The sequence below is a fragment of the Rhinolophus sinicus genome, linkage group LG07 (genome assembly GCF_036562045.2).
Source record: "Rhinolophus sinicus isolate RSC01 linkage group LG07, ASM3656204v1, whole genome shotgun sequence".
NCBI lineage: Eukaryota > Metazoa > Chordata > Mammalia > Chiroptera > Rhinolophidae > Rhinolophus > Rhinolophus sinicus.
Window position 1 is genome coordinate 25,217,814 of NC_133757.1, and position 288,358 is coordinate 25,506,171.

General features: G+C 45.7%; 4 protein-coding genes across 19 annotated transcripts in view; 3 read left to right on the forward strand and 1 right to left on the reverse strand.

Moving 5' to 3' along the window:
* The window catches only part of HPS1 (HPS1 biogenesis of lysosomal organelles complex 3 subunit 1), a 24,839-nt gene extending 20,169 nt beyond the window's left edge, over positions 1–4,670 (forward strand). For 2 of the 3 annotated variants that reach the window (XM_074339244.1, XM_074339243.1), the window contains 3 exons: positions 1,633–1,746; positions 3,364–3,446; positions 3,889–4,670. In XM_074339244.1, coding sequence (XP_074195345.1) covers positions 1,633–1,746; positions 3,364–3,446; positions 3,889–4,051 — 360 coding nt within the window. In that variant the 3' untranslated portion in view covers positions 4,052–4,670. The remainder of the gene's footprint in view (positions 1–1,632; positions 1,747–3,363; positions 3,447–3,888) is intronic. The other variant, XM_074339245.1, reaches the window with a different exon arrangement.
* A 1,856-nt stretch (positions 4,671–6,526) lies between these two features.
* Positions 6,527–30,033, forward strand: PYROXD2 (pyridine nucleotide-disulphide oxidoreductase domain 2). 3 transcript variants are annotated; one of them, XM_074339246.1, is made up of 16 exons: positions 6,533–6,716; positions 10,938–10,957; positions 13,413–13,506; positions 13,591–13,664; positions 15,436–15,591; positions 17,532–17,685; positions 19,461–19,522; positions 19,616–19,713; positions 21,719–21,860; positions 22,287–22,421; positions 23,708–23,779; positions 24,051–24,217; positions 26,374–26,528; positions 27,250–27,356; positions 28,834–28,954; positions 29,746–30,033. In XM_074339246.1, exons 1-16 carry the CDS (start codon positions 6,590–6,592, stop codon positions 29,814–29,816), a joined length of 1,755 nt encoding a protein of 584 aa, XP_074195347.1. In that variant the 5' UTR covers positions 6,533–6,589; the 3' UTR covers positions 29,817–30,033. The 3 variants fall into 3 exon arrangements, with proteins under 3 accessions (XP_074195348.1, XP_074195347.1, XP_019580415.2); XM_019724856.2 differs by having other exon boundaries at positions 6,539–6,716; positions 23,708–23,780; positions 24,061–24,217; XM_074339247.1 differs by lacking the exons at positions 28,834–28,954; positions 29,746–30,033 and adding an exon at positions 28,581–28,819 and having other exon boundaries at positions 6,527–6,716.
* Positions 30,034–42,959: 12,926 nt separating this feature from the next.
* R3HCC1L (R3H domain and coiled-coil containing 1 like) lies at positions 42,960–228,789 on the reverse strand. Of its 10 annotated transcripts, none has more exons than XM_074339235.1 (10): positions 228,166–228,476; positions 227,344–227,599; positions 222,111–222,159; positions 177,673–179,468; positions 167,864–168,039; positions 162,663–162,733; positions 161,709–161,804; positions 161,074–161,214; positions 90,314–90,423; positions 42,960–43,694 (listed from the first exon to the last, which is right to left on the reverse strand). In XM_074339235.1, exons 4-10 carry the CDS (start codon positions 179,452–179,454, stop codon positions 43,620–43,622), a joined length of 2,451 nt encoding a protein of 816 aa, XP_074195336.1. In that variant the 5' UTR covers positions 179,455–179,468; positions 222,111–222,159; positions 227,344–227,599; positions 228,166–228,476; the 3' UTR covers positions 42,960–43,619. The 10 variants fall into 10 exon arrangements, with proteins under 10 accessions (XP_074195336.1, XP_074195337.1, XP_074195335.1 ...); XM_074339236.1 differs by lacking the exon at positions 228,166–228,476 and adding an exon at positions 227,848–228,159; XM_074339234.1 differs by lacking the exon at positions 228,166–228,476 and having other exon boundaries at positions 227,344–228,159.
* LOXL4 (lysyl oxidase like 4) lies at positions 129,124–149,753 on the forward strand. Of its 3 annotated transcripts, XM_019724846.2 has the most exons (16): positions 129,133–129,278; positions 133,454–133,518; positions 133,681–133,995; positions 134,614–134,792; positions 135,600–135,805; positions 137,176–137,214; positions 137,612–137,831; positions 138,657–138,840; positions 139,008–139,162; positions 139,839–140,006; positions 141,064–141,226; positions 143,536–143,779; positions 144,902–145,017; positions 145,730–145,866; positions 146,237–146,348; positions 148,488–149,753. In XM_019724846.2, the coding sequence occupies exons 3-16, from the start codon at positions 133,713–133,715 to the stop codon at positions 148,556–148,558; spliced, it is 2,277 nt and encodes a 758-aa protein (XP_019580405.2). In that variant the 5' UTR covers positions 129,133–129,278; positions 133,454–133,518; positions 133,681–133,712; the 3' UTR covers positions 148,559–149,753. The 3 variants fall into 3 exon arrangements, with proteins under 3 accessions (XP_019580404.2, XP_019580405.2, XP_019580408.2); XM_019724845.2 differs by lacking the exon at positions 133,454–133,518 and having other exon boundaries at positions 129,124–129,278; XM_019724849.2 differs by lacking the exon at positions 133,454–133,518 and having other exon boundaries at positions 129,157–129,306.
* Positions 228,790–288,358: the final 59,569 nt, after the last annotated feature.

Sequence of the window (288,358 nt, forward strand, 5' to 3'; positions counted from 1 at the left end):
TCGTGACAAACTAGTATCCTTGGTGGAGAGAAGGGAGGACCTCTGCCACTTTCTGAAAAACTAGGTATATACACAGACACACACTTTTTTGTGTGTGTCCAAAGAAAGCACATCAATAATGGTAAAATAAGATGGGTGACCAAAGGCCGGCGTTGGAGCTCCAGCTCTGGGCTCTCACTAGCTCTGTGGCTGGGGTATCCCTTAGCCGAAGTTCTGTTTCCTTATCTGTGAAAGAGAATGTTACACTGTTGATGTCATGGAATTATTACAGATACCTGAGATGGTGCCTGTGAAATATTGAGCACAGTATGTGGCACAACATTGCGATAGGGTTCATTTCCTGGTACTGTCATCAGACCCACCATCTTCTTCATCCCTCTTTCCAGAGACAGTTGGGTTCTCTCAGTACATTTCTTTCATTGCTTTTCTGTGCATTTTGTTGTAGTTGAGCTCTTTGTGGCTATGCAATTGTGTTTACCACATTTGCACTTCATTTCATATCAGATGCATTTCCTCATGTCATTAATTCTTTATAAACATGATTTTTAACGGCCCCACAATAGTCCATCATGCGAATGTAACATAATTTACTTAGCCATTTCCCCAGTGTTGAACACTTACGTTGTTTCCAGGCTTTCGCTATTATAAATAATTCCGCAGCACACACCTTCGTGCATCCATCTTTGTCCTCATCTCTGATTATTTTCTCAATATGGATTCCCAGAAATGGAATTACTAAGTCAAATGGGAGGAATGTTTTTAAGGTTATTGATACACATTGTCAAATTGCTTTCCTGAAGATACAGCAAATCCATGTATCTGTTTGCAGATCTCATTAGACGTTATGTCGTGGTCAGGTTTTGGAGCAAAGCGTGTGTGCCCTCCCCTCAGCTTTTTGGTGAGAGCCTCATCAGGCCTTTTCCTGGCTCCAGGAAGTGGGGGAGCCAGCTGTCCCTGCTGCCACCCTCAGGTTACAGGCACTGTCAGGAAGCTTTGAATTAGGCAAGAGCATGGCAGAGGGACTGGCTGTAAGGCACGCTGTCCCTCGGGCACTGTTTCCATCGCACTCCTTGGTGAGCCCTGGTTTGGACTTCACCCCTGAAGCAGAGGACGTACCTAGATCAGGGTGCTCTACGTGTTTACATACTTTACCAGCACCTTCCCGGCACAGAACCTATACCCAAGGTGCCCCACCTGGAAGGGGACCAGGTGAGTGGCTGGCCCTAGACAGCAAGGAGGGGTTTCCAGGTGGCCACCCCTCCATCTCCTCCTATATTAATTGGCAGTGTCTTTGGTTCTATTCTGGCTTGAATGATGAGTTTACTAATTTATGGCGGGTGTGTCTATATAGTACAGTTATATAAAGTGTTTTTACGTATATTTTATCGTCACTGGAGGGGTAGTCCACCCATCCATCCAACATGGATTTATTCTTCAGCTGCTGCTCTGAGCCAGGGCCATGCCTGGGCACGAAGGGAGAAGAGCAGGACAGGCCCTGGACCTTCAAGGAGCTGCTCTTCTGAGGACTTTTCTTCCCCCAGAGACAAGAGCCTGAGCTCTGCCCCTGCGTGGGGAGAGGGTGACCCCGCAGGCCGTGGCCGTCAGGGCAGCCATGATCTCTCCTTTCCCCAGGTCTGGGCTCTGATCCGACTGGCCCGTAGGTATCTGCAGAAGGGCTACACCACGCTGCTGTTCCAGGAGGGGGACTTCTACTGCTCCTACTTCCTGTGGTTCCAGAACGAGATGGTGGGTGCGGCCAGGCCCCCGGGCAGCGCGGTCCTGAAATGCTTTCCCTTCCTGTAATGCTTGGATTCTTTTCTTCTGGACTGTGTTCTGTCTGTCTCTTCATCTCTTCTCGTCCCTGGTGGAGCTGACAGATAGGCACAGCTGGTATGGGACCCGTTTCCACACAGACTCTGAGCCCTCCACCCAGCTGTGTGAAAGACTCATGCTGTCATTCAAGGCAGAGTCCAGGTAATGTGTGAACAGAGACGCACGCCTGTGTGAGAAAGGCTGCTCAGGTCACGTGCTTCCTCAGTGGTCCCTGGTCATCGTCCACTGCACTTACGAAGCACTGTCATTCCCATTGTAGCAGGGGACACACCCAGGAGGCTCAGAGCAATGAACCAGCCTGCCAAGGTGACGCTGACCGTGGCTCGGGTCTCTTGCCTTCTGGCCTGTTTTCTAGACTTCACTGTTATGACAGTGTATGCCCAGGGCGTGGTAACTTCCTGTGTGTGTCTTCCGCCTGCCCCTCTTTCTCTCTTGCTCTGACTCTCGCTCTATCTCTGGGTCTTTCCTCTTTCGTTTGCTTTCTTTTCCTGTTTCTCTTTGTTTTCTCACTTGTCACCGTTAGTCATTATTCTAGCTCTCTAAGGGTCATTCCTTCTACCCCTCACATGTCTTTGGTCCTCATGCACCTTTCCCTCCCTCCTCATTCCCTACCCTCTCTCTGCTCCTGGAGAGAGGAGACCCTTTCCACAGGGAAGTGGTTATTGGGGTCTCTCACTGCTGTTCTCACAATCTGGCATCCACAAAGCCCCATACAATGGTTTGGGGCAGGTATCATTGACCCACTTCGCAGGTGGAGACCCTGATGCCCTAGAGATGAAACACCATGGCCAGAGCCACCAAGGTCATTGGTGATGGAGCCAGAATCCAGACTCAGCTCTTTTGACCTGCAAGTTCCCATCTTTGCTCTGTGCCCTCAGAAGTCCCCAGTGTATATATGACCTTGACCTTAGCTTCTAGGGCAAGACATGGTTTCGTGTGTATGGCTGTCCCCCTGGGGTCACAGGCTGAGGCAGAGCTCTGTGGGGGGAGACCCAGTGAGCAGTCTGGCTGCACCTGTACCTTTGTGTGGCCACTTACCACTGCCAAGTTCACCTCCTCACCTGCAGGCGGGTCCCAAAGTGCCCATGTGAGCATGTCTGGTGCACATTGGGTGCTCGGTGGATCTTGACTCTCTTCTCCTTGTCTCACCCTGGGAATTCCCATCGTTTTCAAAGGGAGACTTGGGCCTTTTCATAATGCTTTGCTCTCTGTGACACCTCCCTGGGTCACCCTCCTGAGCACGTTCTGGTCGCTAACCCAGGTCCACTCATTGATGGGCATGAGAGTTACCACGTGCCAGGCACGATGCTCGGAACGTTATATACATTATTTCTAATGTTTGTTGGGGATTATTGTTAGTCCCAAGTTACAGAGGAGAAAACCAGGTAAAGAGATGCACGCGTTTTTCCCATCAGCAAGTACCCACCAGGCAGGAATGAGCCAGCCCTGAGCCCGGGGCCCAACCCAAACCCATGCTCTCCCACCACCCCCACCGCCTCCCCAACCAAGACCCTCTTCCTCCTTCCTCAGGGGTACAAACTGCAGATAATCGAGGTGCCTGTCCTTTCCGATGACTCAGCTCCCGTGGGCATCCTGGGAGGAGACTACTACAGGTGACGCCAATCAGAAGGCTGTTGGGGACAGTGGGCACACGGGTGATGGTGACAAGTGCCAGCTCCCCATAGCCTGGCCTGGTCCAGAGAGAGGAAGTGAGTGAGGAGCACTTTTGGTTGGCTCTTGGCACCCTCTTGGCAACATTTGCAATTTGCCATGCACGGGGGCCTCACCACTTCCCTGCTGGCTCTGTGGCATTCTTACTTAGGACGCTGCTGTCAGCAGACCCCACACAGGCTTAACCCCAAGGGATGGACCACAGTGGCCTGGGGCTGAGCCTTGTACAGTTAGGTCAGTGAGGGGTGGGGAAGGCCTTGCCAGCCTTGTGGCTGGCCCAGTGAGGTGACAGTGTCTGCATGGCGCTGGGAGAGGCCACTGGCTTTGCAGGGAGTGCCGTGGCCTTGCTCCTGAATCAGCCTGTCCTCCCTTTTCCTTCCCCAGGAAGCTCCTGCGTTACTACAGCAAGGGCCACCCAGCGGAGGCTGTCAGGTGCCACGAGCTGCTGGCCCTCCACCTGTCCGTCATCCCCATAGACGTGCTGGTGCAGCAGGCCGGCGAGCTGGCCCGGCGCCTGTGGGAGGCGTCCCGCGTCCCCCTGCTATAGGCCAGGGCGGACTGCCCTGGTGCAGTCTGCCTGTGCACCCCACTTCTCCAGCCCCCACCCACCTGCAGACATCCTCGCAGCAAGAGCCACCTCCCCTCCATAGTGGCCACCGGAGGATGGGACAGTCCCCAGGGCAGCCCCATGATTTCTTAAACTTCACCTAGAGCAGCCCGCACTCCAGGCAATGACGAAACCCCCAAATTCTTCCCTGTAAAGGAGGAGGGAGGCCAGGGTGTGCTTTTGGTCTCATTAAAAGAACAGTGGTTGTGAGGTTAGAGCTGGGGCAGCCCCTCTTTCCGAGCTGCTCTCCGTTTATCCCCAGGAGACAGGAAGTCCCCAGTGCCTGCAGGTGTCTTCAGACCCCCTCTCGCTACTGCTGTCCGAGTGGAGGAAGAGCTTCAGGAAGGTGTCTCCTCCCAGTGAAAGGCGCTCTCTGGCTGGGTGTGAAGTCCAGCTCTGCCGCTTCCTGTCTGCGATGCTAGGCCAGTTTCCTAAACTTGAAACCTGTCTCCCCACTTGTAGAGTGACGGCACCTCCCTCTCAGGTGTTTGTCAGGGCTGCCAGACGTGCAGCAGGTGCTCAATAAACACTGGTTATGGTTATTCATATTCAAGCCAAACATGCCTGGCTGGACCCTTGGTGCTGAGAAACCCTGGCGAGTCCGGCCTCTTGCTGCCGCACGCGCTTCTCATCTCCTGCCCCAGCCCCACCCCCGAGATTCGTGTACTCGGTTCTGTGGATCCCAGGCTTTGAGGTTTTATAAACCCTGCCAGGTGGTCCTGGTGCCCTGGACTGAGAACCTCTGCCCGAGAAGTGCAGCCCCTCTCCTCCAACCTAGAAGCCCCCGCCCCAGAGTGGACACAAGGACGAGAGGCCATCGGAGTACTGGGTCTGGAGCAGCGACGTGGCAGAAGTCAGCAGGCAGCGCAGCACAGTGGGGGTTCATTCATGACATGCCGACAGCAGCTGGGCCTTCTGTCTTCAGTCAGGAGCTGAAATTCATGCCAGGAAGACTGTTCTTCCCCGTTATGGGGACAGCTGGGGGGACAGAGGTACTGAGGGAACTAGAACCAAAGCGCGAGTTGAAGTCCTCAGAAGGAGGCCGTGAGGGACAGTCTCCACGGAGCTGAGCAGGACTACGTTCCTCTTAATAGCGGACAGAAGTTTCAAGTACCAACTGCGGAATGTACGAAAGAGTACAAAGGGGAAATAGTCTGGAAGCCCCCAGCCGTTTAGGGTCCCCACCTTGGTCACCTAGTAGTTTCCCTTAATTTTTAGCAGCTGCATGATCTGACGTGTCCAGTTTAATCCCCCGTTTTCCAATATTAAATTTAACACCAGGGTGAGCATCCTGAGTGGGATTTAGCAGAGATACACAGGTGGGGTGAACTTTCTGTGGTGTCGTGCTGTGGAGGGGGGTCTGAGTTGAGAGTAGAAAGATCCTCAGAAAACCCTCTTACTCGGAAACACCTTTTCCACATAGTCTCTCTCTTTGGGGATGCGTTTCTAACAGCAGGTTCCTAGAACACTGACAGATGTCGGAGCAGTACAGACACTTCCAACTCCTGGGGTGCATTTTTTCTACCAGGGGAATGGCCTGGCCTGCTAACTAATGGGCAGAGAACATAGGGGCTCCTAATTCAAGACAGACCCGAGGCCGGAAAGGAAGTGCTTCAGCTGAAGGGATTTACAGATGTGATCCTAACCCCGAGGATTCTTGGGAAGCGGGAAAGGTGCCAAAGGGCAGCAGAGAAATGTCCAGGCCTTCACCAGAAAAAGGTGAACCCGAAGAGTTACCAGTGAACTGGCCCCCAAGCCCATCACCTACTGCAGCAGCCTATGCACCTCATGGCATTGAAGCATTAGGGAGAGAACGCATGGCTTTCTAGGGCCCACTGACCGGTGTGACCCTCGCTGCTGTTTTGTTGAGGCCCTGGTCACAGCGATGCTAAGGGGTGTTGGCCAGCAGGCTCCCTAAGTCTGCTGTGGGTGTAGAGCAGTTCACCTCTGTATAGGCTGGTAGGACAGAGTGGAAGCAGAGTCGGACCCGGGTCTGTCTCTCCTTAGGAGTCCCACTCCAGCACACCCTGGGCATCTAATTCCTTAATGAGAAGCAGGATGGCACAGGGAGAAGAGAAACCTGGGACCCTGTACCACCAGAACGTCCACTGCCCACACCCTTGTCTGAGCCTCAGGGCTCGCTGCCCCATCTGTAAAATGGGAACTCGGGGGCTTACATGAGAGGCTGCTCAGCTGACACAGGGCTAGAGAATTATCAGCATGGCAATGGTTATCCAAAAGCCCGGAGGCAACACAGCTTAGTCCAGTTAACAGCCAACCTCCCTCAACTCTGCCCTGTGTGGACTCCATGGGGGGCGTGTGCAGCTCAGTGGCCTCTGTTTAGCCCTGGTCCTGGGCCAAATATGGCAGCTGGATGGCAGCTCCTCCTCTCTTCCTGTTTTCTCCCTGCTCCTCCCCCTGCTGGAGCGGACAAAAAAGCTGATTGCAAGCAAATTCCCGGCCGAGTACTGGGCAGAAATGGCTGCAAGTGGCCGAGGTCTCAGAAGGGCCATGCGTGCCTCTCCCTGCCCTGCTTGGAGACCAGCTCACTGGGAAGCCAAGGGTCGCCTGAAGCCTGAGTACGATGCGGTGGTGATTGGAGCAGGTAAATCGGGCTGAGCCAGAGCCGAGGGCTGGGGAGGGCGGCCCTGCTCAGAGGCCTGGAGGGACCCCTTCCCCTCCCTCTTGGCACAAGATGGCCAGGAGTTGGGGCAAGAGCAGGGGGTGGTGGAAAGCCCACCAGTCTGCAAACAGGCACCAAGGTTTTGGGGCTGGCTCTGCTGTCGACTTGCTGTGTAGTCTGGGGCAGATGGTTGCCCTCTCTGGGCTTGGGTCTTCCTATCTAGAATGACCAGGGAAGACTAGGTGAGCTCAGGGGTTTTCCTGTGCCTCCTATGAAATTAGCTGGTTGCCACCACATTCTTGAATTATAAGGGTTGGAAAGAAAGCGCCCTGGGACAACAGACCTGCGAAATCCACCACTTCAAGTGCCCTGAGTTTTGGGTCATCACCACTTCACCACTAAGCTCACCCATTCCCAAAGGAAACTGGAAGCATTTCATAAAGAGAAGTTAGGAAAAACTAGAAACGAGTCCCAGAGATCCTAGTGCACGTCGCAGAGGGTGACAGCCCCCCTCACTGCCTTGCACATCTGGGGCATGTGGGGGTCTGCTGCAGTGGTCCTGCTGCACTTTGCTGCCCCCCAGGCTGCAGAGCACCCGATTCTACCAGGTGACTGTGTGAGGCTGCAGCCAGGGCCAGGGACCCGGTCCCTTTCCTCGGGGCCTCCCATTCACTCACAAAGGACCCCAATTTCAGCTTTTGACATTCTTTCCAACTGGGTTGATCCAGAGGGACAGTGACAGGACTGAAGGAAGAACACACCCCTCACACAGCTCCAGAGCTGCGCCGCGTGTGGGCGTTTCTTCATGTTGTGTGCACTGAGAGCAGGCGTGCGTGGGGAAAGCCTAGCAGTCACCCCTCCAGGGGAGAGTGTATGCGTTTATACACATGCATCAGCTTACTAGAAATGCTAAGAAAAGAAGCGTGGCACACTTTTACATTTCAAATAACAAAACTCTAAATTCCAGCTAGCCGATTGATTCTCACCCAATTTCTGTGATTTTTGCCAAACTCAGTAGCCAACCTATGGTTCCACTTGGCACATGAGGATAGTTCCGAAAGGAATGTTGTTACTTTAAAGAGTAGAATGAACGTGAAATGAGGATTTATGTCCAAATTTAACTCTGTCTTTAATGATGGGGCTGACTTTCCTTCATCAGATAATCTTCTTTGACTACTGGAAGAACATGTCCTCTATTTTTTGTGCAATTCACAATGTAACAGCTACAAACACAAACAGTGTTGAGTTTAATCTGCATTATTAGCATTTTTTCCATCACTTTCTTAAGTCTAATAACAATAATAAATCAAGCCCTGATGGGTAACGCTTGCTGATTTCCATGGTGTAAGTACTCTGGGCGTGGCCTTTTTCAAGTTACCAACATGACATCACCGAATGGGAATTGGGGAGCGATACACAGCTGGTCAGTCACCGTTATATAGTCTGGCTGCTGTACCGATACATGCAAGTAAATAACCACAATAGAACGGATAATAGGAAAATGTAAAATAATTAGGAAGCGGCAAGTTTTGAGTACTTATTACCTTTGTGTTTAATATATTTTGTTGTAAGTGAATATAACTTAAGTTTTACCAGTGTGAGCGTGTTTGACAACCGCTCACGTGCTCCAGCCCCCACTGACAGCTCAGTGAATGGAAGCACCCAGGCCTCAGCCTCAGAGAGGAACCCCCACGGCTGCCCTTAATGACAGCTCCCCCCTGCTGTTTCCTGGGAAGGAGGCTGACTCTAGGCCTCATCTCTGCCTCCCTAAAGTCGTACCAGTACCTGGGAGCCACCTTGAAGATGACCCCGATTTAGTCATCTGGCTCATCATGCCTCAGAATGACCCAGGAGCTGCTTCAAATGCAATTAGTTCCTGGGGCCCGGACCCGATGATCAGGAGTCTGAGGATTGAAGGTGACTCTGGAGGTCAGCACGTGTAACCAGCACTTTGAGTGGATCCGATGCAGGTGGCTGCAGCCCACAGTCAAGAAACCACGTTCAGAGCAGCGTCCCTCCAGAGCTGCCTGGGCCTGCTGCCTAAGGATGCTGTGGGTCAGGCCTGAAGATGAGCTGAGCCTGCAGCTTAAGGCCCTTGAGCAGCAAGAGCAGGTCACCAGAAGCCACAGGAGGGCTCAGCCAGGCCTAGGGTGGGGGAGGGGTGAGAGGAGGAGGGTCCGAGGGTATCCGATCCTCGACCTTGGTCATCTGAGGTCTGTGTGTGTGCATGTGTGGGCTTATGTGTGATGATTGAACCAGGACCCAGTTGCCTGGAAGCCTTTATTAGTTTTCCAAGTTTTATAATCGGTACTAATTAAAGGACAAATAGCTACCATTTATTGAGGGTCTGCTCAGGGTCAGGGCTTCACATACATTATTCGTTATTCTCTCTGCAACACTGCACACTTCCCAGCATCCTCTCTGTTTTACATAGAAAGCAGCTGAGGCTCCCGGCAGTTAAACTAACTCTCCTGAGGCCATGCCTGGTAAACAGCAGAAGCCAGCTTGAGCCCCGGACAGTCAGTCCTTAAGTTGTACGTATTTGAGAGCCAGGCGTTTCAAACTGCAGGTTGCAATGAGTCCCACCCAGCAATATTTTTAAACCTTAAAGAGAATTTTCACATGTATATAAAAATAGTATATCCACCAGCATTATTTAAAAATATATATATATATTATATATAAAATAGATCATCACCTGATTATCACATGATAAGAGTTATTAGCTCAGGAAACATAAAATACATTTCTTCCTGTGGATCGTGGTCACAGAGGTTTGAAAAACTCCATTGTAGCGATTCCGTTAATGGATGACAGGTGGGCTCAATGACCTCTAAAACTCTGGAGTTTCTATGTGCAAAATTTAAAACAAAATCACCTCAGCCGTGAAGAAATCCATCATGTGGGTCATTGCTGCTCCCTTATTTATGGGTGTTTGTGAAATTATCAGCTAAGCGTTTTATTTGAGTAAACACTGAGTGCAGATTGCTGCTCAGAGAACAGTCATCTTCTGACATCTTTGAAGATGCAGAGCGACCTGCTGTCATCAAGGAGAGACACGTGCCAAGTGGGGCAGATAAGGCCGGACCGCCGCCCTGAAAATGAGCTGGGCCTGTTCTCTGCCCAGTGCAGAGTCTCCATCAGCAGCTGCGCCTGCTCTGGGAGGAAAGGAAGAGGAGGCCGCTCGCCCCAGTGCCCGCGCGCTCCGTGTGGGCCTGAGGCTGCGGCATCAGAATGACCTGGGAGCCTGTGAGAAGTCGGTCCAGGCCCCCACCCCCCAGCCTGCTGAGTAGGCCCTGGGGAGGGGTCTGGGAATCAGCATGTACAGGAATCCTCAGGTGATCCTAAAGCTTCTCACACCTGCGGAGGCACTCGCTACTGCTACCGGGGGACACGGGATCCCAAGCCCAGGTCAGCGTTCTTAGCCCAGAGGCAGCCCTCCTAAGATTTTTGGAAAGAATCTTTATATGTAAGATAGGTAAGTTTGCCCAACCAGCTAGGACCCCTGACGTATACTAGCTACTCTAGCACACATGGGAACTGTATATGTTTAATTACTTCATTTTGAACTGTCTCTGCTTTATTTGGGGAACACTGGGGGTTGATAAAGACAAACCCATGTGCCTAAAGCCTTCTGGGGCATGACTGTGAACCTCACTTGGCAAATCAAGCCAGGCTGGACAGCAGCTGTCCACAGGACCAGCACTCCCCTGGCGGCCAGTGGTGCCATGGCCCACAGGGACATCCAGCACCAGCACACCGGCTCTCCTGGTACATCAGTGGACCAGCCATGCTTCCCTTCTCTGCTCTGCCAAGTAAACTGGGACGCTTCCTCCGATGGCCACCCGTTCATCCCTACATGACAGAAGTCCCGTAATACGAGGCTTTGTGGGACAGCTTTTGTCGGGTGACCGTGGATTTCTCCTTGCCCCCTCACTCCAGTATGGAGCTGCTGGCCAAGACAAATAACAGGGCGTTTTTCAAGCCGGGGCAAGAACTAAGGTTTTCTGGTTTCCTACAGACCAGGTGTTTTGTGGAATTGAGCTAGATGCTGTTCCAACACCCAGGTACAGGTTTGGCGGGGTCCTCCAAGGATCTTCACAGGTTTGGGGACAGGGATGGGTAGCTACACTCCTCAAGGAATGTGTCTGTCTGCCTGCTGACTGGTGTTGCTTTCCTCCCTTCTCCCCTGTCTCATTGCAGGTCACAACGGGCTGGTGGCTGTGAGTACCTCCCCTCTCTGCCCTGCTCCACTGGCTCCTGGGCATGTAGCGCTCAGCAACCACAGGGGAGAAGGAAAGGCAGGCTAGCGTCCTCTCTCTGGTGCTGACCAGTGGCTGGGCCAAATGGACATCGGCAGTAGTTAAGGAGCATGTCAGGGGCTCCCTCCCCTCCCCTCCCCTCCCCTCCCCTCCCCTCTTCTCCTCTCCATGCAGATGGATTCCCCCACCACCACCACCACCGGCCTTGAGAGAGTCAGGGAACTTTCAGAGGCGAGATGATGAAAAGCTGGGAAGTGTATAACTGGACAGCCTGGGAGTTGTGAGGCTGGGTTCCCATGACTCCAGATTATGGGACGTTCTTGTGTGTAGAGCCCTGTGCTCCCAGCTGGGTCTAGGCCATGTACCAACCTGGAGTACACAGCTGCTACACGGTCCCACACGTACCCCAGAGACAACGAGGAAGACAGTCCAGCAGAGGGGATCCCAAGCTGAGTTGGTCAGGGTTACCCTCAGGTCTATGTTTCTCAAACCTGAGGCCATGTTTCTCAAACCCCTAGGAGGCCACAGTGTGTGTTAGCAGGTGTTCAGGCCGCAAGGCAAACACAGAACATCTTCCCGAAGCAGTGGTTGCTCCAGAATATCAATACAGGGGACTTAGAACACCAGTACAGGAGCTATGAGACGTCTGTTGAATCTGAGTAGTTTCCCTGGCTTACCAGTTTTACTTGAACATTTTACAGGGGACATTCTGGAACTCAGCTAATCAATAATTTAAAAGATCAATTTTATATTGATATAAACCTGGGTTTGTCTCCCAGCTCTGCACTTTTGTCTGTGGTGGGTAAGGCAAATCACTTAGGCTCTCTGAGCCACGGTAAAACCAGAGTAAAGATGCCCAGCCTCAGCAGGGTAGTGAACGGAATAGGTAACGTGCATCAAGGGCCTGGCACAAACACTTACACGAATGGTGACTCATGGCGGGAGGTTTCCAGCCCCAGGCCCACCTGGGTACCTTCTGCCATTAATCGAGCTGGGTGGTGACTCCCTGCAGCCAGGAGATCGCACACTATGGGGAACCGTGTGGCTCTCCGTGAGAGGGTGCTGGGAGGAACCGATTCTTCATGGGATGATTTGAGAGTGAATCTAAGGAAGTGGGGGTTTGCTCTAGATTGGACCCTGTCACAACATGTGACAACACTGTGACCAGGCGTCTCAATAAGTCCTGTCTGTAGGGAGGGGCACTGGTGTGAAGAGAGTGGTACTAGTGAAGAGGCAGCCATCACTTGGCCCAGAGAGGGGGTGTTTGGTATTTTGTGGGTGGCCCTGAGACCCGGTTTTGTGCTCAGCGAAAACAGTGAAGAGGGCTTGCTCTGTCTCGGTCTATATGTTGTCAGACTATTTGGTCTGAGGTGCTCGTTCTAACAGGAGAACAACACGACTCGCCTCTGAGGACCAGCCCAGCTTCCCAATGTCGGGGCTGCTCTTTTTCCTTTCGCATCACGATGTGTCAGGAGTGTAGATTCTGGGTCCAGATCATCTGGGTTCAGTTCCCAACACCTCTATTCATCAGCTCCGTGAGCCTGAGGAGAGCCATTGACCCCATTGAGCCTCAGTCTCCTTATCTGTGAGATGGGGAGAACCATGGTGCCTGCCTCTGTGATGCTGGGCTGGATTCAATGGGATGACCCACTGCAGTGGCTGGCACATACTAGTTGCCAAGTGAAGTTTTTTTAAAAGTCTGAGTTCTGAACTACATCGTCCCTATTGTCACCTTGCGGGGTGAGGGCGGGGGCGGGTAGGAGGACCAGCATTTAGGTCTATAGACTCAGGACTAGTTCAAGTCAAGAAATATTTATTGATTTCCCACTAAGTGCCAGAGAAAAATTAATAAAACTCCTGCATCATTTGTTCTCCCAAATAACACCATGCTATAATCATAGCTACTTTTATTGAGCACATTTTATGTGCCAGGGACCAGCTCAGTGACGCCTCACAGCAGACCTGCAACGCAGGCAAAGTGGGTATTATTATCATCAGCCCCATTTTCACTCATGAGGAAACGGAGGCCAGGTGGAGTAGGTGCTGAGGCTGGCGCCGCAGAAGGAGAGAAAGGAGTAGAAGCTGGCAGTGTGGCTCAGTGCTCACAGGCAAGCTCGCTGTGTGAGGAGGGAGGAGCCTCACCCCCGCCTGGAGGAGATGGGCCTGAGTTCACAGAGTCACCTGGGCCTGCCAGGAGGGAAGGTCACCTTCAGCTGGGAACTGGAGGGGCAGGAACAGTCATGTTGAAACTCAAGACAACTGGGAAAGTGACAATTTACAGGGGAAGTAAGGAGAATGGCATTCCCAGAGGGGGGACAGCATGAGTCGAGGGGTGACATGCTGGCCCTGTAGTGATGACCCTCAGACCACAGGTCAGTCCCCCGGCATAAAGGGAGGGCCCTGTGTGCCCCTCCAGGCTGCCTACCTGCAGAAACTGGGGGTGAACACAGCCGTCTTTGAGAGACGCCACGTCATCGGGGGTGCTGCTGTCACTGAGGAGATCATCCCAGGTGAGCCCCAAGAGGTGGTGTGGGGGGCAGCAGGGAGTCACCCCTGGTGACACTGGTGACTCTCTTCGTCTGATTCGGTTTCAGGATTTAAGTTCTCCCGCGCGTCCTACCTTCTCAGCCTGCTGAGACCACAGATTTACACTGAGCTGGAGCTGAAGGTAGAGCCCCCACCCTGTAGCGTGATGGTGTTGGGGGGCAGTTCTGCGTTCCCTACTATGTACCTGTGGTGATTCCTCACATCTGAGTCATCTCTTCCATCTGGGGGTTTGTCTGTCTCCCACGGTCTCCTTGGTACATTCCCACAGATGGGTTTTGAGTAGCCCACCTTTGCGTCTTAAAAGTCGAGACATTTCACATAAAAATCAGACTCCTTTTGATGGATAAACGTTGTCCGCATCAGGCCCGTGTTCCTATGTGCAGCACTGGCTGATACCCCACAGGGGACAGAGTCCCAGCCCTCCCCCTTCACTGGTGTCCCGTCCGCCCCCCCAGGGAACCGGCCTGAACCCTTGGGCCTCTGACTTTGCAAAACTGCCTTAGGACATGAGCCCAGTTAAACTTTAGCTCCTGTTACCATTCTTGGCGGCCTGAGCAGGAAGTCGGAGGGACTTTCACTTTTTCTGGCTCCTGGGCTGTTTCAAGTGGATCCTGAGAACTCCCAGTCTCTTAGTCAACTTAACCTTGGTCCACAGGCCTGCCGACTCTGCCCCCACACTTTCCCATTCCTTTCACCTTTTACTGCCTCGTTTAGAAATTCAGTCACCACATTCCTGGAGCCCCCTTAGCTTCTGCCGGCTTGTTGCCTCTGTCACCACCACTCAGAGACAAAGGTGCTCTATGCCATCCATACAAGCAGGTGCCATGAACTTAGCACCGACATTAAGTTGAATGTTTGAAATTACTAAGACGTTGAGCCTCTGTTCACAGCTCTTTGGCTGCTGGAACCGGTTCATGGAAATGAGTTCTCTGAACTAGATAACTATAGAAACCCACTCCAGACATTATTCTCTGAGCCCCTAAGAGAAAGGGAGACAGAGAGACAGAGTGAAGAGAGGAAGAGCCTCCCACCTACCAGGCCTCGGAACGGGTCTCTGGTTTTCAGTCCCCCCTCCCACCCCAGACTATAGCTGAAGGCAGTTTGCAAACCCACCAGTTATGCATAGTGGCAGCCATGGTGCTGGGTGTGTGGGTAGACCCTCCTTTTGAAAAATCTAGCTTCTGAAAGCTAAGAATCACAGAATAGAAAATTTCCATATTATTATTTTCTTTATATTTTAAATGCATGAAGGGGACCTTCCATTTAAGGTGACCCTGGAGTACAAGAGTCTGAGTCTGCAAAGTAAATAACATTTTTGGATGTGAATAATTCATCTACCTTGTAAGAATGGATTTTCACATAACGGTTGCTTTCATGTGTTTTTCCAAATCTTAATTATTTATTTCTGGAGTGGAGGCCGTGATAGACTAGTGCTGGGAACCGGGGCTTAGAGTCACAGAGATGTGGTGTTGAAACCCAGATCCACCTCCCAGTGTGACCTTGGACAAGTTACTTATCTTCACTGAGTGTCAGTTGTTGTATTTGTACAATGAGAATGATGTATTTCTAGAGTTGTTGTGAGATAATCTTTGTAAACCCTAGTACAGCTCCTGAAACAGGATAGTGTGGTGTGGCAGGTGTGGCGTGGCGTGATGTCGTATGGGGCAGCATGGTGTGGTGTCGGATGTTGTGGCATCGTGTGGTATGGTGTGGTGTGGTCTGCCACAGAGTGCCTGGGCAATAGGGCTTTTTATATACTTACATGAAAAAATTGGAACCAGGACCTTGGGAACCTGTATGCAGGTACCTAAATGGGAAAAAGCACAATGAGAGAAGGGTCAAGGGCAGAGGACTCAGATCCCTTCATATGCTGCTTGTGCTGTGTTCTGCAGAAACACGGGCTGAGGCTTCATCTTCGAAACCCCTACTCCTTCACCCCCATGCTGGAAGAAGGCACAGGGAGTAAGGTGCCCAGGTCCCTTCTTTTGGGCACAGACATGGTAGAAAACCAGAAGCAGATCGCCCAGTTCTCGCGGAAGGATGCCCAGGTAGGGAAGCTGCCCAGCAACTGACTTCCTTCTCCCTCGCCTTCCACTGGAGGCAGCTCTTGAAAGGCAAGGGGCCTGGTTGGCATTGTCCGAGAGCACCTGGCCAAAGGCCCCGGGCGCTTAGAGGGGCTCCTCCACCTGCCCTGGGGGGCTCCAGCCTTTGATCTTGGGCTCTGTGCAGAGAAGGGGATGGAGGTCAGTGATGAAGGCCAGTGGGCATCAGAAACCCTCAAACCCATGTGTGTTCAACATGAAGCCACTGCTGGGTGGCCTCTGCCGGCTGATTACAGGTGTGCACTTACACTGTTTGTGCTTTCTATTCTATCCCACCTGCTTTCATAGAGAACTCTCAGTGGTCATCCATACTAACGCACCTGAAAGCCAAAAGGAAGGGGATAAAGGGCAGATCAGAGACAATTAAGGACAGAATGAACTGGATCAGGAATTTAGGACTAGAGAGTTGTAATAAACATTCATTCGATTTGGCATCAATCCCCTGACAGCCCAGGGACAGACACTATCCACGATGGCGTACAGGTCTGGTGAAGGGAAGTGCCCACATCTGAGGGAGGATGCTCCTTTTTTCCTCCGAATTGCACTGTAAGGAATTTGTTTGGGTAGTTATTGAGTGTAAGGGGCCTGGCGTGACTGGTTTTGCAGACATAAAAAGATTCTTTGAATGGCTATTTTTTGTATTATGCCAAAATATAAGCTGAAGGCATAGCATTAACTCATATCTTGGTGGAGACATTTTTATTATAAGAAGAATTTAGGTTAATACAACCACTGTGTTGCTTTTTTGTTGTGTTGCTCTCGTGTTGGACAAGGCCAAGAGAAGCACAGACACACAGTGTATCTCTTCAACCAGCAATTTCCAAACCTGGCTGACAATCAGAATCACATGGGGAGCTTTGCTTTTTTTAGAAGTGATTCTTTTGTGCAGTGGGTTGGGGACCCCTGCCTACACCCCATTCTCCAAATCCTGCCCATCTCAGATGCACTAGAAAGGATTCAGGACAAGGCCAGGTCCTTAGACCTATAAGACAGTGGCTGCGGCCTTGAGTACTTGTGACCACTAGCCGGAGGCAGGGGCCACACCCCATTGTGGAAAGTCAAAAATCTGAATTCTGGTTTTGTCTTTGCACATTGTCGTATTGCAGGCCTGCTGCAGAGAAAGCTGTTTAACTTCATTTTTATTAAGACTTCTCAAATGTCCTTCAGCACAGGACTTTGCTTTGTGTAAGAGTTATTAAAATTCCATGGGTACATCCATGAGTGAGTCTAGATGAACCAAAAATTAAAAGCTCTGGGCTGAAAATTAAGATAAGGCCTCCAGCAGCACGGGCATCCACCCCTGCTCCTGTCGCCCTTCCTTGATGGAGGGGTGGGTGTCCTAACCAGGCTGTCAAAATGGATTCTGTCGCAGAAACTGGTGGGGTGAAGGGATGCAGGCTGCTGCCCTTGTTTATGATGACAGGACATGGGAGATTTGCAGACCAGGCACGAACCGTCAGCTGGAATACAGGGAATGAGATCTTACTTGGATCGGTAATATATGGACAGACAGGCGATAAGGAAGAAACTTTTAAGTGGTTTTTGGTTTATCACAGAGACCACATTCTAGGGATACTTGCCAGTTTTCTGGGGCTGACTACTGGTCTTGGCCAGTATTAACCCCTTGTCCCTGCTGCCACCCGGTGGCTCTCCTACTGCGCAGGCATTCTCTGACCTCTCCTGGTGTTGACATCAACACACAGACCTAGAACTGGGAGTAACTCAGCACAGCCACGCTGAGCCATGCTGGGCAGGAGCCCTGAGGAACCATGGAGACTCAGCTGAGGAGCAGCAGGCCACCTGGGGCGGCACGGAGGGCAGAGCCTGGGGACAATGTCCCTCTAGGGTTCTAGGCACTGGGGCCTTGATGTGGGGCTCTGTTCTAGGCCTTTCCCAAATATGAGGCCTTCATGAATCGCTTGGCATTGGCCGTCGACCCTCTGCTGGACGCAGCCCCCGTGGACATGGAGGCCTTCCAGCGGGGCTCCCTGCTACAAAGGCTCAAGTCGCTCTCCACCCTCACACCCCTGCTGCAGGCAGGTAAGTCCACAATGCAGGCATCAGAGCATGATGAGTGACCTTCATGGAGTTGAGCCCATTTTCTCAATGACTGGACATAAACCTGACCATCCAAGGCAGCCAGCCAACTGCCATCCATTAACAGGGGCTGCCTGGAGCACATTAGTGAGAAGGTCCTAGCGTGGCCCTAAACTAGAGCCTGACACAAAGGCTTATGTGCAAGTTCATTCCGAAGGGTGACCTAGGGAGAGGAGGAGTGAAACTGGAAAGAGCGAGAGTCGGTACCAGGCTGTGCTGCTGTGCTGACCACCATGCAGGTGACAAGGTACCAGGCTTGTGAGGACCCTTGAGAAGCCTTATGAAATGCACGTGAGGACCATTTCCAAGAGAAGAACGGGGAAACATTTATCCATTAGGTTCTGTCCCCCATTGGTCACAGGTTGTCCTGTGATGTATTAACGCTCACATAGGGCTGTGTATCCATGGGTGCCAGATGGTTTTTGTGAGGGACCTGTTGTAGTACCAGAGAAGCCCAAGGGCAGAAATGAAGAGGTGCATCTTTCAGGTGTGAGGTGAGATGCTGTCGGTTGCACTGTGTGAAGGTGGTTGAAGCCTACATGGAGCTCATCACCACAGCCATGGGTAGAATCAGAGATAGAAGCCAAGAGAGTTTGAAGAGGTGCCCTCATACAAGAAGGATGCTAGGTTTGAGCTCAGCAAGAAAAAAATTCTGTGATCAATTAGTGATGTCTGCCACGGATATGAGAAGGGAAGTTTTGCGAAGCACACTATTCTTTTCTACCATTCCTTGAGGGTATAAAGGCCAGTTTAGCGTCTATATTCTAAAAAAATGCTGAACCAGTTAGCTATGGTCACAAAATTGCTGCATAACAAACAACTATAAAACTCCAGTGGCATATAAAAATTCATTTCTCATGAATCTACATGGTTCAACTGATCCCAGCTGGGCTCAGCTGATTTGGTCTGGTCTCACACATATGTCTTTGCCTGGGGCAGATGCACTAGGTGCCTCTCATCCTCCTCTTGGAAGCTGCAGGCCAGTCCAGGCATGGGCTTCTTACATCAATGGCAGAAGCACAGAGGGTAAGCCCCAGTGTACAGGCCAGTTTCAAGCCCCTGTTTGCAGCACATCTGCAAACATTCCATTTGCCAAGCAAATCATATGCATGAGTTCAGAATCAAGGAGCAGGAAAGGTCAATGCAGCTATGGTGGGGGGCACTGTAGAGTTACCTGGCAAAGTGTGTGGATACGGGAAGGGGTGCAGGATCAGAGCCAGTAGAATCATCACATACTCCAAAAGTAGACATTGCTTCTCAGAGTACCAGCCCAAAGAGCTTCGTGCAATAAACATGCACCAGACATTCATGCAATGAGCATTTATGGAGCAACTGCTGTGTGCCAGACGCTAAGCTAGGCCCTGGGGCTACCATGTCTCAAGGCCTTACTGCCCTTCCTCTCTGAGGGCATCTGAATCCGTATCAGAGGAGTGGACTAGCCACACTGGCTACCTCCCACGGCACAGCCCTCAGAGTTCAAAGTAAGGGAATACGGGACAAATCAAAATGTTTCCAAAAATAATGCTAAGAACTAAAATGTGTTAAGTGCCTATGAACTTGCAAACACTTTACATACCTCATTTAATCCTCACAGTAGCTCTTGGGGGTATGAAATATTACTCCTATACAGATAAAGAAAACAGGTACAGAGATATTACAGATTAGAGCGTTTCCTTCTTGCCTGTCTCAGTTTATGTTTTACGGATCTTCTCTTTCAGGCCGCATCCTAGGAGTCCAGCTGCCCCAGTATTACCAGGTCCTCACAGCTCCAATTACCAAGGTGAGGGACTCCCCAGCCTCAGACGGGCCTGCCAGTGAGAGCTTCTCTCATCCCAAGGTCCGGAAGCCCTTCTCTGCTATTTTGCTGTCCCAGGTGCTGAATCAGTGGTTTGAATCCGAGCCTCTAAAAGCCACTCTAGCAACAGATGCTGTGATTGGAGCCATGATAAGCCCCCACACTCCGGGGAGTGGGTGAGTGGGGGAGGCGAGGCGGGCAGCAGGCGTGGAGTGAACGCCTCAACAAAGGCAATAACAAGTGTCATTTCAGAGCTGGCCAGAGAGCCAAGCACTTCGCATACTATTCATTTAACCCTCAAGGCAACAGCTGAGAGGTGTGGTTCAGAGACGGGAAGCTAGTAAGTGACAGAGCAGATCTGCAGCCCAAGTTGTCTGACCACCCCCCACCCACCCAATCTTCCTTCTTAGCCTCTACTCTCTAGTGCTTCAGTAAAGAAAGCCTCTCTCCCACCTCCCACTGTGTTATCTCAACATAAATGTCTTTATCCCATTCTCTTTCTCCTGACTCTTTCTCACTTCTCCTCCCCTCCCAGGAAGCCCCGTTGCCCCTGCCTCTCCCACTGATCCTTTTCCTGGGTTCCAGAACACGCTCTCACACAGACACCTTTGTAAGGGAGGGAAGCTGCCTTTCCCTTTGTGACTGGGTGGGTGTAGTGACAGCCTGATCCAAGAGGGGGCAGTCAAACACAGTGAAGTCTGTAGTGTGGAAGCCGGAATGGAGGTGGAGGGTGTGTGTGTGTGTGTGTGTGTGTGTGTGTGTGTTGGGAAAGAGGATCCTGCCAAGTGTTGGGCCATGTCCAATGCACCAGAAGATGCAGCTAGAAGCTGTCAATGTGGCTTTTCTCTCAAGGGATGACAGCACCCTTTGGAAGTGGTTTTCAACACACATTAAGCCAGCCCCAAATTCCCCACGGCCATGGAAAGGGGTGGCAGCATTTGCCACACCTTGGCCAAGCTTTATGATAAAATGGCCAGTTTCGTTCTACCAGCTGGGCCTCCTATCCTTTTCTCTGTGGGTCTCCAGGAGGCTTAGCTGCTGCCCATGGTTATAAAATGTGCCTTTAAGTAATTTCTTTCTTCATTAATCCTTTCAATAAATATTGATGGAGCCCTGGCCGTGCGGGGTGCTGGGGCCATAGTAGTGAATGGAACTGAAATCCTATGGAGAGAGAGGTAGACACAGAGCAAGTAATACTAGTGGAGTGCCGTGAGTGTTAGATCAGGGAAATAAAGCAGGGGAACAACGTGGTCTGGGGTCAGAGACGCCCTCCATGTTTAATCTGAGACTCTAAGGATGGGAGGAATCAGCCAAGAAAAGGTGCGGGAGGAAGAGGATTCTGGGCTCCAGACCAACATGTGCAAATGCAGGGAGTCCATGCAAAGAACTGAAAGAGGTTCAGTTTGGTAGGAATGTGGGGTGCTTGGGGGAGCATGGTGAGGGATGAGGCTGACGAGCAGGCAGGAGCCCTGGAGGTCAATTTTGGGGACTGGCCATTGCCCTAGGAGCAACAGTGGGCCAGTGAAGGCTTGAAAGGATGGAAATAACAGGTGCAGAGCTGGGTTTTGGGATCGGGCTCCAGGTTCTGCATAGAGAAAGGTCTGCAGGGAAGAAAGAGTGGGAGAAGGTGTTCCAATTTGGAAGATAGCACCGCAGCAGTTTAAGGAAGAAAAAAAGAGTGGCCCAGACCAGGGAAGAGGTGGCAGGGACCAAGGGTGTTGGAAAGCTCTCTACGAGGCACAGTTGACAACGCTTGATTAGATGTAGGTGATGAGTGACTAGTAGGAGGCAAGATTGACACCCAGGTTTCTGTTGGAAACGGAAGGTGCCATTCACTGGGATGGGAAAAAGAATGAGTTTAAGATGCCTGCCAAAAAACCATTCAAATGGAGAGATCTGTGGCTAGCTGGACACACAGGCTGGAGCTCAGGAGAGAGCTGGCATCGCAGCTACATTGTTGGCACCCAACCTCTGCACACAGATACATTTGCATGGGGAGAGAATGTCGGATGGGGAGGCAAAGGACTCTTACAAAAGCCTAGGGCTCATTTAAAGCCTAGTGGGACGGGGCTGGAGGCGGGAGGGAGAGGCTGAAAGTACAAATGGAATGGATGATTTGTACCTGGAACTCTGGGAGATTAATTCCTCCTCCAGCTACTGATTCTAATGGTCTGTCCTCAGGTATGTGCTGCTACATCACGTGATGGGGGGCCTGGAGGGGATACAGGGGGCCTGGGGCTACGTCGAGGGTGGCATGGGTGCCCTGTCTGATGCCATCGCAAGCTCGGCCACCGCGCACGGTGCAAGTATCTTCACTGAAAAGGTGAACCCTCTTCTACCCTGTACCCCAATTATTGGTTAGAATCCCAGGATAGAACACAGTCTCAGATTAGGAAGGTCCCTCATTTTATTGACGGACAAGGCAGGGCTCAGAGTCAAGGGGCTCGGGCTATGCAGCCTCTTGGTGGCTGAACAGCTGTCGATCAGGTTCCAGTTCTTCTGTGAACTCAGGTCCCCTGTGAATGCACCACCACTAACCCACATTTAGGCTAAGGCTTCCCATGCGGGGGGTGGGGGGGAGGGCGCGGGGGGCTAAGGCTTCTCCGAGGGGCTGTAGAGCTCGGCAGGGTGGATTCGGGATGAGGAGGCTGTGAGTGCCGAAGAGCAGCACAGACAGTGGGAATCCCTCAGGATCCAACCTGCCTTCCCTTCCTGGGGGTTTCTGGGGCCTTGTTCCCACGGGCTCTAGACGGTGGCTGAGGTGCAGGTGAGCAGTGGAGGGCGTGTTCAAGGAGTCGTGCTGCAAGATGGCTCGGAGGTGAGGAGCAAGGTAGTGCTGTCCAATGCATCGCCACAGGTCACCTTCCTGAAGCTCACCCCACAGGTGAGGCCTGCGGGGTGGAGGTGAAGATGTGCGCTGAGACAGGGACTAGGAAATGGGGGTGATCGAGGGAGGCAGGACTGCATCGGGGTAGGATACGCAAGTGCCAAGCCTCTTTGCATCGCAGGAAGCCAGCCCTTCTCTTTCTTACCTAATAGGCAGGTAGCAAACAGGGAAGAAGCCTCACAGGTGAGGAGAAAGATCCAGAGAGAGGAGGTGCCATAGGCCATGCAGCTGGCAGTTAGCAGAGCCAGACCTGGAATCCATGTCTGACTTTCAATCCAGAGTTATTTATACAACTTTTCTGCTATCTTAATTTCTCCCTTGTAATCAACTCTAATTCCACTGTGTGTTGTCAATTATTTCTGTATGAATGCCACATAACAAACAACTACATGACTTATGGGCCTTTAACAAGAAATACTGATTTAGCACACAGAGCTGGAGAGTGCAGCTGACCTGGGCTCACTCAGACATCAGCCATCAGCTGTGAGTCAACTACTGGGCCCTGCTGAACTTGGCTGGGCTCACTCCCATGCCAGGGGTCAGCGGGCTGTGGCTAGTCCAGGACAATTTCGGCCGGAATGACCGGGGTGACTCAGCTCTGCTCCACGTGTCTTTTCATCCTATAGCATAGTCTCAGCATCTGGCAGAAAACAAAGCAAGCAAATTCAATCATGCAAATGCTTTGCAAGTTTCTATTTGTATCCTATTTACCAACATCGGCCTTGTCTCATGGCCAAGCCCAGAGTTAGAATGGGAAGGTGTTACAAAGGGGCATGCATACAGGGAGGGGCAAGGATTGGGGCAACTTTTGCAATTGACCATACCTTCCCTGTCCCCAAAAGATACATGTATATGAGCATGGCGCTCCCAACCATTCTTGGAACTATTCTTGGAGACAAGCACCACTTTTTCTGAGTGGTTCTGCTAGTAAAATAACAAAGATAAGTTCTCGTAAGGCTATTCTGAGCTCATAGTAAGACTTCCGAGAGCTTCCAGACCAGAGGACAAAAGAGGACTGCAGACCACCGGCCATCTCCAAAGCAGGAGCTGGTGTGGGCCACTTGCAGGCAGAACTGCTGGCTGGGTACAGGGGAAGAAGTGCTCAGCGCTGAGCGGGAGGGGGTCCAGGAGGGCTTCACAGAGGAGGTGGTTTGGCTGAGCTCTGAAGGATGGAGCGGATTTCCGGAAGTAGAGGTCAAGGGACCAGTCTGAGCAAAGGAGGAAGGCAGCCCCTTGGGGGCCTCGGCCATCCCCAGGCCTTTCATGGAAACTTCTCGTTCCAGGAGTGGCTTCCCGAGGAGTTCGTGGAGAGAATCTCTCAGCTGGACACGCAGTCACCCGTGACTAAGATCAATGGTAAGAGGCATACCTACCACACTGCAGAGCTGTCTCTTCTGACATCATCTGAGTGGGCAGTCTCCAGGTCTGGGGAAAACTGAATTACATCATCATCTCTATCCCCTGACCTCCAGCCTGCCCCTCAATTTGAAGGCGAAACACTCTTCTACTTTTCTCTTCCCAGTCCACCACTTGGTTGAGCAGGGTGATGGGTAGAGAAGGAGGACCCTGGTGGGGGCGGGGAGGGGCGTTGAGGACACAGGCCTTTGGGTCCTGACTCTCCCCATCGGTCCCTCAGTGGCTGTCGACAGGCTGCCCGACTTCCTGGCGGCCCCCAATGCTGCCAGGGGCCAGCCGCTGCCCCATCACCAGTGCTCCATCCATCTGAACTGTGAACACACCGCCCTCCTCCATCAGGCTTTTGAAGATGCTATGGATGGCTGGCCTTCCCACAGGTGGGTGGGCCCTGGGCTTGGTGTCCGCTGGGGTATTGTTATGCATGAATGTGGTCCTGGGGAGGCGGGAGGAACTGTCCAGACACAGCAGGGATGGCCTCTTACTCCTGGTTAAACATTGACCATGAGGTAAAATCTGCCTAAATCCACACTTAGGTTCTAAGGCCAGGAAGTGCATCCCAGGCAAGAAATCTGTGGGCGGGGCAGGCAAGGGGTGAAGAACTGGACTTGTTCCACCAAATGTCACGGGTTAGCCGAAGGGGCAAAGAGCTGCAGAGATAACAGTGCTGGCTCCTGGGAAGAACTGGAGAAAATGCTTTCTGGGAGAGAAAAGGAGATTCTCTGATTCAGCAGCCTGTTGGAAGGCACACACTCACCCGATTCCACATTCTCTCCTATCTCTGATAAGCTGCCTTCATGCAAAACTTCTAAAAGTATTTTCTACCTCCCTCCGCAGCTGTATCCCCATCCTTCTGGGAACAGGCAGGGACATTGCAGGAACAAGCATCTTTCCATACTGTCAATTGTCCACCAAAACCAGGCTCATATAGATACACGTTGGGGGCACTGGGGATCAGGCAGGGGCTTGAAACAAAATGCTTATCATAAGATGGGCACACACATATTTATAGCATGAGGTAAAGAGGATGTGTGTCCTGAGAGAAGGGTAGAGGGCAAAGACCACCTATCCATACATAAATATTTGGTGGCCCCTACTCTGTGCCAGGCTTCGTTCTGGGACCTGGGCACAAAGCAGCAAGCAGGGTCAACATGGCCTCTGTCCTCAGGTCTCTGACCTACAATGGGAGACGAGAGTCAGCAAACATGCACTGATGATATGGAGGAAGCTAGGTCAGGAGAGGGGAGGGTTTGCTAGTCTTTATAAGGAGGTCAGGAAAGGCTTTTCTGATAACATGATGCTTGAGCAGAGACCTGAAGGAAATAAGAATACAGGTCTTGTGGATATCTGAGGAAGAATATTCCCACAGAGGGAAAGTCAGATGCAAAGGCCCTGGGGCATGCATGTGCTACTCTGTTGGAGGCACAGGGATGAGGCAAGTGGCTGGAGAAACAGAACCTGGGAGTGAAGGATAGGATGTGGGGTCTGAGCTGCAGCTGCTACCACCTGCGGGCATTGTCGACCACTCCTGGCCAGGGAAGTGTGTGCAGAGCCTGACATGTATTTTAGAAGAACCACTCTGGCCACTGTGTGGAGAAAAAGGGCCATCTGTTGCAATTTGTTACCACTGCAGAATCCAAGGGAGACGGGACGGTGGCTTGGACCAGGGTTGGGGCAGCGGATATGATGAGAAGTGGCCAGATACTGGGTGTTTGAAGGTAAAGCTGAAAGGATTTGTTGCTGGATAGGAAGTAGGGTGTGAGTGAGACAGAGGAGCCACCAGATGATGGTGTGTCCCTCTAGTGACAAGGGGAAGATGGTGTATGCAGGGAAGAGCAGGTTTTAGGGGAGAGCAGCCATTCAGGTTTGGACAAGTAACCGTCAAGGTGCCTAGTGGATAGACATCCGAGTTCAGGAGAAACATTGCAAGTGAGGGATGCAGGGAGACGGGGCATTTTGTGTGGCTTTGAAGGGTGGTCATATTTGGAGAGCAGAGGAAGAATGCATCCAAGTAGAACAGGTGTTGTAAACAAGGGAGCGGCAGGAAGCAGGTCCTAGTTCAGGGGGTGTCAGGCAGCCCCAGCAGCTATTTGACTTGGCCAGCTCATGACAGGTAACCAGGCAGGGGTGAGCTTGGTTGAAATCTGGCCGCCTGAGCACCTGCTGTCTTAGCCTGGCCCTGTCACTTATTCATATTTTCTGTCTGGAGCTTGGAGACAGTTGAGACCCTGGTTAGAGTACAGGCTGTGAGACGAAGGCAGGGACAGGCCACACACCAAGAGGCAGCTGTGCAGGACCAGAGACCTGGGGCCAGGGGCTGGGGGAGCCCCTCGGGAGTAGTCTGGACCGTCCTATGGTCACTGAGCCCATGCAGGGGAACAACCCCTGTGTCCTAACAGAGATAATCGGCCCTGCCTTGACATCATGTCATCCCAGGCCTTCCTTTTGTCCCCAGTCATCTCAGAGCACCCCCAGCTCCTTCCCGTGGGGCAGCTGCTGTTCTTCCGCTCTGACCCTCTCCTGCCCCTTCTCACAGGCCTATGATTGAGCTCTGCATCCCTTCCTCGCTGGACCCCACCCTGGCTCCCGCCGGCTGCCATGTCATCTCCCTCTTCACTCAGTATACTCCCTACACACTGGCTGGTGGCAAGGTCTGGGACGAGCAGGCGAGAAACACCTACGCAGACAAAGGTAGGAGGGCTGGACGGGCCTGTTTGCAGAGTGACAGCTGGCCACGCGGGCTCACTGGACCTCTCTCTTCCTGGCTGCCCCATTCAGGATTAACACCTCAGGCTCTGTCCCAAGCGAAGAGAACTGCCGAGGGAACTTAAGTCAACATAGTGCGTACCTCCTGGGTTCAGGCACTGAGCCAAGAAAGGGAAAAAGACACAGTTCCTGCCCTCAAGTTGCTCACAGTCTAGTGGGTTGAGTAACAAAGAAACCAGCCTTATAGTACAAGGTACTATGTGCACCAAAGGAGGGAGCTGTGAGCCAGAGAGACAAGCAGAGCTTTCCAAGGAAGGGGCATGTGAGCTAGGTTTTAAAGGATGAATACGAGTTGGCCAGGCAGCAAAGGGCATTCTGAGCACAAGAAACAGCTTGAGCACAGCAATGAGGTGAAGGAAGCTTCGCATAGTGAAGGGGGGACAAATAATTGTGTGTTTAGGGTTGGGGAAGGAGGTGGGAAAGGGTGGGGGGCTGAACCAGCCTGAAATCCATAGGTCTTTGCACTGAATTATTTATTTGCCTGTGGACTGTTTTTGTTTGCTTATTGGGATGTAATTTGCATAAGCTAAAAGAAACCCATTTTAAGTGTATGTTTTAATGAATTTTAGTAAATTTGCCAAGTGTGCAATGATAACCCCTCCCTTCTTCCTCTTAACACCACCCCGTGTGCTTGCCCGGTGCCCAGTGTTTGACTGCATTGAGGGCTACGCCCCGGGCTTCAAGAGCTCCGTGCTGGGCAGGGACATCCTCGTCCCACCTGATTTAGAGAGAATCTTTGGGCTTCCTGGAGGGGTGAGTATAAGCCTGGGGGGTCCCTGATACATTCTTCTCTCTACACCCCCTTCTTCCTAGTGAGCCCTCCACACTCAGCCTTTATCGGAAACGGGGACAATGGCAGAGACCATGGTGGAGGGGGGACAGAGGAGTGGTCAGACCTAGGGAGTGGGGAAGAGTCAGGAGACACAGACAGGACAGACAGTGCCTACTGAGGAGGTCACCAGGATGGTGGCCCTTCTGCCTGCCTGTCCATGTCAGCCTGAGCCCTCGGACTTTCCAGAGGGAATTCTCCTCTTCAGGCAGCATGTCCTCAGGCTTCTATCCGATGTATCAAAAACTCATGGAGACTGGAGGCAAGGAGACCCGTTAGGAGGCCAACGGGAATCCAGCAGCCACAGCCATATGGCTACGGGTCGCGTGAATGAGTCTCGGCCAAATCGAGATGTGCTGCAAGTGTAAAAGGCTCACCGGATTGCACAGACTTAGCACGCACGCACACACACGTGAAATGTCTCATTAGTAATTTTTATATTAATATGGTGAAACGATAATGTTTGGGATCTACTCGGTTAAATGAAATATAATTGACATTAATTTCACCAGTCTCTCTTTAAATTTTAATGTGGCTACTAGAAAACAAAAATTATGTATGATTCACGTTATATGTTTATTGGCCCACGCTGGCCCAGATAGAAACTAAAGGAGGGTAAAGGGTGATGGATGTGGAAGGAAGGCATGGGGCAGGCAGAAGTGAGAAGTCTTGGTAGGTCAGGGCGGAAGTCAAGTGCAGGATGCAGCCTGGAGGCCGAGGAGGGTGGTGTCGTCCACCGGGGCTGGGGAGAAGGGACAGAGCAGACTTCAGGGATGAGGATGAGCTCAGTTTGGGACATGTTGAGGGTTAATGGAAGTACATCCCCAGGGCGGGTCCAGCAGACGTTGTCTTCTTGCCCAAACGTGCCCCACAAGTATGGCCTTCCCATGTCCACGCTGCCTCCCTTCCTGGCTAGTCTGACCCAGGCCAGGGGAGCAGAACTGAGTTCAGGTCCCAATGCCCTTTGTCGGCCATTTACTGTGATTCTGCTGGAGCTTGGACCCCCGGGGTCCAGGCTCAGATGGGTGTCTTGGCCAAAGAAACATGTGCCAGAAGCCAAAATAAGTCAAATTCCTCTATTATTCAATAGAGTGGGTTTCCTAGTCCACAGCAAAACCTTTCAAATCTTCCTTTTCTTTCCCATTCAGTTTCCACGCGCTCTGAAGATGCTCCCCACCCTTCTTTCTTCCTGAAAAAAGTGCCTCTGGAAAACTTCACCCTCCTGCCCTAGGACCTGTGGCTATTCTCTCTCTTCCTCTTCTCTTTCTGCATCATAAGAACCAAGGAAACATCCCGGAAGGAGAACAACCTTCCTCAGAGAACAGGCGAGGGGAAGACACCCACAAAGGTGGTAAAGACCATAACGCCTCACGCTAACAGCTGTGGCCCTGCCTCCCACAGAACATATTCCACTGCGCCATGGGCCTGGACCAGCTCTACTTCTCGCGCCCCCTGCCCCTGCACTCCAGCTACCGCTGCCCTCTCCGGGGCCTGTATCTCTGCGGAAGTGGGGCCCATCCCGGTGAGTGGCCCTCCCTCCCACCACTCCCCTGTGTGTCCAGTGAGGGCTGGCTGGACATCAGAGGCTCACAGACGGGGAATAGGATAAACAATGAGGGCGGTGGGAGAGCAGGAGGGAGCATGGAAGTCCCCTGAGAACAAGCCGTACCCCATATTCAGAAGCCTCAGCGCTTGGGTAAACTAACAGTGGTGGCCTCGGCCAGACCGGCCACAGCCCACGAGTTAACTCCCAGCATCTCCTCCTGAGGTTTAAGGGTATGTCCCCGAGACATCTCTCCAAATTCCAATTTGGGGTTCTGAGAGAACCACGTCCCTAAGATCCCCCTCCATATTTTAGACCAGCAAGAATCAGTCAAGTTAAGTTTCTCAATTTTAAAATCCGCCCCTGCACCTATCCCGAGCCTAAGCGACCTCACCAAGGTGGCCACTTCATTCTGACCCTTTCTCGGAGCCGTGTGGGCCTCGGCCTCCGAGAAAGGCTCTGTACTTCCACATGGTCCCCCTCAAGCCCTCGCTCCCATGTCTTAGTTTCGCCTGCTGAGAGTCTCAACATCTAGCACGTCAGCTCTCAGACTGAGAGGGGCCCCTGCCCCAGAACTCCGAGGCAAGAAGGCTGGAGGGGAGCCCAGAGTCTGTCTCCATAGCTGTCCCAGGTGGTTCTGATGCCCACGGCCCGAGCACCTCCCTCAAGCATCCTGCTCGGCCTGACCACCGCTCTCTGTAAGGCCTGGGCCTGCCTGCTCCCTGCGGGGTTCTCAGCACGGCTTTGGTTCACGGGAGCTTCCCTTCCAGGAGGAGGTGTCATGGGAGCCGCTGGACGCAATGCAGCCCACGTGGTCTTCGGGGACCTCAAGAGCATGTGACCCTGAGCTAACTCTGACACAAGACAAAGAATCCACCCTTGAGCTTTTACGTCCCCATTGGGTCAACTGCCCAGGTTATGGCTTGAGGCAGACCAGCCCTCAAGGCTCAAGCGACTATTTTAGAAAAAACGTACAAGTTACATTTGGTACTGGTTAACCTTGTACCCATGAGTTCATGAATGAGCGGGTTTTATTTTATTAAAAATAATGTTTCATAGCTAGTTTCTATTCTTTCTATATATTAGTAGAATAGGTAACATGCAGTCATTTGTAATGACACGCTATGTGATGATAGGTGGGATATACTTGTCTGGGACACTCAGGATTCTCACAACATCGGCTCCAAACAGTCCTTTGGACCAACAAGCATCCCCGACGCGCTGCTGGGCCCCCACCACCAGCAGATTGGAGGATGGCCCTGGTGAGGGCCAATCTGCTGCTGTCACATTCCAGGCAAACTATAGGAAAGGACCCCATTCCCCAGGGACCCACCAAGTCATCCCCAGGGGCCACGGGCCTGAACAATGCTTGGAATCTCAAACTCTCAAAACCACCAGTCAGGCAAACAGCAGTCAAGGGCGAATGCAAGGTGGGTGCAGCTGAGGGCCACCTGGAGCCCACATTCCTGATTCTAGAACATTCACCTTCTTTATTTCCATGAGCGAGACATACCTGTCACATCACTAAAATCTCTCCACATAAACCCACGTTATTCTAAAGTGAGTAGGTTGTCGCTCTTGGTCAGAAAGATTCATACACGTGGTCATGCAACCCTCCCAGGCAGCTTCTCCAATCCCAACAGCTCAGGCCACACCGTCCAGGGTCCCATCGGCAGAGGAGGTGGAAGGTTCCCTGAGGCATCTCCTCCCTCCTTTCGTCAGGGAAATTTATACAGATTAAGCTTTAGATTAAGATTATATAGATCTGCTAAGTGAAATAAGTCAGATAGAAAAAGCAGAGAACCATATGATTTCACTGATAATCTGGTATATAAACCAAAAACAACAAAAGAACAAGACAAACAAATGAGAAACAAAAACTCATAGACACAGACAATAGTTTAGTGGTTACCAGAGGGTAAGGGGGGTGGGGGGTGGGAGATGAGGGTAAATGGGATCAAATATATGGTGATGGAAGGAGAACTGATTCTGGGTGGTGAACATACAATGGGATTTATAGATGATGTAATATAGAATTGTATACCTGAAATCTATGTAACTTTACTAACAATTGTTACCCCAATAAACTTTAATTTTAAGAAAAAATTATATAGATCTAGATTTATATAGACACCCACCTCATTGCTTAACTTCGCTAAACTCAGATTTCTCATCTGTAAAGGAGTTGTTTTAAAGATCAAATAAGACAGTAGGTCATGTTTCAGTCCAGGGTCTGGCACATGATAAGCATTCAGTACACTCAGTGCCTGGGGGAGGGGTGGGCTTGCTGCTAATACTGTCGGTGGTGATGTCACTGTCATTTCTGTATTCTGTCGAAAAGAGGAAGGAGGGAGAGGGAAAAGGGGAAGGAAGGATGGAGGGAGAGAGGAACGGAAAAAGCACATGGGTGAGGGCAAGGGCTGGCTAATACCTGTGGCAAGATGTGTCCCTTCTCTGTGAAGGCAGCTGCTTGTTGGCATCAGCCTCACAGCTCACCCCTTCCTAATTCTCATGTAAAGGGCAGAACTGAATAACCAAGAACTTGTGAACTCTCCAGAGGCCTGGGGCAGATCACATCAGACTCGGTTTGCGAAAATATTAATGATTGGGTTTTCGATTTTTTTTTTTTTTTTTTTTTTTTTTTTGTAAATAAAAGTCACAGATGCTTAATTTAGGAAATTTTTAAAATACAATAATAAAGAAAACATAAAACTCAAACATAATCTTAACTGCAGAGATAATCATGGTTACTTACCATTTTACAACGTTTTTAGCTAGTCTTGTACATAATTTGGATCACATTCCAAATTCTACATGAGTTTTATGTCTTTCTTTCATTTTACTTCAAGTCGTGAGCTTTTTTCAGTGTTACAAAAATTCTTTGAAAACATGATTTTTAACAGCTGCCTAGTATTCTTTGGTAAGGATCTACCATAATTTATTACGGGACATTGAATTCAGCCTTGGCCTTGATTGCTAATTAGCATCAGCCAAAGCCCCGAAAGCTACTCTTTTTATCCCGTGTACTTGAATGACTCACCATCCTGTCTACCAAAGAAGGAACTCAGAGGAGGCCAGGGAAAGGCGAAAGAGCAGTTTTAGCACCGAGAGGAAGAATTCCCCACTGTTTGGTGACTTCCTGTCTCTGTCTCACGTCTCTGGAAGATACATTTGGTTCAGACCAAGATACATGATCGGGCCTCAGCCCTGTGGGGTGCCTTGGCTCTTCCAGGTCCCGGCACATGCCATCCAGCTGAGCAAGGGAGATTCATCACTTCCCTAAAGTGATGACTCTAATTGACCATGAATCGAGCAAGGGGTCCCTTGCTGACTTCGGAATGTAAATCTCTTATGAGGATAAATAAGTCAGCACCTTATTGTTACCTGATTTACAGTTACCCGTTTCCCCAGAGCAGTGGGGGACGCTTCCTCTGAGGCACAATCATGTGAAAACCCAAAATGCACATGAACTTCACCTGGTTAAGTCGTTAGGTGACACAGCCAGCCCTGTCTGCCCCAAGGACCCGTGGGCAACGGTGTCCAGAGTCTGGGTGAGATGTGAGGTTTACAGCTCTGGGAGGAATTCGAGCATCCTGGTTGGGGGAACAACAAATGTGGCCAGCCGAGCCACCTGCGGACTATGCGTGTTCCTGACACATGTTCTGTTCGCAACGCATTTGACAATGCTGAGTTGTTCTGGGGGAACTGATATTACTGCCATGGTAGAAGCGCCGAAGCAGCAGGGACAGAGACTTGCCCGAGCACAGGGTGGCATTCTGTGGGGAAGGGGAGAACGTATAAAATGAGAAGTGACACACCATGCAAAATAAGGAGAAACACAAATGGACAGCAAACCTGAAAAAATAGTTAACCTCACCAGGAATCAATTACATGCAGTTAAAACCAAACTATCGTGTTTTACCTATATAACTGAGAAAAATTATTGATAACAGAAAATTACCAGGATGGACAGAAAAAGACACTCTCATATGCTGTTGAGAGTGGCATAAATTTGTATTTGATAAGGAGATTCAGAAGACAATATTCAAAAGCCAACTCACTTGGTGGGTTACTCAACATCTTGTCATATAGCCTAAGATATCAGAGCTTTCCCGCAGGATTTAGGTACAAGCATATTCGTTCAGTGTTATTTGCAATGGCAAAATATTGGAAACAGCTTAAATGTCCCAAAATAGAGAATTAGTTAAATTAATCATGTGATGGCATATCAAAAGGCAATTTTTAACAAACTACTTTTGAAATTACTTTTCTAAACCACATGGAAAAATGCTAATAAAAAGTAAGATATAAGTGGGACTCCAATTTTGTTTACAGAGATAAAAAAAATAGAAACTTCTCTCTCTAATATAGATGTACATATATATTTATATATATTAGAGATATTATACACACACACACACACACACACACACACACACACACATATGATTAGAGAGAAAGAGAGAGAAAGGGACTGAGATGGAGAACAGAAACAGAGACAAATGCTAACAGTAGCCTGAAGTCTCTCTCACCACTTGGTGGCAGTTTGGAAAATGTTCCTTATTACCCTTAAATAGCCTATCTTAGTTTAAGAACAAGCCCAAAGTAAACGGATAGGGCTTTGAAGCTGTGTTTAAAATGATGGTCTAATTCTGGTCCAAATAACTTGTGAATTACTTATGCATTAATGTATTGATCATAATTCAGAGGATTTCAGACATGGTCTGGGTCTTAGATTTCTTTGGTGGAGGGATGGGGCTCTCCATCACCTAAAGTTCCCTTGACATCACAAAAGGGAAGGGCAGCATATTATCCATGTGTCCACAGCCCAACAGAAACCCTTTGTTCTAGTAAGGAGGCTACAGAGATGAACCCAAACCTGGGCTTGCTTCGGTTTTATCTGAAATTACATCAGTTCTATTATGCAGGTTGTCTGACCAACAGCACTATAACTGGTTAGATAGGACTTTGACAAATAAAGGAATTAGAAAATGAATTAAATGATACTGAGCAAATGATATTTGCTTGGTGACTTGGTATGCAGTAATCTTCCAAAACAATGGGTCTCTTAAGAAGAAAAAGTAATAAAGAGGGTTGTCAATAGTGAAAAAGCACTGGAGCCAGACCTATACTTTCCCCACTGTGCCAGTGGGCTTTTCCTCCCATGTGCTCTTTCGGGACCTGTGGAGGGAGCATAGGTCTGGCTCCAAAGCTGCGGTGCACATAGGAGCTGATGACACCTTCCTCACATAGGGGATGTGAGGATTGCATGTATAAACACAGCTCAGCAAAACATGCGTGCCCTACAGCACAGCAGTTCCATTCCAGGTAGATAGCCAACAGACGTGCATATATGTGTTCAACAAAAGGCATGCTAGCCTGCTCATAGCAGCACTACCCAAATGCCCGTCAGCAGTAGAATAGAGAAGTAAATTGTGGTGTCATCACGCAATGCAATCCTATTCAGCAGCGAGAATGAACAACCTAGAATCACAGGCCACACTGGTATGTTGAGTCAAGAAAGCCGGGCACAAAATAATACAGGCTGTAGGATTCCATTTATAAAATGTACAAAAATAAGCGAAAGTAATCTATGCTGTCAGAGATTCACCTTGAGGGGGTTCAGGGCTGGAAGGGAGCTTGAGAAAGGATGTCGGGTGCCAGTAATACCCTGAGGTTTGATCTGTGTGATGGGTACACAGGTACGGTCAGTCTCTGAGAAATTCACCCAGCCCTATACTTGGGATGTTGCTGTGCCTGCACGTCTATGACACTTCAGTAGAAAGGTGAGAAGAAAACTAGTTTGGTGCCTGGCACAAAGCGGTATTAGTTGTTAACATCATTCCTGTAAGGCTCTTATTTCCTGGTGAAGCCCTGATCCTGAGTCTAGACTAGGGTGGGGAAGTGAAGGAGGAACGTAAGGAGAAGAAAGAGGGAGGGCCAGGAGGGGTGTGGGGGGTAGAACTTCAAGGTGCCCTGTGTCCACGACCCCTGCTTCCTGGTGTTCACGCCATTGTTGACCCCCTGCCCCTTCCTGTGACTTGCTTCTAACCAACAGAATACGACAAAGGTGATGGGAGGTGTGTGGTTATATCCCAGAAGACGATGGGCCCCATCTTGCAGGAATCTCTCCCCCCCTGGCTGGCTGTGAGCAAGCAGCTGGCCACATTGGGAATCCCCACACGGCAAGTAACCTTCACAGCCTCTAGGATCTGAGAGCAGCTTCCAGCCAACCACCCGCAAACACCTGAAGCTCTCAGGCCTACAGACTCAAGGAACTGAATGCTGCCAGGAGCCATGTGAGCAGGGAGACCGTCCTTCCCCGGTCGGGCCTCCAGGTGAGAGGGCAGCCCTGGCCAACCCCTCAACAGCAATCTTCTGAGACCCTAAGCAGAGGATTCAGCTACACCTGCCTGGTCTCCTGACATATGGAAACGAGGAGATAACAAATATGTGTTATTTGAAGCTGATACATTTGTGTAATTTCCTGTTACATAGGAATAGACAATAACAGAGAAGGCCAAACATGCACATGGTGGGTACAAAATATATCTGATGATATGAACTGAAATTGTGCCCCTATATTTCAAAGTATTTACATTTACAATGACCCTGTGATCTGGACACCTCTCCCATGATGGCTGGCCACCTGTCCCCCAACAGGGCTAAGCCTGGAGTCAGTCATCATTGAGGTCATCAGTCAGACACACTTGGGTTTGTATCTTGGCTCTACTGCCATTTCACCTTGGGAAAGTTCCTTACCTCTTCTGAGTCTCACTTGCTTTTGGCGAACGCGGATAGTGATGTTTTGCCTGGCATGAGGCATGCAACAAAGACAAGTTTTCTTCCTTCCTTACAAAGTGACATGTTACCACACTCAGAAACAGAGGGTTCAGACAGAGTGAGATGCACTGTGGGACATTCTGGGCCCACATGAAGCAGAGGAATTAAATTCAAGTCACCACATAAAGATCGCTCAGAGAGAAGGCCCCCAAGCTAGGAGCTTCCATCCGAGGACAACAGCACCCACATATTCCTCTGCAATCAACTACACCCCCTCACCCCCACACAGATCAATATATCAGGGCAAGAGAGAAGGAAGCAGGTGGGGCGGTGTGCCAAAGGCAGAATCTGTGTGTGGGCTGGTGAGCTGTATTTCTGGCCCAATAAATCAATCCGCCTCGAAAGAGCTCCTCCAACTCCATGACTGTAATTGGAGCTCCCGTCCTCAGGGGCTGTTTGTTACGTTCAAGGACAGGTAACAAGCACAGGTTTTCAGAGTTGTGCACAGTCACTCTTCACCTGCCTCTGAGAAAAGCTCTGTGATATCTGGAGAATCCGCTAAAACAAGTCTGTCTGCAGGCTGTTGAAAAGTTGGGAGAAATAGGATTGGGTTAAGCCCCAATTGCCCTCCTTGTTGGATTTCCATAACTCACTTCAACAGTCTCTCGAGGATGCCTCCCCTAGAAGGAGCATCTGCATTAATTTGCTATTCGTTGAGTCTTGCTACAGCAGAGATACCTAGGCACTGGCCCAAACACAGAATCAGATGATAAGAATAACAGCTGCTGTTTACTGCGTCCTGACTCTGTGCAAAGCACGGCACTAACCAAGCATTTCACTGCATTACTTCACTTAAATCCACAACCAGCCCAGGAGCCATGTACACTGAGTGTCTGTTTTCACAGATGAGGAAACAAACCCAACGAGGTTAAACAGCTTGCCTAAGGTCACAGAGCTGGGAGCTGACACAGTCAGGATTTGAACTGAGGTTTTTCTGACACCAAAAGTCATGTTCTAAGCAAGAAGCTATACCCTGGATCCAACTAGTAGACAACTAGTTGTATTACCGTGTAATGTGGAGTCTCTGGTCCCGCTCCCCACACAAGAACACAGGATATGGGGAGGCCAAAAAGGAACACCCACAGAGCCATGGATAGGGGAGTCATACCACTATAGTCTCGCTGGCGGCTGGGTTGGAGACACAGGAAGCAGGAGCCACACGATCCGCAGCCTGCCGTCCACTTCTCTGCCAACAAACCCACCCCTTGCTAACTGCAACCCGTGCTTGCTAGCTCAGCCATGGCAGTTTTATTAGTGACCAATAGCTAACTGGTTACAGCTGATGGCCAACTAGTCACAGCTGATGGCCATCTACTACCCAAGCCAGCACCTTTCCACGGAGGCCGAGAGCCTGGAAACTGCTCTCTGGGACTCTGTCCCCACACACCACAAGACCCACTAATTGTTGACCTATTTTTGTGTAGGGCTGTCCACAAAAGTGAAGTAAGGTCCCTAGTCTCAAAGCATCTACAGTCTAGTGAGGGGAAAATAAAAACCATGCATATAAGGCTTATTGACAACTCCAGTGCCATATGAATCTGTACAGTGCACACTAGTGGAAGTTGATGGAGAGACGAGCTGTGTGTGAATGGGTAGAATCAGGGAGTGGTTCCTCCAGCAGAAGGGACGTGAGCTAGAGTGAGATCACACTAGATTCATCAGGTGAAAAGACTTGACGAATGAAAAGGATGAGGAGGGCATCCTATAATAGTTCCTCCAGGGTGCCATGTGGCAAAGGCAGGGAGGTGGGTATGGGCAGAGAGCTCGGAAGCACACGTTTGGATGGGAAGAGGATTTGTGGAATGCAGCAGCGGGACACAAGCAGGACAAAAGGCTCACGCTACTGAGAGCCCAATGCCTGGCTAAAGGCGGGCTTCCTTGGACAGCCAATGTGGAGGTCGAGAAGGTGTTGGGGGTTTTACACAAGTTGGAGTGTGTCCAGTCCCTTGTCTTGTTTAAGTGGTCAATGCACGGTGTTGGAAGAAGAGAGCTTTGGGGCTGCCCTCCACCCACCTTGGCTCTCTCCCAAGGCACCCAAATGAGCTCTTCAGAGATGGAAGTGAGTTAGGGATGGGACATTGTCTCCAGGAGGCTAGAACCAGATCTTGAAACCATCACACCCCACGGTCTGCCCTGGCCAAGAGCTCAATGTGGAAGTGTGAGCAGGAGGCCAGCATGACTCCTTCTGGTCTCTGGAGGAGAGCCCTTGCTGTCAATAGCTTCTTGTTCACCCCTGTCACATGGAAGGAGAGAGACCCTGGCCATGGGACCTGGACCAGGGAAGCTTTACCCACAGCCCCTGCTTTTTGTTAGCGATGTTTGTAAAACCTTGTAAGTAATGGCCCCAAGAGCCATTTATTCCAAGAGCAGCCCAGATGCTTCTTCTGTGAGCACCAGCTTTGGGACTGTGCAGAGCATTTCACCAAGGATGGAGGTAAGAATCCAGGGGCTGGGTTTCCCCTGCAGAAGTCAGAGACTCATCTGCATGCTGTATAAACTGGAGCAGCCCACATTTAGAGTTGGGAAGAAGTTTAATAATAGTAAACAAACTTCCTTGGAAAGGATCGGCCTAAAGGGGAACTGGTTATTAGGAGAAAAAACACCACCACCACTGCTTTTATCGTAACCCTGCTCAGTCTGTAATGAGAAAACCTCTCTTCTGGAGAAATGACCTCCTAATGTGAGTCACCCAAGCCCCAGCTCCCTACCCTTGGCCCAGGAAGCAGGAGCATAGTGGAGCAGTCAGGTGTAAATTATAGGCGCCCATCAGGGCAGGAAGCAAGGAGAGTTATAATAGCAGAGTAATTAATTTCACGTAAGTGGGATTAGCAGTAAAATAAATAGGAGCCCCACCGCTAACCCTGTCTGGAATGCTGAATGTCTGTCCCCTGCCAAGGGGACAGAAAAACCAATGGCTGAGCAGGAATCAGGTCACAACACGGTCGCCTACCTCCTCTTAAGGACAACTCCTCTGGAAATCTAAGGCAGAAAAATGTTTGTTTTTACCCAATCAGGACTCAAAAGGAGATGCTATGCCTCCCACTGCTGGTTCAGCCACCTTTACGGTGCCCATGAGCCAGTGGAGTCCTAAATGCAACCTGAACACTAGGGAGAGGTGGCCCAGGATTTGGGCTAACTTGGGGGCGATGAGTTCTAAAGATGGGCCCATGAGGAGCTTCTGTTCCAGGCTGAGTATGTGTTGGTTTTATTTTTAAATTGTCAACCTCTTGTTTGTTTGCTTGAGGTTTTTTTTGTTTTTTGTTGTTTTTGTTTTTTAAGGTTTTTGCCCCTTTCACAATTTGAAAGCAACCTTTGTTCAGGTGAGTGGAGAGCTGGGTTCTTTGGCACCTCAGAGGCGAGGGTGTGGTGGGGAGACCAGGGTTTGAGCGAAATCAGGCCAAAAAGCTGGCCAGGTTTCAATTTCAACTCAGTCTCCTGATGTACAAAGTGGGGTCAGTCACACTTTATAGAGTTGTTGTGAAGACTAAATTAAATTAGGTCAAAAGCAAAAAGCCCCTAGTCTGAGTTCTGACATGCTGAAGATAAAAATGGGAGTAAATGGCAGCTCTCTCGCCTCCCTTTCCCCCCTCCCCCAGTAAAACAGAGAGAGCCAAATAAGAGAATCCATATTGGATGCTACCCAAAGGAGGCTATAGCAATATGAAAATCTTCCTAAAGTAGGAGAATTACCTACCCTTCAGCTAATTCCCAGTGAGGACCTCCAGGATGCTTCATGAGGCTGTGATTCTCAGTCCGTTTGTTGGGAATCTTGAACTAAGTCAAGGTTTCGGGGGGGGGGTTGGAAGGGGCAGCAACATTTTAATATGTCCTTTAACCAGGGATTCCAAAACTTTTTTGTCTATACCAAACAACACCAACATCTTGTCTATTCCACGTCTCTCCTAAGTTTCGTAATTCGGGGGGTGGGGTTTAGGGGAAGGAGGTGAGACTTGCCGAGGAACCAAATGAGTATGTCGCATTGAACTTGTTGAACATGCAACATACATGACCCACTTTCTACTTATGTTAAAAGAGAAGAATCTTACACTATACACTTGATTTGACATTATGAATGAATGCCCTTTGGTCTCAAAAATCACCCTAATTGTTTTATACTAACTTTAATTGTAAGACAAAAGTTATTAGAATAGCACACATCCACAGACATGCAAGCCACCGATGAAGCACCCCTAAATAGTAGGTTGCCCAGTCAGACCAGGTTGCACAGGATTTTCCCAGTTTTAACACAGAAAATGCCACATTCTGGCAAAACCCTCAGTCCTGGGCAAACTGGGATGGCTGACTGCTCTGCCATACAAACAAACTATAAGGAATATGTCTATATCTCCTTTAGCAATAGGGGTACATGAGTGATTACTTCCTGAACAACAATTCATTTATATGTAACGTGTAGACAGTGGACCATTTTATAGGCCAAAAATACCTCTCATCAGACTAAAATGGATAATGAAGGCATGAAACCTCTCTTTATAAATAAAAAGTATGAGTAACAACGATTGAAAACCACAATAGTTCATTACAACTGCTGAAGAACTAACTAAAAAGCATCCTTCCAAAAATTGGAGAAATTCGACCTATGTAAATTAGGTGTGGAATAAGAGTTGAGTCCTCAGTAAACCGTGCAAACACTAAGTTTAGCTTATGAATACCAAATGTGCGTGGGTTACTGGCAAGTAGCCTTCAGTTGTCTGTGAGGAGGAAAGTCATGGCATGTGACTCACCTGTAGGAACCAAGGAAGAGGTTGCTCTCCTCGGTCAGTCATCAGGAGGACACTTAGTTCCCACCAGGACGTCAAGGCCAGCACCAGGAAAGTCGCTGCTGTAGCTCATTTAATAAATGAGAACACCAGCGCCCAGTGGAGTTACACAACATTAACAAAGCTCTCATTGTCATGAAGACCCCAAAAAGGATTTTCTGAGTGTGACAGAGGTGTGTTAGGAGGCAGAGGTGCAGGCTTTTTAGATATTTAGTCTGTTCCATTTAGTCACTCCCCAGGTACATCTGAAATAGTGAAAAAGGGTTGATTTGGTGCCCCCCCCCCAAAGATATGTTCATGTTCCTACCCCCAGTATCCTTGAATGTGACCTTATTGGGACATGTGGTCTTGGCAGACATCATCAAATTAAAATGAGGTCATTGTCATTAGGGTGGGTCCTAACCCAATGCCTGGTGTCCTTATAAGAGGAAAAGTCACACACACACACACACACACACACACACGAGAGCACCACGTGAAGATGGGGGCAGACATCTGAGTTACGCTGCCACAAGCCAAGAAACACCTGGGCTCCCAGACGCGGGGAGAGGCATGGAAGGCTCCGCCCCTCGGGTCCTTCGAGGGAGCACAGTCCTACCCACACCTCAATGTCAGCCTTCCCGCCTCCAGAACCGAGAGAATCGATTTCCGTTGTTTTAAGCCACGCAGTTTGCGGTACTTAGTTACGGAAGCCCCGGGGAGCGCTGGGGCCTGGCCTCCCTCCCATGCGTGGGCGCACAACTCAGGCATGGAGAGAGTGGCAAATGTCAGTGCCGATGTCTGGGCACCGGGAGGCGGCGGAGCCCTGGCGGGCACCCCTCCCCTTCTCCCCGGGCCTGCTGTTCTTCACCAAGTGCTTCCAGCAGAACCACTTGACATTTTCCTGTCCACACCCCATTTGGCAGAGGGCAAGAGGTTCGATGAGCCGTCCTGCCCTTCGCTGTTGTTTCTAGGACAAAAGCAAAGAGCTCATCAGATTACAGGGAAGGGCTGCCTCTGCGAAAACTGAGACGGTTGCACCTTAGTTTGCTTTTACATTTGACGTCTTCTTATAGATGCAACATACAGACTTGGTTGAGTTACAGACTACTATGATTTAACTGCCCGTGAACTCCCCCCGGAGGAGAGAGTAAGCTTACCCAGGGCCAAGATGGCACCAGCCCCTGCAACGTCCGTGGTGATAAGTATTCACCAGACACACAGTATGGTCCTAACTTTATCAAACGAATGTACTTACACATCTATCTACATATTAAAATGTCTGGAAAGAAAACACCAAAATGTTACCTATCCAGGATGGAATTATAAGTGTTTTCATTTTATTTTACTTTTGTTTATTTCTTTTCTGATATTGTTACATTAAACAGGAAAAACTGATGCAATAAAACTAACAAAAGAAAAAAATCACCCATGATTACAGCTCTTGAGCACAAATACTGTTAATATTTTGATGCCTGATAGAGAAAAACACCAAGAGAGTTATAATGACATAACCACACGTAATACATAACTTTAACCCTTTCCTACTCCAGAAAGAAACAAAGAAGCCTTTTTCCAATGAAGCACTTTTTTTTCCTAGTTGTGATCACCCTGAGTTTATAAAACTGTGGTTTCACTTGAAGTCATAACAAGTATTTTCTCATTTTGCTCTAAACCCTCAGTTCATAATAATCATAATATTGAATAGGTACATAATAGTCCATTCGGTTTATAAACCTGCATTTACTTAGTCCCTATAATTAGACATCTCAGTTTTAGATTTGGAATTTTAAAATTAGGAATTTTGTGTTTTATTCTAGCATCAAAATTCAGAGGGCCAGGTAACTTACAAGTAGTATGATCTCATTTACTCCCACAGGTTAATTTTTATTAGTGAGCAATAATTTACTTTGTGACCCTCTGTTATATATGTATGTCTTTATTTATGTGTTATCACAGTGTTATCTCCTTTTCTTTAAATTACAATTTTTTAATTAAATTTTTAAATTTTGCCACATACCAGCCATGTCATGACCAGGCATTCACGATGCAATTTTTCACTTGATTACTATCTTTGTTAGATCAAAAGTGATTTTGAATATCAATTGATATTAAGTAAAAGAACACTATTCCTGCAACTAAGTCTCCAGTTTTAAAATACCATGCTGTTTTCAACTTAAATCCTGCCTTCCCTTCATCCATATGACATTCCTGCCTTTCTGCAAGGAGGCAAATATGTATGTGGCATATGCCACACCACCCCTCATCCCTTGCCTGTGGCCAAATTACCAAATGGTCACTACATTTTTTCCCGTGAAACCTGGACACAGCGTTGATCGGCCTGGTACCGGAGATAGAAAACTGGGTCATCTCTGGGCTCAGCAATGTTGGATGTCTCTTCTAACACTGATATTCTGTGAACCTTTATCTAAATCTTTCCCCTTTTTAATTTAAAATCTGAATTGTGTAGAACTGGCAACAGGACATAAGAAGTCTCTGCAATGCACACATCCTGACATGAGGAATCTGGTACAAGGAGCAGAGCCTCCCAGGACCGACCAGTCTGTGGCAGGAAGGAATCGCCTGGAAGCTGGAATAAGAGGACCCGTGGCACACAGACGATAAATCCACACCAGGGGGAAATGGAGACACTTCCTGAACCACACACTTGGCTGAGGATTTTCACCAATCCGTGGTGAGGAGTGATTGGAAATTAATACCAGAATCCCACTGTGTATCTGCGGTTCACAATATATAATTATTGAGTTAACGTTACAGTCAACTGACTGTAATTCTCATTCCGTCGTGTAGGTTCAGACAGTCTCAAACAAGTTTCTCTGTTGTTTTTAGAAGTCCTGCAGTAAAAACCTTACTGGATATCATTATAAATCTGTCCTGGAGGATCCCCCAAGTGACTGTAGCAAAGAAGATTTCTATTCCCAAAGTGAGGAGACCAGGTGAACAGAAGCCTTATCAGAAATGCTGCTATTTAATAAAGCTCAGTCTTGACGGGGGTGCTACCTGTTCCAGGAGCATTGGAGGGTTCATCCGTGCAGGCATTCATTCATTTCACAAGCATTTATCCAGCACCTACGATGGTGCAGGCTCTGTGCTAGGTCCTAGGGATGCAACAGAAAATAAAACACAGTGAATAACCTCAAGAAGCCTCTAGGAAGTAAATAAGCAATGAAGGTGTGAGTGGGAATCAGGCTCTCAGAAGAGAAGATCTGGCAGAATCCCGAAGAGCAAGGAAGATACTGAGAAGTTAGGCAAAGGACAGTATGAGGCTACGCCCGTATCGTGACAGCCCAGGTCCATGGAACCTGCATGAAACATTGAGAATAAAGAGATGAAGCGGGCTGGTCTTTGTTTCATGCTCCGGGGGCATCAATAGCAGAAACAGTGCGATTCAGAGGTTTTGAATTGCTTTGAACATCAAGATGTCAGGTGGCAAGTGCCCTGTAGTGCATGCAGATGGCTTGAAGTGGGGCATGTGAGCGAGGACAGGAATTCACATCTTCCTGGAGCAGCGGGAGATGGAGCTATCAGTGAGCGACGATTGAAATGCTCATCTCGGAGCACAGCTGCAGGAAGGACAGCCAACGAGATAAAGGCGGGCAATGGAAGGGAATGTGTTTCATCAGGTTCTATCCTTGTGTGATGCCAACCCATGAAAGGCCAAGAAGGGAAGCTTGGAGGCAACCCAGCTTTCTTAGTGCTCAGCCTCAAGGGGCTTACTTGCTAGGAAGGGTTTAGCAGTCGGGTTCTCAGTAAAGGAGATGATGCTTAAACCAGGGCTTTTAAAATTACTGGTGGAATTTATAAGTCTACTCGTGAGCCATTTGGCCTGGGGATGTGTGACAGAATCTAGAGGAGACTCATCTATTCACAATGCTTGAAGTTGAGGAGAATCTGAAAGCCCAAGTGATTGTATCCTCCAGGCCCCAGGCCCCCATCCTCCATTCCTCAAACCTCCACTCTGTTACTGTCGTTTGCAGCTGCTTTTCCTGCCTCCATCTGCTTATCTCGAGCAGCCTGGCCTCATTTGATAGTAAGGAAAATTATAACCATGCCTCCCTGTATCTGTATGTAGCTCACAGCTTGCAAACTTCAGACAATTTTTATTTCATTTGATAGAACAACATGGAGACAGAGAAAGAGTACACATTATTATCCACCCCCATTTTCCAGCAGAACAAACTGACGCTCAGAGAATAGCTAAGTATTTTCTTGGAGTCTCGTAGCTGGTAAGGGGTGCTAGACTTCCAGCTCAAGTTGTCTGACTCTAAAGACCACTGCATCACAAGTGGTCTTTGTAAGATAGCGTCTTTACACAGCTAATTGTAAACTGTTAGTTGCTCTTCAGCCTTACAGTTGAATCTTATAAGTTTCTGGATGAGGACTCATTCCTGAGAGAGGGAGAAATGCTCCTTCTCATCAGCCATGTTTGGAGGATGTGGGCCCCATTTCTGCTAGAAGATGGCGGTAATGATGGTGGCCATTTCCATGGCACGAGTAAGACTCAACCTGCGGGGCCCTGGCCCAGCTCTACCCCAGTTTGCATGGCCAGAATCTTAGTCCCCAACACCTAGCAAGTTATGGCATAGTAGTAACTTGCTCTGTGGGCACTCACCATCCATTTCTTCTTCATTTTCCAACAGCATTTGGAGAATTGGATGTCTTTCCCCCTTTGTGTGCCATCTCTTCTCTCCCCGGGCTTAGGGGTACACATGTGGTCCCAATATAACCAGTCAGGCTCTCTCCTGGGACTCCGACAATTGCAGAGTGACAGGAAAATCATTGGAGCAAATTTATTCCAGGGGCAGAGCCCCAGGAAGCTATGAATTAGTTTTTCCTGCCCAGACCCTAGAGCACTCTGGGGTCCTTTCCCAAGCCCTGTTCTCCCTCCATCCCACTGGATTCCGAAGGCCAGCTAGTGCCCTGCCAATCAAACTCTCTGCCATCCAAGCTAGCGAGATTCAGCTTCTGTTGCTCACAACGAGAGACCATTGATCAACTCCATTTCCCTTCCATTCCCCATACCCTCTCCGTCCTCTATCTCTTTCTTAGGGGACACAGGATTGCATAAAGGAAAAAGACTGGGAATCAAAGCCAAAAATCTGAGTTTGAATCCTGTCTCTGCCAAGGCCTCATCAGAACAGCAAGTTCACAGTGAGTTACATGCACGCAGGACACGTCTAATAGTGCTTTTATCAATAGATCCTGAGATGTCAGGTCAATTAAAAATAGCTTCTTAGATAAATAAGAATAAGGAAGGAATTCATCAAGCTGAAAGCAAAGCTGTTTATCCTGGGGGAAGAAAATGGAACTAGAGCAGGATCCACAGCCATTCCTTGACCTGTAAGGGGAGCTTTGTCCTAGATACTTTGTGAGGAAAGAGGACAGGCCCAGAAGTACTCCCCACAAAGAAGAGTAAACACGCTGGCATCCTGGGCACCCAGCAGGACAACCGTCCCCTTTCACTTGGGGATAAAGAGGGCACTGAGTTTGTGAACATGCTGAGGGTGGGTTAAGGTAAAGTCGGAAATTCCGGCTACGTCAGGCTGGCTCTGAGTCAGGTGGTGTGTTTGGGGCTGAACAACCCTTTCCTGTTGTGCATCCGTCTCAGGTTTCACGCCGTGTGTGGAAAGAGGGGTCATCAGGGCTGTGTGCAGGCCTCTGTGTATTACCCAGAGGGACGTGTTGGTCCCTGGGCTGTCATTAGGCTTCAGGAAGTCAACAGGCAGCTGAAAGATCAGGGTCTGACTCAGGCTTTTGAAATGTGGAGGCACAGCCCAAGTCTGCACTGGAGTGGTTCCTGCCCGGTTCGGGGGTTGTGAGCAGTGGGTGCTCTGTGCTCTTCACGCTCTCTCCTTTCATCTGAGTCCTTTTCCACTGAACTGAAAAACATTTTTATTTTTAATTTTTGGTCTTTGACTTGACTCCATGCAGCTTCCAACAGCCTTCAAAGCAGGAGCCTCTTATGCCAGAATGGAAGAAGTTCTGTTGGGGTGACCTGACCTGCTCCTCCTTTGTTCTGAACCAGAATTCACTTCGGGTCACTATTCCAGAGAATGATGTGTGTGACTGTTCAGATGGATGTGCCCACCTGGGCACCGTGCTTTGCGCCACGTCAATAGGCTTTCTGGGATTTTATGTCAGATGGGAGCTGTCTGGATTAAGCCCACTTGTGGCCCACCTAGAGTCGTGTCTTTCACCCAGCACTTCCAGAATTGTTAAAAAATTCAAGTCTGAAAGTGTGGCAAAGAGTTTTGGTAACCAGTGAATCCTCAGACAGCAAAGCCTGGCATTGGACAGGGGCAAGAAAGAAGTGGTCTTCAGATGCCCCCATCGCTGAGGCCATCAGTTCTGGGACGCTGGTTGCAAAAGGCATATTCTTCCCTTCTTGCTTCATTTTGCTCTGTTAACAAATTGTCACCTGTCTCCCCTCCCTTTGGAAGTGGCCTCCTACACTGGTACTGGGTTTGGCCGTGTGACTTTCCTTGGCTGATTGGACAGTAGCAAATATGGACACAGAGAGTTAAAAAGTACTTGCGTGTTGGCGCTTGCCCTGTTATTGCTCCTAGGACCCTGCCACTATGTAAATAAGTCTGTACTAGTTTGATGGATGGTGAGAGACCACAGGAGGGTGACAGAGGTGGTCCAGTCGATAGCTGGCCATCCGCAGCTGACACAAACTTAAAAATAGTCATTAGACAACTTACTTTGAACTGTCACTGATCCCTGAAATGTGCAATATTTTAGGGTCCATCTCTTGTTGGTCCCACAGCTTCACCCGATGTTAGAATCCTTCAAAACAACAAGTTGACTGATTTAATAGTTGGAATTTTATTCAGTTGTCTTGCATCCTGTAGCTGTGTTTCTTAGACGTCTAAAAGTCATGACAAAAAGTGAAGTTTTGAAGGAAAACTTTCTGGAAATTAGGCTAACTTCTTTCTCTAGAACAAGTAAATGGATCATGGAGAGGAAAGTTCCCTGACGTCCAGTTTGCCAGGCAAACTCCGTGGAGCCCAGCCCAGGAGAGTCAGACTGGGCCAAACGAGATGGTTGCCCAGAGCAGAAAGGGAAGCCCTGGCCAAAGGGAGCTTCAGGGCACGCGTCCCAGTCACAGCAATCACGCTAGGGCTGTAGGGAAAAGCACAGGCCAGAAGCAGGGAGATGGGCCATAAGATCACCGTCTGGAAAATGAGGCACAGTTGGGAAGTAAGAAATTCACGTAGACTGTAGCAAATGGTTTGGGGACAAGAAAAACGGATGTTGTGAGTGAATTAGTGGCTTCTCCCACTGCATGGCCCTGGAGTAGTTGACCTCTGGTTTTCAAATCACCAGAAACCCCCTCAAGGTTTGGCTGACCATGACCTCAGCAGATCAGTCAATTAGTGGTTATTAATGAAGCACCATCCATATACCCTAGGTTGGGCTAGTCACTCTGAGGGCTACAAGATCAGGCTAAGACCCCTGCCCTCCAGGGGCTTACAAGTCACTTCCTGGAAGCCATGCCAACCAGATCCAGAAAAATAAGTTCAGAACAGGAAGTGGAGAAATAAGTGGGCGTTAAATGGTTCTGTATGGATTTCTGGAGGAGAAAAGGTTGAGTTAGATCATGAGAAATGGCTAGAATTTAACAACAAAGAAACTGGCCAGGGATCAAGACAGGTCAATATGAAAGAATGCCACGACCGATTAGTGATGTCTGCACCAGCACGGGAATGGCGGCATCCTGCTGTCTGTTTACCATCTCTGGCCTAGATGATATTTAAAGCTCCTTTGATCTTTAACGGTCTGTGACTAATAGCATTTGGTCTAAGGTGACATGACACCCAGAGTCCATGTTACTTAAGGTGATCATGGAAGGAGGCAGATGGTATCATACTGTCCTCGTCTGGATTTCTCACTCAGAAACCTCAGAGACTGTTTGGTCTGGCCTAGAACACTCCCCACCACAAACATGCTGGCCACGATGGGCAAACAAACAAACAAACAACAGAAACTACAGAAAACACTACATGGGAAGAAAAGTAAGGGAGTGATTAACATAAAATTCAGAATTTCCTTTAAAAGGAGGGAGGGGAATTCCACTGGGGAATGCATATAAGAGTAAAATTCCTTTTGTTAAACTGGCTGGTATTTGGGAATAGGGTATGTGAATATTTTTAGTGTTAATTAATAGACATTTGGATTGTTTCCACTTTTGGGTTATGATGAATAATGAACATTCATGCACAAATATTTGTGTTGACATATGTTTTTATTTCTCTTGGGTATATACCTACGAGTGGACTTGCTCAATCACGTGGTAATGTTATGTTTAATATTTTGAGAAACTGCCAGGTTATTTCTCAAGGTAGCTGTACCATCTGACATTCCCAGCAGCAATAGGTAAGGTTTCAGTTTCTCCAAACCCACTCCAGCACTTATCATCTATCTTCTTTCTTATAGCCATCCTAGTGGGTATGAAGTGGTATCTTGTGCCTTTGACTTGCATTCTCCTCACTAGTGATGTTGAGTATCTTTTCGTGTGTTTATTGACCTATGGGTATATTTTCTCTGGAAAAATGTCAATTCAGATGATTTATTTTTCAGCTGGGTTATTTGTTTTCTTTATTGAGTTGTAACCCTTATCAAATATAATTGGCAAAAATTTTCTCTCATTCGGTGGGGTTTTCTTTCACCTTCTTGATCAAGACTTTGGTCTTCAAGCACAAAAGTTATTAATTTTGATGGTGTCCCATTTACCTATTTTTTCTTTTGTTCTTTGTGTTTTTGGTGTCGTATCTAAGAAACCATTGCCTAATCCGAAGTCATAAAGATTTTCCACATGTTTTCTTCTAAGAGTTTTATAGTTCTAGCTCTTACATGCCGGTGTTTGATCCATTTTGAGTAAATTCTTGCCTATGGTATGAGATAAGGATTGCACTTCATTCATTTGCCTGTGAACACAATGTATATTGTGGCCTAATCTCAGAAGTGACATACCGTTTGTTATTTCTCCATATTCTATTGGCCACATAGGCCGATCCTGCTACAATGTGGAAAGGGACGACACATCCCCTTCTGGTCATGAAGATCAGAAGTATCATTGGGCCTCATCTTGGAAACTGGTTACTGTATCATACTTACAATTCTCATATATCAGGAAAATTCTTTGATATTGCCTTTACTGAACAACAAAAGCAGATTATAAAATATTCTGTCAGCTGTAAGTGATAGCTAATTTAATTCCTCTAGTATTGATTTACTTTTGTGTCCTGGTTATAACAAGATCTATCACTTTCTGAGCAACTGTTTGGTTCGTGGCACACAGCCAATTTTCCTACTCATTATTGCTAATCCCCACTTATTGGGTATTAGGAACAAGGGATTTTTATACCCATGTATTGATAAAGGAACGAAAAGAGAGGTTAGATGACACATCCAAGGTCACCCAGCCAGGAAGTAGTAATCAAGTTCTAAAACCTTGGCTCATCAGCCTTCAGAGTCTTTCCTTTCCCCCTCCCAACTGCCACCCAAAAGGCCCCTGGGCTTGCAAATCAGGGCTGGGCCACACCTGCTTCTCTGCTCTATCCATGCCACATCAGCCGGGTCATCTTTTAAATCAGCCTCCTGAAAACCCTCAGAAATAAACATGGGGGAGCCATCAGCATTAGTTTGTACTAGATCGAGCTGCAGGATTTGGGGAACAGTGTCATGGTGGTTGGTAGGCCCTGTGGTCTGTTCAGCTCAGCTGCCATTCTTGTTGCTACAGCAGATCTCTAGGGTATCGTGCTGAAATTCAAGATATAATCCAAATACATTTTTATTTGCGTTTCATAGTCTGTTTTGAATAGCTGAACTCCTTAATAGTTATCCAAAGTGTATTGTTTTCCTTTAAAAGCACACTTTAATATGTTTCACAGCATCCAATATGATTTTATTACATCTTGGAATCAAAATGTTTTCTCAAATGAATGTCTGATTTTATGAATGTGAAGACTATCAGAAAGTAAGTCTAGTAATACATTAAAAAATTACAGTCCTGGCTACCTTTATACGTATCCATTCCAAAAGGAGGTGGGATATGCCTCTCTCTCCCTCTGTTTCTCCCTCCAGCCACTCCCCCACCCCCGCATTTCCAGGAGGCTCAAAGACTAACTGATGGGCATAGAGACAACAGGAATGTTTTTGGCCCCCAAAGAAATTTAAAACCATTTTCAAACACTAAGTTCCTTGTACTTTTGGAGGAGGATAAGATATTGTAATCTGGGGCTTTTCCACTATTTAAGAATTTGCCATTAAAAAACAGCTGTTGTTTTTCTCCTTTAAAACACACCTAGCAAACCACAGGCAGCGGTTTCCTTGTGCTCCTGTCATTTCTCTCCCCCCTCCTAGCCTCTGGAGATTTTATGTTTCTATTGGGGGTGGGGGGGGACAACAGCTCGGAAATCAATTCACCTCGCAAAGCTTCAGGCTGCCACAGAAAAAGTAAACATATCCATAAAAGTGGCCATTTATTTTGCTGTATTTGGTTGCTTCACGGCCCTCAGGTGGCTCTCAAGTTCCTCTAGGTCACAAAAACAAGCCTGTAGTTTCAGAGGGAAGCCTGTGCCTCCAGTGGGCTTTCTGCAAATGCACACACAAAGGTAGCCCTTGTCTACACGGGACAATTGGGGAGGCTCACGTAGACCATTGCAGGCGGCTTCCTAACGGGCCTTCCTGCCTCCAGCTCTCCCTGCCTCTGCCCAGACTCCACTCCATAGAGAGACCTTTCTGAAATGCCCAGCAATTCTCTTCCGAGCTTAAAATCGCACTGATAGCAGGAAGGAAGACAACCAGGCATTAGGAACCTCTGGACGGAGTCTTAAAAAATAAATAAATAAAAAGATCAAACCTGAATCTGATGATATCTGCAGCTCTCCCAGTGTATAGAACACACACAGGGAGAGGCACATGTTAAATACCAGCAGGGGCATGCAGCCCGCAAAATGCAGACTGTGGGAAACTACACAAGGCAGGTTTCTTCAACAAAAAAATTGCAACGGAAATAAAAAGAGATGAAATGGGAGCCTGTGAATTAAAAGAGACTTTAAAAAGCAATACACGGGCTTTCTGTGGCTCCTGAATCAAATAAACAAACTGTTAAAAAAATATAGGGAAATATGAACACCTGACTGGGTACTTGATGATATTAAGGAAATATTGTTAAACATTTCAGATGGGTTAATGGTACTGTGCGTGTGTTAAAAAAAAAAGTTTTTTTTTTTAAAGAGTCCTTATCTAAAGAGACACATACTAAATATTTACAATTGAAGCAATATGATGCCTGAGATGAGTGTCACATGAATCCAGGAGCGTGAGAAGTGAAGGCACAGCTGGAACACGACTGGCCATGAGTTGGTCACTGTTGATGGTGGGATGACACTGAGCCCATTTGCTATTACTCCCTCTACTTTTGGTATGTTTGGAAAATCTCTATAATAATTGATTTTTAAGTAAAAAAACAAACAAACAAAATGTTCTGATGGGTACCCCGTGGTCTCTATCAGCAGTGAAGGCCCCATCTCACTGAGATCCTGATGAAACGCACAGACAATCCTCTTTAAAAATGCATGTGTACTCAGATATTTCCATGCAATTTGGGAGACCAAAGACCCCTGAGCCTCCTTACAATTCTGGCCCTCAGGTTCAAGTGTTAGGCAGTGACCTTTGTGCTCTGGGCCCAGCTCCGTCTGCAGCTTTCCTTCACCACCTGCCACAGGCTCTGCCACACCTGCTCCTTCGTGCCTCCACTCATTTGGTCTCCCCCGTCAGAAGACCCTTTCCCAAGAAGGCCCACATCAAATTTCCCCTGCTCTCTGTAGTTCTCCCTAACCGGCAGCACCCCCCCTGCCCTGGCTCCCACCCTGCGGAATGAATACTCCAGGCCCCCTGGCCTCCGGCGTGCTGCTCATTGACTAGCTCCCATCTTGCCCTGTACTAGAATCCCTGCGTGTCATGCAGGGTCTCTGCTCCCGCTCCCCACACAGGAACGTAGGATATGGTGAGGCCAAAAAGGAACACCCACAGAGCCATAGATAGGGGAGTCATACCACTATATTCTCGCTGGCGTCTTGGTTGGAGACACAGGAAGCAGAAGCCACACGATCCGCAGCCTGCCGTCCACTTCTCTGCCAACAAACCCACCCCTTGCTAACTGCAATCCGCGCTTGCTAGCTCAGCCACGGCAGTTATATCAGTGGCCAATGGCTAACTGGTTACAGCTGATGGCCAACTAGTCACAGCGGTTGGCCATCCACTACCCGAGCCAGCACCTTTCCACGTGAGGCCGAGAGCCTGGAAACTGCTCTCTGGGACTCTGTCCCCACACTGGGCTTCCTGTTACACCCGGAATTCCCTGAGCAACCCTGGAGCCAACTCACCCTTGTCTTGCTGAGCTCAGAGCTTTGCACACAGTCAATAAACATTGGTTAAAATGAATTCAATGGAAAATGTAAAGCCCTGGGGTCAAGGGAGAGCTAATGGGATCTCGCAGCTCATCTACTAAGTGTCAGAATGGAGAACACAGCATTAAGATCACTGCTACCAGGTCTTGGTCACATCTGTCAGGTGAGAAGTCTCTGCTTTGGTGTAGAAGTGGGGAGCTTGGCCAGGTCCAGTGGCCGACACAGCCTTGCCCACAGGGACTCTGCCCTTGATCTCAGCTAAAAGGTGAAGGCCACTGAAGACTTGGGGCCCATCTGAGTCCCACATCAGGTGCTCCATTCTCTTCCCTGACAGCCTGGGGAGAATGTACCCGTGGGGTGAGGAGGGGTCCTCTTCAGGGGCAATCACGTTGCTCCTGAAAGTGATGCCAGGCTTCAAACCTGCACCAGCCTGTGACCCTCCAGCCCTCACACCTTCTGTTCTCTTCCTGAGTTAAGCCTCCTTCACCCCTCAGTGTAAACTAGTGCTACTGGCCAGGGTAAGATGGAGGACTTCGGACATCCAGGAGACAGCCTGAGACCCAAGGCGCCTGGGACTGCAAAAGCAGGACCCTTGAGAAGGGTTCAGAAGGGGAAGGGTCCAACCAGAAGAGATGGGTGAGTATTAAACAGGGAAAACAGAGCAGCTCAAACTAGGAAAGAAGCCACCAGGCCCCAGAGGAGTCAACACGGGTCTCAGTGAAGAACAGACAGGGCCACGGACAGGCCCCAGGGTGGACCCCAGGCTCTGCTAAGACACCCACCCACCCACCGCAGCATTTGCCTGGTACTTGGTATTTCTTTGAAAGGATTTTGGCTTTCCTGTTTTTTAAATGGCACACCCAAACTTGAAAAGGTCGGAGAGGGACAAAAGGGAATAACGTGATTTTTTTTCTGAGCTTGCATCCAAGTCTACGCGACAGTGTTGGGTGCCGTCTGAGCAGCTGCAAACTGATTTCATTTGCCCAAGCAGGCACGGAGGTTTCCCTTAATGCAAAGGAAACACTTTCTGAGCACAGTACTGGGCTGTCACCTTGAGAACCAACCAGGAACCTGTTCTCTTAGGGGCTCTTCACTGTCATCCCCTGAGGGAGGTAACGTCACTGCCATTTTATAGTTGAGAAAACTGAGACTTGGCAAGTAAACTGAGTAGTTAAGCTCCTTTCCAAGGAGACATGGTTAGCAGGTCACTGCATTGGGATCAGAAGCCAGGTGTGACTTGCTTAGAAGCCCAAGGCCTGTCACAACCATCATTTTCTACATGTCACGTTTCCTTCTAGGTGAGGAGGCTCCAGTTTTTTCAGAGAAAATGCTTGGGCCTCGAGTCACCCTATCAGCTCTCACCACCAATAGTAATACCGCTCAAACACCAGCCCTGGTAGCAATCAAGTTCTTGCAAATAGAACATGGTATGGAAGGAAACTGGACTTCCAGGCTGTAAGCGGAGCAGGTAGGTGAGCGTGGGGTCATACCTACCCTGCAGGCTTTGCCAGTGTGTGCTGTGTTTCTTTGCCTCTCTGGACAATGAGGACCATTGCTAGGCGAAAATCTTTTAATAAATCTATCTGTTCTGGAATTGGCCTTCCCTTCCAGGGCTTCTGATTCTGAAATCCCCCATTTCCCCTTCTGTCAGTAGTATCTTAGAAGGGACCCCCAAATCGTGTTCCAACCTTAGTCACACCCACGTTCTCTGACAGATCTGGAAATTGCTCTTATTAACCTCTCATTATCTCATTAGCGATTTGGTTTTGACTTGCCAGTTTGGTCCTTCAAAGCTCTGCAACCCTCTCTCCCCTCCTTCCCACGGCGTGATGACGGATGTACTTGCAGGGAGAGCTCGACCTGTTTCCTCTTTCTCCCTTTCTTGTCTGCAGGACTTTAATTCTCGTTATTCATTCTTTCCTTTCTTCTTTAATCATAGATCTCCGTAGACTGACATGCACACTTGGCGTTTTTCTTTGCTCTTTGAAGACTTCCGTGGGCATTTCCTGAGGCTCCGGACCCTCTTCTGTCCAGAGCTCATCTTGTGTGCATTTTCACGGTTATTTCCTTCTCTGCAATTTTAACTCCTATACAGCAATTCCAGGCACCTCGGGCACGATCCACATTCCTAGCCTCCTTCCCTCTCCTAGGAATATGCCCCCAGACTCCCAAACCTCACTTCTTCACAGACCATGATGGCAATATTAACTGACATTTAAGAGGTGTGCTACAATTTTCAAAACCTGTTACTCTGCCAGCTAATCTTCTCAGCAACACCGTGCCTATTTCCCAGGGGCAGGGGAAACTGAGGCTTAGAGACTCCCAAGGCAGTACTGCGGGTGAGGGGCATTGTGGGAGCGCAAAGCAGGTACCTGCAGTTCAGAAGTGTTTTCTCTTTCGCTTCATTAGTCATCACCAGCAAAAACCCTGGAATGTGAGTTACACTCTTCCTCCAAGAGGACCGAGTTATGGACGTGTGGATTTGCCAAACTGAATTCCAAAACAATCGTCCTCTGCTCACCCCACTGCCAGCAGTGAAAGTGTCTGTTTCAGCAAGCTTGAAAGGGTAGGGTTTTGGCCATCTGTTTGTTACTCCTGTAAAGGCAGGGTGGTATCTGCCCTTCTTTGGCCTAAGTTCCTGGGCCCCAGGCCTTCCATGCTTTGTGGGAGACACACGAGAGGAACAAATAGAGGCTAGAGCCGTCCATATGCTCTTCTGTTACCACAGTTCTCTTCTCCAGTCGAGTCTCCTCCGGGAGCTCTCCCAGATCCCTTCACCCTGATCGAAACCCAGAGGTGTCTTCCATGCAGACGGCATTAGCCCCTGCACTTACGGGCTGCCACAGAGAGAGTTCACCTTTTCCTCTCTGAACACGTCAAATCCCTTACACAGGCTCAGGCAGAGGTTCTGTGCACGTCTGCCTCGCACATGAGCGTCCTCAGTACTCTTGCCATTGCCTGTCCACTTACTGCCCTTCCCTCTTGAGCTTTTCCGTGGCTCCTGAGTGCCTCACTCTCTAAACTCTAGCCCTTACTCGTGTCACTGAACCCGTGGACCTCGTCAACGTTTGAAATTCTTCATAATCAATGATTTCCGTCTGATTGGAACGGATACAGGACATTACCTCCTCCTCCCTGTCACAGAACTCCATGGCTCCAGGCACCACAGCTTTCAGAGACAGGACTTTTTCCTGGACTTGGGCTCACAAGGTTGGCCCATCTCATAATCCATAGCCTTTGGCCACCAACTAGTACCTGTCTTAGTCCAGTTTGGCTGCTATCACAAAATTACCACACACTGGGTGGCTCAAACAGCAAACATTTACTTCTCACAGTTCTGGAGGCTGGGAGTCCAAGATCAAGATTAGATGTGAGGTGAGGACCCAATTTTTGGTTCACAAAAGGCCACTTTTTACTGTATCATCACATGGTGGAAGGGACAAAGGAGCTCTCTGGGGTTCATTTTACAAGGGCACGAATCCCATTCACGAGGGCTTCACCCTCAAGACCTCATCACCTCCCAAAGACCCCACCTCCTAATACCATCACACTGAGAATTAGGTTTCAATATATGAATTTGGGGGGTATGCAAACATTTAATCCGTAACAACACCTAATATCTACCCTGGTTACCTTCTGTGGCCAGGCCTGTGGGATCTGGGGAAAGCCCTGCTCACAGAGTGAGACATTCCTTCTTGGCATGGGATTCTCCCAGTAAGTCTTTCCTCTTGTCTTGGAGCTTGCCTGAGAAGTCAGAACACATGAAGTGTGTGTCCTGTGCAGGGGAGGGCAGGGGACAGGGAGCTGCCTGGGGAAGTGACACATGGGATGGGGGTGGGGATGGGGTAGCCCACAGGAGTGTTGCTCCAAGACAGTCTCCCTCAAAGCCAGGATGGAGGAAAAACTGTCTGGAGACAGTAACGTGCTTTAAACCAAGGACCATGGTGATAATGGGGAAAGGGGAACAGGGTCAGCAAAGAGAATCATAGAATCATAGAGTAGAGCAGTTAAGGAAATTAAATCTCAAAATTTAATTCTTACAGAAAAGAAAAAAGAAAAGAAAACTGAAGGTAAACATGTGAGGGGATAGGTGTGTCAACAAACTCAATGGGAGGAATCTTTTTACAATGCATACATATATCAAATCATCACATTGTACCCTTTAAATATTTTACAATTTGTCCATTATACTTCAATAAGCCTAGGGGGACAAAACAAAGAAAATTAAACCTCCAAATAATAACTCTATTCATAGTTATTCCCACCTCAGCTCTATTTTTATCTTTCTGGTTTGGTGTTTTTTTTTACCTTGAAATAATTATAGATTCACAGATTGCAAAGATAGTACAAAGATGTACTAACTTTACTTGGGAGCGCTTTATTTCAAAAGCTAGCACCAAACTTTCCCCAGTTTCCCCAAATGCTTGTGTAACTATAGTACAATATCCAAAACAGGAAATTGGCCCTGGGACGATGTGAGTCTATAGTTCTACGCCATTTTCTCACGTGTAGATTCGTGTAACCACCACCATAATCAAGGTATAGAACTGTCCAATCACTATGAAGCATATAGCTTCCCTTTTCATTGGCTCCTAAAGGTATCTCAGGTACTATGCTTATCAGGGTCTCCTTTAATTCCTGTAATACCTGTCCTACCGCGTAGGGTCTATAATTATCTCCATTCCACACATCAAAAGACTAAAGCTCAGGATGGTCACGTTTCTCACCCCGGGTCTCACAGCTCGTAAGTAACAGAGAGAAAGGACACAAGTTGGGGTCTCTGTGTCTCCAGCATACAGCCACTACGCTGCAGCACCTCGGGGCCGGTCAGGAGGCCCTCTTTAGTCTGAGTCGTAGGGTATCCGGCTGGGCTGGATACTTGGGACACAGGGACTGAGGAGAACATCATTATTGCATCTGCCTTGTCTGATCTCATCACCAGAACTTGATACTCTTCTGGTTCACGTTAACATTTCATGTAGACAGTGGTTTGTAGCAGATAATAGAACAACATCATTTAAGGAGAAACGTGGAATGTCAACCCTAAACAAGAGAATGAATTTGTGAAAGAATAAAAGTGAGCAAGAAGAACGTTTCCCCCAGGGTAGCAAGGAAGGGCAAGCCTAAGAAGACCTGTGCTGCAGAGGCTTACACAGAAGGGTGAGCCACATAGCACTGGGGTTGGAAGAGCATTGGCAAAAATCTCCGGGGAAGGGATGGAAGAGCTGAGGCACCTGGAATGTGCGCTCAAGCAGGGGCTATCCATGCACACAGTCCTGCAAACCTCACTCTCTTTCCCACCACTGCAGCAGTGATGATGTTCGGAGCAGACCCTTGGGGTACTTGCCTCAATTCCTGCCTCACCCACTCCATTCTGTCAATGAAGAACTCTCTACATACTTGCAGCATCTTTTGCCTTGGAGATATCAAAACTGGAGGCTGTGTTTCACCCCTACTGGTTCGAACCAGACAAAACCAATAAAGGGCCATGAATTACGAGCAATCCTGGTACGCTGGGCCTAAAGGAAGACTCTGCTGAGCAGTGAAAAAGTTAAGATTTGTTTGAACTTATCACGTACCAACTTACAGATTCATCATATATTTCATAGTCCGGACTCATGGATTCATAACGTGGGTGTGAATTCACACATATGGACTCATGGATTGATTCCACTCCTCCCCAGGCTGTAAGCATCAATCTTTAATTGGCATAACCATAGTAAACTTCCTTTGCTAGAACATAACATCCCCAGACCACCTGCCCTCCTAGAGCCCTTGGTGAATTTCTTCCCTGGAGTGCGCTCTTCACAAGACAAGCAGATTGTCTCAGCTCTCATTGAGTTCATCACTGTTGTGTTCTTTGTTTTTCCTTTAACAATGTATTTCTCTCTCTCTCAGGAAATCACTTCAAAATACAAGGAAGATGATAACGATTATGACGAAGAAAACCTCACCTGTATTTCCTTTCTTTTCTCTTCACAGCATGACTGCTCTACCTTTGCAAGAAATTAGCTGTAACGTATCACACATGGTCATGATGGTGCGATTGAGAACCAACGACTCCCCATCATTTATCCTGCAGGAGGCATCGTAATTTTTAAAGTCAAATGCAAGGATGTCTGAGACGCGACCAAGCTGTGGTCAGAATCTCTGCGCAGTCAGTTAGTGTGGCTGCTGGCAGAATGTCACTAATTTTGAAATGCCTTAAGGTGGTTTCCCTTGGCAAGCAAGACCACTGCTCTTTAGTGAGATGGTGCTTTTGGAAGTGTCTTGATGTGGCCATTTACACAGCCATTACTTACATGCAACTTCTTTCCCTTCTCTCTCTCTCTCTCTCTCTCTTTTTTTTTTTTTTTTTTTTATGGCTGCAACGTTTTATAGTTACATGTTAATCGCATTTTCTACTTCCTTCTCCACTAAGCTCAGCCCAGGCAGTGATTATGTTTAAGAGCCTCCTCTCAGCACGAAGCAAGGGTGCCTGAATTCTTAGCTGACAGCAGCTTGCAGACTTGGAAAGTTTTTCTCTATTATCCTGGAGAATGTGGGCTCGGTTGAGGTCAGGATGAGGGAAATGTCTATGTTGTCCAGACCTGCTGGGTCCCCGGGGTGCCGTACTTCAACAGCAAGAAAAATGTATAGTTCTCGCTCTTAGCTGCGAGTCCAGATGTGCACACTCTGAAGAGACAGCCCGCTGAGAGGTATGCAAGACGGACATTCAGGGCAGCTGCTCTTCAGAAGTGAGGCCTGTAATTTAGCACCAAGTACCTTCTTCTGCCGTTTGTCTGGAATTGACATTGCACTGCCGTTCAGGGTGTTTTGAGAGAAGCTATAAATCTCTCCCTGAGTCTGATTTGATCTAACAAGCTGCCAAGGCACATAGGATGATCAGGTAGGTTGGCCCCTTGGTGAGGTATCTCCAGCCGTCCTTTAGGGGGGTGGCCTCAAGGAATGAGTTATGGCCCCAGGGCTGTGATCATTACTTGAAATTTTTGCACATGGAATTGTTACCTATGTCTGCAGGTCTCAGGAGGGCAGAAGAACTTAAATGCTCCAGCAGATTGGTGATTCACTTAGCTGTGATCCAGAAATTCTACACAGAAGAGCCACAAAGGAGTTCTTGCATGTGAATATTAGAGACCCGAGAGCGGCTGGTGTAGGCAGATGAGGAACTCTCTTCTACTAATCCAAAAGGTAACTGACAAACAAGTGGGAATTCCAAGTTCAGTGTCCAAAGGAGGCGACCTCGATGGGGGTGGTTTATGCTATGGCTGTTATTTTTTTTTCTTCCAAGTGATCACACCAAGAGGTGTTCTTGTCTCAAGACGAGGGCATCTTTAAATCTAACGTTTTCTAAGTTAAAATTTTACTGTGTCCCCGATACCTGATGTAAGACTTCTCACCTAATCCTTATAACAGCCCTCTGCGATAGCTGTCACGATCCTCTCTAATGATCACCCCGAAGCTTAGAGAGAAAAAGCCACGTGGCCAGGCCCCTCAGCTAGTCGGTGGCAGAATGGAGGTTCAAATCATGCTTCCTTCTTGAAGTTGCTTTATCTCTAAGAGGGTGTATTCATCTGCATGGTCTGCTCCAACAAAATATAAATAACAGAAATGTATTTTCTCTTAGTTCTGGAAGGTGGGAAGTGCAAGATCAAGGTGTTGGCAGATTCAGTTTCTGGTGGGGACCCTCTTCCTGGCTTATGAGACCCACTTCAGGGCCCCACCCTACGACCTCATTTAACCTAATCACTTCCTAAGAGGACCCATCTCCAAACATAGTCCACTGGGGGATAGGGCTTTAACCTATGAATTTGGAGGGGGCGAGGGGACACAAACATACAATCCATAACAGAAGGCTACCAATTCCCACTTGACATGAGTATGTTGAAGGCACACATGAAAAACCCCTATTATCCAGCTCAGCATGAAATAAATATTTGTCTGCTTTACTAAAGGAGAGCAGGTGGAGAGCTGCATCTAGGAAGGTCTGATAAAAGGGGTGACTGAGGATTGGGGTGACTGGAGTTGAGGGCTAGACCCAGTTCATGTGTCCCTGTAAGAGGCATAGGTGTGCACTGGAGAAGGAGCATGTGAGCCACCAGTTGCTCTGAGCCAGGGGTGCGTGGTGTCTGAAGTTCCCCAAGGGGGACCTGGGATTGGGGGTGGAAAGGATTCTCAAAGAAGCAAAACAGCAGAGGTTTCTGTTTCTTCCCTTCCTTTCCCTTACCCCCTTTTCTTGTTTACTCTTTTCCTTATTATTTTATATTAATTATTTATTTTGGACTTAGCCTCTAGAGCCCTTTAAGCAGGATTAAATAGAGGCCATCTTATATCTCATCTAGTATCATAGTAACTCATCCGCCTATAACATTAGTGCCACAAATTCATCCAGCCTCTTCTTGAATACCTCCCCTGACAAGAAATTCACCACCTCTTGGGCCAGCCCATTTTCAAACCCCATCTCTCTGCAGGTGCTGGTTCTACCTTCTGGGGCAACACAAATGGTATCAGCTCTTTAGAAGACATTTAAAACAAATCCCTCTCTACTCAGAATTCACAGTTCCCTTACTGGGTGTTCATGCTCAGTGCTTCCATCGGTATTTCCATTTCTAAGATTAACTAGTCACTTTTGAAGATAGATTTTATGTCGACACCAACACCAATTCTAGTTAAAATAAGCATGCGTTCCCCAGAATTAAGCCCATTTGAACGACATGGCTTCCTTCTGAGCCAGGAAGCTGCCATTTATCCACTCCCACACGACTTAATGAGCATTCTGTGCCAAGACCACCCAGGGCACGAAGATTCCTACACCCATGGGGCATTGAGTCTACCAGGGGAGACAGGTAATAAGCAGGCGAATAAGAATGCCAGGTAGGAAATGTCACAAAATAATAACATTTTCTTTCACAATCAAACTACAGTGCTGAAGTCTAGTGAGCACCTATTTTGAGCAAGGCATTCTGCTAATTATGGAACTCATAATCTTGTATGCAAGTACGGGGCTTTTTGTTTTTAAATAGGTTTCATAGAGTTGATGCTTTGATCCTCACAAGAACCTTGTAAAGTAAATAGGATAGGCATTATTTTGATTATTTAGCCCATTTTGCAAATGAGGGAAGTGAGACTTATTTTCGCAGCAACACAGCCAGTGGGTGTGTGAGAACTTGCAGCCCTCTGACACCAGCCCTCTGTTCCTAGCGTCTGGCTGCCACACAGTCAAATTAGTGGGTTTGCTGATAGCTTATCCTTGCTTCCCCAGCCAGCTCTCTTCAGCCATTAGGAGTATTGTTTGCCAGTTTTTGACAAATGCATGCATTCATATATTTATTTGATGCCTTTGGTGGTTTGGAAAATGTATCTTGTATCTCGCTGTCCTCATCAGTCTTTCTAGGGAGGACATGTGGGGAGCCAGGAAGAGACTTGCCAGGACCAAGAGACATCACTGCAGAGCAGGGAGGCTGGTTTCCGAGTCAGGAAGTGCAGGGTGAGACATCTGTGGAGGGCAAGAAGTCATTCCTTCAATAGCCAGGACTTAGGGGCAGGCAGGAAGCCCCACGCAGGGGTCACACCCAGGGGGTCACAGTGCACAGCTGCAGGGGAGAAACCCAGCTGGGCCAGTGAGTTGTGAGGGCTGCCTGGGGGGGGGGGGGGGACAGCAGAGTGAAAGGTCTCCCAACAATGGAGGAGGCGGCTGCATTCGGAAGTCTGCTAAATGAGGTGGCAAAAAGTGCTGCTGGCTCTCTTGCTGAGCAGTCCGTCCGCCTTAGCTAGACTCTCAGCCCTTCCTTCCTCCTGCTCGCTCAAGAAGGGACAACCTGAAACAGAACACACTCGTCCTTCTTCGGGTTTCTCATTAGTAGTCTTAAAAATAAAAAAGAGAGAGAGAGAAAGAAAGAAAGAAAAGAAAGAAACCTACACAAGGCATGTTTTATTCGTTCTCTGATTGGTTCTTAGTCATTCTGCTATGTGACCTCTTTACGACATACGTGCCTATGGCTATATATCAAATCCCTCGTGTTTGTACCGTTCAGTTAACTGGACCAGAGACCACATGGGGAAGCTCACATGAATTTGACATTGAGATGGGGCAGGGCTCTGTCAAAGACATGAGATAAACGAGGGGTGGCAGGAAGCAGGCTCTACACAGGACACGGAAGAGAGCGGAAGAGAATTTAACTTGGAGAGAGTTCGAGGATGCCGCAGGACATAAGGAAGGAGACGTTTTTCATCTTTTTCCCTCTTGCTTTGACCAGTCAGATCCTGCCCCGGCAGAAGGTCACCCTTTCCAAAATAGCCTGGCCACCGCAGCAGAGATTCCAGGGCTCTGAGCTGTGGTAATTATGACTTCGCCATGCACTCCATAGTTAGACCTCATTGTTCTATAGGAGCGTTATGAGTTGTCCTTATAATGATATGTGAGATGAAAGTAAAATGTAAACTAAGGGCGTCAGGAACAAAAGTAAAAGTTTAAATTAGAAGAGTCCAATTCAGACAACCTTGGATGGGTTTGATGGCATTTGGTTTACTTTTTAATCAGCCACATGTGACTGAATCTCTCTGAGCGCAATTCCTAGTCTAGAACTTGACAGGAATGGGTCACGTTAACTCTAAGATCCCTCCAAGCTCGGAGGTACTAGGTACCCATGAATAAAACTGCAGGAGGAATGAGAAGGCAGAAGAACACTTGTGAAGAATTCTTCAAGGACACTAGATGTTTGCAAATCTGCTAATTCGCATTCTCTTTGCAGCGCATTTCACAGTTGTTATAACAGTGTTTTCACATATATGGGTTTCCTCATTAAATCGTCACAGTGACTGAGAGCTGCCTCGTTTCACAAGGACAATGTGCCTCAGTGGGTGGAATTGAAGGAGTTGTCCAAAGTGGTGTGTGCACAGAACCAAGCGGCAAACCCAGGACGTCTGGCTTGGCCACCCTCATTGTTCACTGTCTGGCTCTCGAACTAATCACGTCATCCTACTTTGTTCTCCATTCCTTCCTCTCATGTGCTCTCAACATGTTCCTCCTCCCATGTGCTCTCAACATGGTTTGCCTCACGTCCTACCTTGACTCCCACCAATGGCTCATATTCACCCCCATCAGCCCAGGACTGGAATGATTCTCCTTCTACCACCTCCAGGCTCCCCTCCCCACCATAATTCCTGCTCAGTCTTGGGTTGCATTTGTTTTGCTGATCCAGGCAATACTCAGCTCAGACCCTAAGACTCACCCTGGTGTGAGAAAGGAATTCGACAACAGCCACACCAAAGAATTATGCGCATAAAGCAAGGGGCCTTTCTGTCACATCTCCGAACAGTCAAATCAATTCAACAAATATTTATTGAGCACTTACTCTGTGCAAGGCATGGTCTGTATGTTAAAAAGAAAAATGGTATGGCCTTGCGGTAGTGGGAAAAAATAAAAACATGGTTAAACCAATTTGTAACCATCTGAGAGACTACAGGGAACTAGGAAGGCTCCATAAAGCGCTTGTCCAATCAGACTAATATGTCTATTTATTCCAGAATAAGAATAATGACATCTTGAAGGATATGTCATCCCTTTGGGCAGCAGTCTGACTTCTGTTCCAGAAGCCAAACAATGAGTTACATCAAGAAGTGGCGCCATGCCTGCGGGAAGCAGACCAGGCAACCAGAAAACCAGCCACTGGGAGGCAGCGCCGTGCAACCCTGGAGTGGAGTTACACTGAAGTGGCTTCCAGGGTTGGAGAAGCCTGAGGGGGATGTTGTGCTGTTTGCTTCTCTTTGAGCACCTTTCCAGGCGTCCCTCTTCCTTTCCACTTTTAGTACCCAATTGGGCCCCATGTGCATCTTGTGTGTTCTTTTTATCTTGCAGAAGGACCACTGTCTGTACTTTCTTGGCACATGAAACTAAGAAATTAATTCAAGGCTCCTGGGAATATATTTGTCCGATAGAAATTGGAGGAAAAGTGAAGAAAGCAGACAGTGACTAGGCCCCCTAGAGAATAGTCCCTTAGCAGTCAGGCTAAAAAAAATAAAATAAAAAATGTGCCTTCTGGGGCATCACATGAAGCCACATAGAGAACTGCAGGGACCCTGAGGATGGGTGACCCTTAACTCCTCACACCACTTCCAGCAGAGTGCCCCTAGAAGCCCAAACATCTGCACTGGCCATCACTGCTATGCTGTCTGACTGGCCGGTCTTCCAGCAGCTCTGCTTCTTAGCACACTCTTATGTTCAGTTCTGCACTCACTCCCACTTCACGGTCGCCTCCACCCCTCGAGGGCAAAATGAACAAGCATAATTCCTAGAATTGTTCAGTGTCTTGAAATCTAATGCAAGATTAAGAGCTCCTATTGTGTAGGGACCAAGTTAAACATTTGAGAGTCTCTTAAAATTATGAAAGAAATACAGCCCACTGTATAAAATTCAAACCACATAGTAAAAATATTGAGGTCTCCTTTACCTCCTTCCCCAGGTACCCGCTATGAACAGTTGGCCAGCTATTCTTCCAGACGTTTGATTATGCATGTCTATCACTGAAGGGTGTGATTCCACTGTTTAAAAGCTTCTGGGGGAGAATGGGCTACTGGAGCAAAAACAGGAAGTCCATTTAGTGGAGGAGGAAAATAATGGCTGCCTGGACAAACATGGCAGCACAGGAAATGGAGCCAAGTAGGCAGATCCAATATATTTTGGGGCAGTAGAACCAGTAAATAATTGTTGAGTGACTCACTGAACCAATGTTTGAGGTGACCGGCCTTTTGCTGTGCTCCTCTTTTGTCCACGTTCTCCCTGGCAACTGTCAGAAAACCAGAGAGCTTTAAAAATAGACCCAAGCTTCCCCTCACCTGCCATCTAAACACAGTCCCTGGATAGCGGAGCAAACGACAGCATAGGGAACCGCCACCACTAGACATGGAGGAGACCTTCCCATTTAAGTCCCTATTTTTAAACACTGAGTGCTTACTAGAAAGTGACCCTCCAATGTGCATGTGTATTTATTTCTTGACAGTTTCCAGCCCCAGGGTGAAATTTGAAGAGGCCGGATATTTGGGAAAATAACCAACTCACACCACCTTTTGAATTGCCCCAGATTTATCCTTGGGGTGTGAGCCTATTTGCAGATTTCTTTTCTCTTCCCACTTGTTTTCAAAATGCTGAATTGTCCCTATACATAGCCAGGGAAGAGGCTGGCTTTGCCATGAAAATAACTGCTTAGAGAAACAGAGCAATTTGGAATAAGCAAAAATAGCTCTTTGTGGTAACTTGAGTGTCTCATTTTCGATATTGATTTCCGTGCCCTCTTGAGTGTGGTTTTCTGGCATTGAATGTGCAGGCAGGTGATGGCACCACCCTTGTTTATTTCCTGGCTCACACAACACACAGTGGCTCTCCAGTCACATATGTTTAGAAGGCGGAAATAAACCCAGGGAGCAGACTTATTTTCATGTGTGGCCATAAAACCTGTAGGTACCACGTTCATGATAGGCCATGGATGTGTTACAACGTATTTCAGACACCACAGAGCATCTCACTTGTTCTGTGAGATGTGATTATTACCTCCGGGTGCTGTCTGAATTCGCTTCCTTTTGTTTTAGTGCTCACTGCCCAGGTGACTTAGAGAGTAGTGGCATTTCTTCATAGCAGTGGTTTTCCACCACGCCATAGCTCAGACCTATGAATGCCTGGGGAAGGATGGGGGCATGCGCAATGTAAAAGGCTGCCTGGTGTGAACCCTTCAAGTCCTGCTGCTTTTAAACCACCTGCACGTGCACACTCCTGGGACACAGGGACTGACAGTGCCCACAATGCGAGTGTTGGAAATCTAGGCAGCTGCAACTCTATGCCTAGAAACGGCAGCCGAGACCTTGCGGAAACACTCCACTGGCCTGTGTCGCTCGCTGGGGAATACGCTGTCTGCCGTGGGCGAGGGAAAAGGACGTCCCCCCAAAAAGCAAGTCAATAATAGATAGGATGGATGAATCTCAAGATAATTACGCTGAGTAAAACAGAAGCCAGACAAAAAAAACAAGTGCTTATGGTAGAATTCCATTTATAAAAATTCTCGAAAATGCAAACTAATCTATAGTGCAAGAAAGCAGATCAGTATTTGCTGGGGGTCGGGGAGGGCCAGGGAGGGATGGAGTATAAAAGGGCCCAAGGAAACTTTTTGGGGTGATGGATATCTTCATTATCTTGGTTGTGATGACGGTGTCATGGGTCTATGTGAAAGTTGATTAGATTGTACACTTTCAGTGTGTGCAGTTTATTGTGTATCTGTTATACTTCCAAAGAGCTGGGGGTGGGGGGAGACTACTGCTGAAGGATTACATAGGGGGTAGTATTCTTGAGCCATAAGAACATTAGACAACAACAGTTCACCTTCAGCAGCACGCCTAGCCCCTGCTAAGCCTTTCCAGGCATTATCTCAGTTTATCCTCATAAGAGCCCGAGGAGGAGAGGGAGGCGTAACGGCGAGTTTGCTTGAATTCCCTCAGTGAGTAAGAGGTAGAGCTGGAATTGGACCCACGTCAAAATGACTCCACAGCCCAAGCCTTAAATCCAAAGAAGTATTTAGTCTGCCACTACATAGCCATGTGACCTAGTTGGGCGAGTCCCTAAGCAAATATCCTTTTGTAGGCCTGAATACCCCTCAAGCAATGTCTCTTTATAATAAGGCTTTCTTTTTGGAAGGTCACCAAATTGTCTCCAAAATGAGTCAAAGCCTGTAGGTCTTAAATAAATAGCTGGCTGATGCCATTTAATTATAATGTGGCAATATGAATGTAGAAGTCACTAAAAATGCATTTGGCTGTCAGCTCTATACTTTTAAAGGACGGGGGGTTACTGTGGCCCCTCGATGAGAGTCCCTAAGGGCCACCTTGCTGGGGCCACCAAGGTAACACGCTATCCATGTGGCTGGCCCTGCTGATGCCAACCTCTGAGCCAACAGAAAGAGGGCTGCTCCTCTCCTCACCAGAGGGGGAAGTACCAGAATCTTAGTGCCCTTTGCCCCTTCTCCACATCCAGATGCTCTGCCCTGCCTGCAGGCAGGCTGGCAAGCTTTCTCTCTCACTGGGCCTAGGGCTTGTTTCACCCACACCTCAGGTCTCCACGTGTTCTCCAAATCTCAGCTGTTCCACTAAGTAGGAGAAGAAGCTGCTACTAATTTTCCCCTAAAACTAAAAAAGGATCCTTTCATCAGAGTAATGCCATGACCTTGAGCAGGTCACTTCAGTCTTCCTTGAACGAGTTTCTTCAAATGCAATCAAAATAACTAGTTAAACAACATTGGGGAAATCATCTAACTTCTTTGTGCCTCATTTTCCTCATCTGAAAAATGGGAATAAAAAGAGTTGTTTTATGTCACGTGCTAGTCATATGACTGATGTAAGGATAGAATGAAACAATAGAAGGAAAGCACCCAGAACAGAGCCTGATACATAGTGCATAACTGTTAGCTGTGGTTGAGTTGTTGTTATTTACTTTGCCATCTACAAAGAGCTTGAGGTGTTAATTTTGCACCCATGTTACAGAAGAGTGACCCAATGTTCAAGACAGTTAAGTAACTTGCTTCTTACTTGGTGCAAGCTAGAGTTTGAGCCAGGCATTGACCTGATGATCCAAAAGCCCTCCCCACTCTAGCACTAGGTGAGTTTTCTTCTGTTCGCCATCGGCAATGTTAAATCTGCAATACTCTTCCTACAAGGATGGAGGAAGAGGGGAGTGGGCAGGTGGGACCTCACCGCCACCCACCCCACCCCCACACACACACATACTCTGCCAACAGTACACTGCCCACTGTTGGCAAGTCGCTAAGTCTGAGTAGCTTCCCTCATAATTAGCAGTTTACTTCTGCTCACCTGGTGTCCACTGCCTCCTGCAAAGGGGGTTAACTTTCTACTTCCGAAAGTATATTCCGCTAGTGAGTCTGAAAACTCTTTTCTGATATCAGAACTCTGAAGTTATTTGGAACTGGGTATAAAGCCTCCTCAGTAACTCTGAATCACCAGCAATCCTGAAGGACACTCAGACACTTGATTTAGAAGCATTTTTGTGAACCAGATGAAAACGCTGGGATAGCAATGCCAAAACTATAACTTCTGATTCTTCCTGATTTGCTGCTGCAAAATCCCAAACCTTATCTGGCAATTCAGTGGTCTAGTTAAGAGGAACATTTTTCAGGGACAAAAACATTGAATTGAGTTTGCCTTCAGAATTGAAAGAAGAAAAATAGCTAGTGTTTGCTTGTTGTCAGCGCCTTCATACTCAGAGTTCTGGCTTCTTGGTACAAGAAGCAGAAAGCCACTTGGGCTAATTTAAATAAAACAGTTATGGAGAGAGTGAGGGGCATCTAAAGGCCACAGGTTTATATCCTCACATCCATAGTCTTTTTGTTAGAGTGTTGCTTAAAGAATGTAGTCTTAAAGTTGTATACGCTTCAAGACCCACCAAAGCTGTGCTCCACACGTCACTTCTCTCTACTGACTGGTCTCTGCTGGCCGACCCACCTGTGCGCAGTGACTGAGGTGGCTGCCTCCGGCCAGACTACATTCAGCACAAAGCCCAGTCTCATCACCTAGAGTTTCTGCCACCTTCGGTCAAGTGCAGGCATCCTAGGGAGCTTGGGTATAGGAGAGGGTGTGAATGGAGAAGGAAATATACTGAGGATAACTGGAGCCAAGTGTTTCACTGTTGGAGAACAGATGTACAAATATGGACCAGGGAAAGACAGAAACAATTCTGAAGTGACAAATGTAGTTGGAAGTGTTGATATAAACTCGTAGATAGATAGATAAATAGACAGACAAGTAAATCAGAAGACATAGCTCTTCTTTCCCATAAAATGTCAACAAACAAATGTAGAAGGAATGATGGAAATCATCTATCACTGTTTGGCAACCATCAGAGGGGTTGTTGATACAGGTATCAACAGATTTGAAGGCTGGGGACAGGTTTGATGAGGAATAAACCTCTAGCCTTGGAATATCTCCCCACAAAATCCCTATCAGCCACAAAGGGGAAAAGGGCGAGTTTACAGTAGAAAAGTCTGGTAGACACAACCTTGACCAGATAAACGATGGAGGATCCATCACAGTGGTACTAGGGTGGACATATCATGAGCCCCCGATGAGATGCACTGAGAACAGCCCAGCCTTGTTTCTGTGGGCTTCCTGTCAAAATGTATGGCCTGAGTGTAGGAATAATGAAACACTGGAAAAACCCAGTGAGAAATCTCAGCCCTTTAGACACTGTCAAGGTCAAGAAAGATAGGGAAAGACTGAGGACCTGTTCCACGTTGAAAGGAAATAAAGAAATATGACAACCAAAGGCAGCATGTGATCTCAGATTGGTCCAGAACCAGAAAAGAAAAAGAAACGTTGTTGAGACGGTTGGCAAATTCTGAGTGAGATCTGTTGCAGCAATGCCATTTCAGATTTGGAGGATTTGTGGTTGTTAAGTAAGAGAGTGACCTTGTTTGGAAAAGCACACACGGACGTATTTAGGGGTATGAGGGATCCTATCTACAACTTGTCCTCAAATAGTTCGGAAAAAGAATTATGAGAATGGAAAGCTGTGTACACCGAGAGGGAAGGTATGGAACAGATGGGGTAGCATGTTACCAAATGGGGAATGAGAATTCTTTGTACTCTTCTTGCAATGTCCCTGCAAGTTTGAAAGTACTACAAAAACTTGTTTATAAAACAAGCAAGCACTGACATGGCTCCCCTGCCCCCCAGACCCTTGGCAAAGGGAAGGGAGTGCTCCTTCACTGTGATGAGTGGAGCATTTTAGAAAGCTCTAGCCTCAGTGAATCAAGTACATCCCCCTCTCCTGCTGACCGGTGCAAAACACCAAAGCAGAATAAAATAATTTTTAAAATCTCTCACGAGAGTAAACAAGACACTGGTCCTGCTCCTGCTTTGGTACAACTCTGAAGAAACCCTTTGTTTACAATCTCAACAGCAAACAACTGATTTGTGCCAGAAATGGAAAGCATTTACAACCTTAAAAATAGGTGCCTTTGGCAAACAGTGGGGGCTGATCTGTGCCAAGGCAAATGCATTGTCCTAAATATTTCCATCTACCTCTGTCATATTATAAAGGCAGGAATGACAGTGAAGGAGACCGCATGGTGGAGCATAAAGAGCTCAAGCTTGAGAGTCAGACATGGCTGCGTTCCAGTTCACACGCCTCCATTTTCTAGCTGTGTGTCTTCAGGCAAATGAGTTCAGGCTTCTGACCCTTGGCCTCTTCACCTATAAGGTGTGGATGACAACAGCTACTTCCTATGGTTGTGGTGAGGCTTGATGAGGCATCAGACGCAAAGCATCCTGCAAAAATACCTGTTTCCTTGCTTTCTGTGAAACACATGGAAAACCTCTGAGGCCCTCGGGGCTCCGGGGCCGTACATTAAGAACCATCTTAACAGAAAATGAGGCACTTTCCCAGCTTCCTTTGTGTCTCTCCAAGCTCAGGACTCCTGGAGCTTGTGGTTTCTTGCCTTCACCCTAACGACATTTTTTTTCCTGTCTGTCTTTATTTCAGCCAGACATCCCTTCATCTCACGGCACCAAGTCCAGGCCACACTTTGACGTGGCCAAATTTATTCTTTTTCCTTGAAGACACTTACCTTCACTCCACATGGCTTATAAGCTAGGAAAACCAAGGGGAAAGGTTCCATCTGTCTTATCCTGTCTGCAAAGAGAAGCAACACAGAAAGAAATTGGACGGAGATGGATTTTCAGAGGGCTGAACTTAATAGCAAAAAGCCAAATAAATCTCAAGAAGTGTGTCCACACGACTCAGAGGCACTGCTTTAGGTCCTTGTCTCTTAGAAGCTGGTTTATCCTAAGAACATGTCATCTTTTAAAAGCCACCTGATGTCAGGGTCGGCAGTTGTCCCTGTGCTGCGCTCCCATTGTTCTTCCACCTCCGATAGGGTGTCACCCATCAGCTGCTGTTTGAGGACAGGCCTCATAATCATCTCCTACCTAATCCTTTACCGTCACATCCATTGGGATGGCAGAGGGAAGAGAGAAGGATGGACCCGCGGGGGCTTCAGGCTGTCACACAAACTGCTTCAAACCCAGGAGGGACAAAAAGGAAAGGACAGAGGAGACAAATGGCCTAGAGACGCCCTGATTCTATTCAGCGCCAACATACTATCCTGCAGCGAGGGCGAGCCTGTTCCAAACATACTCCTTAAAAAGCATCTCATGCTAGGGATGTCCCTCTAGTTTTCCTCCAGAAAACAGAATAATGAAGTCGTACTGCTTTGGAAAAAATATGCTTTTCCCCCTTTTTTCTAATTACCAAAGAAATACGTAGTCATAAGAGAAATTTTAGTAACTAGAGAAAAGACAAAAATAAAGGTAAGGAAAATCATCTATAATCCTACTGATATATATATATATATATATTTTTCCTTTTTCCAAAAAACAATGGTCCTATACATGATCTTTTGCAACTTGCATTTTTCATTGAACAGAGAGAATCATAAAGCATCATCCCTCGTCACTAAGGATCCTTCCAAGGTATTCTTTGAGAGGGCTGTATTGTGTTCCTTAAGATCACAGTTTATTTAACTAAATCTCTAATAGTGAACAGTTAGGTTGTTCCCCAATTTTTATTATCTCGACAATGCCAAGAGGAATATTTTTTACAGCTCAGACTTCACACGTAGCCATAATGATTTCCTTAGAATAAATTCCCATCAGTAAAATTAGTGTAGCAACAGAATGCACGTTTTTAAGACTTTTACTGTATATTGCCAGTTTTCTTGTCAGAGAAATTGTACCAATGAAATCATACATTCTTACTTTCAGGGGATCCCAGCGGCCAAGTCCTTCCATTATCTTTTTTACCCCATTGTGAAACTAACTTGCGTGATTTATTTACACAGTTTGGAAAGGTGAGGTCAGGTCAGCAGCTTGTGAGAGAAGTGGAAACAGGAATCAAGAGCGGGCTTTAGTTCTGAGAGTGCTTGTCCCACCTGCTCAGAAAAGTATCTGTTTGTTCCAGAAAAGTGGAGCTGTGGCTGGTGATTCCTCCCCACGGCGTAAAGACCTCAAAAACCAGGATTTACAAAAGAAACCTTTTTCTTTCTTTTTTTCATGTGTAAAAGTAACACAAGCTCAATCTAGATGATTTGAAAAAGAAAATTATAAAGAAAAGAACCCCCCATATTTCCACAACCCAAAGGTTAGTGCTATGAACATTTCGGCAGAGTCCTTTCCCTCTGTTTTCTTTACATACGTGTTTTGCTTGTGAACATAACCAATGCATCCCATTTTGTAGTCTGATTTGTCATGTTTTGTTCTCTACCAAGGGACTTTCTTGAACCTTCTCCCACACCAATTGCAGGATGGTGCTTTGCTTATCTCTCACGTTTTCAGGGGACAAAGGGGTGTTGGTGGGGGGGTGCTTTCTCAGCCTGGCTCCTGGGGAGAAAGCCTCACATCTTTCCCAAGCCTTTGACCTCTGGCTTGGAGGACCTTCTAAGTTCTCCTAACTGGGCTTGCCTCTGCGGTAATCTATAAGCCATTAGCTGGGGCGATATTAAATCTAGAAGGGTTCATCCCTAAGACCTCAGCTTTTATCCAGGGTCGATATAATAAACGGGCATCTGAAGAGTGTTTCTGCATCTTCCACAGAAGTCTTTGAAGAGAGCGTCTATTATATGCCTCGCTGTCCTTATTTAAGATTCTCATGATAAATTTGTGCTCACAATGAGTGTCAGGGAAAAGTTTGCCTCTCCTGACAAATGGCTGTACTTCCTTTTATCCAATAACTCATCACATTTCCCCTTTCACTTTAGCTCAATTTAATGCGCAATTGCAGTAACTATCTTCTGCTAGGTTTCTGGTTTAATCATTTCCTCCCTTCATCCATATGACTTTGGATATTTCATCTTTAATCTCACAGTCCTGGGGCCTCTATTTTTAATTGTCAGTTATCTCAAATTTGTTTGGAAGTTAGGAGGAACACAAATCATAAATAAATAGACGGTAATCTGGACCCCTAGACCATCTATTTAAAGTCCTATCTGCCTTCATAATTAATAATTCCCTTCATTAATTCCATATTCCTTCTTGGTATTTCCAGGCAACTGCGCCCATACAGCTATTATCAGAAGCAGTTTGGGTGCATTATGCCTGACTGAGAAGAATGGGATTTTTTAGGAATGAATAGCTATATATTGGTGTCACTTAGTCATTTTCCTATATAACTAAATCCTGGTAAGAGCCTCTCTGATCAAATACAGCCTCTTACTGATATAACAGTAGGTTATTTCCATGCAAAGATGACAGCCACTCCACTTTCATGCCACCTCACTTGGTGACTGATAAAGCAAAATGGAAAGGGGGCTTCTTAGCGGTGCCCAGGGACCCAGGGGAGGGGACGCTATTGTTTCTGCCTGAGCCAGTTCTGTCCCTTAACTTTTATTTACCCCTTACACCCCATCATGGACCTCCTTTGATGTGTGTCTACTCACTTTGGTGTATGTCACCTTGGTGGTCTCTCTGTTTCCTAAGTCCCCTCCCACCACCATCAGGGCCACTCTTTAAGTGGTAAATGAAATTAGAGACCACAGCTCTTCACTTCTCTCTGCATCTACATCCTTGCCATGGTCTCAGCATGGGTAGCGTGCAGTTCCCCACTTCTTGACCTTAGGCTTGGCTCTGTGACTTGCTTTGGTCAATAGAATGGGGCAGAGTGACAGTGTATCAGTTGCAAGCCTAGGCCTTAAGCGGCGTGGTGAGCTTCCACTTGCTCCCTGTGCTGTAGCCATGAGAAGAGTTTCCTTCAGCCTGGGGCCCATATGAAGCAGAGCTTCCCCAGATGAGCAAATGCTGTATGCCACTGAGAGGTCATGGCTGTTTGTTACACAGCAAAAGCTGACTGATACACTTCATGACAGATCCTTCCAGGAAGATCTGGTTCTTGTTCTTGATTGTATCCCACTGGCCTCGATTCTTCTGACCATTCAGTTGGTTTCCAAGTCTCCTGGAAATCAGCCTTCACTACTATGTGTATTCTCAGCCTGTCTCAATGATCCCAACTCAAGTCAGAGTCCTGGGCCTCTTGCTTATCCCTCAGGGCTAGAATCTCTAGGACGTCCTGATGATGAGTAGGTATAGAATGTGGACATCTTAGTCCCTGAACCTTGGGTATGTTATTTCAGATACTCCTCAGACTTATGTGGCAGGTGTTATCTTTGCTGTACACACAAGGAGGCTGATGCACTCAAAGGACGGTTACTTGCCCCAGTCTCATAGCCATGTGGAGGGAGAACTCAAACTCACCTGCATCTAACTCCAGAGCCCACATCATGTTGTCATCCTTTCGTTTGCCTAAATTGTGTGAATCACTCTGTGTCCCACCAACTAGGTGGGCAGACAAGCAATCTCAGTCATGCTCAGGGCCAGAAAGCTGGGTGAAGGGCTGGGTCCTGGATTTGGGTAGCTGCCATCCTCGCCTTCTCACCCTCCGCTCCCCACTGCAATCCCTCTCACCAATTGCAGGTGGTCTCCTAGGCAGGAATTGTGGCAGGAGCCTGTGTAGGTCCTGTATAAGACCCCTGTGCTGTGTCCTGATGCGCAGTAAAGAGGCCCTGGGGAGCCATCCTGTGTCCGGTGGAGCCTGGAGAACCAGGGGTAGGAGAATAATGGGCAGGCTTTCCAGAAGCTTCGGGGAGGAGCTCCACGTGGCTTGTGGGAAATTTGGATAATATTTGGTCTCCCAAAGCAAGGCCTGAGCCCCTACTGCTGCTGAGAATCACCACAGCAAAGCAGAGCTAGATACGGCCCTAGAAAACGTTGGTTACAGATGGGGAAACTGAGGCCCATTTCTCTACAGTGCAGTATCTCACTCATCACTTCCCAGCAGTGTCAGCAAGAATTATACCACTGGGGGAGCACGTTGGTCTCCTTATTAAGGCTTATTAAAAGTCTTTGTGTTTAACTTGAGAATATATCCCTTAACGCTAATTCTGCGTCTTGTGCATTTAGTACTATTAGTATCTAATTCATTGAACTGAGATACGAACATGCCAGACTACCATGAACGAGACACCCTGCGCCATTGACGGTGGCACATTTTCCGTAGGCGTTCTTGCAGAACTTTTGTTTAACTAGAGTGAGTACATTGATGTCATGAAAACCTGTCCCCTCCCCACTCCACAAACCCAGGGACAGGTGCATTTGCTCCTCCCAGCAGTCTCAGGATGGAAATGTGTTTCTAAGCAGACATGTGCCAATGTCATCCTGAAAAGAAGGGGCTCGTCCCTCCTTTGCTTATTTTCCACGTCCTCTCGAGTCTGCTTCTGACCCCATAATGAGGTGCGTCACCCAAGAGATGGAGCTCACTTCCTCAGAGACTTACTCCTTGGAATAAGGACCAAAGTTGGGCTCTGTTTCTGGTTGAGAACACTTTGTCCACCTTTAATCGATTTCCTCCTCAGAGTGAGGAAAAGAGAGGGTCACTCCATTCACACTTTTAACCCTCACACCTGACATCCATCCCTCAACAGTGGGCCCTTAACATACTCAGATCCTTCTCAGAAGGGAAGCCCAAGATCTGCTCAGCAATGTCCCCAGAGGCCACCACTCAGCTGCCCCCAGCAAGGTGTCCTCACTGCCCTTCCACAGGTCTGCCAGAGGTGAGAGCCTTTTTCACCCCTTCTCTGATGGGTGTAAATTGGTTCACAAATCCTGCAATTCGTTTAGCTCATGCTCTGCTGAGTTTCCTCCGTGATTTTCTGGTTTATTGCCTATTGCTTGGTTGCTAAGATTCCTTGTAAATTACGCTGCCCTCTGCTCTGCTCTGCCATTTGTCCAGGCTCAGCGTGGAAGCTATTGTCCCGGCTTTTGCCATGTGCTGGTCATGAATTGCTCTGAATCAACAGCTCTGCTACAGGCAGGCCCGCCACCTGAATGGCAAGGGGGTGGCAAGGTGAGACAAAACCCCAAGGACACAGAGCGAATTTATGCCACCAGGCAGAACTCATCTTTCTAGCCTGTCTCATTCTGGATGAGGAATCAATATACTGAGGTGGTGAGATCACTCAGCACTATTGAAATGTATTTTGATGCCATCCCCTCACCCTAGGGACTGTGGATGGCTGAAAGACCGACAGACGGCCCTCCATGAGCACTACCAAGACAGACAAATAAGATGTGACTGCAAGAGGCTGAAAGTGCAGGCTCTAGAGAGATGATCTAGGTTCAAATGCACCTCTGCCACTTCCTGGCTGTGTGACCTTGGATAAATTACTTAAGCTCTCTGTGCTGTAATTACTCTCCTGTAAACTAAAGATAACAAGATCTGGATTGTTATCTTACAAGCACTGGATTGTTGTAAGGTTTAAATTAGATGATGTTTATAAAGCACAGTCCCTGGCCTGTAGCAAGTGCTCAATAAATGTTAACTATTATTACTATTATCGTCAACATCATGCCAAAGCAACACACCCTGAGCCAGTGAACAATGTACCTTTGCGTCCCTTCCCCCAGCTGCCTGGGCTCCATGCTGCAGCACTGTTATTCTTTTCTAAAACAGTTTTCTACTTTTTGATTATAATTGACATACAATATTATATTAGCTTCAGGTGTACAACATAGTGATTAGACATTTATATACCTTACGAAATGAACACCCCAAGAAAATGAAAGTCAAGTGGGGGAATGTAATCAATAATGTTGTAAAGATTTTGTAGGGTATCCGATGGATACTTGTCCCATTAGGGAGACCACCTCAGGGATGATGTAGATGCCTGATCTCTGCACTGTACACCTGGAGCTGAAGCCGAACAATAATGAATGTCAACTACAAGTTTATATATATATACATATAGTTACAAGAAGCAGAGTACAGCATTAGGAATAGAGACAGTGGAAATGTAATGGCTGTGTGCGATGTCAGAGGGGTAGTGGATGGGGGAGGGGGATTATCACTGAGTGAGGGATATAAATGATAAATGTCTAAAAAAATATGATTAAAACATATAGTATGGTAAATATAAAATAAAATAAAAATAAAAAAAGAAATCTATTATCCATATGACATCATACAGTCACTATAATATTATTGAGCATATTCCCTATGTTGCACTTTACATCCCCAAGACTATTATTATAACTGGCAGTTTGTACCTTAATCCTTTTCTCCTTTTTCACACTTCTCCCAGCCCCCCTTCCATCTGGCAACCATCAATTTGTTCTCTGTATCTATGAGTTTGTTCTCTTTTATCTTATTATTCTTGTTTTTTAGATTCCACTTATAAATGAAATCATATGGTATTTATCTTTCTTTGTTTTACTTATTTCACTTAGCATAACAACATCTAGGGCCATCCATGTTATCGCTTAATGGCAAGATTTAATTCTTTTTTATGGTTGAGTAATATTTCACTGTGTGTGTGTATGTGTGTGTACATATATGTGTATGTGTGTATATATACATATACACACGCGCGCACGCGAGGTCTGACAATTAAGTTCAGGAACTTGTTGCAACTTTGCAATGATGTTGCTAACCTTTTTTGATACCAGAGGGACTATTCATTATGAATTTGTGCCAACTGGACAAACAGTTAATCAAGTTTACTATTTGGAACTGCTGAAAATGTTGTGTGAAAAAGTTAGATAACCTGAACCGTTCACCAGCAATTCACGGCTCTTACATCACAGCAATGCACCAGCTCACACGGCACTGTCTGTGAGGGAGTTTTTAGCCAGTAAACAAATAACTGTATTGGAACACCCTCTCTACTCACCTGATCTTTACCCAAAGATAAAGGAAATATTGAAAGAAGACATTTTGATGACATTCAGGACATCAAGGGTAATACGATGACAGCTCTGATGGCCATTCCAGAAAAAGAGTTCCAAAATTGCTTTGAAGGGTGGACTAGGCGCTGGTGTTGGTGCACAGCTTCCCAAGGGGAGTGCTTTGAAGGTGACCATAATGACATTCAGCAATGAGCTTTGTAGCACTTTCTAGGATGAGTTCGCAAACTTAATTGTCTGACCTCATATATCATAAATATATACCACACTTTCTTTATCCATTTGTGTTTCTATAAGACACTTAGGTTGCCTCCACATCTTGGCTATTGTAAACACTGCTGTAATTAATAGATTACAGACTTAAATGTAAGCCCTGAAACTATAAAACTCTTAGAAGAAAACATAGGCAGTAAATTCTTTGACATCGCTCTTAGCAATATATTTTTGGATATGTCTCCTCGGGCAAGGGAAACAAAAGAAAAAATAAACCTATGGGACTATATCAAATTATTTTTTTTTTCACAGTGAAGGAAACCATTAACAAAATGAAAAGACAACCTACTGAATGGGAAAAGATATTTGTCAATGATAACCGGATAAAGGGTTAATATCCAAAATAGATAACAAATCCTTACAACTTAACACCACAAAACAAACAATCCGAATGCAAAAATAGGCAGAAGACCTAAACAGACATTTCCCCAAAGAAGACATACAGATGGCCAAACAGACATGTGAAAAGATGCTCAATGTCACTAATCATCAGAGAAATGCAAATTGAAACCACAATGAGATATCACCTCACACCTGTCAAAATGGCTATCATCAATAAATCAACCAACAACAAGTATTGGCAAGGATGTGGAGAAAAGGGAACCCTCACGCACTGTTGGTGGGATTGCAGACTGGTGTAGCCACTTTGGAAAACAGCATGAAGGTTCCTTCAAAAATTAAAAAACAGAACTACCATATGACTCAGCAATTCTACTTCTGGGTATTTATCCAAAGAAATCCAAAACACTACGTGGGAAAGATACAGGCACTCCTACGTTCACTGCAGCGTTGCTGTTCCACCACTCCTTTGACGGTGTTTCTTGTTAGTACCCTCCCTTATCTGCCTTCCTCTCCAGCTCCCTCTGGGTAACACAGTAGCTTCATACTTTCTTGCACCCTTTAATTGGGAGTCATCATAATGAAAAGAGGGGCTCAGGCTTTTGCTCCCACCTCTTCAGAGAAGCATTGTCAATTACACATCACATGTCTATACATGTCATATAGTTATATAAATTACAGGCAATATTTACATAACTTGTACATATGAACTGTTATGTATAGATAAAATATTTATATAGGTCACTATAGAAAGGATAATGAACGTGATCCTGGCACAGACTGTTTTTCAAATGTTCTCCGACAAGCTGATGGATGCATTGTTCCATATTGACCTTCCTTTTATCTGTCTTGATAAAAGAGCATTGTAGAATCCTGGGGGCTTAGAAGCCACTCTACAGAGCCCTTCACAGGAACTCAGAGGTGGAAGGAACCCTAGAAGTCAGTGAACCCAAACTCATACCATGCCCAGAAATCCCTTTTCTAGCAACCATTAGTCAAGGAATCTGCAGATCCCCACAGAGGAAGAGCCTGGCCTACTGATAGGCAGGCGCTCAAGACGTTAGGCAGTTATTTCTGCATTTGAACTGAAATTTGTCCCTTTACATTTCCTCACCTTGCATCCTCTTGGACAACAATGGAAACAACCGGCTCTTTTGAACACAACAAGCTTTTCAAACATTCGAATCTGCCCTCCCATCTTTCCTTAGCCCTCTCTTCTCCAGCCTAAATAGTGCAAACTCCCTCAGTCATTCATTCCACTCCCCCTTTCCTGCTGTCTCCACCCCAGTCATTTCCCTCTGACCACAGCCTGGTCTATTAACATGCTCCTCAGAATGTAGAGCCCGCCTGGACTGCCTTCTCCTGGATGTGATCTGACGAGCCATGACCACATAATGAATTTAGATTCGTCCTGTAATCTACAACTTGCATTGGCTTTTCAGTTGTAGCTTTGGCAACTAAAACCTCTTCATATCCTCTTCACGGGGACTGATGCTGTGCCATGGCTCCCCTCACCTGCTCTTACAAAATCGATTCTTTGAACCTAAAAGTGGAACTCTACTTTTATTCCTTGAAGGCTTTGGCATAGCATCTCCATTCCTCTACCAGCAGGGCTGCATGTGAAGGGTGAGGGAGACTCAATCACTCCAGCGCTTGGAGAAGTTTGAGTTTGTACTCTGAACCTGTGTCATGTATTTCTCTTTCACCAGCATCTATCACAGTGCTGCATAGGCAGCAGGCACTAACCAATAGCTGAACTGCAGCCAACCTGCTGCTGTGTCACCCCCCAATTGTAAGCTTGAACGCGATGCATGTGAAAGTTCTTTGCACATTGTCAGGTACTATGCAAATACCAGTTATTGTTATTGCTATTATTATGGCTACTAAAAGCTTAGGGAAGGCAAGCACCATAGGTTGTTTTTCTCTGTCTCCATAGTTACTGGAATGATTGTCTTGTATGCTGCAGGAGCTCCATAAAAGTTGTTGACTGAACTGAACTGAAGGAGCTTGCCCAGCATCTTAGACACAGACTTAGAAGAACGTCCAAACATGGTAGGCCCTGACAAGGGTGTGACAGGAGATGAGAGCATAGCATAAAAAGGAAAAGGAAGGTGAGAAGTTGGGACTATGCTGAAACTAAAGGCATCATTTCCCACGGTTTCGACACCAGATCAGCTATCACTGCATAACCAGCCACTCCATGGCTAAATGGCTTAAAAGCAACAGGCATTCATTTATCACAAGACTATTGGTCAGCTGGGCTGATCTAAACCAGGCTTGGCTGACCTTGACTGGGCGTGATCTTGTGTCTGCGATAAGCTGGTGGGTCAGCTGGAGGCCCGTCACACATGTCTGGAGGCTGGTCGGAGGCTGGGGTGATGGGGTGACTGGGCCATGTCTTTCATCATCCAGCAAGCCAGTTTATGCTTATTCACTTGGTAGCTCCACAGAGTTCCAAGAGAAAACACAGAAGTTCCCAAGATGTCTTGAGGCCTTGGCTTGGGACTGGCATGATGTCACTTCCACTGCATTCCATTGGCCAAGCCAAGTCACAAGGCCAGCCCAGATTTAGGGGACTGGGAAGGAAAAACCTCCACCTCTTCAAATGAGGACCTGAAAAGTCACATTGCAAAAGGTGCAGATATAGGGACATATGAAGAACTGGGGACATTTTTATAATTGGCTTACCCCTTCCTTCCTTCTTTGCATGCATCCTCCCATTCACCCAGCCATCCTTCCACCCAATACACACTGATTGGATATGTACCAGAGGACAGGACCACACTAGGTGTCGGAGACATTGCTGGAGAATATACATGTTGGTGACATGAGCCCTCGACTTTGGAAGGGGGTTCCAACCCCAAGCAAAGCACCACTGGGGCAGATTAGGAGTAGGGCTGCTGGTGGCCACAGAGCTGCTTCCATGGCACCAGCAGCTTCTGGTTTGATGTGGCCATAGCATGATGGTCCTTGTGCGGGTCACCCGTCCATGCTCGTTTGCTTTTGTGACCAGGCTGAATCCTGATGCCCAGCCAGCGCTGCTGCTGCTGCTGCTGCTGCTGCTGCTGCTGCCGCCGCCAGAATCCTGAAGAACTGACGCATTCCGCCAGTCACTGCACAGCCACCCCGCATGTCTGTCTGGCCCTCGCAAGGACACAAACAGCCTGAGGGGCTTCTGCAGGGCTTGAGAGGCCTGGCAGCTTTCATAGCTGCAGACCTCTCCCAGGGTGACTTGGGACAAGAATGTCCCCCCAGGCCTGGTGCAGCCCAGGGCAGAGAGCCCCCTGCAGAGCTCTTGGCAGGACACTGTGATAGCTCAGTTTTATGAGCTCTTAAATCTTAACATCTGCTAAAATGAGGGAGCCCGGCAGCAAGATTAAGCATTGCTGGGCCCTTTAAATCATCAGCAGCAGCCACCCTGGGGGCTGGATTTGTTTTAGGCCCTGGCATGATTTCTGTGCCAAAGATCCAGGGAAACAAGAGTGGTTAAGAGCTGGGGTTCTTTGCCAAGTTCTGCCACTTACCAGCTGTGTGACCTTGAGCCAGTGACAGAATTTCTCTGTGCCTCAGTTTCCGCTTCTGTAAATGGGGTTGTAAACACTTGAAAAAGAAAGCCTCAGGAAGCTCAAGGAAGTTCAAGGGGTTCAGGTTCCAGGGTCCAATGACTGGGAGCCCTTGGTGGCTCCCAGCTCCAAGAAGAGCCCCTCCACTCACACCGCACCCCACGGTGCCTTGGAACCGCAGGAGGCCCTGGACTGCGGTTCTGCAGGAGGCCTCAACTCTTAATCAGCCAGAGCGAGAAAGAGGTGCCCTGACCAGCCCTCAGGTGATCCAGAGCCCAGGATACTCAATAATCACTCCGAGTTACCCCACGGCCCACCGTAGAGGCGCCACGGCTGCACTCATGCCCCTAACTTGCTGGCTATGACTCCGGTCAAGCCACTTGAGCTCTCTGAGCCTCTTAGAAGCATCATAATGTGCCCAAGCCATTTGAAGGGACACAGAGCACATCGGATATGAAAAGCCGTCAGCAGTTGACAATATCTGTGCCATTCACCCCGTCGTTCAACATCTGCTAAACACCGTGAACCAAACACTCGCCCTGGAGAGAGAAAGATGAGCGCGCCTCCATCCTGCAGGGGCTCACAGCTGAGAGGAGAGCAGGCCGTCCTCCAGCTCCTCACAGGGATGGGGTCTGGCGGCCTGAGGAAGGAGCAGGTGAGCCTGAGCGTCCAGGAGGCTTCACGGAGGAGGCAGGAGCAGTGAACGCATGATGACTGGAAGGGATGAGCCGGCCACGAGGCCGCGAGAGCAGCGCTCCAGGGGAGGGAGCCGCTGGGGAAGGAAAGCAGGATAAGGCGATGATGTGGCAGCGATGGCAACTGCAGCTGACTGGCCGGCCGGGCCCGGGGCTGTGACCGGCTGTGAGGAGGTCTGGATGAGGAGACGATAAGGTGAGCTCACGGAGGCGCTTGGGGCCACGCTGAGGGGCTGGCTTCTAACCTGAAGGTCATGGGGTGTCGGGGAGCAGCAGCAACATGGGCTCACAGGGAAAGGAGCAGGGCTGACAGCTCCTGAGGGCCCCAGTGAAGCAGAAGCAGAGCTGGCCCCAGAACCATGCTCCCCACCCCACTGCTGTACCCGCTCTCTGAGAGCCTGCATGAACTGCCACCTCCCCCACTTTCCTGGGACCCCACAATGGCCCCCAGCACACCTTCTCCATCTACACCTGCAGCGCCTCCACTCCTGCCCTGCCGGGGCTCCCTCACCGAATTTACCACCCCACCCCCGCCCCTGCCCCCCACCCCCGGCCTGGCCTGGAACCTGCCAGTAAACCCTCCCCAGGAGAGACACTTTGAAATCCTCTTCATTAGACTCCTGATGTGGGAAATTAAAACTACGAGCATGAAACTTTTCAGGGCAGCAAATAATATTTACGGTAATACCGTTTTAGAAGATCAAATATTTATAATAGGGTAGACTCCACCATGCTCCTGCTGGCTGAGCTTCTGGGGCTGCAGCAGCTGCGTGATGAATGGGCCCACTCATTAAAATGCTTTCAAAACCATTTGTGCTCCTGGTAGCTCCCCTCCAAGGGGCAAGGTATGGCCCAGGGTGAGAAATGCTCCTTGGGGCTCGGTCAGCCAGGGTTACATCTCTACCTGTGACTGCAGTGATGTCCACTCCTGCCCCTACTCCCCCGGTCTGGGGGTGAGGCCCCCCTGTTCGAGTGCTGGGTTTCCATCAGCCCTTCCCGTCATCACACCTGATGCTGTGATTACCACTTTTCTTCCTGGATTTATTTACCCACCAAAGAGTTCATTTCTCAAAAGGCAGACAGTGTCTGTCCTGGGCATGGCTGTTTCCCCGGGGCCTAGTACAGGACCTGACACATGGTAGAGGCTGAATATATTATTACTGAATGAACAACATGCCCCTAAACTCATAGTTTTCTTTAAAAGCCAGTTGTGAATCCATCAAAGACAAATTTTACTAAATCTTTTTCTTTTCTCTAGCTGTTTTGTGTACATGCTTTAAAATAATATGATCCACTTCACAAAAGAATTTTGCTGGTTTGTTTGATTGATTGATTGATTTGAAGTCCCCTTTTACAGGTCTAAAATGTGTCCCTTGTTTGTTTGTGATATTATTATTAATATAATTTTATTATTGTTTGTATAATTATTCTTTTTTTTTTTTTTTAAAGATTTTATTGGGGAAGGGGAACAGGACTTTATTGGGGAACGGTGTGTACTTCCTGGACTTTTTTCTAAGTCAAGTTGTTGTCCTTTCAATCTTAGTTGTGGAGGGCGCAGCTCAGCTCCAGGTCCAGTTGCCGTTGCTAGTTGCAGGGAGCACTGCTCACCATCCCTTACAGGAATCAAGGAATCAAACTGGAAACCTTGTGGTTGAGAGCCCACTGGCCCATGTGGGAATTGAACGGGCAGCCTTCGGAGTTAGGAGCACGGAGCTTTAACAGCCTGAGCCACTGGGCCGGCCCCTATAATCATTCTTTTGATGTCTTTGGCTTCTCATCCCAAATCATACCCCCTTGGCCTTCTGGAAACTTCTCTGAACTGTCTCTGATTTGGGGGTGTCCAGTGACCAAGATGCATGCCATACTCCACTGTGGCTGGTCCATTGCTGAGTGCAGAGGCAGAACAATGTTTTCTGGCAGGAGGCCAATCAATGACGAGGCTTCTTGGCCTCTGCAGAATGTCTTCCTGTAAATAATGTAGAGTTTTCAGGGCCTCTAGGTCCCTTTTCTGGGTTTGGTTTGATCGCTCAGCAGGATGTAATTCAGGTCAGGGGGACAATGGCACTGACCTCAGGATATTCCCTTCTCCCAAGGATGCTTCCTGAGTCAACTGATTGAGAGGTGGGGTGCATGGCCTCTGGAGCCGGAGCCAACATCTGTGATGCGGCTTTTGCACATGCAGCGCGCAGACAAAACAAAGTGTGGCGTAGACGTCACGAGGCTAAGTTTGGCTCGGGCAGTAATGAGGCTGCCTTTCTGCTTTCACTCTGAGGCCAAAAGAGCTTGTCAAGAGTGTTTCCTATCAATCCTATTAGATTTGAAATCTAATCAAACACTTTTTGAAAAATTTAGAGAAGTTAACATTTATCAGTTTGCCTGTGTCCGGATACAGTTTCTACCTCCCAGATTGCTGATGGATTAGTGACAAATGGTTTCTTTCAAACATCCTGCTTACCTATTGTGCAATGATTTTACCCTGTATTATAGATCAGTGGTTCTCAAACTTGTCCATGTGGCTGAGCACCTGGAAGTTATGGGGCTTTTTGCGGAATACCATGAAATACTGATATATTTAATATCATTATATGAGCCAGCAACAATTTTACTAGCAGAAAATATGACTATATTAATGTGTGCAATATAATATTACAACCACTAACACACATGTCCTAGGAGAAGAAAATAAAATAGCTTCCAAGTTGAGACTGGCTGTGTGCACGATTTCGCTTTCGTATTTGTGTGCTGCTTGTTCGTTCATTCTGTTCTCTCTGGAGGCACCCAGCAATCAGGAGCAGCAGATACCAAAGCGTTGAGAAGAAAACAAGGACTGGGGTGAGAAGATGGAGCAGGTTTGAGCAGAAATCCAGCCCAGCCCATGACAGAGAGAAAGCCCCTTCCAGCTGCCCAGACATGGACTCTGCTACTAGAGATGCCCCAGGACTCAGGGGGCCCCAGCACTGTCCTGAAGCCCTGGAGTGGCTGAGACCTCGGGTTGAAGCACTAAATTCCAGTGTGAGTTGGCTACTGCAGGGCTAATGTCCCTGCCACCTCATATTCTCATGCATCCTTCAGTCACCTGGGCAAATCTCTTCCTTGTGACCATGATAAGCCAGGTGGACATAACTGGAAGGATGGAGAAGCAGGAATCAAAGGAAAATCACCACCTGACCATCCATGTCGCCCAGGAGAGGTCCCCATCCAGGATCTCTGAGCTTGCGCGGCCTGAGGAAGCGGAGAGAGGCTTTTGATCTCTATTCCCTTCTTTCCCACAGCAGCCACCACCCTCCTGGGCCCACTGCCTCTGAAGGTCCTCTCTGCTTGAGAGTCACAGTCTTCGTGGATTCTTGTCTTCAATCAATGTCCTCACCATTTCGTTCTATACCCACCACGTCCATTTCCTGGAGCTGCCATGACTCATTACCACACACCTGGGGTCTTCAAACAACAGCAATTTTTTCTCTCACAGTTCTGGAGGCCAGAAGTCCAAAATTAATTATCTCTGGATCAAAATCAAGGTGTGAGCAGAGCTGCATTCCCTCCAAAGGCTCCAGGGCAGAAGCCTCTTCCAGTTTCTCCTGGTTGCAAGCATTCCTTGGCCTGTGGTTGCATGACTCCAATCTCTACTTCTGTCTTCACATGGCCCTCTTGTCGTCTATCTCTTATAAGGATTTAGGACCCGCCCAGGTAACCCAGGAATGATTTCACCTCAAGAGCCTTAACTTGATCACATTGACAAAGACCAGTTTCCTAATAAGATCCCATTCGTAGGTTCTGGGGATGAAGATGGGGACATATCTTTCAGGGGAGGGGGCACCATTCAACCCGCAACAACCAAGACAAGATCACTGTGGTGGGAAGTCTCATGGGCAGGCGTGATGCTATTCACCCATATGTATCCCTCCTCAGTCTGCTCCTTTGTCCCACTGTTGCCCACAATCTCTTATTGTAGCTTCCAAATCCTGCCTGGACCCTATCGCAGCCACCCCAGAATAAACAGCCCTCCCAGCAGCAGCCCTCATTGCTGCATTTTGCTTCAGTCCTATCTCATCTGAACACCAGCATACCTGACCTCCTAGAAGGAAGTAGATTTTCCATATCTGAGTAGACTACGATCTGTTCCAAAATAATAAAAAAATTATTTTTTTTTAAATAAATGTTGGAGATGTTGTGGAGAAAACAGAACCCTCATGTACTGCTGGTGGGAATGTAAGTTGGTACAGCCACTATGGAAAACAGTATGGAGGTTCCTCAAAAAATTTAGAATTACCGTATGAATTTGCAACCCCTCTTCTGGGTATTCACCCAAAAATTCTGAAAACATTTATCTGTAAAGATATATGTACTCTTGTGTTCACTGCAGAATTATTTTCGGTGGCCACGACATGGAAACAACCTAAGTGTCCTCCAATAGATGATTGGATAAAGAAGAGGTGGTACATATATACAATGGAATATTACTCGACTGTAAGAAAAAATGAAATACTGCCATTTGTGACATGGATGGATCTTGAGATTATCATGCTAAGCAAAATAAGTCAGACGGAAAAAGCCAAGAACCATATAACTTCATTTATATGTGGGACATAAAACTGAAAGTGACAAATGAACAAGATAAACAAACAAAAACTCATAGACACAGACAAACGCATAGACATATAGTGGTTACTAGAGGGAAAGGGGGTGGGGGGAGGTAGAAAAGGGTAAAGGGAGCCAAATATATGGTGACAGAAGGAGACTTGACTTTGTGTGGTGAATACACAATGCAATACATGGATGATGTATTATAGAAATATACACTTGAAACCTATATAATTGTATTAACCAATGTCACCCCAATAAATTTAATTAAAATAATAATAATAATAATAATAATTACATTTTTAAAAGCTAGCTCCTGGAGATGCTCTTTTGGGTACAAACTTAACAATAAAGAAAAGACTTAGAATTATTTATTTTCTACAATCAGGATTGGAGACTAACATTATCACAGGTCTGATTAAAGCTGAGAATTTCTAGGGGACAAGTTTTGTCTCCTCTGCCCCTGAGGAAATATTGTCCTTAAGATCGTGAATATAATAAAGCAGATAACTTGAGAGCAGAGTTCCACCTCTGGGTGAACCTTCCAGGTGCAGCAAAACAGAAAGATGAAGCCCCTGCCAGTCTAGACGGCTGCCCAGACCCCAACCCCAGAGAAATCCCATCAGGCTGGGGAGTGAAGGTCCCCAACGTCACCCCACTAATCCCTTTCTGCCTTATCACTTCTGAAACACTTCTCATCTGCCAGGGGATTATGATTTCATGTGCTGTCTGTCATCAGGCAGTTAAACTTCTTGCTCTTGTATATTCATTTTGGCCATTTGGATTTTCCATCTCATTGTCTCTTGTCTGCAGGGTAGAATTGTAAAGAAGCCTCCACAACTCTTTCCGATCCCTATCCTTTCAGAAGATGAAACTGAGCAGGGATAAAATGGTGAGATGCCCGGTCCTGGAGTCGCCACGCCGCACGGGCTCAGCATGGAGGGAAGGTTGCAGCCAGATCCACCTCCAGAGCAAAGCCCCGAAGATGGCCTCAGGGGTTCTGACATCACTACTTGGTGTAACACTGCGTCACTTCCTGGCGCAAGTCATTAGGAAATTACCTGTTTCTTTTAATGTCTGTGTCTCACCAGACTGAACTCCCAAGGACAGAGATGATAATAATAGCACTACTAGCCACCATTTATTCAGCTCTGCCTATGTGTCACGCACTGTCTAAGTATGTAATGTACATAACCTCATCTAATCCTCATTCCAGCTCAGTGAGCTGGGTGCTCCAAAGTCTTCGCTTTGCAGATAAGGATGCTCATGCACAGAGAAGTTAAATGATGGGCCCAGGGATGGAGCTGGAATTTGAATTCAGCCCGACAGGCTCCAAAGCCTCTGTTCTAAACCCCAGCACCAACTACAGTGCCTGTCACGTGGTAGGTGTTTAATAACACAGTGAAAGGAACCAGGGGGCAAATGAACGCCTTCTCCCTGCTTCTCCCCCTTTGCCCAGGCGCAGCCTGTGCGAGCCTCTCCCTCACTCCCTCAGCTCTTCCCAGCACAGCAACTCTGCAGCCTGGCTCTTCCAGCCACGCCTCAGATCTGTGCCCTGATTGCTGCTGTGAGGACCTGGGCCTGCTGCCTTCAGTGTCGCTACAAGGTACTAGTGAGGGCATGTGATTCTGGGGCAGAAAATGTTCAGCGGACAAGAGGAAAGAGAAACCTAAATTCTCTGCTGAGACTTGTGGGGTGGCCATCATGGGAGGAAGGCAGATGATTTGGTTTACCCCATCAACACATTTCTCCCTAAAAATAGGTTACCCACTATTGTTACCACCTGCCCTTAGGTCTTGGCTGCTGAGGAAAAAGGCATAAAGTAGATGTGAGAGGGGCCTGGCCCCCGCCCCCCGGGACCCCCACTGAGAAGGACAGCATGCTGGGTCTTTAACGGAATCAGAGCCTCCGAGAGCTGAGGGCCCTAAGGGTGACAGGCTGTGGAGGGAGAAGGTGGGCTTTGGAGCCAGGCAGGCCTGGCTCCCCCTCCTATCTGAGCAGCCTTGGATAGGTCCCTAAATGCTCGCAGACTGTATGTGCTCACCTGTAAACACAGGACAGTAAGACCTACCTTCATCGTGATGATGAATAAAACGTAAACATGTGAAGACCCGGTTGGTTCTCTCCAGGCCTGGCCGAGGAACTGGCCTATGTCTTTCTCCTTTGGCCCTTCGACTGGGTCTGAAAAGCCAGATTATATAGAAGCTGGTTAAACGCACAGGCCCGAGAGGCAGGTGGGGATCTCAGCTCTGCAGCTTACTAGCTGCCTGCCTCCAGGCAGTTTCTCCAGCTATGAAATGAGGTGCTCAGCTGTCCCTCCCTCGTAGTAGCTGTAAGGATGAAGTGAGGCAGACGGCTTGATAAATGTTCCTGCTCCTAGTAGTCTCTCAGCAGCAGTGCCTTTATTCTGACTCCCACCTCATCACCAGGAGACAGGGAAGTACTATCACCTACAGTGGCCACAGTGAGAAGGCTCCTCCCTCCTCCTTCACCACTCCTAGCTCTGGAGGCACCAGACCCCAGGAAAGAATGTGGAACCCTCAGAACCCTGTGCACTCCCACAGAATGTTCAGGTCCCCCGTCTCCCCCGTAGGAGAGCACGTCTGCCCTAGCAAAGATTCAGGAAGTGAAGTCTGGGACTCTGCAGAGGCAGGCCTGGGTGGGAATCCCAGTTCCATTGCATGTAACGTTAAGCTAGTTTCTAACCTCTCAGGGTCTCAGTATCCTCATCTGTGAAATGGGGAGAGTCATAGTATCCTATCTCATAGGGTTGTTGTGAGGCTTACATGATGCATGTGACTCATTTAGAACAGACCCTGGTAAATAGTGAGCACTCCATAAAGTTGAGCTATAACCCTTTCCATTTGTATAGTGCTTTACAGTTTACAAATCATGTTCATTCATATTCTCTCCTGTTGACAATCCAATCATAATGGCAGACCCCAGGGGGGCCTTCAAATTCATCAAGCACTAGACATTCCAGGGTAGGAATTATCCCTGTTTGACAGAAGAATCCAAGGCTCAGAAAGATCGCATGACAGGCCCCAGCCAGGGCCGGGCCTGTACGACATTGGAGAACATTCTCTTAATCACGGTGCCAGCCTATTTCCCAACCAAGGAAAAATGTCACCACACCCATGGAGGCATTTAATTTTGTTACAGCTCTGGGGATCTAAGTCACTTCTCTGCACAGACTCTGCTGGATAAACAGCTCTGCTACGTGTCACCTCGTGAAGAGGCCAGTGGCATAAGGCCAAGGCTTGGATGTCAACGTGTTGGAAACAGTTGCCCACTCATTTTCATCCTGCAAACAAATGCCTGGCGTCTGGCCAGCAGCAGGATGACCTCAGTACAGATGAAAGCAGAGCCCCGTCCACCAAAGCCCCCAAGCTACAGGGAAATGACCCCTCCTCTGTTGTTTTCCAGAATGTTCTCCCTATTAAATTGCAGGCTGCATCAGTCCCCAGTTGGCAACTGTGCTCTTGCTTACGTTGTGAAAACTGTGATTATACTCATGTTCCCCAAACACTTATGTGCTGACCCAAGGGGCTCCTTTAGTGAAAAGGCTCATGGGCCTGAGTAATCCCCCAATTTCAAAAGACACCCTTTTAAGAATGCAGCCAAAGCTAAACCCAAGTATTTGTAGGTACACCTTCTATCCAAGAGAGCAAGGAGTGAGAAATACTGATAGCCCTAAACAGAGAAACTTCTAGTTTATTCTAAAAGAAGAGAATGTGTTCATTAGTCTCCCAGTCCCACCAAGGAGCTGCTCCGGGCCACCGTGCCCCAAAACGTGATCCGTGGTATATTCTCAGGATGTTAATAGCCCACCAGGGGCAAGAGGGGAGGAGGGCATTGGGGAGAGGAAGGAGCTCCGTGGTCAAATAAGTTTGGGAAACTCTGGACTAAAGAATGTTAAACCAGCATCCTTCCTCCTCCAGCCTTTGGGAATATTGACATGGATGAGATAGAAGAGAAGGGTCCAGAACACAATGCTTCCCAAACATGTCTCAGGACTGTCACCAAAGGGCTCTCCACTCTCCAGCCCTGAAGCATGAAGCCATGCAGTGTGGTGAGGCCAGAAGTGTTCCCATCCCCATCCAGACAACTCCATAAAGGCAGGGACCTGCCTCCTTCATCTCTGCTGCCCCCGAAGCACCGGGCACAACACCTGGCCTGTAGAAGGCAGTAATAAAAGTTTGTTGAGTTTAACAGAATTCTAAGTCCCTTTAATTCTCAAGCTGTTTGTCAGCAACTTTCCACGGTCTCTGTCCTTGGAATTCTCCAAACAGATTTTGATGCTCCCAAGTGTCCCTGATTACTTGGAACAGTCTCTATTTCTGTCTCAATTAAATGCAGTTTAAATCTCTGCCCAGGATGCTACTGGCTTCTGAGAACTGCCCCCTGGGACTTCAGGCCCTTAGGGGCAAGAGAAAAGCAACCAGCCACAGGAGTTCAAGACCCAGCTCCTCCCTTCCCTGGTGGTAGCTTTGGGCCACCACCTTTCTTTAAAACATGACTCCTTTCTTTGAAACATGAGCTTCATTACGTCCTAGGCTCCTAGGCTCACGTTGGAGATTTAATGAATGAATGGAAGTGATATATCCGGCACACAGTAGGCCCTTCCTCCACATTAATTCCTTTCCTTGTCACACTTCCCAAAGCCTGCCTAAGTTATCAAGACAAGCTCAGCCTAAAAGGCTGGAAAGGACCCTTGCAGGGGAGAGAAAGGCAAACCTTTAGCTGATGGTTATCACAGACGCCAAGGAAGAGCTCACAAACAGTGAAGTTACACATCTCTCCAGTCCCGGAGTGAATTCCCGGCTGGGCTAGCCCCGCTTCCAGAAGCCCTCAACTTGAGGGAAGGCATTTACACTTAGTCAAAACCACAGGATGCCTAGTACTTAGCCTGAGGTTTTAGCAAATAATTTATAGCCCCCATCACTAAACTCGGCTTCCCGTTCAGAGCATTCACGCGTATGCTGGGCCGTCTGCAGAGAGGGGTGCACACACCCGGCCCAGGCCCCCCACTCGGCCACTTAGCAGCTGTGTGGTTTGGGACACCCTAATGTCTGTGAGACTTGGTTTCCTCACCTATAAAATGGGAATCATGATGCAGACTCCTGAGAATGTTATTATAAAGATTTAATGAGCTGGAGCAAAACGAAAAGGACTTTGTAAATTGCACAGCGTGAGCGTCCTGCCGTTCAAAGGGAAGCTGTTCTCATGCCATTTGTTAGCAGCAGCTCAGGGACGTGCCCAGGGCACATGATGTGTCACACGGCCTGCCCGGTGGGAGAGACTCATCCCTCTGCATCCTGCCACAAAGGCAGCCCTGGAAGTGGGAGGCGGGAGGGGCAGGCGCTTGGTCTCTGCTGTTACTGACTCTGCCACTATCCCTGTGAGCCAGCAGGGTACTGACTGCAGGGCGCCAGGGAGGTTGGCTTTGGTGGTGCTGTGGCTACACCTACACCCCATCTCTATGGTTTTCGCCTACAGCTTAGGACTCAGGTCACCTCGTGTATGGCCCAGTTTGCCTGGTTTATACCTATTGTCCCCGTGTATTTATAAATAAAGCTACCTTTTACTCTCAAAGGTTCAGAGGATAGTTCACATGGTCCCCCGACTTAGGACATTTAAGAAAATAGAACGTCCTCCCAAGCTCACTCGCCATAGGTAAAGGAGCGAATGTCAGCAAGAGAGACACTCATTAAACAAGGAACTATCTAAGTACTGGCACTCGGATGTGATGAAGGGCTATGGACCTTCAGCCTTGCCTGTCACCTGTCTGTGCCCATTAAGTCACCTGCAAATGAGGGTGGTGGCCAGATCGCCAATGCCCCGTGATGTTCTGATTCACTATGTCCCCGCCTGTGGCCATGACCACAGAGAGGGGGCCAGGGCTGTCCCTCCCTCTGAGCAGAGCTGAGGGGCGCATCTCACTGCCAGGTGCGCCTCCGTGAAGTGAAGGGCAGGATGTTCAGGTGAGGTGAAGGGCACAGACCCTCTGAGTGTGTGGCGGATTCAAACGTCCTTGGGGGACTTGGTGGGCCTTTGCCAGGACTCAGCAGGTGGAGGCTGGGGAGCAGGCAGGTATGCGGAATAAAGGTCCTTTCTCTAGTCCCTACACCCCACCTTGGCCGCCCTTCAAGAGGAAGCTCACCTGCGCCCTCCTCCCTGGAGATTTTGCTGAATTGCAGCCCAGCAGCCCTATAACCCGGGTATGTTCCCTTCCTTCCTTCCTTGAATAAAGTGACCTTTATTGAGCACATACTACACGCCGAACATGTCACCAAGACTACACATCATCCTGTCCCCACACAGCCCAGTGAGTTACCAAATAGTATCTCCACTTTACAATGAGAGCGACTAAGACTCTGAGACCACACTGGGGAGAGGGAAAGAGGCCAAGGAAGAAAAGTGATCAGTTTCCACAAGGGGTGGGGCTGGGTGTCAATTACTACTTGTAAATGAAAAGAAATAAAAGTGAGATGGGAAGTTACCGTGATAGGGAAAGAGGAAAGACGAGAGATGGAACCATTTAAGCTTTCCAACAGCTGACTGTATGTGTTCTGACTGCAGTGGCCCTCATCCTGCGTGGCTGAGTTGTGTATCCTCACGTATCGTGGAGAAAACAGCAGATCAGAAAAGTGAAGTGATTTGCCCAAAGTCACACAGCTCAGGTGGTAAAGCGGGAATTCACATCAGAGTTCCCTGATTTCACGCCCAGAGCACTTTCATCTACAGCAGCTGCCTTGTTTATGGAGCAGGCACCAGCCCCAGGAGCCTTTGCAGCTATCTCCAGTCAAAATGCGGCTTGAAGACTTTTATGGAGGTAGTCTCTGGAGTGGGACATTCTGAGATGGTGGCAGTGGGGACCACGGGAAAAGTTTGGGAGGAGGAAGACATCCACCCTACTCCACCGGCCTATGGGGGTGGTCAGTATGGCCTATTTCATCATGGGGCTCAATAGGAAACCCCTCCCAGGACACCACTCTCTGAGCCACGCCCCTCCCTAGCCTGGAGGGAAGAGGAGGGGGTCTGGGCCCTGCCCCACCAACAAAGGCTTACTTGGAAAGCCTCTGGTATTCCCAGTTGTGCTGAGAAATTCTGAACGTGAACTTCTCTCCCATCCACCCTCGGCCAGTCCCACTGCCCCCAGGGAGCACCCTTCCCTTTCACATTCATCCACAAGTGCTAAGTGAGTACCACAGTGTGGGAGGCACCTGGCGGGGCTTCGGGATGACCAGGACCCAGCCCTGATGCTCAGGAGCCCCGTTCTAATGGAAGGGACGAGGCAAATGCACCCTCCAGAGGAGGGCGATGCCAGACAGCAGAAGCAAAATGCCCGGGAAATCATTTTAAAAGAAGAAAAGTGTACATGCACAAAAATCATTCTTTGAAATGACATATTTGGTTGCGTACATATTTGTTGCTCTACCTCTGTGGTTTTTAAGTGTTTAAAAGCAAAAGCTTTTTTTCCAAATAAAATCTTTCCCAGAGCCCCAACGTGAAATTACAGTGAGAACAAGAACAATAAGTAGCGGTGAAAAAGACAAAGGCAGATTTCCTGTGGTTGAATGAGGAGTCAGATGTCACCCCTCCGACAGCCCTAAACCCAGACTGAGAACTCCCAGTCTGCATGATGACGAATCCTGCTGCCAGTAAATTATTATTATAAGGAGGAGGCAGCAACAGAAGAAAATGATTACTTAATGATGAAAACCCAAAACCAAATGTCAGGTGCACTGCAGGTCCTGCTCAGGAATTATACATCTGGTGGGAGTAGTGAGGCTTCAGGTTGATTTTAGTGACTGTGTCTCATAAGGGAGGCAGGGAGGGGAGGGGATCACACGTCCACTGTTTGGGGAGTGCACTGAAAGTAGGATTTCCCAGGCAGGACTGGAGGTGCTGGTGGCGGGAGCCAGCATTTGCAGGTAAAGGGACTAACTAAGCAGAGATCTGGGGACAGTCAAGTCCAGGGGGTTAAATGGAGCACAGAGGATGAGGAGGGAAGTTGGGAGGAAGGAGACAGAGGAAATCAGAGCTTAGAAGTGCTTCCCCCAGCACTGGGTGTTTTTCTTTGATTTCCAGGCAGCAGACAGCTGTGTTTCTGAGCAGGGTGTGACCCACAGAGCTGTCTTTGTTGGGGGTGGGGGGTCAAGAGGGTCCAAGGCTGCCCCACGGTGGTTCCCTGGGGAAGGTGCTCCCCAGCTTCTCTATCTGCGGGTGGATTTGAACCCTCTGCCTCTCTCTAGGAGCCAGGGCTCTGGGCATCCTTGCCTCTGTCATTGGAGAGCCCGGTGCTCAATGGCCCTCCAGGCCTCGGGGAGCCCTACAGCAGAAGCTGGTTCAGGGACGGCCATAAGAGGGCAGGAGAGGGCTGGTTATGGGCCTGCAGCCACAGCCTCTGCTGTGTGCTATCCTGGTCTGCAGCTGGAGGCCATGGGAGCCCTCCTGGGCCTGGAGTCTGGGAAAGGTGGGGGTGGGAAGGAGAGGGAGGAGGGTGGAGGGAGGAGCAAGGCCAACACTGCCCTTTGGGGACAAACACCATGATGAGAACTAGCCGATGTCAGTCAGGCCTGGGTTGGATTACCAGCTGAACCACTTCCTGGCTGTGTGAGATTGGAGGAGTTAACTGACCTCTCTGAGCCTCATTTCCTCTTTGGCAAATTGGGAGATGTTAATAGCAAAGTTATAGAGGTGTTCACATGAAAAAAAGTGGAGGCACGGTCTGCAGTAATCCTACTGCATGGGCCAATGCCTGCCCTAGGTATATGTGCATGGACGAATGGTGTGTGGTCTGGGGTGGGTGAGTTCTCTCACCTTCACGGGAAGAAAGTCCACAGGGGTCACTGCTGGCACCGGCAGCCTTCCCAGGGCCTCTCTCTGCTGCCAGACCACACTGCTCTTGCTCTATTTCTCTCACTCCACCCAGTGGCCCGGTGTCGAGCTGCATCCCACACCCCTGTCTTTCTGGGCCTGCGTCTCCAGCTCCTGCTGGGAGGCTGTCACTCCCTAGCATGGGATGTCAGCAAGAGGGGCTTCAAAGCACCCAAACTACAGGTTTTCCAACAAAGCCCTGGGGGCCTGGGGAGGTGCCTGTGAGGGTACCTGTGCAGGGTTGGGGCAGAGAGGGGCCTTGCACCCCCTCTTCCACTGTAACTACAGAGGCTCAGCTGTCCATCTGTTTCATGTAACAGAATTCCATGTGTGCTTCTGTTTGAACAAAGGGTTCTTTCTGAGTGGAAGAAAGCCGTCTAGTCCCTAAAGTGGGACGAAACCAAGCAGGTTCTGCACTCCGTCCAAACCTCCAATCAACATTGTCCCCAGTCAGACAGATTCCATCCTCTCCCTGTTGTCACCTTGCTGATATTTATAGCACGACCGTGTCCACCAGAGAGCGTAATGGGCTTTTTAGGCTAAACCAATTAAACTTTCCTCCCGTAAGTCATGTCTCCTGGATGGCTTCTTCTGCCCTTCTCTGAACTTGTTTTATCTTCATTACCTCAGCTCTTCATGGCAGGGAAGGGCACAGCCCGGGAGTTCACACATCCGTTACTGGGGGATGTTTGCCTCTCTTCCCAGCCCCACCTGCGTCCTGCCTGCGACCTTCTGCCCCAACCGCACTTCTTCCCTGACTGTAAGAGTCATGCTGCAGACCTGGGTATTGCTGTCGACCCCTTGGAAAGTCTGCAGAATACACTCAAGGAGGGGGCACTGGTCTTTCCCTCCTTTTTTTCTTTGCTCCCTCTGATCTTCAAATCTCAAGCCTTTGAGCCTATGGGGAGTACACTGGACTGGCACCACCGCAACATGCAAAGATGACTGAGTCCCAGGATGTGCCTCCAGGCCCTAGGCTGGTGGGAACTGGCGGGAAGCATTTCCCAAAGGTTGGTTATGAACTCAAGGCCTTGTGAAGATAGTGCAAAGAATCCATGAGCTTAAAGGCAGTAATACTATGCTCCCGGTTCTTTTCTAAATCAATAATAAGTATTTATTTTCTTAAATAGGATGGTGTGACTGCTCTGAGGGTTTGCCCTGAGAGCACGCCCTCCCCGAGTAAGTTGAGATCAGATAAGCTTGGCGTGACTGACTTTCCAGCCTGTTGGTTCATCACTCAGCCGATCACCAACCACCATCCTATGGAGTTTTACCATCGGGAGGTATTAAATTCCTTTTCTGTTTAGTCATACTCAGTTTAATTTACACCCAGTATGGACCATTGGTTTAAGACAAGAAGTGCAAGGAACTCTGAGATGGAAATACAATATCAAGTTAAGGAGGAGCACAAAAAAAAAAAGCCAGAATAATTCTCAAAATTTTCCTAATACTCTATAAACCAAGGCTAACAAGGGAAAACACACATTGGTAACTATAGACAATTTGGTTTTCTTTACTAAGAATAAAGAGGATCCACTCCTGCAATGTGTTTTTGAGAAGTGCTTGCAAATAGCTGCTTTAAACTTTCTCTTTAATCTGAATATCCAAAGAAAGGAAACTCTTTCCATTAAAAAGACTAGTTGATTTTTCAAAACACTGTAATTTTAGTAACTCCAAATAAAAGGTACTACCGTGTTTCCCAGAAAATAAGACCTAGCCGGACAATCAGCTCTAACAGGTCTTTTGGAGCAAAAATTATTATGTTATATAAGACCGGGTCTTATGTTAATCTAATTTTTCTTATATTAATTTTTGCTCCAAAAGACCCGTTAGAGTTGATTGGCTAGGTCTTACTTTCGGGGAAACGGTAAAAATAGTTTTTTATGCTACAACTTATAATTACAACCTGCATTTTAAAATATATTTGGTCCCCAAAAGAAACATATCACATTAAAATCTGTCATCAAATTGCCTTTTGGCATAATTAAAGTAAATGAAGCAGTATATATCACTTATTCAATGGGGAAAATACCCAAATCCATTTTTAAACATTACGGAGATAAAGGGTGGTTAAAATAAACTTTATAATATAATCTTTAATACACTGATCTAAAATTACATTACCTTTAAAAATCACCCTCTTACATACCAGAGAAAAACTGTAAAGTAATTTTTAAAAATTCACTGGTGCTATTCTCTAGATTTTTTTGCTTTTTCTCTTTCTGGATCCATTGGTAGATTTGCATTTTTCAGGGCCTCTGTGGTTGGATGAGGTTGTATGCCTACCCCTGGCCAATGATTTCAGAGGGGAATGTTCTAGACCAGGGGAGTCAAAACTTTTTTCAACGGTTTTTACCAAGGGCCATATGCAGTAAAATACCTCAGATGTTTTAGTAAACTTCCTTTAAGCTTATCTGCACAGCACCCCTTTTCCATGCCCTCCTTTTTTTGGCAAACTACTCCTCCCCCTTTCTAATCATGTGATTCTAGTGAGGTTGCCAATCACAGTGGCCTGTGCCCTGGCAGAAAGGATGGACATGTAACCAAGGCCTCATCAATCCCTGTCCCATTCACAGTGATTGGTCAAAAGGCTGGGCATGTGACCCAAGCAAGGCCAATAAGGGTGCTTCCATGGGATTTGATACAGGACAACAGGAGAGAGGTTTTATCCTCCATGGATAGTGACCAACGATGTCATAAGCCTGGAGCTGACAGTGGTCATATTCCCTACCACTCAGAAAACCTCTTCAACAGAAGAGAATGAGGGCCCTGTATAGAAAGAAGAGCCAAGAGATGGCAGTGATGGGGAGGGAGGAGGGAAGCAAAGAGAAAGGTAGGAAAGGAAGGAGAGAGGGAGAAGCTCTCATCATAGTTTCCCTGGATCTATCCAGCCTTGTCCGATGCTAGCAACACCTGTTTACTCCTAATTACATGAGTCAATACATTCCTCACGGGTTAAGCTGGTTTGTATTGAGTTTCTGTTGTTTGCAACCAAAAGTAGCTTGATGAATTCAGACATGCACATATAACACATAAGACATGGGCACACAAGAGGACATGAAAGGCATTTCTCCAAAGAGCACATATGGATGACCAACAGACATGTGAGAAGATGCTCAACATCACTAACCATCAGGGAAATGCAAATTAAAACCACAATGAGATACCACCTCACACCAGTCAGAATGACTATTATGAAAAAGTCAACAAGTAAAATGTGTTGGCGAGGATGGGGAGAAAAGGGAACCCATGTGCATTGTTGGTGGGACTGCAAATTGGTGCAGCCACTGTAAAAACAGTATGGAGATTCCTCAAAAAATTAAAAATAGAACTACTATATGACCCAGCAATTCCACTTCTGGGTATTTATCCAACCAAAACGCTAATTTGAAAAGATATATGCACCCTTATGTTCACTGCAGTATTATTTACAATAACTAAAATATGGAAGCAACCTAGGCATCCATTGATAGATGAATGGATAAAGAAGATGAGGTATATAGACAACGGAATATTACACACAGTAAAAAGGAATGAAATCTTGCCATTTGTGACAACATGGGTGGACCTAGAGGGTATTATGCTAAGTGAAATAAATCAGACAGAGAAGGACAAATACCATATGGTTTCACTTATATGTGGAATTTAAAAATAATAATAACAAACAAACCAAAACCACTCAGAAACAGAGACCAAAGTGATGGTTGCCAGAGGAGAAAACAGACGGGGATGGGCAATAAAGATGAATGGTATTATAGTCAATAATATTGTGATAAGTTTGCATGATGACAGGTGATTACTAGATCGAATCGTAGGGGCGATCGCATTGTAAGGTATAAAAATGTCACTATATTGTACACCTGAAACTAATATAACTAATATAATGTTGTATACCAACTGCACTTAAATTTAAAGTTTTTTAATAAAAAAAAAAAAGAAAAAAAAAAGCATGGGCATACAATAGTAACACAATCCAGGCAGAATGTGATAAGCACCACAGAAGGTAGGCCAAAGGTGAGCAAAAACACAAGGGAGGAAGCAGTCACGCCTGAGGAGGCTGGTGGTGATCGGGGAGGACTTCCTGAAGGAGGTGGCATTTCAAACAAAGCCTTGAAGAAGCATAACCTGCCAATGCGTGTTGTATGTATTTATTTTACCTTTTGAACCACCAACGAGAACATACATCCTTTTCCTCACCTCATCTCTTCCCGACTCCAGCAATAAAACCAGGAAGTGATGTGAATCCTACTTTCCCAGGACTGAAGATTAAATTAGTGCTAAAGAAAACATTTCAGAAAGTTTCCCGAGAGATTGTTCTTAAGCCCTGAATTTATCCACATCCCTCACCTCCCCAAATACTAATCAGGTGCCAACAAAATGGGAGGATAGACAGGTAAACAGGACCAACATGCCCTGCTAACTTCATGGAGCTGGTAGTCCATCGGGAGCCGGTGAGGGGAACGACATCAGAATGATGAGAGAACAAGGAGCGAGACGGAAAATAACTGTGGGGACAGAGGGTGCAGGCATCGATCTCAGAGAGCGTGTCCAGAGCCTTTCTTATTCGGGACTGCAGAGAAAAGGATACTGTCGCAAATGAGAGAAAGTTCACCAGGGCAGAAGGACCAGTGCATTCAAAGGCTCAGAGGTGGGAAGGAGTGTATATATCAGTGAGACCGAAAGAAGAACAACGTGGACAGAGCATGAGGACATGGAGGCTGGAGGGGATGAGGCCCAAGAGGCAGCCACAGGCTCAATCACGCAGCCCTGATGGCCACGGAGGAGCTGAGTTTACTTTATAGGTGTAGGAAGCCCCCATAAAGTGTACAGCAAGGGAATGACAGGTCCCTCCCATCCCCACTGCTGCCAGCCCGAGCCTGCCTTTTGCCCCATCAGCCCCACATGGAGGATCTGAGTACCTCACTCACCAGACTGAAGGCTCCTCCTGGACACCCAGCGTCTCCGTCCTGGTGTCTGGCCCCATCTCACGTCCTGGTGCTCAAGCTCCAGCCTTGGCCACTTGCCCTGTAGCCCACTTTCTCTGAGATGAGAGCCAGCCCTACTCTTATTACTTGTCCTGGGCAGAGTTTCTCAAAACATTGCCCCTGGAGCATCTGAATTAGAGTCACACAAGGTGTTTGTGCAAATCCAACTCCTGAGAGTGGCTGCCTGGGCAGGCCTGAGGTTCTAAGTTTGCAGACGCTTCTGACGGCTTCAGAGGTACCCCTAAGCGTAAGGCTGGGGTACTCCTGGCCTCCATCCCAGGGCTGAGCCCTGCCTGCTGGTTCACCTATTTTGCCCTCCTGCCAGATGCCCAAACGTGGACCTCCTCCCCACGGTTCCCCAACTCCCAAGCTCCAGGTCACTGAGGCACATCTGCAGGTCTATACCCTTAATAATTTCTTGCAGGACATGCTCCTGGGTGCTGGACATCTGTCTGAGCCACCAACCCCTGTCTATCACTGTGTCCTCCTCCCCCAGAGCCCCTGCTTGGTCAGCTTCTCACGCCTGCAGCTTGGGCCCCATGGGCCCCATACGCAGGTCTACGCCCCAGGCCCCGTGGCTCAGCACGTGGGCTTTATGGTGGGACGGGCCGCGTTTGTACCCTGGCGTTGCTGCAGACCAGCTGGGTGGCCTGGGGCAAGTTACTCATTCTTTTTGAGTTTCCACTTCTTGTCTGGGAAATAGAATGAATAATAACTGTCTTGCACACTTGCTCTGAAGAGTAAATGAAATAATACACTCAGCAATGCCCAACATATAGCCAGCACTCCATAAATGTTAGCTACTACTGCTGTTTTGACCCTGATTACTATTATTATTCCTGGACAGGTGTGAGCTGCTTGACAACCAAGCTCCCATTCATTTAAAGGATGTTAGAAACCTTCCTCCTGACAAGAGCTTCGTCTCCCTTGCTGTCCCTCCCTGAGTGAGGACACTGGTCCAGACAGTGTCATAGGGTCAGTCAAGAGAGGGGAGATGACAGGAAGCAATGGCCCCAAGAACCACTGTCCCCTCCCCCAGGGCAGGAGCACATGGCCTGTACTGAATTCTCAGGAAGGAGGGGGTCTGCGCCCCAGTCCCCTCCTTCCGTACCTGCTGCTCTGGCTAAAATCTATTTTTATCAGCTTTGTGCTCCCCTGAGCTGAGACGTTCGGCTGCAGCAAACAGCTTCCCTGGGGGGGAGGGGGAGGACCTATAACTTCCATGCCTCTCTCAGACATCATTGCGTGAGTGGTTCTGCTGCTCTGGGACCTCTGTTTGCTCCAGCTGGGGAACCAGCTGTCTGGGAGCTGGGGCCGCAGAGCTGGGCTGAGGCCTGCACAGCCCCCAGATGGGAGACGAAGGCATTTTCTTCCAACCCAACTGCCTGGGGGTGGCCTGAGAGCTCCAGGGATAGGGCCAACATAGACACAAACCCACATGGGAACCGTCCCCTTACCTAGCGCCTACGGGACATGTCAGGAAGTGAGCTGCACAGAACCACACCTATTGGAGTTGGCAAGGACCTCAGAGACCATCTCTCCGACCCCTCCATTGAACAGCTGGGGAGCTGAGGCGCGGCGGAGAGGGGGACACTGTGAGTCCACAGCGAGGCAGAGCCACAGCACCTGCCCTGGAAGTGCCCTCCCTGGGGGACTTGCTCGTAGGGCTGCTCAGCCAGATCGTCTGTTGCCCAGAGCAACAGCTCCACACCTGGCTGGGCCAGCGCCCCTCTCTTGCCAGCTGGTTGGCCTCTGGTCTCACTCTGTTTACTGCCAGCATCGCCTTTCTGTTTGTTTTCTTCCGAGAAGAGCCAGAGGGACCAGGCAGGGCCACAGCTATTGAATGGCCCTTCTGAAGAGCAGACTGTTATTCCAGCAGCTCTGGAATGTGTAGAAGAATGAAACGGAACTGCTATTTGCAGGGTGGGGAATGATCTGGCCCCAGCTTCAGCCCTGTGTTTATTATGGGGTCAGAGTTTTTAAACAACACCAAATCCCAGATTTCAAAGCATGGGTGTGTCACTTTCATGCCTGCACCTCCTAACGTCCCTGGGAGATTAAGGTCATTGGGTTTTACAGCCACCAGCATCTATAGATAAGAGCTGAGGTCCCACCAGTTGAGCGAGCAGCCCACTGTATGGGTCCCACTCTTCCTACTCTAAATTGAAGGCTGGGAACCAAGTTAGTCCCACAGTTCTGAGGACAGGTAGAGAGTTACTATATGCGATACAGAAAGTCCCTCAAAATGTATGGGTTTTCCAAATAGAGGGCCACTCCAGCCTACACAGCATTTTTGTGTAAAAAAAAAGTAGAAAACGTTTCCCGTTCTACAACCCATTTTGTTTCCAATTGTTGAAAAAATGCTGTACTATTTGATTATGGTAGTACAAGATAGCTGATGGCCAGAAACTGTCATTATTCATGTACAGATCTGCAGTGTATACAATAGGAACAGGACCTCCTGTTGTGTGACACGTCACCTGCAAGGTGGTGCGTGGCAGCCTGCCGAGACCTTTGATTCTCCCCTTCCATTCCCTGAACACTTGGTTCAGCCTGGGATGCACAGCCCATGGTGACCCAGGAACTCGGGGAGCAGACTGACGAGGTCCTGTGCTAGAATCTAAGGGCCTCCTCCCCCCTCCTCAGCACAAGAAATGGCCAGAGGTCCCAGGGCAGAGATAGGAGCCAACAACTGCGTGGAAGGTGAGAGGGGCAGAAGGCTGGGCGCTACTCCTGGCAGTGTGGATGGGGCGCTGACGGGGCGGTAGGGTACAGGGACGCAGGCCAACATGGGCGTCTACAGGACAGCAAGAAATAGGGGCACAAGGCCAAATGCATCCAGAAAGCACTGGAACCCTCCCTCCAAGGTCTCCCTCTGAGCTGGGAAAGGAAAACCCTAGCTAACTTCTCCAAAGGGAGAGCATGAGAGGGAAGGGCTGGGAGAACAGGCTCCTGGGTCTCATTCCTCTACACAGGCTGACAGAACTATTCAACTCCTGGATAGTCCCCACCAAAATCTCTCAAAATGGGGGGAGAAAAGGTAGACCCTGGGGGTTTTTAATTCATTGTCACCTTCCTTTAGGAGCCAGAAAGACAGCTTAGCTTCCCGCTTACCCTCACCCCGCCCGTCCCTGCCTCTGGGCCCTCACCTTCAGTCACTGCCTCTGGTCTCATTATCTGCCCACTGATATTCAGAATGATTTCATTAACGTCATCGAAAATGCAGTCATGAAGAACTTATTAAGGAAGTCTGAACTCGCCAATGCTTCCCACAAAGAGCCAACTTAAATACCAAGCAAAAGATCCATTTCCAGCGTCAAAGAAAACCCCAAATGCATACGGTCAAAGAAATATTGTTGCTCTTGGTCGATGCAGAAGGTGCTGCCAGAAAAGCTGCAGGAAAATTATTAATATCTATTTTGGGGAAATGTGGATTAAAAATAAACAGCCATAGTCGAGGGCAGACATATGACGATGGAACGAATGTGAAAGGGGAGTGCGAAGCCGGTCAGCCACAAACTTTGAGCCTGAATAATCAAGCTCGATTTGTTCCCTGCAGGGTTCATAACTTAAACCTTTTATTATGCAAAGCAGCCAATTTGGTTTTACAAGGCCCAAGGAGGCATGGCATGATGAACAGATCAAATTTGCCAGTCACTTCATTTATGAAAAGGTGGACTGGCTTGAAAGAGATTGTTTCAAGTTATTTTCAACCCTTTGGACATGGCAACCTGGGCCTTCTAAGTCAGCATTCTCTCCTAAAAGCTGATGCAGAGAAAAACTGATGGTGGAGTGGGGAAGTGCAGGGGATGACCCAGGATAATCCCCAGGGTCCCAGGGAAGAAACCCTCCCTGTGTGCCAGTGGACAGCCTTCTGCATCCAGAGGTTCAAGAAGGGCTGAGCTACCATGCAGGCGGGTTTACAGTCTTTGTGGCTCCTTGGGAGCTCTCCAGGGTCCTGACACCTCTGCTTGAAACTCATGACCTAGGGGACTCTCAGGCCTTGAGTTGGGTCTGCCACCTCTGCCTTCCTGGATTTTGCCCTCCAGAAACCAACTACACCTAATCTGAACAGCCTGCCAGTGTCTGCATCCTCTTCGGTCTTACACTACATGAAAAAGCAGCATCGTATAGTTGAAAATCACACAGATGTGAGTTCAAATCGCAGCCCTACCACTCATTATGTGAGTTGGGAAAGTGATCTCTTCCCTTGATCCTCACCGCCCCCCTTCCCTGTAAGATGAGAGAATAACACTTGTCTTTTAAGGTTGCTGTAAAGATTTTAAAAGTTGGCCAAATATAAAACACTTACCTTGTGTCTGGCATATAGTAGCGGCTCAATAATAAACGCCGACATTATCACTCATTTGCCTCAGTGTTGTGCTTAGGCTGCTCTATCAACCTGTCAATCCCTGGACTGGTGACCCCTTTCTGTCCATGAGTTAGGACTCAGTGGTCACAAGTAACAGAAAAGGGGCATGAGCTTACGACAAAAGTGGGTCTGCATTACAAGGTCATGGTGGTGTCTAACGGAAGCCAAGAACCTGTGTACACTGCATGTCAGTAAGGCTGCAAACTGGGAGCAGTGAGGTCACCAGCACCCCTCATCATCTCCCATCTCCTTCCTTCTAGGATGTCTTCTTAGTCCATCCGGAGGTCAGTTACCTCTGTTCTTTCCCTTGGCAGAATACGCCCTCTGTAGTTCATGGGTATTAAGATCGTAGGTATAGAACAGAGACTGGACCAGACTGACTCCATTTACTCAGTCCCAATTCCAGCTGATCAGAAGAAAAAATCTGATAGGGCCTGTTTGGAATGACCCCTGATACAAGCCAGACTGGGGGCAGGTCACCCAACAGGAACACGGCTACTGGTCTGGGAGAGACATTTCTGGGGGAGATGGGACAACATATATCCAATAGAGTCACTTGCATTTCCAGTGCAAGTCACTTTCAGTTGCTGGTTGATGCATATAAGTTGTTAAATTATACCACAGATGATAGATGGATGGATGGATAGATAGATAGATAGATAGATAGATAGATAGATAGATAGATAGATAAGACTTTAGAAGTGATATGGGGTAAATGTACTTCAGTTTATAGTTTTAAAATGTGTTGTTCTTGTCCTCCGATTCATGCAGAATAAAAAGCTAATGGTCCTTGTCAACGTGGGACCTACCAATGCCATTCGATAACTTTCACTGTGGGGATCCCAGTGGGAAGCATTGCAGAGTCTTTACATAGAAACCCCCAAAGTGTTCCCAGTCCCGGAAGCATCCTGTGTCCCTGGCAAGGAAGGATGTCAGAGTGACTGGGCCTCCTGGTTTCCTAGTCTGTGTACCAGAAGCAGCGTGACCCTGAAGAAGACACCCCTGGCCAAGGGCTGACCGCACGTAGAAAGCTGAGCTTAGAATCTGTCCTCACACAGCCCGCTCCAGGATAAATGTTCAGCCTCAAAGTGCTTGGCTGCATAAGCTCATTCTCCAAGGTCTTCGGACCCTTCTCTGCATCCATTCTTCCTACCCGTAAGTCCTACCACCCTTGCAGCAGCCTCTGGTTTCTGTCTAGGTGGTGTTTCTGAACCTGGCTGGACATCAGAATCATTTAGAGAATGTTTAAAATACTAAATTTCCTTAGACCAGCCCCCTTTCAGGGATTATTTTGAAAGCTCAGTGGTAGGAGCAAAAACTTATTTTTTAAACAGCTTCCTCTGTGATTTGAATTTACATTAGACTTGAGAGCCCTGAACTAGGGTAAACAGTCTCAAAGCACAAACATAAGTTGAGGAGCTGTTGTGCGTGCCTGGGGGTAAGGACTTCAGATGTGACTGCTAAGAACGGCCTCTGCTTCGAACATAAGGCCTTTGGGAGCACTCCAGGCTGATCAACTGAAGGACCGTCTGGACTATTAAGGGTGTTGCCCCATCTTCCCAAGAACCCTCAGAAGAATGGTACCCAAAGGCCTGCAATTTGAGGAAAACACTGCTTTAGTGAGAGACAGCTAAATCAATGCCTACGTGATCACAGGGTTATAGTCTGCATGGAGCCACTGTTTACATAACTCAACAGCCAGGACTAATTGCTAAGGGTTAATTGGTAATGAGAAAGTGAGAGGCCTCAGCCCCCCTAAGAGGGGCAGGGAGGCTTTAGGGAAGGGTGAGAGACGGCAGTTAGGACCAGCAGAGAATCAGGGAGCTAGACCAAAAATAGAGACTAAGCGTGAGCTTGGGAGGACAGAGAGGCTCACAGGAAACTCAGGGAAACAGAGAACTAGATGGAAAATGCTAAGGAATGCTAGGAAGACCTGCAGGATTGTAAACTGAGTCATCTCAGTGGCTCAGGGGAAGAACTCAGAGCTCTCCAGAGACAGAGAATTTGGCCTTAGACATGGGCTTGCCTCTAACAAACATTGTGACCTTGGATAAGCTGCCTAACCTCTCTGGGTCTTGGTTTTTCTATCAGTAAAATGGCAGGGTGGGAGCAGTTGATCTCTGGGTTCTCTTCCAACTCCAAGACTGTGGACAATGGTACTATAATCTGGGGAAAGCTCCACCCTAGCTGCCGTGTGTGCTGGAACCTCCCCTCATTCCTCGTCTGGGACCTTCATGCTCAGATTCACCACACTGAGGGGACCATGCCCTGATGACTGACTAGAGCAGAGAGTTGGGCACCAAGGGAGGGAGCCACGTAGGAGGGGGCCATGGAAGCTGGGAGCCTGGAGGGGTGTCAGAGCCGTCTGGGGAGCAGGAGCGGCTGCAAGCATGAGTCCCAGGGCCAGACCCTGCTCCCATCACGGTCTTCCTCCCCCACTCGCCCTCTTCCAGGGACCTGAAGGGACCCTGCAAAGAAGTCTCACTGCTTCTAAAGACAGATGGAAAACCACAGTTCTGCTCATGACCAGGTCACACAGCCTGCCCAAGGTATCAGGATTTTTGCTCTCAGCTGAAATGGCCTCAATGCAGCGTGGTGACTCGGTCATCTGGCAGTCACCCACCCCTTTGATGGGTAAAAACCAGATGGTGAATTACAGCTTCCTTGTGCCGTCTGTCTGGTCGCCGTGGGTTCTGTATCTGTCAGTGTCTGGTCGGGAATACAGAAACCACAGCAGTTATTTTAACAGAGAGAATTTAATCTAGAGAATTGGTTATATGGGTATTGGATGACTGAAAGGGAAAAAAAAAAAAAAAAAAGGTGGGGAAGTGGGAGAGTCATTGAGAAAACAGAGTGAACGGTGCAAAAGCAGCTGCCGTCCCAGGGCAGGAGCAAAGCAAGAGCTGGGGTTGTTAGAATCCAGAAGCTGGAGGAGGAACTGCAGGGAGAGGAGCTGGGACCGCGGCTTCTGAGGAGGGGTGCTGCCCAGGGGGTGCATCTGAGCGGGCACAGAGCACAGTGAGGCTGCTTCTAGAAGCGTGCAAGAAAAGCTGGAAACCGGAACTGACTTCTGCTGCCAGGATGAAGAACCATCCATGGGGTGAGGTTGACAGAACAAGAAGAAAATCTGGAAGGAGTAAGTCCCAGCTCCCCTCTCCTCCAGCCTTTCTGTCTCCTTCTGGACCCCCCAAGGCGAATCCTACCAGGGACCAGCTGGCAACGGGAACGGGTGGTTTGCCGAGTCCCAGCCCAGGCCACAAAGCCTCATACAGAAGAGAGGGGTTGGGCTGAGAGGCCATATCTGGCAGTTCAGCAGCCACGGGAGCCACAGCACGTGGGGGAGAATTAAGCAGGCCCAGGGGTACAGTGTAACAACTCAGCTAAAACGTGCTTTGCTATGATGCTTTGGGACCCATGGAACTGCAAGGGCCCTGGTAGATGGGTTTGGGGTGAAAACTGAGCTTGCAATGGCAGTGGCCTCCCAGCTGGTGCCCTAGTAATTCAGGGTTGGACAACCCCACTATGGATACAGGAAACCAAGCAAAGGCTGGCTTGCAGGCTCACCACTTTCAGCCTCAGCATTTTCTCACCAGCTTTCCTTTCTAGAGAGGAAAGGGGGAAAAACCATGAAGAGCTAACTTCACAATGCAGATGTGGAGGGAGAAGAGCAACCCCCCACTCCAGAAAAGCCTTCACCCCAGAACTGCCCTCTAGGGGGCACTGCCTCCACTTCCACCAGACTGTCCTTGCTGGGTCAAACCGACTCAGGATGCTGGAAGGAGATATCACAGACATCTCTTGTCAAAAAGAAGTCTGTGATACATCGGTGTGGTGGGGTGAGGGGGCGGAGTGGGGCACATATAAAATTCTGCATGGCCCATGTTAACTAGCTACATCACTGCAGGAGTGTCAAGTCTGGGAAGCACCTGCCTGCCTAGAACAGGGGCAGAAATGGAGCCGAGTGGAGCAGCTACACTGTGCCAGGCCACCATCCCTCAGCTTTTACCACCCCCAAGCTGGCGGCCAACCTCCGACCGCCAGCCCCCTGCCTGCTCCGCCTGTGTACCTGGAACGAAGGAATTAGTAGCCCTCACCGGTGCCTGATGGAGCATAAGTACCCCAATCCCTAGCTAACTGCGTTAGTGGGCTAACTCTCAGTTGCCTGTTTGACACGATTTCCCTGCAGAATTCAACTCCAGACGCCCACAGAAGTAACTCACATGGAAACCCTCTCCTGCCTTCCATGTCTCTTTCCCACTCCCACAGAGTGTTTCCGGGATCACCTCCTGGGTTGCAGTGTCCTTGACTGGGGGAACTGAGACACGCAGGAAGTGGGGAAAAAGGAGAGAGGCCTCGTGGCCAGACAGAAGCTGACCCTGGTGAGACAATGAGGACCCAAGCCTCACCCTCTGCAGGCGTCCCGAGCCCCCACGGAAGTGCGCACAGCCAAGCTGCCCTCTGGAGTCTGGCCTGACACTCCGGCTGAGGTTTCTCTGAAGGAGACTGCAGCTGTGCTTTAGTTGGTTTGTTTTCCCCGTGACTCTGTCACGCCCATATCTACATGACACCCGGGGCTTTGAGCTCTGAGCATACTTTTGAAAAGGGAAAATCTGGGTCAGGCTGTCACCATCCAAGTGAGGTTTCAAAGGACTTTCCATTCCCCAAGCCCTTCCCTTTGAACTTGGCCAAAACTTTCCTCCCAGGCTGGTATTTCTTCCTCAGAATGATAGCCCAAAGGTGAAAAATGCAGGGCAGCGTTCACCGCAAGTGGGTGGGGTTGTTTTTGAGTCTGATGAGTAAGTGAGGAAAAGTACTGGCAGTTGAGGCTGGCAGCCCCAGTGCTGCCTGGGACCTCCCGGCCTGCTGCCCGGGCCTGGCCAGTCACTCATGGCACGAGCTGCCACTCAGCGAACCCCCTTTATGAACCACAACTGGTGAAAGCCACCAGCTCTTTTCTTCTTGTACTTCCTGATATGGCTGTGGTACGTGGTCATCCACAGAGTTCCAGCCCTCAGAAATGTGTCCCAGCCCAGACAGGGCCAGAGGGCACTGCCAGCATTGGTGTCACCATCCTAGGAGCTCTTCCCTGCATCCTTGGGCCATCCATGCCTGCATGCCCTGGACTCCTGGCTCAGTTGGCCAATTCAGGCTAATGCAATTCCAGGGCACTTTTCCAGTGGCAGGTGGAATGACTGGGAGTTGGTCTCTCTGGGCATGTGTGTGATCTGTGGAGAGGGGTATGGAGGGTGGGCTTCCTTTCTCCAGGACTCCAGGATGTGGAGCATAGTTCAAAAGAACAATCACGTGCAGGTCCTACCTCTGTCCCCCACAGCCATCCAGCGGCCCCCCAGTATCCAGAGGGAAAAGAGCCTGGAGCCCCTTGGCCGGTCTCAAAGGGGTCCAGAGAAAGCCTTGAAGCCTGCTGCCCCCACCAGTGCCCCTCCGGGGGCGGGGAGGTGGGATATCAGCAGAGTGGGCACTCCTCAGGCACTGCCGCCTGACGGATCAATGTGCCAGGTTGAAGCTTGAAGCCGGGCTCTGTCGCACGGGTTTGGAGAGCAGAAAAGCGGGGTCTGCAAGGATGGGCCCCAGAACGACCCTCCTGCATGTGAAGTCCCCCTTCCTCGTACTGTCAGAGCCAGATGAGTTCCAGCAGAGGTGGCTCCTTTCCTTGTTCCTTTCTATTTTAATTTTGGTGTACAGTTCCACGAGTTTTAACACGGGCAGACTTACGTACCCACCATCGTAGTCAGGATACAGGACAGTTCCATCACCCCCAAAACTCGTGCTGCCCTTTGTAGTGATACTTTCCCCACCATTACCCGTGGCAACCACTGACCTCTCCTTTCAAGGTGGAAACAGGGAGAGGGGAACCCAATGAACTGAAACAAAAATGAAGTCCAATAATGAATTACATGGTGGACCAGAGAGATTGTGAGCCATTTGGGGCTTTTCCCCAAAACACCAGGTGGACAGACCTCAAATTGAAGCTTCCAGTGGATACATCAGGAACGAGACTGGGTTGGGCCTCAGCAGAGCTGGGACTTAGCCTGGACTCCACTGTGTGCCTCTAGGCAGGTTTCTCAGCTTCTCTGAATCTCGGTTTCCTAGGATCGATTCTTGCCGGTTTGATAAGGGTGTTTCCATCGTGACAGTCAGGCTTTCTGGCGAGCATCAGAAGAAGGTGGACACAAAGGCTTAGATCCCACGTGTGGCCAACCTCCAAGCCACGCTGAGGGGAAGAACCCCGCCTGAAATATTGAGGACAAACTACTTTGTGGCCATTCAAAACTCCGTACTTCACAATCAAGAAGTCTCTGGTGGCGTGGGAACTGTCCTCAGACTTAGAGGCCATAGAACAGATCTGACCAGAGGACAGAAATCCATTCTGGCAAAAGTGGTGAGTCAATTTGTGGTTGTGTCTGAACTTTCTCTCTGGACCACCCCTATGCCTCCTGCCCTTCCTCACCTCCCTAAGCTTGTGTCTCTAGATTGACGGCTCCATTCCCATTCAACAACAGTGAGTCCCCAAAGCAGAAGACTGAGACCTGGGGCTTGAACCAGAGACACCGGGTTCAACGTTGAGCCACTTTCCGGCTGGGTGGCCGTGGGCAAGTCACTCCACTTCACTGGCCTCACTTTCCGTGTCTGTAAATGGGGTGATAATAGCATCTCTTTCGTGAGGCTGTTTGGAGGGTCAAATGAGGCTATGCCTGTACAACAAGCCTTAGTGTGGGCCTGGCACACAGCGTGTTGTCAGCAATGATTAGTTCTGTTTGTTGCTTGCTTGTTGATATTGTTGCTTTTTAAACTTCAAAGGACATTGGACCTCAGATATCTACACTCTCTTCCAGCTCTTGTGTTCCTAAAACAGAGTAGGGCCTACTTCATCCATTTACAAAATGTAAAATTACGCAAAACGGATTTACTGGAAGCTATTCCGGAAGAAGGGCCAGTTCTGGCTGGCTCAGTTTTCACCACTGAACCCTGACTGACTCAGAGCAGTTTTGTTGATTGCAGAAGACCAGAAATTCTCCACCTCCTCGTTGCTGGTGGAAAGAGTCACTCTGAGAGGGCAGAGGCCAGGTCAGGGGCTTCTGGAGGCTGAACAAAGAACGAGAGGAGACCTGTATGCCCCTCCCCCGCCTGCACGCATCTGTCACTCACAAGCCCCTGGGTTCCACAGCGGATCTCTCCACTCACGGTTAAGCCACAGAAGCTTCTGGACTTTGCCTTGGCTGCATGAGGCAAGGGGAGGTCCCACCCCCGTCCCTTACCTCATAAATGTACAGACTCTGCTTTGCCTCACCAGGTACCTGCAAACTGCATCATAAAATGCATTGCTGTCAAGCAGTGCACATTTTCTCAGAGGCCCAGGGTTGTAACTGGGGGTGTCTGGTCTGATCGGTGGTGACTCAATAGCAAATTTATCGCTGATAACCACCAATAACGTCATAAATGCAATACTGTGTGTCTCCACTTACGATACTCGGGTTATGCTCCAACTCCTATAAAGTGGGCATGAATATACTGAGTATTATATAAAATGAACCAATGGTCTAGATGCAATATATGTGCATCTGTAAAAATACAACCATATCATACATTTGAACTAAAACCAATATTCTAGCCTTAATGGACAGCAATTAAATATTTAATACCAGTTTTCCCTACTTGCTTTGAATTCACAATGAATTTGGGAAGGATGATTTAGGTAGCTCAGGTCTCTTTTAAAAACTGCTCAAGGAAGCCTGACTGGTTACCGTGGCCATCAATAACCAAGGTCCCGGAGGAGACAGTGGCATCAAGCTCGAAGCACTGAACTCCTAGCTGAGTGACGAGCAGCAGTGGTTAAAGATGGTGTGTGCCCCACGGAGGCGCGTGCTCCAAAGGGACATCTGCCCCACACAGCGCTCCCCCAGCCCTCCCACCTCTGCAGGGGAAGTGTCCCTGCCAGTTACCCAGCAAGGCTGGTGGCTGTGCCTGTCTGCTGAGCTCAGGGAGGGAGGGCAGCTTTATGCAGTTGCCACAGGAGTGTTTTGGGGGACCACTGGCACCAGAAACATGGGAAGCTGGGCCTCATCCCGATGTCCTACTTCAGTGTGGCTGAGAGGGACCCAGGAAGCTACATTGTAAGCAGCCCCTTCGTCACTCTGGTGCACATAGGTTTGAGAACCCCTGTGCCAGGGGTTATTCTCATCTCACCCCCCTCCTGGCCATGCATTGCAGGCCACCACTGTTTCCCCGGCTACAAGAAAACCGAGTGTAGGCGTCCCGCATACGCAGTCTGCAACCGTCCTCCCTTCCTTGCACGTAATCCTTGTCAATCACTGGCGGTGCATCTTTCTAGACCTTTTTAAAAATGCATTTGCATACTCACATAGAATTTGAAGTTCTTATTGTTTACAGAGTGGCATCATTCTAACGCACTGGTATGGAACTTCATTTTTTCACTTTACAAAATGCCAGGAAACCACTCCAAGTCAGTGTGTGTAGATCTGCCTCGTTCTTTTTCTCTCTAGCATCCTATTTCATAAAGGCATTATGCCACAGGTTCTTTAATCACTCCCCTCCTGAGGAATGGTTAACCACCCCCCCACACGCACACCTTTCTTCCCTCCGGTTACTAACCATGTTTCTTTGCACAAGTCCTTGGGTTCACTTGCAGTCTATCTATGGGTCCTTCCTTGGCAAAGAAGAAAACAGACGGCCCTGGGCATTGCTCCTGGCAGTGTAGGCAGCACTTGGCTGACCCGCCACACTTCCACAAAAAGCCTTTAAACAATTACCTGGCCTCTGCCTGGAACAGTAGCTTCTCTCACTGATTTACCTCCCCCTTAAGTGAGGGCCCTCCTCACTTCATCCCCAGGATAACGTCCCAGCTATTCTCCCCTGTCGGGTCTCCAGTTTGTGCTACCAGATTGTTCTTCCTCACCCACCATGGGATGTGTCATTCCCTACGGAACCTACAATACCAGGCAGGGGCCTGCCTCTCAGCAGGCTGTCGGTCTCCCTCCAGCGCGAAACCCCGGCGGGCCCATCCACTGACCTGCTCTGACCGGCCTGAGTCTCCGCTCTTTAAGTCCCAGGTGGGAGCTGTCGGGGACGCCTCCCCTCCCAGTTTGTATCCCTGCAGATAACCTGCCTGCTCTCAATCCCACACAGGGCTCCCACCCCCATGAGAACCCCTCTGGGGTCACTCCTGGTACAAGCCTTTCCTCTATCCTTGGTGCTCCCCAAACACTTGTATGTCCCTCACCTCTGCTGAAGTTCTTCACTCCAACTAGTGTACAGCTGCCTCCTGTGTGCAGGTCTCTTCCCAGTGGGCCTGCCGGCTCCTTCAGGGCAGAACTGCCCCAGTGCTGTGGACATCAGAGACCCTAATTCAGGGCTGCCTCAGGGCAGACACTGACCAGTGAGGATTCCGAAGGACTCAGATTCTGTTCTCGGCACCCTTCACCCCTTCGCACTTTCCCTGTGTGACTTAAACCTACTTGCCAATGATTACATCTCCAGCCCTGCATCATCTCCCCAAGATAAGACAACACCTCTTAGCTGGCTGCTAGAACCATCTACACAGACGTCTCCATGTGTGTGAAGCAGGATAGAACTCCTGCCCCCTCCCCAGGCTCTGTGTTCTCCAATTCAGCCAGTGAACATGGCAGCCCTGTCCTGCATCTCACGCAGCTGCCGGCCTCGGGCACATTTCAACTCCGAGCTCTTGCTGAGCCTTTCTCAGCTGCAGTACTGACGGCTTCCAACCTGCTGCGTCAGCCTTACCCAGGTGCTCTGCTAACACAGAACAATCCATCAATAAACAAGTAGGAGCTCACGTCCTCATAGCAGGAGACTCATCCAGCAGGTGTGTGAAGCTACGGAGGCCAGGCCCTGCCAGAGTTTCTAATTCAGAAGGTGGGGCCTGATAATTGGCATTTCTAGTAAGTTCCCTGGTGATGTTTAGGCTGCTGGTCTGGGGACCACACTTAGAGAACCACTGCCTGACAGGGTTTGGAACTGATCCCTGCTGCCCTGATTTGAGGTGAGCCTGAGGCAAATCCCTACTTACTTCACATCTACCTCCAAATCTTGTCCTTCTCTTTTTGCAGCTGGTTTCACAAGGCTGACGGGGAAGTTACCCATCAGGGCTGGTGGCCAGGCCTCTGGCCGGTGAGCTAAGGGCGGGCAGGAGGGCAGTTTTGTGGGGTTGTGACAGGAGGGCTCCAAGAGACCACTGGTGTCAGCATCACCACAGCACGAATTCCCCCTCCTCTTTCCTGGTGCAAGCCCTTTATCCCCTTTATTTCAGTGTTTTGTGTCCTTTGGAGGGTCACAGGCCACTTTGAGAATCTGACAAAAGCACAGGGCTCATGTCCCTAGAAAAACATATATACGGACTATTTGCATACAATTTCAGGGGACATCACAGATCCCTCCAAATCCCACCACAGACCTTAGGCCGAGGACCCTGCTCTAATTCAGTGATTCCCAACCTTCCCTGTGCAATAAGATGTCACCTAGAGACAAAACACACACATGCCCAGAAATACCCCACCACTACCACAACAGCAGAGATTCTGATACAAAGGGCCCAGGGCAGGACAGAGGCATGGGCCATTTTTAATGCGCAGCCAGGTTGAAAACCACTGCAACTGGCCTCCTCGCTTTGACCTAGCCCTCCTCCCTCTTCCACACCGCCTAGACCGGAGGCATCTCAAGGCCCTTCTGCTCGGTGGGGCCCTGGCCAGGCCTGAAGCCCTGCGGCCTGCCTGCCATGATGATTACGGGTGGGGGGGAGGCATTACTTGGTGTCTGTCCAGGGTCACTTCTCCTCAATTACCATCCTCACAAGGGTTCTCACAGTCAATCTCTAGGCTGTAGCTCATGTCTTCTCTGAGAGAACATCTGGAGGTGTTAACCCCATCCTTCCCACGTGGGAATAGCCATATCCCATTAACTAGGCCACTCCTTCCCACTTAGATTCAGATTAGCAATAGAAAGAGCTGCGATCCTGTCCTGTCTACGGAAACAATTAAGATGAAAAAGTGTCTCAAGCAACCACACGGAAAGGTCGGCTTTAGCACAAGGTGTTCGCACGCCTAGGAGAATCAGTGTGAGTGGTAGCGTCCCCAGAGGGTGCTTTCAGATTTCCAGCATGCGGGACTCTGTAATCAATACCTGGAGACAGCATAGGCAGTTGTAATTGATTCAGCGGAGTGCTTAAATAGAACGATCATAGTCTAATTATCACTCATTGCTGACTCGAGTTATCCTCTAAAGTTATAAAAACAATCGGTGCTTCTCCCTACTCCTTCTGAGGAACTGAGCAGGAAGCAGCAGAGGTTGGGGGTGGGGAGTCAGGGCAAGAAGAGGAACAATAAATGGCTCTTGCCCCTCGCCTGGGCAGTTGGGGTTTCTGGCTGCCCAGCATCCTTTCCCTTTTGTGGTACCAGCACTTTACTTTCCCTTTGAGGAGCTAACCCCGACCCCTTCCCACAACCCCCCATTCCCCTTGCCTCTGAGCACAAAACATCATCTGCCCCAATCAAACCTTCTCTGGTTGAATTTAAACTGGAGTGAGATGACCTGAGGCCACTCCACTGGCAGCAACCTGAACCAACTGCCCTTTCGTTTCAGCTAATAACCAGGTCCCCAGAATGATTAGCCTGCCTTTTATTAGTCTGGATTTTCCAGCTTTTCCTGTATCCTTCCAATAAATCCTTCTTTCACTTCAATTAGCCAAAGTTGTTGTCTGTGTTTTCCAAGCAACACAAGCTAACAGATCCATGTTACCACAAAAGGCCCTGCTAGGAACGTTCCGAGGGATGACCGTTAAGAGGCTGTATCCTGTGTCTTCTGTCAGAGCGGGCGTCTAGGCCACTTCAGGGCTAAGTGCAGACACTGTTAGGTCAAGGCCGTAGTGCATGGGTACCAAGACAGTTCCACAATATAGGGAGGAGCCCCACGAGGCCAGCAGACTGCAGCATGGCCACTTCCCAGCAACCAGAGGTAACACACAATGGGGCAGCTAGCTGCTCCATCTTTGGGGTCCTTGGTCCTCTCACAGCCAAAGTTTCCATCGGTGGCTGGTGTGCTAGCTTCCTGTGGCTGCTGTAACAAATTACTACGCACTGGGTGGCTTAAGACAACAGAAATTTATTCTCTCAAAGCCTAGAGGCCAGAGGTCCGAAATCAAGGTGTCTGCAGAGCTGTACTCCCTCTGAAGTCTCCAGGGGAGAATCCTTCCTCGCCTCTTCCAGTTTCCGGGGGCCCTAGGAGTCCCCTGACTCCAATACGCCAATCTCCAATTTTGTTTTTACGTGGCCTCTCTGGGTATCTGTGTGTCTCAAACCTCCCTCTCCTTTCTCTTATAAAGACACAATCATTGGATATAGAGCCCATCCTAAATCCAGGATGACCTCATCTTCAGATTTTTAACTTAACTGCATTTGCAAAGACCCTTTTTCCAAATAAGGTCGCTTTCACAGATTCCTGGAGTTAGGACATACCTTATTTGGGGCCATTATCCAACCCACTACAGCTGGTATCTAGGACTAGAATCCAGCTCTTGCCTACATGCCCACTCCTGCTCACCCCCACCCTCCATCAGAGCTAGGCAGGGCATCGACACCCCCAGAAAGCAGGCTGCATCTCATAAACGAGAGCCAGCACTAGAGGATGCCTGGTTGATTAAGAGGCCAGCAGAGTTAGAAGCAGCCTAGGAGAAAGCTAGGCACAATGGTTGGGGGCATGCCACAAGGTAGGTCAGAATATAATATAGCTCAAAGACTTTGGGTCTGGCCATCAGCACCCTCAGATTCCACACTCGCTCCACTGCAGTGGAGCAGATGTTTCTTATGCAGCATTCCATAACCCCCTGGGGTGGCTAATGCCCCAAAGGCAACCTCCACAATAGGGGACACAATTGGAGAAAGAACTGGTAAATAAATGTCCCTGCCTCCTATCCTTTAGGGAGGAATTCTGAGGTGCATCCCTCCAAGGAGGGTCCCCAGTAGACAGAACCCCAATTACTCACTATGGTAACCAGCTCAATAATCCATCCCCAGTTAGCTTTTCTTTGTTGCCTCTATCATTCATCTCAGTCCTTTATTTCTGCTTTCTGGGATTACCTCCTATGTAAACAATGTGCACCCTAGTCCCTGTCCCAGGGACTGCTTTCAGGGGAACCCCAGCTAATTCCACTGGGACTAAAAGTGGTCCTAGAAAGCATACCCTTAGGATGGGATTCCGTAAGTGGATCACTTATCAGGTCACACAGCAAAAGGACAGCACTGGTGGTGGTAAGTGGAGTAGTGAAAACCTTCTTTATGCTGTAGCTCACAAATATTAAGACTGCTGCCAGTGGCGCATTGGGATAACGCACAGATGGAAGAGAAAACTTTGACTCATGCGATAACCCTAGTACTTGCTTGTACGGAGACAGTGGTAATAATACAGGTTATGGAATTGGATGACGTTTTTATATTGTCCTAGAAATCTCAAAGAAAGAAAATAGGCTCAGACAATTAGCAACTCAGAGCATGCTATGGGAGCCAGAAGGCCTCCCTGGCAGCATTTAAAGAGGTCCTCGTTCTCTGCAGCCACATGGCAGACTGCTGAAAACTGGGTACAGGATTTCATCAGAAAGGTTGCCAAACGGCAAAGGGTGTGGATGCAGTTTCAACAGGTTTTTGATGCTGAAGTGAGGACGCTGACAGGAAAGGAACGGCCTTGAGATCTAGGATGGGGCATCCAGGTAGATGTGGATGAGAATTATGAGCCCTCAGATTCACCTGAACCCTCTGGGCTGGCAGAAGCACCCCTTGCCCCTCACTAGAGAAGACAGCCCCCCATTGAGAAATCGGGCCCATAGACAACAGTCAGAGTCCCCCCCTGGGGGGGCCCCTCACAAGGTAATGCTTGTCCTCCTCAAGATCTGACTGGCCAAGACGAAAAGAGAGAAGATACAAACGACCAATACTAGGAATGAAAGCAGGGATAGCACTGCAGACACTAAGACACTAAAAGGAAAAGAAAAGAATGTTTAAAAATATGAATAGTTTATGCCTATAAATTTGACAACTTCGATGAAATGGACACATTCCTTTAAAATCAGAAACTTCCAAACTCATGCAATGAGAAGTAAAGAACCCAAATAACCCTAGATATCTTAAAGACACTCACAGTTAAAAATCTTACAAACAAAGAAAAACGCAGGCTCAGATGGCTTCCCTGGGAAATTTAACCAAACATTTAAGGGAGCAATAATATCAATTCCATAGAATTCTTCAGAAATAAAAGAGGAAGGACATAGACTTCTGCTTCTGAAAAGATGAAACAGAAGCAGTCTCCCTGTCCCTCCCACTAAGGGACAGTTTAAGTACAACTAAAAACCTTGGGCATTGTATATAAAACAAACATAAGAAGAAGAAACGCGGAGAGAAGGCAGACCAGCTACTAGGGACCTTGGGACCCAAGGAACAACATGATGGTGAATTCCCTGAATTTTCTTTTTGCCCCATTATTCCCAGACTTGTGGCTAAGGAAACCAGCAACCTGGCCAATAGACACAGACCACAAAAGCCTACTCTCTCTAGCCGAAGAATCAGTAAGCCGATCAAGACAGGAAACTTAGACAATAACTGCTCTACTCCAACAAACGCCACAGAAAAAAACTTGGGCACTATCCCCCCAACCTGAAGAACACATACACACACACACACACACACACACACACGCACGCACACACACACGCACGCACGCACACACGCGCGCAGCGCGCACACACACACACACACACACACACACACACACACACCAGCAAAAGCTGAGTGGAGAGGCTGAATTTCTACCCTTACCAGACTTTAAAAGACACCGATCCCCATAGAGGGTGGTATCAGAAAAGGCTGAGTAGGGATCTGGGACTTGTATCCCCCTAAGTGGTAATGAGCCTGTTCTCATCCTCAATCCCCTCCCACAGTCTCAATGGAGCCTAAATTTCCATTCCTATCCAACAATAAGGAGGCTCCTCTTCTCCTCCCCATAGGCATGGTCTCAGAGGAGGCCCAGTAGAGAGCCAGGACTTTCACCCTCACCCAGTGGTAACAGGTGACCCCCAACCTGTGGTGTCGGTGAAATCCATGTGAGAAGCAGTGACAAAGCACTCCTATTCCCCTCAGCCAGGAAAGTATCAGTGAAGACCTCCCAGGGAGCCAATCAACCCCCCCCACCCCCTCCTGTGTCAGGGAAGGCTGGATGGGGAATGTGAAGTTAGACCCTGACCAAGCAATAACAGTTGGTACCCGCTTGTCCCCTGTTGAAACGGTGTCAGAAAAAGTTAAAACAAAAGGTTTACACAAGATCCAGAGGGCCATAATATAATATCCAGAATGTCCAGATTTCAATCAAAAATCACTCATCATACTGAGAACCAGCTCTCAAACTGAATGAAAAAGACCACCAAGAGGTACCAACAACAACATGACAGCAATGTTAGAATGACGTACCACACATTTTAAAGCAGCCATCACAAAAATGCATCCACAAACAAACACAAACATAGTTGAAAGACATGGGAAAATAAAAATTTTTAAATCTCAGCAAAGAAATATGGAGTCTCAGGAAAAAAAAAAAAGATAGAAGATATAAAGAAGAGACACAAGGAAATTTCAGGACAGAAAAATACAATAACCAAAATTTAAAATCTCAATGGATGCACTCAACAACAGAATGAAGAGGACAAAGGATTAAAAACTCAGTGGCTTCAAAGATAGAAAAATAGAAAACACCTAATCTGAGCAATATAGAGAAAATAGAGGTAGCATAATGAACAAAGCCTTAGGGAACTTTGGGACTATAACAAAAGATCGAATATTCATGATTCTTGTCATTGGAGTCCTGGAAGCAGTGAGGATTAGCCACACAGACTTGAAAAGTTCTTCAAGAAGCTTCTCAAGTAATGGACATTAGTGGTGGGGGAGGGGAGGGTGCAAAGCTGGGGTGGTAGATTATGGAAGATGCTGCGATCTACCCATAGCTTACAGCCAGTTTTATGAGCACATGTTGACTGCCCCCTGAAAAGTCCCAGATGTAAACTGAGTGAGAATTTGATGGGGGTGGTGGGGTGGTGGCACGAGAAGTGTTACCTAAATAATAAAGACAAGAACCTGGAAAATATGGCCTTTACCCTTAGTCTGACCCAGTAGCACCCTGGAGCCTGGAAAATATAGGTTATATTTACTTTTCTAGATTTCCCAAAGTGGCTCCATAAATAATAACTGCTCAATAAACATCTGTTGAACAAATAAGTAAATGAATGAGTTCATCTATGCAAATAGATTTTACTGGCTGATGTAATTCATATAATAATATAAATATAATTCATGACTTATGTGACTTACTTTGAGGGCAGGAACTGGGTCTTTACCTCTTTTTGTCTCCACTGTGCCTAGCATAGTGTGGTCTGTACAAATATGATGAATCCATGCCCAATATTTAGTACAGGTTAACACCCCAACTTGAATGAGACACATTCGCCTATTAGCTCTTGTTTACAAATCCTTGCAAAGGCATAAGGTGTGACACCAAGTTCCCGTCACCACCTCACCACAGTGACAATAATTCAAAGCGTTCTGGTGGGCAGAAGCTTATGCTCATTAAGTGGTAATGAGGAGCGGAAACTATTTCCCCTAAGAAGCTAAATTTCTACCGATATCTTGGTGGAATTCCTTCCCTCCCGCCTTGTTTATTAGCACTCAATGCTAAAAGGAGATGTCGTTTATCTACATTTTTCTGGATAGTTCAATCAACACATTCGAGGTCAAGCTGTCCTAAGAAACGCGGTTTTAAGTTAATGGATAGGAAATGAAGCTTTTCTTGTCCCTTCTGGGCAGTTTCCTTTGTGAACAAATCCACAACCGTGTAGCTATTTAACTCTTCTTTGGCCACTGGTGTATTCAGAATGGTCCAGGGCTAAGAATTATTCCTGCAACTCGGGATCCATTGTGAATTATGAAAGCCAGGACCAGCTACTGGGGAAGCTGAGGGCATCTGGAACAGGCTCCAGGTCCCTTCTGTTTGCCCAGAACTGGGGGACATCAAGGTACCTGTTGGTCAACTGGTCTCCCAGAAGATCTCAGACTGGATTTTTTGTGTTGACTAGATGGCGAAATTCCTGCCGTGGAAGAAGATCCTGCCAGAATCTATATGTTGGCGTGACCTCTCAGTCCTGGCCCAGCACAGGTAGGGAATCCCTGAACAATAAAGGGGACTCCTCCCAGCACCAGCCCAGTGACACATCCCTTGGGGACATGGGGATCATTGTAGAACTCTCTGTAGGATAGAAGGCATGGCAGTCCCACCCCACTATAAAGGGACTGAAAATACATTTGGGAATAACTGGGATGTAGAAGACTTCAACCCCCAAAGACTCAGCCCATCAGATGTGGAGGAGGCTCCTCTTAATACAAGAGGGCCCCCGAGAGGGCTGAGCCTGCCAGGTAGGTCTGGGACTCCAAGAAACAAGGCATCCACAGGGGTCTAGATTCTGTCAATGCAAACATTTCCCAAGCGTGGGGTCTAGAGGGGTGGTTCTTAAACCTTATCAGGCATTAGAATAATCTGGAGGACTTGTTAAAACACAGATGCTGGGTTTGGGGTGGGGCCTGATGATTGGCATTTCTAACAGGGTCCCAGGTGATGCTGTTCTGGAGCCACATTCGAAGTCTAAGGGAGTCTAAGTCAGGTTCTCTACCTGGACTAGTCTCTCTCTCCCCTGCACCCCACATCCTCACTCTTGGTTTGGCCTTTGATGAGGTGGCTCCCCACCTTGCCGCCAGCTCTCTGTCCGTGGTCTTGGCTCAGCTCCTGCTTCATCCAAGGATTGCCCTTGACCTCTGTCCTAGCAGGTCCCCCCACCCTCTTCCTCCTGGCAGACCAGGTCAAGGGAATTCCCCACCCAGACGGCTCCTTGCTGCCCCCTCCTGGTTAGTGGAAGCTGCGCACTATAGCTGGTTACAGGAAAACGAACCCTTCTGTCAGTCCCAGCCTTGAATAATCTTACATTCTCGCTGAGGAGATAAAACCAGTTCCTCATAGAGAAACTTTAAAATATTATAAAGCTGTAGATCAACAAACTGAGGTGCAAGAGAGTACAAAACTGTGTTTAGGTCGCATGTACCTCTTTTTAATCAATAGCTCTGTTCCTGAATTCATATTTCCCTGACTGCCTCAATTAATTCCAGAGATAATTCACAAACAGTTGACCTGGTGCTAGGAGTGGCTCCTAACACTTTAGCCTTCAGTTTGGCTCTACTCCCAAATCAACAGTGACCTTCCTAAGGAGGCTAAGAGGCAAGACCCTGGGCTAGAGGGCCGGTTGTACAGGCTGTGCGGTTCCCAAGCCAACCCACTAAGGCCAATCTGCCACAAGAAACTGCGGGGGGCAATACAGTTACTATATCAGTCATTTTAAAAGATCAGGAGCAGTGTAGAATAAGAAATGTTTTTTAATTTAACTTATCCGGTGTTTGCTTGAGGAAAAAGGGGTTCAATTACTGGTGGATGAGAAGGTCGGTCAGACTTTTGTGAAATTCTGAAAGGACCTTGGGGGCTTCAGGGCTTGGCACTGAGACTTCCTTCCATCTCATATCCCCCAGAACTGATGGCTTTAATTTACCTGAACAGAAGCTCATTCTGCTACTGTGCCTGTTTAGCTGTTGAGACAGGGAAATCTGGGGTTTGCAGGTAGAATTGAGAGGCAAGAGGGAGAATGGGAGGGAGAGATATTCTTAAGGGAACTCGAGAATTGGGGAGAATTTCAAGAGGGGTATATGGCTGAGAGGAAGAGGCAGGGAGAGAAAAGGAGAGAGAGGGGTGTGGGGTGGGGTCTAGAGGGAGAGGGAGGGAATGATGATGAGGAGAAAGATGATGGTGATGGTAACGATGACCTTCTTCAGGTGAAGAGTTAAAGATGAGAAAAGAGCCTGTATCTTTGGGGCGAGGAGGCTATGCAGCAAAGATGGACGTTAAGCTATTGGTATCAAATCAAACTGAATGCCCAAACATCTGTGGGAATATCAGGCCTTTTTTGCTGGGGATCCCAGGGGCAGAAGTAGACTAGGGGAGTCTAAGTCAGGTTCTCTACCTTTTAGCAGCCTACAGGTTATTAAGATCTGTGAAGAGTTAAATATCAGCTCAAGACAGCACCAGCAAAGATGAAGGTTCCTGCAGCCCAGCTCTAATCAAACCCACTCCCCACCCTCTACCCTCTTCAGAAAGCTTCAGTGTGCCCCCCGCCCTCCCCCATTTGCCAAGGTGGGGTGCAGTTCCCACCTGGCTCTGGGGCTAAATGGCTCACAGCTCTCTAAACATAACTTGAGTGACTCAGCAGCCCATTCCCACCCCCAGGGACCACGTCTAAGCCACGTTCCTACCTTCATATTGTCCGTCCTGCCTCCCACCCTCCACAGCTTCCTCACACCTGGGCAACAGGCCCCGCCTCTGGTCCCCCATGCTTCAGAGGGCATCACTGTGGCCCGTGTCCAATTGTACCCCTCCTCACAGAGCACGGAGTTCACAGAGCCAAAGGGATGTGCCCCCTGGAAACTGCACCCCCTTTCCAAACCTGTGCTCCATGAATTCTTGCCCAAGAGGCCAGAGCATGCTTCCAGCCCTTCCCGAGGGCAGACTGTGTGCCAGGCTGTGCACCCGGGCTCAGGGAGACCAAAGGGCCGCCGCTGTGAAGGTCTGCACAGAGCCCAGTGTGTGCATGATCCTGTCACAGCAGAAGGCCCCTTGCTGTGTGGGATGGAGCAGGGGGTGGGAGAGGGAGGGGATTGGCCACATGGGGCTCAGGGCCAGGGGCAGACACTCCTCAGAATAATAACATGTTCCACACAGAACTGCAAGGAGCGGAAAGTTCTGGATTCAAACCTGGCCTTCCGGGTCTTTCAAATGGTGTATTTGTCAAGGCAGGAGGAGAGATCGTGTTTTATTTGACAATGAGTTAGTTTGATTTTTAACCCTTAGATACTTAGACATAAGGTTCAGGCCCGCTCTGACTCAGGCCCAGGCCTTGCAAATGTTAGAGTGGGCCCGTCCAACTGCAAACATTACTGGGTAATGGAGATTCTTCTGAAGCTTTCAGAGGACTGGGGGAAGGTGACATTGCATACACAAAGCAAAACTTCCTAAGATTTCCATTTAATCAGCGCTGTCCTTCCCCCCCCCAGTTTCCTCTCCTTACTACATAGCCAGCTCATCTCTCCTTTGTCCCCAGGAATCATCTCCTTGGCTAGCCCTTCCAGCTTTGCTAGATCCACCTCTTCATTCCCCTCCCTCCCCGCCCCCAAGACTTCTCAAAATCCCCTCAGTTCCCATCGCCTCCCTGAGCAGAAGCCCCTCCCTAGTTAAACAGCTCTCAGCAAACTAAAAGTCCACCCTGTGTGGAAATGGTCTCTTCTCCCCACTTGCCCAGCTGTCTGTTCCCACAGTCCACTTCCTATCACTGCTGTGTCTCTGAGTCATCTCTCAAAAGCTCTGGGCCTTAAACAGCTCCCGGCAAAGGAAAAGGCAGTATGACGATGTCCACGGCGTCTTGTCTGCTGGTTGATTGTGAGCCTGTCTCCTCCTCTGCTCTGCAACTTCTGTGAGGAGAGGGACCACATCTGGCTTGTTTTCATCTCCCCAGCTCTGGCTCAAGGGCCAGCGCAAAGCAGGCCTCTTTATTCAGTCTACTAATGCTCACTGAGCACTCGCTGCGTGCCAAGCCCTGTGACAGAATCTGAGCTCAGAGGTTAAAAAGTTCAAGGAGCCCCCAGAGTCAAGGCGGACACAGACCCGTGTTCCAGGGGGCAGCAGAGGGTCTGGGCACCACTGAGGCTGTGAGTACAGTCACACCAAGGAGGAGGGCGGCAGTCTCAAGCAGGCCATGGTTTACTGAGATGAACCGAATGGTTCCATCTGACCCCCACAGCAACACCGTTTATGGATAAGGAGGCGGCCACTCCGCTGAGACAATCCCACCACTAGCAAGTTATGAGGCTGGGCCTGGGGCCCGAGCCCCTCACTTCTCAAGGATAGGGGGCTCATAGGACCCCTGGGAAATCACTCCTTCCACTGCTCCCCAGCCTCGTCTCTGCCCAGTCTTGCAGGTTGAAGGACTTCCGGGCAACATCCATTCATTCCCTGGGCTCTAGCCTGGGCCGCCCAGGGCTTCCTGGTTATTTTTAGCTCTGGGTGGCCAGGCTTGTGATTGGCAGCAGGAGGGGCCCACGTTTCCAAGCCCTCCGTGTTGTTCCTGGCTGGGCATGAGAGGTGGCTGGGGCATGGGGAGGGGCCCAGGCATACCTGGTACCACAGCCCACAGCTGCCTCATTGTCCCTGGGGGAGGGGCTGGCCTGCTGCTGCTGCCACTGACCCAAGTCTGGGAGCATTCTTTCCTGTTGATTCATCACAGGGAATGCTTTGGGCCAGGTTGGGGCAGGACAGGGGCACGGGGGGGACATCTGGGACATGGGTGGCCAGGGTGGGTGGCAGTCCTCTGGCAGCCAGGTCACTCTGACCTAACTGTCACTCGGGGATCAAAAAGATCCATCTTGCCATCCTAGCCCTTATCGCACTCTACCTTGTGGTAGTGCTTATTTACATGTCTGCCTCCCCTACCAGACTGAGAAGGCCTCCCACCCACGCCCCTGCAGTGTCGAGCACTCCAGCACCCCGTCTAGCATGTAGGAGAAAATCAATAAAGATTTGCTGAATGAATGAGCCTTTGGAATGACACACAGGCAAGGTGGGGGGAAGGGGAAACAGGATGTACTGATGAGGACCTCGGGAGGACCCTGGAGGGGTGGAATTCTGCCCATTTTACAGATGGGGGCATTGAGGCACTGGGAAGAACCAAGACTGTGGGAAAGAACTTGGAGGAAAGGGACTGGTATTCAGGAGCCTGGGTCCTCAGCTAAGCTGATGGAACTCCCCTCTTGCATCCTTTCCTACTTTTACTCCACAACATCCATGAGCCTGTCAAGGGCCAGGAATGCCGCATTGCAATAAACTTAGATGGATCAGAGCAATGGAGAGATCAGCCTGTTACACCCAAAAGTACACCTGCACACACCGTCCTGATCATTTGCACGGAGCCCCCCTCAGCCCCTCTGCCCACACCCCCAGATCGTTGTCCTAAGTAAACAAGCACCATGACAGGGTGACGCTCCCATGTGAAGGTCCACTGGCACCTTCAGGATCTACTGAATGTAATCCCCAGGTCAACTCGGTGTTGGGAGGGGGGAGTCCCTGGGGAGGCCCTATATCACCCGGTTTGCAAAGGAGGAAACTGCGTCTTAGGGACTCACGAGGCCATAGCGCACTCCTGGCAGATGCAGCCCGCTGGCGCTGAGCCACAGTTCTTTCACGGGGACTCGGATCCTCCCACCGTCCCGCCTGCTGCCGCGCGCCAGTTTCCTCTACAGAAAACAGCTCCCCCTCCTTCCTGACCCCCTGCGACTTCGCGACCCCGGGATTTCCCAGTGGAGCAGCGGACGCGGCGGCGTATGCCGGCTGGCACCCTGCCACCCTTGCCCGCGTCCGGGCTGGGAGCGCAAAGCGAATGGGCCACGGGGCGGGGCGCCTGCCTCGTCCAAGGCTTCCCGGGGCGGGGCCTGCGGGGCCTCCTCCGCGCCCGCTGGGTGGGGGACTCCCGTGGCCCAGCTAAATAAAAGGGCCCCTGGCGCCCCAGGAGGCCCGTTAGAGCTGCTTGGCCGCAGTGCCCGCCCAGCCCCGGACCATCTGAGCTCCAGCTGGTGAGCCTCCGCCTGGCCCTAGCCCTGGGTCTGTCTCTTGCTGTCCTATCTGTCTGTCCCACTTCCGTCTCTCTGTGGGTCTGCAATCCTCTGAGGGTTCCTGAAGGCTGGGCGCTGGGAGAGATGTGGGTCCCATGGACATTTAGCCTAGCCCCTAATCGTTCACCCACTCACTTCCAATGGAAGTGACCAAGCTGAGGAGCTTGGCCCCAGGCAGGCCTAGGGTGGTGCGTCCTGGCCTCGAGGTGCCTGCGTGTCTTGTTTGTGTGCACGCTGAGTGTAACCATGTCTTTGCTTTCTCACCCAGGGTGCAGGCAGGGGAAGGAAGGGACAGGACAGGTTCAGATGTCACTCCTGTGACTTGGGGGACAAAGAGGTAGGGCAGAGCAGGGCTCTCCAACTAACCAGACCACAGCTGATGGGGGTGAGGGGCAGGCAGAGGATGGAGGGTGGGCAGAGGGCTGCAACCCCCACATGTCCTATGCCTGAACAGGTGGAGCTCAGAGCCCATTTGCTGGCACTGCTTCCCGTCACTATTACTCAGTGGTCCCAGGGAGGGTATCAGGGCTGAGAGGGCAGCCCCACCCCATGCCCAAGAGCTAGAGAGAAGGGGCTTCAAGTGATTTCTGGGGCTGGTACCCACCAGGGCAACACCCCCAATGCTCTTTCCTGAACACCCTTGGGCATTTCCAGTCCTCCCTGGGGGAGAGAGGACAGCTTGGGCCAGGTGCCAGTCGCCTGGCAGCACCCGGAACAGGTGCCTCTCTGCTTCCCGCTAGCAGGGTCCTGCGTCTGTCATGGGGTTGCGCTCAGTGCTGGCACCCACCCCAGTGCCCTCACCCAACAGCTGGGTCATAAATCAACCAGCAACAGGGTGGAATTTCATTCACCTCCCTCCTTCCTTCCTTCTTACCCCCCACCTCCACCTCTCTCGTGTCTGAGAGCCTGGCTTCTGGAGCCAGGCTGCCTGGGTTTGAAGCCCAGTTAAACAAGTCACCTAGTTTCTCCGGGCCTCATCTTCTCGTCTGTAAGGTGGAGATAAGTATTCAATAAATATTTTTATATTATAATAATTATTACCCCCCTCCACCCGTCCCCTCACCCATCTCCTTCACTTGGGAAAAGAGCTGCCACTTTGAGGCTGTTTCCTTCTCTAAAGGAGGCTCCTCCACCTGGTCCTCTTCTCTGTGCCCAGCACTGGGGGACCAGTTATGGGGACACTGTGGAGATTGATGCTAGAGACAGGAAGCAAACACTCCAAGTGCTAGGAAGGAGGGGACCTGGGAGGGCTTCATGGAGCCGGGGGGAGCAGTTGAGCTGGGGGTTGAGAGATGTGTAGGAATTTAACGATCTGAAATAAAGGGAAAGGATACTCCAAGGAGAAGGAACAGTGAGTGAGAGCAAAGGCGCGAAGGCTGGGCATTGAAGGACATGCTGGGGAATGTGAGCAAAAGCTGTAGAGCGACGTGCAGTCGGCAGCAAGGCTGGGAGAGGGGCTCCCCTGTGTCTGAGTCTCAGTTCCCACGACTGCCCATCCACCTCCTGGGCAGCCCAGCCCCCAGGGTCTTCCTACAGAAGCTCACCCCTGCCTCCAGGGAGGCCCCTTGGAGGGGAGGGAGCCTGTTGGCCCAGGACTGTCCACAGCCTCTAACAAGACCTCCATGGTGCTGTGGGGATGTCAGCAAAGGCATATCTGCCTGGCCCACCCCACGGCCCATCAGAGCATGTCAAAGATATAGGGACCCCCTAGGGCCACCCCCTCTCAGAGAGAGGAAAGCACATGACTAAGTCATATAACAATTTGGTGGCAGAGTGAGGAGCATCCTGGCTCCTGGAAATGAGGAGCAGGGTCATCTCTCAGGCCAGACCCAGTGTGACCACTGAGTCCTAACAGCTGGAGAGCCCTGAGCCCAATCCTTCCCATCCTCCCTTGTCATCTGTGGAAGGTTCCTACCCACAGTGACTTCAGTTTGGCTCAGTCCCTAGCTGTCTACCTTCTCCTTAGGGGTGATGGAGGAGGGAACGCGGTCATCCCGAGCAGCAGAGACACTGCTCGTGGTGACAGCCAGCTGGGAGCCTCCAAAGGCTCTTGAGTGGGGAGGGACATGAAGAAAACAATATTTAAGTCTGGAAGGGAAGTGCAGGAGGAGTCAGGGCAGGAAGAGACTTCAGCAGGGAGAAGGGGAGGAGGCAGCACAGCCTGAGGAAATGGAGAAAGGAGAACCTGGGTTCAGAAGGAAGAGGCAAAGCTGGAGAGTGTCACAAAGAAGGGTACCAGGGACTTACAGCTGAGTTAGGATGTGGCCTCCATGCCTTCTTTATCCAAAGAGGGGCTGGGACCTACCTAGACCAATGGTTCCACAGTAGCTGTTACAGTTGCTGTTACTAATAGTTAACTGTCAACTGAGAGCTTGCTCTTCTAAGGGTTTAACATGTATTCATTTAACTTTCACAAGAATCCTACGAGGTAGGTATTATTATCACCCCCATTTTACAGAGGGGAAACTGTGGCACTGAGAAATGAAGTCACTTGCCCAAGACCCCCCCAAGACACTAGTTCATGGAGGGGGACAGTGAACTCAGGTAGTCTGACCCCCAGTCGGTACACGTAAACTCTGTGCTATTCCACCTCGAATCCAGGCACCAAGTATATTTACTGGATGCCACCTACAAACCTGGCTCTGTTCTGGGCACGGGCGGCACAACACAAAGTCCGTGTCAGTGGAGCTTCACCCCTGAGCCCCGTCGGAGTGCTCCTAGGAGCCCACTGGGCCTAGCCCGGGGCCGGCCAAAGCAGGACTGGCAGCTGAAGGGGTGGGGCTGGGTACGGGAAGGAAAGGGAGTGACGCTCTGCCAAATACCAACCTGTGGGGAAAGGAGTGGCCGAGACCCCCAGGAGACCCTCCCTACTGAGACTGACCAGCCACATAATCCTCCAAGGGCAGCAGTGGCCATGGAAGAGGGGTGTCCCTAGAACATGCTCTCTTATGATGCAAGCACTGAACAGGGAGCCAAGAACCCCACTTTCTTCATCCACTGCTCCAGGCCACCTCAGCACCACATGAGCCGCAGAGCCTGGCGCTGGGGGAACGTGGGCAGGGCACTGGTGCTGCAGACGCTATGCCAGCTCCAATCAGCTGTAACTTTCTCCACTGCGCTCTTCTCTGACCAAGGCTTCTCCTGTATGAGGGAGAGAGGACCAGCCCCAAACCTCACCCCCTGTAAGGACCCAAAGAGCATCTGATCACAGCCTCCTGGAGACAGGAGCCCGAAACCCTCCCAGGGCCCCTCGCTCCCTACTCTGCATCACCTCTGCATGTGCACAAGGCCCTGCATCATCTAGCCCCAGCCTGGCCCTCTACCTGTCCCCTTCACGTCCCCAATACTGCTGTACGGGGTTAAAAGGGCGCTTCCTGCTCTTGCACAAACTCACCTCTTTCCCTTTCCTCCTTTATCCATTCTTTTCTCTCGACCTGAATGCCCCTTTTCCCACCCAGGAGAACTCTTATTCATCTGCAAGACCCAGGCTAAGCGTCCCTTCTCTGAAAGCCTTCCCTGATTCCTCTTCTCTGGGCTCCGTGAGAGCAGGGAGGAGTGTTTCATGCCTTCACTTCTGTGTCCCAGCACCCGGCCTACTAACTGGCCTGAAGCAAGGATTCCAGAAATGGTGTTTGAATCAGTGTATGAATCATGCACCTAGACGGATCTAGAGCCAGGGCTTGAGAACATCATAGACTCTCTGAGCTGGAAGAGATAGCAGACAATGTTTGGCTCATCCTCCTCATTTCAGAAATAAGAAATGAGAGCCCACAGAGTTGAAGAGACTTGCGCAAGCCACACAGCAAATGAGTGGTAGAGGCCTTGGCTTCTCTCAAATGACCCTTCTGCACCAGCATTCCACGTGCTTTCTATGGTGAGGGTAGCCAGGGTGCTGGGAACAGCAGAAGGCAGGTGAGGGCAGTGCCCTTGGATAGACATGTTGGCCCTGAGGACTCCCCTGGGGGCTCCCCCGTGACTCACGGGTAGGCCACCTCCTCTACCTGCGTATAAGACTGTATCAAGAGTAGCTATTTACTGAGCACTTACCCTGTGGTAGGCTTGTGCTACACACTTTACACGTAGTGTTTTATTTAACACAACACCGCTGCAAGACAGGCATTATCCCTACTTTGCAGGTAAGGAGACTGAGACTCAGTAAGATTAAACTTAAGCTTCCTCAAGATCATTTGGCCAACGACTGGTGAGTGTGAACCATGTCGACTAACCTCAGAGCGCAGACTCAATCAGTGCTGCCACCCACCCCACACAGGGGCCTTGCTGTGCTTCGTCTTTGCTAGAACAGGACAGAGGTCGGGGGTGGGGGTTGGGGTGGTGATCAATGTCACGTTTACTCACTCCCCAGGTGCCTTGGCCTCAGCTGCCCTTGAAGTCACCATGATGTGGTCCCCACCAGTCAGCCTCACCCTGCTCCTGCCGCTCCTGCTGCTGGGCCAGGCCCCTCCCAGCAGGCTACAGTCACTGGGCACCACGCAGCTACGGCTGGTGGGCTCAGGAAGCAGGCTGGAGGAGGGCCGCCTGGAGGTGCTGCACCAGGGCCAGTGGGGCACTGTCTGTGATGACAACTTCGGTCTCCAGGAGGCCACAGTCGCCTGTCGCCAGCTGGGCTTCGAGGCAGCCCTGACCTGGGCCCACAGTGCCAAGTATGGCCCAGGGGAGGGTGAGTGACTGGTACTGTCCAGCAGGAATGACAAGGAAATGGTAGTGGGCTTCTCCCAGGGGCTGGGCTCAGCGAGGCTCCAACAGAACACATCACACGCCACCCATCCTTGACTACCCAGCTTAAACGACCTCCTCCAGGAAGCATTTCCTCAGTGCCCCAGCTGCAAATGACCCCTGCTCCAACCCTCCCATTCTTGCTTGCAATGAGGCCACCACTATTACCACCACTCAATTCTTACTTCCTTGAACGTAGTGATGGACACACAGTGGGTGTAAACGTTGTTGAATGAACAAAGGGATGGATGAATGGGTGAACAGATCAGTCTAATTACTAGATCTCCCTGGCGTTTTCCAGACACAGATTCTATAGGACCTGATGCCATGAGGAAGCAATAGGGAGGGTTGTAGATACCAAGATCCCAGGAGAATCAGCTCATCTCTTCTCTATATACCCCTCCCCCCCATTTTCTACTCAGGGTTTAAGAGGAAAGTTGATAACTATGGGGTCTCATCCAGGAGGCAGAATCCGTGACCTGCTTTTCTGTGCCCACGCATGTGTCACTGTATATATGTGACATGTGTGGCACCCGAGCATCCTGTCCCCTCCCCCACACAGGACCCATCTGGCTGGACAATGTGCGCTGTGTGGGTACAGAAAGCTCCCTGGACCAGTGCTGGTCTAACGGCTGGGGGGTCAGTGACTGCAGCCACTCAGAGGACGTCGGGGTGGTGTGCCATCCCCAGCGCCAACGTGGCTATTTTTCTGAGCGGGTCTCCAATGCCCTTGGGCCCCAGGTAAGGAGGCTTTTCAGGCCCTGGTCTGAACCAAGTGTTTGGTCGGGGACAGAGAGCTTCCCAGGTGATGAAACTGGAGGAGGGGAGGGAAGGGGACAGAGCGTGGCCTGCAACAGGGACAGGGACAGAGGCCCCAGCTGGGGGCAGGGCCTGCTGTGACTCGCTGAAGCTGCTGCCTGTAAGGAGGCGACAGGGAGCAAAGGGCTGCCTCACCCACAAGGCCTGGCTACAACTGCTGCCTCTTACGGCACAAACAACCGAGCTAACAACAGCCCAAGCCAGACAACAAGCACAGGCAGGGCAGGTCCTGGCTCCCACCATCCACTGCCAGACAGCGGCAGCCTGAGCACAGCTGGCCCAGATGAGGGGCTGCACGTGGTCTAAGTCGCCCCAGGGCTGGGGGGGGGGTGTCTTGTGGACCACGGGATCCCATTGGTGGTCTCTAGCAGCTGGTCTGTGCCCATCCTCAGCTCTCCCCAGAGTGGCATGAGGAAGGCCCCCTATGCCTGGCGGAAGCCTCCCAAACTCCAAGGGCTCCCATCCTGACCCCAGGGAGGGCACAGATCTACCTGGTTCTCTGTGGAGTTGAGGAAAGAGCCCTAAACAAAGCAAGGCTCTGCCTCGTGCTCGCCATGTGGCCTGGGACAAATGCCTCCTCCTGTCTGGGCCTGTTTCCTAGCCTATCCAATGAAGGGCTGTGTGGGGTGATCTGTAAGCGCTCTGAGCCCCAGCTCTCCCCCGTGAAGAGCTGTAGTGGGCTCAGCAGGGGCAGGAATCTGGGGCCCACGGTGACCACACACCCTGCAGGGCCGGCGGCTGGAGGAGGTGCGGCTCAAGCCCATCCTAGCCAGTGCCAAGCGGCAGAGCCCGGTGACCGAGGGAGCCGTGGAGGTGAGGTACGAGGGTCACTGGCGACAGGTGTGTGACCAGGGCTGGACCAGGAACAACAGCAGGGTGGTGTGCGGGATGCTGGGCTTCCCCAGCGAGCTGCCCGTCGACAGCCACTACTACAGGTAGGAGCACGGCTGGGGGGAGGGCTCCGGGGAGACAGGGGTGTGGGGCAACGGGCTGTGCGCCCGTGTGAGGGTATGTGTGGGACATGTGTGGGACCTTCCCAAGGCCAACGAGCGGGCAGGGTGGTGTCTATGGCAGGACACTCAGTGGGTGTTGGGACTGGGAGGGAAACAGGCCCAGCTGAGGGATATGCCTGACGTCCTGGGTTATGGAACCCTCAGAATAATTCAGAGGAGAGTGGGGGTGAACTTTGAGATCCTGAGAAATGCCTAGAAATGGTCAGAAAATAAACACTGTACCTGCTAATCAGATACAAAGAAATGACTGTAGTACAGAATACTCTCAACAAGAAAACAGTTGAATGTAAAATTGTGTCCCTAGTTTCAAAAGTAGACTTTACTGACAATAACGCCCAATGCTGCCCACAGGGACTAGATGACCTGAGTTCCGGTCTCAGCTCTGCCAGTAACTAGCTGTGGGGCTTAGGCAGGGCTCTGAGTCTCAATTATCCAATCCCCAGGGAAGTGGCTCAACTTTGCCCCAGTGAATTTCCTCAACCCTGATCCAAGCCAGGCCTTGACTGGGTTACGGTAAACGAGATATAGGGTGGGGTGGCATTTGGGAGAGGATGCATAAAACATTCTGTCAGAAATGTGACAGAAGTGTCACAGATTGCATCAGCTGGTAAATGATGGCTAGTCACAGTTGTACGAGCTCGTCGGTGAAGATTGTATGTTTCTCATCAAAGGGGAAATATCCCCCATACATCTGAGTTAACTACCCTTTCCTACCCCAATCAGTTTTAGGTGCTCTGTCCTGTCTCTAACTTAGGGGACCCTGGTCCTGAAGACCAGTCACATGGCTCCATCCTTGCAGGGTGGCTGGGATGGGGGCCCCTGACTCCCCACTCCCTAGTAATTGCACACCTGGGCCTAACTGACATACCCGCCACCCATGAGGAGGGTGGCCCTGATTATAGCCTCCACCTGTCCCCAGAGGGCCTCTCCCCTGGGTCACGTTCTCTTGGGGGTACTCCCTAAAAGAGCCCCTTCTTCTGGCATGGGCAGAGGACAACAGGGAGCTGGCTGCCCCAGGGCAGCCCAGTGCAACAGAGACCCAACTTTGGAATTAGTGCAGGGAGCTTGCTAGGCCCTGCTTCCTTCCCTGTAAAATGGGAAGGAAATCTGTGAGGTGGTCACCCTCTCAGGGCTGCTGTGAAGCTCAGCACTGAAATAAGATCTGTGAACAAGCTGACAAATGGTGCAGTCTGTTGCAAATTCAAGGACAACTGTGAGAAGCCAGGGTGACCAGGGAGGATAGGACTTCTGCACCTACTCTATTTATTCCCCACCTGTTTTCTCCTCCCCAGGAAAGTCTGGAATTTGAAGATGAAAGATCCAAAATCTAGGTGAGCAGCGTACCCTGGGGGAAGGATGGAAGGATGCAAAAGGGCGTGACAGGAGGGGCCTCCTCTTCCCTCCCCTCCTCTCCCCTCCCCTCCCCTCCTCTCCCCTTCCCTCCTCTCCCCTCCCCTCCCCTCCTCTCTCCTCCCCTCCCCTCCTCCCTCCTCCCCTTCCCTCCTCTCCCCTCCTATCCCCTCTCCTCCCCTCCCCTCTCCTCCTCTCCCTTCCTCTCTCATCCCTCCCTCCCTCTCCTCCTCTCCCCTCCCTCTCCTCCTCTCCCCTCCCTCCTATCCCTCCCCTCCCCGCCTCTCCCCTCCCCAGCCCCTTCCCAATACCTTGGCCTCCCTGAGTCCTGAGCTTCCCTCAACCCCTTCCCCACCCACAGTCTCCCTTGTCTTCCAGGCTGAAGAGCCTGACCCAGAAGAATTCCTTCTGGATCCACCGGGTCAACTGCCTGGGGACAGAGCCTCACATAGCCAACTGCCAGGTGCAGGTGGCGCCAGGCCGGGGCAAGCTGCGGCCAGCCTGCCTGGGTGGCATGCACGCTGTGGTCAGCTGTGTGGCAGGGCCCCGCTTCCGCCCTCTGAAGGCAAAGCCTGGGCGCAAGGAGCCACGGGCAGAGGTGGGTCCCGTGGGGCCTGCACCCCAGCAGGGAGGCACAGGCCCTCTCTCAGCAGGACCCTGCCTTTTGGGGAAGGATAGGTGGGGAGGAGGACAGCAGCCCCTATCAAGGAGGCACAGTTGCGACTGGGAGGAAGTGAGCAGAGCACAGAACCTTAGAATGTATTGAAAAGGGACCAGTTATAACCCTACCATAAGTGGAAAGCTGACATCACCCACCATGAATAGGAGGGCCCCATAAAGACAGTAATTACATTGTAGCTACATCCCGTATTGAACCTGAGCCTGGCCCTGTTATAAAAAGCATTGAGCAAGTGCTGGTGAGGTGTCACAGACAGGGCAGCACCCACCCCTTGGTGGTCTCTTCCCATGAAACAGGAAGGCGTGGAAGAGAATCAAAACGGAAATAGCTCCCCCACTATCTAAGTCAGTTTACTTAATACCATGTCCCCTGCACGTCTCTAAAATCATTTCACAGGGAAGTGTTGATCTAGTTCAACCCCAAACGACAAAGCAGCAGCAGAGGCTGGGCAAGAGGAAGGGCCTAGTGACAGGTGGCAGGGTTGTGAAGCCGAGGGACCACTCCTAAGGCTTTCCTTAGAGCTGGCATTTGTGCTTACTATCATTATGGTGGTGGCTCTTTGTCACTAAAGAAAGGGAGGTTGAGACAAACAGCTTATCCGAGGTAACAGCTGTGGGCTGTCACAGGGGGACTGGAATTCAGTCAGTGGCTCTGCCCAGCTCCGAGGGTCCCTGCCGGGACTCCCGCGGTGGCTCAGCCCCTCGCTCCTCCTTGGCCCTCCCTGAGCCAGTTTTCTCCCAGCAGGAGCCAAGGGTGCGCCTCCGCTCTGGGGCCCAGGTGGGCGAGGGCCGGGTCGAAGTGCTCATGAACCGTCAGTGGGGAACAGTCTGCGACCACGGGTGGAACCTCCTCTCTGCTAGCGTCCTGTGTCGTCAGCTCGGCTTCGGCTCTGCTCGCGAGGCCCTCTTTGGGGCCCAGCTGGGCCAAGGTGAGTGAGGAGGCCTGGGTGGGGTGGGAGGGCCTAGAGGTGCCACTGCTCCATCCCGTGCCAGGGCCCAGGACAGAAGAGCTCCCCCTCTGGGAGGGGAAGCCACCGCGCGGGGGCTACAGACATGGAGCCTCCCTCACGTAGCATTTCTCTCCCTATCTCTGTAGGGCTGGGGTCCATCCACCTGAGTGAGGTGCGCTGCAGGGGATATGAGCGGACCCTCGGTGAATGCCCTGCCCTGGAGGGCTCCCAGAATGGCTGTCGACATGAGAACGATGCTGCTGTCAGGTGCAATGTCCCAAATGTGGGCTTCCAGAATCAGGTGAGCTCAGGTCTGGACTGACCTGAGGCTTGGCGACTGCGGAAACCCTGAGACGGGCCCAGGACATGGCCTGGAGGCAGTGGGGAGGGATTCATGAGAGGCAGCTCACGCTTCTGCTTTGTGCCCGTCAGCCTTCCCCCAGAGCCAGTCTGGAAAGCTGTCCCCTCTCTGAGTCTCCCCGGGCCTGGCCCGTATCCCCTCAGGACAATGGGAACTCAGATGAATGCACTCCCCCATAACACCCTCTCAGGATCCCTGAGAAGGGAGGTGCCTAGGGCTGAGGGCCAATGGGCTGTAGGCTGGGGAGTGGCACCGGAGAGGCTGCTGGGATGTGGACTGTGGGCTGGGCTCTTGTGCCTCTGACCTTGGTTCTCTCTTCTGTAAAACGGGATTAACTGTCTCATAGGGTCACTGGGAAAGGGATGGGTAGGAAGCCCTTTGCAATTGGCAAGTTGTCATTAATGGGAGGATTTCAGGTAGGCGGAGGCCGAGTGCTGGAGCAGGAGCCCCAGGACAGGGCACGTGGAGTCAGACGCTCCAGCAGGCAGGGACGTACGGGACTATCGTGTTACAGAGCAGGGTGTGTGGTGTCCAAGGCCACAGTGACTGGCCTGGGAGTGCTGAGCTCCCCCCTCCCAAGGCCGCCCTGCTCCTCACACACCTCTAACCACTGCAGGTGCGCTTGGCTGGTGGGCGCACACCCGAGGAAGGTGTGGTGGAGGTGCTGGTGGAGGTGAATGGGGTCCAGCGCTGGGGGGCCGTGTGCAGCGACCACTGGGGGCTCACCGAAGCCATGGTGGCCTGTCGACAGCTTGGCCTGGGCTTTGCCAACCACGCCATCAAGGTAGGCCCGTCTTGTTCCACAACTTCCTGTGCTAAAGCTACTCATCTATCCATCCATCCATCCATCCATCCATTCAACAATTAGTTATTGAATGAAACTCTGGACCCACATAATGCCGGGTGCTGGGGATTCTATGGTGAAGAAGACAGATCCTGCCTCACCGAGCAGTCAGCCAAGGGAGGGAACCGATCGTGACTAAAACGTTCACCCACAGGCACGTGATCGTGTGTACAGGGAAGATGGACGGAAGTCAGGCAGATGAGGTGGGGTGGGGACAAACAGCCCATGCAAAGATCTGTCTGTGGCTAGAGGAAGCGCGACTCGGTGGAGGAAATCAGGCACCAAGGGTGGAGTGCGGACCAAGGGCGAGTGGTATGACGTGTGAGGCTGGACAAGGACGCAGGTGTAAGACCATTCAAAGCCCAGTGCAGATTTTTAAAAGATTTCTTCTTTGCTGTTTGGCAAACAGTTGGGGTACAGACGAAAGTGAATACAGGGAAACGCATTCAGAAAACACGCCCCCGATGAGAAGTGATGCTGGCCGGAGCAGGCTAGGGGCTGTCCTGGGAGAAATAAGTGGACAGAGTCAAAAGAGATCAAGGAAACAAAAGCAAGAGGCTTTGGGCAGGGCTGTGGGGGACAAGCCCCTTCCACTGCACCCTCACTGGCCCGCCAGGCAATGCTGGGCACACCTCACCTGGAGAACTGGGCCCAACCCTAGAGCCACCAACCATCTGGGGCTGGGAAATGAGACAGACCACGGGGGTGGGCAGGAAGGGAACAGGACCATGCTCTTCAAGTAGCTGAGGGCTGCCATGTTGGACAGGGATGGGAACAGGGCCAGTGGTGGAAGCCACAGGCAGTAGAGTTTTGCCTCAATACATGAAAACAATGTCTACTATCAGAGGAGTCCAAGGTGCCATGGACTGTTCCATCACTAAAGATTTTCAGGCTGAGGCTGGGCACAGGCTTTGGGGGGCTAGGCCCCAGATGGGTGTCAGAGGTGACTGCAAAGGCACCTGTCAGCCCTGACCAGGCGCTGCTGCTGTTTCCTTAGGACACTTGGTACTGGCAGGGGACGCCCGGGGCCGGAGAGGTGCTGATGAGCGGGGTGCGCTGCTCAGGCACGGAGCTGGCCCTGCAGCAGTGTCAGAGGCACGGGCCGGTGCACTGCTCCCACGGCACAGGGCGCTTCTCAGCTGGCGTTTCCTGTACAGACAGTGAGTAATGGGGAGGGCCCACGGCCCGGGGGGGCAGGCAGGCCTGGGCTCTCCCAGAAGCAATCCTACACCCTCCCGTCTCGAGGAAGGTCCTGCGTGCTGGTCCCAGCGCCAGGCCAGCAGGGTGGGGGAGCGGAAGGAGGGCTGGACCTGAAACAGCAGCTCTGCCATTTACCAGCTTGTGTGGCCAACTCACAGATCAGAGGGGGATGCACACCCTGCCCTGTCTGTCTCTTGGCCTTACTGTGAGAATTAGAACAGAGAATACGTGAAAACATATGGATATACAACAGTGTTTTCCAATTGTCATGTCATGATCTAGAGTTGAAAAATAAAACAAGAAAGAGAATAGAAAACAACAGAATGTATTTAGTAAGGTAGTACTGTTTACTTGGAATTACGTACGTGTATACTAGGTCACCACATAAAATATATTTCCTACTGCAGTTAGTAGTAAGAAAAAGGTCTGAAAACTGTTGTAGAGGATACATAAATGTGAGGACAGGCGGACCTCAGGCTCCCCGTGTGTTCTCCTGAGCCGTGGGATGTACCCAGAAGGCTGCAGGCCACGGCCATTTTTAGGCATTGGTCTGCCCCACGCACCTAGATTCTTGGGGCAGCAGCATCTCTGTTAGACATCTGCCAACCAGGTGTGTACCAGGATATCTACATATATCTAGTCCAAAGGCTGCAGGCTGGCACCAACCCGCCAGGCCCCTTGACCTTCCCAACCAAGCTTCAATGCCAAGACAGCCTGAACCTTCGTCAGTGAGCTTTAGGGTTTTCTGTGTCCAGTGCACGTTGGAAGAACGCCTGGCCTTCCAGCACACCTTCCCCTGCAGAGTGATGGGGCATTGGAGTGGCCTCACCAGCACCAAGGCTCACTGCACGGGGCCTGCTCTCCACTCCCTCCCCTTCCTGGGAACTTGTACCCCTCGCTCTTCTGCCTGGAGTGGCAGCTACGGCTTCACAACGGCTTGGCACAGCCACCCTGCTGCCTCTGTGGCCATCCCTATTTGTCCTCTGGGATTTTTCTCATTTCTTTCCTTACTCTCACTTCTCCTTCTCTCTGAAAGCCCTCCTACTTTCCCTCGGGAACTCTAGGGTTTGTCAGTGGGCACACCCTGGCTCTCTCCAAAATATACCACCGGAAGGTCAAGTGTATTTTCAGTAATCACAGGCATCCTATAGCAAACCAGCCGTACCCCCACTCCCACCCTCAGTGCCCATCCACCGATGTAAACCAGTGTTCCCATCGCTGTAGTCAGCGCCCAGGCTCGCCCATATGATGCCTCTGACAAAAACCTGAACTGTAACCCCGTTTTAGCCTGGACAAGCACTGAGAACAGGCACCTTTTCTCTCTTGACGTTACATGGCAACAGCTGTGATCTCCACGCTTCCGTAATAATACACATGAGGGAAGGCAAATGGCAGAGGAGGCATGTGGCTTCTGGGGAGGGTGAGAGCCTGTGACAGGAAGGGAACAGGAGAGGCACTGAGCAGTTGATCAAGACACAGGCTCGGGCATGTCGGATTTTTATGCCCAGAAGCACCAGAAATGTCCATGGTGCTTCAGAGGGCAATGCACACGATGCCCTGGTGTGAACACCCGTGAGAGCCATCAGGTTAGACAGGGCACCTGGGAGAAAGCACAGTCCTAGGAACTGCAGCAGAATGGACTAGAATGGCAGAGCTCGGGAGCATGAACTCTCCCAACTGCCCCCCACTCATCCCTCTCCCCACCCCCACACTGAAGGCACAGAGACCCAGAGAAAGACAGTGAGGAAGCTGAGGTAACCAGGTTAGACACCAGCAGCGCTCACTGAGGGGTTGTACGAGCTAAGCTGCACAAAGGCACTGACAGGCTGAGAAGCATTTTACAAAAGAAGAAACACATCGACTGTGAGCTTACCATGGGCCAGATAACGATCTAATGCCCTTATAGGTATTATCACATTAACATCGCTATTATTAACCCCATCTTACAGACGAGGACAATGAGAGACAGAAAGGTTCATAAGCAAGTCACAGAGCTAGTTACTGGTGTAGTGAGAAATGAAGCCAGAGCATGAACCCGGCGGTCTGGCACCAATCCCGACAAGCTTAACTGTCACCCTAGCTGCCTGCCCGGGTTAAGGCACTAAGTCGTTCCTTTGTTACTAGAACGCACATCTCCTGACACTTAACCCACCCTACTCTCCTGGGGTTCCCAAAAGAGCTCAGTCTGGGGGCGAGCCTGTCCCCCCAGCCTGAGCACCAACATGGCTGCCCTCCTCCTTGCACCCACATTGTGCCCTCCGCGGCGCAGGTGCTCCAGACCTCGTGATGAACGCCCAGCTCGTGCAGGAGACGGCCTACTTGGAGGACCGCCCGCTCAGCCAGCTCTACTGTGCCCACGAGGAGAACTGCCTCTCCCAGTCGGCTGACCACATGGACTGGCCCTACGGACACCGGCGCCTGCTGCGCTTCTCCTCGCAGATCTACAACCTGGGCCGGGCTGACTTCCGTCCCAAGGCAGGACGCCACAGCTGGATTTGGCACCAGTGCCACAGGTGAGTGCCTGCCCATGCCACCGCTGTAGAGGGACAAAAAGCAGTGTCAAGGGGCCAAACCAGCCTGGTTTTTCCCTGGCCTCGAGCCAACTTTCCTGGGGACGTGTGTTCTCTGGGTGAGAGTCGTACTGGCCTGGCCTCCACGAGGCATCAGAGCCTCCCATTACCAGCAGCCTGCCCTCTCTGGTGTTCTCACCGGTCCTGGAAGTGTCTGTGTTGATGGTGCTCATGGGCTCCGTTTCCCACAGTAACATCCAACAGAACAGGTACTGCCGCAGGTCTCTGTTAGAACGACACTGGACAATTCTTCTATGTGGGACCTTAACTTACGCCTTGTCTTTAAAAGCCAGGTAAAGTAGGGACTCCCAGAAACCTGGAGACCCAAAATAGACATCCCATCCAAGATGCTAGCTCTGCAGGAAAACCTTGCTGGTTTCTGCAACAGCAAAGCAAGAGCCCCAAAGAAGAGCATGAATAACTGGTACTGAAAGGAGACAGTGGGCATTCTTTCCTATCAGGAGTCTCCAGCCCAGACAGAAGGAGAGACAATGCCCGTGACAAAGGCAGAATGGAAAAGTCATGTTGCTTCTTCAGGACACAGGCCGTGGGTGGGAAAGCTGAGAGGAATGGGCAACGACTCTGGGACTTGGCCTTGCTGAGATAATAAGCGCCTTTCCCTGTAGCATGAACAGAGCTGTCATTAGAACTGGATTGGAAACAATGGTAGCAATTTGGCCCAGGCTGACAGGAGCAGAGTAAGCACCGTCCTCAGCCGCTGGGCTCCCAGGCTGGTCCCTGGAGGAGCCCCTTTCTTCCACCTCCGGGTCAGGCCTTGAAGCCAGGCCGCTGGAGGCTACCAGGACAGAGTTTTCACCTCTCCTCACCTGGGTCAACACCCTAGGTCACGGGGCAGCTGTACCTGCTGCCGGCAGGGGAGCCAGGAAAGCAGGCTCCCCTGCCATGGGTCACACTAATCTTGGGTTTGGGAGGGAAAAGGGCACTGCCCTGCTATTATAACGTTCCCTGGGTAATGATGGGGCCCGGCGCCTCCCTCTGTCCTGCCAACTCCTCCAGAGGACCCTCTCTGTTGCTGCCAGGCTGACAGCTCTGCCCCTTCTGCAGGCACTACCACAGCATTGAAGTGTTCACCCACTATGACCTACTCACTCTCAATGGCTCCAAGGTGGCTGAGGGGCACAAGGCCAGCTTCTGTCTCGAGGACACAAACTGCCCCACAGGTATGCGGTTTCCTGTCAGCATATGCTCCTGGTGTTCTAGTCTTCACCCCCTTTGGGGTCGGCTTCCCCTCTGCCCTGTTCAGTAACCTCAGGCACCTGGAGAGTAGGGCATGGCAACTGTCAGTGCACAAGGCAATTCAAAAAGACCAATGTCATACTTTCTGAAATCTTTGACGCAAGGTCCCTACTTCCTCTTCCTCCCCAATACATGTTGTACCAGTTCTACAATGCTTAACACTTTCTGTTTTGGATAACAGTTGCACACCTGTCCCATCTCTGCTAAGTGCGTTGAGGGCACAGATCGTCTGATTCCTGTTTGCGTACACACACTGTTCCCTTCCTATTCCTTCGGAATGGCATGCTAAACACCGGCTCTTCAGAGGGTTCGATAGATGGACAGGCAAATGTATTAGCACAGTAGCTAGAATCTTCCAACCACATTTCCTAGGACAACAAGGATTTCCACGAGAGCATCCAAAGAAATAATCTGTCACAGGTGGGGTTTCTTCCAGTGCTGGATTCATGGTTAATAGGATTCTGGCTCTGATACTCAGGCGAGTTCTTTAACTGAAACTGGGCCCCTAATCTGTAAGATCTGATTGGTGAGGCTGAGGTGAGGAATAAATGGTCGAGTCTGTGAAAAGACCAAGCAGAGGGCGTGGTCCTGAGTACCCAGCCAGTGCCTCAGTAACTGTCGCACCCTTCCGTACAGGTCTGCAGCGGCGCTACGCGTGTGCCAACTTCGGGGAACAGGGAGTGACCGTTGGCTGCTGGGACACCTACCGGCATGATATCGATTGCCAGTGGGTGGATATCACAGATGTGGGCCCCGGGGACTATATCTTTCAGGTAAGGGAGTCCATTTCCTCCAGAAGTGTCACAAGCTTCCCTGAGGTCACCTGAAGAAGACTAGCACAAACAGGGTCTCTGACAGGTCTGGCACTTGAAGGGGCTGTGTCTGCTATCGGGGAGAGAACACTGAATCGGGCCAGGGGACCCGGGTTTGAGTCCTGACTTAATGGAGAGTTGTGACTTCTCAGTCCCATCTGTAAAACAGGGACGTGAACGCCTACTTCCTGGGTTAACTGTAAGGGTCAGGGAAGAATATAAACACGCTTTGCAGCACTACATGAAATGGGAAGAATGAGTCTAGTTACCACCGACACACTCTGAAGCCGCATCACGTCTTTTCACTTGTCCCCTCCTCCTCTCATTCCAGGTGGTTGTGAACCCCAAATACGAAGTGGCAGAGTCGGATTTCTCCAACAACAGGATGCAGTGCCGCTGCAAGTATGACGGGCACCGGGTCTGGCTGCACAGCTGCCACACAGGTGACTGCGCCACTGGGGGCCCGCTCTGCATGGGCGCGGGCAGCTGCAGGACTGCATACGTGTGTGTGTGTGTGTGTGTGTGTGTGTGTGAGAGAGAGAGAGAGAGAGAGAGAGAGAGAGAGAGAGAGAGACCTGGGAGAGAGAGAGAGACCTGGAGATGTGCGTAGAAGGCAAGGTGTGCAACACAGTGGAATTTCCTTTGACATTGTCACAGGTGGATTTCTAGAACACACTGATCAGACCGTCAGGCGTCTCCCAGTAGCTACTTCTGTATTCCTTTGTCTTTATGACTACTTGGATTATAAACGCAGTTTCCCATCTTAGTCTTTCCCGTTACTGCAAGCCATGTCAGGGTTTCCCTTTCCTACTTCCTATGATTTTTCCGCCTCCCTTCCATATGGTCTTTCTTAGGGGCCTAAGCTGACTGCCTCACAGGCAGAAAGTAGAAGCCCCCGCAGATCTGTGTTGCTATCTCCAGCTGGGTCACTGCTTGCAAGAAGGGAACCACGGAGAACAGGGCTCAGGACACTTGCAGGACCCGCAGTATCAGACAAAAGCGGAAGCAGCGATGCAGTGGGGGCAGAGTAAGAAGGTGGTTGCTCTACTTGTCTGTAAAGAAAAGGAGCCCTTTTCCCCTCTTCAGGTTTAAAAATGCTTGTATTTGCTATGGGCTGTGTGTGTTCACACCCACACTGGCGTATGTGGGTGGGGCAGACTTGCCTATTGAGCCAACAAACATTAGGACCTACTTCTGTGCTGAGCACTGGGCCCGGCACTAGAAACATAACTAGGAGGAAGATGCCGAGCTCAATGTCAAGTAGGGTAAGACATGCAAATGGTGAACCCCAATACTACTGAGTACCCCAGACAGGTATGAACTAAATGCTGAGCAAGCAGAGAGAAAAAGCAACAGCCTAGAAGAAGGGATATTTGAGCTGGGTTTCAAAGGAGGGACAGAAGGCCGAAAAGGGAGGCGTAGGAAGAGCATAGGGGTTGGCTTCAGAAGGCTTCACTGGGTTCCAAGTCCAACTCCAGCCACTTTCTAGCTGCAAGACAATGAGGAAATCTCAACCTCAGAAGTTTTCTCTATGGTAAAACGGGGCTACATACTTCAAACCCACTAGGGTTCTTTGCAGGGAGGGTTACGATGGTTCCTACCAAGAGAACAGACTTTATCCTGTGGGCTTCCGGGCACCACTGACACATTTCAGTCAAGGGGGCAGAAAGATCAGATTTGTATTTCAAAAGATAAGTCTGGCAACAGATGGAAGACAGAATGAGAAGAGGAAGAAGAAAGTCTTAGGTTTGAGTTCGCCTGACTGTAGATTTTGCTGCCATTCAACGAGACAGGAATGTGAGAGAAAGCAGCAATGGAATCTGGGGCTGCACACGGGGGAGACAGCAGATTCTCCACAAGGCCGGCAGCCGCCTGACGGGATCCAGGGCAGCGAGGAGGGGAAGGAAAACAATGCAGTCTGACCTGTCAGGGTCCTTGCAGAAGACAACACACTTGGATGAGTCTGCAGTTATTTAATGAACAGACTGTTTATACAGGTGTGAGTTAAGACGAAGGACACGAGGGATGTTGAGACATCCAGGGATAAGCGAGAGTGGAAAACTGTTTTCACCTTTAGGCTTGAGGGGCAGAGGGTGCCCTGGATCTAGACGAAAGCTGGAGCTGTGGAGGAGGGGAATCTGGCCTGCAGTCATAGCAGACTATCACTGCCAGAACAGGAGAAGAAATACGCCAGCTATTCTCTCCTTCCGCCCTCTAATCTCTTGCTATTGCTTCCCACTGACCTAAATCACCAGAAAGCAGAGGATGAGGGAGCCAGGGTGAGGCCATCTCTAGGGCTCAATTCTCCAGGGCACAGAGAGAACAAAGTGGGGTGGGAATGAATCTGGGAGGAGCAAAGGAAAGGAACCAGCACCACCCTTCCCACTCAACAGCCTCTTCTTCCCAGTGTCCCTGAAACTGCACACCTGTCAGGGTCTATTTCTATGGAAAGAACTGGGGTCTGCGCCTGACTGATGGAACGGATGAGCTGGGCAGAATGTCTCTGTGTGTTTGTGAAGTTGTCAAGGAAGGGACGAGACTGGGGCACGGTTGCCTCCTTACCTGTTTCCTTCGGCCCATAGGGGATTCTTACCGAGCCAACGCAGAGCTCTCCCTAGAGCAGGAGCAGCGTCTCAGGAACAACCTCATCTGAAGCCGTCACTGCACACTCCCAGCTGCTGCCTACACACCAGATACCTCAGCTTACTGGAGCCATGCCCTTCACAGAACCCTAACTCAGAGGGAAAGGGGCCAGTGCCAAGGGGCACCAAGAACTGCTCAGGAAGCCTCTGCGGCACGATCAGCAAACCAACATGGTACTGCTCCATTGGGATGTCTCTGGGCCTGCCCCAGGGCCTCTGGTCTATGCACTATGACCTCTAGGCTTTGTTCAGCCAAGCTCCTCTTCCATAAGGAGACCCAACTGTTCCTGGGTTTTGCCCCAGAGCTCCTGGTTCAGGAGCAATTAGTTCCTTAGGGATGGACTACGGCCCAGTCCCCCATCTAAAGGGTGCTTTGCAGTAGAGGACAAAGGGCCAAAATACACAGGAGGTGGGGTTAGCTCTCTGCCAGGACCTCAAACAATACAACTTGTGTCAAAGTCACAACTGGCAGAGAAGTTTGTGAATCTGTTCACTGGCTTGATCTGTCCTCATTTAGAACTCACCTGTCATACTAAGTTTGTTCTTTAGTGCCCGTACCTTTGTCCTATAGCACGGATGGGTGTTTCTAGTATCTCTGGAAGCTCAGGCCTCAAGCATTCCCTGATGGGCCAACGCCACCAATTACTGAATGCTTGAGAAGGGGCAAGATTTGCAGAAGTGATCAGATAGGGCCTTCCTGCAGAGCAGCAAAAGAAGGTCAAGGAGAAAGACTGCTGGGGTAATATGGACCCCAACCCCAGCCAGGGCCTCTGCCAAGGAAAAACTATGTGCCATATACCGGGCAGGCAACCCAATCTCCCTCAAGATCACTGTGCATCTCAGGACTGGCCTAAATGTCACGTGTCAGCCAAGTTTCTGAAGGGAACTTTGCATTGAATAAATTTCTGCAATGGAAAGAACATCGGTGAAACAAGCCACTCATCTCTGTAGGAATAAGACAGATCTGGTAGAGTGGGGGACAGGAGACTATGGGGGAACATTTAATTTAGTGAAGGACTAAATGTAGGAAAGGCTACCATCCCTGCTTAGTGTGGCTGTGATATGCTCTTGCTCAAAGTAGTATAAAATCCCCTGGTCTTCTTGGACATGATTCTTAATCTTTTCTCCACGTAGACACACTTACAAGATGATCCTTACAGGTATGACACCCTAATGCCAATAAAGGTTGCTCACTATGGCCTGCTACGAAGACAAGATCGGCTGTGATTCTTTGCCGTTCCCCGCACGCTCCCACTGAACGCGTGACTATCCTGCACAGGGCACACCCCCCACTCACAAGAGCCCCACTACGTTTTTCTGATAAGACATTAGTCAGTGTACTGTCTGCTTCCCAATTCCCGCCCCAGGCTCAGTGCTGAAACACGGCTGGAAAGGTTAAGGAATGAAAGGTAGGAGGCAAGGGGAAGTCCAAGGATTGTAAACTCTTGTAACCGAGGTTGCAAAGCCAAAATGAATTTATTCACATTTACAATAGTGCTTCCCTCCTCCCGTCACGAGAGCTACCCGTCCTTAGACAGTAAAACGGACGTGCTTGGGGGTAAGCTCTGTGAGTATAAAGAAGTGCTTTCATCCTTCTCCTCCTCTACCTTCTCTCTTTTCAGGTCGACCTCATCTCCTTCATTAGGCAGAGGGAGCATTATATTTTGGCATGGCAATTTAGGTAAACAAGGGAAGGACTGATTTCCTGTTGGAGCCAGCAAACATCTCCCAAACAGTAACAACATTATACTCGCACATGCAGCTAATGGTCTGTGAAAGAATGTGCAGCTAGTGGGGGCGCATGTGGTGACTGATGACTCGATTCAGGCAGGGAGGTTACCCACAGCTTCTTGCTGGGTCCAGTTTCCAAGAGGGCCAGAAAAAGCAGGCCAGGCAGCCAGCCACCGGCTTCGGTCTCAGTCTCGCTGCCCACATCATACGTCTGATAGGTGCAGCCAGTGCTATTTCTTGGAAAAAGCTACACAAGGGTTGTGCTGTTACCTCTCTGAGTTGAAAGGGAAGGGCATGGGAAGCCTGGTGGCTGGCATGACTTGTAACTAGATGAGGAATGTTAACAGAATACCAACCACCAAATTCCAGACAGAACCAAAAATGTCAGAAGATTTTCACTCAGCATACTTTTTAGTCTCCGAGAAACTAAAGTGCTAGGAACCCCAGCTTACTCTTCAGAAGCCTAAGTTATTTCTATTCCACAAAGATTTTCACTCTACGGGGAAGATATGAGACCTCAAGGGGAATGTACCTTTCTACTATTAATTCCAGGTGATCCTGGATTCAGATGTTCAACATATATACGAAGCAACATATATGCAGAACAGAGTGCACTAGCTGTCCTCTCAAATATCTAACAAAGGAGCCAGTGGCAGCTACAGGGTACTCTCCAATTAGCTGCGCTCGAGAAGGCATGGTTTAGGTATGGCTGAAGAGCCAACTCCCACCGGGACAAGCCCGATGTCTCTGTGCTGGGCCACGGCAGGCCCCTTACCTCCAGCCAGCAGACATCGATCCCAACTACTAGAAAAATACAACTGAAAAGCACATTCTCTACTAATGGCAGAAGCAGCAGCACTCCATAGCTTTCAGTATTGGCTGGAAAAAAAAAAATTTTTTTTCTGGGTCTGATTATAAGGATAAATCTGAAACTTAGAAGTGGTTGACTATTAGCTAACAAAATGCATAAGCTACTAGCCACCTAGTACAAAGCATTAGAATGAGAACAAAAGTAACTTCTGGAAATTACAAGGACTACATGCAAACTTGGTAATAAACATGGGGCTGTCACCATTAACAACACCCTTAAAAGCTAAAGTGCTGTTAGACAGGGTAAGGACCCTCCAAAGCAAGTGACGAGGGCAATCATCTCTTTTTCACCGCCCAAGGTCACTCTGGGCCTTGAAGAATCAAAACCAAGCAAATGTATGCCTCCACCTGAGGTGTGCAGTTCAGTAGGAAGCCTGGCGACAATTCCCTGCATTCCATTTCCTTTCAAATGCAGCCATATTGTTCAAACAGACGTATCTTAGAGAAGTCCGTCTGTGAAGACAGCACAAGCTGAGCAGCTACAAGCTAAAGGGAAGGGCACTGGTCTAAGTCCTGGCGCAGTGGTCAAGAGAAGGGCTTATTTAATCCCCCCGACTTGGAAGGGAGGCATTGAGCATGAACAAGAGACGCTTTCAGAACTGACCGAGACTGCGAGAAACAATGCTGAGGCACTGCGAGGGCTCTAAGACCAGAATAGCAACAGGGGTAGTTGTGTCAGGACTAAGACCCAAGACAGTGTCATTTGAGGACCGTTTGAAAAGAGCCCCACTCCACCATACTCTAGGCAATGCTAATAATCTATCATTGTCATGGGCACTAAATCATACAAAAATGAGGCTACTGCCCTAGTTGAAAGCACAATGAAACACTATTTCTTGCTACCTCAGCATCTTAAGGTCTAGCTCTACCATTTCTTCAGTGCGGCACTACTTTCCAAAAGTACTGAGAATGCAGATATGAAACGGATAGAGCCTGAGGTGACGGCTCTGACGCGTCCATGTCCTTTAGGAGGAAATTTCTCACTGCCCAGAGGTGTTTGTTTTATTCTGGCTGCTCTTCATTGTAACAGATGGTCTGGCGCTGCTTGTCGAGTACCTCTGGCACAGGCTGACAAGATCATACCAAGAACATGCTGTGTGCCAGATGCTTTCTGCAGGATGTCAGATTTGACAGAAATGGGAAAAGGCTGGCAGGTGGGGTGCGGGTGCACGAGGAAGGCCAGGATGGAGGAGGAGCTGCCACGACCGGTCCCAGGAGAGGCACGCTCTGGGGCAGGCATGATCAGCTCTCTCTCGGTGGGCTCGACAAAACCAAGAGACCCACTGAACCCACGCACAGATTACAGAGAGGAGATGAGAGCAGAGCTGCTCTCCAGTTTCTTTGTAGGAATGACAAAGCTGACAAATACCAGAGCGATCTGTCATAAAACGGGCTTTAATGTCTCCCTCTTACAACATGATAGTACTGCTGAAACTGGAACTGGTGTACAGCTCCCAGTACTGGCTTCCCACGAGGAATGAAGCTAGTAGGCCCCTGGCTGCTGTGCAGCTGGAGCAGCCCCAGGCACTCAGCTCAGTACAAACTCTGGAGTCCAAACACCGCATCTGCTGCAGTTCACCAAGTTTGGAGTTCTGGGACTGGCAGTGCAGATTTTGTGAATACCAAATACATCAGACGCTGTTCCGTCTCTTTGTACTAGCTGCTCCCTCCCCTCTCCCTCAACATTGCGGTTTTCAGCTTTATGAGGTACTAAGGAACACCCTGGTTTTGCAGGGCATAAATCTCCCATCATCACAGGTTTGAATCCTCTGTTTGGTATTTGCTTAAAACATCCTGGAAGTGTGACCCATGCTAACATGACGTGCCCTGTCCAGAGGACTCCTGAAGTCACATTTTCCAAGTTTCTTCCTAGCGCATGGCTCCCTTCTATGCCCGACACAGTACGGCGATTCCAAAGAACTGCATTTAGCAATGAACACAGACAGGAGTCTGTCTTCTTCCTGTACCAGTGAGGCCTGGTCTGGATCGCTTTCTCTCTTTCTTTCATTAACACGCACACCTGCATGTGTGGAGCTCTGGAAGAATCTTCTCATCTGAAGACGATGGAAATATTTTCTGAATTCACGAAATTATCTCTTTCATTGAGTGATGTTCAAACTGCAGATTGGTCTCTGCCTTCCCAGATGTCTTCTCGTTGCTTGGCTTCCAACCGTTTTCTCTCTGCAAATCAGGGCAGTGTTAAAAGGGGTAGTGTACTTCATATAAGCAGTGACTGTCCCTTAATCCAAATTACAAGGCAAACTTTAATCATAAGATGACTGGATTTCTTGGTCTTCTCTTACCTGATTCCAAGAGTCCATATCTTTAACTTTCCAAGTGCTTTGTTAAATGGAAACGTTACTATTACTATATAATAAAAAGAGAAAGATCTAGGGCTAATAGATATAAAAAGTATATGGAGTAAGTCAGAATCTAGCAGGACCCAGATTCTAGTCTTGCTGTTAATATATTTATTTTAATTCTGTTTTTCAACTGTGTTAGTGCATTATTCCCAGTTTATTGATCTTTAAAAATATTTCAACAGTGATTAAGGATATGTTTCAATAGTGATCAAGGATATGTTTCAACATTCTTCCTCTAATTTCTTGCCCAAATGGAAATGGTAGCCATGAGGCTTTAGCCATGTCCTGCACAATCTTATGGAAAAAATATTCAGAGGCAAACCCAATTGCAGTTATTTTCAGAGCACTTTCAGGAACCAGAAATCTTCTGGAATACACAATTCCAACATGGAAAAATGGCTACATATAATGGAGTGAAAACTAGGGACTATTTCTAAAACAAAAACAAAAAAAAAGCACAAATCTGGGCAATGTATCTTTCATCTTCTTTAACAAAGAAACATGGTTTCCATTGAACACTTTCACCAAGACCTGAGAAAATACAAGCCATACGTGGTTTGGTGGCCCAAGCACTTCATCAGGTGCCACAATACCAGTTCTAATTTCATAGCTTGTCATTTATCTTGACATCATAAAATTCAGATGATAAGCCTAAGTGTTTCCTTCCAAGAGCTATTATTTCAGATGTCCATAAAAGAGTTTGCAAGTCATGAGCCAGAGGGACTATAGAAATCAAAATCAGGGTGAATCTAGAGTAAAATACTTGCTATTTTGACATATCTTTCCAAATCAGCAGAATGTCTTATAAAATTCCTGTACTATATTTGACTGTACTTTAAGGGCAAAGAACTTGGTTAGGAAACTGACTAGCACTTGTAAATGTTGAGAACGAAATTCGCTGCTATTTGGGCACCATCTTGTGGCACGATCAGAATATAGCAGCAAAGTTACAAGAGGCAAAAAGCCGGGGTCAGCAAATTCCCAACTGAAGTCTGGTTAATTTAGTGTCCTGTTGACTTGGCTTTAAGACAGGCCTGAATTGGGTTGGGATTCTCTAGGAAACAGCACATTTCTCAGGAAGGCACTGCGGTTCTGATTCTCACAAAGAGGGGAAATTTGGAGTGGATCTAAAGGCAAAGCCAACCTTAGATGAAAGCAATCAAAACCTCGTTCTGTATTCCAAGAAAAAGTGAAGAAACCAGAAAAGTGAAGTATTATAACTCATAGTTTTCAGTAAGCTCGGAAACTTAGAAAGGCAATATGGGAAGTTGTCAGACAAGAAATCCAGGTGCAGTAGAAAAATATGACTGGTCCATAATCCACAATTCCAAAACCCAAGCAGTTCTGAAAACAGTTTTGTTTCTTTTGGTGGTAAATCTAAGCTGAAGGATAGGAGGCTGTTCACATGTGCCATTTAAGGTGACTAGTCATACACTCTGCTGCAGCAACATTAATGTTCAGTTTGATTTTGGTGGTGTGAAACACATAAAGATAACCATATCTTTCTAAAATTGGAAAAATCTCAAAATTCTGTAACATTTCCTATCCTAATGCTTTCTAATAAAAGACTGTAGATCTCTATCACCAAACATATGTACATATAAGAGGAAATTCTGGTTGTAAACCATATGAGAAAACCAGTAAAAGTAGGGAGACAAACTGAGAAACACAAAGGAATAGTGAAAATGTGAGGTATAAATTTAGAAATACAGAACATGAATAGAATAGAGAAATATAGGTGAGGATGAGACTTAAAAATATTTTCTTCATTTTAAAGAGTAAATGGAAGTTTGGAGGGGGGGGTTCAGTGACTTGCCTAAGGTTATATAATCTGAAAATCTGAAGCTGGAACCTAGGTCCTTAATTCTTACGCCAACATATTTTCACTATCCTGACATCTGAAAATATCTACAAAGAAAAGGAAAAAAATGTGGAAAAAAAAAAGTTATTGAAAGAAAGATAAAGAAATATGCTGTTCCTTTATTAATGGGAAAGGAAAGCAGATAATAGCTGATAGACTGAATGAAAAAAGCTCTTATTATAACTTTACCTCCAACAATTAAAAAAGTAAACTTAGATAAAGAGAAAGCCCAGCAGCAGCCATAAGGCCAAGGAACTAAGGGAGAACAGACGAATTACCATGAAATGATTAACCTAAAGCACACACATAAAATCTTTCATTTCCCAGTATAATAAATACATAGGAAGAAATGATTAAATTAAATGAGTTGATTGAAATCACCACTTCTCACTGAAGGAACAGAAATGTCAAAGATTTAAAAAGGACCAGTTTGGTATCACGTTTGAAAAAAATCAAAAGGGATGTAAATTACAACTTTAAAAAATTTACTTCTACACCTAAGAAAATAATGGAGAAAATCATCACAAAATCTACTTGAAGACATGAAGTACAAGTCTAGTCAAACTAATCTAATTGCCTTCTTTTACACTTTGACAGACCTGGTAGATCAAGGAGGAGTGACCTCCTAATTTTAGCAAGGTTTTAGACTTTAGGCTTACCAAGTGTTTATATAATCATTAATGCACTGGGGAAACATAGTCTGGATCACCTAAGTGTTAAGGGGGGATATTACTCTGGAGAGCGGGTTGATTATCAATGTATTAAGTATCAACACAAATTTATTTAGCAACAGTTGGTAAAATGGTCAGTCAGTCCTAGGATTAACATTTTCCTCTCTGATCTAGGCCAGGAGCATAAGTTTATGAAAGAGCCGGTAACACTAAAAATATGGGTAAATACTGTGTCTCAGAGTAAAAGACCACATTCAAATGAAAGGAAATGTGGTTACAAATGAAAGAACTTTACATCAGGGGAGAAAAGAAACCAAGAAAATGCCACAAGACCTAGATTATGAGTCAGCAATGCAGCACTGCCCTTGCAGGCAGAATAATGGAATGCCTAAAAAGGATTTCAAAAGGTAGCAACTGTGATTAATTTTTTTATTACAGTTGACTAAGTTTACTATAGAGATGATTTTACTTTTAAGTTCGTAGTGATTTAATTCATCAAACTAAGGGATCAAATTATTGTTTACTTAGTGTCTTTCAGATCTGTTACACAAAAGATGGCCTTTTAGGACCAGCCAATTAATCACCTATCCCCAAGAATAAAAAGGAAATTAAGAAACAAAATTATATCAGGCTTTGAAAATGACAGAATAACTTATTCTGGGAAGTAATGCTGTCTATCTCCAATTTCAGGTGGGAATCAAAACTGGCTCAATAAATAGACCGTAGGGAAGTTTTACACATATTCCTGAGTGTGGTTTTTAAAATAGGGTTTTATCATTTAGTGTGAATCACTGGTTAAAATATGTAATGAAATCAATACAAAGCACGCAAGGACGTACAGAGAACATTCTGATAGCTGTCAGATGGGATAGGGGTTGGGGAGTGGGAGAAAAAGGGGAAGGGATTAAGATGTACAAATTGTCAGTTATAAAAACATTCAGGGGGATGTAAAGTACAGCACAGGGAATAGAGTCAATAATACTGTAATAACTATGTATGGTGACAGATGGGTACTAGATTTATCAGAGTGATCACTTCATAAGTTACATAAATGTCTAATCACTATGTTGTACACCTGAAACTAATATAATACTGTATGTCAATTGTAATTGAAAACTAAAAAAATCAAAATAAAAAACCACACACAAAGCACTCAAGGATGATCTATGATTTCATTTCCCACTCTCACTGTAACTCTGATCTGTTATGTACTCTGCTGGACTAAGAAAATACTTTCCCATGTTCAAAGGCTTATGAAAATAAAGCTCTTATCCTCCAGATATATACAATATGATTTGCTTAAAATGAATTGGGTACTTCCTTTTTCTCCATTCTTTCCAGAGTAGCTTTATTTTCCGAATCTCTTTTTTAAGGACTAAGACATAGACTTCTCACTAAAAAGGGAGAAAAACCAAAGTAGGGTGGAAGAGCTTAGCAGGAAGTATTTAAACCCCAAAATCACAAATCCCAACTTCATTAATTAGAAGAGTTTCAGATGCAATGTTCAGCTGTGGGTTTTATAAAGAAACACATGGAGGATTTAACAGGGTTCAGAGTAGAATCGTGAATGAAATAAGATTTATGAAGAAAAATTAAAGTAACCAAGTCACTCATGTATTCAATGAACACGCATGTATACTGAGTACCTTTTCATAAACCAGGCACTGCGCCAAATAGAAGGCCTCAAGCGGCAAAAAGAAAGGCTAGGGGATTACTCTGTAGTGTTATTAATAAAAGTACCTACTCGTATATCAGGATAGCACATAGATCTCAACCCCCATTCCACTGTGATCAATTGGCAATGGTCAGGTCAGAACGTCACCCAAAGAGAATGTTGTGACTGAGCAGCACTGTCTGTCACAGGTACTAGGTGGGGAGCGGCAGTACATAGCACACATGTGTCATTACTGGCTCACATTATTATAATGAACACTCACTTCCAAAGAATCCCATAAATAATAACATCCTGAATTTATAAAGCCCTTTTCTAAACATTTCTACACATGGTAACTTAGGTTGTGCTCAAAAGTTCCCCAAGTTAGGTAAGTCCGACATTGCTTTCACTTTGTTGGAAGCTGGGGCACTGAGACTTGCCCAGGGCCACACAGCTAGTTAATAGCAGAAACTCCATCACAGCCCAGATTCAGGCATTCCTAAATGATCTGCCCTTGATCTTTATAGTTAAAGGTTGTTAGAACAGAATGGTGTCCAGATGTTCCCCATTTCTACTAAGGAGAAAAGAAGAGGAAACTAGTTTAAACTATCATACAGATTTAAGTTAGACATAAGGAAGAATTTTTTGACAGTGAAAGCTGCTAACCGTTGGAAAAAAATAACTAAAAAGAAGCCTGTCATATTTTATTTTCTGATGGCCCTAAAATTTTTTTTCAGGGGAAAAAAAATGTAAATTAACTCAAAATCCTTCAAGAGGGATGATTACAGTATTATAGAAGGAGCACAGCTTTTGATTAGAGAAGCCCAGTTTCAACTGCCTCCTCTCAATTTACCAGCTGGGTAACCTTAGGCCAGTTATTTAACTTCTCTGGGCCAGCTCTAAACTGGAGATAATACCATCCAGCACAGAGTTATCATAACATGTTACATTACCTGGTGTTTCCTTCCAATCCTTTTAATCAACAAAAACCCTTTCATGGCTTTTAATCTTAAAATCATGAGAACTCAAGTGAGAGGAGAAGCAACTGCTTAAAATACGAGATTCGTATTTTCTTCCTTACTCAAAGCAGATGTCCCTACTAGGTTGTAAGTCTTAAGGAGAGGAACAAAATCTTGCCATGTAACTAAATAGAGGGCACAATGCTTTGCACAGAGCAGGTGCTCAGAATGCCAAATGTAGTTGCTACAGTATCACAGGACATTTAAAATAAAAAGAGTTAACGACAAAAAACATGCACTGGAACCTGCGCTGAGCTCACCAGGACATTGCTACTATTACTACTAGAAACAGCAGCAGCTAACACTTCTCACATAATACTGATATGCCTATAGAAACAGAAGGGAAAGCATTCCTACGATTTTGAAGATGACGAAGTGTCTTTCATGGATTATCTTACTTCATTTCCACTTTGTGGGTGAAGAAACAGAGGCCTCCAGAGAGTAACTAATTTGTCCAAGGTCACACAGCCAGTAAATGGCAGAGCTAAGATGTGGACCCAGACAGTCCGATTCCAGAGTCTATAATGTTACCATTATGCTGTACTGATCCCTCCCCCTCTAATGGAAGACGGTCTGGAACAAAAATATGTTCTGCTTAATACAGTACTTTTAATTTCCATAGAAAAAAAAATCTTGCTAAGTGAGAAGCCTTAGGGTCCATGCAGGCAGGTACAAGAGTATCCACTCAATACATAAAGAAACCAGAAAGCAATAAATCAGGAGTTTTCCAAATGCATCTTCTCAGATATAAAGAATGGGAAAGCTCTGAAGCATAACAAAAAGCCCTCTATAATCTGTACAGCCTCAGCACCACTAGATAGTAGGAACTTATCACAGTGGATCTCTATTCACAACTAAATGCCTTCTTTAAAAAAATAACAGGGTACCCACTTAGCCAACAGTCTCATTTTTAATTGCATCAAGGAAATGCTCTTTGTATACCTGGGTACTTAAAACAAATACTTCACGTGGAGCTGCATGCATGCCTACAGAGAAAGAGGGGAATACTCAGACGATACCCATGTGAAACTGCTGCTGCATCTGTAGAGATACACAGGAAAGCATGATAACTGCAAAAGGAGTCAGACCTCCTTTTCATAGAGACAACTGTTATTACCCTCTATTGATCTTCTGAGATAATTGTGGTTCTCACAGAGAAATCATTTTCTTCATGAATAACCAATTAATAAAGGGTTAAGAACACTGCATTCTCCTTTAATCTAATTCTATTATTGCCATCTATAAAAACCACAGGAATCCTCCCGTTTCTATCATCTATAAGAGGCCTCTGAATGAACAATGCATTGGAAAAATCAAAACTGCCTCATTATAATCATTAAGGTTTCAAAAATTAGTTGGGTTCTACACTGAAACTCTAACACCTGCCATGCATGACACACTCTGTCACTGGTTATCTGGCCAGTGCAGCCGAGAGTCCACAAGCTGCCTGCTATCACCAAAGCAGAGTGGACAGGAAGTATTAATGGCCTTGTTAGACTGGCAATAAACAAGGACTTTGAAACTTCAATTCGTTTAATGGAAAAATGAAGTTACTTTTCAGTAAGTAGAATTTTCAGAATAAATTGCCTTCGCAGATTCCACAGATCGTGGGCTAAGGCAATGAGACTGTCTAAAGCCTGAAGGTTGATAAAAAGTACTTAAGTACAAAGCTGGAGTCCCAAGCCTTTCCAGACAAGTCAACGGCCTATAAAGTGGACACAGAGATTTTAACCTCAATTCCAAACTATAGAGAAAGAAAAACCCTGCTTGTTGATCAGTTGAAATACTTTCTGAGAACCCTTGGATACTGAAAAACAATCAGAAGCTGGGTAATCTAGATGTACTCTAATGGAGCCACTCAGGACTGTCTTTACAGAAAAAAAATAACTCCTACAGTTATCATCATCAATGTCAGTTGCTGGCTTTTCCTTAATTTGTCTTCTAACTAAGATCTAAACCATTTGATAATACCATGGCAATCATGGCCCAGTAAAACCACAGCAAATAATGTTTTCTGCCTGGGAGACTATTATGTTTTCACAGGGAAATTTTTCTTAACATTTGGAGCAAGAACTATAGAAAAAGCCATGGAGGAGCTGAGAAGATGGAACCTCCTATCTCAGAAAACAAGTAGGAGAATGGATTAGGATGCCTTGGTGTGTGGAACAGGCATACAAATCCTGAAATGTCTTCCTCCTAAATATAAGGCATGAAAACAATTTCAATACACTTGGGAGGCTTCTAGGAAATGGAAATGACAAAACGGAACGAGTTTCATTCTTTTTTTCCTTTTTTTAACACACGCCTTCTAGTGAGCTCTAAAGGGACTAGAGAAGAATGCCATCACTCCAACTCACCTCGGGCTTCTTGCAATTTCTTGAGCTCTGCTTCCCGTTCAGTTTTGCTCTGCTTACTTCGAACCCCAAGGGCACTGATGACTAGCCTTCTGGCTAGGGCTGCTGAAGTCTCAGGTCGCTCCTTTGCTGGCTGGAGGAATTCTGAAAGGGAGAAAGGGAATGAGTAGGAGACAGTAAGGAAGAGAAAGCACTCTGGCTCCTAATGATTTAACCCAGTAATTAACATACAAAACAGACTACAAAGGGCTGCATCCGCAGTAATTAATAGGGGCCTGATAGATGACCATCAGAGGAAATTACCATGGCAAAGCACAAACAACCCTGTCTTCAGCACCTGTATTGACACCATTTCTTACAGTGACTCTATCAAACAGCTAACATAGAGGTAAACTAGATAAGGATGTCATCAGAAAATGGTTGCTGCATTGCTTGCAGTTAAAATCTCCCATTCTCTCAAGTGGCTGCTCAGGTGCTACAATGTCTTTTCTCTTTTTTTCCTTAAAGACATACTCCTTTTAACACTAAAATTAATAGTGATATGCCTTTAGAACTCTGGGTGCTGGACAAGTGCTGAAAAATACAAGGACACTACTATCAACAAGAAAGCCCCCCGCCCCCCGAGATTGTTGGCTCACCAGCATAAGCTCTAGCTTTGGCCTTGGCTGCTCTTGTGGCCTGTGACAAGGGCCGGATCTTCACCATGGTATGTTTACTACCCAGAGCATCACGAGCTGCAAAGAGCAATAAATATAAGGAAGGAGAAGACATGAAGAAGAATGATGCGAAGGAAAATTTAAGGCTAGTTTTTAGAAAGTACTTCCTAGATGTTATGATGCTTTTTTTTCCCCCCATGGCAAGCAAATGAGATGGTAAGCTCTAGAAAATCCCATAAGGAACAACTTGGCAGTGATTACTCTAGATCAGGGATCAGCAAACTATGACTCTGTGATCGAATCCAGACCAAACCCTATTTTTGTAAATAAACTTTTACTGAAACAGAGCCACGCTCATTTGTTGGCATATTGTCTATGGCTGCTTTCTGGCTACTGCAGCAGAGGTAAGGACTGACAGAGACCATATGCCTTAAAATATTTACTATGTGGCCTTTTTAAAGAATAAGTTCGCAGACCTCTAATCTAGGTGATTCAGATGGGAACCAAAATCTCTAATTTCTTTGAATGCCTCTGAATCATTATGTGAAAAGGCCCAATCATATATTCAGAAAGTAGGTATTACAATCTCTCACTGGATAAGTTAAAGGCCTACTTAAATTCATTTGTCTAGGGGAAAAAAAATCATAAATACTGTAAGATTTAGTCACACAAGCTTCTTAAATCTCCACCTATAATCTGTTTATGTACTATCATAACTGCAGCAAATAACCTTGAAAGGAGTTGACTATCTCTCCAAATACCATTGGATTAAAGTGAAAAGGGAGACGGGAAGCACACAGGTACCAAAACACCATGCCTCAAAAACCCGTACCTGCCAATTACTTGAAAAAAATGCCAGTTGGCTAAAATGGAAGGGAAATAAGCAGAAGAAAATGGACAATAAAAAAAGAACACTGAAATCCATTGAGTAAATACCTGTAATTGGACTGGAGAAGACTCCTAGGGCATGTGTATCATCCACCCACTTAATATCAAATCCTTTCTTCCTGTAACAAAAAAACCCACAATTTTATTTCTTAAAATTTACTTCTATGAAACATCTTTAAAATAGTGTCTCATAAAGCACTGCATGATGAGAAACACCCAACGAGCGCACAGGTGGAATGGGGATAATGACACAAAAAAACAGCTCGGAGGACAGAAGAAGCCACTGAGTTTTAAAAGCAATAATACTGTCATAAAGAACTACTTGGTAGCATTTTATTTTCCCAGCCATTTTATAGACATCAACTAATTAATCCTCACAGGTCCCTCTGGGGAGGTAAAGGATTTAACACACTATTTCCAAGAGACAGTCTCATGGGCACAAAACAAGAAGAGGTAGAAAGAGGATGCAGAGGAGGGCAGAAGAGTGTTACAGGAGCAGGTCGGCAGGGACGGTCACTTGGATTTAACGCAGACGAAAGGTCCGACAACTAAGTTCGCGAACTTTCCACCATGTAAGCGCACAGTGGAAAGTTCGCAAACTTAATTGTCCGTCTTTCATATGTAGGCTCAAGGACAGACACAGAGAGACAGAGAGCCAGAGGAGAAGGATACAGGTCATTCAAAGCAAAAAAAAAACCCACACATATATATATGTATGTGTATATATAGATAGATATATATATATATATATATAGATATAGATATAAAGTAATGGAGAGAGGGGACAACTGTAATCAGAGAGGCTGACCCATTCTTCCTTACTTCTTATAGAAGCAAAGTAGAAAGGGAAAATACGAAAGAAATGTGCCAAAGCCAGGAAAATTCAGGATAAAAGAAATCAAGAGAAATATCAAACCAAATTATAAAGAATCAAAAGAATGACCCCTGAAGTACTAACGAACACCTTCATTTCGGAGCAGAGCTATGCTAGTGAGCACAGGACTAGCAGCATGATGACATCACAGGTGGCGTTTTAGCTAGGAGCTTAAAACTGCTCACAGACTCAGTACAGTACTAGGAAAGAGCTCAGGGTTGGAGGGACAGATATAAATGGACTCAGGTTCTGCCACCTGCCGTGAGTCCTTGGGGCGGATGTAACCTCTCTTGAGCTAGGTCTGCTGATCTGTAGAAATGGGCATAGTACTTCCTCCCAGAGTTGTTGTAAAAATGGAAATGAGATCATCCACGACAAGGCAAAGAGCGTGGTGTTGAGCACTCAGTGGGCATTTAGCAAAGGAAGGGCACTCGTTTATTATTATTAACAGCAATAGTCATCAGGAAGATTATTCATTTTAATGAAGATTGTGATTAAAACACGAAGTTGACTGTAGTATTTGACTCACAGACATTATTCTAGGCTTTTGCACCATGACCTTTTCTTTATTTTTATAAAGTACTACAAAGGAAAAAAATAAAAAGACAAGTGCTAAAATATTTTCCCTCTTTAACAACCAGTCAAGAAAAAATTCCTTTGAGGGAAAAAGGAATAAAGGAAGCTTTGAAGGTTAGAGAATTTCCTGAATGTAAGGGTAAGTTTGACCATGACATAAAGTGACCACAGGGGTTGGAGACTGAGAAAAAATTCAATAGTAGAAATCTGTATCATAAGATAGTTTACAAAAAGGATAGAAAAAGACCTAGATGGGTTCTGGAGGGTCTTTTATACTTTGGAATTTATAATCCTTTAAAATGCTTCTCTTTTGAGAATGTTTCTGGATTTGATTTTAAAACATGATCTTACAGGCAAGATTAAGAAGAAACAAATCAAAGAGAAGTTAATAAATAATTCATAAGAATTAACAAATCTTCAAGAAAGTCTAGACATCAACAAAACTGATTCTTGGTTTTAAAAGTCATCATTATTAATGACAATCTAAGGTAGTTCCAATTTGTGATTTAATCTCATTGACAACTTTCTAAAATCTGTTATGCATTTTATATGGAATAGGCTCGATACTGGGTCTTAACATAACTGTATGAATGAGACTGGCTGACCACCTCCACTATATATTTAGAATAAGGCTTATGGAAGACACTGTTAACTGTTCTCCAGCATCCAGCCACCCTTTCTTTCTTTTATAGAACGGATGCTCCCACCAACCAAATATAAGCGAGGTACATGGCTGCTAGCTAGTTTTGCCTGTTCTAGAACTTCACAGAAACAGGATACTTGTTTTTGCACATAAAGTTTCACTGGATACAGCCATGCTAATTTGTTTACAAATTGTCTATGGCTGCTTTTGTGCAACAATGGCAGAGCTGCCTAAAATATTTACTATCTGGCCCTTTAAGAAAAAGTTGGAGCTATCTCCTAATGATATAAAAATCTTACAAATTCAAGAGGTACAGGGATTGAATTTTAAAATTAAATTTTTAACATAAAGAGTGGAGCATTAAAGTGACTTTGTTTCAGACCCTAAAAATCTTTTAATAACTTTCTTCCTGGACTATTTCTTTATTCCTAAAGCTTATTTTTTCTTATAAGCTAGAGATACAGAGGTATACTTCTGACACTTTTACCGTCTCCTATGTATTTAGGAATGATATGCATACCAATAGTCAATGCAATTGTTTTCAAACCCACTTATATCAGTTTTAATTTATACTCATTACATAATTTGAGTAAAATTAAACCAATGACATATCTGTGTGAAATAGAAGAGTTGTTGTGTCTATAAAAAGTTAGTTGAATACTTTGGAAGACTAGAGAACGGTGAAGTCACTTAAAAAACCCAAGAATCACTATCAATTATGCTTGGGCAAAACAGCCATAAAAGACATAGAAAACATTTCACCCCATAAGCAGTATGCACTCGGATGATTCTGAAGGTAGGTAAAGTTCTTATTCCACGTTATATAAATGAAACTAGAAGTCACAGTAACATATTAGGACAGTGACATATGAGAACTCTTCTATCAACAGACCAATAACCTAAAAAAAAAAAAAAAAAAAAAAAGAGGTCTGGCACCACATCAGAGACTGGCAAGTGAATGGACATTTATTAAGTGTTGTTAAAATAAACTAGTTGAGACATGTAACAATCATTTTTTATCATTCTCCACTTGATTATTTCTATCTGAGTGGTCAGAATAACCTCAAATCAATAATCTAATTTACAGTGCTCCTGGACTGTTAGTGCCCTTGGTGCCTTGGCAGAAAAAACAAATCTCTTCAGGAGAAATCCTCTTCTTTTATTGCAGGCCTCAATTCTCATAAATATAATTCCAAGGAAAATGGGTGCTCACAGTAAAAAAAAACAACTAAAAATAAATAAATAAATAAACCTCCTAAAAAGCAAAGCACTATGAGTGAGAAAAAAGAGTTCAGGTAAAGGAACTACCAGACAAAAACTATAGGGGGGTCTATGTTTAATATACTTAAAGAAATTTTTTCAATCTTGAAAATATTTGGAGAAAACAAGAAACTGAAAAATGGCCATGCAGATTTGGAAAAGATATAATAGAGAACTTTGAAAAATAAAAAAACATAATAAAATTAAAGTTGAAAATTCAATGGACAGATTTAACAGCAAATTAAACACAACTGAAGAAAAAATTAGTGAACTGGTAACTAGAGCTAAAGAAATTATTCCAAATGTAACAGACAAAGAGATGGAAAATATGAAGGAGAGGTGCCATGAGAATTAAGTGAGAAGTCTAATGTACATTTAATTGGCATTTTAGAGAAGGTGAAAGAAAGAGAAATTGGCACAGAGGTAATATTTGAAGAGATAATGTCTGAGTGTTCTCCAAAACCAATGAAAAGCATTAATTCATTGATTTAAGAAGCTGAAACCATCTCAAGAAGAATAAAAAGAAACACAAACCCACATCATACTGAAAATGTCGAATACCAAAGACAAAGAGAAAACCGTAAGGAGATTACATTCAGCTGACTTCTCATCCTCCACAAAGGATGAGACAGAAGAATATCTTCAAGTTTCTGAGAGAAAAATAACTGCCAGCCTAGAATTCTATATCCAGCAAAAATGTCTTTCAAGAATGAAGTTGAAATAAAGCCATTAAAAACAACAACAAAACCAACTGAGTTTGTTACCAGCAGACTGTTGTTATTAAATTAAATGTTAAATAATATGCTCCATCCAGAAGGAAAAAGATTTCAGATGGAAGGTATTAGATATGAGAAGGTATAAACAAAAACAAAGAAAGTGGGTAAATCTGAATGCTGAACATAAAACAGTAACATCAAATGGAGCTCAAAAGGAAAAAAAGAAAAAATGTAAAAGAATCAAAATGTTCAATCACAACAGCATATAAATTGGGGTGGAAAGAGGTGAAGAATGGAATTGGGGAATGGAGCTAAAAGCCTTTACAGTGTTTGGACAGAATGTAAAACCATTAACTTTAGCCATTGGTAAGCATGCATTTTTTAATTTCTAAAGTAAATAACAAAAAATAAAAACAGTATCATTTCCCAAAACAAATGGATTGAGAAAAAAATACCTCATCAATCCAAAAGAAGGCAGGAAGAAGAGAAAAAGATGGGACAAGTAAACACACAAAAAATGATGGCAAGCATACATCCAAATATGACTGACCTTTGAACTGTGCAGGTCCACTTATAGACGGATTTTTTAAAAAACTAATACTATAATTACAGTACTGTAAATGTATTGTCTCTTCCTTATGATTTTCTTAGTAGGTTTCTCTAGGTTATTTACTGTAAAAATACAGTTTATAATATATACAACATACAAAATGTGTATGAATGAATAGCCTGTTTATGTTATTGGTAAGGCTTCCAGTCAACAGTAGGCTATTATAGATAAGTTTTTGGAGACTCAAAAGTTATGTGCAGATTATTGATTGGGTGGGTTGGTCGGTGCCCCTACCTGCTACCTTGTTCAAGGGTTAACTGTATATCAATAATTACAATAAATATAAATGGACTAAATGCACAATGAAAACAGATTTAGAAGTCATCATTGATATCGTTCTTCCAAAATGCAAAAATGGAGTCCAGAAAGACTATTTGGCATTTTTAAGAAACTTACAAAAAGAGTCATTTGAAACAGAATATTTCTAATGGTCTTGGAAAAGACAATAAACAAACTCGATGCTAAAGTAAACAGGCGATAGGAAAACAAAAGAGATGACTTTTCAGAAGACATTTTAAGAAAAATTCATCCCACTTTCCCTAGTATCCCCAACCATTTGCAAATACTTACTGATAACTGCAGAAAACCCGCAGGAGGTCTTCAGTGCGAAATTCTTGGGGGAAGTCATAAATTTCAATGACATGTGGGAATTCACAATCACTGAGGTCAATATCAGGAACTTCGTTGTTGTAATAATCAAATCTAGGTTCCTGGATGCTTTCTCTATTCTTCATATTCCCGGACAACTAAGGAGGAGAAAGCATAAAAGTGGCTGTTACATCAAGCCCAGAGCATCATAAAATATCCTCCCATAAACAATCCTCCTCGTCTCCATGTTCCTACTCCTTAACCTTTATCATTGTCCCTGTATTAATACTGCTCAGAAATACAATAATAACCAGGATTCTATCACTCAGTTTATTTTATACATGTGGAATACTTGAGAAGGTATTGAAATTCTAGCAAAGACGGGCAATGCGTGAACGTTAACTTGCCTCTCTCAACCAGTGTGTGAGAAAATGCAGAATGATTAATGTGGTGAGCTACACATAATGGCACATCTTGGAAAATGAATTTCAGAAAATAGCTGAAGAGATGAATTAATAACTTGTGTGTTTTATGTGAGCTTATTGATTAGACTCATCTCATAGCTTCTTTTTTGGAAGAGAATAAAAACAAATCAAAATTTTTAAAAATGAAAACACTTTGTTAGTCTACCTTTTGTTGGATGTAGTTAAAATGTAGTTAAAACAATTTAAGTGATATACATAATTATATTTAGGTAGCATGAGAGCTATCTAAAGGAATTCCCACATGGCAGGTTAGTAAAGGAATTAATAGTAATGAACAATACTTAAAATTCCACTATCCTATGAAAAAAACTAAAGGCTATTTCACATTGGAAGCAGAAAGGGAAAAATGGAAAGTGGCAGCAAAGCCATTTTGTCATTCACCTGTTATAAAACCTAGATGCTAGTACTGACCGACCACCCAAAGCCTTCAGACCCAAGAGTATCTTCTCTGTTAATCAAAAGTCCAACCAGATCCCTTCAAGCCCTGCCTTTTATACTGTGCCTCTTTTCCCATGAAATGAGGAAATGAGAACTTGCAATGCCAAGGATATATCCCTTGAAGAAGTGAAAAATGGATTCAAGAATTTTATTTGGGAGGGAGTAAAGGGGAAAGGTGATTTAAGTAAAATCAACAAAAGTGTTTATTTATTACTGTGTCTCTAGTTCTTTTTCTCCACTAAGCTTCAGTTTTACATCTAAAAAAATATGGAATAGCACTTACACCTCATAGATAGCTATGTGGATTAAATGTATTAAGTGTTTAGTATACTGCCTGGCACCTAAGTATTCAATCACAACTTTAGGACCTAAATCTGGGAACATTCTGCATTTTCTACAAGCTGTTCTCACAGCCTGGAATGTTTTGTCTGCTCCTGATCCTTTCGCTCCTTTAAGACCTTTCAATCTTTATCTCCTCTTGACACTTTCCCTATTGATTCAAATGTGGTGGTTTCTCCTTACCCTACACTACTATATCATAACACTTAGCAGTTGGATATATACCAAATTTCATCAATTCTAAGACACATGTTTTTTCACATTTTATTAATAACATCTCTGACATCAGGATGTATTTTACAGTCAGGCACTGCTTGCCTACACATGCATGAGCATGAAGTACCAGTACCAAAACTTGCAGAAAGGGTGGTTAGCAATGTGGAAGAAAATCCCAGATATAAGAATAGCTCTATGTAAGTGCAAAGGTGGCTTAAGAATCCAAAACAATGATTTTTGCTTCTTTTATGTATTCTTTTAAGAAATGCTGCATCTTCAAAGTTCTTGGTGGCACAGAGCTGATACAGGATGGAAAGGCATCAAGATCAATGACTGAGTCAAGAAGTTATAAGAAAGAGTTGGACTGTAAATACAAAGTTTTAGGGAAACCTTAACCAATTTATTTCACCTACATTTTCCTTGTGTAAGAAATGATACATGATTTAAAAAATTGTCTAATGAAGTCTAAAAGAGTTCTTTCAATATGTATAAAATAAAAATTCTAAAGGGTAAGCACTGTGTGAAAGTTTCAATTTTGTCTTTCTTAGTGATAACATGAAATAATTATGTATTTATTTCACAATCAATGGCATTTTCAATTCAATGAAACCGGAGACTCAGATTCTGATGCCAATGCTGGCACTAACCTTAACGAGGTAAATAACTTTTCTGGGCCTTGGTTACCTTACTTATAAAGCGAGAGGGCTCGGCTACATTATGTCATAGGTCCCTCTCAATGCTACCATTCTTTTTAAAAAAAACTTGTATAGTTCTGTCTCCTAAACAATTCAAGTTTTAGTCCTTAAAATTCAAGGGCTGTGATATAATCCTAGCTCCGATCTTGGAAGGCAGGAATAAGAACATTTTTCTGTGTACATTCACTTAAATAAAATTAAACATAACAACTTTAAACTATATAGCTAGAACCAATTTAAATATGGGGCAGCATGAGGGGGTTACACGAGCAAGGACAACTGAGATGTGACCACAAGTTGGTGGTGTAACGTTACCTCAGTAGCTTCAAATGTCACCATGTCTACGTACCGTAATTATTTATAGAATTAACCCATATAGTCAATTCTCAATTATGTAGGTTAGGTTATTCAAGCACTTCAGTTCTATTTTTCTCTTCCACTGTTATCTTGTGGCTACTTAACTGCTTATTGACTCCCTTTCCATCGAAGAAAATCAATTTAAATTTTTATTATTTACTATAAACCTTGATAAGTTAAAAGATTTGATTGGGGAACAGGATTAAGCTATAAACAAAAAAATAAAGTTTTTAGATTATCTGGATTTGATTCTATCTAAGGTATTCCAATACCGCAGAAAATAGAGATTAACAATCAAGAATTTTTCATGTTGGTCTATGGTAATGTGAATAAAGCAAAAGATAGAATGTTAAAATGTTTTATCCATTTAACTCTCCATCTTTGCAGATAGGGAAATAACACTGTTTATTTAAAAAATAGAAAGTGTTTTAAGTCTTTTTAAATTTCACATGTCCTAAATCCAAAAGCATCCAAAAAGAGTTCCCTAAAAAGATAATACTGCAGTGTTTAATATACACCATTATAGCTTCCAGCCTCTTCTATGCTGCTTTAGGCCTAAGTCCTTTTCAACAGTTAAAGGATAAATTCAGACGTTTAAACTCTAACATTCTATACATTAGCATAAAACTAAATAATCTGTCTGGTATTCCCTATCTGCAAATAAAATTTTGCACACACACACACACACACACACACCGGGCATGCCAAAAATGGATGCAAGTGGACAGTTTGGTCAACACTGCTCAAGCAGTAGTTCGCCATCATCAGAAATGTCTGGACGCTGATGGTAAGTAACCACTTTGAGCACCTCTTGTAATTGCAGAAGTCAAACGTGACTTGTATTCATCTTTTGTTATCGGTATATATTGAATATTACAATTTTAATATAGTTTTCCTTTCTTAAAATGTATACACACCTTTTTGGCACCCTCTGTGTATACATACATACATATATATACATATATATCACATATTTTATATCTATATCTATATTTATAGGCTATGCTTCCATTAACCTTATCAAGAAACCAAGGCCAAAAACACAAACTCTGGCTTCAAAAAATGTTGTAAAACTGAATGGGTGGAATGTCATGCAAGGTGCCATCTAAAGATTTCTCTAGACTAGCTATCAGCAACATCTCAATACCGATTACCATCAATGTGAGAAAGCCATGGTCATAGCCTTGGATTAAGGCACAGTAAAAGAGAAGAAAGGGGGAAGTGGACATGCAAGCAGAAAAGGAGAAGGGAAAAAGGAAATAAAAAAGCAAGTTACAATAATGAAACGTAGAGTGCTCCAACAATTGGTTCAGATGATAATTTACTGACCCCAGTGCCAGAGGATAAATTTGTGAGATCCAGTTCTCTCCCCTGAAAGTAATGTAACGGCAGGGGCAGGGCAGGGGCCCGAGTGAATATCCAACATGGACCTGGCTCCCATTCGGAGAGGATGGACAGGTTAACACGGCAGGCTGATGTTGGCATTCTTGGGAAGATGTTAAATAGATCCACCGAACAGTGAAAGAACGGTGGTAGGTTAAATTTACAGTCAAGAGGAAGACTGAGAAGGCAGGGCGACATCTGTATTTCCTCTTCCCCTGCAAGATTGGAAAGACTAGATGGAGAGATACCACTGATGAAGTAGAAAGGTAAGACTAGGCTGGCCTGAAATAGTAAAACTAAGTCAAACACGGTGATGCTACAGGTTTGAATTTCCCAAACTAACCGTGACAGCTTAACTCAGGCACTGCTATGATAGTCACTGACAACAATGGTCCTCTGGACCTACAAAAAACTGCAAACTTAGTATTGATTGCCATTCCACTTCTTGATTTCTCTAGTCCCTGATCCACTTTTTCCTATGTTCCCTTTCGCTACCTAAAATCCTGCATCACATCCAGGCCTGTTCTCCCACATCCAAAGTATCCCTTGTTTATTACTGTAGAGTATGAATTAGTCCTTGCCTATCTGTCCCACTCAGCAACAGCAATAGATACGTACTTCTGACCTTCAAACTGCAGAGTCAGATCCACTGGTTTAGGAAACGAGCCAACCTCATTGCAGGCAGCAAGTATAACAGTATGACCCATCCTCTGGAGGATCAGAAATACAGTCGTTGTGCTTGAAGCCTAACGTCTAGTACGCCTGGGCATCTGCCTGGCTGTGCCTCACCAATCTCCGCTTTTGGTCAATTCACACAAAAGACCTTCTGTGCAAGGCTGCTGATCAGCACTTACACTTCCTCTGTCCCAAACCTCGGCCTTATTGCGAACTTACACCTCTCCATACCCCAACCCCAAATTCATCACAACAAAAAAGTCGGAATTTAAATATATTTACACAGTTGGCCCAGCAGTCAGGCTTATAGCTGGGTCTGTCTTTTCCTCCTTAGCGATCCTTCCCAAAGGCTAGCAACAGAGTACCCAGTATGCTTAGAAGTAATTTCTGATATAAATTATTAAATTGATTCAAATCAAACTGTGGGTGAGATGTAACTGTCCCAAAATATATGTTTCTATCTTTAACCAAGATTTTTAACACAAATACATTTCTAATTTGGGGACATAGCTGTTGCCTGTTTTTCTTCCTGACGAGGGCAGGGTGTGCACTCGGACCCTCTTGGCCAACCCTACCATTTCCCGTCCCTGCTACTGTCACTAAACAGGGAATGAGTGAAACGAATGAGCGTGATGAGTCCTGTCACTGCCCCCAACCATACTGCACACCCGACATCTCAGGCGCTCACGGAAGTAAAAGCACCCCTGGGACACAGGCTCACCAGGAGTCGCTGAAGCTTCAACAAGAATCACTCCTTTTACTGACAATATAGGCCCAGAAATGTTTACAGCTTTCTTTAGTTCTGAAAAGGATTCAGAAACTAAAATGCTGTTGGTTTGAATGCAGATTTAGAGGGGAAAAAAAGCGTTATATAACAGATCTAACAGAACTCAGAAGGGAGATTTTTAATTTTAGGAGTTACTGGGTTCAAAAAAACAAACTATGAACAATGGAATCTACTTAATGTTCCCTCTTTCTATGTGAACCAGAGATCTAGTCACCATCCACTACAGGACTGAACAATCCACAGAGCACATAATTCAATGGATTCTTCACTGGATATCCCAAGCAACTGCCTGAAGATATATACCATCTGGAAGGTGGGTCCATAAATCTCCACTTAGACAGCCAAAAACATGCTAATTCAGACATTTAAATAAAAATAGTAAATACAAGTCTGCTAAAATGAGCTGGAACTAATAACAAAAGATACTGTGAAAAATTAAAATAGCAATAGAAGAATGAGGGAGTGTATGGAAACTCTATACTTTTCTCTCAATTTTTTTGTGTGTACCTAGAACTGCTCAAAAAAATAAAGTTATTTACATTTATTAGAAAAAAATAGAAGTAGAAAATATAAATTAGGAGCATAGAACAATCCAGTGGAAGCGGGTATTATAATGGCTTGTCTAATTCTACGGCCTCACCAACACGAAATGGTATCAACCAGTTTAGCCCTCAGGGATCAAATCCTCTTTTGAAGCCATTGTCTACTCATTACTCATTAGACAATCAAATTATATGGTTGCTTTATATTAATTATCCTTCAGACTGTGAAGTGACTGTCTACAGGTTACATTCTGTCTCTCCAAATAAAATAAAAGCAGCTTTAGAACAGGGAGGAAAGCTGCCATGTAGCACAGTGCCTTTACCATACTAGTGATAACAACAGTATAGACCTAACTATTTGCAATTTCGTGTGGCAAACTCTAAGTGCTCCATATTTGCTATGTAACTGCAAAGTGATGGGTTACCAATTATTAATGAGGTCCCTGGGGGTGGGATATGAAGGACTTTCCTCCCTTTGTACTTTCATATAATTTGTTTTTGGTGGCTGGATTATGAATTTTTCCTTTCAACTTTGAGTTTTCTATTTAAAAATGAAGAGCATTTTTGCAAAAGACTATAGGGAGACAGAGAGAGTATATGAGCATGAGTTAGCACACACAGAGGGAATGGGCGGTGTGTTCCTCGGCGCTTCTCTTTTCCATGGTTGTACATTGTTATAACAGGAAAATCTTACCTAATTATTTGTCCCTATCTACAAACTGAAATCAAGGCCAGTGAAGGGACCAGATGCCAGTGTCCGTCAACATCAATGTTATATTGCTGGTATCCCACCAGTAAGATTGCTATTCAGTAGAGGAAACGGGCTATGAGGTTTTATCTAGATAATAATACCGTGTTTCCTCGAAAATAAGACCTAGCCGGACAATCAGTTCTAATGCGTCTTTTGGAGCAAAAATTAATATAAGGCCTGGTCTTATATTATAGTAAAATAAGACCCGGTCTTACATTATGTTATTATTAATATATTAATGTTATTAATATATTAATATTAATATATTAAATAAGACCTGGCCTTATATTAATTTTTGCTCCAAAAGACGCACTAGAGCCAATTGTCCAGCTAGGTCTTATTTTCAGGGAAACACGGTAATTCCTGTGTTCTTGCACCAAGCTCTCAGAGGGTTAAAAGAAGTCAAGCCAACATCCTTTTGTCTATAAATTACCGATTTAAGCATCCATACCACGCCATGGCTTTAGGAAATTGTGATCTTAGAGACTCATCAAGAGTTGCATTTCTGGGAGCTCAGTAATGACCTAGCTATGCTCTCTACCCTCCTCAGGCAGTTTTAGAGGTTCAAATGTCACAGGAAACTGCTTCACATGCCAATGGCTGCCACACCCTGCTCTACAGCATACCTCTCTGCCTATTAGAAGTATTAGACATACCGCCATATATCTAGCCATTGTCAACAAACAGGCCAGCTGGGAAAAGAGCCAAAAATCTTTGGCTTTGGAATGTTTTCAAGGTAGGCAGACACTCTGATTTAGCCTTTAATAAAGTATGTTTGGAGCAATATAAATAATAAATTAAGAGTAATAGTCACCAAAGGACTATTAATGTTATTGGATTTGTGATCTCTTTTAATAACATGATTATTACTACAGCTTCTAAAACCTACAGCGCAGGAGACCAAAATTTCAAGTTGGACCCACGCGGCATTCTCAGTCCATCTCCTTTCCTGCTCTCCTCCATCCTCATAGCTCAACACAGGCCCACTCTCTACCAAGCAGCCAAGATGTCCAAACACAGCACCTCGGCCCTGGCTGGCTGCAGCGTAAGACACTGCAGACTCGTTTCCTACGGTCCCAGCTTTCGCTCATGCCAGTGTCCTCTTTGCCCATAGTACTTACTATGATCCTCAAAATACTGAGTAGTTCCCTGAATTCTTTTGCACCTCTTCTAAACGGTGTTAAGACCTGAAAAAGAGTTGCCCACCTGAATCCCCTGTCCCCTCAGTACAGAAGCTACATCCCTGAGCTGCTACACAGAACCCAAGTTCCAGCTGCACTGATGTTTTGCAAGTGCCTGGAAGCCACCCTAAAAAGGAAGACAGCCTCAACTCGGCCCTACCGCCTACATCCATTCAATGAATATTTGCTGAGTCCTAACACGTGTAAAAAGCCGTGTGCCATGGCCTTCGTTTGCATCAAGCTGTTCTCCCTCCTGTGCGCACCTGTGCTTGCTACTCCCTCAGGTCGTCCTTCTGCCAGCTCCGATGAACACTGCTTCCTTTCTCAGACGAAGGCCTCCTTCCACTGCTTGGATCCTTAATAACTTTTCTATATTCACCTAACTTCCCCCATTATTAATAATGTCTTAACCCAATTTGAGTTTAAAACCTCTGCTGAACGGTGTTTTTCTTTCTAGCTATGGGCTGACAGCCATTTCTAGTTACCACACTCACTTTCTGATATCCATTGAAGTCTGTGTATTACCTGTGAGCAGTGGCTCTCACTTTACGTGCATCAGAATCACTTGAAAAACTTATAAACATACAATCTTATAAATGTACTTGTAAATATACACACCATACAAGGGGAACCATCGCCTTTCAGAATCTGATGAAAGCTATGAAAAACTGCACATCCATGTAAAAATTATCATGCAATTTCAAGGGATTCAGGGATACCCCTTTATAGATACTTTCTGCTCTGTGTTTCTTTCTAAGGAATGGTCAGGACACAGTGCTTCCTGATAAGAAGTGCTAGCTGTGGTACAGGTGTGCACGCAAGCACCTAAGTGTGGGGAGGAACTGCTCGGTATTGGAAAGGCCGTTCTCACCACCAGGCTGCCCTCTTCAGTCTCGTGCGTCCCTTTCACACCCATGTGATCCTTTTTCTATACTTCTGGTTTAATTCTAAGAAACAGAAGACTCATCATTTAGTATTTAAAAGGCTCTTTGGAATCACTCAAACAAAACTATTTTATCGGTGAGGAAATGGTCTTGTAGCAAGAACATCAACACTGGATTAAGACGGAATTCAACTATCATCCTGATTCTGCCTTTCCCAAAGGTTATGACCAATAAGCTTCAATTTCCTCATTTATGAAACTGGCGATTTTACAGGAAAATCATTTTTTTCCCTTCCAGGCAAAGGTTATGTGAACCCACTATAAGGAATGAAAGAGGGAGCGGTTCTACTATTTAAAACCAATGATTCTTACTTATGGTAAGGAATTCAAATGTTGGATAGAGTGAATGTCTAAATTAAGAAAATGAAGACTGAACCAAATAATGTCTAAGATGCCCTCAAAAATCTCACATTCTGCATTTATGAACTAGCCAACATGTCATCATTCACTTATATTTTCTATAGAGACTCAATAATTACTAATTCTTTCATTTTACTCACCATAAACTCCTTAAAATATAATCATGCCTTCCTTTATTTTACCCTTCCTTTCTGTACTTCTTTCCCTCTACAGTGTCTAATGACATTTGAATATCTACTGGAAAATTAAGTATGAACAACCACAAATTCTTCTCCTTCCCTCAAACAGGCCTATGTAAAATACATCTTGTCAATACAGAAAAGCCCTTTTGAAGAGGTTTCCCTCTTTACTGCCTCAAGATAGCCAGACTCCATTAAATGCATTTTTATTCAATTAAGATCTCGCAGGACTTGGCTACTATAGATACAGTTCAATTCTGTATGTTTTATTTTTTAAAGCTCTACCAGATATTCTTTTCTCAATCTATAATAATACAATCCTAGTGGTTACTGCAGGAACCCTTACATTGGATGTAATATGAGTGAATGTATACGAATACCTAACAAAATTACCCCCCAAATCCCAGGTTCTATAAATCTATAAATTATCTAAGCATCAAGCAATTTCCATTAAACATACCTCCTGCAGAAGACGTGGGTCCAGGCAGTCACCATCATCATTAAACATGGACTCCCAGCTCTCCTCAGGAGCAGCACTTCCCTCCATGTGAGAAGTTTCAGTTGCTTTCAGTTCCATGGATGTCTCCATAGATACTGATTCTATATCAGGAAAGGATATACCAAATTCTATATTCTCTGAGTCACCTTCTTCTTTTGTTTTGAACTCTTCAGCAGTTTTCAGTTCATGCAATGCGTCTGTTATATCACCAATACAATCTAGATCATTGCCCAATGCACCATCCGAAAGTACTTTGGTCCCATTTAACATACTGAGTTCAGAGTCCAAGAAAGTGTTACAATTACTGCCAGCAATCTTCTTTATAGGTGAGGAGGAAGCACAATCTGAGAAGCTCTCTATAGACTCTCCTATGGACTCCATGAAACTAGATGGAACATTTTCAGCATAAACGTCTGAGCAAGCAGTCAGGTTGCTGACATTTTCAGCGTCATTTCCACTTCTAGCTGCGTGAAGATGGGCTGTATCTCCACTCATTTCTAAGTATTTTGAGAAACTCCTGGTGTTGCTACAGGCCTCCTCAGCTACTCTAACTGCAACTACACAAGGGCTGCCTCCAGTGCTTTGATCAGACACAGCATGTGTAATGTCCATCACACCTGCCTTATTTGTAATGTCATCTCTCCTCTTAGACCCATTACCTATATCTGTTTCATGAACAAGGACAGCTGTATCCGAAGGTTCATACTTTACACATAACTCACCAGCAGTGCTGTCATTCTCCTCAAATTCTCTAATCATTGTTGGATCAAAAATGTCACTTATGCTCTCTAATTTGTTGACTATAGTCATTTTATGAGAGCTGTGACCCATTTTCTCAGGAATGGAATCTATACCTTTCTGATCCAAGATGAAATCTGTACTGTTGGCTGTGTCACCACCATTCTCAGCTTCAAAGTCTACACAAGTTTGATCAGTGACACCATCTGGAATAGTGGTGATGCTTCTACTGCTGAGCGTCAACATTCCACCTGACGTCTGCATGCCTTGTTGTACAAGTCCAGAATCAGAGCCTAGCTTTACTGGTGCAATCATACTCTCAAGTTTCAAAACAGAACTACAAACTCCAGGAAGCTGGGATTGTATCTCTACAACCTTGGCATCAGTTTCAACTCTGCTTTCCAAATCTTTGTCTTCAAATGTTTCCCCACTTAGTTTGTGCCTACTTAAATCACAGAATTCCACAGGTTGGAATGGTTTGTTTAGAACCTGAGCCTCACTGATTTCTGAACAAGACTGAGCTGGAAGCAACTTCTCACGTCCTGTTACAGCTGTGGTTTCAACTTCTAAACACTCCACCGTCTTTGGTTTAAAATGTCTTTGTAAAGGTACACTAGGTAGAACCTCAGGATTTAGGACTCCTTGCTGATGTCCTTGGGCTATTACTTCTTTGGTTTCTGTGGCTCCCCTCTTAGTACACACCCGATCTTTATTTCTTTCTTGAAGGCACGTGTCTTTTCTTAATTTTGTTGAAGATTTCTTTCCTTCCCTACGATTGTACTCTTTTTTATCAGAAGTAATACTTAGTCTTTGAGCCTCAGGTTTGTCCTGTTGGGAGAGACAATCTGCTTTTTGTTGCTCTTTCACCATGCAGTTAGGTGGAACACAGCTTTTTTCCTCATCACCTGTCTTCAGAAGTCCTACACCCCTCCGAGCTTTAGGTACATAAAGTGCCATGTCAGGCCTTCTGGCTCGAACTCGGCATCTTGCTGCTTCTTGCTGCATGGCACCACCTCAATCTGCAAAAAAAGAGAATGATTTAATTACCAGAAACTAATTACAATATATTGAACCAAGAGATTTTTAAAGAGTAGGTAGAGGGCCTACTAATCTAGCCTATAGAAACCCTCAAGTTAAAAGAAAGAAAACCTGCCATAAAATAATTAATGCAATCAGGTAAGCAACTAATGAAAGTAAATTCCAAAATAATTCATGACCCATGAATGTTATCCATATATCCTCTTTCTTCGTATTTCCAAAACCCTTTACCTCTACCTCCCAAGTCCTCTCTAGTTTTTAAACAAGTAGTCTGGTCTTAGGCTGAATTAAAACAGATTATAACAGTGATTCTCAGCTATCAAGTACTCATAAAACACAACTGTCTCCATATTCTAGGAGCTCAGAATTCACATAGAAGAGTATACTCAAAGAGGACCCCTGAAACACATTTACTCAACATAAATATATGTACATAAATATGATTTTAAGAGTAACTTGCATGGGAATAACTTAAATGTGGGCTAGAAAATGAGACGACTAATCAGGGGCTGCTTTCTAGAAGACGCTGCTTTTGAACTATTATTTTTAGGAAAGAAATAGATAGTGGGAGAGAGAAAGTCATTATTCTATTACTACTACTTAATCAAGTGATCTACTATAAATGTTCTTCCTCCCAGCAGCAATAAAACAGGCCTGGGTAGGATGAAGGAGGGTGGAGCCCAAGGAATGTGATGAGAAAACTCACACTAGTAATTTCCTGACAACCTCCACCATGGTTGCTCAATGGAATTTAACAAGGAGAAATTTCACAAAGGTTAAATAAACTTCTATCTCCTATCTACAAAATAGAAGAAAAGGTACTAGACAATTTCATCCTGAGTTATTCTTCAAAATAAGTGAAGTAGATAGTTTGTCCAGAGCAAAGAGAATAAGGAGGTGCTATATACATAGCAAAGAAACAACCATACACACTCACAAGCACCCGTTGTTAATATTTCACCACATACATTTCAAAGGACAGAGATAGTACGAGGAAAAGAAAGGCTAACGAATCCTATCCACTGTGTCTCGGGTCCCTAAAATTTCACCTGATCCAGAACACTTCCTCAGTGAAGACGCTCTGCTCCTTCAGGCTGTTTTCTTTTCAGCCCAGGTAGATACCTGGCCCTGACCAAGTGTCCTTAGGGATCTTGTCCCTTTTCTTTTCTGATGTCTTACTTATCATCTAGCCCACTAGTCTTCGTGGATTTTCTATCTATCTTTCCATTTGTGGAAGCATATGACTTTAACATTTAGCCATGCCAAGATTTTTCAAGAATGCCTACTTTTCAGGACAGAAGTACTAAAGTATATTTCATTGGAGGGGATGCTATAGACATAGTATATCTTGATCTCAGCAAAGCCTCTGTCAAAATACATTCTGACGAATTTCTGTAAATATAATAAGATGGTAAAATGTGAGCCACCTAACAGAACTAGTAGGAAGACTCACAACAAAAAGTAATGACGATGGGTGGAAGTAAATTTGAGAGGGTTATTTAAAGGAGAACTGTGTCCCCATAGCCCTTTGAAATTGAACATTTTAATTAACGTGGATGTAAACAATAGATATTGAGTGCTTATCAAATCTGTACCACAAAATGGATAGGATTAACAAATACCAAAAATGATAAAATTACAAACTTATTATTATTTCTACAATCTGCAATACTGTGCTGAAAGCAATATGAAGACATAAGAATGAGTAAATACAAAGATCTGGGTTAAAAAAAATCAAACACAGTAGATCTGACTTGTGTACAATTTGCACAAAAAAAGCTCTAAAGGCTTATACCTCATCTACAAAGTCAGTAAGAGCCAAAAGATTGTGATGTCGATGTTTAAAAAGGCAACACAGTCTTAAATTGTCCAGAAAACATACCACACAATGTATGGTGAAAGGAACTAAAGGTGTACTTCTTGCCCAAAGAGGTCTAAACAGAAATATCCCAGCTACCTTTATACATGAAAGGTTGCTCTACAGAAAAATGTTCTCTTCTACCCTGTTGCCCCGAAAATAAGACCTAGCCAGACAATCAGCTCTAATACGTCTTTTGAAGCAAAAATTAATATAAGACCCAGTATTATATATTATATTATATTATATTATATTATATTATATTATATTATATTAATTATATTGTATTGTATTGTATTATATTATACTATATAAGACCTGGTCTTATATTAGGAAAATAAGACCAGATCTTATATTAATTTTTGCTCCAAAAGACTCATTAGAGCTGATTATCTGGCTAGGTCTTATTTTCAGGGAAACACGGTATGTTTCTATGCTTCTGTATTTCTCTAGAAGTCGGTACCAGAACCAACTGGTAGAAATTAAAAGAAAACAAAGGTTAGTTCAATTAAAAAAAACTCTACTTCTAGAGTTCCCTAATGTTATTTTCAGGTAATAAACTATTTCTAGAATAATTTAAATACATTCTGGATGACTGACTGATACCAGAGAAAGAATTTCCACCTGTAGGCAGCTTGGTCTGGACAAATTTTAAGCGTTCCTCAAACTCAAAATTCTATGATTCAACATCTCATCTACGACAGACATATACCAAAGGCTTCAAATTTAAAATTGTTATGTGCTACAGCTAACGACTTTTAAAACTCATTCTTTCTTTTTCTCTTAACATCCACATATTGTTATGATACAATTTCCTAAAGCTGAATAACAGTATACATTTATACTATTGTCTATTTCCTACCAAAACATTGAATTCAGTTATGCGATGACCCGCAGCGGGCTGATAAATGTTTAGCAACTGGCTTTCCAAGTGTAGTTTGGACTACTGGGTGATACTTTTGTTTATGTCAATGAGGTAAAACATGTGACTTTTTTGCTAAAGTGGTTAATCATTTTTGAGGGAAAGAATATATCCTCAATTTCTTGAGCTACGCACAAAGTACTAGCTAAAGGCATGACACTTTTAAGTTTGCTTTATTAGCATTTTCTCCATCACTTGACGTGTAGACAAGCAATAAACAATAAATCAAGCCCTGATTTATAGCATTTGCCAAACTCTACAGTGTAAATATTCCCACCATGGATAATTTCAAGCTACGTGTGATGTCACTGAACATGGAGATGGGAAAAGATATATACAGCAGCACATCATGATACAGTGTTTCAAGCATAAAGGTACAACACACACAAAATAACTTCAAGAGCATAGATCATAGTAATATATAATAAAATAACCACAAGGTGATGAATTTTAAGCATTTATTACCTTTTTGTAAATGTAATTTATCTAATAATAAGCTATGTTATTTAACAATATTCCTAAAATTTTAACAATCATCTTTCAGGCCAGTAGGAAATACTCCAATATACCACTGGCTATGACAATCCTTTCATAATAATTCAGACACGCACAAAAAAGGAGCATCTTGTGGACTTTCAAGATAATGCCTTGTTGTGTTTTTATGCCATTTAAAGCCTTGTTGTGTTTTTATGAATTTATATTGCAAATGTAGGCCTTTAATGTTGGGAGAAGGGGTACCTGTCATACACAATTTTTAATCTTGGATTAAAAATTTCCCACCCAGGTATTTACTAATAGCACCTGATATTTTCTTTTTCTCTCTCAAAACAGTTTTATAATAACTATTCCACAATGTTCTAAGTTCTTTCATCAATCCAATCTGTTTCTTAACTGGAGGGTAGAATCAGTTATTTGGGGTGCATTTTGCAGCTAATTTATCCTGGACTAGTTAGTCAACAGCATATAATTCTGTTCAAAATTACATTTTCTAAAGAGAATAAAAACTCAAATCCATTACAATGGTGAGCAGTTAACTGCGACCATACACCTCAAAACACTGTAGGCCAAATCATTTTTTTCTAACTATACTTCTGAACACCGAAATCATACATGATCACCTGTCCAACTGTATCTAGTTTCAAATTCTCCTTGAGAGAAAATATCAGCAACTTCCTGTAAGCACCTCTTTGACCCATCTTCATGAGTTAGTGAACTAGCACAAAACAAATCAGGCTTTTACATTTTCATAACAGAACGTCAATGCTGTTTGCCCACATTTGGTATCTAAAACATATGGATCCCTCTTCAATCAACAACAGAAAATATTGGCACTTAAGGCACTCACTGGATAATTCAACCATGAACTGATTTGATCCAGTACTTACCAAAGCTCACTTGAGACATCTGTTATTTGAGAGAAACTGTCGAATGGGCATGTTAACGTCAGTCTTCCAGAACAAATTCTCTAAGCTCTATCACTTTGTTACCTCATTAGAATGCGTCACACCTAAATCATGTATTTTGTCTTGACTCTTTATTTGGAAATAATTTCAAATTTACATGTAAATTATAAAAGTAAAAATACTTGCAAAGAGCACCTGTAAACTTTTACCCATATTTATCCACTATTCACATTTTATCCCATTTGCTTTACCATGTGCAACCATTTGTGTTCCCCCTACACACACACACACACACACACACACACACACACACGCATCTATTTTTTTTTTTCCTGTAACTTTTGAGGACACATTATTATACAGACATCATGGCCCTTTACCCCTAAATACTTCAGAGTATATTTCCTATGAATATGTATATTGTCTTACATAATTGCAAGTTATCAATGTCACCAAATTTAACACTGATGCTTTTATCAAATCTAACAGAAGTATTCCGATTTTGTCAGTTTAACCCAGCAAAGTCCTTTATACGTAGCATATTTCCCTCTCCAACACTGGATCCAGTTTAGAATTAGGTAATACATTTAGTTACCATGTCTCTTCAGCCTCCTACATTCTAGAAAGTTTCCGAAGACTTTGTCTTTTATGACAATGATATTGTGGAAGACTAACTCTCCTCCCCCCTTTTAAACTGAACATCCCTCATTTAAGGTTTGTCTGACGTTTCCTAATGATTCGACATATTATCAGCCAAAACAGAGGTGGTCATGTGTCTTTAGGGCATGACATCTGGAGGCACATGACGTCTATCTGCCCTTCAATGGTGATCTGAACTTTGATCACTTGGTCAAGGTATTGTTCAATTTCTCTGCTGTATAATTACTGTGTATTTTCTCCCTTGTAACTAATAAGCAGTCTGTAGGGTAACACTTAAAAAGCACACAAATATCCTGCTCCTTATTAAAATGTCCCCCCAGATTTTGCATCCACTAATGAGCCTAATCTGATTCAACCTTTATTATGATGGTTGCAAATGATGATTTTCCTACTCTGCAAGTCACTTCACCCTTACCAGTCAATCCTTGGCATTTTCTGAAAGCAAAAGTAAACCAGTTATCTTAGCTCACCACAGAAGGTAAAATTCCCTAAATTAAAACTCAATTTAAATTCTTAGCTTTCATAGTTGGTGGATACACCTGAAGAATATTTTCTAACTTTCGCAAATTTAAGTTGAAAGTAACAATCATCTTATTCCATGTCCCATTTATAAAAGAAGGGGAAATGCATGTGTAAGTTATATTGGTCCTTTAACAGACAGAACATAACATGACCCTTTCCGCTCTTTTCCACAAAACACAGAATTAAGTTTGGTGTTCAAACACAATGATTAATCCATCCCAGATGTCTGGTGACATTTATCTCTCTGTCCCTTTTTAAAGCCATCTCAAATTCCTTTGGGAAAGAAGCAAGGCATAATCAATTAATATATGTTAATAAACATATGTGAGAGCATGGGAGGAAAACATTTTTTTATGGGAAATGTTTAGACAATATATTTTATATCTATTTTTCAACTTACATTTGTTTAAACTGACATATTTTTTAGAATGAAATGTCTCAAATGAGCTATGCATTGAGTTCTGACCCTGACATCCTTTCAAATGACTTGCAGAAATATGCAATAGAAAGGCATTTGTGTAAAGCATGTGTTAAAATGCCAGTGCAAACATCCTGAATGCAAGTTTCAACAGTCAGAGTTTCAACCCAAGGTGACAGATGAAGCACACAAACATACCCTCCCCCACCACAATGGGCCCACATCTGTGTGGGAATCCATTTTATAATAAATGTGGCACTTCCATCGGGAAAAATATGGAGTATCCAATGTCAGGGCAACTGCCTGGTTTGCCAAGACTTCACTGAGGATTTGGGGTGTGTATTTATGTGAGATCAGTCTATGATTTTCCTTCTTAGTATTGGGAATTATATGACTGGGTTATCAAGGTTAATATAAGACACATTATATGAGTTAAAGATTTATGTATAAGGCTGGGCTTACTTCTTAAATATTTGGTAGAAACTCAAACCCACATGAAGGTAAAACAGTACAAAAATCTCAGGAAACTTTTCCCCTTTACTCAATACCCAAGTGAAAACAGACAAGCTTCCTTATTTTATTTCTGTAACCGAGTAATTTTCTTTTTTAATCTACTTTTTGAGTGTGGCTACAATGTTTTGCGATTTAAGGCTTTAGGAGATGAACTCAGTTTCTAACTCCTCCCAGGTCCAACGCCTCCACTCCTATCTCACACATAGCTATTAAAATCTAAGCCTCTTGGTTACCCTGAGTCACCATTCGGGAATAAAGATCTGGCAGAATCAAACCAGTGAACAACTGAAGAAGGGAAAACCCAACAAGGATGACGACAGAATAGGAATCAAGAAAAAAAAAGTCAAAGGATTAAGAAAAAAATCTCTTGAGAAACTGCTAATGCTCTCAGCAGTTCTGGTAAAACGGATGCACCAGTCGAGTCTCTATGATAAATCCTAAGAAAATAAAACAAAGTGAAGGATGCTATCAGACTATCGCACAATTTTAGTGGAAAAATTACACCAAGAAACTGTATCAGTGAATTCTGAGAATTAGCACAGCTGTAACTACAACCTAAATTTTATTAAATATATATAGTAAAATCAATGTTTTCATTTCAGAAAATTGTCCCTAACAAATATTTTTTCATTAATAACTATGAAACTTTAGTCTCCATTTTAAACAGGCCCACTCTAAGAGGTATTTTCAAAACACCAATTTTCTCACTTAACAAGAATATCTCATAAATGTATATTCCTAAGGGAAAGAGGCTATTATCTCTTTCTACCTTAGGAGAGTAGAAAATAGGAGAGAAAAGAATTAAGGAGTATAATCTTTTTATATACATATTTCAGTATTGTTTGAATTTGTTACCATTAAGTGCAGTACTTTTGTAATTAAAACCAAGATCACTAAAATGTAAAGATCTGCTATTATTTTAGTATAAGAGGCCATTACCATAAATTGGTGTAGGAGAAAGCAAAAGCAATGAAAAGTGATAAACAGATCTTTTTTACCCGCCCTTCTTTTGCCTCCCTCTTCCCCTCCAGTCCAAGCCGTTATTTCTCAGTCTAGTTGTGTAGGACACAGCTCCCTGGCCCATGCTGGTATTATGAGCCTTGCGCTCCCCCCGGCTGAGGCAGTCAGTCGCCAGTTGTTGGTTGGCCACTGACAGCAGCTCATGGCAGCTCTCGCTGGCTGCCGGCCGCTCATGCCGGCCATTCATGGCAGCACACGGTAGCCCACGGCAGCTGACAGCAGCACACAGCAGCCAGCCGCAGCCCATGGCAGCTCACGCTGGCTGCCAGTCACTCTCGCCGGCTGCTGGCCACTCACACTGGCAACCAGCCGCTCCTGGCAGCACACAGTAGCCCATGGCAGCTCACGCCGACCTCCGGCTGCTCACGGCAGCCCAGCTCCAGGGAGAGCCGTGGTTCACAATCTTAGCTGTAGAGGGCGCAGCTCACTGGCCCATGTGGGAATCGAACTGGTGACCTCGGCGTTAGGAGCAGGGCGCTCCAATCACCTGAGCCACTAGGCCGACCCAATAAACAGATCTTTACTGGACAAAATTACTATAAATCGAAAAGTGATGAATGAAGAAAAGAATGATGTCTTTAATACACCTGACGGGATAATAAAACAAGCAGCACAGAAGTTACTTGATATTGGAAAGATAACTTCGAATGTTGTAGAATGCTGAAGCAACCTCTATTTTTTGACCTAAGAATGATCTAGTACTGCATTGTCCAATGCAGGAGCCACTGGTCAGACGTAGCTATGACACATGGAAAGTGTCTACTCTAAATGGAGGTGTGCTGTGCCTGTAAAATAGCCCTGAATGTCAAAGACGTGGCATATACTCCCCCCATAGGAAAATGTCTCAATAGTTTATATTGATTATATGTTGGAACGACACTATAATGGGTTATATCAAACACATTAAAATTAGTTTCATCCCTGTTTATTTTTGTATTTTTAAATGTGGCTACTATTCAAAATTTCATTATGTTGCCCATATTTATGGTCCATGCTGTTTCTAATGGGACGGCATTGGTCTCAGATATTACCATATCCATATCCTTACTTCCACAAGAACAAACACAGTCTGCTTTTCCTCTCGTGTCTTGCTTGTTTCAGATTTTTCCACTTTCAGCAACAAGGGAATACACCAAACCACGAAATCAACTAAAACATGAATGTATAGATAAGCTTATCTCTGCACACTTTAATGTTCCACATGTTCATAATGATAAAAAAAAAAAAAAGCATCAAAAGAAGTCTACTTCTGTTTCATAAATCAGAATATAAGACTGATTAGACAACATTCCTATGTGGTAAAGTTACCCTCAACAAATTTAGGACCATTTCTTCTAACTTAACTTTTCTTTCCTGAAAATGAGGGCTTTTTATCTATGTTTAAACTGTGGAGGGCCTTAGATTTAGAATCATTTCTTTGCATATTAATAAAATAACTTCCTTTGTTTTACTATACTATCAAAAGCATTCTTAGTCTCATTGATCTATTTACAAACTGGCAAGATAAGAGATGCCAACATCCTTCAGCAGCATATATGTAAAGGAATAAAGATATTTTAGTAAATTTAGTATGTTTATAATTAAATGTAATATATAAAATATATTAAGCGATACAAGTAAACCAACAGATTTCTGAGCACTAAGATGGTTATATACTTTTAAATTCTAGCCATCCCCTCAGAAACATTCACTGTTCTCTTCTCAATTTCATAGTTTGGTGAATTAGGTATCACTGACAACCCAGTTGTTCAAGCCAGAAACCTGGAAGTCATTATTCCTGACATTTCAATCAATTACCGAGCTCTTGTTCATTCTACTTCTACACTGCTCCCAGTGATTTTCTAAAATACAAACCAGATTTGGTCATTTCCTTGTTCAAAAGTCTTCAGTGGCTCTTTATTATGTACACACTTTAAAGCACCTTGCATAGCACATTACTGGAGTCTACATAACCTCGCTCCACTGCTATCTGCCCAGTCTCATCTCCAGCCACTCCTAATCTCAGACTTTATATTCCCTCAACTCCAACTCCAGGTAGTACTAGAAACATGCCCAACTGCCTTCTTACACCTCTGGGGTTTAAGGCATACTATTTTCTCAGTCAGATGCCTGCCTGACAGTCTCTACCTGTCCTTCAAGTCTCAGCTTAAAGAGGCAAACACCTCTTTAACTTCATTACTCACTCTCCCTGATATATTACGGTCCTACCCATAATTTCCCACTATGCACCTCTCCATATACCTTCATTAAAGCAATTATCATATTGCTTTGCAGTTATGTGTTTGCAAGTCCAGCTCGCTTCTACACAGTAAGTTCTTCAGTGTAAGTTTTTGTCTTTGTATCTACAATGCCATAGCACTGCACTTGGCACTAAATATCTGTTAAATCATGGCAAGTGAAACGTCTCAAAAGGTGATGCTCCCCAACCTCAAGATTTGGGAACCCATTCATTCATTCATTCATTCATTCCACATACATTCATTGAATAACTATTATGTGCCAGGTGCCATGTAGACACTGGGAACACAGCAATGAACAAAACAGTCTCTAGCCTCAAGGAGTTTACAATGGTGGAGACAAAAAAAAACAAAAAAACATACAGTTAAACATATATTATAATGTCTGACAGTAATAAACGCAATGGAGTAAAATGAAGCAGGGAAAGAAATACAGAGGGATGGGGTGTGTGTCTATTTCAGAAGGGAAGACCATATGGTAAAGTGGGGAAAGCCACTCTGAGGAGTTAATACCTGAGCTGATACTTGAATTGAGTCAGTGAGTCACTCAAGTTATCTGGGGAAAAGAGAATTCCAGGAAAAGATAAAAGCAAGTGCAAACGTTCTGAAGCAGGACAAGCTTAAAAAGTTCAAGGAATAATAGGAAAACAGGTGTAGTAACAGCAGAGTAATAAGGGGCACAGAAGTCAGCAAAACAGCTGAGAGCCAGAATAAGTCCAGGGGCTTACAGGTCAAGGCAAGAGCTTTGATTTTGAATGTGTTTGGAAGTCACTGAAAGGTTTCCACAAGAGAATGACATGGTCTGACGTACCTTTGCTGAAGATCATTCTAGAAAAAATGTGAAGCACTGATTATAAGGGGTAAGAGCAGGAGTAAAAATCTGTAAGAAAGTCTAAAAACTAATAGACCGGCACGCAGCATGTCCAGGGCAGTAACAGAGAAGGGAACAGAAGTGGTTGGATTGATGTTATTCTGAAAGCAAAGCTAACAAACCCTTGATGGACTGACTGTGTGGGACGTGAAGGGGAGAGAGGAGTCACTTTGAGAGGTTTGGTCTGATCAACCTGAGTGATGACAGTTACATTTACTAAGATAGGGATGGCTGGGGAAGGAAATAGGAAAAGAGGAATCAAAAGTTGTGATTTGGACATTTTAAATTTGAATGCCTGCTGGACATCCTGCACAGCTGTTAAAGAAACAATTGGATATATAAGTTTGAAGCTCAGGGAAGGTGCAAAAATTGGAGATAGAAATTTGGGGGTCATCACGATAAAAATTCAAGCCAAGGAACAGGATACGACCACCTAGGGAATGACAAAGACAAGAGATTGAGACATGGGGGAACTAAAACCCTTAAAGGTTTTCTCACAAAGACGAGACGTGCCCTGCAAAGGAGACTAAGGAAGAAAACAGAAGGATGTAGCATCCCAGAAGCCAAGTGAAAAAAATATATATATATTTTTTTGAAAACCAAGAGTAATCATCTGCATTAAATGTTGAAAGGTCAAGTAGGAAGAACTGAGAATTTTTCTACTGGCTTTGGCAGGACAGAGGTTGTTGGGGTCACTGGAATGGTTTCAGTGGGGCTGGGAGATAAACCCTTCCCTGGAATGGGTTCGGAAGCAAGTCTGAGGTAAGGAAGAACTAGCACCGGGGAGGAAGAAACTGATGACGCAAATGGCGGGTGGGAAGGTACTATGATAAAGGCATATATGCAATAGCTTTCAAGGACCGGAACAAAACTTAGCACCTATAATATTAGAAATTCTGTCAATTCCTGCCTTGTCCTATCTTTATTAGAAACGCCAGGGGAGTATTAAGTGGAATATGATATTCTGAATTGCTCAATTATTCCCCTCAGGACAGTTGAGGCACCTTGAGCCTCAGGATTTACACAGAAATCAAGCTCACATATTCAACATCTTTCTTAGAAGTTGTGCTTGCTTAGTGAAGTTCAGGATTCATTCAAGCCTGTACAAAATCAGTTCTTCAGTCACTAAAATTCAATCAGTCTAAGGAACACAAATTCGGCTTCTTTAGCAATGGGTCTTTGGAGTACTGGGTGATCTTGTGAATGTAGCAGTTAAATTCACTTACAATATTTATAGAGTGCTCAGTGTTCTGATGACAAAATTAGACTACAAAGTTCTTTTTCTTGGTCACTAGCGCTACTACCTGAGGAATGAAGTCTTTAAGCAGAAAAAAGGGATTTCTTTAAAGAGGTTACCTTTTTAAAAGTAATAGATGGCCCAAAGGTCTATAGTAGAGAGGAAATCTAGTTTTAAGAAAATACTCAACAAAGTTTAAAGCTAACCCAAAGAAGAATTTTGTATTTTCCTTAATACAAAGCATTATACAATAAGCCTTTTTATTAAAACTGTATTTTATCGCACAGAGATCATCACTATTGATAGTTTGCTGTATACAAGGTGTCTAGACCTCTTTATATTTTTTAAAAAGTTTTGTGAATGAGACTTATCTGCTATGAGCACAGAATCCTGTATAGAAAGACTTTCTAAAACAGTTTTTTCCTTTTTTTTGCACTCCAGTTGAAGACATTTCATCTCATGACAGCACATCCAGATTCATACACATATACATGACTGAAAAAAGTTCCATAAAATACTTACTATTTGCACTGCTCTTTTTTTTAATCTATTCTAGTTCACTTCTTTAATTTAAAAATATTTAGATTCTTATCATTTAAAATCAATTTATCCACTGTTGTTTCACTTGGTTGACTGTTTGGAAAACCCTATACTAAATAGCATACGCAGCATCAGAAACTTGCACAGCAGGGATGAAAACAGTCTCTATTTTAAATGATTTGGAAGTTTGATTGTAGAGCAAGGTAAAAGGGAAAGTGAAACATTAGTTTAAAACATCAGAAGATTATACCACCTGACCAAGAGTCATTACCAAAACAATAAAATTAGGAATATATCCAATCTCTCCACACGTTCAAGGTCCTCCACTCCTAATGTTGAGCACATTTCTGCAAATAACAAACCAAGACATGTCCTTCCTCTGCAAAAGAGCTTCACTTTAAAACATATTTGATCCAAACACAATACAGAGGCACTTGCGTGTAATATAATAACATGAAAAATTATACTTGGACAGCAGAGAAATGGCTTCCTATTTTAAAAACTATAAAGTCTGCTAATGAACCATAACTGATTTCTCCTGTAGTTTTCTTAATGCATCCTTCCGTAAATGAATTTGCACTAGTTAATACAATGACACATTTCACACTTGAAAACACCAAATAATGCCTACATCTACTTGGAGGTTTATTCTCACTTCTATTCAAACCAACATAAAATATATGTTGTCATTTAAACTAACAAAAACAATAATTTGTGACATTAGTGCCTACAGCTGAAGAGATTACTCTAGGTCTCCCCCTTTAACAAACCTGGACTGAAGAGAAAAAAGGTTTTAAACCAGGTAAACCTTATTCAGAGGACCTTATGTAGACCGTACTCAAAGGCATGCAGGAAGCAGATTCACTAATGGGAAACAATGTGGAGGCCAACTCCTCTATTCAAACTGCTAAACTGGCCATGTATAAAGTGACACAGCCAGGCCTTGTTCACTGTGAAAGGCTGTTCTCACCCACACGTAACACAACCACATCATAGGCTCCAAATTGCTATTTTTCAGCAGAGTACCTGCTTCTTATTGTTTCTGTCTCTTCACCACCACCTGTCACTTCTTGCCACTCTAAGCATTTTTCTTTCTCTCAATCTAATGAGTATTGCTAAATTCCAGTGTGTTCAACTTATATACTAAATGAAAAAAGGCTTCTTAGTAAGGACCTGACATGCTTTTTACTTGATCGAAGTGTCTGAACTTTAGTATATGAACTTTGTGATACCTGTTTTGGCCCCCTGCCAGACGTTTGGCTCCAGTGCCATCCGTGGCACATTTGCTCATGTGATGCCATTCAAAATAGTCACATCCTCATTTACGCCTCCCAACAGCCCGAGGGCATGATATTATTACCAGTCCAATTTTACAGGTGAGAAAATGGAGGCTGGGGGATAGTAAATAAAGTGCCGAAGGCCAAAGAACTAGAACGGGGCTGATTCTAATCCAGGTCGCTGAGTCCAGTGTGCGGCCTCAGCTCCTAAGGCCGTGTGGCAGTGCGGACACACCAGTGTTCAGTGCCCTCTGCTTTAATATCCTGACCATCCTCTGGGAAAGAAAAACAGCATCAATTAGTTGATGGCTAGGGGATCAGGAGCCCTAACTACCTCCTTTCACCTCTTCCAAAGCTGCTCCAAAAGACGTAACAGCCATGGAAGTGAAAAGCCAGAGAAACACCAGTAGGTCAGCAAAACTGCTCCGGAAGGTCCCGCGTTGTCCGTGACCACACTGGGCCTGTCCAACAGGGAATCTAAACCCAAGACTCTCCACTGCCATTTGAAGATCTACTTGCTGAGGGTGGTTTAGGACTGTCCCTTCCTAGATGCAGCCCTAACTGGTCTCTGACTACCTTGCCGGTTGTAAGCTTCAATAAGCATTCCTTGAGCAAATGTAGGGGAGGTATTTTCTGCTCCCTGCTGCCATGCCAAACTATGAGCTTGCCTGACTCAATTAACCCCGAGCTCCTGGAAAGCAAGAAACGCCGTATCCCAGTTACATCCTCCATGCCCGGCACCATCCCTGGCAAATGGATGGCATTCAGGAAATGACTGGTGAATAAGGGAGTATAAAAACAAATGTTCCTAACACAAAGCATATCAATCCAGATGTTTCTCCTTAATTTGAGACTGTGAATAGGTGAAAGATACGTGTATTCTTGACGAAAGTTAAGAACTCTTTGTCGTGTTATTTTTGATTCAATTCATGAGCTATTATCCTAGTAACACAGATCCTTTTTTAACTTGTTTATGTGACACGATACATATCTATTTACAGAAAGAAGCCTTACACGCAAATTAATGGTGAGAGAAAAATTAAACCAGAGTAAGATTAAAGGCCTGTCCCCATCCCTGGTTCATTCTTGAAAATTACAATGTCCTGTCACCATCAAAGAAATGATGCTCTATATTTTTAAAGTATTATCCATATTTACAGATTGTTAATATACAGACATGTTCCAATTATGAGCAATGTTGAAAAGCACTAAGACTATGAATACATCTGAGTTTATAAAAACCTTGTAGCATGTTGGACTTAAAAAATTGTACATGGCAATATAATTTAAATCCATATGGCCCTGAAGAAGTCAATGAATGAAGCACTGTGCCAAACGCTCATACAAATTATCTCATTTAAGCATCATAACAAGTCCCAGAGGTATGTATATTACCATTTTACAGATAAGGTGACTAAGACTCAAGGTCACACATCTAGCTAGTGAGTATAGGAGCCAGAATTGAAACCCAGCTTAGACTAATACTCAAGTTCTTCACTGCTCACAAGTCTGCATCCCATAGTATATCCTCAACAAAACAACTCTGAATTTTCCAAATCACAACTGCCTAACTTGAACATTGTGATAACATAGCACAATTATTTTTAACTTCATCATTTTGAGGAGTAAAATAAAGGAAAATTGTTGACCTTCATGAGCTCCACACATACCTTCCCACCTTAACCACTGAAATCTTGAATTATACGGGGGCTATTTATCACTAACTTTCCCTTTTCTGAAAGGCAGTCTTTGCCCCCCAGTACCATGAAATCTCTGTTGGCACCCAGCACTGTGTTCGATACAAAACTTGCCACAGCCATTAGCAGTGGCGGTCACTACCTTAGGTGACTCTGGAGTCTGAGAAGACTTGAGCTCTCTGATGCAAGTTCTAAAGGTTTCTATAATATTCACCACATTAAATGTTGTCTAAAAACATCTGGGAAAAACAAGAAAACTGTGTGATTAAATATAGTAAGTTTCTCTCTGCATGGAACAGCTCTTTGAGAAGATCAATCGTATCCTATTTTTGTTTCAAAAATGCAAGGAAGCTGGTTTGCAGATTCTATTTGTTTATATGCCAACAGGCTAAACATCAACATTGAAGGAATCAAACTATCTTCTGTTTTTCTCACTACTCAAAAAAGATCACGAAAGAAAACTTTATTTGCCATGACTTACATATTATTTAGATATTGTTTCCTTTTCCCCTCCTCTTACTTCCACCCAAAACCTCAATGTATTTTGAATCACGGGCCATGAATGGTGGTCTTTATTAAAATAAACCAAGGATCTTTTCTTTTACTCTCTCTCTCTCTCTATCAAGGAAGGAAGGAAGGAAACTTGGAGGTTCTGCAGAAACATACGAAGGCTTTTATTTTACTGGGTACCTTTCTAGCTTTCCCTCTCCCTCACTCTCCAAATTCAATCAATTGACAAGTTCCACTGCCCTTTACACCTGAGTATCTCTTTAATCTGCCTCGCCTTCCCTATCCCTAACAATACTCTGGGTTAAACCAACACACAAATGCCTAAATTACTATTAAACCCATCCCACAGGTCTGTTTTGCTTTCTTTCCATTCATCTTCACCTTGCTTCCAGAATGGCCCTTTTAAAAACAATTAGTTGCTCAGAAAAACTTTCAGTGACTTCCCATCATTCTTATGATAAAATCAACTTTTAACATGGCTTACAAGACTCTTCCAAACCTGGCTCCAATCAATATCTCTTATCACCTCTGTCCTTACATGCTATACAGCTACATGGAACTTCTTTCAGATTCCTGAACTCTCCATGTTGTTTGTTTTGTGGTGTGTGTTTTTCTTCCTCTTAGCCTCTACACAGTCCCCTCCCTCTAACTAACTAGTCTACTCCCCTGCAGCCTCCTAACCACCTTCACCTGACTAATTCCTACATAACCTTTTGGTCTCCACCATAGCTCCCTCTGAGAACCTTGGCCAATCATTCTAGATTAGACTGGATGACTGCCATATACTTCTCCTATTACAGCTCTTATATTTTATTACTTATTCAATTATTTGGTCTTCTGCACTACAATAAATGCTTATTAGAAAAGGGATTATGTCTTCTTGCTCATCACTGTATCCCCCAAACTTACCACAGTGCCTGGACATACAGCATAGTTCAATTTTTATTTATTTATTTATTTATTTTTTTGTAGAATGAATGAAAGAACAAGCAAACAAAAATAACAATTTGGGGGGGGGGCAGAAATTGAAAGGGACAGATTTAAATGGTATTCTGATCAAGAAAAATCCCATATCAAAATCACATCCTCAAATAAGTGGGACTTCTAGATTCTGCTTATTAGTAGAAAGCTGGAGAATGCCAGTCCCATCCTAAAAAAAAGAGTAAAAGGTGGATAATGTGCAAAATCACAAATTTTCTTGAACTCTTCAGAGAAGAAGACAGGACAAGCAACTAGCCCAAAATCCAAGGAAAGAAGACAGGCTCCTCAAAGGCGAAATGGAATATGAGCCCTTCTTCACCGACAGTAAATGCTGGACACCACACAAGCCAGGAAGAAAAACTCAAGTTAAAATGTTTTAAACATTGCTAAAGGCCAAATGTGAGCTACCGTGAGAATACAGAACCTTTGACAACCACAGAAATAAAGAGAATTCTTAACCACTCACAGAATCTTCACAGTCCTCCCCAAAGTGATCTTTAGATTACAATCAGAAATTAACAAGCTGATTCTAAAAGGTATATAGAGAGGCAAAGGAACTACAACAGCAAAAACATATTTGGAAAAAAACAAAGTTGGAGAACTCACAGTACCTGATTTCAAACTTACTATAAGGTACAGTAATCAAACCAGTGTGGTACTGGAGAAGGGTAGATATATAGATCAATGGAATGAAGGGGAAGAAAAACAGAGTCCAGAAATAGACTCACACATATATGATCAACTGACTTTCAACAAAGGTACAAAGGAAATTCGATGGAAAAAGGATAGTCTTTATAATTAATGGTGCTTAAACAATTAAAAACTCATATGACAACAAAAAGATAACTTCTATATCTCATACCAGATACAAAAACTAAGTTAAAATGCATTACATACCTATATATAAAACCGAAAACTGTAACACTACTAGGAGAAATAGAAAATCTTTGTGACTTTGGGTTAGGCAAAGATTTCTTACATATAACACCCAAAGCATTATCCATAAATTTTTTTTTTAATCTTAAATCCATAAACTGGACTGTAGCAAAATTAAGAATTTCTGCTCTTCAAAGACACTATTAAAAGAATGAAATAATAAACCATAGATGGGAAATAATATTTGCAAATCATATAACTGATAAAGGACTTTTATCCAGAATATATAATGAAACTCTCAAAATTTGAAATCCGAAAACAAACTATCTGAACAATACTTCATAAAAGATATAAAGATGGCAAATAAGCACACCAAAAAATGCTAGTATCATTTATCACTACAAAAATACAATTCCATTTATGTAAAATTCCCGAAAAGGCAAAACTTGAAGGACAGAAAATCTGTCAGTAGTTGCCAGAGGCTTAGGTTCAGGTAAGGGGTTGACTACAAAGGGGCCCAGAGGAATTTTTTGGATAGGTGGAACTGTTCTGTACCTTCCTTGGATGAGTTACATGACTGTCTGCTTTTGTCAAGATTCCTAGAATGTACTTTAAGAATGGGAAATTTTACTATATGTAAATTATGTCTTCATTCTTTAAATTAAAAAACAACAACAAACAAAAAAATCCCACATCCCCTAGAAATTCCTACTAAAATACAGCTAACAGCACTGACTCTTTGATTCTTGGCTTTAAAATATACCTACCTAGAAGCCAGTGAGTAATTGGTACAGCCTTAATGAAGTAACATTACCAAGACTAAAGATCAATTTCTTTCTTAAAACTTGAGGCTACAGTGTCTCCCAATTTAATCCTGCAGTCATTACTTAACACTTCCATGACTTCAACTTTGCATGAGTAAAGATTTTAAAACTTCGTCTCCTTTGACTGTCAACTCTATCAACTACTTTACATGTAACCAAACCACACAATTCTTTGCATTGCACTCAGGGAGACATATAAAACTGTATTTTTAATCTGGATAGTTTTATCCTAAACAACCTTAGAAAAGAGGGATCTGAGAATAGTCTAAGATATTCAGGCAATTCCAAATGACATTAAGTATGTCAATACATGACAATGTTTTCTAAAACACATTTTTTTTTTGCAATTCCTTGCTCAAAAACCTGTTGACTCACCCAAGTCTACAAGATATAAACTAAGCTTAATTGGCATTCAAGGTTTCTCCACAATTTGGTGTCAATCTACTGTTCCAAGCATATTTCTACCAATCTTGGACATAAATCCTTGTCTGCACTGGATGGACTCATGGCCTGGTCATTCTAGCTTCAGAAATGCCCTCTTTGAATTATCTCAGTTTAAACAAGCCTAGTCCCAATTCATTGTATAGGCTGATCTCAAATCCAGCATTTTCCTTTAAGTATTTCAAGACACTGATTTCACCCTTCTGTGATATCATGTTCATTCGTTATCCATGGTATTCATTTGTCATTATACACCATAAATGTCATCTCATACTCTATTAATATAGTTTCTTTTTTTGTTTTTCAGATTTTTTTCTAATTTTTTTTAAATTAGGGAATATTGGGGGGCAGTGTGTTTCTCCAGGGAGTTGTCCTTCAATCTAGTTGTAGAGGGCGCAGCTCAGCTCCAAGTCGAGTCGCTGTTTTCAATCTTTAGTTGCAGGGGGCGCAGCCCACCATCCCATGTGGGACTCAAACCAGCAACCTTGTTGTTGAGAGCTCGCGCTCTAACCAACTGAGCCATCCGGCCGCCCCCTATTAGTTTCTTGAGGGCAGATACTGTTTCTCATATGCTTCTGTATCTCCAGGAACACAACATATAATAAATATTCAGAGGAAAAAATTAATGTGGAATTTTACTTAAAATTAATTTTAAATCACTATAAATTTTAAATTCATTTAAAGTACTTCGACGACTTCCTGGAAAGCTTATTTTACAGCTTGAGAAACTTAAGCCAGGGGCTTTAGCTCCCTGACATCTACCACTGTAACATTCATCTTTATATTTCCAGAGTTGAATACTGTGCCTGACACATGGAAAACATTCAAATATTTAAATATTTAACTAAATTTCATTTTCTAAGGCTGCAAAGTAAGAATTCTACCCCAGTCCTCCCACGACAATATTAGTGCCTTAAAATGTTCTCTAATTTTTCGTATTTGTTCACAGATTCTCCCCAAATAGATTACAAATATCACAAAGACAAAAATCATGCTTTCTCCTCCTTAAAACTCACATACCAACTATCATGGTGTTGAGTCCACGTATAATAGGTAGGCAATATTTCTATCAGGTTTTAAAAAGAAACATAAAAGCAGCTTACATATACTTCTCTGCCCCATGTAAAAACATACTAGTTAGTTACTCTTCCTACTGGGAAGATTTATTTTTCATCATCTTTGGCACAAATTCTAGAATGCTATCTGCCAGGTCCCATGCCCCAATAAATATGCATCCACAAGCAATTATGAAGATAGATAGCTTATGGGGCGGGGGCACTCTTTGGTCAGGTCCCAATGCTGGCCAGTGGTTAGGGGGAAGGGTAAGTGGGGGAGGGGTGTGGCCCTGTGATTAATCACTGCCCACTCTGCTTAGGGGTATTTATCACAGCCCGCTGTCAGGTAAATCACTGGAAAAACACCTCTTCAGTAATTAATGTGAAGTGACGGATGGACAGCCCCTGGGCCCATTAATCAGGAACATCAGCAGCCTACTGAGATTATGAATGTCAGGATGCATAAACTGCCGGTGGATCAATAGGCCCAGGAATTCATCCAAGGCTCTCATTTCCGAGGCATCTCCGGTACATTAGGCTCCCTCGACCCCTCCCCCAATCTGAACTGAAAAGCAAGGTTTCAGAACAAAGAGCAGGAGCTGAGGTCTTAAGTGACCCCTGCAAGCAGACAGTCAAGGAAGCTGCCCATGACGAGGGGCGGTAGCAGGGTGACACGCTGAGTGGTGCCACGCTCACCGAGAGGCTCTCAGAAGGCTCAGGGCCCTGGAAAAGCAGCGAATCAGGCCGGTAACAGAGCCTGATGGTCTGTTTTAGGGGTGATTCCAGCTTCTTGCTTCTAATGTTTTACCAATTTTCCTGTCCACACTTTCTTTTCATACTGGGACCACTAACAAAGAGTAGAAACAAGTAAGAGAACACCTAACAACTCAGGTAAAATTTCTATTTAACAAGAAACAAAGACTTTGTGTAAAATAAAATCAATTATCCTTGAATTTAATTTAGCCTCATCCCACGCCAGCAGAAGCACCCCCAGTGTCTTCAATTAAGAAAAAGATGGTCTTCCTGATTCACTAGCGTTTACAAAGTCCTCTGCCAATGTAAGGTATAGGTTAAAGGCTAAACTGTGTGGTGGGATTCCAGTGAAATGAAATCACATCTTAATTCTATTTCTTCTCCAAGTCAAACAAAAAAATTATCCATCAGAAGGGTCTGCTCAACTTGTAAAACAGTATGAAGCTAAAAGAGAAATACTGTTTGATCGGCGCCCCAAGTTGAGTCAGTTTTGTATGGAAGCACGGCTGTGCTTCAGCCTCATATTGAACACCGTCTGGGCTGGCAGTGACGGGAACAAAACTGCACTTGCCACATCCCGCCAAACCCCAGTGCTGTGCTTTGCGGTCAGACTTGGGCCAGAGCTGCAATCGTTGGTTAGAAAGTATCTCAGAGTTACGGCTGCCTGTTCCGCTAAATCTCATTTCATCCTACTGATGGATAGATGGACAGATGGCTGCTGGGTGAAAGCAGCACTATCAGGCCGCTTCTATGGTGCCTCTGAATGATGGATAGCCCTCTTTCTCCTTTCTCCAAACCACCATCGATCCAAGCCATATTTCAGCGGTCAGAAGCCCAGTAATATTAAGACACACAATCAGGTTAAGTTACTTGCAGTGTAAACCTCTGAAACAGAAATTCTAACACCTCTGCTTTGCTGTCATGAACCAGGCTGAAAATGTTACAGTTTCATTCTTTCTAGCTGCTAACCCAATGAATTCCAACAGCTCAAAGCCCAACGGGAACAGCTGGGCTCCATTCCTAGGAGCACTTGAAAAGCTAGCTTGCCTGCCAAATTTTTTACTAGCCAGTTCTGTGAAATAAACTCTGCAATAGTTGTGAGCAGATATCTGAATATGTGTATCCAGTGGAGTGTGAAGCTATTAGGACCATACAAACCATGTCGACTTTCTAAGTGATATCATCACTAACCTCTCAAACGTGTGGAGGCTTGGCTAAACCAAGTGGACCTACCAACATCAAGGAGGGTGATTAAAACCAGGACAGATTAAAACTGTGTCTTTTGCACGTAATCCTATTTCTATCTAGTCTGCTTCTACTCTCTTGCGTACAGATCAAATCCTAAATCTTAATCCTTACCTGTTTGCACAAGCACACTTCTGCATCTGTTTGCTCTGCCACCTTCTAGATGTTCACCTCAGCTTGTCTATTTGGACTCCATGCCCTCCTTGTTCCTTCCATGTGACCCTGTGCTCTCAGACAGCAATTCAGACTTGTATAACTGGACTCTGTATCAAAGTTATTTCCACTCGTGTGGGTGGAAGAAATGGACCTTGCCCCCCAGCTTTGTGATGGATTCCCGGAACCCATATGCCGTCTTTTTTCTAAGCTCACATATCCCCAGGTGACTTCTCTAAATGCTTCACTATCAACTAGAACCCAAATCAGCTTGGCTTGGCTCCTAGTCCTGCCCCTGACTGACTAGCCGCTAACCTGAGCCTAATGCTCACAGAAAACGTGTTTGTCTTCATTTGTGGGATCAGAAAAATGTCTCAGTGGTGTGGCAACTGTCACTCTTTTTGCTGTCATGACAGTTTACTTCAATACTTTAACACGTAGCCTTAACAACACCGATAGCCCTGTTCCTATCAAAAAAGGAATCATGTGCTATTTATACAAGATACTATTATAATGTATCACGAATAGCACTGCCCTTCACATACACATTAAAGAATTTTTACAGAATCTTAGCGTTGTATTACTAAAGTCAGAAGTCAACATCCTAAATTTTTGAATAAGGACACTGAGGATCTGAATTTGTAGAGTCCATGGTTAGATAGGTATTAAGCAGCAAAGCAAGACTGGAACCTAGATTTCAATGACAAGGAATGTGCTCATTCTACTAGATTTCTCAGACATTTCATTTTCACACGGGATTTCAGAGATACTGAGGGTTGAGTGTCATCTGTGTGTGCGCCTATGTGTTTGGGGAGGAAGGTGGTCCCCTTACTACTGTGCCTGCCCAGAGAACATCTGAGAGCCACTTGGCATCTCAGAGAGCAAAATGAGAGGAACCCCTGACAACTAGAAATCTCCACTCTTCTATGTATTTGTCCCAGTCCTGTCTAGACAGGTGAGAAGAAAAAAGCAGAAAGATAATACAATAGAATCAGCAAAGCAGGAGGCCCCATAACTTAAACCAAATGGATAGAAGAGCAATGTGTCCTCTTCATTCCCAAGGATGCCATGTTCTGGTCCACTGCAGAGCACAAGTTGACTGATTGCACTTCACCCTCTGGTGGCCAAAATGTGTCACTGCTGCATTTCCTGATTGCCAAGCTACCTCCATACAGATCTCATAACCTTACAGCTGAAAAAAAGACTTTGAAAACCATGTCGTGTAACCCCATGTTGGCTGAGGAATTTATCGAAGACTTACAGCTACACGAGTGGGAACTGAGACCAGAACCCAGATCGCCTACCAACTAAAATAGTAGTTTTATCACCATCATAGCTGCCTCAGCCAGTGTTCCATCCACTATATGCTCAGGATACACCGTACTCGCTGAGCAAAGTTTAATCAGAAAGTTAATTGTGCTGCAAAAATAACCACATAATGCACAGCAAAACCAAATGTATTATCCACACTAATGCTCATCTTCATTAGTATAAATGATCACGGTGACTTTTCTATCCCATTCCCACAAAAATGTGCTTCATACACTGGACAAGAAATCTACGACTATTCTTAGCACCAGATAAAACATTTCTAACAATTCAAAAAAAAAAAACACTTCCCCAGAAAGAAAATAGCTGGTATTAGGTGAATAATAAGAAATACTTGTCATTCTGCGAACTCTTATTTTATTTCTATAGTTCTAGATACTCTGTAAGTTCATAGAAAGGCTTTTATTTGCATTAGCCAAATACATTTTAGAATAACCAATTTGTTATACTCATTCTCAAGGCTATCTTAAGCCAACACAAAGATCCTCTCCTTCCATTAAAAAAAAAAAGTATTTTTATAGAGTTTCTATTTGGTTAAGAAAGATCTGTGAAGCAGTGCCTAAGAGGACAATGACATATTTTTCAAAATCTGCTGCCGTGAACCATGTCTAATTATGTTTTCTGTTTCATTAAGGCTTAGGTCCTACAAGCAAAAGTGAATTAGTGGTAGAGCAGTACCAACAGTAGTAGCAGAGGAAAAGAAAGAGGAAAAACTAACAAGCCACCATCTAATAACTGCTTACGATGTCGCAGGGACTGTGGGCTAAAGGTTTTGCATATATTATCTCATTTGATCCCACTACAGCACTATGAGTTAAATAGTATTAGCCCAACTTCACAGATGAGAAATCTGAAGCTTGAATAACTCAAGATCACACAGTTTCTAAGTGTTGGTCAGGATTTCAAAGTCCCTGCATTTACCTACTACACTAGACTGCCTGCTAGCAGGATGGTCTCCCACAGCAATAGATTGAGTTCATAAATACTCACAATTTTCTTAGTATCTGTATAAATGCAAAGCAACCAAAGAGAGTTCAAAGACTGCTGCAGTAAAACAAAAGCCAACTCGAGTAAGGATGAAGGAGGTTTAGCGCTTTCATAGCATGCTATTCCCAATAACCTTCCAGACTTAGAAGTGCTGACAATAATACCGCACTTTTGTCTCTGAAACTTCCCCACTCACCTTGCCTCACCCTCTAAGCCATCTGGTGAAGAACCTCACCAGGTGTCAGAAGAGGAACTCCCTCTCTCTAGTCCCCATAAAAATAATCTCTATCCTTCTTCCTACTAACTCCTCCCACCATTTGAAAACATTATCCTTCCCTACATGCTTCCCTTTCTCCAGAGGCCCATGTGAACACGGGAACAATGACCAGTGAAACTGGTAACAGTTATTAGACTGGAGGAAGTCTCAAAGCAGGATGTAGGGTACACTTTCAAATGTGAATGTAAAAACAGAAGATATTGGTACATCAAATACCTACTGCAAATGGTTTTCTCAGATAGAATCTTAAGCAGAATGCAACAGTGCCAGTATTTTAATATTAGTCTGCCTTGGACATTATAGCCTTTGCTTCTCTGCATGCGATTGGACAAAGAACACAGCTTACAAAACTGGAAGAAACATTTCATGAAAAGTCTGAGTATCAAGACAACGAAAGACACAAGATACATGATTCCTATAGAATCTTGGGGGACCCAAAATACGTAAACAAACCATGGCATGAAAAGGTTTTTCTTACAACATAACGTAATTCATGCCCCCAACTTATTTTACACTTCACTGGCCACAGTCGTCATGCCTCAGCACCAACTGATTTCATGCTTTACAGGCTGGGAAACCGTCCGCAGTTTAGTCTCTTTCACACTCCATTGACATGGTAACCCCATGGTTCACAAAGTTTAATGTTAGCACCTATTACAGACCACCCCAAAAGGCAGTCAGATCAGAGCTTTAATATAACTGAACAACAGCAATAGAATATGTAATAGAAAGAACGGTAGAGAGCAACGTCTACTTCCTATTCTGCATGTATACCTGGGGAGGTGGGGAGAGAAGGAAGAAACTCCCTCCTAAAACTTCTTCCCCTCACTACCTATCTAGAGGTTAGTCTGTGTTTCTAGACTTATTTGAAATTAGTTCTTCTCCTGGGTTACACTGATATCCTACAGTGACAAGAGAAGAGTTGAAAAGGATAAGCCTCTGGGGGCTGTGCCTCAAACCTGACCCACATTAACCTTGATGTGTTTCCCCTTTTAAATTCATAGACTAAAGCTAATAAACCACTAAGGAAATTTTGAAAGCACAGGCTTAATCTGTGCTAAGTGTTTCATGTATATTGTTTCATTTGATTCCAACTACATACTAAGAGGTAACTATTACTATCTCAATTTTACAGATGAAATATCTAAAACTTAAGTTACAGCTTCAGTGTTGGTTAGGATTTCAAAGTCCCACCACTTAACTACTACAGTGGACTAAACACGTGCCTTCTAAAAAATAGAGTAAAACAAAGCATAGCAGACAATAGTTTAAACACAAAAAACACCGATGTGCAATAGCGAAAAAGAGAATAACTATCAAGGAAGTGGAGTCCGTAGGAAACGGGAGGCCGGGACTCGTGCTGCCTGCGCCATTCAGCCAACAGACCCGACACAGGAGCTGGGCTACAGAATAAGTGTTTATTATCAGAGCACCGGTGGTCTGAAAAGGCGGGAGGTTAACACCCCCAAAAACTGCCTTAACATTCTCAGATGGGCTTGGGGTATTTAAGGGAAAATCTGCGCGATCCTCTAAGAGGCTACTAGAAGGTTGGCGGTGTGGGGACCACATGAAGTCTTCCCTCTGGCAATGAACAATGACGGGAGCAGCCCCGTAGCCCAGAGACGGTGATCAATAAGCCTAAGGGTATTAATCAAGTTTCAGGGTAATTTTCTAGAACTGGGAACTGGGTGGGACAGGGGACATTCTGAGCTCAAGACACAGGGGACTGAGTTATTGTTAAGCTGTAGGTCAAGGAATGGTGAGGCGGGCCCACTGCAAAGCCTCGCTACTGGGGCTGGAGATACAGTTACCAGTCTGCATCTACCTCCTCCTCCTCACAGCGATCTAGGAAGTGTGAAGGCCAAACGTGGCTGGTAAGAAACTGAGCAACCAAAAGACTTTAAAGCAAGTTTCACTTCAATGCAGGCAAAGAAAATATTAGGTAATTAATAAGAGCTTTTCTTATATGCAGATTAAAAGTTTACCAATTAAGAGTTTGAAGAATAACAAATTATGTTCCTTTAAGGATCAGGAAGCCTGTACTGAATGCCAACAGATGGTTTTCGAAGAAGAAGAATCCACTGAACAAACATGGCTCAGGTTTATAAACAGCATCTAATCTATTATTCTTATGATACAAAAAGAAAGATAAATGTTAAAGACTGGTAAAAGCGAGTACGTAGTGGCACTTTCTTGCAGGCAGACAACATTAAGGGGACACACTACACTGAGGTCTACGTCAAGGGCAGTGCAGACTGTCAAGCAGGCCTGACTGCAACACCATGGTGGGAACTATTAATACATGAATAATGCAGCCTCCCCATTCAGTTACCTCTACCTGATTGGGAGGATAAGACTTTTTTTAAAAAAAAAGTTGTTTTAAGATAGTATATAGCTGCCAAATAAAGAGAAGAGCAGCAAATGATAAAAACCCAGAGGAGAGCGGTGTCTATCACTAAGGGCCTAGAATGGTTGAAGAAGATGTAATCAAGTAGGTAGAAATGGAATCAGCCCTTTATTTTTCTTTTATTTATTTTACTTTTTATTAAAGTATAATGGGCATATATTATATCAGTTGAAGGTACACAACACAGTGATTCAACATTTATGTATCTTACGATGTGACCCTAAGGAACAAGACCTTGAGAAGACAGAAATGTCTTCTAAGTAGAAGGAACAGCCTAAACAATATGAAGAGGCAATAAGTCAAAAATTGTTACTTTGGAGTTGGTTATAGAAACTAGTCTAGTGAGAGTCAAAGATTCAATGGGAAGTAGTGGAAGATTCTGCCAGAAGATGATTTTCAGCCTGGAGGACCTTCAAGACGAGGTTTAGGCATTTGCTATCCCAGGCAATGGAGAGTCGCGTCTAGAGCCTACAGACAATTCCTGAGAAGTGATGCTATTACAGCATCTCTAGGTGTCCATACCTTCCCTTACTCCATCTGCCCTTTCCTTTATCCCAGCATCTTTTTAAATACGTATCATCAGTGTAGAGGTGCTAGCACAGCACAAAATCTTAACAAAATCTTAACATCTCTCTTACGCTCCCTTAACCCAATGGTATCAAGGACCAAGCAGCAACACACTTAACCAACAACCAGAAACAGGATCAACAGCAGGGATGGGCTCCAAAACAATGTGTGCCAAGTGTAATCCCATATTCAGAATTAGACATTATTCCTAGGGGAACCATCAAATCCATGTACTTTGTATAACCATTCTCATACCCAGAGAAAGAACTGAACCAAAACCTGCCCCACATTGAATTCTACTCCACAATCCAAACAACAACCAGAAACTCTTGCCTTGATGTCTGACGAAGACTGCTACAGTTGGCAGAGTGTTTCTGCCACAATACCAACTGGTGGCATGTGTACACGTGAGTATGTACACACACATACGTATAATAAATAAGGAGCAGGCTACACATCTGTCAGAAATAAAGGCCCAGTCCTTTTGCATCTACATGTGGTAACTGGCCTTCCTCCCTCTACAAACGCCTGAAGAAGGTAAGCCCTATCCCCATTACTCGGACTTGATAGTCTCACTTCCTGGCATGAAGTGATATTTCTAGTCTCTACAAAATTTTTAAATCTATCCAATCCATACTCTCATCAAAAGAACACCTCATCTTACAGTTTTGACGACAGAATGAAACCATAGCACCTTGGAAGGAAAAGTGAAGCACACGATTCCTACCTGACCAAAGCCCACACACGCTGGAGCTAACAATAGCTTCCATTCAAAATGCCCACCGAACCTGAGCTGCTCTGCTCTTCTCTCGTTTCTTCCCCTCCCCATCTCCTATAACTTACACACAACCACCTCACTCTGCTGTCCATCTTCCCCCAACTGCTGCCCAACAATTCACAGGCTGTCACAGATTGTCAGCATTGCGTTTGGGGACTTGAGAAGTACTCTTGTGGGACAATGCAGTGTGTTAGTATAGCATTTTCCCGGACACAATGTCACTCTTTATAGCCAGTTGCAAATTAGCTGCCTCTTAAAAAAATAATGCTCCTAATAAGACAGGTACAAGGAGATTTTAAATAACCAAGATTAAAACTCACTTTACTTTGCTGAGCTCTAGGCCGTTTCTGAGCCAGACACAACACTCGGAAAAATCTCAAGTCAGCTTTCTGATGCTAAGAAAAGCAAAGAGACTACCAAAGAACATATCAAAAAAGAATCTCCTTTCCCCTTTGTCTGTGCCTGTGGCTCTTCACTCTTAGATTCTATTTGAGAAGACTTTGTTTAAGCTCAGCTCTCAAGATCAATACTTACTTCTCACTTGCTGTGCAAAACCATTTAAAAGAAAATTCTGCAAATCACCAGTCTCAATTCATGATGATTTCCATCCAATGTTTTGGCCACGTGCTTCAAGCAGCACACAAGTCCAGTTATCTTCTGCCAGTTGCTGTGACTGACCCTCTTGTTACACTAAAGCCTTCACCCTACACATCACCTTCCCAGGTGCCAAAGGCTGGCTATACACGAGTCAGAAGCTGAAAAAGACTGAAACGATACTCAGGGATGTGGGTAAGAAAAACCTCTCACAAAATAGCAGGTCACATCAACTTACTAAGTCTTCCTGGAAAAAAATTTTAATTGAAAATACATACCTACAAATTAATATTAAAAAACTGAAATCAGGACGGCCGGTTGGCTCAGTTGGTTAGAGCGCAGTGCTCATAACACCCAGGTCGCCGGTTCAATTCCCACATGGGCCAGTGAGCTGCGCCCTCCACAACTATATAGAAAACAACGCCGTGACTTGGATCTGATGGGTCCTGGAAAAACACACTGTTCTCCAACATTCCCCAATAAAAATTAAAAAAAAAAAAAAAACTAACAGTTTCACTAGATATCTATTTTTCATTTCTAAGTTCTTTGATAGCATTATTCATTCTGCTTTATGCTGCTTTACTAAGGATTAACTGACGATCTACTTTTTAACCCTTACAATAACAGTGCATCTTTGCTGATCCCAATATGAACTGTAGGGAAGCTAAAGCTTGACAGGAAGGATGTCAATTCTCAGTTCCTACAGTAGAAAGAGACTGAAGAAAGCAAAGTCAGTAATCCAACATTGAGAACTAATTCCAGTATTTAAGTAGCCTGTTCTCTTCACCACAACAAAATTAAGAAAGAGTGAAATAGAAGCAAGAAAATCTTCAGAAGAGCCGAAGTCTTTCAGGAAACTGCCAGTTTCAAGTTTGTTTTACATGTGAGTTATAAAATAAAATGACTGTGAAGAAACAAAATACAAGCAAAGAAATATTTACAGTAAATGAACAGTATGTCTATCAAATATGCCTAAGTATAGTTAACTGACTTACCAAACAAGAGACATTTATTATTTGAATACTAAGACTCTAGAACACACAGACAGACTGTCTGAAGGCAAGTGGTACAAAAGTTCCCTTCTGATAGAGCAGACTCATCTGGAAAGTAACAGTAGGAGTTATTTTTATAAAAATATGTAGTTATCACTTCTTTGACATCTGTCTATACACTTAACTTTCATTATCTCATTTCGCAAATACCAAGAGTTTAACGCAGTGATTTACCATAGATTGTGCAATGAAAATAAACACACACACACACTCATCAACAAAGCAGAATAAAGAAATGTCATCTTTCATTCTGTCTTCTGAGAACTAGTCATAGGGGGCAGAAACATTTATTAAATGCCATCAAAAAAAAAAAAAGAGGTAAGAAACAACAGAAGTGATCAAAAACACAAAAAGATGTTCAGCTTCTAGTCATTACTACCGTGTTTCTCCGAAAATAAGACCTAGCCGGACCATCAGCTCTAATGAGTCTTTTGGAGCAAAAATTAATATAAGACCCAGTCTTATTTTACTATAAGACCCAGTCTAATATAATATAGTACAGTACAGTACAGTACAGTACAATACAATATAATACCAGGCCTTATATTAATTTTTGCTCCAAAAGACGCATTAGAGCTGACTGTCCAGCTAGATCTTCTTTTCGGGGAAACACGGTATAGTTCTAATAAGACGGCACATGCTGGATGCTCAATAAAAATATGCTGAATGGATGACTGGATGGATAAAAAGTAAGCCTCATCAGTTAGCAAAGAAGAAATAAATCACATCAGTTAGCAAAGAAATACAAAATACATATATTCTTTTTGCCCATCAAACTGGCAAAGATTTTTAAAAAGAGCAAAAGGTTCTGTTTTGGTAAATGGAAACTGAATAGGCCTCACATATCATTGGTGGAGGTATACATTTTATTAATACAGAAAGCATTTTAACAGTATTTCAAAATCTTTTATATATCTAAGGAACTTTGTACCGGGCAAGTCTCCTTCACAGAAGTTATCATGAGGAAATAACTGGACTTCTACAAGATTACTTATTCCCCAACTATTTATAATAAAGTGAAAAATTATAAACAACTTTAATGTCCACCTACATGGGCCAGAGTAAATAAATTATGGTACATCTATATACTATGGAAAATAGACATTAAAAAGAATAATGCGGCTCTATAAATATTGATATATCTATAAAACATATTAAGTTTTTTAAAAATGGAGAATTTAACAAGAAGTATACAAAATCAATAAAAAGAAAACTTTAAAACATTCCTGTGACACAAAGGTAGATCTGAACAAATGGAAAGATATTCCTTGTTCTTGGATAGAAGACTCAGTATAACTCAAATTAATTTATGAATTTAACATAATCCCAATATAAGCAAGCTTTTTTATAGAAATAGACAGCTGATACTAAAGTTCAACAGAAAAAGAAACATGTAAGGACAGCCAATAAAACAGTAAAAATTTTAAAAGGTAGCCTTCGATATACTATAGTTAAAACTGTGATAATGGTGCAGAAATAGACAGACTGGTGCAAAAGAACAGAAAGTACAGAAATAACTCGATGGAAACAATATATGATAAAGGTGGAATCTTAAAACACTGGGGCAAAATTGTACTTTTTAAAGAAAATATACTGGGGCAATTAACATGTGAAATAAGATTATTAAGCTCATATAATATTCACTTAAAAAAATTCCAAATGGATGAGGGATCCAAACGTAACAACTAAAACCATACAAGTACTAGAGGAAAACATGGGTGGATAAAGGGAAAGGTTTTCTAACTATTATCTAAAATTCAGATGCAACAAAAATTGGACTACATAAAAACCTAAACACACATACACACACACACACACCCCAAAGTCAAAAGATGACTGGCAAAATGCAACATATTATCACTTACAAAGAGCTAATATCCCTATTTAAAAAAAAAAAAAAAAACTCTTAAAAATTGAGGGAGGAAAAAAACAAAAACTTGATAGAAAAATTAGTAAAAAGACATAAAACTCACACACAAAACAAAATATTAAAATGAGCTTTATACATATGTCAAAATGTTCAACCTCACTACTAATAAGAGAAATGAGTGTTAAAACTATAGAGATGCCATTTCTTACCTGTAAGATTAACAAAAGTTAAAAAGCGTAACAACACACTCTGATGGGAGGTTGTGGGGAAACTAATACTCTCATATATTGTTAGTGGGAATTCAAATTTGTACAACCTCCCTCAAAAGGGATTTAGCAATATTTAAGAAAACTATATATGCTTTTAAACTTTTGACCCAACCATCCCATTTCAGGAATTTACCCAAACATTCACTGCCCGTGTGATAATATATACGGACAAGGTTAGTCATTGTAGCACTGCTTGTAAATGCAAAATATTGGAAATAGCATAAGAGAATGCTAACATCTTCACAACAGAGTACTATGCAACTGTCGGAGGGAAAGAAAGGTGGAGGGAAGGTGAGAGGAGCTCTATAAACTAATGTAGAATGTATTCCAAAATATGCTGCTAAGTGGAAAAAAGGAAAGTACAAGAGTATCTATCCATAGTATGCTACCTTTTATGTAAGAAAGAAGAGGAAATAAGAAAATAACCTGTATCTCTTCATTCCTGGGGGGAAAAACACACAGGAAGGATAATTCAGAAAATGATGAGACTGGTTGCCTATAGAGTGGGTGGAAACAGGATGGAAAGAATAGAAAAAAGTGGATGACACTGCTCTGAGTATATTTTTTTTACACAATTCTGCCTTTTGGAATCATGTTGATGTTTCATATACTAAAAATAAATAATATTAATTAGGATGAAGAGAAAAACCTAGAACACAAATAGAACTGAACTGTATTTCAAATGACTAACAATCACGTGGGGGAGGGAAGACTGTTGCGGAGAGAAAACTCATCCAAGTAACTTTTGAACATGGTTTTTTAGATCAGCACTGTCCAACAGAAACGTTAATAGGAGCCACATATGTAATTTAATCTTTTCTAGTATAGCTGCATTAAAATAAAGCAAAAATAGGTAAAATTAATTTTATTGATATATTTTATTGTATCTAATATATCTAACATATTTCAGCATATAAATATAAAAATATTATTAAAATACTAAAGAGATATCTCACATTCCTTATTTCATACTACGTTTTCAAAATCCAGTATTTATTTTACACTTCCAAAACATCTCAATTCGTGTGGTTACTAGCCATCATACTGGACAGTGGAGATTTAGAAAAATCTCAACAAATATTGAACTCTGCTTACTAGGTGCCTTTTATATAGTGGTATGAGTTCGCAATCCTTAAACTATTTTCTGATAGTCTAGGATAGAGCCAATAAGTAAGAACATGAGTAATGGGACTAGGTTCTCACTGCTGGAAGAGGGAGTTACAAATACCAAACGAAGGATAGAATACAACGTGTAGTGTTGCACTGGAATCAGTGGCATCAATATAAACTCACTGCTTTCAGCAGACAGATCAAGATGTATATGAGTGTGTGTGAAGACGCATGCACGTGCCACATGTAGCTATTTACTAGATGCCTGCAGAGAGGGCCTAGAAGCAGTGACACCAGCAGCAATGAGGACATGTACAGAGTCCAGGTCCTGGCTTACAAAGCCATTCGCGGGGTGGCCGGTTAGCTCACTTGGTTAGAGCGTGATGCTAATAACACCAAGGTTGCCAGTTCGATCCCCGCATGGGCCACTGTGAGCTGCGCCCTCCTTTAAAAAAAAAAAAAAAAAGCCATTCTCTACTAAAAGGAACCAGAGGCTCCTTGAAGAAGTAACACATTCCAGGGCTCAGGCTGGGAAAGTGCAAGATGAGCCTAGAACATCTTGTGGCAAAAAGTGAGGAAGTGCTCAAAGAATGACAAGGGCGGCCAAAAGGAGAAAGAAATCAACTTGAAGGGGCTCCCACTGGCCAAATCAGGGATAGCGTCAAAATCATGAAGTGTTATTGTAAATGAGTATAGAAGGAATGACGGAATTAGAAAATCACCATTTAGGAACCATCACGAAAATAATTCAGGCAGAAATCATCAATACTAAAATTAGTGAGTAAAAGTTCAAGAGTAACAGGATATTTATAAAGTCTCAAGTATTTTTTCGAAGATACTTCAAAATTACAAAGGAAATGTAAATGTACTTAATCCCTCTAAAAATGGTTAAAATGGTTAATATAATGGTACACATATTTTACCACCAAAACAATTACAAAAGGAAAAACAGTAACTTTACACTGGAAACGCTGGCAGACACTATCTTAATGAAGCGATCCAAGGTCACGTGACCAGTATTTCACTGTCCTGTGCCTCCCGACATGATGCGCTGCAGGCACAACAGTACTTCTGTGATCCTACTGCCAGACACGGGTAACCTGAATCCAATTGTCAGGATTCATCAGATGAACCCAAATTAGAGGCATTCTACAAAATAACTGGCCTGCCCTCTTCAAAACTGTCAATGTCATTAAAAAAAAAAAAAAAACAAAGAAAGACTGAAGAAATGCTCCAGATTAAAGGAAACTAAAGAAATACAACTGAATGCACTCCACGATCCGCAATTTTCTTTTGCTATAAAAGTACATTATTGGGATAGTGGGTGAAATTTGAACAAGTCTATAGATAATAACATTAAATCAATGTTAATTTCCTGATTTTGACAGCACGGTAGTTACATAAAAGAATGTCCTTGTTTTTAGAAAATGCACCCTGAGTATTTAGGTATATAAGAGATTTGCTCCTTATTCTCAAACAGTTCAAGAAATAAATATCAGAGAAGGGGAAACTGTATGTAAAGTGTTAACATCTGAGGTAACTGGGTGAATTTTTTTGTACATTCTTGTAACTTTTCTGTAGTCTGAAATGATGTCAACATAAATTAAACAGAAAACAAGATGTTAGCACAGTACCTGGCAAATAATCTGCAATCACATAAAATGGTAGCTGTTAGATATTGTTAATAAGATTCTGTGCAAAAAATTCTCTTGACTCAAGATACATACACTTTTATGGTGAAAAAAATGGGAGGAAGCAAAATAATACATATAGTATGTTTCATTTAAACATACTTGTACAAATACATAGGTAAATGCATAGAAAAGACTAGAAAATATACACTAGTTACTAGTTCTGGGTAGTGGAATTAAAGTGATTCTTATTTTCATCCTCATACTTATCAGTATTTGCTGTCTTATAATGAAGATGAATCACTTGTATGTTTTTTCCAAAAATTATTTTTAGAAATGAAAGCTATAGCCCACAATCAAGGCAGGCATGACGTCCTTCCTTTTCCATAACAGTGCCCTCTCAGCAGACCTATATTTCGTTCCTGTATTTGAATATTATCTTCTGTGTTACTTTGCTCTTCATAGACTAAAATTATAACTTCACATAAATACTCAAGTTATTCTTATCAAATCATTTCAGTATTGAGGGTTAAGACAGTGGAATGGACATACACAAATAATTTTGCTTCTTCCCAAAATCCTACTAAAACAACAATAAAGTTTTTTTAAAGACATAAATCAACAAGGATGGAAAGAGTAGGAAAGGAGAAAAAAAGTAACAAAACTTTGGACGCTGGAACACATACAGATGAGCGCTAACTGTATAGCAGATCCTGGAGAGCCAAATCCCAACCCAGCAGTACAGAAAGCTGAGCCCCACCCAACTGACACCCAAAAACCTGCCCAAGGGTCAGGACTGCGCTGCCAGCACCACCCCTGGAAGCGGAAGTGAAGCGGAGAAGGGGCCCGGGTGAGAGCCGTGTGAGGGGTACTTAGATCCTCAGGTCCTCTCCTCATCCCTGAGAAAACAATTACTTGCGGTTATTTTTGCAGAACGGCAAACAGATGACCTCTGGTTTGGAGGCTCACTAGAAGCACAGAGGTCTTTAAATCTGGGTGCTTATGTGAGAATATTGAACACTAAGATCTACTGCCCCCACCCCCATTCCCACACCAGCTCCCAGAAAAATGCAAACTATTCTCCACTGAAAGGGTCCTACAAGTACAAATACCCAGCACAGCATTGAAACAGACACAGATCCACACCACCGCACATCACTGTGAATTGCGGGTACTGGGGACAAAGCAGAGCTCCAACATGTTTCCAATGAGAAGGTCCAGACAAAAGAAGATTCAGATTGGCTTAGGACTTCTAAACAACAACAGGGGACAAGGAGAAAAAAACTATGCCTTCCAAGTTCTGAAGAAAAATACTTCTAATCTAGAATTTTACACTCTCCCAAACTATATTAATCAAATGTGAGAACAGGGAAAAAAAAGACACTTTTGATATGGAAAGGCTCAAAAAATTACCTCTCACGTACGCTTGCATAGAATATTACTAAAGGATTGAGAATTTACAGTTCTTACAAATTAAGGGAAAAGACTGACTGTTTGTAGCCTCAGTAAAAAGTTGCCAGGAGAACCAGCTTTAAATCCACTCAGTTGATAAGGACAACTTACCTCAGCAGGAACTCTTTTACAAGCCAACCAATCAGAGACCAATTCATTTCAATAAATACCCCCTGAGCGCCAACCAATCTACAACAATGTCATCCAAGCAACCATGCATCTACAGATGACGTTAACCCTCTTCTGCCTCTTATAAATCTTCCAATCCCTCAACTCCACACTGCCCAAAAACAGGAGCATGGAAGAAGATTAACAGTCTGCTTTGTTCAGGGAGACTGTGCCCGGTTAGATATTCTGGACAGTGAGTGATGGTCTCATCATCCCTTGACAGCAAACAAGGAAATAAATCAAAACAAAAGACATGGGATATGGAAAACAGGACATTCAACACAAGAGAGAAGTGAAGGAATGTTGGCGAATGGAGATTCCAGGATGCTAACTGCACTACAAGTAGAAGGGAACCAACCCAGACTGAAGCTGCGTGACAGAGAGACAGGCACGATGCAGGCTGTCATCCCCATGTTCTCTGCCACAGCACCATCTTTTTACTTCAACACAACTACTAACGGACATGCTCTACCTAAGCAAGAGAGTGAATGAAGAAGAGGAAGGTAAGAGTTCCAACAATACTGGACTCAAACTCAAAAGGAAAGAAAAGTCCAAGGATGACAACAAAGGGAAATCATCCAGGAGAAGAGCTGTGGGATGGTAAACCTAGCAAGAGCAATGAGGGTCTCCAGAAGAGAAGTTTCCAAGAATATTTTTAAAAAGGAAAGAAAACTGGAACTGACTGATTACTGTGACCCTGTGGAAAACTGCACTGAGAAGACACTATCGGAAAACAAAATTTGCACAGACATAGTAATGTAAACACAACATTATTTGACTTAACTAATACTGTTAATACAACTAGACTGGGAGGCTAGGGAAGAACAGCAGTGGTGACAGTGGTTTAAGAACAGTAAGATACTCTCTACCACAACACAAACTCAGAATCTAATGGATAATTTGGTGAATCAAAGGCCAGCATTACACATATATTATTTTAAACTATGGAGATATGCAAACCTAGAAGAAACAACTTAAGGAGGTGAAAGTGGTACTACCTTTAGGAAGGGGTTTAGAAAGAGTGGGGAGGGGAGGGACAGGAAATGTATTTTGTTATAAACCGTTTTTTTACTACATGAATTTATAAACTGTCTATTTTAAACTATCTGTTGATAAAATATAAATAATAGCAACATATAAACTTCTTATCTTAAATATATTGTTCACCATTCCAAAATATACACATAAAACATTTCAATTAAAAGGGACAGAAAACACTAGGAAAAAAGTTCTCCTTTTTTTGTTGCACAACCTTCCTATTTCCAATACTGAAAGAACAGAAATATAAAAATAAAATTTAAAAATGTTAAAGCAAATAATTGCCAATTAAGTGGACAGAGAGAATTCAGTAACTGTAATACTAGGAAGATTGTACATCTGACCTTACTTACAAATTCATTAATGATCAGGAGAGTGCAAATAACACATTTAATTAAATTTGCTCATTTATCTATTTTGGGAAGTACAATTAACAGCACTGAGAAAGAGTAGTAATATAAAGGACAGAGATGGATTAAAAACATTGGCCCAAAACCACCAAACTGGAGAGAGAATGGAAGGCTAGGTAAAATTACAGGCTTAAAGTAACACGTAGGGATATCAGAGGCTTATTTAACATCTATTTTACTGCACAGTGTTGCCATATGAAGTAATTTTTGCCAACACTAAGTTAAATGAGGTTATGTGTAGTGTCTATACACACACACACAAAATTTTTTCCTTACGAGAGACGGCTAATCCTAATTAAGCAAGGATTTATGAAGGGATTACACCCTAAAAACAAAGCACTACTGATGCAATTTGACAAGAGTAGTTTTATAGTGTCATAAATATAGAAACTCTATCAGGGATTAGTAATAATGAATTAAACTGTCCTAAAGACAACTCTGTTATCTCCTCTGTGTTATTCATCTAGCTACCTTTGCATTTTCCTCATTGTTCCTGTTCTTTATTCTCAAGCACTGACCACTCAAAATAGTCTACATTTCCCACGATGTATTGCAGTATTAGTTCCCACATTTCCCTCTCCAACAGGAAGACGTGGCTGACTATGGCACCAAGCCTCACCAATGAAACACGAGCAAAAAGTGATACAGTATGTAGCTTTGAGGACGGCTCCTTAAAGAAAGGGAGACATTTCTCTTTCCCCTCCCTGCTGGTTGGAATGTGGATGAAATGGCTGGAGCTCCAATAGCTGTACCTGAGACCATAAAGTGACTTTAGAAAGACTAGAATCCATGTACAGGGGAGCAACATGAAACAATGATAAACCATAACAGTCTTAGATTATTACTGGAATTCCTGACATCAAGAAAAATCAACTTCTATCACGTTTAAATCTCTGTTATTTGGTTGCAACCAAATCTAATCCTAATTATTTTAACACCTACCCTTGCAATACACACTAGTTCTTTCTCTAAACAATCTCTTGCTGCTCTTTTGCCAGCACCTTTTCTGCCTCCCAGTCCTTTACTAAGAGTGTTCCCTCAATATTCCATCCGACGTCTTTTCTGCTCTTCTCTAAGTTCGAGGTCAAACATTCTAAGAAACCATACCTCTGTATGTCTGATCTTCTATTTGAGCTCTAATTTTATCTCCAGCTGCCTATCATTCACTTTTATGAGCTATAATTAAACAGAAACAAGTGATTTTTAAAACACAATAGATAAATAGACAAAGTAGTGGTGGTAGCAATAGTAGTTGTTGTGATAATTAATAGTTAATATTTACTGAGCTCTTCATATTTGCCAGGCATTGTTCTAAGTCTAAGAGCTTATCCTCACAACAATCCTAGGAAGTAGGGATTATCACTATCCCACTTTAAAATGGAAGAAACCGAGAACCAGACACGTTAAATAACTTGTTCAAGACATAACTAATATACTAAAAGATTCCAACCTCTTAACCAGAGTGCACTAGCACCTTATTCTATCACAACCAAAGACATTTTAAGATTGTCCCCAGCAACCATGATAGTCATTTAAATGTCCACCATGGTAATAAACTTTGTGCCTCTGAAGATTAATTTTTAGAAACTGTGAAATTATCACTTAGAAACAAGAAAGGTAAATAAGATGAGTGATCCAGCAAGATAATACTCTTTAGGGGACAAAGTATATGACATGACCATCAAGTAATAAAATGAGTTTTCTTAGATGGCTCTACTGGTTCTGAAAGCAATTCCAAAAGACAAATTCCAAAGATTATTTTCTTGCTAGAATAAATGCATGGTCTCAACAACGGATTACTTAAAAAGGTAAAGCATCATTTGCACTATTCTTTATTTTTAAAGCACCAGATTTTTCCAACTACCTCTCAAGTTATCTAATACATAAAACTTGCATGTGACTTTCAACAGAAATACCGTCAGCTATAGAGTCGAATCTAAGTTCTTCAACCCAGCCTTCAAAGGCTGCCACTAATTCTTTTTCATTATCCCCACACACATGCACCTAACAAATCACATCTCTCTACTATTCATCATCAATAAAAATCATACCTTCCATTTGTGCAATAATGTTAACATTTTCATTTTTGCCTCACTCAGTTCACATATTGTACTCATTTTTGCTTCTAATTTCTCATCACTATGTGGAATTTTCTTCTATCCTCTCCAGTCAAATTGTTATTCTATCACTTCCTTCAATATCCTCCTCTTCCATGCAGCCTAAATAACCTCACAGAGATATTCCTATATTTTGCATTCCTCGGCAGAGAGCTCACCCAGTAGTAGAACTGAAAGAATCTCCAAGATTGACCAGGCTAGGACTTCTTTTCTGTATGAGTGATTTTCCAAGGAAAGGGTTAACTTCCATCAGATTCTTGTGTCAAATATCTTGGAGAGTTGATTTGACAGCTGACACAATGGAAGCCTAGAGATATCCTGTAACTTGCCCTAGTTTCCAGATGGTGAAAATATGGCTGTATTTTTCTAAATCCTCAGAATGATTATGTACGGAATTTATGATAATAGTAATAAATACTTTAAAATTTAAAACTACAGTACATTTTGAAGTCAAAGATAAATTCCTCAACCTTGAAGTCAAGTGTCAGAGGCCAAGAAAAGTTTCAGGCTACTCAAGAAAACAAACAAGAAGCACAATACAAAAAAAAAAAAAAAAAAAAAAAAACCACTATAGCAAAAAGGGAAAGTATAGCTATGTCACATTAACGATGCTGGTGGGAAAAACCAAGAGCTACATGGCTCCTGGGGCTTGTCAACTCCAGTACTTAATAAATCGTTGGTTCTCACCCTGGAAGAGTCAAGACGTCTAAAAGGCCACTGGAAATTCTGAATGTATTGAAAGATGGCCACAACTGAGTTTGAAACAGTTATTTGATATGGTTGAAGAGAATTACTCATAAACAAATCAAGACTCCCTCTTTTCCTTCCGGGTCTTTGGCTAAAAATGAAAAAGTGAAATGAAAGCACAAAAGTTCTGGAAAGATTCATATAAAAAACTTTCGAACCACTGAAATCAGCTAATAAATTTATCTTTTCCTAGCACTCGGTTTTAAATTCCAGTCTATAATCTCTTCTCCAAAACTCTTGGGGTCAAACAGGCTTCAGAATTCAGTTGGGTTTTTTTTTTCCAGATTTTAGAAAGGTTAATATGGTATATAACCTAGGTTACAAAATATTCTAACCATGGTCTGGGGCAACATTCTGTAAATACACACATTAATATTTCTGTGGAAGTAAGTATGAATCAATAATTATACTACGTGCAATAAATAGACTACAAATAGTCTTACACCAGTGCAGACTGACTTTTGCTGCCAACTGCGTTTGCCACAGACTTATTAAAAACTTCCCATTTTCACAACAGTTTGAATTTAGGAAGCACGGGTAAGAAACTATGGACCTCAAATTGGTTATATCTAAGAGGTGAAATTATAGGTGGATTTTATTTCTTTCCTCATTTTCAAATTTTTCTACACTATCATATTATTTACATGTATCAGATTATTTACAAAATAAAAGGGAATGGGGACAAAGCCAAGTACAGAAACCGATCAACTTGCAAACTGAATTAAAAAGAGAAGATCTTGTTCAGAGACTAAAAGTCAAGAAAATAATTGAAAAGTCTGAATTTGTTTTTTACAAATTTAGTATAAGTTTTTAAAATAAATTAATAAAAACACCATTGGCATTACTAATATTCAACAGGATTCAAAAAGAGATACTGTTTTATTAACTCATTTTTTAACTTACTATTTCTCAGCTCAGAAACTGCTTGTGACAGGCGGTCTTTCTCAAAGAGGACACCTATCCCCACCCACCATTTTTCTTACAATGTGACTCTGACATTCCTCCAGTGAGAAGTGGGTTCAGTGTAACAAGCGCTGCTCTCCTTGAATTTGGCAAGCCCCTGTCACTATGTGACTTCCAAGGCTAGGTCACAACAGACAACACAGCTTCTACTTGCTTCTCTTGAGATGCTTACTCTTAGAAAACAGCCACCACCATGCTGTGAAGATGTTCAAATTAACCTCTGTGGAGAAATGGGTGTGTCCGTGTTTTGGGGGACGGCCAAAATCCACCAGGAGACCTGAGTAAAGAAGCCTCCAGCTTCTAGGTCCCAGCAGCAAGTCAGCACCAGCTTTCAATTGTTGCTAGCGAAGGCTCAGACACGCCACCGCCACTCTGCCGATCTAAATTCGGACAGAACCCCTAGCCTAATCCAGCGGTTGTTTACATCACTTTCAGAGGAGCTACATGACAAAAGCTAACCAGAAAAAGCACCCTTTCCTAGCTCATGAGCTTCATATTAAACACATACACGCTCACAGACCCTAAAATCAAGCTTTTCTCAACTTTGAAGTCCAAACTGCCAATGAGAAATTGGGCAGCCCTGTTTAAACAAGACAATTTCTACCTAGGGAACTAAAGGACTCATCTCAAATGTATTCTGAGTACCTACTACATGTGAAACACTTTGCTAAATGTCTAAGACACAAAAATGAATAACCTAGTCTGTAGTTATTAATGTAATCTATAGAGGGAAGAAATAAAAATAGGTATACAAATAGTTTGTGAAAGTACCTAAGTGCCAAAATAGGAATATGAAATTAACTCTACCACAAATAGTTAATTTGTAAAATCATTTTGGACTTACAAACAGCTTTTTGATTCCTCTAGGAAAGTAGAAGAGCTTTAGTAAATGCCTAGGAAAAAAGTGGGAAAACATGAAAAATGTAGGCCTTATTATGTATTTAAATTGTAAGATTACAGGTGGTTTTTGTTGTTCTTACAAAACTTTCCTGTATTTTCCAAATTTTCTACAGTACGCATGTACTAGATCTTTAAGAAAATAAAATTCCAAAGAAAATGACAGTTTTACCCAATTTTTTTATTTTTTATAATGTGTTTAAACTACACTATGAAGGGGGTCAAGCAAGCAGTTAACAGGTTTGTAACATATAAGCTGACTTGGTGTTTGCACGCAGGAAGTGCAAGTTAAATTTAGTATTAAAGGAAAATTTTCAGTGTCATAAAAACCACATAAACATGTCACTTGATTTACTATTACTATCTGCTTTTCTTCCCTTTCCTAGCTAATTACAAATATTTCAAGTTCTCCCCAAATAGAGAAAAACGAAGTCAACATGCTCTCCCTCTCCCGGTCACGTCCTCCTGGCCGTTCCCTCTCATGTGCTCTCTTGCTCTGTCTCACCTACTGCCATCTGTCTGTCACTTCTAAGGTGGCCCTTCCCGCTCCATCTCCGATGAGGCCTTTTGAATCTCACTTCCCCTGCCTCTGCAGGTCCCTCAGTGCTTCTGACTCCGTCTCTGACTGCCCTCACTTCTGCCTATTGTTCATGTGTGTTCTCGTTACCCACTCCATTTCTAAGACGTTCTTCTTAAAGAGTCCCTCGAATCTTTATTGACAAACAGGGTTGGTACTGTTATCCCTATTTCACAGATGGGAAGGAAACACAAAACAGGACGGCTAGTATAAATCTGAGCGGTTAGGATTTAAATCCAAGTGCTTCCCTCTGTCTTTAAAACTCTTCTAGCATTGCATGCAAAGAACTTGAAACAGCCCAACGGCACGTCAATAGTAACACTACACGTACTCTTTTCTAAGAGGCAAATCTCATCTTAAGGAGTGCCACACACCTTTTGCCCATATTTTTGCCTCTGCACCAAGTTAAACGGTTATGAACTTGACTATTCCAGAAATCCATACCACCATATTCACAGGTTAACCCATGTGATTTGGGGGAACCTTACTAGACACCAGAACCTGCAGTTTCCAACAGTGCTTCTCGATTTTTATTGCTAGTCCAAAACCAGCCATGTTTGACCCAAAAAAAAAGATACAAGAGGGACAACAATTATTTATAAAACTGAAGAGTGAATTTGAAGACTGGAAAACCATACAGCAGGTGAGCATTAGACAGTGAAAACTGCACACCACGGACTGGGAGCAACTGGTCCACGTTTCATTGAGAGGAGAAAATTCTCTCCAAATGCAGCCTAATGCTGCTCAGCAACACCCTACACCTTCTCTTCTAGCTCAAGCTCTGACAACTGGAATTTCTCTGTAATTCAGTGAGCTCTTTGGAGTTATCTGGGCTTCATCCATCCTGCTGGGCTCATTCATGGAGAACTGTCCCCCCTTCCCCAAGAGCACATTTGGTGGTGGTGGCACAGAAGTAGGGTTCTCTTTCAAGACATGACTAGCCTAGTTCCCTTTCTTTCCATTTCTCCTATGGATGGGAAGTCTGCAACAAATACAATTCAACAACTAAAAGAAATGTATAAATTATAGTTCAGGGTAGTGGTTGTCAGAGATCACCCTGCAGGTCACCAGTTTTATACAAAGTGCGAGCGCTACTCATATCCATACAGTTTTCTAATTTAAAATCTATGCTTTCACTTCCAGCACTAGTTCATTTACTTCCATTATGGCTAATGAGTGCATGAACGCTGCATCAACAATATACCCGTCTTATCACTCATTCTGGTGAGGTATTTTGTGAATAGTTAGCTTATGAAGCTAATGAGGACAGGGTCACAGATTCAAACATGTCGGCCAATTAGCTTTGCTGTGTTTCAAGGTTGCATGGTCACAATCAACAACCTTAACCTTGGCTGACAAAAAAATATACTAATCATGTGAAGTGTTGGGGAAATGAATACAGATGTATCACTAAAATCCATAACTATCACAAAAATTAAAAACAGTAATAATAAAAACATCATCTGTCTTTTACTAAGCCTGGGTAGTATGTTCAAATCATCTCTGATCTTTTCAGTCACATAGGGTTGGTATTATTATCCCTGTTTTACAGATGATGAAAAAATGAACTCTGAAACGATTCTATAACCAAAGCCACAAAACTAGTAAGTAGCAGAGCCTGGGTTCAAACCGTGGTCTATCCAACTCCGAAGCTTAGGTTATTCCCACAATGTCATCCTGTCTCTCCAGAGGATACCTTAGGGGCACAGGACAATCAACAAAATGTTCTTATTCAGAACTAGTCAGCACCGTCATCACTGAGCATTCACTATGTATCTGAGGTGTGATCAAACAGTACAGTGAATGTTTAAATTAAAAAGTTATTACAGTAAAAGACATATGTAAAAGACACACTGCCATGAATCCCCATCAAAATACTCCTCCTCGCTTCGAACACACTCAGCCCATCATTCTTGCCACTTTCTGAAGCAGTTCTGGACGTCCTCTTTCATGAGTGTCTTTAGTTGCACTGTTGTGGCTGCCTCGATGTCCTGAATCATTTTGACTTTGGGGAAGAGCCAGAAGTCGCACGGTGCCAGATCCAGTGAATAAGGTGGATAAGGACAAACTATGTTTTTATTTGACAGAAATTGGCATACCAGAAGTGACGTGTGACATGGAGCACTGTCACGATGGAGGACATACTTTAAAACACACCTTCTCTCAACTGTACCTCACACCCCACTGACTGCACCGAACAAGCTGAAACTTGTCACACACTGTTACTAAGGGTCGATGGGTTGCTTCCCAATTGAAGATTCCTGCCTTTCCATTGGATGGCACTCGGCAGCACATTTACCATTATTTTTTTATCACAACGGGAAAGGCTCTGTGCCACACATCGCTTCGGGTACATGGCAGTTTCTGTCAAATAATGTGTTATGTGTGTCTTCATTCACCTTAGTCACCAGATCTGGCACCGTGCGACTTCTGGTTCTTCTCCAAAGTCAAAATGACCATTGAAAGGTAAATGTTTTGAATTGATTCAGGACATCGAGGTAGCCACAACAGCTAAACCAAAGACACTCACAAAAGAGGACTTCCAGAACTGCTTCAGAAAGTGGCAAGAACGATGGGATAAGTGTGTTCGAAGCAAGGGGGAGTGTTTTGAGAGAGATTAATGGCAATGTGTCTTTTACTGTAATAACTTTTTTAAACATTCACTGTATTTTTTGATCACACCTTGTACTCAAGATGCTATAGCTGAGAATGAGTCTACCTTCCAAAAACTTCTTATAAGTAAAAAAAAGTCAAGGAACAAAAATATTTAAAACATAAAAGAAAAAATAACACGATAGCACACAAAGTAGATGTTAATCTATTTTGTTATAGCTTTGTATATATGTCTATAGCAAAAAAACATTTATCTTGCTGATTCACAACTAAAGGTAAGAATGAAACAGATAAAGCAGAGCCAGGAGATAACCACATCAAAAAAGGGGAAAAAGGAAACATTTCCTAAACATCTAAATCTGCCAACACCTTACCTTGTAATTAACAAGGTATTTGAAGGAATTTAAAATAGACCATTTCATTTCTTAACCCTAAGACTCTGCTTTGATCAACAAATCAGTTTTCCCAATCAGGCTTTCCTCCTTGGTTTCTCTCCTTGCAGAAACACACACAGACTAATGCCACCATTAGCACCAGTCACTAAGAGAGTCTGCCTTCAAAATATTATGTTACCAAATCTTCTGGACCTTACCCACTAGGCCAAAATTTTACAAATACTCTGGTTAAAAAAAAAAGAAAGGAAAAAAAGAGGGTGGGGATGGGGGTAGGAGGGAAGGACAAAAAGGCTATATAAAACTCTAGACAATAGTCAATATCTATATCATAAACATAGATAATTGCTCTGCTACAAGCTACAATGTGCCGACAGAAAACTGCACTCTTACTACAGGTTTTAAATGAAGCACCAGTCCAACATCACATCCCAACAATCGGTTCACTACAGGACTTTGGAAACATCTAAAAGTGAAAAACAGCGTAATATAATCTTTACAGAAAATGCATTGCTTTAAGGGGAAGAAAAAAACACACCGAAATCCTGCAATCTTGAGAACTTCTGTTTACAGTATTTTAAGTTTGTAGGTTACGGATAACCATTCTTACTTCACAAACAGAAAGGAATTTCAAGACCTATCATCATCACTATCAAGGTCATCAATTACAATAGCAACAGAATAATAAGCACTTACTCCAGGCGCTACTAAGCTCTTTATATTCGTATCTCATTTAATCTTTATGGACACCTTGTGAGGTAAATGCTATTATCTCCAGTTTAGAGATGAGTAAAGAGACTTAGAGAAACCAACTAATTTGCAGAAACTCATAAACTAGAAGTCACAACAGCAGGATTTGAACTACTGTAATGCTATTCTGTTTTTTGAACCACATTCAAGTATTTTTCAACCTATGATTTCAGAATAAACACCGGTTAAGATTACCTAATTACTACTCCAAACCCATAAAAAAACTTATTGTAAAATCCCCATTCTCTATAAAGGGAAGAAAAATAAGACAGAAAGCCACCTGCTTAGTCTCAGAGCTTAATTGCCAGAAAAAGGAAACTGGAATACTGGCTATTTATATTCTGAATTCTAACTGTATTCTAGCACATACACATAGGATAGGTGAAAATAACCACAGTATTTCAGCTGGTAGGCACACAAGGTTAGTGGAATTGTTAGAGCTAGGTTGAACACAAGTAGTATATGAAAGGAGGGGGGAGACACTAGAGCTGCTGGAGACAGGCTTTCCTTTAGCACTATACCTGAGCTACCTGCACCTGTGTAGTGCTGAAGGAAGGTTGTAAGAGAGTAAGAGGGGTAGACAGGTGCGTCTGTGTGGCAGGGAGAGAAGTGTCCAAATTCTGGTAGACCTTAACACCCAGATGAAGTTTAACATTGACTCCACAGGTGACAGGGCCCTGCTATCACCTCATCATCAGGAATAGGGCATCAGAACATTTGTATGGCTCATACTCGTTTCCAAGGACACCTTCCCCCGTTTATTTACTCATTCCACCTTCATCAAGATCATGGCCATGCTTATGACCAAGTTCATAAAGACATGAATGTGATTTTAAAATTCAACTGACCTGGACTTAAGACAGGATAAGAAGGTTGTCACTGAAACATGCTTTCTCACATATATCACTTCTGCTTAAGCCCACAAAACCGGAAGGCAGACAGGCCAAAGACTATTCTCTCCATTTTTCACATTGAGAAGCCGCGGTAAACCGGCTACAAACGATCGCAGATCCAGCCAGTGGAAGCCCGGAGACTCCTCCCCAAGGGACATCACACGCCAAATCTTGGGATTCTTCCCTTACTCAACTCCGAGAGGCGGCTTTCCTGATAGGGAAAACTTCAATAATCGGACTTCAGGTTTTCCGAGGGCCTCCCAAGAAAACCAGGAAGTCCATCCTCCCGTGTCGGCAGCTCACTCCCAGCCCACAGCCCCGGGCTCTGGGGCAGCGGAGCAGACTCACACCAAAGGCCCACCGCCCGGAAATCGTCCGCAGCCCCGGGCTGATGGTCTCGGGACGGCCTCGGAGGCCCCCAGTCCCGTACCCCCGGGTCGCCACGGACCCGCTCAGTACCTGTTGAAACCCGTAAAAAGAACGTCCCCTTCGCAGGGCGTATTTGGAGCGAGGGCCCACAGCAGGTACGCAGGCCCTGGGAGGGCAAAAGGGCCTCGGGAGGGTCCCCCACAATCCAAGCCCCGGAGGGGTCGAAGGGCGGGAGTTTCCCAGTAACCTCCGCCCCAGGCGGGGGCCCGCCCCGCGCGTCACGTGAGAAAAAAAAATACCGCTAACAAAACAGAAAGGAAGTCTTGTCCCAGGTGTGAGGGGAGAAGTGGACCCAACGAGCCCCAGCTTGGGGTGCGGAGGGAAGGAGAGACAGGGACACGGAATTACCGGGAGCACCGTCTCTCTCCGCTTCCGCCGCCTGCTTGAACCTCTAGCTCTTCCGCTTGTGCCGGTGGGGCCGGAGCCAGGCCTGGACTCCGCCCCCCGGCGCCGCGGAGCCTTCTGGGGGTTGTAGTCTCGGTGAGACCGAGGCATCGCTGGCTGCCTCCGGGTCACGTGGGAGGAGGGGTAGGAAGGTGTTTACGGTCCAGGCTGCTCAACGCTTCCCACTTCCCCTCAACTACAAACTATTTAGGTCTCTATGCGTCCAACTCGATCATACCATCCCTCTTCTTTACAGCCAAGTTTCTTGAAAAAGGTAGTCTGCACTCACTGTCTCCATTTCTTCCATCCTCCTCTGCGCTGCAGCTTCTGCTGCCACAGAAAATGCCCTCGTTGTCATCAGTGTCCTTGCCAAACTCATCGGAGATATTTTCAGGTCCTCGAACTTCAGTTTTAGGCACCATTTGACGCTGTTGGACATTATCAGTCATCTTCTGACACTAGTCAGGTTTTCCTTCTTCCTCTCAGGTCATTCTTCTCAGTCTCCTTGAAGAATTCTTTTTCTAATCCACCTCCTTAATATTAGTGTTCTCCAGAGTGCTCGGTATTGGAGTGGGGGAGGGGAGACTCCGCCCCCTTCTCTCTTGAACTTCCTGTTTGTATTCCCAGCTTCATTGACTGACCCTGCCTCGTGTCCCACACAGGGGACTTAAATGCAGCAGCTTGAGAAGTGGACTACCTCCTCCCTATTCACTAACATTCACCCCAACCTTCAACCTAGATTCCTCCCTCTCTCACTTCCTCTTCCACCCATGCTCAAATAGTCACTAACTCTTGCAGAATCGATCTGCCAAGTGTCTTGAATCTATTCCTCTTCACACCCATGGCCACTGATTGTACGCAAACCTGCATCATTTCTCACCGAATTACTGTATGGGCTTCCGTGCTGGTCTCAGCACCTTTATCGAATCCTCCCTACTACCGTAAGGCCCATTGATACAAAGGGAACATTTAATCGTGTGACACTTTTGGTAAAATCCTTTAAAATAGCTACTTGATTGAGTTTGGGAAGAGGAATGGAGGTGAATCCTTTACGCGGCTTTACGCCAGCTCCACGATTCTCTCCTTCCCACCTCTCATACTGCAGACGTTCAGAGAAAGGAGATTTACAGCAGATCTTATTGTGAGGTAGGTGGGCACAGACATTTTTTAAAAGTTCCCCAGGTGATTCAATCATTCAACAAGAATGTATTTTGTATACCAAGCATACTGGTATCCAATATATGCTGGCTACTAAGAAAATAATAGTAAACAAGACAGCCCTTGCCCTTAGGTGTTTACAGTCTCTTGGAAGAGACAAATATTAATCAAATGACTCCATACTAAAAAAACAATAAAACCCCAAATTACCAGCCGTAATAAGGAAGAGACAGGAAAAGTAATGTCCCTCTCCCTTTCCCTCTGCCACCTGCCCAGCAGTTTACACTCCTCATCCTTTCAAAAACAGCCTCTCAGGAGCTAATCCCGTTCCACTTGCCTCCCTTCTACATCTACGAGATATGCCAAACTCCTATGTTGCATTGCTCTCTCACTTTTTTGTTTGTTTGTTTGTTTGTTTGCTTTTTTGCTCTCACTTTTGCACAAGCTCTCTATTTGGAAAACCCTTAGTTTCTTCCTTGACTAACTTCCATCCTATGTTCTTTTCCTCTGTTGGATTCAAAGCAAACCCCGGAGAACACCACCCACACGGAAGGATTTTCTGAGGATTGGATTGAGTCAGGTTATCGATAACTGCAAGCCAAGCAAAGGTGAGCTGAGTAGGAGAGCCGGGAACAGTTGAATGTGGGCTGGATTGCAGGGCTACGTTAGCCAGTTCACAGGTGTAGAACCTGAGCCAACATACACATCCTCCAAAACCCAGACCAAGTATCATCTTTTCCAGGAAGCCTTGGCTCTGTTCCCTCCGGATGAACTACTGCTTCTTTCCCGAGTACTGTGCTAACCTCTCTTCCTTCCAGTGATATGCTAGAGCCAGCCAAACCAGCTTTGAAGAGCCAACTGTTAAACACTCAGGAATTTTGAAAATCAGTTCTTAAGCCACTGGTAGCTTACAATCAGTTGGGAGGGAGGATTTATATCACCACAGAAACCAGTAAATGACAAATCAGGGTCTCTTTTTTTTTTTTAGAATCAGTTTACCGGGACACCACTCACTGTCTTTGTCATATCATGCTCTCTACATTGTATGGTGGTGATTACTCCCCTCTTAGATGAATTCCTTGTAACAACTTCATTTAGCAAATAATGATGGATATTTATTACTATGTATCAGAGACTAGCAAAGTGCAGAAGGGGTATACAGTGGAGTACAAACAAGCATTGTTCCTACTAATATAGAGCTTACAATCTAGCAGATAAGATAGAAAATAAAGAACTCTATACTTACAAATTAAGCTAGGCTGCTTTGTGATAGAACATTCCGGCATGAGTGGTGATGGACACTACCTTAACAAAGTGGTCCAGAAAGGCCTCTCTGAGGAAGTGACCTTTCCACTGAGCACCAAAGGATGAGAGAGTCAGGAGAAGAAGAGCCAGGGAAATGTGTTCCAGCCCAAAGTGTTCAGACTATACAAACAAAGAGCTAGGCTGTTGGAAGGACTGAATGATGAATTTTGCTGGGATGGTTTGATTATAATTTTACGTGTCAACTTGACTGAGCCACAGGATGCCCAGATTAAACATTATTTCTGGGTGTGTCTTTGAGGATGTTTTCCAGTGCAGTTAGCATTTGAACTGGTGGAATCAGTAAAGTACAGTTAACACTTGAACAACACAGGGTTAGAGGCACCAGCCCCTGTGCAGTGGAACATCCAGATAGAACTTTTGACTCCCCCCAAAACTTAACTACAGTCATGTGCCTTGTAGTCCACAGGGAATTGGTTCAGGACCTCCCACGGATACCAAAATCCATGGATGCTCAAGTCCCTTACATACAATGTCACAGAACAATGCATGTAGTCAGCCCCCCACGGATTCCCAGCCAGTGATTAAAAATACAAAATACAGTTGTTCGAATCCACAGATGTGAAACCCAAGAATAAGGAGAGCTGACTCTATATTATTAAAAAAAAATCTGCATATAAGTGGACGCATGCAAATCAAAGCCGTGTTGTCCAAAAGTCAGCTGTAGATTACGCCCCACTCTGAGGTGGGAGGGCATCATTCCCTCTGCTGAGGCCTGAATAGAATAAAAATCAGAAGAAGGGAGGAGTCAGTCCTTCTTGCTTGTCTATGTGAGCACGGACGTTGGTCTGTTGGTCTTCTCCTGCCTTTGGTCTGGGATTTACCTCATTGGCTCAGGCCTTTGGACTCAGGCTGGGAGTTCACCACCAGCTTTCCTGGGCTTCCAGCTGGCAGACGACAGATTATGGGACTTCTCAGCCTCCATCATTGCATGAGTCAATTCCTCACAATAAATTTCCTTTTAGGGGCAGCCGGATGGCTCAGTTGGTTAGAGCATGAGCTCTGAACAACAGGGTTGGTGGTTCGATTGCCACATGGGCCAGTGAGCTGCGCCCTCCACAACTAGATTGAAGGACAGCAACTTGGAGCTGATGGGCCCTGGAGAAACACAGTTCCCCAATATTGCCCAATAAAAAATTTTATTTTCCTTTTATATATACATATATATAGAATGTATACCATATATATATGCACACACATACATATGTAAGATATATATCCTATTTAGATGTACATATGTAGTATACACACACACGATATATATACGTATATCCTATTGGTCTGTTCCTCTGGAGAATCCTGACTAATACAGATGGCAAGAGTGTGACTTAAGTGATCTATATGACATGATGAGGTAACTAGGGCCAGGTGTGCACAGCCTTAAAGCCTCTAGAGGACTCTAGATTAAATTATAGCCACTAAGGGGGTGGTGTTATCTGACTCACATTTTGATACAATTACTCTTGCTCTTGTTTGCGGGACTGGAGTAGAAGTGGGAGCCCATTTGGCAGTAGTCCAGGTAAGAAATAATGAAACAAAGTGTTGGCACTAAAACTTGACAGATATTTTGCAGATTGAGTCAACAGGACATGCTGATGATTGAATGCAGGGGAGATGGACTAGTGAAGGAAAAAGGATCCAAGGACAGAAATTGTTTACTTTCATCTCCGTATCTTCAGCCCCTAGAGTAGGGTCTGGCACGTAGTAGGTGTTCAATAACTGTGTTGAGTGAATATATCCATTCAGTGTACTAAGCTCTGTGCTCTGTCACTGTCCCCTTGCTTCATTCACACAGGGCCTCAACTAGCCCATACAGTAGCTTTGTGCAGATTAATAAAAATACCTCTTCCTCCAGCTGGACCTGGACCATTACCAGAGTGCACAGACTGATAAATGAACGTGGGCTGAGTTTCAGCCCCGAGTTACCCCCTCGGCGGGCACCCTTGTGCAGTGCACAGTCTGTACAACCGCACACAAGCAGCCCCGGCTTAACATCCCTGGTTGATGGTTTTGTGGCACTGAACCCAGTGTGCACGGGGAGAATTTGAGGTCCGGGGAAGGAAACTGTCTGCTTGGGGTCACTGAGCTGCTGCTGTGACTGAGATTCTCCCCAAATCCCTGTGGGCTCTTTAGCCTTGGAGCCACACTGTCTCTCCCCAATCACTCAGCCCATCAATAAAAAGCTACATTCAAAATGGTGACTTTGCTTCCTTGAGTTTCTCATCTGTCTCAGTTACTATTGTTAGAGTATTTCACATTTATATAGTATCCAATATGTGCTCTGGCCCTTACAAAATACAATAAAGGCACATGAAACCAAAGGATCTTTTTTTTTTTTACAGAATAAATAAGGAATGGCTGGTTTAAAGGGCCCTGAGCTCTTAAATAAACATGAACTGTGGTTTATGTTTACGTGAACTGTAGTTTAACGTGATGCAATAAGCAATACGGGGGGGGGGGGGGGTAAAGCACATGTACAAGCTGTTTTTCCTTTGCACCCCCAACCAGAAGAGGAGCGGATTTTGGAACAGCCTGCTTCAGAAATGTAAACTAGGCAGAGGGTCAAGGTTGGGAGTCAGGACATAAGGAGGAGAAAGAAATGCCCTAGAAGAGGAAACGGATTCCCCGTTAATAAACAACAGCCTTTAACAAGTGCTGACTGTGTGCCCAGGAGCTGTGCTAAGCCCTTTCCATGCCGCATCTACATTAATCGTCGCTTAACTCTACAAGGTACAATCTATCATTACCATCCTTTCACACTGGAGAAAGCTGAGGCCCAAGGCTATGCAGCTAGTAAGTGACAAACCTGAGATTTGAACCAAGACAGTGTGGCTGTAGAGTCTGAGCTCTCAGCCACTAAATTATACTGCCTCTCATTCAGACGTTCCTGATGCTGAGCCCCCTGTTTTAATAGTGTGACCCTTTGGAGTCCTCAGATAATTAACAGAGGCTATCTGGTTCTCAGACTCTTAGGGCTTCCATGTCGCCTGTCTGCTCAATAATTATGGCGTGGTGATTCCCAGCCTCGCTTCAAACTAAACCATTTGAACAAGGCATCCATAAGAGAAAACCCTGCCAGGGGACATCTCACAGTCTCCTTGGAGTTTTAATATCCTCCTAATATAATACCATAATTACCCAGATGGCATGGAAGATGGGGGAGAAGCTGTTATCGAGAGAGGGACTAAATGAGCGAGCCTGCCCCTTAGAAATGTGGGCCCTGATAGGTCCCTCCTCACTTGAGATTTCTTTTGTGACTTTTAGCCAATAAGCGCAGAAAGATCCAAATTTTGTAGAACTTTTGCGTACTTGGCTCCTTCCCTGGGAAAGTGCTACTATCTAGAATTGTATGGGTCTTTGGCATCAAAGGGAGTAAATATAAGACATTTTAGGACAATAGGAGGGCAAGGTATCAATGGATAGCTCCCATTTAATTCATGAGGAAAAGCAAGACAGAGATCTCTGGTGAGCAGCAATGACTCCAGATCCCCGGGCCTAAAATAGGAGCCCAGAAAACTCTCCCAACTCTAATTGAAGCTACCTTAAAAAGGGCTTGGCCACAACGATTATTTTGGTTGACTCTCTGGGCTGTGACGTCACAGCAGTTGCTGTCATCTATCAGTGAGCTGTGCAGGCACCCCTACCCCCACCACTACTACACACACACACACACACACACACACACACACACACACTCCCGCTCATTAGCTTTCCTGCACCAAGGCTATTCTGTCCACCTCAAGGCTTATATGGCTAAATTATCCAATGCCACAAGGCCCACTTGGAGGAAAGAGCTTGGTGGTATTATGCCCGTAGTTATCATGATCTGAGGATGACTTGGCTCCTTAGAGCGATAACTGAGAAACAGTCTAGTAACTTCTCTCACTTAGCATCTCACAGCTCAGCTCTGACTGAGCCAGACAGATATTTAGAGCTGGGCTTTTGGGTTCCAACATGGCATCATCTATGGCCTGATTTCTACATCCTCCATACCTGCCTCAGGATGTGCAGTAAGCCACACCTCTCATTCCAAGGTGCCATCAGGAGCCGCTGGCATGCATCTAAGGCTGTGCTGAGTGCCCACCTAGAAGGCAAGGTGGTGTATGCAAGGGAACAAACTTGAGACCAGGACCCGGAAAATTTCTACTATCGTAAAGCATAAAACCTTGAATGATTCACTAAACCCTGGATTCCTCGTCTGTAAAATGGAGACCCACCAAGGCCACCCACCTCACTGGGTAATCCTGAGGACTAAGTCATATAATGGATGGCAAATAGTCTGGTCAACTATAAAGGGCTAACAAGGGAAAGAGGCAGGCACATTACACAAAGTTTTGCTCGTAAAGGACCGAGATGAGTAGGGAACAAACATGTTTGAAACTGCAATGTTAATTCTTTTTTCCCTTAGGAGAGAAGTAGAGGCACAGTGACACTTCTCCAACGTTTTCTTCCCTGCACACAATCCCTGGTCCCAAACCCTTCCCCATGGGTGCATAGCACTCAAAAAGCCATGATCCCTTATCAACAGCACCTAACAGACTAGAGCCTTGCATAGAGTAGAAAATTGTGAAATATTTTTTAAACAATCGTCTCTTGTATCCAACAACAGAACATCAAGAATTGGCTAGACATATCCCAACAATTTACATTTTCAAGGATCCCCTAGAATTTGTCCCCCAGTCCCTCATCTAGTGCAAGGAGGCCCAAATCAGCCCATTTAACTGAAGAAATTCACGAAGCCAAACTCAAAGCAGACAGAACTTCTTGTTTTACTGCAAACAACCACGTTATTTCACACCTCATTTCCTTTGTACATGCTCTCCCCTCTGCCTGGAATGCCCTTTCTCTCCTTCCTCCACCTCCATCCGGATCCAGCTCCGTAAAACGTTCCCAACTTCCTGAGACTAACAAGTCACTTCTGCCTCCTCCTCCTCCCAATGAGCTCTCATAATCCTCGCTTATAGGGCCCCCACCAAATCATGATTATTTATGTGTGTCTCCACCCCACCCAGAGAGAGTGTCATCAGTAAGAACAATGCATGGCCCGTGCATCCCTCACTTGTTTACTGGGTGACCAGTCCTCTCTCTGTCCTTTTAGGCAGGGCCGGGAATGGGGAGCCAGGGGAAAAATCAGAGGAAATCAAGTAACCAACAGCTTTAGTTTACCCTCTCATTCCTGAAGAACACTTTGCAGACAGCCCCACCACCCAATTCCTTTACCTCCAGAAATAATCTTGCAGAGCATAGGATAAATTGCCTGGGAGTTATCAGAACTTCACAAGAGTAATTCCACTTGACCTGGTCCCTCTACTCACCATTAGGCTGATTCATAATAAGCTGAACAGCTTGGGTTTAAATCCTAGCTCTACTAATTACTAGCTGTACAACTTGAAGTAAGTTACTTTCTCTTTCTGTGCCTCAGTTTTCTGATGCATGAAATACTAACAGTAGTGACATCACAGAAGGTGGACAAGGGTTGTGAGAACCAAATGATGTGTTTTATGTAAAGTGCCCAGCTCCAGGCACCTAACGAGTCTTCTGTAATGGCAGCTGGATTGTAAGTAGTCCAGTCTAAAGAGAGCAAATCCATTCTATTTAAATCGGCAGAAGGCTGGGTTTGTCCCAGGACATCCTGGGCAGGGAGGGGGTGTTAGGGCCGCTCTGGAGTTCTCTCTGGAGGTTCAGACAACTGGTGTCATTGACCTTTGCTTCTAATCTGGATCCATCGCTCACCAGCCATGGCCCTTGCTTAAGTAGCTTGTTTTCCCAAAGCCTGATGTCCCCAGTAGGGCCAGCAGTACTGAGCTGTCTCACAAGGGGGTGCTGGAAAGATCAATTCGTGTTAGCAAAGTGCTTTGGAAATGTAACATGCTAAATATTAATGGGTCTCTCTGAGTGTCGGGAAATGTGCAGTCTGAACTCTGCTCAGGGCAAGCTGAAGGTGGGGAGAGCAATTCTGGGCAGCCTGATTGCCACATCCTGGGTCTAATTGGGAGGTGGTGCTGATGAAGGAGGAGTGAGTCAGTGAGCTTCTGGGGGCTGGGCAGGGCTGTGGGATGGCAGCTCTGGAAGGAAGGATGTTCTGAGGAAGACCCTAATGCGCAAATAGACAGATACCTGAGGTAGGTTTTGGGTGAACCCAGGAAAGTCCTCAGACTTTCTTTAGAAAAAAAAAAACAAACACAAGCTCACTGCTTGTGTCTCGTTCCTCAGTTCTGCAAAAGACAGCGCAGTGTGGCTGTCAGCCGTCTGAGTTCTGAGCCTGCTCTGATCCTGCTTCTCTTTGGGGCTTCCACAGTGCTCTGTGCTTGTTCCTCTAAGTGCATGTAATAGACACTGTCAGTGCTCTGCCCACGTCCTCTCGGCACCATCATTTCCTAGATGCCCATGGCTTTCTACTGCCTATGGCCACACAGGTACTCAGCCAGAAGTCAGGGCAGGCCAGGAGATGGGAGTTAATGGGCAGTTCTCACATTGTCGCCCTCAGACGGGATGCCACCAAGACAGCTTCTGCACTGGGCCTGAGAAATGCCCAAGGGGAGTGAGCCCCAGTTGCCCATAGCAATAACCTGCTGGTTTCTTTTCCTTCTCTGTCTCAGCTTCGCACTCCTCTCCAGGCTCTTCCTGGGATCACTGCCTGGGGACCGCTCCTGAAGCACCCAACATAAGACAGGCACTTACGCTGCAGTGTAAGAGTTATCTGGTCGTGCCTCTCCTCCTCAGCAGACATAAGCAACTTAAGGGAAGAGACTGTGTCTACTTCATCTTTGTATCCTCAGTGTTTTGTGTCATGCCTGGCACGTAAGTGCTCAGTAAATATTTGTGGAATGAATGGATGAGTCAAGCATTGGGCCAAAGGATGATATTAGAAATAATAACTGGACACTTACTGAACTCTTCTATAAGCGTCCCTCACTCTTCTCAGTGTCAACCCAGGACCAAGGAATTCTGTCTCAGAGATTAGAAGACAAACAAATACTTGTAATAACTGAACTTTCCAGATGTGGTCCAAACGCGCTTGCACACCACTGCGGTTAGCTGGCATCCCCTGCGGATGGCTCCCGACAGCCTTGCGTGTCTCTTGCAGCCCTGGCTTCGGGAAATTCATCACCTCAGGCAGGACAACCGCTTCTGCTGTATATAACAGCAAATGTTCATTTTCCTCATGCCAACTCCTCAGGCCTCCTCTCTCTTTTCTGTTCTTCACATAAAAAACAAAAACAAAAACTGGCTGGCTATATTTTATGAGTTTTCTGCAGTGTTGCCTTTCTTCCTAACTTTTTTTTTCTTTCTCTGTTCTAAAAGAAAGGGAAAAGCATGCATCTGTAAGAATAGTGTCCAAAAAGTTGAAGCTAGAGAAAGAGGCAGGGCTCCAGGAAAAGCGAAAAGCAACGGAAGGGACTCCATAGCGATGTTTGGAGAACATCAAGAAAAGGCTGAACCACTGTCTGTAGGAAGTGTGACAGTGCACGTGACAGAGATGACGTCAAACTATTTCACATTTGTTTTTTCTCACTTTCTCTAGTCTTTACAAAGGTGCTCAAACTAGACATTTTATGATAATCAACATAAGAATGTATAGGATTCCAGCAGAAGAGAAGCACCTAAGCAATTTACATCATACACTTTCGACTACTGGCATTTGGGGGAAGAGAGAAACAAAGACAAAGAGAACGAGAGAAGGAGCAAGCTGTTACAATTTAAGTGGTCTAGAACATACTGCCTGCCTTTCCACCCCCTGAGCATATGCCCCAGGGTGAACGTGAGATGGGAGATAATAAAACAATTGTTAACAGTAATTGAAATACTATGTGCCAGGTGCTAGTCTAAGGACCTTCAGGAATTAATGAGTTAGGTCCTCAATTATAACCCTATAAGACAGGTACTATTATTATCCCATTTTACAGATCAAGAAATGGATGCACACAGAGTTTGAGTAAATGCCTGTAGTTATAAAGCAAGTAAGTAAGTGGAGCCAGGATTCAAAATTAGACAGTCTGGCTCCAGTACTCACTAGACTCAGTTCCCAAACACCTCTTACGGGAAAAGCATCTAACCAGCTAAGAGTGATTTGGGTATTCAGCGATCTATATTTTTCACACTGCAGGCTCCTAATGCAAACAAACCAATACCTTGGGTGCACAACTAAGAATCAGTGATTTGTTGCCATGCTAAGGTTGTTCAAGAAAAATTTCAATGAGATGTCACTTCTAGCTTGATGTCACTTTATGCTGTCTTGAAAATGGAACCCTCATGCTAGATGTGAATCCTCTGTGCACGCAATTTGTCTAGGTCCCTAGGCCTGGGTGGAGACTCTCCCAAATGGCTGAAAGAATTTGCAGCTCTCCAAGCCGTAGTGAAATCTTTGAGAAATCATGAAAAGTAGGAAATAACACAGGATTTCAAATGAGAAACTACTTGGGCTCATTTTCAAAGGGATTGGACGTGTTTCTAGATACTATTGTCAAGTACACTAGATACTAATATTAATATCTATATATTCATATTTATATATTCATATCTATATAATATCTCTATATTAATAATAATATTAACATATAGGTACCGATATATAGATAGATATTAATATCTAATGTAGATATTAATATCAACTGCTGCTAACTAGGCTATCAAGAAGATAACTCATTCGTTCACTCCACAAATATTTGTTACCTATTATGTGCCAGGGGCCCTATTCTTGGCACTGGGGATTCAGCAAGGACCAAACAGATAAAAACCATGATTTCATAGAGCTTATTATATTCTACAGGGAGACCATCAATTAATAAATAAGTATAAAGATAATTTCAGGTAGTAGGAAGGCAGGGTAAGAGGACAGGTAAGAAGTTGAGTTGGGGGAGGGGTAGATTTTAGGTCTTTCTGTACAACTGAAAATTGAGAAGAGACTGAATAAAGTAAGGGAGCAAGCCATGGGGAGGCCTGAGGGAATGCCCACAGCATAAAAACCCGAAGATAGGAATCTGGCTGGTTCAAGGGACAGCAAGGAGGTCTGTGTGAGCAGAGTGGAAAAGTGCAAGAGTTCATGTGGGCAATGAGAGGCAGCCAGGTGCCAGGCCATGTAGGACCCTACACGTCACTGGGAGGACCTTGGGTTCATTTCTGAGTGTGATGGGAAACGTTGTAGGGTTTGCAGCAGGAGAGTAATGTGATCTGATTTGATTTTTAAAGAGATAACTCTGGCTACTGTGTAAACACAAAAATAAGCCATCTCTCTTCTCTTCATTGGAAGTCACTAACTTTCCCTCAGTAATTCCACACTATTTGACCCATTCTCTACTATAGCATTTACTTTACTCGTTATTGTGTTCTCTTCCTCCACCAGAGTATAATTTCCTTGGAGACAAAACCCCGAGTTTATTTGTCCTTGTCCCTTCACCTCGATTACCCCTTTGGCACACGTGTCCACTGGCACACACATACCCATGCACACACAATGGCTCTAATAGTGCTGAGCAGATGAAACACCCGTAAACGCTAAAAAACGGCTAACATTACCATGAGGCAGGTTTCAGCTGAAAAGGAGGAATTATTGAACAGAGGAGCAGAAGAATGGAATGGCCCACCTTCAACACACGCGCACGCACGCGCGCACACACACACACACACACACACACACACACACACACACACACAAGTTCCCCATTAGAGAAAATCCTTAAGACCTCCATCTTTTGCAAGGAATATTGTAGCCTGGTGATTGAATGATCAGATGGGGGCTTATACCTTCTAAGGATCTTTGGAACTCTGACTTTTATAATTCTAAGAATAATTGCTAAGTCATGAAAAAAATAACAGAACTTAGTCTATTCAAGAGTTGGCTTGATCCACCCCACAAAGTCATGGTCACACTTTCACGGAGATTCTCCTTGCCTAGAGACACCTCAAGGCACCTTGTCAACTTGGTAAACTCCTCTTCACCTCCCAAGACTCACCTACATGCCGCTTTGCATGGGCTTGTCCTCTGAATTAGTAAGATCACAAATGAAGTATTGTGCATATGGGGCACCACAATTTAAGAGGAATGTAGACACATTGGGACATGACCACAGGACGCTAACCAGAGAGTTGAGGGGTCTGAAAACCCTCCGAAGAATGTCTCTGGAAAAAAGACTAAGGAAGGAGGGTGGGGGTATGAAAGGCACACCAGCCATCTTCAGGTAGTGACAGGGCTGTCGTAGGACACAGGGAAATCTTACTATGTGCTGTCCAGAAGGCAGGTGTAGGACCAGTGGGAAGAAATTACAAGGAGGCAGGTTTCTGACCTGCTTAAGGAACCACCTTCCCCACACCGAGCTCCGGGCCTCCCCTGCAGCAGGAATACAGTGTGTTTTAATTGAATTGGAGGTTTAACAGTTCCAGCTATTCAACAATGAAATAGGCTCACAAAGCCTCTAGAGCAGCCCTCCAGAAAGCCATTGGAAAGAGTCCTACTGGAATAAGGTAGATTGGATTAGCTCAGGAGAGGCAAAAGCTTTTACATTAAGTCTCAGCCACGAATGTTTGGCAGTGGCGGCCTGAAACACTGGTGAGAGCGTTTTGAAACTGCACTTCTGTTCAGCGAGCAATGGGAATGTCTGCTGTGGGTAGAGGACTAGGGGATAGCAGCAAGAATGCCTCCTCCAGTATCTCAGGACTCTTTCAACCCTTCAAGTGCATGGTCCTCTGCTGCTATGTGTTTGTGTGAGGGGCCTTTGGTGCGCCAGGTACAACTGCAGGTATGACATTCAATGAAGTGTCTTCCAGTCTCCCAGGGGACACGTTGCTGCATTCTGCAAAATCAGCATGGAACGTCCATCCACGGACCCCCGTGGCTTTCAGATCTGCTCAGAGACCTGGGGCAGCTGGCATTGATTCTGTTTGTTTCCTTAGAAGGAACAGTATTGATCTACTGCACCACGAAACCTGCTTCTGGGTCGCCTAGTTCCAACAAGCAATTCCCTTATCTTTGGCAGCCATTTCAAAGTCCCCTGGACACTCTACTTCTATTTGTCTCAGCCTCTAGCTCACAGGCTACTGATGCCGGGCACCACTGAGCAGCCCCCGTTTAATCAGTGTGACTCTCCTTTTGACCTTCAAAAAAAATCACATTGAACATTTACCACTTCAGGGCCAGGAACAGTGATGGACATTCCGCCTAAGGTTGACTCCAAACCTCAGTCTGGTACAGACAACCGATAAATGACCAACTTTGATATAGGCAATTCTGGCAATAAAAGTGAAATTGGGGCTGGGTAATGGCAGAGAAGGGAGACGGAGCTCTGATGGGGGTGGGCTGGGGCTGGATGTGGTTTGATGGAAGCAGGCGCAGCAGAGGAGGGAGGTGGGTCTTGAAAAGTTGAGTTAAGATCTCTCCTAAAGTAATTCCCACAATGTTATAGTTTGGAAGTCACCTCTAAGGACCTGACTAGAGTTCCGAAGATTGGCCAGCAAAGTGTGAAATCAGGGCCAGGGCTACACCAACCATGAGGAAGATAAAGTTTGGCATTTCCCTTCTTTCTGGATCCTCTTCCTGAAACATGGATACACTTCCTCAGGCCCGGGATGACAGTCCCTTCCTCTAACCCCAGCCTACCCCAGAAGAGGGCGCCCTGTGCCCTCATGCTGTCCTTTTGTTGGCAGAGTTTGTCTGTTGAGGGTACTACTGAGGCCCTACCTCGTGTGAACTGTGCCCAGCTCCAGAATACTCAGGCTTTTGCCATCACAACTGATCTTCTCCACCATGTTTGAAGCAGCATCATTTATAATAGGCAAACGGTGGAAGCAACCCAAGTGTCTATCGATGGATAAATGGATGAACAAAACGTGCTGTATACACACAATGGAAGATTAAAAAGGAACGACATTCTGACACATGCTATAACACGGATGAACCTTGAAGACAGTATGTGAAGTGAAAAAAGCCAATCACAAAAGGACAAATACTATGTATTCCACCTATATGAGGTACCGAGAGTAGACAAATTATGGCCATAGAAAGTAGAATGGTGGCTGCCAGGGGTTTGTGGGGGGAGGGGAGAGTGGAGAGTTGTTTGATGGGTACAGAGTTTCAGTTTTGCAAGATGATAGAGTTCTGGAGATTGGTTACACAATGTGAACGCACTTAACACTGCTGAACTATATACTTAAAAATGGCTAAAATGGTACATTTTTATGCTTTGTGTGTTTTACTGCAATTAAAACAATTTAAATTACAAATATAAACAAAAAAAATTCCCCTGATCTTTCCCTTGCACCATCCTCCAGAACTGAGTACAAGCTTCTGAAGCCAGCTGGCCTTACATGTCCTTTCATCTCATGGTCTCTGATTCTTTGCCAGGAGAGGCCAGTTCAGCCAACAAGCTGATTGTGATAAATGGGTGATAATAGGATAAAGGGGTACTCCTCCCAGTTAATACACCATAACTGGAATCTTCTGGAAATCATCCCTGGAAGCCAAGGGTCATATTTAGCGGAGAACATTTAAGAACTGCAGCAGTTCATGCAAGAGAAGTTTTTTGAGCTCTCGTTGGACTGGAAGCCTGTATGTGTCCTTGTCACTGCTTTACCCCAACCCTTGGCACTGGGCCTGGGGCTTAGGACACGCACAAAATGATTTTGTTTTCCCCATAACAGTGAATGAATAAATTAATGAGTAAATGAAGCTGGGCCCTTTAAATAATACAAAGTAGGCGTTTTAAGCATAAAGCGTCTTATGGGAAATGGTCTATTTTTCTACTTGCGCACTGAACAAGTTGGTTTTGTCCGCTGACACCCTTTCTTTTGGAGGAGCTACCTCTCCCTCATTCCTGGGGTCTGAGGGGCTATCAACCACTGCATCCTTCTTCCCTGTGGGCCACAGGGGTGGGCATGGGACCCAGGCTGGCCCAACTGTAGTATTACATTCTTTGGACCCACTGACTTGTCCAGGTGTGGGCATAAGATTCCAGCAGGGTCCATGAGAATCCTGCTGTGAGATTTGCATGTGGACACAAGATAGAAAGGGCCTCTCCCACTTTGGCTCACAAGCCAGTAGCCACCCTCCCACCAACAGAAGAGATCCTGAAACCTATGTAACTTTACTAACCATTGTCATCCCAATAAACCTTAATTTAAAAAATTTAAAAAAGAAGAGAACCTGCCTGAGAATGAAATGATAGAGGCAGGTCCCAGAGCTGGAGAAACAGAGACAGCACCCTGACTTCCGTAGTTGAGCCCCTGAATGCAGCTGTGCTTAAAACCAGACCCACTCTACAACTTCCCGATTATGGCAGCCAATAAGTTCTTTTTTTCCTTTTCCCTTAAGCTTGTTTCAGTTGGGCTTATGGACCTTGCCACAAAGAATCCTGACAAGTACAGTCTATTCATTTCAGTTTGAGGGTTTTCCATACGTGTTTCACCTTATGACATTGACTATTTTTAAGAGTCCACAAAATGTATTCTGCACATCTTTGCATGCACTGCACCAAGCCGCAGCATACAAATCTGGAGAGAAAGAATTTGAAAAGCCAGTGTTTGTCCGAAGAGACATTCTAATGGAGGTAAAGGGTTGGGGGGAGAGAAGAATTTCATTTAACTAGTATTTTTAAATTATCTGCTATGTGCCAGATGTTTTCACAAATAATTCCATGAAATTATTTACCATGAAAATAAGGTATTAGTAGATGTGCTTTATAGATAAAGTCATGGGTCAGAGAGGTTAGACAACTTGCTGAAGTCTACCCAGCTATGAAGAGGTAGAACAAGATTTTAAAGTCAAGCCTCTGATCCTGAGGTCAGTGGCCTTGCCACTGTACAATCCTGCTTCTCAGACAGGAGATCAAACAAGATCAAGACTAGAATAAGGAAAATGGAGGAATTTGTTCATTGATCCATTCAGCGTCTGCGATTCACCAATGTCTACGAAAACATTTGTTCAACCAGTATATACTACATAAATATAAAATACTACCAACGTGTGCAAAGCACTATGCTAGGCACTGTAGAAGGGGGGAAATAAAAATGGATAAAATCGTCTTTTTCCTCAGGGGCATACAATAGAGTAGACCTAGAAATATTACATGGCAAAGCATGATTAACGGCGTAAGAGAGGTTCAAAGTGTTGTGAGAGTTCTGAGCAGGAAATGTTCACATCTGATGGAGGGAGCTGGAAAGACTTCATCTTTAAAGAAGAATATTAGGTAAGTGCAAATGAATGTCCTCCTAATGATGTGTTTACTGAGGTGCTGATGGGAGTTTAGAAAGACTGGAAAAGAAAATGAAAAAGAAAAGGAGGAAGGAAGGAAGGAAGGAAGGAAGGAAGGAAGGAAGGAAGGAAGGAAGGAAGGAGAGAGGGAGGGAAAATAGAGACTAGGAAATGAAAAGAGGGATGGGAAGAATGAAAAGAAAGGAAAAGGAAAAAAGAAAGGGAGTGCAGGAGGGAAGCATAAGAAAAGAGGTAAGCAAGCAGACAGGTGAGCAGCTGCCCCATCACCCCGGGCTGTGGCCTAGGTAGCGGCCATGGAATAGGGGTTCTCTAACCTTTTTCTCCATCGACTCTTTGTTTGGGCAAGATGCTGTCTGGATTACTCACTCATCCATTCTACTTATCACTGCAAAATAATTCCAATTGTTACTTAATCCCATAACCCCCACATCTTAGAACAGAAGAAACCTTGTAATTTAAAATTCTAGAGGTTTTAAACTTGAGTGGGAATATGAATCGCCCATCACCTGGGGAGTTTGCTCAAATGCAGCCCCCCAGGCCCTATCCCGAAGATTCATTTTCAATAGCACTGGTTTGACGCCAGGGACTTTGCATTTTTAAAAAAATCATTCAGGTGAATCTGATGCAAGCCTTCTGAGGACCACACTTCGAGAAACATTACAGCCAAACCGTACTGTTTCACAGGTAAAGAAGCAATAGAGTCCCAGAGAGGACAAAAGACGTGTTCAAGATCACACGGCTGGTTAGTGAAAGATCCAGGCCCAGAACTCAGGTCGATGAACTCTTAGTCCGTTGCTTCTTTGCCACTAGCCTTAATAATTACACAGCTCAGAGTTTGCCCTAAATATTGATATTGTAGGAAATTGTTCAGCCATCAGCTTCCAGGAACATCCATATGAACCATGCTCTGAGAAGCACAGCCCTGTCACCCCAGAGTACAAGATTTCAAAGCTTCTCCCGAATTCCAGGGTTAACTTGCACCTAGCTAGCACTAAATAAATATTTGTTGACTTGATACATCCCTAGCTGGAATGTAAAAACAAAAAAGAAAAAAAAAAAGGTTCTAGTGAATCTTTAGGTAAAAGAATAAGACTCTCAGGTATTTTCTTGTATCATCTTGTCTCCATAAGGTGGCCCGTGACTCAGGCTAATTTCGTGAGTATTTATTGAGCACGTACTATTTTCAAGGCCCTGTGCTCTGTACTTAGGGGACACAAAAACAAAAGTCAGCTTTTCTAGTCTGGTGAGTGACATGTCGTATGGGTTCAAAAAAGGAAATACTTATCTATTCAGGGAAATCAGAGTCAGAGTACATTTTATTGAGATGTCTTTTGAGATGTGTCCTAAAGAATGAAGAGGATTTCAACAGATGAACTATGAAGGGAAGGCGGTCCAGGTTGAATTCATCTCACCGGCAGCGAGGTGAAAGAAATAACAAATAGCCCAGTTTGGCTGTAGCTTGGACACCAATGAGAAAGTAATGGGATTATAAGACTAGGAAGATAATGAAAAAACCCTGTAGTAGAGAACTTCTATTTAGAATGAAATGTTTGGATTAAATCTGAAATATATTGAGAAATCATTGAAATGTTTGATTGCTTTGGTGGCTTAGGAATATGTTTCTGATAAAGGTGTTGTGTAGGGTGGTCAGAAGCTGGGATATCAAGGAGGCAGGAAGATCAACAGCGAAGATAATCAATTCAAGAGAGAAGTAATGAGGGTCAGGGTACAGCCAGAAGCAAAAGCGTGAGGTCACGGTGGATGAGTGGCTGTAGGATATAAAAGAGAGAAGTATGTGGATGATTCCGTAGTTACAAACTTGAGCAACTGAATAATCAAATATGGAGAAATAAGGAAGTAAAGTTGATTTGGTGGTGGTAAAAATTTTGGTGTTAAATGCTAGGATTAAAGCTTCATAGACCACATACAACTACTCAAGCGGAGTTGGAGGTGAGGAGACAAGTGTTAGCCAGGGGTGTAGAAGAATCATCTCCATACATCATGTGATCATGGAAGCTATTGGAATGGGTGAGAGCAGTAAGATATAGAGTATAAAGGGGTAACAGTGAAGAGGACTATAATGGTTATATGTTTCAAGTTCAAATAACAAAATGCCCTACACATAGTTTAAATGATACAAGGAATTTATTGACTTATGTAACCAAAAATCCAGTGGAGTGGGCTTCAGGTATAGGTCAACCAGGGATCTGGATCCATTATGCTTCAGTTCTCTAAATTCTGCTCTAATCTGTGTTTTGACATCGTTGTCACACTAGATTCCCTCATGGTTGTAAGATGGTGGCCCACAGCAATGAGGTTTATATGATTTATCATTTGTTCCCAAGAGGAGAGAAAGAACTGGCTTCCCTCAACTCTGAAAAGTCTTGCGCTTTGCTCTAATTGAATCCCCTAGGTCACATGTACATGTCGCGTGTTGATTGATCTGGTCGGCTTTTACCTGAGCCATCAGGTGATAGGAGGAATGGGTTTATGCCAATAGGCTTAGGTCAGTCATAGCTTACTACTAGAGCTGGGGGGGGGGGGGGGGATCAATACCACCCAACTCTTCTGTCTGTTATACAATAGGAGGTAAAAATGATTTAAAGTTAACTAAAAGGTCCAAGAACAGGTTCTTCTAGAGGTAAAACATTGGTAGGATAGGAGATCTAAGGAAATTGTCCTGCCATGGAACCCAGACAGGAGAAAGTGTCAATGAGGACACCATAGCCCACAAGGTGATGGGGCTGATGGCAGGTAAATAGCATTTGCTTGGGCGATTAAAAAAAATTATTGGTGGCCTTGGGATGGCTGCTTTACTTAATTGTTGGTCATCAATGAAAGAGAACAAAAACTGAGAAGCAACTGGAAGAGGAGAAGGTGACGTTTAGACTATTCTTTCAGAAAGATGGATGGTGACAGCAGAAGCGAGTAGTTCAGGGGGAGAAGGAAAAATACTTACTGCTTTTAGGAAAAAGGAGACTTGAGGATAATTGCAGGCTATGGGGAAAGAGCAGGAGAAAAGGTGGGCGATGGATGATGTGAAAAGAATGGGATAACGAATGCAGCGTGGTTTTGAAGAGACAGACAGGAGAGAATGAGGTCAAATATGTAGGCAGGGGGTTTTGTTTGGAAAGGAAATTGGACGCCTCTTCCTCAGAGATCAGCCTACCAGGGGAGCCAGGGTGAAAATAGGTATGTTGACGTGGAAGGAAGTTGAGGAAACTCAGGGACACATGCCTGTAATTTTCTCAGAAAAATCACCTCTGGAGGGTAAGAGAGGGTGGGTGCCCCAGGCAGGCCCAGAAGATTTGGAACAACCGCTGGTGGAATTCATTAGAAGGCTACAAAACAAGAGTAAAAAGACTGGAGAACTACAAATTAACAGTCTTTCTGGAGAGCAGTCTGGCACCTTGCAAGAAAAGCCATAAAAGTATTTCTAGCCTTTGACCCAATAATCCCTCTTCTGGGAATACATACCATGAAAATAACTGAAAAGAAAATATAAGCTATTTGCAAAAAGATGTTTATGGCTACCCTGTTCATAATAGGGAGTTCCTGGAAACCACCCAAATGCTCCACAATTGGGGAATTATTAAGCAAACTATGGAACATTCATGTGATGGAATATTATATAACCATTTCAAATGATAAATGTGAGTTTTCTGTCAATACATGAGAAAGTGTATACAGAAAAATGTTAGGTGAACAAGGTAGAGTGTGAAATAGGATGGATAAGTTGATTTCTACCTTGAAAAATGATGCTTCTACGGTAATAGGGTTCATAAAAGGTCACTGAATTATGTAAACAGTTGGTGTGAGGACGCAAAGAGATTTCCCCCCCCTTTTAGAATATTGTTGAAATACACATTTTTAAAAGTGTTGCATTTGTAATGACGCTCTTGGGCAATCTCACTTTGCAGAGAGAGAAAAAAAATAAGAGTCGGGGACACTCAGAGACACAGACTGGCAAGGTGACAGTCAGGAGGTAGGGGTCACCAAGAGAGGACCAACTTCTTTGCTGAAATGGCTCATGATGGTGTAGGCTTTGTAGGTTGTTGAGCAAAGACAGAACAGATAAGGGGACAAGGAAGTTGGTAGGACGGGAGAGGCTGCAGGTGGGGAGGAGGCGGGGGAGGAGATGCAGAGTTGTGCTAATGGAAATGAATGAGCAGGAGGTTTGGTGCTCAGAGGCGTGGTACAGAACGGGGGCCATGGGATGGTGAGAAGTGAGAACTGAGTGGTGGTTGGGGGGCAGGGTGGAGAGAGGTCCCAGGAGTAAAAGAGCTTGAAGGATAATAATATTACATAAACATATCTGGAATGAATAGAATGTACAATAAACACAATGGCCATTCACACATTAATTCACCCAACAAACACTTATTGAGTGCCTACTATGTACCAAGCATCGTTCTAGGCACTAGGGAACCAACAGTGAACCAAATAATGTGATTTGCCCCACCAGGGACTGCACCCCACCGGATGGCCCTGAAATGTGTTTCCTCTCTATCGTAGGTCCTAGCATATGGTTGATGTTCAGTTAGCTTTCGTTAAATGGGTGTAGAAATGAGATGAATTCCGTTGGTCTTTTAAAGCAGGTCCATTCAGTGTGCTGGAGCCCCAGAAGCACGTGGAAGGGAGGGCATCAGAGTTGTCGGCCTGCCCTGGAGCAGCTGGAGAGCTGCTGCCCAAGGAGGTGGGCAAATAGTGATGGAGGGGTCAGGGTTAGAGAGAAGAGACACCATCCTTTCTAGAACCAGGGGGAACAACAAGAAGACTGAGCAGGGATAGCATATATTAAAATAGGCAGTGGTGTCTTTGAGAACACATTCATGGAATGTTCTTGGTGTTTTCCATGAAGTCATTCATTCACCACTTCCTGGGCTTCACCTAGGGGCACAGCTCTGGACTAGGAACTGGGGGACCCGTAGAGATGAAAACAACGTAGCTGCTGTTCTCAGAAAGCTTACAAAGTTGTAAAGCTGGAGTTGGTCTTGAAAACTGGGACTTCAGAAGAGAGGAGCTAGTCCTCACTCCCCCAGTGAAGGAAGAAGCTGTGCCAGCTGCTCAGGGCTCTGTCCTCCCCCAGAGTTATGTGAAACCTGGGGGCAGAAACAAGACCACTATGCTGTGCTGGTGGTGCAGGGCTGAGCCGGAGGCTGGCAGAGCCTGGGGACTAGAACGGAACAGGGAGAAGCTGAAACGCTGACTGCACAGCAGCGGCTGAGGACGGAACTGGGAAGGGTACTGGGGAACGGATTAGGGAGAGGATGGTCGAAGGGGCTGCTGAACTGGGGAGGGGGAGAGTGGTTGAGGGATGGAGACTAGTTCTGGGAAGGTGACAATGCCCTTTCTCTAGGTCCTTACCTTATGGAGGATCGAATGGACAAAGGACTACAGAGCAGGTGGTGTAATGCCCTGGAGGCAGAGAAAGCCTGAGCTCACAGAGATGGGGAAGGAGACGGATCAATGGCACCTGGCTCAGGAGACAGACAGCACCACAGGCTCCTCCGCCAGCTTCCCTAAGGGGTCCCTGGCACCAGAGGCAGGGTGGGTGGGGTTCATTCAGTTAGTCAGCAAACTTTTTGAGCTCAGACAGCCTGGTTTCTAATTCCTCCTCTGCTATATATTAGCCATGTGTCCTTGGACAGGTCACTTCTCTCCTCCAAGCCTCAGTTTCCTCATCTGTGAAATAGGCGTAATAACCTGAAAGTTTACAGGAAATAATGTATAGGAAGGACCTTCAGAGTGCTAGAGGAGCCATCTCCATGCTAGTTGGTGTTTTTATGAAGAACTCTGCCTACTTCTATGGAGGATACAAAGAGGAGAAAGATACAGCCCTCCTTCCCTTCTTGCTAGAACTCCCTGTAATGACGACAGACAGATAAAAACAAGGGATTACCATCAACTGGAATATAGTGTGGTCATTGTTAACACAGTAGCAGGCCTGCTATGGGAGCCTGAGGAGGAAATAATTAGTTCTGCCTGGAGAGGTCAGGGAGGGCTTCCCAGAGGAGGGTGCATTTGAGCTGGACCATTAAGAAGATCACCTAGCAGAGAAGAGGGAGAAAGGCGTTACAGGCAGAGCAACCTCACTGAGCAAAAGCAGGGAGGCAGGCAAGGGCGGCATGGATTTTGGGAATAGGAATAGCCTTGCAGCATAAGGTCGGTAGAGGGCTGCAGGGTCATTTATGGCCATACTGGGAAGAGCCTTGAGCTAAGAGCCTGGGTTACAGTGTGTGGATGGATTCCTGCCACAGTGGGCAATCTCTGAGCTTTTGTCAGCAAGCAAGTGACCTGCCCAGGAGAAATGCCTCTGATGGGAAGGAGGACAGAAGAAAGGGAGCAAGAGTCAGTGCAGGGAGAGCAGCGAGGAGGCTGCAGCTCAGCTCAGGCCCTGCCCCCTGCAGCCACGCTGCAGCACTCCTTCGAAATGATTTCTTATTTGGGGAGCCAGGGCCCATCTGCAGCAGTCAGTCATCCCTGGTACCCAGAGCACCCGGATGCTACTGCTGCTGCCACCCACGCAGCAGGGGAGAGGACCCCTTGTGAATACAGCACCAAGACGCTGAGGGCCCAAAGTCCCCCTCCTGCCATCCTGGGGGTGCTCTGTGAGCTCTGCACTAGTTTGAGGGGCTGTCAGAAGAGAGCCTCAGATTCTTTCACAGGAGGAGTGAGAGGACAATCCCCACCTGTTAAGTTGAGTTTCCCTTTCAAACAGAGAGAGCCTTGCTGATGAAGAGCGATAAGTGTCTTTCACTGGTGAGGAAAGGATTTTAATAACGTCTGCTGATGACTCTTGCCCTGTTCCACAGAGATACAGAGGCTCATTCTTCTTTCCTTTAATAACTCGGCATGACTGCACTTTGCAGAGAGCCAGCTCTGTCCGTTCCCTTCTCCTCGCCCCAGTGCCACACAGCCTGCCCTCTAGCTCACGTCCTTTCCCGGTTACTCAGTCTTCCTCTCTTCCCTGCTACCAGATTCCATGTTTCTTTTCTTCCCTCCCTCATTTCTCACTTCTCTGAGAGGGTCACGAGGCTGGGAGGGGCCTTATGAACAAGACACTGGCTCTAAAGCCTCTAAAGCGATGGACAGGCTGACCACTGTCAGAGTGAGGGCTGCATCACCCTGGCGGTGATCACATAGGCTGGAGATCTGGCCAAGGAGATTTGTGTTAGCAGATCAAATGAGGTTCCCAGGCTTCAGTTTACTTTAGAATCACCTGTGGAGCTTATTAGAAGCAGTTCCAAGCCTTGCCCCAGAACTTGGCTCTCCAGGTCTGCAAAGAGACAGAACATTGCTGTTTCCACAAGGCCCAGGGAGACCCCGGCTGGAGGGTGTTGGCCACGCTGAGAAACTGAGGGCTGAGCTCGGACAAGTTGCTGCCTCAAACTCACATGCTCACCCCATCCAAAGACCCTCCCTCCAACTCCACTTGTTTTCAACAATCCACAAGAATCCTGAGCCATTTTGGTGGCTTGGGAACTTGAACTGTATGGTACGTTAAAGTTGGTTTTGTAATCACGGTAGCTAACAGGTATCAAGCATATGTATGTGAGGAACATGGGTGACCATTTTGCATGACTCTCATCTAATCCCCTGAGCACGCTGGGAGGTGGGTCTTGTTATTCCCTGTACTGATATTTCATGACGCCCAGGGCTCCAGGTTGGTAAAGGCACAGCAGGAACCAAGGCCTGAGTGACCGTCTTCCCAGCCCATGGCCCTATCCCCAGTTCCACACGCCTCATGACACAAGCACATTGGAGATAGGCCCAAGGAGAGGAAACATTTAGGAAACTTCTTTTATAGAAACTTCTTTTCCCATAAGAAGTCCAAAGGAAATTGGTCCTCCAGAGAAAAGGCCTGTCTCCCTTCCCCAAGGCCTTCTTGTATTCAGACTGATATCCCTCCTCTCAAATAACTCCCCTGTCCACCTCACACCCTGAACTCAATTCCATAATACACAGTTGGCCATCATTCTCCCAGGTTCTCTGGCCTATAACATGTAAATTCCACTTGGCGCCTCTCTCCTTCAGCCCTTACCCAAACCCTGGGGACCCTTTCACTGTGGCCTCTCTGGGCTTCACCCCCTGAATATTCACCAGCCCTCACTGCCCCCACCACTTCATGTCTGGAAGACTTCCTTCATTCCCTTCCCAGCTAGAATCCAGTCCTCCAACCTTCCAATAGTCTAGGTGGTGACTAGCGTCAGTTATGTCTTCCTAAGCCTGCTGCTGTCATCTTACATTACCTTGCTTAACCATCTACATTGGCTCAGCCTTCCACTCTGAGTCTAAACTCCCTTGCCACGCCAACCCACGTCTCCCTGCTTCAGCAGCAGTTCTCCTTTCCTGTAGGTCTGACTTCTACTCTGTTCTTTCCAGCCACTAGGCCTTGGCTTGGGCAGGTTTTGCCATCAGACAACCCCCGCCCCATTTTCTCTAATCCCAATCCCTCCTGCCATTAACAGCCCGCTTCCAAACTCTTCCTCTCCACAGAGCCGTGTCCCGCGAGGCCTACCTTCCGTTACTTTTAATTTTCTAATGCTCAGCATGTGCGGTTGCCATCACACACTCTCACACTCGTTTATTTGTTGTCTTAGAATTATTCTAAGGTTGTTTCAGGTCTGTGCGTTTTTTCTCTCCCCAGCCAGAGGCCGTTGATGTTTAAGAACAATAACCAGACCTTGCTCTTCAGCAGCCCCACCTCCAGAACACAGTGAGTGGCGTTAGTCACTTTGCACTGAATTGAAACAATTCCTCAATGACCATCCTTTTAATTACAATGAATGACTCTGAAGTCCAAAGCCAGTGGAGTGTGTGCTTTGTAGATAGAAATGATCACATGATATAATGGGGACAAAGAACGCAGGACTAGAAGGTAGGACACCAGCTTTGTAATTCCACATTTTCTCCTGAGTGATCCAGGGCAAGTCATTCCACTTCTCTGGCCAGAGGAGGGGTCACATCACATGTTCTGTGAGACCCTTTTCAGCTGCCACATTCTACAACCTGTGCTATCCTATCCACCCTCTCTCTTAGCCAACGGTAGAAGGCACGTGTGTCTCTCTACACCTTACTTTACTTACGTGTGAAATGGAAATGATGGTGAGAGTAGCTAATTTATAGAGTTGTTGTAAGGATTAAATGCAACAGTTCAGAAAGGACTTAGCCTAGAGCCTGGCCCATAGAAAACGATCAATAAATGGTAGCTATTATTAAGCCACCTGGCCAGGGTGAGGAGAGTCCAAAGGAGAAAAGAGGGCCATCCCCATCCCTAGCGTTCTGATCCAAGTAGGAAATCCAAGAGTCCATGAAGTTAAATGAGTTCTGAAGAGGTCAGGCGGGGGCCCTGGTTTGGGGGCCCTGCCCGGCAGCCTAGCCGTGGCTGGAGCGCCAACTGTCCCACTAATGACTGCACTGCTGGCACTTGGGGTGACCCTGTTGTAAAGTCCCATCGATTTTCCCATTGCTCTTTAATGCTGTGTATTAAAGGCTTTGCAGATCCACTCTGTTACCTTCTTTCTTTATTATCTCCAGGGCCTGCCCAACTGCTTGGGAGGATTAAATTGCTTGAATGCAGTAAACATTGCCGCAGGGCCGGCACCTCTGCTTGGGCAGAGCTTGGAAGCCAGGAGCCACGGAGCCCTTCCTGGCTCTCTCCTGAGGTGATGCACGCCGGCAAGAACCGCGCAGGGAGCACAAGCTGTACACATAGACTGGGCAGGTGCACCACCCAGCGCCAGCTGGAGGAGGAGAGGCCGGCAGAGCCCGTCCTCACTGCTCTCCTAGGCGTCTCCTCTGGTCTTTCCTGGGCTCGGCCTGCTCCTGGTGAGTAACTGCCTTTGCTGGACCCTCCCTCCCCTTGTTCCTCATCTTGCTTCCTGTTGGCTCCTTCTGTTCCTGCCCAGGTCCCAAGATCCGTGCTCTGGCCCTGCTTCCTGGTGGTCTTTGTGGAGTGCTCACGTTTAGTATTCTGGATCCTAATACATACATACGTGGCTTCACAGTCACCTTACTCTGAACTTAAGTTTGCCTCGATTTGCTGACTTGTGAAATGGGCATATGAGTTCTCTCATCAGGACCAGAGGGAGTTGAAGTCCATCCATGTGGTTCTCTGAGCAATAGAGGTCAGGGGAATAAGCGTGCTATTACTTTTGAGGTATGACCAAAGATAACGAGCTTGATATTTCAGAGTACAATACATCTATGCAAATTTATTTTCTCCCATTCACCTTGAAAAGCAAAACACCAATTCACAGATGTGCCTGCAACCCATTCTCTGCCGGCGTCCTAGTCAGCAAGTCTCCATCTCTGAGGGTGGAGTTGAGTTTGGGGTATGGTCCCCCAGAATTGTCTGGTAAACAAACTACATACTCTTCTCCGCCCTCACAGCGCTGCAAGTAAGGAGATGACTTTATGACTGAATTGGTACCAAGGGTCCTCTCCGTGAGGAGGTTTGAAAAATACTTTGGAATAAGTGTTGCTTTGCAAGGTGGCAGCTTTGCAGGGAAATGCACTTACATGCTTAAGCTTTGATCTACTTGTATGTTAAGCAGGGCCTTTTTCGGTGGCAGGTGGAAGAAATCCTTAAGAGGGGAAAGATAATTTCGTGTCTTGGTGATGGAAACATTCATAGTTAGGTCTTGTTTCAGGCGCAGCTGAATCCAGGAGCTGCAATAATATATTCAGGACTGGACTTTTCTTGACTTCTCAGCTCTTCCTGTGTTTTCTTTTCATTCTTTAACAGGCCTTCCAAATATGGTGGCTCCCAGCTGCTCAGTATTAAAATCCGATGGAAAAGAGAGCTTCACTTTCCTACCAGTTTCAACAAAAGCCCCAGGACAGGCCCTCATCAGCTTGGTTTGTGTGATGCCCTTTCCTAAGCAATCCTCAGGAGCAAGGATGGAAGGAATCCCCTGTGTGACCAGGCCAGCGTCGTATGTGCATTCTTGAAACCAGATGCACCTCACATACCCGAGTGGGACAGGGATGGCTTCACAAAGGGAAAATGCAGTGCTGGCACCAGAGAAGGGGGCAAATGCTTGCTTGACAGACGAAAACAACAGAGACGCACTGTAGCTTTTTTTAAAAATGGGTTTCATTGTTGCTATATTTAGGTGATGCAATCGTGAAAGATTTTTTTTTTTTTAATTTTACTTTACTGTTGTATTACAGCTTGTAAAATAAATAGAACTGTAGGTATCCCTCAAAAACAATGTTACTTGAGCAAACAAATTTTTTAAATGAACTGCTTAATTCATTTCTGGTTGCGTCTTGCAGTGTCCTTGCAGTGAAGTGTAGGGCATTTTTCTGGAGAGGTTTTCAGGAAGGTCTAACCAATTAGCATGGGTATGTTCTCATTTGTTCTCCCCTTTTTACAACATTTGGCTGGCATGTTGGGCAATTCTCTGTGGTTATAGAATAAAAGAGTAGTTTTCAAGCTCTTTTTAGAAGCAGAACCCTTTTTGCAAATGCCACCCCCTCCCCCCAACTTCTCAAACAGATGACAAAGCAGAGCTGCTCTGGTTGACCTGGGGTAGAAAAGTCAAATCCCATCTGCTGAGCTTTCTCCTTTCCCTGTTCTTCTCCTGTCTCCCTCAGCCTCTGATTTGTGACTGCAGGATCCTGAGGCCCCAGGAAATGCAATTTAAAAACCACTGGAATAGAACAAAGTAACTGGTTCTCCAGAACAAAGTCTAGGGCTTTGACTTCAGCACCATAGTGGGAAGGAGCATAGAATGGACATTTATTGAGCATTTGCAGTTCAGGTACTATACCTGCTTTATCTCATTTAATGCGCATGACAACCCCATGAGGTAGCAATTATTACCCCCTTTTACAGACGGGATGATTGAGGCTCAGAATGTCATAAAGCTGTCAAAGTATGGAGATGGTTTTGAGGCCAGGTCTCTCTGATTCAAACCACCCCATGCCTTCTTGTATATTCATGGAGTGCTTACTGCATGCCAGGTGCCATGCCAGGTACTTTGATATGAACTACTTTATTGGGTCATTACAAAACTCTCTCCCCAGGGAAAAAAAATCCAGACTCCAAAGACCACGTACAGTATGATTTTTATATAACTTTCAAAACTACATCTACCTGACCTATAAGGATAGAAATCAGAAACAGTGGTTACCCCAGTCGGAGTAGGTACAGAGTGGGTGGTGGTACGGACGGGAGGAGTCTGAGGGAGCCCCGTGTAGGGCTCGCGATGCTCTGTATCTTGATCTGGGTGATGGTTACGTGGATGTACACATATCAAAAAAATTCATCAGCTGTACACTTATGAGTTGTATGATTTATTACATGAGAGTTATACCTCAGTGTTTTTGTGTGTTTTTTAATTAAAACCTTACTATTTTAAGACATTATTATTGTAAATCAGAGGGAACTATGGTTCTGGAAGATAACTTGTCTAGCTCGTCCTGTCAGGATTGGAATCTTCCAAGGACTGTATGATGCAGCCCTCCTGGCCAGTGGGCTTGTCGGGGGCATTTTCAATGGCCTTTGGGTGGGAGCAGCAGTGTCTAGGGATCGTCACCCACAGGAGCCGTGTATGCTCAGGATGCTGGTTGGTCACATGAGACACACAGAGCCAGGTCTGTAGCCCTGCCCTCCCCTGTCACTGCCACACCCCCATCCTCTTCTCCAGTGCGTGCTTTGGTTTGATGGCTCCTTAGCTCTCTCTTCTGTGTTGGTTTGATGGCTGCGAAAGGACACCCTGGAGATGAGGACGGAGCACGGGGCAAGGCCTGGGCTCAGAGCCACGAAGGCCTGGGGAGAGAGGGTGGGAGCAGGTGAGGGAAGGGAAGCCAAGCCTTCCCAGTGTCACCAGGGATACTCTGTCTCCCGCCAAAAGGCCTGGCCTCTGCGCTCCCTTGTGCTCAGAACTTCCTGCGCCAGCCCTCATGCTCCCCAGAGAGCCCTCCAGGTACCACTTCTGTCTATTCAAACCCTGCCTAGGTCCTTTGCCTCTTCCCTTATACTATAAAAACAGTTTCTATTTTTAAGTTCCATTGTAAGCAAGACCCTGGGATTCAGGCCAGGGATCCAAGGAGCTGGAAACCACAGTCCCAGGGGCCAGACAGCCATATAACTGAGTGAATAAAATGGCAGCAGCTTGTCACCGGCTGGGTATGAATCTAAGTCTGATGATGAATCACTGTGAGACCCTGAGCGAGCCCCTGGTTCCGCGGATCTGAGGTGCTGAGCTCGGGTCATGTTCAGAGTGGAAGGCCTGCCTCCCTCCAGAGCCCTCCCCCTCAAATCTACCCCCCATGAAGCTTTAGGAACAAATCAACCCCAAGGCCCAATCTGGCCATATTACTCGTCCACTTAAAACTCTTCAATGCCTCCCTTTCCATCCAGTAGCACAGGGGAACCACCAGAGGGTTTAAACAAGGAAATAAGTGCTATAATAGAGTTGGCATCTGAGCCCCGTCTTTCAGGAAATGAGCAGAGACCCCCTGAGAGGACTCATGTTATATGAAGTTGGAATGACCAAGTCGGACATGTTTCCACTGGTAAGGCCAGGCTAGGACGTCATACATAAGCACTAACATCCAGTGAAGAATTTTAAACAGAATAGTCTGGCCATAGCTTATTTCCTCTTTGGACAATCCTACATAGATATTCTACATAGTCTGTGTAGGATTATCCAGGGAGGAAATAGGCTGGAGGCAGAAAGGTCATTTACATATTCATTTTAAAAAGCATTTATTGAGCACCTATTATGTGCCAGGCACTATCCAGGGTCCTGAGGAAACAAAGATATGGATCTTGGCCTCCTGAACTTTATCGTTAACAGAAAGGAAAAATATCGAATAGGAAATGACCAACGCAATGGGTGATGTGAAGAAGTGCAGCAGGAGGGTAGGAGTGCTTCTCAGGGAAATCTTATCCAGTCTGGGGTAGTTGTGATGTTTCCGCTGAGACCCAAAGAATAGGAACAGGAGGTGCAGGGGTGGGGAGGAAGCACTCCAGGCAGAGGTAACACACGTAAAAGATCCCTGAGGCTGGAAAGAGGAAAAGGACACCTTATGGAAAGTTTTTAAAAGTTAAATATGGCTCAAGCTTAGAGTGGAGACAATCCTGGTAGATGAGGCTGGAGAGATGGGGGACAGGGGTGGGAGTGGGGGGGCTTGAACCAAGGGCCTGTGGGAAAAACTACTTATCATTTTAAAGATTAAACTCTGGCTAAGGAGAATGGATGGATAGAGTACGGAAAGAGGGGTGCAGGGCAGCCATTTAGGGATGCCAGGAGAAAGATGATGAAGGTTGTAGTGGGGAGTCGATGGATTCCATGGCCCTTCGGACAGTCTGCAGCACCCATGGAAGGGAGAGAGAGGAGAGGAGTGGAGGACTCCTGGGTCCCAGGACTGGAGACGACCACAACAGATCAGCGAAAGCCTCTTTCCCCTTCAGTCCCTCCTGAACACCAGTTGTGTTCCGTGCTTTGCCCTTTCATCGGATCATAGGCTCCTAGAAGCCAAATCCCAGGTTTTGCTTCACCTTGGACACCACCTGTCCCAGGACCTTCTAGGTAAGAAATGCTCAGTAAATAGCTGCTAACTGAATGAACGATCACCATTGAGGAAACATTTGAATCGATCCTGTCTGTGGCCAGACCCAGCTTTCCCTCCTCTCCTTTCCCCACTAGTGACAGGCAGAGCCCAGGGCAAGGGGCAGAAGTGGCTTGTGGACGCGGTGCCACCTGGAATGCTTAAATCATGAATTGTGAGTCAAGTGGCCCTTCTCACAGTTAATCGATGGCAGCATATCCTGATCGCTTTCATTATTATTATTTTCTTATGCATGTGTGATCGGGAGATTTATTGTTGAGGCTACAGAGGCAAAATCAATTATTCATGTTATAAATTAGAAAATGATTTATGTCTACAGCAGACGGGGCCTCAGCGAGCCGAGCCCATTACAGATAAGCTTTGCTGAAAGGACCACGATTTATCTGTAAACTTCACAAATTGCAGCTCGCCTGTCCAGTCCTGTTCCCAAGCCTCCCCCCCCACCCCGCAGGGTATCCATCCCTCCTCCTGAGTCATTCTGTCTTTCTCTGTCGTCCACCATCCCCTTGACTCTTATTTCCTCTCCCTGCTTCCCACTGACTTCACGTTGTTCTTCATTCCTGTTTTTTACCTTTGACTAATGCCCCATCACTTACTCGTATCTCTTTTGTGGGCAGAGACATTTGAAGCTTCTAAATAAACTTTCTGGTCTCTGGGGATAGCCCACCCTGTACCGGGAAGAGTTAGGTAACAGACTGGGAAAGAATCCTTTGTTCAGTTCATCTGCAAACCTGTCGAGAAGATGAAGGACGAAATCACATCTCTCAGAACAGCTGACTCCTGTCTCACGTAAAAGCCAACCGTCACCCAGCATTCTGTCTTTCTCTCAGGTTCTTCCCAGCGAATGTGGCAATGAGAAACAACATGAGGGTGTGAAAGGCCCAGGGGTTTTGGAGTCAAATCGATAGCTGTGCTGCCATTGGTGTGACCTTATGCTCTCTGGGCCTCAGTGTCTTCATCTGCAAAATGGGTTTCCAGCATCAGCCCTATCTCATGGGATTGTTGAAGGAGTAACAAAGATGGGCGGCAGGAAGGAGTAACAAGAATAGCAGCACCAACACTGTGCCTGGCACACAGGGAATGCCTGCAAGATGTCAGTTTCATGTGGGTGGGTGGACAAAAAAACTACAAGTGGAATATCCCTCTCTCTGTCTCTCATTTTACTGTTGAACAAGAACAGCTGCCCTGGACTCCAAGAGGAACTGAGCTGGGATCCTGAGGGTAAGGGAAAAGTACGTCCCCATGACAACCACTTCCAGGGAAGGCATCACAGGCGCAGGGAAAGGGACTGCCCCAGGAGCCAGAAAAGCAGGGTACAGACTTGCTCTGCCTTAGGAACCTGTGACCAGGGCAAGCCATGTGACTCTCTGAGTCTCATTTTCCCCTCTTCCAAATGAGGATGGTAATGCTTATCCTCCCTACCTCATGGGTTTTTGTATCACGTGAAAGAAAGGCTCTAGAGTTGCTTGGAAAACTCAGAACCTGTCAACAATCTTGATAAAAAAATTCACAATGCCTTATAGCATTCTTATTGGATGATGTTATAGGAGAAAATTGGCAAAACAAAAAGAGAGTCAGAGAGAGATTTTTGTTGGTTGGAGTGCAACTGTGGCAGAAATATGCTTAAGGAGAATTAGTCTCTTAAATGATTAAGTAAATGCACCTAAAATGCCCTGGAATTGCCCCAAAGCCCCTGAGAGACCTACCTACTTCACAGCGCACTGATGCCTGAGCCTCTGGCCCCACCAGACTCCCAGATCCAAGGCTAACGTGATGGCACAGGGTAGCCTCATGTCTGATTCGGTGCAGTGGGAGGAAGCACTGACCCCCAGAGGGTATCACCCTTCTAAGTGCCCACAATGTGCCAGGCGCAGGGGTTACCAGTGGGCACACCAGGCCCAGCAGCTGCCCTTAGGAAGCCCATAGTCTCGCGAAACAAAACCACACATACTCAGAAACTTATCGGTTGCAAACTGCAAGAAGCTTCCATGGCAAAGATGGAAAGGGAGCTATGAGTCCAAGCAAGGGGCCCAGGTTCCGTCTGGGGAGTCAGGAGAGTCCCCATGAAGAGTTGGGTCTAAGACAAGACCCAAAAGACCAAAGGACAAGTGGGGGTTGTAAGGGGAAAGACTGCATGAATCCCCCATAGTGGGGGCACAGGGAGCTCAGGGAAGGACACAGGCCAGTGTGGCTGGAGTGCAGTGAGTCAGAGGCAGGAGAGAGATGAAGACTTGTATCCAGACAGAGACATGGGAAGCAGCATTTCAGAACGTAGCCTAGGCCTTTCTCCCAAAAGCTCTTCATGGAATAGGGCCTCGTTACTAATGTGGGGCTGAGATGATGCCTGTGAAAGTGCATCATAAGTGTTAGATTGATGTACAGAGCAGTTATCATCATCTCTGGTTATCAAGGAAGGAAACCAGGGACTTTGGAGGGAGAGGAGGTGACAGACAGACTCATGACAGGAGCCAGCAGCTGCCCCTGGGACACCAACCAGCATGGATCAGGATGGGAGTCAGCTCCTGCTGAAGAGGGAAGTGCAGGAGGTTGATGAACTAGCTTTGGCAACGCTTGGTTACCTTGTCCTGCCGATAAAATCACCAGCATTAAAAAATGGAACCAGCTCCCTCCCCTGCCCTTGTCCTTGGGTGTTCTGTGTATCTGAGCTCTGTCCTTTTTTGCTGCCAAATTACTTTTGCTCCTCTCACTCTGAAAAGCTCGTGGTGAAATGACCCTTATACTGGATGCATTAAGGGTGTGGATGATGCTGAAACTAAATGCGGCTGGACTCACAGGGGTGGGGATATGGGTCTGAAGCGAAGGGATCCTTTGGTCTCTCATCCCAGGCAGCAAACTATGAGGCTTTGTTTAAAGACTAAAGGGAGTCAGTCTAAAGTGGTATTTCTTAGCCCAGGTTCAGAATCAGGTAGGCCTGGAATAGAATATGGGTTCTGCCACTTAGTAGCTGTGTGACCTTGTGCAAGTTACTTAACCTCTCTGAGCCTCAGTGTGCTATTCTGAAAAATGGGGGAGAGGGGGAATAATATCTACCTTACTGAGTTGTTGCAAGGATTAAATAAGGTTACTTGTTTAACTTAATGCCTGACATTATTATAATTATTCAGTAAGTCGTAGCCATTATTATTATTAATAACCTTCCCAGCTGAGCCCTCCAGCTTTCTCTCAGAAACTTGAGAGAAGGCCAGAAATTAAATTAAATCAGGCTGGGAGAAAGAAGGCAAGATGGACATTAGGAAGCTAATTATGGTTGAGAAGGAAATGGGCTTGTGTAAGGAGCAGACTTTACCAAGAATGTGAGCCCTACCTCCAGTCCCCTTTGGCATGCCATCAATTAGCGATGGGCACAAGCACAGAGCAGCCAACAAGATTCATCCTGCCCAACCTGTGCACAGTACAGACAGGGTCTGGCAAAGACTCTGGGGTGGGATCCATGTGAGTGTAACCGTAACTGAGCCTCAGCTTTTCCTCTCTAAAAGGATCTCTAAGCCTTTATGCAGAAAAGTCTAGCACAAATGTAATACGTTTTTGTTGAAAGGTAGGGAGGTACTAGAGAGGATGAGAGGGAAGAAGGGAGGAGAGGAGGAAAAGGAAGGCAGACTGTAAGCAGGAAGCAGTGGGAGCAGATTGGGGGTCTGGGCTCTCACCTGTTCCCTGTCTGTGATACCTGCCAGGTAAGCAGTCTGCATCTGGTCAGCTGAACTGCCTCAGAAGCTCGGTTGTATGTGTGCTGTAGTCTGATCACTCCCTATGCTGCTCTGAGGCCTACAGCGGCCCCACAACCCCTCTCTGCAGATGCTGGCAAGCCTGCAGCCACCCGCACCTCCAGACCCGCACCTCCAGACGCAGGGCGGTGTAGGGGACAGCTCAGAGCTCCCAGGCCTCTGACTGCCTCCCTCCTACTCTGACCCCACGAATCTTTTCAGCTGCCATCCCAGCTCCTCTCCTTGCTTCACTGACCAAGCAGCTCACCAGCACATGGTCCCTCCGGCTCCGGAGTCTTCCACGCCTTTGCAGCCTTGGCCTGTTTCACCCTTCCTAGAGAGCAGCATCGTCTGAAGCTTCCAGCATCTTCCTGCTGGCTTGCAACTGCCTCTCCCTTTGCTTTCCCCTGCTACTGACTCTCTCCCACCTTACCACGGTAGTTTCTTTCATCTTCTGCATGGTGGCCCCACTTAGTTTTGAATTAAATCAGTGCATCTGGTTCTGTCCTGTGTGGGCACTTGATATCCAGGGTCATCTTAAGGGAGGCTCCTCCCCACAATCCACCTCCAAATTTAATCACGCCCTAGGTCTAGAACATTGTCCACTCCCCATGCCACCCTCTACCCTTCTCCCCATTGCCAAAGTCTACAAATGATCATTCCATAAGTCCCTTCATTTAGTTTACCTCTTCTGATATTGATTGCACATAAGTCCCAGCCCAAATGTCACCTCCTCCATGAAGCCTTCCCAGAGATCAGTCATCAGAATTAATCAGCAGCATTTTGCATAAAACAATGTTTTAAGCAAAAGTCACAGGCTGCCTGAATTAGACTCAGTCATGTGTCCATCTCCCCACCCTACCTTTAATCTAAGTTTATAAACAGGAACCCTCTCTTATTCATCTCTGCATCCTTGGCACCTAGCTTGTTGTCTAGCACGTGGAGGGTACTACAGTCATGTTTGCCGAGTTGACAAAATGGTGGCCACTTATGGTTCAGCTGGTTTACCAGGACTCAGCTCCCACAGAAGATGGAAAATTATGTTGTTAAGAAGGACATCTGCTTCAGGGTCACAATCCCCCAGGGATGGAGCAATCACCTGGCAATTTCCCTATCCAGCCCTGTGGCCCCCAGTGCACATAGAGGATGGCCCCTCTGTGTCAATTCCCATCTGTCGTCACACTGCCATTGTCTTCTCTAGCAATACTGATCTCCACTAGGACCTCAAGATCTTTTTCATCTACACACATATGTAGCCACTGAGTACTTCCCCCACCTCCACGCACACTTTTTCACTTATTTAGTTTAATTTTCCCTCTTTGGAGAAAAAAAAACAAAACACATTGTTTTGACTCATTTGCCTGTATAATTACCAAGAAAGACTCTAATTTGGGAGAGCATCATCTTCGTCATTTTCCCAATTTCCATTTTCCCTGCCAATGACATCTTCCGGTTAAAAACCTCAGTTATGTTTGCCCCTCCCCATAGCCAGGGAGTCAATTCATTCTTGGGAATGTTTCTGGATTCATTGCTCCCTTCCCATTTTTAGACTTGCCACTGTCACAACCTCATACCTGAGGACAGCCCTTAGGAAGGCTAGCGCAGAAAAGAATATTAGAAATCACGGTCCACACGTCTCATGTGAGAGGTGGGGAGGCTGAGGCTCAGGTGTGAACTGCCCGGTGTCACGGTAAGACAGAGTGCACACCCCAGGAGGACACAGTCCACGTCTGCCATATTCAAGTCTGTATTCTCAGCACGTGGCAAAGTAGCACATAGCATCCTACTCAGTAGGTGCAAGGTTTGACCTGCAGAACCGGATTCAGAGCTGGGTTTTCTGACGCCTCACCCATGGCTCTGTTCACCCCCCAGCAGTGCGGTGGCCACTGGCTCCATTCCCAGCCACCAGCCAGTCCTTTGCAATCTACACTCTGCTTCCACATCCATCAAGTGCTTCCTTTGACCAGCTGTTCTCCTTCCTCAGAACTTCACACAGTCCTTATTCATTGCCTTATAATGACACATACTGTCCCGCCTTTCTCAAATTATAGGGACATTCATGTTTTTCTTTCAGAAAAAAAATTAAAAAGATCCAACAGTATATGTCATTGAGGGTGGTAGAAGGAAGGGAATGGTCTCTGACATCCTAAATTCATGGAAATCCAGACCTGATCTCCCCATAGCATGATCCCAGGCCAGGAAATGAACTGCTTGAACGGGCCCAATGTGGGTAAGGAGGAGAGGGACAGAAGAGGGCGCACGGCCAGGCACGAGAAGGCAGAGGAGTGGGAGCGGAGGGAAACTCAGCCTTGTCTGGGGGAGCAGAGGTTCACTGTCCTGCACTCAGTACGCTCTGACCGAGGGCTCAGCAAGTGGGGAGAGGTCAGGACATGTTCAGTCTTCAGATTAGAAAGCAGGAGGTAGTTTCCCAGACTGGTCCCCACTGAGTGCACCCCTTTATTAGGGTCTGTAGCTCTGCTGCTGAAGGGAGGACTGTCTCCAAGCATCCTGCTGTCTGGTCCAACATCCACGACTGGATTTCTCCCTCTGTGCTAGCTCGGGCTGCCGTAACAAAGTACTGCAGACTGAATGGCTTAAACAACAGAAATCTATCTCCTCACAGTCCTGGAGCCAGACGTCTGAGACCAAGGTGTCGGCAGAGTTGGCTTCTTCTGAGGCGTCCCTCCTTGGCTTTAGATGGCCGTCCTGTTCCTGGGACTTCACACGGTCTTTCCTCTGTCAGTGTCCTTACTGCCTCTTCTTATACAGACACCAGTCAGTCGGATGAGGGCACACTCTAATGACATCATTTTAAGTTTGCTACCTCTTTAAAGATCACGTTTCTAAATACAGTCACATTATAAGGTACTGGGGGTTAGGACTTCCACATACGAATTTGGGAGGGGACCAGAATTCAGCCTGTAACACCCTCCCAGAGGACATAGCCCAGGGCGGTGTGGACACAGGATAAAGGCTGCAGAGGACCATCCTGGCTTCTCCTTGACCTGTGTCCCCAGGCAGGGAAGACTTGGAAGTGGATAGCAGCTGATAACTGCCCACAGGTTTAGGGGTTTCCAGGGAAAGAGTTTTGAGAGGATGCTGCTTCTGAGACTGTGGCAGCAGCAGGCAGGTTCTGCACGTGCAGTGCCTTCATCACTATCCCAGGAGAGGCAAACTCAGCCTCGGCTGGGATATCAAGTCTCCCTGTGCAGAATCAGGGTGTGAGACTCAGCTTGTTGTCCCACTGGCAAATGGGCTGACGGACCCCAGGCCGCAACGAACTCTCTGTGATAAGGGTTGGGAGCCAGATAAGCAGCTCCCTCAGCTGGATCAAGATGGTGGGAAGTAGAGAAAGGCAGCAGAGCCAGAGACCTTGGGAATGAAGGCCGGTGGTAGGCCGATTGTTCTCACGGCTCCTGTTAATAACCTTGCTAAATTACATCCTCCACCCTATAATTTTGTAGTCCTGACTGCTCTGATTCTGGACTCGACCATGTAATTTGATTTGGCCAACAAAACGTTAGCAAACATGTTTGCAATCAGAAACTTGAAAGGTACTTGTGTGTGTCCATTCCTTGTATGAGGGGGGTTGTTGGCCATGCCCTGAGAATCTGTATGGGCGAGCGCTAGACCCTTGACAGAGAGCTGAGTCATTTCATACATCCCAATCATCCACCCCATCCAGTGGCAACCATCCTAGGGAAGTCAACAGCAAGACAAATACCCCACAAATGTGAAAGAATCCAACCATTATAGGAAAATCTCCCAGCTGAGCTCAGCCTCAGTCATCAACCCACAGCAAGCTAAATAAATGCATATTGTTTCAGGCCTCTGAATATTGGGGTGGTTTTTTAGACAGCATTATTGCGGCAAAAAAAAAAAAAAAAAAAAAGGCTGATTCAAGAGACAAAACAAGACAGGCAGTATCCAAGCACCAGACAACAGTCAGTGATCCAGAGACCCATAAATCTGAGGGAGTCTAACACTGAAGACCCTCAAAAACCAGACTGGCAGAAAACTAGAGGCCAGAGCAACAGCCAGCGTTGAACCCTGATGTCAAGGCAGCTTTTTCCTTACCTTACACATCTGGTTCCCCCCAAATCCTGCCCTTCACCCTGCCTTCAATCAAGGTTATTTGTGCATTTGCCTAATTCCCATACTAGATTTTATGTCCTCGTTTATCCATCACTGTCTCTCCCCTTCTCTCCATCTCCCAAAGGTGCCAGAAAAACACATTGAATCGAGAGCCAGAAGCCTGTCTCCTCTAATACTGAGTGACCTTGGGCAGCTCACTCCTATCACTGATAATCAGTTTCATTGTCTGTAAAGTGAGAGGTGGGGCCAGATGACATCTGGGTCCCTCCAGCTTTGATATTCTAGGTTCCCTGTCACTGGTGCTCCCAGATCTTTAGTTCCTTGCAAGCTGATGCCTTCCCTTTACTTTCCACTATCCAGTTGTTTTCCTTGCTCCTAGTCTGTATGCAGTTTTTTCCAGCTACCTGAGGGAAAAAAGCATTAAAAACCTATGCATTTCTGGGTGTCATCTATTATCAGCTTTCCCTCATCATCTATTAGGAAGAAACATTCCCTCTTATCTTCCTCTTGTTCCTAGTGTATTTTAAAGAATGTTTTTCTATTTCCTTTTATGTCTTTTGCAGGTTGCATCTCATTCTTTTCTTTGATTTTTCTCTTCTCATACCTATAAATTCTGGCTATTTCTTTGTTCTCTTCTTGGGCAATTGGGCCAAGCTTCTTGTTTTTGCCTTTCCAACTGGCAGATCTGTCCTCTCTGCAGCTTTTTGTTTGGCCAATGAGATTTCTCCTCATCACTTACCAAATCTTGATAATGTTGGGAGGTTTTTTCCATAGGACTTTAATTAATTCTTCATGCTGGAGAGCTGGTTGACAGTCACAGCTCTGCAAGTTACCTGAGTGACCTTGAGCAGGTCATTTAGCATCTCAGAGCCTCAGTTTCTTCATCTGTAAAATAGGGAAATACCACCTGCATTACTACCTGCCAGAGTGGTTATGAGCTCTGAGATGGTAAGATAGTCTTTGGTAAATTGCAAAGAACTGTATAAAGAGAGGGTGATTGCTTTTGTGGATAGGCCTTAAAAGGGTGAACTCTGCAGGTAAAAACAGGATCCAGAACTGCTTTTGGCCAGAAAAGCCCTCTGAGCAGGGCTGCTTACCTTTCCTGGCCCATTTCCCATAGCTTCCTCATTTCCCTTTCAGAAGATAAGACCATCTAGGGGACCCCTGGCCTAATGCTGTGTGTTTCTACTACGGTGCTCCAGAGTATTTCACATTTTTATTTCTCCAGTCTGATTCTACATTATCTTTCTTCTGGTTCTTTAGGAAGATCCTCCCTCACTTCCGGTGATGCCATTTGAAGCCATCATTCTCATGTCCTGTGTGCCCTTCTCCCCACACCAGGTGAAGCCGTGAGACAAGCTGATCAATCAAAGTAGGCACACATAACCTAAGCAGGGTCAGTCAGAATCTTATCTATGACTGACGTGTGGAAGTTGGGAGACAGAAGCTACTTTTCTGCTGTTGTTGCAAATCAGAGAGGGTATGATTCTGGGACTCCTGGCAGCCATCTTAAAATTAACATCACGTGATGAGAGTCTGCCTCCAGAATAAAGCAAAGCAGAGAACGAAAACAAGGGCTTGAGGAAAGAGAAGAGTTATGATGATGTCATGTGATACTCATTTCTCCTTCTTTCCTCCCCTGTAAGATTCAGCATAGCTGAAGCTGGATCCATACCTAGACCTCCTAGTCTTGTGAGCGAATTACCTACCTTTTTGATTAGGTGTATTTGAGTTGAAGAAGCTATTATCATCCTGAAAGAGTTCTGCCTAAAACACCTCAAATAGTTTTGGACACTCTCTGCTCCTTCTCACCACCAGTTGGTGCTGTCAAAGGGCCAAGATGGCAAGACAACATTCAGAGGAGGAAGAAAAACAGAGGAGCTGGTCTTTCTCTCTGTAAGCTCACATAAGCTGTGTGCAGACTAAAATGTTCCTTCCTTCCATGGTGAACTTATGGGGGAATTATGAGGATTTAGAAAGACCCCAGGCTGTAGCGGGAAACAAACATGGGCCTTTGTCCTGCTCCACTTATAAGCCATGTGATTTTGGACCCATACCTTCTCTGGGCTCCTGTCTTATAGATCTATACAGAAAGAATGTATGTACAGAACCTGTCTTATAGTAGACACTCAATAAATGGTACCTATTATGAAGTTTCCCAATATTTCTGAATTCAACTTTCTAAACTGAAATTGCTTTTATTTTGTGTTTCCTTTCCTATTTTCCTTGGAAACTTAAGTTGCAATCGTTTTTGGTCATTTCCTCTAAGATTATCTGCAACTTTAAAATACTCAAAGACTTCTTTTTCCCTATTGTACCTGGATGCTGCCTGCATATAATAGGCCCTCAATGAATGTTTGTGGGCGAACACTGAACTGAAACGTGCATTCAGTTCATCGGAGCTCTCCCTTCAGCACCACGGAGCTGTCCACAGCCCTCTGAACCCAGGGAGTCAAGTCAGAATTGAGAACTGAAATATGGGTTGTCTAATAATAGACCTCTTTAATTATGTTAAGTGTATTAACTCCAACCCAGAAATAGGCTCCTTGGTAAGAGGGAACTTTTCATATGTTTGTTTGTTTTTTCCTTATTTATCCAACAAAACTTTATGCAAGTTCCTGCACTAGGGAGATATCTGTTGCTCTCAAAGAGCCTATGGATTCCCAAAAGTAAATGTACAAAAACAAAAACTCTCCTCTGCACATTTCTAGACACATCGTGTCTGCTCCATGGGATAAAAACAGAATCACATGATATTATAGATACAAAAAACCCTTAGAAATTATTAAATATTACTCTCAGCACCCCATCCCACCTTCCCAACCACAATTTATTTATAAATCCAGAAATGGATGGCCCATGACTTTTACAAAGCCACATTCTGGTTCATTATTTGCTTTTGAAAAAAACAAATGCCATGTATTCCAGTATTAAAAGGTTTCCATCCAAAGTTCTTCATACTTTTCCCTCTGGACAAGAGCCATCTGGCACTCCCTGTCATGGGTCTACACGGCTCCTTTCCCCTTCCGCTTCTCCCTGAGATTGCCTGTGCTTTTTGTTCAAGGCCACACCGCTGCTCTTTCCCTTTTTCATGTATTCCTTGTTCTCAGATTAGTCTGGCTGCAGAGCTGGTCCAGAATTTCAATCATATACATAATGCCATGGTCACCAGCATTAGAAACCCCTCTGAAGGAGGATGTTTTGCCTCTGGGCAGTCAGGATCCCCCTGCCAGACTACCCTGTCCTCCTCCCATCACCTTTGGATAGAGAATTATTCCCCGTTCTCCTTCCCCTTGCATAGAGTAAAAAAGCTCCTCCAACATCCTACTGTTCATGTTGCTCACTTGGGGAGGGGAGTTATATGGGATATGGGATATTTACCTGGGATATGGGATATATATCTGGGATATGGGATATATACCTGGGATATGGGATGTATATCTGACCCTCAAAAAGGGAGACAAGAATGACCTGGTAAGTTCAGAAAAATGCGAACCTGGGTAAGATTTGCAAGACCCTTTCAGACTGCCCCTTCCACATAGAAATCACTCATTATTCTCCCATTCTAATGCCCAGGCAGGTATGGCTACAGCCCTTTTATATAGATATATCACCCTCACCTACCTCTACCCATCTCCTGATGGAGAGTTGTGCTTGGAGGAGAGGAGAACAGTGGAGAAAACACATACATGTATGTTTGCAGCTGGTGGGCTGTCTGCACCACCAGACTGCAAGCTCCATGAGGACAGAAACCAAGACTATTTTGTTCATGTTGTTTACCCAGTGCCTGACACATAGCAAGTACTCAATAAATACTTGTTGAATGAAGAAATAAATCAAACCAAAGAAGAGAAATTGGAGAGGCAAGCAGAAGAGCGACACCTCCCTGCACACATGTCTCTGTCTGGTAGCTAATGGGATGGGATGGATGAGAGGGCAGCCTGTCCTCAGGGGCTGCCTGAAGGGTCCTCATGCTCCTCCCCTCTCCCAAGGGCCAGGGTTGCTTCCTGTGATTTCTGATCCAGGGCTGACATTAGTCTTCAGGGGAAGACACAACGGGTGGCTGACTCTCTTCTTATCCTTGTCCAATCATCTGTAACTGTGACAGATGGCAACCAGGGAAGGCTGCAGTGAAAAGGGGAAGAGGCAGTAAAAGACCAGGGCAGAGAAAAAGGAGCTGCCTTAGGGTTTCAGATTCAGGTCACCTCTGAGTTTTGAATATGTGAAGTGGACAAGCCCTTCTTTGGTCTTCGAACACAGACTGAGCTCTCCCTTCAGCCCACAATGCAGGGTTCTGGGGACATGGGTGTTCTGGCCAGCTTGTAGCAATCTACATGCAAGGTATTGCAGACATGTTTGTTAAGAGAAGGGCCAGGATGCCAGAAGTTATCTTAGCTTCTCTAGAATTGCCCAGAAGTGCTGTGGGCTATGCATGTCTCAGCTTGACATTATTTGACCTTCAAACTACTTTACCAGCCTCATGGCCCATTACACTCCCTCTATGCCTCATGGCATTCCCTTTATGCCCCCTATAATTTTTCAGGGAATTTGATTAGCAACTTCTAGAATTCATCAGAGGAGTCAATGTGCAAGAATAGCCATAACCATTTTATAACAGAACAAAGAGAAGAACTTGTCTTACCGGATGTCAAGTCATATTACAAAGCTACATGAATTTGAATAATGTGGTACTGGCTCAGATGCAGAGAAAGAAGACAATAAAACAGAACAGAATCCAGAAACAGAGCCAAGCATTTAAGGGAATTTGGTATGAGAAAGAGATGTTATTTTTAATTAGTGGGGAAAGGATTGACAATTCATTACATAGTGTTGGAACAATTAATTATCCATATGGAAAAAAAGCCAGATCCCTACCTCACACCACATGAAATATATTTCAAATGGGTTATAACTTTGAAACACCCTCCATTCTACTGCTTAAATTTCTTTAAACATTGTTTCTTTAAATACGCACTTCCACATCTCTATGCTCTTGTTTTGTATTATTCCTTCTGTCTAGAACAGTACAAGACCTAACTCTGTTCCCCTTCTCCTCCAAACAACTGTCCTCTGAAGACCCAGGCTAAATGCACCTCCACATGGAAGCTTTCCCTTGGTTCCCCATTGAGTTGGAAGCTCCTCAAGGACAGAGCCTATATCATACCTCTATATATCTATCTTCAGAGTCTAGAAGAGTAAGAATAAGGAGTTCTGAATATATATACTAATGAGAATAGTTATGATGATGGTGGTGGTGGTGGTGGTGGTGGTGAAGAAGTTTAACTGATTGCTCTAGGAAATAGGATAGATGACTCATGGTTTGCAAACAAAATAATCTTCATCCAGCTGCCTAATTCAATTGAGAATCAGGACTCCAAGTTCAGTTCCTTCTCTGACATCTATCTATTCCTGATTTAGAATTCAAAACTTAAAATGACACTTATCAACCAAGGCCATTCAAGATCTTCAATGGCCTATACTCAAGAAGGTTAAAATGTCACTATTTGGGAATAAGCAGTACAATCATTGAAATCAAATTTTTAAAAAACTCTCATCACTAATCAATTAATTAAAAAAGCATTTACTGAGCTTTTTCCATGAGCCGGGATCTACAGAAGATATAGAGAGCTAAATTCAAAGTAGACAGTTACAAAGGATATACAGCAGTATATGCCATATTCTGGTTCTGTGATTAAGAGCATGGGTTTGAAATCTGAAACATGTGGGTCTAAATCCTGACTCTGCCATTTACTATCTAAGTGGACTTGAGTGAATTATTTTACCTGTCTGAGCATATGTTTTCCCATCTACAAAATAGAGATAATATAAGGATCTATTTTATAAGGTTGTCATAAGAATCAAATGAAACATATGTAAAGCACTTATCACTTAGCATAGTGGCAGACACGTAGGAAACAATACATGCTATCAATACCTTTTTTGTTGTTGTTCTAGAACTGCAGTTTCCAATCTGTGGGCAATAGATCCTAATGAGGTCCCAGAATTATTATAGGGGAACTCCAAGTCTGCATGACAACTAGGAAAAATCTATAGAATGAATAAATAATATGTCTCTTACACATATGTCTTACTATTTTTCAAATGGATATAAATATGGCTGTAATAAAAAAATAATCTTAGATAAGAAGGGAGTATCATTTTTCACTTTATCACTTGATATTTTCCCAACTTCTGAGCTAAGAAAAAAAATTTACCCAAAGACAGTGAGAAGATTTTGCTTCCTTTTCTTTGGGAAACTCAGAAACACATGCATGGCGGGTAGGCAAAGGATTGTAAAAGACCATTCTCTGTAGAAGAGACTTGAGAGAAAATCCCGAAGTTGGAGAGTTGAGCTGGAGGTTGTGCCGTCTTCTCACTACCTTTCCTTTCATCTGTAATTGCTCAAAGATGGGAACAAACTGACCAGGGTCCTTCCTGATATCAGTGCTCAGCTCAAGGTGAATGTACCACAGCTAATCCTCCAAGTTTCCCATAACCATTATTACAGAAAAGAAGAAAAGCCCCAAGCAGAAGTGGGTCCCATGGGGTGGTGAATAGAGACCCAAGGCAAGGTGAAAGGGCCACTTCTTAATAGAGCATACGGGGTTTGGAATATGAAAGGCAACATTAAGATTGATTTCCCTGCAAAGTGCCTTTTTCGTAAATGCTATCTTTGGGTGTTTAAGTGGATAATCTTTATTTTCAGGAACTTTTCTAAAGGAATTGGACTTGAATCTTTGAAATGCTGAAATTTCATTTCTTGAAACCCCTGTCGGTCTTTGGTGGCCCAATATTTCGGTCTTCTCTAAAGTTATTGCCAACTTTAGATTTCCCAACTAAAAAAATCCCAGCATGTACTAGAAGGTGTGGCTGAGAGGGTAGAGCAGGGGTCAGCCCATGTGTGAAGAGAAGGGGCCAGCCCAAAGAGACTACAAGCATCTCACAAGGTAGACACAGACACAGAAGCCTAGTGCTCAGCCTTCCCAGCTGAAAGACAGACTTGCCAGAATTACAGAATCAACAAGTCACTGAAGCTCAGAGGCAAGACTCTTTCCCAAGGGCAAGGAATTGAGCTCTAGAAGAGCTGGCATTAGAATTCAGGTCTCCTGGCTCCTCAGTGACACCTTCTGTATCTGCCACATAGCCCTTTCCCACAGTGGCACCATGGAGAGGGGACCAAGAAGCCAGGAACCCCAAGAGCTGAAAGTAGGAAAAGAAGACTGACTATCCTGACGTGTCTTCTGCCACACAGCTTCTGATGGGTGCCAGGCTAAGGAGTTGGGGGAGCCATAGGATGGAGAATGAAGGAGACTGAACAAAATTTTCTATGGAATGCAGTTAGGAATTCTAAACAGGACAACCATTGGTTGCCAGCCTCTATTCCATCACCCCCAGAAACACTGGAGGCTCAGGTTTACTCAGTGTTCAACTTACCTCAGACATGGAGATACCTTCCCCTGCCTCTGTTCAGTAGCACTGCATCCAGAGATAGAAACTTGAGAATAGCTTCAAGAAGTCTGATGGTGGAAGAGTAAGTGACTCTGGGATGGGCAGTATTTGGATACCAGGTGTCCTGAGCTCATTCGAAATGTAATGTGGTTATAGTACACCCTACTAGCTTAGCAACCCCCAAGAATATAATTTTGTTCCGATAGCTCCAGCACAAGTCTAGGGTAGACCTTCTGTTGGCTTGATTCAAGTCACATGCCTATTCTTCAACCAATTACAGTGGCCAGGAGAATGCAACGCTCTAATTGGCTAAGCCTAAGTCATATGTCCACTGAAATTCCATGGACAAAGAATAGAAGAAGGATGGATCCCCGAAGGAAAATTGGGATCTTGTGTCTAGAAAGAAGATGTTGGGCAGGCAAACACGACTACCCACTCCACAACCAAACCATACCTTCTCACCTGTACTCTCCTAGCTTTTCCAGGCCATGAGCTAAATACCTAAAATGACTGAAGTATTATTGTACACCGGTGTGTTAATGTGTCACCACTTTCTCTTCACATATTTGTATCCTTGCTCTTTAATGAAAGGCCCAATATCACACCTCCTTCCAGTGACCTAGGGTGAAAAATCACAACCCCCAAAGCATAACAGGGGTGGGGGAATGCTGAGAAAAATCCATTTTCGAGGTGCCTCTCAAACACCATACCCCATCAGCAGCTCTTCCTTCCATCCTCAAAGAGCTGACCCTCGGCAATGCCACACTCTACTTATAGGCATTTTAATTCCAAAATTTAAAGGCAAACACAGCTATATAAAGACTCAAGGTTTTCATCAGAGTGTGTTTGTGTATTTATGTGCATGCCTGAGTCTTATTTCAAGCACAAACAACCCAGCTTGAATCTTAAAAGACTTCATCACTTGCAAATATGCAAATATACCCCCTCCATCTTCCAACTACCTTCGCCCATCCTTGAGTCTTTTAAAGCATTCTGCTAGGATTAAAGGACTGCCACCACTCTTTCTAGACTGTTTAGAACAGGGTTTTAAACTCTGCAACGTGATGAGAGAAAACCAACTGGTTAGCTAACTAAGCTAGTTGGCCTACATCAATTGTCCCAACTGCCTCAACACTGGCAATGTCCCACCAAGGAATGACTCAACATTGTCAAGAATTCAGGAGAAGCTAAAAGAAATGAAGAGAGGTCTATCTGCCAGCCTGGAAGATAGACTCAACCTGGAAAATAACGTGCCAGCAATAAAAGTGAATGGGCTAAAAACGAGGTGTTTGTGAGGCCATGCTGTCCCCAGCACGGAACTGGAGTCCCCTAATATTTTCTCTGCCCTGGGGCTGGCTAAGTCTTTAGGCCATCATCAGTCTATGCCTGCATCCTGGGCTCTTCTTCTGGGGATTATGTAAAATTGAGTCAGAGAATTGAAAGCTCTCAGGTTTGGAGATCAGACAGATCTGTTTTTACGTCTTGGCTCTCCCGCTTATTTGCTCTGTGACTGTGGGCAAGCCTCAGTGTCCATATTTGTAAAACAATGATGATAATACCAAGCTTCCAGTTGGCTGTGATGCTTTAATAAACACTTACCGAGCACCTATTCAGCCCCAGACCCTGGGGGTGTAACAGGGAACCAGATATGCAGTCTCTGTCTCATAGAATTCTAATTCTCTAAGTCATATAACAGTGTATGCACAGTGCCTATAGGAAATGGTTGTTATTAGTAATGATGGAGACTTAGGAATTCCAAAAGCTCACTACAATTTGGACAGAAGCCAGGTGACAGAGGGAAGAAGCATGGGAAATGGCCCCAAAGGACCAGGGGAAGTGGGCTGAGCTTAAGTTCTTCCTCAATAGAAGAAATAGTTTGTTGATAAACCATTAGTGAGTGCTGACTTTTAAGTAGGAAAAGTCTTCAAGACTTAGTTGGGTAATCAGAACTCTCTGTCATCCTAACAGTGGTGTGTTATTGTCCTTTTTTCATCCATCAGGGAGCTATGACTCAGAGAGGTTGACTGCCTCGCTCAAGGTCACACAGCTGGTACGTGATAGAGCTGGACCAGTACCTGAGTCTTTCCATTGCCAAACCCCATGCTATTAATCCTTGTATCTACCTCTCCAGCTCCTGGAAAGGGACGTGAAACCCTCAAGCTCTAAAGGTGGCAGACCTTTTCCCGAGGTCTACACCGCTGCTGGAGACACTGAGCTCAAGGTTACTCTGAACAATAGACAGGCTTGTATTCATTCAACAAATATTCATGAACTCCAGGCACTGTTTTGGCTTTGGGCATATAGCACTGAACAAACATAGGCAAAAATCCTTGCCATCGTGCAACTTACATCCTAGTATGGGTGAGGGACGATAAACACAATAGGTAAGAAAAACACACGGTGGTTAGATAGTGATAAGAGCTGGGGAGGAAAATGAAGCAGGGAAGGAGGCCAGGGGTGTCGGACAGAAAGTTATAATTCTAGCTGAGGTCGTCAGGGAAGGCATCTCAGAGAAGGCGGTAGTGAAGTGAGACTTGTGGGTATCGAGGAGAAGGCTAGAGAGAGGAAGAGTCCATTGAAGGGTAGAATCGTCCGTGCCTTGGCTTCCAGCATGTCACAGCAGAGGGGCACAGCAGCCATGAGAGTGTGCCTGACAGACCCCCACCTGCAGGGACAGGATGGACCAAGGCTCCCAGTGCCAGGCTCTGAAACCCATCACCTAGTGCCCACCACGGCCTTGCTCGAGCCCACAGCCTGCTCCAGCACATGACTGAGCACAGCAGGGAGGCCACAGCAGGCCCTGTCCTCCTCGGACAGCCACGCCTGCTCCAGGAGGCTCCCAGCCTGGCTCAATCTTCCTTAGACTGTAGGGCAGTCACGCATGCTTTGCTCAGTCTTTGCTCCTACAGGCAAGGGCAGACTTGCATTGCTTCTTCCAGCCTTTTTTAGCTCCCTCCCCATTTTCTTTCACACAGGTGTCTCCCTCAATAGAATTGGTGCCCCTTTCATCACATCTTGCAATCTTGCTTTTTGGAAAACAGCAGACTAACACGGGGGGGGGGAACAAAGAAAGAAAGAAGGAAGGAAGGAGAGAGAGAAGTGAGAAGGGGGAGGGGCGGGGGAGGTGAAGAAAGGAGGTGAGAGGAGAAGAGGGGAGGGGAAGAGAAGGGAAAGGAAGGGAGGGGAGGGGAGGGGACAGGAAAATAGGGACCTGGGTTTCCAATAAACTGTGATCACTGAGCTAATCTTGAGTTATCTTGGGTTGAAGAGTCCCTGCTCTGCAAACTCACCCATTTCTAGGCTTTTATACTTTCTTTTCTTGATTTGTTTTGGTAATTTACTAGTAGAGTTCCCTTTAAGTAAATGACAACAACTACAAAAGCTCCAGTGTTGTCTCAGCTAATGGAAGGAGGGAAGGCACTCATCCATATCCTGACACACACACAGCAGAAGCCTTAACAACAGTGGCAAGGGGAGATCAGGGGCCAGATGTGCTGGTGGCAGCAGCCAGCCCAGTTGGAGGCTGAGGAAGATTGCGCTGGAGGCCATGGGAGGATAAGCGTGGGGAGGAATGAGCCACAGCACTGGGAGGACCTATCTATCCCACCTCTCTCGCCGGGGTTTTAGCGTGAGGGTTTCTGGGAGGGAGGGGAAAAGGGCTGGGGACGCGAAAATCCTTGGCAGGGTTTAGCAAGGTCTGTCCTGGGTTCACTGCCTTCAGTTTCCCTACTGGTTTTGAAGGGAAGTCAGTCATTTCCGGCTGTTCTGCAAACATCAGCTCCAATCGATAGCATCAGAATCATTTCTTTGCCCCATTTGTTTTCAACAGCCCGCCACTGGCGGTCCCCCACGCTGACTTTCTCCAGTGGCAGCTGTGTTCTCTATGCTCTCAGGGCTCCCTGTCGGTGTACAGCAGAGGTCCCCAGCCGAGCAGCAATCACAAGTTCAGGCCTTTAATCTCCTACTCAGAGGGATAAGGCCCCCGTTCACCTCCCTGAGCAGATTACAGCACTTTCTGCACAAGCAGCAGACAGCCTTCCTTTCCCTCGTTCTGTGTTTGCTCCTGAGAATATGATTTCTGGGTAGGCAGAATCTTTCTATCCACCAGACACTCTGGAAAAACTTTGTAAACCTCAGCAGCTGCAGGGAAGTCTTCCTTCTTCTAGAAGGAAGGAGTTCATGTCCTGTAAGTATTCCCTCCCTCACCCCCCAGCCCCAAAGGATTAGGTCTGCTCTTGGATAAAGCCTGGCCATAGCCCGGTACCCCCATCAAAGCAGATCACTAGGGTGCCTGGCCCTGCCTTCACCCAGACAATTCCAAGAAGCTCTGACTATCCAGCTATCCTCACCTTTCTGAGCTCCTGCTACATGCCCAGATCTACGCATGTTACCCATGGAGCACCCAAAGCTGCCCCAGTGACGCTGCAGAACAACAGAAGAGAGGGCTGGTGGACAGTTGATGGCCACTGCACATTTAGCCACACTGAAATGGTCTTCACATCCTGGAAAACAGCACAGCGGAGCGTGTGACCTGGGGAGGGGGTGTTGTTTGCTTTGCCACTTATTCTGTGTTCCTTTACTTGTTGGTTTATAACCAAGTCTGACTATACTAGACAATGGACTTCAGCCATGGTGGGGACGGTTCTATATGGAGGACCACTGACTCACAAAAAATATCAGCCAAGGAAGAAAAGTGATAAAAAAAAATAAAATAAAAAAGGAAACTGAATAAGATACATTAAGTGAGAGGTATGGGTGGAGGTGGAGAATCACACCACTAGAATATAAGTTCCACACGGGCAGGGAATTTAAAGTGCTCTATTCACTGCTGTATCTCCAACTCCTGGCACAGTGACTGGCACATAGTAGATGCTCAATAAATACTTACTGAATTTATATTAAATAAATTGACAAAGAGAGAGATATGATTTTAAAATTAAGATCAGGGGCTATAGTGTATTTTTCATTAAAAACAGAAAATAATGATGAATGTACCTTTTTTTTATGGTTAAGTCAGAGTGGTCATGGGAGGAGACACAGGAAGGAAAGTCATCAAAACAGTGGTCAGAGGGAGACACCAAAAGGGGAGGAGCGAAGCACGACCAGTGATCGGGGAAGGTTCACATCTGACCCATCAGTGTTCCTTGTTCACTGTATCTGTTCCGTTACCCAAACACTTACCAAAATCCACCCTCAAAACAACCCAGATTATGAATATTTCAAGCCTCTGGATCCTTCAAATGCCTAGGCTGCCCAGCTTGGGAGATCTGTGCGTACGACGGAAAGGAAAAGGATGGAGTACGACCCGGATTATCTCCTTCAGGCCTCTGAACAGCCTTGCAAGGTCCATGTCCTCATCCCCACTTTACACCTGGGGAAAGTTGAGGTTTAGAGGGATTAAGTAAGGTGTCTGAGGTCACGTAGTTAATGAGCATCAGAACTGGGAGTTATCCCCAGCTCCGACTTGAAAGCCAGTTCTAGTTTTAGCTCTGCCACTACCCACGCAACCCTGGCCAATCCATTTCCCCTATTTGAGCCTCGTTTTCCCGTCTGTAAAAGGAGGAGCTCATGGGATACCCACCCGTACAGTCCCACTTCCAGATCTGCCTTTTCATCAGGGCAGGCCCCCACCAGTCCTTCTGCGTGCTGCCCAGATACCCCACATCTCTCTGCAGCCTGGGCCCCCCTCCAGCAAACAGTGAGCCCATAAATCTCACCACTCACTTTCTCCAACCCAGCCAGCTGGACTCCTGGACCTACTGCTTGTCACCTGCTTCCTCTCTTCCACATCCCCTCCTCTGCTGACGCTACTCCCTCTCGCCATCTTTTCAACCTCAGCTAACCAGGAACCACTTCTCTCTGGAAGCAGACCAGATTGGAGTGAGTGACACTCCTGGGGTCAGGGTGGGCCTTCCTTAAATGCCGGCATCTTCCTTCATGTTGCCATTAGAGCTGTTGGCCAAACTGGCAGATGCTCAATGGAATCTGTTGCTGCAAATAGTAGGAAGTGGGCCGAAAAGGACAATCTTAGAAACACGGTAGAGGTCACCTATTCTTTTTTTTGTTTTCTATTCCTTTTCTCTATCCCCCACTTCCTGGGACCTGTCGCTTGGTCTTCTCAGAAGTGCAACACAATACCCATTTATGACAGACACCAGTACTATGTGGCAGAATGGGGTAGAGGGCAAATTAGAACAGAGGTGAAAAAAACGCAGTAAGTACCTGGTAGAGGCTAGTGATGATTGATTGCCAGCGTTGGGAGCTGGCCAGGGCACCTGGGCAAATGCATTGGCAAAACAGGGCGGAATCTTGGTACATCTCTTCCTGGGATTTGGGTCGAGTTCTGGGCTGAAGGACACAATGCCTCCTCTGAGGGAAAACAGGGGAAAGGAGAGATGGAGGCTGAGCCTTAGAGAATCAGGTAGAAAGGTCTCTAGTCACCAACTCCAGCAAAAGCATAGGCTGTACATCGCCTGCAGGCAGCTGGGACACGTAGAGCTGCTCGACCAATAACGATAATGGCGATGCCTTTTATTAGGCAATGCTCAGTGTTTGCAAAGCCTTTGCATTGGGATTCATTTGATCCACACAATAATTCTGTCAGTAAGTAGGGCATGAACTGTCCCCACTTTACCAATGAGGAAACTGAGGCCAGATCTGACATTCATCCAGGAATTTTTAAGTTCTGCCTTGGCCCAGGCTCCCCTCCTCCCTGCAAGGACCCTGCCATAGACATGTGCACAAATGAAGGAGGGCCAGGAGGATGGTGTTTTCCTCACAGCGAGGCAACATGGTGCAGTGGTTAGGCACAGGGACACTGGAGCCAGACTTACTGGATTTGAGTCCTGTTACTACCACTTACTAGCTGTGAGACCCTGGGCAGCTCATTTGTTTCCTTTCCTCATGCCTCAATGTCCTTCTCTTGGAGAAAGGGATTGTCATAGGATTTACTTGCTAGGTTGTTGAGAGAATTAAATGCATTTAATACTTGGCACCGCACTACGTAAGTGTTAGCTATTATTGCCACGATTAGGTGGGTGGGGCTTTGAACTCATATCCCAGTAGGCTGGACTGTGCAGGGATACTCTTTCCGTGTAGCAAAGGAGTTCATTTATTCCCTTCAACATCCAAACTGCGATCTGAGAACATGATGGGACACAAGGTCACATTAAGTCAAAGGAAGGGTGAGAGAGCAAGAGAGGGGCTTGTGCCGATGCCCAGAGTGAAACTAACTAGTCTGTTTCCTCACCAAGGCTCCTTAGGTCTGGGGAGTAACCTCAAATGTGACTTCTTCAGAGAGAAATGAAAGGGGATAGATAATGGCATCTTCCCACAAGGGTTGCCAGCATTAGACCATAACCCACTTCAGCATCCTCATGGATGGATGAGAAAGTGCGGTGACCAGGACTAGACACCCCTCTGACAAGGGGCTCACCACCAACTGCCCTCTGCCTCTTCACTAAGCCTCTGTAGTGGCCAAACAGAGCCCTTGCATCAGCCTGTTCCATCAGCCACACAGAGGCAGGGCTGGTCTATAACTCAGATCCCCTAACTCTTGCCTGCCTACGTGCTCATTTCACTCTGCATATCATCTCTGTTGGTCACTGTCTGCATCTTTTTCACCACTGACAAAATGGGGGTCGTAATTCTAAATGTTTGGAATTATGCTGGGAATGACATGAAAGGTCTTTGCAGACGGGCAGGGCTATTTAGACTGAGTGACTAGCTAGCGTAGTGTCATGTGCAGTGCTTCTAGAAACAAGCAGGGTAGGACCTTGCATTCCTGGGTGCTGGAGGAAGATCCAAGGGACATGGGCCCATACCTAGACTTGCCCCAGCTGCTCACGGTGCTGACTCTGCTCTCTCCACTCTAAAGAACTCCACACGCCCAGATTTAACAGCACTACTGGGAAACTGCAGTTTCACAACCCAGGGCAGGGTTTCTTGACCTGTTGGAGACTATGGACCCCTTGGAAAATAGAATGAAAGCTGTGGGCTCTCTCCCCAGGAGGCTGCGTTGCATGGGGATGCTCACACATTTTGTAAACAGTTTGGAAGGTATCGCAGTCCTCTTTGAAGACTGTCCCCACGTCCCTGACTCAGGGCACAGCTTTGGGCTTGGTTTGTGCATAGAAGAGTGAGGCTTTCCTAAGCTATCTCAGCAACCTGTGCGTCCTCAGAGTTCTTACGTTTGTTGAGTACTTCACACTTTACAAACAACACGTTTTCCCTTCCATGTCCTCACAGTTCTTCCAGCCATTGTGCTCATGAGGGAAAGGAGGCTGAGGAGTTAAGTGACTTTTGCCCGACGACACTCAGTTAACACAGTTGATAGTGATGGCTACAGATTACTACAGCAACCTGCCAGGCATTTTAGATATGTTAAGTCTAATGTCCCAACAGTATCATAAGGCAGATGTTACTATTATTCCCAGTTTGCAGAAGGGGAAACTGAGGCTCGGAACAGCTATGTAACGTACCCAAGATCAAACAGCCACAAACGACAGAACTGGTATTTGAACCCAAGACTGGCTGAGTACAAAGCCCATCCTAGCCATGTAAAGGATCCTTGGCATATAAAGCAAGTATTTTTGTAATAACAGAGCTATTTGGTTAACAAAGGAAAGGCCTTTGTTTAAAAGCAGCATTTGGACAGTGTAGCTATATTGGCCTTACACCAATACAGAGCAGGAAAAAAGTGCGTATCTAGATACCCTGAGCTGTCATAAGAGCCTGCCCAGATCTGGGTCTGTCAGCCAGGCCAAGCACTCCAGGCCCCATGCAGCTGGCCCCCGTGACAGCAAGCTCTGGCCAGACCAGGCACATTTTGCTGTACAAGGCCTGGACCGGCTCAGAGCATGCTCACTTTTGCTCCTTGATTTTTTAGCACTTACTTAGCACCTGCTTTCTTGGCTTGTCTCCCACACAGAGCCCCAGCCCCACACCTCAGACCTGAGGACCAACTGAACTTGACTTCTCTTGGAGCCCTGGCCTCTCGTTTAGATGCTGTCTGAGCTCAGCCCCTGCCATTGTTCTTGCCGCCTCTGGGATTCCCTGTCCCCCGTCCCAACACCGCAGCAAGCCTATTTGGTCATCATTCTGCAGCCAGGCATGTGCCTCTCCCCTCCAGGGGGGAATCAGACACTAGTTCTCAGAGCAAATTACTCTGTGGCATCCTGGCTTCACAATCAGCTTCTTGAAAAGTTGGTTCAGTTCACATGAATCAGACATGCACTGATTCAGCTCAGTTCAACTATAAACCTAAGGACCGGGTCGCCCGGTGTCATCACTCCCACACCCTTCCTGTGGCAGTCTGAATGCCAGGGAGATGAGAGACAGCCACTCAGTTACGCAAGCATCCATTCACACATTCACTGAGCACTTGCTCCGTGTAAGGCCCTGGCTGGGTGCTGCAGGCACACCAAGGGCTCATATTTTTTGAGCTCCTGCACTGGGCCAAGCTCTGGGCTGGGCGCTTTTCATATGTCCTTATTCAATGATTAAGACAGTCTTTGACTTAAGGTGTGTAGTTTTGGAAACATTGGCAATAGGAGATATAAAAATGGCTTAAGCAAAGAAAAAAAGAAGAAAAATTCAGAGGTTCATGAAGGAGATAAAAATGCATGCAACAATTACCATACATGATACATGGCTAGAAAACAGTATGAGCATTTAATGGAGCAAGATGATACTTGCTAGTAGGAGAAGTGTCTATATACTAACCCCTCCATTTAAATGGGCTTCCCTATATTTTCCACAGTGACTCCCTATCTTCTCAGTCATTAACACACTTATTTTCCTTCTTCACCCCACCCTCCAGACAGATAAATATCTTATCCATGCACATCAGCAGCAATTCTACTCATTCAGGCAGCAGTTCAAGGCAATGATAGGGACCCAATGCATCTTGATTTCCATGTGGCATTTGACAAATGCTTTACCTGGTGCCCTTGAGGATGTGACGGGGAAATGAGAATTAGGTCAGAGGACAAGAAGTGGAGTCATAGCTGGATGAGCAACCACAGTCACAGAATGTTGATTAGTTTTTCTGCATCAGCCCAAAGAAGGTCTCTAGTGGCATGCCATAGAGCTCTGTCCTTGGCACTGACCTCGTTGGCATTGTTACCTGTGATTCAGACGACACCGTACGAGGTGTTCTAATCAAGTTTGCAGCAGACCCAAAGCTGGGAAGCATAGTTACCACCACAGATGACAGAATGGAAATAAGAAATGACCTCAACAGGAAGGAACACAGAGCTGAAACCAACATGATGGAACGAGAAGAGAGAAATGCAAAGTCCTGCATTTAGGTTAAAAATTAATTGCACAAGTACCGGATGGGGTAGACCTGGCTTGGCAGCGGTCCATGAGAAAATGACCTATTTGTTTGTTACTCTATAAATTGGCCGCTAGCTCAGCCTGGTCCAACTGTGTTATGTGGTTGATACATGATACGTAAAGGGAGTGCAATCTTGGCTACATTAAGGGAGGTAGAGTTCTCTGGTCTACATCATAACAGGGCCTCGACGTGCTCGGAACTGGTCAATCTTATCAGGAGCAAAACACTCAACCCTGGGCATCGCAGGGGGAGAAGGACGTTGAGAAATTGGAGCACATCTTGAGACTGGCAGCCAGATGGTGCAGAAGCTGAAAATCATGTCCATAAAGAAGGCTTGAAGGAGCTGGAAAACTTTTGTTCAAGAGAAGGGACAAATCGAGGGGCGCGTGAGTGCTGCTTCAAACATGTGACGGGTTGTCACGTGGAAGCTGGAGTGGACTTCCTCAGTGGATGCCCCTAGGTCAGTCATTTCCAATTAAGTTTATCTGCTAAGACACACGGGACAGATAACCTTCACATGCCCAGCACATTCCCATGGCAGACCCTCAGTTTTAGACTGCCTCCCCCATTCTTTCAGGAAAGTAAAGAACTTGCAGTAACTTGACATGGTTACAACAATCAAAGTCCCATTCATTGTGGTGACCTGTTGATCTCCTGCAAGAGTCTGGTGGTTGAGAACATGTCACAGCTTCTCTTCCTGCTTCTCCACCCTCCAGGAGGGAGCGTGCTCTGCAGACCACCAGGTCTGAGGACGCTGAGTGGGGGTGAGCCTGAGGGGGATGGGCAATAAATAAACCCAGTGTGCAAATATGCTCTTGGTCTCTTGTATGGCAAGTATGGCCCTTCCTTGAGTTGAAACGCTGAAAGCCAAGAATTGGTAGACTTTTTGGCATGGAAGTTGGCAGCGTGGGCGTTTCGGCTGGCTTCAGGTCTAGGCTTCCTCACTGAGGTAGAGAGTTCTCCAAAGGGCCCAGTATGGCTCCTTGGCACCCCTCAGTGGGGATTGGGGCCAGAGTCCCAGGAGTCATAACCTGTTCCTTTGCCTTGCCTTGTTCCCTGTGTTCTACAGCTCTGGGGACCTCTCACGGCGGCACGCAGGATTCCTGTATTTGGGTCCCTAAACAAAGATTATGGTCTCCCCAGACACCCCAATAGTCATGGGACAAAGTCTACCAAGATTAACAAACCTACCTGCATATTCGAGACCTTTCTGGCTTGTTTGCCAGCTGGGTGACTTTGAGCAAGTTACCTAACCTCTCTTATCCATTTCCTCATTTGTAAAATTAAGCTAATAATGGTTCCTACCTCCAAGGATTAATGTGAGGGTCAGATGAGTTAATACATGCAAAGTTCTTAGCACATTGCTGGTCCCAGGGTAAGTGCTCGATATTAGCATAACTGTGGACCCATTCTTCCTTCTCAGTGACTGACCTCCCTGGGCAGGAGTAAGAGAGGGTGTGGGTGTGCCCAGCGCCCCTCATGTGGCAGTAACACCACACTCTCTTCTAACGAAGAAAGTGTCCAGGAATACCAGTGAATAAAAGTGACACCCGTAGGAGTAATCTTGAACCTGCACAATTTAAAAAGTAAATGATTTGCAAACTTGTCACAATTTTTAGGAAAAATTCCTGGTAGCTTATGTCACAACTGTTCACACTGTTGGGCATTGTGACATCAAGCCGAGGACCTTGCTTCTGGGTCTGGTTCTTATAACACTGTGTGTGTGTGTGTGTGTGTGTGTGTGTGTGTGTGTGTGTTACAGAAAGAGACAAAGAGAATGGGGAGAGAAGGGGTGAGAGGAGAGAGAGAAAGGGCAGGGTAGAAAGAGAGGAAAATAGGGGGGAAAAGGAGAGAGAGGGGAGGAAAAAGGAACAGAGAGAGGGAGAGAGATGCATATTCCTTATCCCTGGAGATTTTGATGTGGTAGATCTTTGGGGCTCACTGAGCTGTGTGCCGTGTTTTCTGGAACTCTGAGAAGCGCAGTTCCAGAAAACAGAACCAGGAATTTATGGAACTGAAGCACCCTGCAAAGGGAGGGTTGGTAAAAGGACTTTTCCAAAAAGCAGAAGATTCTGACAGTGGGGCAGACGGGGTCACTCAGCTCCCTAGTACTGGAGGTACTCACACCAAGAGCCGCCAAAGAATGTGCAGGCAGAGCAGGTGAGGGGTCACCTGAGGAGAGCAGACGTCAGCGGAGCCTGCCCTGCTCTCCGACCCCTGGGGCCTGCAAGCAGCTGCTTGGGATGTCTGTCCATTGAATTACATGTGAACCGCATCCCCACCCTGGGGCCGAACTAAGAAGCAAAATTGGTATTGGACAAGCTCTCTTTCCTCTCACTGCTACCTCCAATGCGGGTGGCAGGGCGGTGAGTAAAGACTCAAGGTCAAAGAATCGGTATCTGCTAGGCCACTCCTTGACTTCCCTGGTGAAGGCTTGGGGCCTCCCTTCTCTCAGAGGTCTTAATAAGGGGACTCCTAATATTGACAAAACCCTACGAACATGTATTTAGGAGCTGGTTGTGACTTTTCTATCATGCATCACCTAGCACTTCGGTCTTTACAAATCCTCACTGCTGAGCAGGGGTTCTAGGCTACACGGTCCAGTAGAAATAAAATGTGAGCCACATGTTTCATTTAACATTTTCTAGTAGCCACATTAAAATTTGGAAAAAGAAACAGGTAAAGTTAATTTTAATGACATATTGTATTAAACTCAGTATATATCCAAAATACTACCATTTTAACATGTAATTGGTATTAAAAATTATTTATGAACTATGTTACACTCTCTTTCTTCGTACTGTCTTTGAAATGGGGGTTATAATTTACAATTAAATTGCATCTCAATTCAGACTAACCACATATCAAGAGCTCAATAACCATCTCTGGCAAGTGGCTACATTATTAGACAACACAGTTCTAGTTGCGAATCTATCCTAAAAACTTCCCAGCTTTTCTGCTTACTAGCACATAACATCAGGCAAGTTATGTAACTTTTCTTTATCTGACTTGCCTCCTTTATAACTAGTGATGATAATAATAGCCTCCATCATAGAATTGTTATAAGGAAGGAGTAAATGAGCTCATCTGCATAAAGTGTATAGAAGAGTGGCTGGCACATAGCAAGTGCTCAGAAATTCAACCCTCCCAGCTTTGTCACAAAGGAAGGGCAGGAGTTTTCATCTCTCTCTTTTTTTAATAAGATACAAACATTTATTAAGCCCCTCAATATGCCAGACTCAGCGATAGAGGTCATGATCTCATTAAATTCCCCAATAG

Coding starts and splice junctions, on each gene's coding strand:
- PYROXD2 (XM_074339246.1), top strand. CDS start 6,590: ATGGCTGCAAGTGGCCGAGGTCTCAGAAGGGCCATGCGTGCCTCTCCC. Junction 26,529..27,249: donor AAACACCTACGCAGACAAAG/GTAGGAGGGCTG, acceptor CCCGGTGCCCAG/TGTTTGACTGCATTGAGGGC. Junction 27,357..28,833: donor TCTTTGGGCTTCCTGGAGGG/GTGAGTATAAGC, acceptor TGCCTCCCACAG/AACATATTCCACTGCGCCAT.
- LOXL4 (XM_019724845.2), top strand. CDS start 133,713: ATGATGTGGTCCCCACCAGTCAGCCTCACCCTGCTCCTGCCGCTCCTG. Junction 139,163..139,838: donor ATGTGGGCTTCCAGAATCAG/GTGAGCTCAGGT, acceptor TAACCACTGCAG/GTGCGCTTGGCTGGTGGGCG. Junction 145,018..145,729: donor GGACACAAACTGCCCCACAG/GTATGCGGTTTC, acceptor CCTTCCGTACAG/GTCTGCAGCGGCGCTACGCG.
- R3HCC1L (XM_074339240.1), bottom strand. CDS start 179,454: ATGCAGCAAGAAGCAGCAAGATGCCGAGTTCGAGCCAGAAGGCCTGAC. Junction 168,040..177,672: donor ACCCACGTCTTCTGCAGGAG/GTATGTTTAATG, acceptor TCTCCTCCTTAG/TTGTCCGGGAATATGAAGAA. Junction 162,734..167,863: donor CGGGTTTTCTGCAGTTATCA/GTAAGTATTTGC, acceptor TTTTTGTTACAG/GAAGAAAGGATTTGATATTA.